General features: G+C 41.3%; 2 protein-coding genes across 8 annotated transcripts; both read right to left on the bottom strand.

The window, feature by feature from the left end:
• Positions 1 to 4,474: 4,474 nt before the first annotated feature.
• FAM13A (family with sequence similarity 13 member A) lies at positions 4,475 to 158,215 on the bottom strand (the record flags this gene model as incomplete). Of its 2 annotated transcripts, XM_083367016.1 has the most annotated exons (24): positions 4,475 to 6,816; positions 8,591 to 8,692; positions 9,658 to 9,854; positions 11,331 to 11,414; positions 14,166 to 14,261; positions 15,279 to 15,362; positions 17,795 to 18,012; positions 18,127 to 18,208; positions 18,822 to 18,960; positions 20,419 to 20,632; positions 32,553 to 32,697; positions 43,798 to 43,840; positions 48,519 to 48,595; positions 51,314 to 51,500; positions 54,857 to 55,036; positions 57,771 to 57,812; positions 66,032 to 66,073; positions 100,750 to 100,919; positions 125,798 to 125,878; positions 131,802 to 131,952; positions 142,995 to 143,175; positions 147,661 to 147,870; positions 153,133 to 153,322; positions 157,924 to 158,215. In XM_083367016.1, 24 exons carry the CDS (start codon positions 157,948 to 157,950, stop codon positions 6,690 to 6,692), a joined length of 3,069 nt encoding a protein of 1,022 aa, XP_083223142.1. In that variant the 3' UTR covers positions 4,475 to 6,689. The 2 variants fall into 2 exon arrangements, with proteins under 2 accessions (XP_083223142.1, XP_083223141.1); XM_083367015.1 differs by lacking the exon at positions 157,924 to 158,215 and having other exon boundaries at positions 153,133 to 153,379.
• Positions 158,216 to 190,925: 32,710 nt separating this feature from the next.
• Positions 190,926 to 222,969, bottom strand: GPRIN3 (GPRIN family member 3). 6 transcript variants are annotated; one of them, XM_083367431.1, is made up of 3 exons: positions 222,337 to 222,969; positions 220,138 to 220,238; positions 190,926 to 195,927 (listed from the first exon to the last, which is right to left on the bottom strand). In XM_083367431.1, the coding sequence occupies exon 3, from the start codon at positions 195,810 to 195,812 to the stop codon at positions 193,548 to 193,550; it is 2,265 nt and encodes a 754-aa protein (XP_083223557.1). In that variant the 5' UTR covers positions 195,813 to 195,927; positions 220,138 to 220,238; positions 222,337 to 222,969; the 3' UTR covers positions 190,926 to 193,547. The 6 variants fall into 6 exon arrangements, with proteins under 6 accessions (XP_083223557.1, XP_083223558.1, XP_083223559.1 ...); XM_083367432.1 differs by having other exon boundaries at positions 190,926 to 195,922; positions 220,178 to 220,238; XM_083367433.1 differs by lacking the exon at positions 222,337 to 222,969 and adding an exon at positions 221,743 to 221,902.
• Between the last annotated feature and the right edge of the window lie 10,863 nt (positions 222,970 to 233,832).

Here is a 233,832-nt window from a genome sequence, read left to right as displayed (position 1 = left end):
TTTACGACTCTCATCTTAGAAAGGTTGACAGGCCAAGGGTGTCAAACTCGCAATGTCACGTGACATGTCACGACATATTGTGACTTTTTTTCCATTGCCGGCAATGGGGTGGGTACAGTTTCGGCATGACGCATCCGGCCTGCGGGCCAGCATAGGCAGTCTTGAAGATACCTTGGTGTCAAGCCATATGGGTCTTTGTAAGTTAAAATTGACAAATTGCATCCAAAAGCTACTAAAGATCCAATTTACTGCAAAAATGGCCTGGACCTATTCAAAGTGATGGGTGCTGACCAATAAGCGGAGTGCTACGGTTTGAACTAACTATAATTTTAAGGGTAGCTTTCAAAGGCACTTGCAGGAATCCAGTCAGGTGATGACAAATGATTCAACGCAGCTGAATGCTCCAGTTAAGACTATATCTGGCAGCATAGTCTTGTTGACCAGGGTCTCCCCTGCACATCCAATACAAGAGGAACCTGTTATGGACCTACTTTCTAAAGGCAGCACAGCTATCTTGGGAGACATCTCAAGAGATAATAAGAGTACCAAACAAAGCAAATTTGTTTTATTTGAGTTACTGTACAGAGAGTCTTTTGACTTATAACTGCCTGCTTAGCGGCCAAAATTGTGACTTAGAATGGGCCCCTGAAAAGCTACTTGGTTTCAAAGTTCTGATGTTGGCCTACCCCCCAGTCACATGATTACATTTTGGGAGCTTGACAGCTGGCCCACGTTTATGGCCATTTGTAGCCCCCGCTGTCATATGACTGTGACTTATGACGATTTTGCAGAAACCAGTGTTTATGTCCAGTTTATAGCAAAAAACAGCCTACAATGGTTTGGTTAATGGCTGCTGCAGTAGCAGCAGCAAAAAAAGCAGTAAAATCAGTTTGGTTATGTGATGATCTGCTTTATGACTGTCATGACTATCGGCTATAATTGTCAGGTTCATTACAGTTGTAAGTCAAGGACTACTTTTAGCCTGTTTTGTCCAACAGTCTCCCAAGTATCTGGCAAAGATTTCAACAGCATCTCCCACTGAGCTCAGAAAGGCAGTATTCAGCTAAGTATCATCAGCATATCAATGGACATAACACTCCTGACGGGTTCTCCCTGGAGCATAGTGTAAATGTTAAAAAGCAAATTGGAGAAGACCATGGACCGTTGCCTATAGCAACCCAAACTGGGCCAGCTTTCCAGGACAGCCTTTCCTCCAGATAATGTGCTTGCATTGCATATTTATCAAAGCAGCTTGAGCTCAAAGATCTAGAATTGGGACTGCTGGAGCCAGAACTGGATATTGGCAGCAGATTGTTGATTAACCTTCCTTTGTAATGGCAACCATGGTGTCTCCCCAACGGGGATTTGATGGAGAAGCGAAAGTTTTGTACTGACTCTAAACTATGAGCAGACAGATAAAGGAAGAGGATTATAAATTCCCTGAGAAGTACAGTACTGGCAGCACCGGTACATTGTTCGCAAGGATTTATAGAGACATGCAGTCAAAAATAGTTTATTTATTTCTTCCATACAAAATACCATCATGTACGAAAATGCACACATATAGTTTTGTCAATCAGTTTGCATTTTTAAAAACTTGCAGTGAATTAAATGCTTTTCCCCCCCTGTGATGTAAACATAGAACTGTGTCCATAAGTCTCATCGGGGCATAAAATGAATGATCATTCAGCAAAAAAAAAATTATTGTTACATCTAAAACCGGAGATGACTTTTGACAAAGGAATTTCCCATAACTGTTTATGATTAAGAATGATTGGCTTTAGCTTTTCTACGGTAATCAAGGCGGTTTGTATATCTAAAATAAAAAGGCACACACACTCTTTGGTACATGGTTCATCAAAAATTATTGGGAACTGCAGAATAATGCTGTTCTCCTCAGCAGCTTTAGGAGTCTGCTCAAAATACAATTAGATCTTTCAATATACATAGATGTAGACTAGTGATGAAGTATCAAAGCATGCATGCATACTTATAGATCTCTGAACAGACCAAAAAAAGAAGATAACTTTGAAAATGTTTTTCAGTCACTGTTGGAACACCTTAAGCAATACTACAGTTGTTCCAGAGATGGAAAAGAAGTCTAACTTCTTGGAAGGATAACATTGAATGAACTCCCCCTTTATACTGAAATTTTCAGGTTTATGAAACCTCTTCTGTATTAATTTCTTTGCCATAGCAAAATTTCTTACAATCTGTAGGGTAACTACTAATAAGAACATTTGCGAGGGATTTGCTCAGAGTACCTTCTATTGTCTTTCTTTTAAAAATGGTATGCTTTAAAAGCTATTTCGTGGCCCTTCAGAAGAGAAGCACGAACATAATTTGATCAGGGTACAGTGGCTTCCTTTAAAAAAAAAAGAAAGGCAGCATTATATTTACAGAATTAACACAAAAAGGGGCGATAAAGAGTTCAAAGAAAGCCCCAGGACCCCTTATTCTGGAGGAAAGTGCCAGGAAGGGAAAGTAGGAATGCAAAAAGGCAGTTTAGCTGCCAGGATACATTTTGGAAACGGTAATTTGGACAGGGTACGTCTACCTACATACATGCTTCTGTTCATTTGAAAGCTTAAAAATAAACAGGCGGTCTGATGATAACAATCTGTGCTTTCATAAAACACATTTTTTTTTAAAAAATATAGCTGGTCCTCGACTTACAACCACAACTGAACCCCAAATTTCTGTGACTGAGACACTTAAGGGAGTTTTGCCCCATTTTATGACCTTTCTTGCCACACTTGTTCAGTGAATCTGGCTTCCCCATTGACTTTGCTCGTCAGAAGGTCGCAAAAGGGAATCGCAGGACTCCGTGAGCCTGCAACCGTCATAAGTACGAGTCAATGGCCAAGCGGTTGAATTTTGATCACGTGACCGAGGGAATATTGGAAGGGTCGCAAGTGTGAAAAACGGTCACTTTTTTTTAAGTGCCGTTGTCACTTCGAATGGTCACTAAATGAACTGCTGTAAGTTAAGGACCACCTGTACAGTCATTTCTTAGCATCTGTTGCTTGGCTAAACGTGCAGTCACCAACACATTTCTTTAGCCGCACAAATGAATCAGAAATCTCAACACAGCAAGCCGCAAAGGAATTGGATAAAAAGTCAGCCTTGAGAGCTTTTTACATGTCTGCACTACAGATATAAACATGAAATTGCTGAGAAAGTACCCGTAGGCTTCTAAAGAATACTGTACACACCTTCCTACATAGGATAGGATCGGCTTATTCCAGGGGTCTCCAAACTTGGCGACTTTAAGACTTGTGGATTTCAACTCCCAGAATTCCTCAGCCAGCCCTGGCTGGCTGAGGAATTCTGGCAGTTGAAGTCCACAAGTCTTAAAATTGCCAAGTTTGAAGACCCCTGGCTTATTCATTCCTGTTGTCATACTGGTAATAGTTTTACTTGCTTTATAACGGGTGGAGAGAAATTGGGTTCAGATCCCAACGCCAGCCTTCATCACCAGAGAGTTAACTAATGGAATCATGAGGTCCTTTTCCCACCCAAAGGCTCTTTACAAGATCCCCATTCTCAGCTAAGTAGTCCTCGACTTACGGCAATTGAGCCCGACATTTCTATTGCGAAGGGAGACTGTTGTTTAGTGAATTTTGCCCCATTTTACGACCTTTCTTGCCACTCGTCAGTTGTAAAGTGAATCTGGCTTCCCCATTGACTTTTGCTTGTCAGAAGGTTGCAAAAGATGGTCACGCAACTCTGGGACGCTGCAACCGTCATGCATACGAGCCAGTTGCCAAACATCCAAATTTTGATCACGTGACCGTGGGGATGCTGCAAGGGTTGCAAGGGCGAAGAATGGTGGGTCTTAAGTGTGAAGAATGGTCATAAGTCACTTTTTTCAGCGATGTTGTAACTCTGAATGGCTGTAGGTCGAGAACTACTTGTAGAATGCCTGCATTTTGCCCACTCCTTTCACCCAGTGGCAAGGGGACTGAGGAAAGTAGTACGAGAAGCTCAAGACATGCCTGAAATTCTTGCTATGGATTTACTCATTGCATGCATATAAATGGCAAATGGATTTATAAGTCTGGTGGTAAAATGATAGATTGCCTCTTGCCAACTTATCAAAAAGTCCAGCGGCGACCTTATTCAGATAGACTTTGCCACGTGGGCTTTTAATTACAGGCCAATCAAATCTGGCTATGGACACAGGCACGTCATAAACAAATTAAACCTCAAAGCTTAACAATGATTAGAAGACATGCTGGTTGCTCCATGTTTATTTTTATGTGAAAAAAATGTGACTTAATTGTTCACTCAAGAGTAAGCACATCAGCAAAATTACAAGTTATTTCCTTTGAATTCTGGGAATAATTTCTATCTGCAAGAGTTTCATTCATTATTAATCTTTGTTTTAAAAAGGGAGAGTTGCATATCGCTTAGCATCTTGAGATGCGTAGTTATTCAAAAGAGAAGGAACAGACACCTCAACTCTGTTAAAAATAATGAAATATGAAAATAACTACTATTAATTTTCTAATAGCTGATAGCACATCTCAGTGAATTCATAAAATATTTGGGGTTAATATATAGTGTTATGCTTAGCAGTGAGGCGGGGGGGGGGCCCTCCCACTTGGAAAGTTGAGAGTTCAATCCCAGATAGTGGCAGATGTTTTTTCCCTAGGGCTCAAAGCAAAAATCTGCTGTGAACTCTGCATGGTGTCAGGAAGGGCATCCAGCTGGTAAATGCTCAGCTCCATCCAGTTGCCCTTCATCCAGTTACCCTCAATTAAGTGATTACAGGGTTATAAAAAGGGAGTTTTTTATATAGAGTTATGCTAAAGGACTTATTATTAGACTACAAAGAGTTTCCTTTTATTCTTCATTTGACAGTGTATTTGCTTTCACAAGTAGCTTATTATGTGCTACAACGGGCTAATTGTTGAGAAAAAAAAAGGCTAAAGCTACTTTAAGCCTACAGAATTAGATTTTTGAATCTTTAGGTGTACTGCATTCATTTGGGTCCAAACATTTCAATTGTTTTGGTTGAGCATTAAATTAATAGTTTTGGATTTGACAATTATATTTTTTAACTCAGTTGATTTTCAGGGTGGAAATCATTTATGCTAAATGCTGCTATTATTCATGGTATCAAACAGATATTAAAAATTTCCTAATGCTGGTGCTTCATAAAGTATGCATCTATTACAATAAATAGTTTCCAATTAGCTCCCTACTTGTCTAGGCAAATCTTAAGGTTTTTAAGACATATTTTTCCTTTAAAAATGGCGTAACAGAAAAGTCAGGTAGATGAAATGTTTTTTTTCCTTTATTTAGGTACATATTTGGTTATTTTTTAAAAATTCTGTTTTTTTCCATTTTCTAAAAAAATATATGTTTCTTTCTAAAGTGCATTGTTCTACTCCCTACCATTTTGCTCAAGGGATTTGAAAATATACAGCAACGTCAAAGCCATACAGAGCTTCAACTAAATATGAATAGAAATTCAGCTATCTGGGGTACAAAAATTATAAGGGTATGAGACAAAACTGTCACTGTCATTAATTTTAAAGTCCACAGTCCAGACATTTTGATGCTTTCTAATCATAGGGAAACCTTTTGCATTAAATTGATTTGCTGAAAAGTCTCAGCACATTTGCCACAGTAATATGAAGGAGAAAATTCTCAGAAATATTGCAGGGCACCAATAAATTGGATTCCGTTACAGTCTGACACAAGTCAAGAGCGGATCGTAGAAACACCATTACCGCAGAAGAAAACTCAAGTGATAATCTTCTGCCTTTCAAAGATGCTTGTCCAATTATTCCCGATCTTCACATCAAGGACAAGTATGATAAACCCTTTCCAGACATTGTCTGAAACCCACACTTATATCGGAATACCTTGGCTACCAAGATCATTGTACTCCTTATCTTCCTACTTTTGAGGACGGTCCCATTAACTAATCCCAATTTCTACAAGGTCCACTTCCACAATTTTTTTCTTTCTTCCAGCTCAAACAGATGTAGGAGTTGTGTAAATAGCATTTCAGAAAAGTTCATTAGTAAGAAAGTGTGTTTTCTTTTCTTTTCTTTTCTAAAAGGAGCCACGTTGAAAGCCAAGGCAGTCATCACACTTAACAGTTCTCCACCAATTGGCAATTCAACTTTCAGCTGGAGCATGTTAGAAGAAGTACGTACCGACAGTTAACAACGAAAAACCTGCACTCAAATATGAGATAACAAGAGGGACCTAGCTCCCCTCTCAGAATTGTCTCAGAACATAGATCCTATTAGAACAGACCGGATTGTTTTATTGGTCTGAAAATTACAGGCAATTATTTGGAGATCCGTGAGAACTCAAACTAGATCACCTTTTTTACACTGATGCTCCAAAGAAGGTAAAAATGGAGGTCTTTTTTTTTTTTAGTCCAAGCAAACGCAGGTCACCAGCTGATGGAAGCAAAAGGAACCATGTGGAGCAGAGTCTTTTTAGTCGGTCAACACCCTCCCGGTCTTGCCAGCCCAGATGGCAGGACAGGTCACAAGTCTGAAGAAAGATGCAGGATCCTCCCTCCTTCATACCCCATCATCTTCTGCCAGCCACAGTCAGGGAGAGCCACAAAAGCCCTTTGTGGTATGAGGCTGTTGCTGAGTTCTTTGTGTTTTTGGCTGCATCATCACCTTAACATTACTGGCAAATCCAGCGTAGCTTTATTACATGATCTTGGAGCTTAAATCTCTTTTGCTGATGAGGACCTCCAGCAGCCTCAGTTTGGCCTTAACCTGCTTGTATTCATTATATTCTTCAACCATGGGAACACGGTCTTCTTTCTGGACATTTCTAAAAAGCACAACCAGGTGAAATATATCAGCTTCCTGTATAGGATTATATTCTTGAAGGCATATTGTACAACTTTTGGAATGAGAGAAAAATTGAAGAGTAAACTTAGCATGTCCTGGTTGGGCAGGTGGGAAAATGCTTTAGGGAATTTTAAAAAAAGGAAAATTCAAGTATGGGTCCAGTCTTTTAGTGAAAGGAAGTACAGGTAGTCCTTGACTTACAACCATTCGTTTAGTGACCGTTCAAATTTGCAATGACACTGAAAACAGTGACAACCGTGTTTCACACTTATGACCACTGCAACTTCCCCGCGGTCACATGATCCAAGTGCGGATGCTTGGTGACTGGTTCAAATGTATGATGGTTGCAGTGTCACGGGGTCACATGATCATCTTTTGTGACCTTCTGACAAGCAAAATCAATGGAGAGGCCAGATTTGCTTAACAATCATGTTACTAATTTAACCTCTGCAGGGATTCATTTAACAAGTGTGGCAAGAAAGACTGTAAAATGGGGCAAAACTCATTTAATTAAATTGCTAAATGAGTAATAGAAATGGGCTCAAGTGTGGTCGTAGGCCAAGGACTATCTGTAGATCTTTTGGATATTAATATCCCCTATTGAATTCATAGAAAGACAGTTATGACAATCCCTATAAAAACTAGCAACAAGCAGAGCAGGAAAACAAGGTGGACAAGACACATTTTCTCCAAACATCTGTTGGTTTGCCAGCTAGTGCAAAGAGCATTGCTGGCTCTTTAACAAACAAAATCTCTACTTCCCCATATTGCAAATTTTGAGATGCACATATTCTAAGTGAAGTGCTTTATATTTTAAGCCTGTTCCATACATTATTATAATCTTCTGATATTAAGACCGGTGGAATTCATAGTTGTCTTCCGGGTGAGATTCAAGGTGTTGGTAATGACCTACAAAGCCCTACATGGCAAGGGTCCGGAATACCTTGGGGAGCACCTGCGGCCGGCGTCAACTTCCCTCCGCCCTGTACGCTCCCACAGAGAGGGCCTGGGCCTCCTCAGGATGCCACCGGTCAAAGAATGTCGACTGGTGGCGCCCAGGGGGAGGGCGTTCTCTGTGGGCGCGCCGGATTTATGGAACCATCTTCCGGTCGAGCTCCGGATGGCGCCTGACATCCGCTCCTTCCGGCGCGATCTCAAAACTTACCTTTTCGAACAAGCTGGCCTGGCCTGATGGGATGGGGTTGGGTTTTATTAATGTGTTTTAACCTACTTTTTAATGTGTTTTAACTTATTCGTGGGCATTTTGTTTAATCTTTTTTAATTTTTGTATCTTGTTTTTTAATATGTATTGCCCTGTTCACCGCCCTGAGTCTTTCGGGAGAAGGGCGGTATACAAATAAAATTAATAAATAAATAATAATTAGCCCAAGATAGAGCTTGGTTGGATAGCTTTAAAAAGGGATTGAACAATTTATGGAGGACAGCTCTACCAAAGGCAATTAATACTCAATGCCATCTCTTGTTTGGGGGCAGTACAGCTTTAAGTGCCTCCTTCAGGGTAAAACGTGGCAAGGGAATAATGTCCTTTTCTCTCTCTTGTTTTTGACCATTCCAGAGGCCTTTGGTTAGCCAACGAGAATCCAAAGGTTCTTTACTTTAGAAGTTTAGAAATATGGCAGAGAGGAAAAACCAAAGATTAGTAAGCAGAGCCTTTGCAAGAAGTTAAAAAATAACATAACGTGCAACATGAATTAGTCCAGGGTTGGGGTAAAAAAAAGAGGGTGGCAAGTTACCTTCCATTTTGTCGGAAAAAATTGTCTTCAAAATCTCTCAGTTTTTTCCTGATCCTCTTTTTATCTTCCCTGACTTCTTGAAGCTGCTCCACAAGTTCACGCCTACAAAATGAAAAGAGAAACAGGCAGCCCGAAATTAAAAAGAGACAAAAGCCCAACCAGTATGAAAACAAGGTGGAACATTTCTCCCAAGTATTGTATTCGTCAGAAAAAAGGAAAAATGTGTGGCTTACTCTTTAAGAAATAAAATTTCTAATCCTCCAGGGCAGGAGTCGGCAACCTCGGCTCTTTTATGACTCGTGGACTTCAACTCCCAGAATTCCTGAGCCAGCTATGCTGGCTCAGGAATTCTGGGAGTTGAAGTCCACGAGTCATAAAAGAGCCGAGGTTGCCGACCCCTGCTCCAGGGTGAGAATGTAGCAAAGTGCTTTATACTTTAAGTCTGTTAAATTGTATCATATTATTAAACTGTCATATTGAAGCCTATGAAATTTGAGACTTCATCAGCACAAATCTCAACGTCATAATTCAGTTAACTCCACAATTCCATTCATAATTAGCCAACTTAACAAGTGCCTGTTGAGTTACACACAGTTAATCATAGTTGACTAAAAGCAAAAAAATTAAGACTAAAATTCAGCTGATTTGCAATTCCATTCCATTCCATTGTTGCAACTTTTCCTCTGTTTTGCTAAGTTTTCAGGGAAAAATGTCAGGCATTCCATTTTTTTTTTTGCTGCGACACACTAATAAAGAGTCAACTTTGAACAGAAACAGGCTGACTAGTGCAGTTATAAAGCCATGGCCACTTGTCCAATGCATGCAAATTGTATTTCAGAGCTTGTATTTCTGGCCCCTGCATGAGATGTGAGAGTGGGGACTTCCACAAGGCCATTGTCTACTCCCTCTCAAGGTAAAACTGAAATGGAAGATTTGGCTGAGTGATCCATAAATGGCAAGAATTTCACCGCATGTCACTGTGAAAGTTTACTAACATCTTAGCCAAACTAAAAAAATAAAATCTATACCCAGAACATGAAGTCGATTAGTAAAAAAAACTGACATACGTAGAAGCAGCATGAAGATTTGACAATCTCATGTCCTGACTGCTTCTTGAAGGGATCCTATCATCCACTGGAGAAATGAAGCCGTCAGCATCATCATCTAGTTGCTCCAAAAAACTTCGTATGCCAAAGTCAGATTTTATCGTGACTGTGACATCTGGTTTCACACCGCTGTCATCCTCACAGCCATCCTCTTCCTCCTGTGGAGAGATTTTGATTTCAATGGTTATTATTCTGATAGGCGTACATTATCAAAATTGAAAATATTTTTAAAAACGGAGAGACCAAATACTTTCAAACACAGCACGGGAAAGGACAATCTCTGGGTTGCTACCTTGGGAATGCTTCCTTAGCATGCTTTCTAAATAGCTGGGATTGTCTGAAGCAAGAAGAAAACTGTCATATGTAAATATACAACTAACATTGCTAAGATCTGCAAAAAAAACCTTGTAGGCCAAAACAGAGGGCAGTGGGCTTGGGTGAACTCCAGGAGATAGTGGAGGACAGGGGGGCCTGGTGTGCTGTGGGGGATAGGGTCACGGAGAGTCGGGCACGACTTTGTGACAACAACAATAACAACGCACTAACATTGCCCAGGCTTTTTTCCAATTCTAAAAGGATGTAGAAATGTTTTATTTTCTTTTGCCAGCTGGAATCCAGCAAGTGAAAAGGCCACAGTACTTAGGACAGCACCAAGAATATACCTTCAGTTTGGGTTATCTGAACCTAGTATTTATATTGTGGCCACATTTAATTGTCAAATAATCCATTTCCAGGAACTGAACAATGCTTAAAAGAAGGCAGATGTTTCCATCCCTAAACAGAGACCTGGAACACAGGAAGTGTTTTAGTGAACTGGGATTTATTCATCTAGACTGGCATTGCCTATTCCAGTCTTCCCAATTTAGACAATGTTGGATAGATTTTAATTCTTCTACACCCAGCATGTCCACTGTGGAAAATTCTGAAGGATCCAGATTTGGAGGACATCTGTGTTGGGCAAGGGAGAGGACAACACAACCATTTATGCCATCTTATTGCCAGATATGTCCTTTTGTGGTGGGCAAATGTGGTTAGACAGAACTGAAAAGAGGTTATTTCTTACACTGGTAGTGAATCAACAAACAAAAAGCATGAAGATTTTTTTTTAAAAAAAAAAGATTCCCAGAATACTCTTTTAGACAAACTTGGGTCTTGCACTAATTACACAGCTTAAAAGTCTAGACTCTAGGGCAACTGTGAAATTGCAGTATATCACTAAATTAAACAATTTTCTAAAGCAGACTGTATTAATTGATCTCTAGCTTCCACGGGTGGGATGATTTTAGAAATCCAGGAATTAAGATAGAAAACTGTTACAACTGAAGTACACTGTAAAAGCAGTCAGTAGAAGGCGGGCAAACTGTGAAAAACAGCTATAGATTTTGTTACGATGTCCTTGGTTACCTAGTCTGGTAATGATATGTCTACATGAAAACAACCAAGCTCAGAGAGCACCAAGGACCCCACAGTTCAACCGTGAGTTGCAAATATTCTCTTCTACTGATTTTGCTTCCTGGAAACATGGAGATGAAGGAACAGCATCAACATCACCCACAGTAGAGTAGGAGAATTGATGTAAGTTGAGCAAATGAATTAATGTGGGAGGGGAGCAAGAAATCCCACTTTTGACTCACCTTTATCTCTTTGAAGAAGGAAGCAGTTTCTCCTTCAATTATTGGCTGTAGCAAAGGACTTCTCCGCTTGCTAGAAGGAGAACCCTGCAAATAGATATTCAAACAGATTTTGTTACAACCCCTTTCTTGTCCACCTTATTTTCTCCCCACAACCTACAGCACATTCATTCCCACATCAACATGGTAGTTACGGTATTGCTATTCCAATCTAAGCCAATAAGGGAGAATATTTATATTCTAGGCCATTCAATGCAGAACAGAAAATGTTTCTCCATCATGCTTTTCAGATATTATACTATAGAAAGCAGTATACAACAGGGGTCCCCAACATCCCTGGTCTGTGGCCCGATGGAGGGCCACAGTTTGCTTAGAACCAGGCTGTGGAAGTGGTGGGCAAGTGTGCGTGCATGTGAAGCTGCACTTGTGAAAGAGATATGTGTGCACAAACCCATCCCCTTTCCCTCCCTTGCCGCCTCTGCCAGTCTGCCAAGCCAGAAATTTTGGAGACCATTAATATACAACAACCTCATGGCAAAAATGACATAGAGAAGTAAACAAGCTTAGGTTTGGAGATTTGGATGGTGGTAGGCCTTTGAACTATGGTGCTGGAGAAGATTCCTGCGAGTCCCTTGGACTGCAAGGTGATCAAACCGGTCAGTCCTAGAGGAGACCAACCCTGACTGCTCTTTAGAAGGCCAGATCCTGAAATTGAAACTCAAATACTTTGGCCACCTAATGAGAAGGAAGGACTCACTGGAGAAGAGCCTAATGCTGGGAAAGATAGAGGGCAATAGAAGAAGGGGACGACGGAGAATGAGGTGGCTGGATGGAGTCACTGAAGCAGTAGGCGTGAGCTTAAATGGACTCCAGAAGATGGTAGAGGACAGGAAGGCCTGGAGGAACGTTGTCCATGGGGTTGCGATGGGTTGGACTTTGCAGCTAACAACAACAAATAAGGAGTTTCAAAGATTCTCAGGGACCTCTTTGATAAGATAGGACTTCTTTCCAATGGACCAAGGTGGGGATTTTAAGCAAAAGGAAAGTCCAAATGGTTAAAGTGGGATTGTAAACTGCATAGGAGTTAGTTGGGTGATGTGGCAGCAAAAAAAAAAAAAAGGAAAAATGCAATTCTGAGGTACATCCAAAGATATATAATTTCTGAACGACTGGAAGCAATCGTTCTTTTCTATTTTGCTTTGCTAAAACCCGAGTTCTGCTACTAATTCTGAGAAGCTGACTTTCAAGGCTCCAAGAAATTGAAACTGGTTCAGAGAAAGTTTACAGAAATGTTAGGAATACTACAAACAAAGACATATGAAAAGAAATTGAAGCAGCTGCCTTCTTTAGCCTTGAGAACAGGACTGAAGGAGGATATCACGTCTTCCGATACCTGAAAGGATATCATACAGGCAGGTGTTCTCATTCCAGAGGGAAGGATCCCAAACAATGGGATTTTAATGACAGGAAAGGAGATTCTGGTTGAAGGTTTAAAAAGACTTCTGAAGTACAAGTAGTCTGACAGTAGAACTGATTACCCAGATAAATAGTGAGCTCCATTTTATTGTGGAAGCGCAACAGTCAATTCTCTGGAATCCTTCCGTTTGGCTCCTTGCACTGGACAGAGCCTGTACTTAGGGGACCTTAATGTCTAATTCTAATTCTATGATTCTGTTCCGAGAAATTCATCCTAGATTTGATTGGTGCTTATCAGACTTCCTGGCTCTAATGAAAACAAAAATAAATTGAAAGCGATTGTGTGGCAAAACCAAGGCCCTTCTTTCAGCATATGCTGTAGTTCTTGGAGATATTCTAAGGCAGGGGTGTCAAACTCAATTTCATTGAGGGCCGCATCAGCATTGCGGTTGCCCTCAGGGGGCCGGGTGGGTATGGCGAGGGTGGGCGTGGCCTACTGGGTAGGTGTGGCTAGAGTGCGTATGGCCTACTGGGTGGGCGTGGCCAGCTCTACATCGTTCGCATCAAGGGTGCCTATGGGGGCCTGGGCAGGAGTGGGACAGATCTGAGGGTCTCTGGCGGAAGGAGGGTCTCTGGGCCAGGGCCAAGGCAGTGGGGGCCGTTCCCTCACTGTTTCCAGGATGGCTTCATGGGCCGCATGAAACCACTTCGCAGGCCGGATCCGGCCCCCGGGCCTTGTGTTTGACATGTCTGTTCTAAGGAAAAACAGATTGATTTGGAAGTATATCCTCCTGCCCAGGTGAAAAAAAACAAAACCAAAAAAAACAACAACAACAAACAAAACAGACAAGTATTAATGGTGCGGAAAAAAAACCTTACTAGTTTGCTCTACGTCTAATGGCTTATTGATATCCTTCCTTGTCAATATTTTATGTTCTTACAATTCCAAACACGTCCCCAGCTCGAAGTGCTGTGGATTTCTGTCCTAGATCATGCAACATAGTGAAACAGAGCTTTAAATTTTTCCCCAATTAGGAGCTTTTGTTCCTTAAGACCTTGGAAAAATGAAGGGCTCTGCCAGAATGCATGGCCAATGCAGAACAGACGTCTTGTTGACGGTTCATGGTTCACACGTAGAAGAAACCTGGTTTGCCACGGTACAAAAGTGACAACCCAGAAGAAACCACATCTTGTCCAATCAGTTCATTAGAACAGACTCCTTACTGGGAAATGCTGCCGACAGCGCTGACCTAAGTAGCTGCTAGGGCACCTGTTACTTCTTTCAATATTGTGCAAGTATACATGTAATTATCTGGATGTGACTACAGAGGAGATGTGGACTGTGAGCAACAAGGTGGTCTCTTTTCCTTGCTTGCTAAGAACATTCAAGTGCAATAATCAAAACGTTTGCTTTACACTCACGATAATGGGAATACAGTTTGCCCTGGAGAGGATCTGCTTGATCAAGCGGTATCTGTCATAGAGGGGCTTCATAGTTTGCCGTTCATGTTTTGTTACCTGAAAAGGAAGAAAATTGCCTGGATGTTGGCGCTGGTGGTAGGTAGGTTTGGCTAAAGCAATAGCAATAGCACTTGTATGCCACTTCACAGTGCTTCACAGCCCTCTCTAAGTGGTTTACAGAGTCAGCATCTTGCCCCCAACAATCTGGCTCCTCATTTTACTGACCTCGGAAGGATGAAAGGCCGAACTGCAAGCAGTCGGCAGTCAGCAGAATTAGCCTGCAGTACTGCATTCTAAACACTGTGCCACCACGGCTCATACCCATATGTGGGTTGCAAAAGTCTTGGAAGTTGCCCTATTTCAGCAAAGAGAACTATTTACCGCTAGTAATCATTCACATTTTTACAGCACAGACTCTGTTTTCTATGGAATCTCTTGTGAAAAAAAAGGGATAATCTACTTTCTATTATTTCCTTATGAAGGGTAGGCCTGGGCACAAGAGCTACTGATAAGGAATGAAATGGTTATAACACAAACTTAATGGCATTATATTAGCTCTTAGCACCCTTTCTTTCCCATTATCTCACCAGACTCAATTTCTACTCTTTGGGTATGTAACTGTTTGCCCCTATTATAATTTGCTAAGTAAGATGTATATATGCATGGTACCGGATGTGGAATTTAAGTAACACAACTGCAACAATACATAATCGTACTTTAAATTCTTGCATTTATCATCATCATAGTTATCAGTTTAAATGGGAATTTTTATCATTCAGGTCTGCAGTTCTAAACCGTTTCATTTGTGTTAATTCCTTGAAAAAGGAAAATAACCTTGTTATCTTTCACATCCAAGCTCAAGGTCCGGTCCTGAATCTCTTTTTTATGTAAACAATTTGCACTGATTATATTTACTGGACAGATTCATACCTAGCCAGTCATCATCATTTCTGTCTCGCTACTTTCCTGTGGATAGTTCAAAGACCAGGGGACACATTCTCACATTTAACAACTGGACATTTGCATTTACCCAAATGCTGAGCCCATTTGATATACAAAAATTACTATACTTACCGGTCTTCCATGGATGCTTTCATAATAGAGGAGGGATTTCTGAAGGGCCACTTTCTCTGATGCTATCTCATCCCGGGTCATATCCTGGGTACAGGAAGGACAGACAAAAAAGTAGAGGAACAGCGTTATACAGTATGTTGCTTGTACTGCTGTTTCCCATCCCCGAGTTTTTTATTTGCTAATCAAGCGACTACGCGGTGGCTCAGTGGGTTAGGACGCTGAGCTTGTCGATCAGAAGGTCGGCAGTTTGGCGGGTCGAATCCCGAGTGCCGCGTGAGCGCCTGTTACTTGTCCCAGCTTCTGCCAACCTAGCAGTTTGAAAGCACGTAAAAATGCAAGTAGAAAAATAGGGACCACTGCAGTGGGAAGGTAACAGCGTTCCGTGCGCCTTTGGCGTCTAGTCATGCTGGCCACATGACCACGGAGACATCCTTGGACAAGCGCTGGCTCTTCAGCTTTGAAACGGAGATGAGCACCAGCCCCTAGAGTCGGAAACGACTAGCATGCATGTGCGGGGGAACCTTTACCTTATCTCTGTACATCACCTAGAATTGCTCCTCCACTGAGGCAGCTAATAATAAATTAAATGCAGTTAATTAATCAATATGCACAGAATTCTGCATGGACTGGTGTTATTGGTAGCTTTTCTTTTCTTTTCTTTTTGGTTAGGTCTAAGGATGTGAACAAAACTCTTCGAAAAATGTGGCTTCCTGACCAGGACTTTCAAAAAGAAGGTCAAGAAAAGGGTTCATTGGGTGGGTCAGTGAAAATAAGTGATAAATCTCTTGCAAGAATATTTTAGCTCTTCTGAAAGAAACAATGTACGAGGAAGGTCTTGAGACCTGGGCCTACAGGATGCTGCCTTATTGATTCTCCTTGATATATTGACAATTTCCTATCCCATTATATTTCGACTGCTTTCTTGAAAGATGGGTTAGAGCAGGAGAGACTTAATATTAATGTTGGGTGGCTGATTCTAGAAGGTGAGGTTGAGTAACTACAGTACTTGTCAAACTGAAAGGCAAACATCAGAACATTGCAATGTCAGGTACTGAATTTGGCAAGCAACGTGGTTCAAAGTCAATAAAAAAGGCTTAATAGATGAAAAGTTGATGATGTTACTTGGCTGTTCTTTTGCCTAGAGACTGCAATGTTCACATTGTCCAGAAGGACAGCACTCCCTTGGAAAGACTAATCCTGCATCTTCAGTTATTTAGCACAGTGGTCTCTGTGGCATGAAACATCTTCCATTAGCTTAGACTGGTGGGCATCTCCTGAGCCGAAAAATCAGTCATAGATTTATTTACTGGATTTATATAACTGTCCATCTCACATATGTGACTCGGGATAGCTTACGATAAAAATGGATAAAAGACATACACCACAAAAAAATAAAAAATAAAAACGGGCAGTAGTCTGGAACTGTAAACAATCAAACTTCCACTTAAAATTACTACATGTCAAGCTACTTTAGAAGACCGCTGGAAAACTAAGCTAGTGATTTAATAGTTCTGTTTTGAAGTAATCAGGCATATGTGACAGTCCTTCACAAGACTGAGACACATTTCTGGGAACAACTGAGAATGCTGATGCTGTTTTTAATTCCCTTTCATCGAGAATGGTAAGAATAGCTGATGGTAGCCTTGAGGACATAGAGTGGTGACAGGACCTTATATACCAGCCCTATTCTTTCCTTCCTGTGGGGTCTGCAAAAGGTAAGAGATTGTATTAAAGTTTGGAAAGAAATTTGTAACTGCAGCAGTGACGCTGCTTTCAACCCATCAGTATCTGCAGCACAGCCAAGGTCGTTTTCATTGTCTGGAAACAAAACCCTAGGAGACCTGGCAAAGGTCATCTTCCTACCCTTAACAAAATAATTGAGAGCAGTGCAATCATGGACACCGTAGTTCTCAAGTATGTATTGTAGACCTTCCAAATAACCATTTACTCCACAACGCCTGCAGAAATCTATTTAGGTTACATCCAGCATTTCTATGAAACCTTTTAAAGATGACAGTGTTTAGGCTGAAAGGCTGAATCACAAATTAAGTGCAGAACAGCGTAGTCCATTCCTGAAAGGGAATCTGAATGTTCTCCAATGAATCTTCTGGGACAGAAAGAGGTTCACAGGGTTCCAAATCAATGGGTTTCAAGAACAGATATTGTCTAAAACTCTACAGGAACTTTCCGTTTTGGGCACACTTCTGCTACTTTGGGATACTTTGGGATTAAAAAAATGGAACACACCATTGCATCATTTAGCTGGGACCTTTTGCAAACAATTGTACGATTTAGAAGAAATATCCTTTGATATCCTTTATTCGCCCTCTCCCACTAGAACTTTATGCTATTCCATACGGATACCGCAAACAACCTTAATAAAATTTTAAATTGGCATTTTTTAAATCAGCACCTCAATCATTTCTGTATACACACCACTTCAGGATCTCGATAATTGTGCGGGATTTTTTTTAAAAAAATTATTATTATTTTCTTTCTATTTTTCTTAAGTGTACCTTAATGTCCTCAGGTCGATTTGCTTCTGCCCTTTTCTCTTGGAGCTTCTTCTGCATGGATTCCAAAGTTGCCTCCACTGAAGGCTTAGACGATTTATCAGAAACCTCTTGCTTCTCTTCCTCCTTCTCCAGCTGAGAGCCAAAACTTTTGGAGAGTGTATTGCTACGTTGGCGAGTCCTAGGAGCCAAATCTTCTTCTGACATTTTCAGTTTTGATTCTAGTTTTGTTGGGCAAGGAAGGGAAAAAAAGTATTTTTTAATGACAGGCAACAGAAAGAAAATGCAGGCAAGTCCAACTCTAAACAAGGAAGTGTTGCCAGATTAATTCTCACCTTTTAGTTGCTTTCTAAACTTTGCAAGGTCATTTGTCCATTTCAGCACCTCGAGATTGGCTGCTTTGTCACTGTGAGAGGGCTGTCCCAGAAGGGGAAGCAAATAGGAACAAAGGATTTTTGTCAATGAAGGAACTGAAATCAAGGCTTGTAAATAAGCACATTTATTCCAGCACTTTCCAAAATTTCCCCAAAGATGGGCAGATTTCCCAAAAGATGGCCATCCAGAGGGTTTCTTTAATACAACTAAATTTATAATAATTAATATAAAGACGTTCTTGAGTTCTCTGAGTGAGGTATATATTAAAGGTATATATTACTTTTTTTAAAAAAACAACAAAGTACATTGCTTTATGCACTGTCTAAAACATACTGTAAATAAAATGAACAGGTGTCTATTGCACATACACTTTCTAAGTCATCTGAAGAGATGAACAGCTTGATCAAATACATCTTTTACTTAGATATGAATTATTTATTGAGCTTAGTGGGCTTTCCCCCAATGGGTTAAAAGAGGATGGCTACTTAATAATAAGTCAGTTTGTTTCCTCTGCTAGATAATCAGCTTAATGATTATGCTGTTTAGCAATCCAAACTGCTAGTGATGTTCAGATAAATCGCCTATGGGGAACTGGGAAAGAAATTAAAATCTGAAAAGTGCTGTTTGATCGAAGGAAAAGTTTTCGTCAGCTTACTCTATACTTTCTCTCTTCCTCAAATTTGTCTTCATACCGCCTGATCTTTTTCTTCAGTCCTTGAATCCTGCGAGTCAACTGTGCCGGTGTCAAATCTTCACTGTCATCTTCATAAGATCCCAAAGAAGAACTTCTTCGCCTAGAACAGGGGTGTCAAACTCAATTTCATTGAGGACCGCATCAGCATTGCGGTTGCCCTCAGGGGGCCAGGTGGGTATGTCCAGGGTGGGCGTGGCCTACTGGGTGGGCATGGCCAGCTCTACATTGTTCTCATCAAGGGTGCCTATGGGGGCCTGAGCAGGAGTGGGACAGATCTGAGGGTCTCTGGCAGAAGGAGGGTCTCTGGGCCAGGGCCAAGGCAGTGGGGGCCGTTCCCTCACTGTTTCCAGGATGGCTTCGCGGGCCACATGAAACCACTTCGCGGGCCGGATGTGGCCCCCGGGCCTTGTGTTTGACATGTCTGGCCTAGAATGAAAGTCATGCCATTATGTTCAATTAATTTGTATACATCCAATGACATGAAAAGGGGATCCTGTAAAAAAAAAGAAATCCCAGAAAATGTTAACTGCTGCGTAGAAGTAGGATGTTTGATTCCAGATGTTTGCCCCCTTTGGTATCACTATATTATTACATTTTGTTCCATGACTTAAAACTGAGATGGCAGTTGAGATCATAGATTTAATGTATTTTTTTAAAGATTATCAATGATATTCTTTGCTTTTAAAACCTAGTTTATATGGCTAGCAAAATAAAATGGTACAATCATGAAATGGGATACAATATTCCATCTTGGTGGAGAAATAGTTTCAACCCATCACCTGCAAAACATTTTCTTAACAAAATCCCAGCTTTGAATTTTTGTAGTTCCTCTTTTCTCCCCTGCAGGATGTTAGGTAAAGGTAAAGGTTCCCCCGCACATGTGTGCTAGTCGTTTCCGACTCTAGGGGCCGGTGCTCATCTCCGTTTCAAAGCCGAAGAGCCAGCGCTTGTCCGAGGACGTCTCCGTGGTCATGTGGCAGGCATGACTAGACGCCAAAGGCGCACGGAATGCTGTTACCTTCCCACCGCAGCGGTCCCTATTTTTCTACTTGCATTTTTACGTGCTTTCGAACTGCTAGGTTGGCAGAAGCTGGGACGAGTAACAGGCACTCACTCTGCTACGCGGCACTCAGGATTCGACCCACCAAACTGCCGACCTTCTGATCGACAAGCTCAGTGTCCTAACCCAATGAGCCACCGTGTCCCTGCAGGATGTTATATTTACATAATTAAACATTCCCAAATGTGGACCCACCCTTCTTTTTTCCTTCCACAATCTGAGCTAGAGCAAAATATGAAGGGATACGGGAAACCTTTAAAAATAAAACCGAAAAGAACAGACTCTCTTCTAAATCACAGAGAATTCTGAATTGCAGACTGAGTACGTTCAAAAACCCATCATACTGAGTATCTGCTAAAAATGGAAAGCAGCATGAAGGGAAGGAGTTTGGGCTCATCTGGAAGAAATGGGATGACTGGAATTCTGGAGCAGTTCGGTAAGGAAGGCAAAGAAGTCCTACCCGAGTAATGACTGTGCTGAATGCTGCAGCCAACCTACCTCATGAATGAATGAGAATTGGGTGGGGAAGGAGGCACTTCGGTGTCATTCAAGTACTGCTGACTTTGCCCATAGTTATAAAAGCGAGGGGACAGCATTGGGTCACTGTCTTCATCCAGAAGCTGCTGAATGAGGCGTCCAGCCTGAGGGGAAAGGTGAGCTTCATCAGAATCTACGTCATTACGTTGCCAGGAGGAAAAGGCAGGGACAGGTTCTGGAAAATAGCGGAAAGGAACAACAATTGGGAGCTTAGTCTGCAATTGTTTTTCATTTGATTATAAATACTCAGTGACTCTCAGTCTTTAGCTCAGGGGCCTCCAAATTTGGCAACTTGTGGACTTCAACTCCTGGAATTCCTCAGCCATAGCTGGCTGAGGAATTCTGGGAATTGGAAATCCACAATTACCAAGTGTGAAGACCCCTGCTCTAGCTACTGCACATAATTAAACTTTTAATACTGTAGAAATCATAATCATTAAAGTCCAGCAAACAAACTAAGGTACCAATTAAAAAATAAAACAAAAACAGCACAACAAACAAGTCATTAAGAATTCAAACTATCTTGCAGGTTATGCCCCAGTGACCCCACCCAAGGAAAGCCCACTTACCATCCAATGATAGATGGAAAAATATCCATTGACTTCTTTGATACTAGCAAGGCTTAGATAACTTTTCTATTTGAGCCATAGATTACTTGGAGAAAAGTTAAAAGTCTTTTTTCCAGAGAAATAAAGTCATACTTCTAAAATGCTTGAGAGAACAATTGTTCTCACAAAAAAAGATGTGATGATTACTTTTCTAAATGAGTATTTCAACGCTGGAGGACAGCTGTTTCAGGGCAAATCTCTGGATTTAGATTGAAGAAAGAGATTCTGCTGATGAGCTTAAGGTAAGCACATGGCAGGTGTTGAATTAGTTATGAAGGTCGCACTCTGCAGAGGTTAACTAATACAGTAATTTGAATTGGCCCACAAACGCACTGGAAGAAAATAAATGCAAGAAAGCTATCATAAGAGTCTATTAAGCTCTTAATTTTGCATTTGTTGAAAGTTTCCAAGTCAAAAATATTGTATAACTCCAACAGTCTTCTTAAATACTATCTATTAATGTAAATTGGGTGCCAGTTGTTAGTTCTGGCTCCTTGGTAGAATTAGAAATCAAGGAACAGCTTAAGTCAAAGAAGTCGGTTATTTTCAAGGGCAGCAAACAGACTGCAGATAGTTCGGTGGTTATGATATTTATGTTCACTTTGCAACCTATGTGCCCTTTCGCTACTTTTCCAAAATTCTAGAATATATCCACTTCTAAACAGCAAAGACTTGCGAGAACTATATTTGGCCAAAGGGAAGGCATTTTACATGAGCCATTTTTGTAACTGCTGAAATTTCTGCACTTCAGAAGTCAAAAGAATGTTTATGAACTTGCAGAGCGTTCCCGTGGGATATACTAGGACTTAAGAGGGTCTGGAAGGAAATACTATTTTGGATTCTCCCACAGCATGTTCTCACCACTTTGCAATATAGCACTGCCAAATCTACTCCTTCATAAAGCAACTTCCAAAAACAGAAACCACTTCCAAAAGCTCCAGGACTTGGACTTTCTTTGCTTTGGCTTCCTTGCTCAACACTTTTTAGATTTTAGATATTAACATCAACATGCCACGAGGCTTGATAATCTAGTGGAATGTTGGTTATTTTTTTAAAAAAACTAAAATTATTATATTTGGGGATTTTGCAGATGCCATCAGGGGACTTGTGTGTCATAGTGCCTGCAGATGTTGCAATGTGGACTCTTGGCTTATAGGTGCTCCTCAAAAAATCCTCTGTGATGATGTAATGAGCCATATAAATGAAAGGGCAGGGAACTTCTTTTTAAAAGAAGATCAGAAACGATCACGCTATAGTTTCTGAATGGACACAAGTGCAAAATTTGTAATTATAATTATAAGCATGATTTGTGGCAGCAAAAGACCTCTGTATGAATTAAGTCCTTCGTTTAGTCTGCAGAAATGCTAGATAAATGCAATATATCATGGTTTAGAAAAAGGCAGACAAAAAATCCAGAAAGACCAGTAGCTTGCATTTGTCAATATGCAGCATTAAGTGTTTTTATATTATAACTTTTAAGAATCTATAAGAATACTAAGACTCCTCAAATTGTTGGGACCACTAAAAGTTTGGCCTTGTATTAGTCTTTCTACACCCTCAGAGATGGCTTCCTTTTGGAGAGGCCAGTCATACCTTCTCTGTGTGATCTAACTCTTCTGCTTTCTATTGTGACATCATCAAATCTTATTCTACCAATGCATCTGTAACCAAGCTCTGGTTATTTTCAAATGAACAGGTAAGAGAATATATCCAACATCAATTTATCCAATATGTTTCCCTTTTCAATTGCTCATTTGCTTTTGTAAATTACAAGCTATGACTATTCAGATTCAACTCGTCCCATTTTTACTTAACAGAACTTAATTTCAAAGTACTATCAGAAAGTAATTATTTCAATTCTGCCCTTTTGCTTAATTGACCAAATGTAAAGTACAGGCTACAGGGGAGATGAAAGAGTAGGAAAACTAGAATGGAAAGTTAGGGAGAACAGTGTTTTGGAAGAAACTGACAGAAATGGTCATACCTTGTGATAATTCCCACTGTATCCTACAATAACTCTTATCTACAAGTTGACAGTTTACTAAGCTGGTTTGCATGCTCCTACTTAGGATTAATTGGTTTACAATTTGTGGCTCTCTGATTCCAAATAAGAATTATGGAGGCAATGATGAAAAATTCCCAATAAATAGGTTAGAAATAAAGAACTGCTGTAAAAGCTCTTTCTAGAGCTTTAGAAGCAGGAAAAGCATATAGAAGGTTCTTAGTTTTGATCATGCACAAGCCAGCAACCAATCCTTACATACCTAAAACTCACTCCAAAATCACTGTCTGCCAATTTTTTCTTGTAAAGATTACTGAGGTTTTGGCCGACATATTCAGAAAAATATAGGAATAAGTAGAAATTTTCCAGATCCGTACCAATATAAACACGATAATATTACCCCACGAATAAAACTTCCTGAACGAAAAAAAATCAGCATGTCAAGAATGATCGGCCAGGTCTGCTTTAACGCAGGGAGTTATGCTGTCGATGTCAAGACCAAAAAATACCCAAGTGTCCAAATCTCTTCTTACAACCTCAGGTTGCCTGGTTTGAAGAATAGAATAGAATATCAGAGTTGGAAGTGACCTGGGAAGTCTTCTAGTCCAACCGCCTGCTCAAGCAGGAGAACCTATACCATTTCGTTAAAAAATATAATTGTTCAATTTTTATGGATGGGTTAAGCCACCCTAAATCACTTACTGCCAATAACCTTGTGTAGCATTTTATTACCCCATCAGGAAGAGAACTGAATCAGATGGCTATCAATATTAAGATATTAGTTAAAATTTGGGAGGAGCTCAATAGTTTGCCATAATAGTTATCATCTGCTCTTCACTCTATGCTCAACTGCAAGCTCTTTTTCCCCTAGATTTTGAAGTTGGCATTCCGCAAACAAAGAACCATTATGTCTCAAAGATTCCATAGGTCCAGTATTTCCTCATTTGTCTCTCTTCTACATGAGGGAGAGACAAGGCTTCTGGGCAAAAGCATGAAATGGACAATACTGAGGAAGAAGGAAAGATAGCGGACATCTTCCATGAAAATGAGTCACAGCACAAGCGGGGAAGAATTTGATCTGGATGAATTTATTCTTAAAAAGTACAGAATAGAGGATTTGGGCAATAGTTTATAACTCTGAAAAAGTATGCCCCCCCCCAAAAAAAAGAATGATATAAACTTCCTGTTCAAGGAACAGATCTTCAAGTGCCAGATGGTTGGTGGAAATCATTAATGATGGTTGATTCCACAAAGCTCTGCTTTAGAGTTTGCGGGAGATATCTCTTTGTTACATACAGATTGGACTTTTTAAAATTTGATTCAACAGGGTAACATTTAGTTGCTTATTCTTATAAAATATGCCAGCAGAGGCAAACCAAATCAATCATTCTTATCTTTTCTTCTGTTCAAATATGACCAGCAATTTTGCTTTACCTTATTTATTGTTGAGGAAGGATTTTCTTTAGGGGGGGGAGAAACATAGTAAGTCTTTAAATGGGAACATGAGACATATAATTTACTAAATAACATATTTAAAATGAAAACAACAGTAAAAAATCATTCCCGCTTACAGAATAAAGATGGGGATCTATTGATTTAAAAGTAAAGTAGGACATCATGTTCTTTAAGTCCCATTTAACTTCAGTCAAGGAAAAATAAAATTTGAAGGAAGGGTATTTTGCTAGAATTGAGATATCACAGAGAAGGAAGGCCCTATTTCTTAACATCACTAACCTAATATATCTTTCTGGCAAGCACATCAGAAATGTGCAAGCACCACCACTCCTTCTTATAAACAAAAACAAACCCCCAACCCTTATATAGTAATTCTTTTTTGCTTTGTCACCTGTTATTTATAAGAACAATGGAGAAAAATGGAAGGGATTTCACACCTCACGATTGGAAAAACAAAAAAAAAAAAAAACCCAAAAAAAACACTCTGCTGAAAAGTTAAATTGCATGTGTTGATGCCATCTGTTATTCATTCTTATATAGGGCCGTGTAGGTGGTTATTACAGCGTTAAGTTTTGCAATCAAAATGTTCCAGAAAGTGTCAATATTAACAGTGTGGAAGGCATGAAGAGCATGTGAGGCAACACAGCACAAATTCAGAGGACCGAAAGAGTTCCTGTCAATTAAGAGAACCATGCCACTGATCAGAAGTCCTCCTCTTGGGTATACTTAATTTGTGAATATCTATAATATTACACACGGAGATGACATCTGTGTCATAAAATGCCTCAAGAATATAACAAATCATACTGCTGCCATAAATTAAAGCTGACAAAGCATACCTAGCATAAATTAAAACTAGCACAGAAAAGAGAGCAAAAGGGTAAAAATAGTTTGACTTTAAAATAGTATTGATGTTATCTTTTTCAAGAACATTTATGTCTACTTCCAAACTTCCCTAATGTTATAATTCCTCAAAATGAAGTACTTTGGAAGATAGTTACTCATTTGCAGGAAGATTAAAAGATGATATTATGATAGCATTCTTCAAGAATATGAACAATTGTCATAAGAAAAAGGCCTTAATCTTAATCATCCCAAAATGTAGGGCACAGAATAATGGCCTGAAGTTAAAGGAGAGTTTCAATGGGCACAAAACAGAACAGAAAATTGCCTCTAGGGCAGGGGTCTTCAAACTTGGCCCTTTTATGACTTGTGGACTTCAACTCCCAGAATTCCTCAGCCAGGCTTGCCTGGCTGAGGAATTCTGGGAGTTGAAGTCCACAAGTCATAAAAGGGCCAAGTTTGAAGACCCCTGCTCTAGGGGCATTCGGGATTTATTACTGGGACCTGCCAAATGTTCTCATTTGCTTATATGAGGATAGTGCTGGAATCTGATCTCCTTAACTTTCATCTAAAAAAGTAAAAAGCGCTACACAATTCTATTTTCTACGTTAAGCAAAGGTTTCAGCAAATGGACTATCAGTATCAATATAATTACTTACTAATTTTCCATTTTCACTTCTTTGAATTCAGAGAGTGCCCAAGACAGTATTAATTCAGTAGAAAACGAACAAACCTGTTAGGCATATGGTGATAGCCTGTCTAGTTGGGTTGGAAATATATAAACCATGATGTTGTAACTTTAAGGTACTAATTGGCCAATGGGCGTGTAAACTTTTGGATGGCCATAAGAGGGAGCTAGGAACGTAGCTTCTCTCTCTCTGCTCTCGCTGTTTTTCACTGTTAGTTACTCTGTTACTGCTATTGTTGGTTTACTACTGTGCTAAACCTGAACAACTGTGTTTTTGATCTCTGGACCGGATTACTACTTGGACTGTTACTATTGTGTATGACCTGGACTGTTTATTTTTGACCGTGTTTTGTTTTTCAACCACTAAGTAAAATATTTTTTCTGTTTATCACAACTCAGTGTCTCTTGTGGTTACTGTGTGACTCTTACTGCTGTCAGTACCCTTCATTGTCTGTGCAACTTCTTGAAGTTCAAGGAGACCTCTGCACACTTACTGACAAAACCTACAATGTAGAATATTCACATTGCTGGCCTAAGCCAGTGTATCTCAACCTCAGCAACTTTCAAATGTCTGGACTTCAATTCCCAGAATTTAAGTGTACACATCTTAAAGTTGCTGAGGTTGAGAACCAGGGGTCTAGGTAATCCTATCCCAACCCTCTAATTATCCATGGTTCAGATTAGGGACAATCCATACTACTGTATAGACTGTGAGACAAGACAATGAGTGCGTGTAGCTAAATCAAATACTTCAAAAACTCTTCACCTACCTAACAATTGAACATGAGTATCATGATTTGTCAATCCTTGGTTTGTGATTACAAAATAGTCAGATGAGATTATAACAGATGCCTCCAATGTCCATTGACCCCTCTTTCCACATGATTTTGTTCTATTTTAATTTATATATCATATTCAGAAACTGGCCATCTTCCTCAAAGAGAGACTCTGGGTAGTGTATAAATTCTAACCATAAATATCCCAAACAAGTAGCAGCACAGTAAAACTGTATTCCTTGCTCTCACTTCCAAAATGTCCTAAAGTGGAATTTGCATCAAGCAATGCAATGATTTCAAGAGATTCAGAGAAAAAGCATCCATTCTGTAGTCTTTCCAAATTCTTGAAAAAAAGAAAGAAAAAAAAGCTCTCATTTCATCCCTGACTGCTAAAATCACAGGGATAGTATGCAACTTTTTTCAGATTACCTTTGAAAATATAACAACAAAGTGATCTGTTATGGAGCAGAGTAATTAGAACATATAAGGAAATAAATGTGGCTGGAGGCATTCTTCAGATCCAAAGGAAGAGCATCTAATACATTATCAAACTATAAAAAGAAAGTTATATCATCTGGTATATTCCATCACAAATACCCATAGCAGCCAATAGTGCAGGTTTGCTTATCAGCTAGTATAGTTGAGCCTGGACTAATACAAAAATAGCATGTGGACACAACTTGGCATCAATTCCAAAGGCTTTGGTCCAGATAGACAGATACACTGAACATTTCCATTCAGTCACAGAATGTAAGAGTTGGAAGGGATCACATACATCATCACATACGGCATCTCGGGCTAACCAAACTATTCCACCTTTGGGGGTGAGGTGTTACCCCCCGTTTATAGGGCTCGCAACTTGGGCGTCCTCTTGGACTCACGGCTCAATTTTGAAGATCATACAGGAGCCGTGACCAGGGGGGCTTTTGCCCAGGTTCGCCTGGTGCGCCAGTTACGACCCTACCTGGACCGAGATGCCCTATGCACAGTCACTCATGCGCTCATGACCTCCCGTTTAGACTACTGCAACGCTCTCTACATGGGGCTGCCCTTGAGGACCACTCGGAGGCTTCAACTGGTGCAGAATGTGGCCGCGCGAGTTGTGATGGGGGTTTCCCGATACTCCCATGTAACACCTCTACTCCGTGAGCTGCATTGGCTTCCGGTTGCCCTCCGGGTGAGATTCAAGGTGCTGGTGATGACCTATAAAGCCCCAAATGGCTTGGGTCCGGGATATTTGAGGGAACACCTGCTGCCAGCATCAAGCTCCCTTCGTCCAATGCGCTTGCACAGGGAGGGTCTTCTCAGGGTGCCGCCAGTAAAAGATTGCCGGCGGATAACACCCAGGGGGAGGGCCTTCTCTGTGGGTGCGCCTGCCCTCTGGAACCAGCTGCCCGTGGAGCTCAGGACTGCCCCTGACCTGCGTTCATTCCGCCGGGACCTGAAGACCTGGCTCTTTGAGCTCTCTGGCCCAGGCTGAGAATTTTAACTGTTCTATTTGTAGGGATAATTTAATCTTTTTAATTGTCTTTCAACTTTTGTATTTTGTATTGGTGTGATTTTAAAATGCCCTGTAAACCGCCCTGAGTCCTTCGGGAAAGGGCGGTATATAAATCTAATAAAATAAAAATAAATAAATAAATCCAACTCTCTATCCTTGCTAGCTGTGGAATTCTGGGAGATGAAGTCCACTCATCTTCAAGTTGCCAAAGTTGAGATATACAGCTCTTCCTATGAAAGGAACTGCTATTAAAGAACAAACTTTTCAGTTCCACCCTAAATACTCAAATCCAAAAATGCAGTAATACAATGTCCTTAAGGACTTGGGGGGGGGGAAGGGCACTAGGCTCTCTAAAGCAGGGCTTTTCAACCTTTTCAGAGATTGTACTACTTTTAGGATATGGCAATATTCGAGCACCAGCAGTCGCCTAGCAGGTGGGCGTGGCCTGCTCGACGCCACTCACTGGACACAGCTGACTCGAGACAGCCGAGTCAGAACAGAACAAGTTGCACTGGCTATCTTGATGTGGGGACAACTCCGTGCCCCACAAATTCGCCTCCCCAAACTGCTAGCAACCAAGCGCGTGCCCACACACACGCACACACACCATATTCCAGGTTTGGGGACTTTTATCCACAGAGGAAGGAGAGGGCCTTCTCCCCAAGCCCAGGCAGGATTGGCAATTTGCTAGCTCAGATGTGGATACAAGTCCTCAAGCTTGGGATGTTTGTGTCTGTGTACGAGTACGGATAGCACACTAAGAGATGTTCTTTTCCAAATCCAAGACATTGTTGGTGTTTCCCTGTCTGGTGCCTGCTCCTGGCAAAGCAGGAGGTGGAGGACATTTGCAGGAAGCAGTTTCCTGCGAGTCTAATTTCTGTCCTGACAGATCTCTGGAGAGCAAGAGGAGGTGGCAGGGGAGCAGCGCTCCTGCATCCTACACAAGGGAGGCTGGCCCTTCTCGAAAGGGAATTCCCATTTCCAATTGTGCGTGGTAAGGATGCTGGCTTGTTGGGGCAGCCTTCCCTCACACAGCTGCCCTGCCCCCCCTCCTCCTCTCCAGAGATCTGCAGGGGAGACAGAGATCTGGAGGGCAAGGTGCAGCCTCCATATTGGCCACTTCTACTTCTCCAAGCCCTCCTTAATTAAACATACATTATAGCCAAAAAGAAAACATAGTTAAATCACTAATTACGGCTCTTCCCATATTTTCTGGAAAAACCACCTTTACTGATGTTCCTTATTAAGGAACTCTTAACAGGGAGGGAATTGAAGACCCTAAAAAGGTCTCGTTCTTTCTAATCTGCCTTCCCTTTGAGCCTTTAGTTCTCATTATTTTATTATTATGAATTTAAGAAGAAGATCAAAGGGCTCCGGAGCTCAGGATACTCACCTTGAAATCAGAAGCCAGAAAAATCTAGTTAATCCACAATACCGCCCTATAAAGATTGAAGATAATCTTTGGGCCCTGAGAGCTTGCAGGTGTCCAGTCAGAATATTGGTGGCACACCTGTCAGCAACTGGAAGTGCATAAGTCCACGTACTTCCCTTCCCTGTTGCACAACTCAATCCATACATCCTTTAATTTCCAGACACATCTTTTTCTCATAAGCTCCTTTAAAAACCCACAAAGTATACTGTAATTAGCAAGAAAAATAAATCTAGCACTCCTGAATTCTTTCCCCAAGGGGGAAAGGAAAGTTCACAGCCTGCAGGTTGCTAGCAAAGTTGTCAAAGAACGTAATTGTTGCTGCTAAAGGCAAGAACAAATAACGAATCAATTTTGCAGCTCTCTCCTGTCACTACATCCTCTTACCTCCAGAATCTGGCCTGGGATTGCACAAGGGGCTAGGCTAAAATCCAGTTGACTAGTTTGCAGCCAGGTGTTCAGTGCAGACCTTGCCAATGTGATTTTAATAGCCCAGGAAGGGATAGGAAAACCAGAGGAAAACTTTGCAATCAATAAACCATGGTGGACGACGCTTGTTTTGCCCTATTTTGATTCTGCTCCCCAGCAGCAGCCCATTGATTTCAGAACTGCATGGCCACAAAGATAGAGGCCTTCAGCCTCCCAATCCCTGCTTAGAGAGGGATTTGCATTTCGGCCAGGGTCAGGCCATACGCCCCCAATCAAAAGAAAAATCTGAATCTGGTGGGCCAGAAGGCAGCCCAGCCACTGCGCCCCTCCGGTTCCTTTTTCTCACCCGCTGGGCACAGACGCAATCGCTGCTCCTCGCCATAGCTAGGGCAGGACTTGCAAGTACCTCCGTCCTGCAAAGTGGTGCTCCCCCGGTGCTCCCGCCTGCCGCCATGCCGGCGGCCCCGACTAAAGGCCGCACGATCCAGGTTCGCCCTGTCAAGGAAGGGGGCGGCAGCACAGGCTACATCAGATCCACAGCTTGTCAACGGCACTCAAAGGCTCCCCAACTTTTCTCCAGGATTTTGGGGTTGGCAAGCAGAGGGGCAGTGCCGCGTTTCCACGCCTGGCGGCATAGATCCGCCAGCTTCGTCCTGCAAAGTGTGGCTCACCCAGTGCTTCTGCTTGCCAGCAGGCCTGTCAGAATCAGGACAGCTCCGAAGGAGGTAGCTGGGGGGGTGGGGGGGGTGGGGGGAAAGAAAGCAGGAGGATTTTCAGCAGGCCTCAAAAGGTGGCGCTGCCCCTCCACTTTCCAATCCCCAAATCCCAGATTAAATTTGGGCAGCCTTTGAGCACCCCTGACAAGCTGCCGTCCCCTTCCTTGGCTGGGCGAGGCTGGAGTGTGTGGCCTTTAGTTAGGGCTGTCGGCATGGCGGCGGGGGGGGGGGGGAGCGCCAGGCGAGCACCGCTTTGCAGGACGGAGCAGACGGAGGTACTTGCAAGTCCATCCCCAGCTATGGCGAAGAGCAGCGACTGCGTACGTGCCCAGGGGGTGAGGAGAAGGAAACTGAGGGGCGCGTTGGCTGGTCTGCCTTCTGGCCCGCTGGATTCGGGGTTTTCCTTCGATTGCGGGCTGGGGTGGACTGGCCCCTCGCTGTCTCTGGGGCAGCCCCGGGCCAAATATACACGCCCCGTGGGCATGTCTATCCCCTCCTCCTCCTTTTGTCTTCGGTGTAGCTGCAACTGACTCTTTTCCCCAGGCTGCGTGTAGCTTCTGGAAGCAATACCGCGGCTCCAGCTGGCTCTCCCACAGGCCTGTGCTGCATTGCTGCCACTTCAGCTCATCCCCATGCTACTCTTTTACGCTTTTTTTTTTAACAGGTGCTTTTCAACCCATCATAAGCGTACCACCTGCCAGGTGCCGACGTACCACCAGTGGCATGCTTATCATCAGTTGAAACGCCCTGCTCTAAAGAACCAAAATGTGTGGAAGAAATGTTCTTCCAGTGTTTCCAATCACTGTTAGAGCATTCTATGCCATTTAAATTAGTGGACAGACAAAACAGATCTTTTGCTAGAAAAAAAAACCACACTAGTACTATGTTCCTTTTCTTGTAAAAATAATGTAAACAAAGGAAAGTAATTCTACTTCCCTTTAGCCCACCGCAGACAATAAAAGTATGCATTCATATACCGAAACATGCAATCAGTGTTAGAACTGCTAATGCTAAATATCTCTGCCTTGCTACCCAGAAAAAGAAATCAGACCATTGGTTACATCCATTTACATTGGGTAAATCAATGATTTTAAGATCCTTAAAAAGATGGTGGGGAGAATTCTCTTAACGGAATCACACTTTAGGTGGGAACAGATTTTTAAAAATTAGATAGTTAAGCAGGGATATAAAAACAACAACTTAAGCTTTCATTCCCTCAGACAATACATATATATTATCTGAACTCAGGGACAAATATGCTCCCCATAGAAGGATTTGTTAAGGTATCTTTTAGCTGATTTGCCTTTAAACCGCAAAATGTTAGCAACCAACTGAATAGGACCGATAAAAGACAAAAACTTTTTATTTCTTTTTCTCTGGGTTATGTTCCTGAAAAAAAAAAAGAGCCCAATGGCGTCTTTTCCAGCAAAAGCTCAGCTCTTGTACTGAAACAGTTTATTACTTTCTACAGATTAGCTTTCCCCAGTTCAGTGTGGATTGAGAAACTACTATTGAAGACATCTGAATGATAACAGGCTGGGGGAAAACTGTCCCACATCATCACAGAAATAAGAGGGAAAATCAGAGAGAGAAGTAAAAAAAAAAAAATGCAGTCCGGCTGAACTTCATGCTCAACAAGCAATCCTACCTTCCCAGTTGTCACTGCACAAGCTTGACAAGTCCAGACGAGGCACTTCCGATATGAAAGCGTCTTCCTGGCCATCAATTTCTTGGTTCCTCTGTAATCTGACTTCGGGAACGCCTGGATGCTCCTGGATCTTCATATTTGAGCTCTGCAGCAAATCCCCCCGAAGAAAAACAAAACAAAAACCTTTTGCAAACTTCAGTATAAACGGAAAGTACAAATGTAAATAATCACACAAGCACAAAAATCAAAACAGCCTTTCCCCCCTTTCTACAGACCAACTGAAAAATGGGAGCCTTTTATAGTATCCCGTCTTTTTCCCAATTACTCCCTTCAATACTCATGGATCACTTTACACTAGCTTAAAAAACAAAACAAAAAAAAAAAACAACAACCAAAAAACCTAAAATCAAAACTTTTGCTCCGGAAACAAGAGTAAGCAGCTCAGACGTTGCTTCTCTCCAACGGAGGAGTAAGCCATCGGTAGAGTTAATACTTGGAACGGCTCGAAAAGACGAAGCAAACGAGAAGGAAGACTTTTTTCCTTAAAGTTCTGACTTCTCAGTTTCCCAAAAAAGGCATCACCTATGAGGCTGCTGTTGCTAAGGCTAAAGGTAAAGGTAAAGGTTCCCCCGCACATGCGTGCTAGTCGTTTCCGACTCTAGGGGCCGGTGCTCATCTCCGTTTCATAGCCGAAGAGCCAGCGCTTGTCCGAGGACGTCTCTGCGGTCATGTGGCTGGCATGACTAGACGCCAAAGGCGCACGGAACGCTGTTACCTTCCCACCGGAGCGGTCCCTATTTTTCTACTTGCATTTTTACGTGCTTTCGAACTGCTAGGTTGGCAGAAGCTGGGACGAGTAACAGGCGCTCACTCTGTTACGCGGCACTCGGGATTCGACCCGCCAAACTGCCGACCTTCTGATCGACAAGCTCAGCAACAAAAATCTCTCTCTTGGAAATTGACGATACTCCGATCTTTCCTTCTTCCTGCAAAGGCTCTCCAGCAAGCTGTGCTGCGGTACAACTCTCCGAAAGCTAGCAGAGTTGGGCTTGGCCGGCTGCACGTCCTTGGCTGCTTCCTGTGGATGTTTTCTAGCTGGGCGTGGGGAAAGCAGGCCTATTTATGGAGGAGCTCTGGGATATTACAAGCTGCTGTTGCGCAAACTGAAATCGTAACGGGCTTTGGCATTTAATAACTGGAAGGGGTTAGGGGGGCCTGCAGAATAAGGCCACACACCAGAAAAGGCTTTACATTCTAACAACTCCTCATTCTCTCTCCTTCCCCCAATCCCCAACCTTAAGCGAGAAACTGCCCAGGAGAGGACCTATCATGTACGCTGGAAGAAAAGAAACAAAAGCAATTTTGCGCGGTGCCCTCACACCAGATACCCGATATGTCCTGTGTGTCTGGGTAGATCAAAGTCATTGCCTTCTTGTTACTGGCTTTGCACGCTTAACCTGTCTGATTTTACGTTCTGGGCATAACGGCGCACCCGTTTCTTTTGAGAAATGCAGAGAAATTTAATCCAAAGGGGCTCTCAGAGGAACGCACCTGATGTAAGCAAACATACAAAGTCTTTACTTGTAACTTGGGAAGAAAGAGACAGGGAAGGAAAAATGGCGAGAGAGACTTGGAGACTTCTCTCCCGCGCACCCCCCCCAAATACGATTAGAAAGGGCAGAAATACTGGGGGAAAAGTTAAAGCAGGTTAACAGGCACTATTGTAAAAACATGAATGGCTGACAAAAGGTCCCAGCCGATTTTTAACTGTGATTTATTTATTTAGAACGGTCAGAATCTATTTGTGCATCTGAAACTCTGTGTAACTTCCCCACAGTTCTTTTTTCAGTATCTGCAGTGGGAGCTGTTAAAAATAATCTGCTCTGGAATTTGCCAACATGCTGAATTAAAAGGACGGTGGGAAATAAGCTGGGAAATAAGCTGCACGTTGCTCTGTTGATTGTAATGCAAATAATCAGCACTGCTTTCAGATGGTTGTCAGGAAGTTCAAAAGCAAACAAAAACCAACAAACCTGAGTAGCACAATTCTATATAAATTTACTCAGCCCCTTGATGCTCCCTCGTCTATATATTTATACATGCAACCCAAGCATAAAATCTTGTCCAGCCATAGGGTGCAAAGGAAGCTGCAATAAATCTAGATTTCACTTTAGACCCACAAAACTACACAAGTTTAAGAAGGCTGCCTCAGCAGTCCAGTCGCCAGGAAAGTGGCATACAAAATGCAAACAATCAAACCACAGATGTTCTAGAAATCTAAGGAATAATATATTTGTGCTGCAGGCTTCATTCGGCCAAACCAGCTCCAAGAAAAGAGATGAGAGAACAGATTCCCCTCGGCATCCATAGTAGTCCCATTTTCTTTATGGAAAAGATGCTCCCAATCTCAGAAAACGCAAATCAAGTTCAAAGTCAACATCCTCACAAACAACGTAGCGCATTTCTTCTGTCTACAGTTGTTCTGACATGCACACATTGCACCATTAACCACGATTTATTCCATAACCACAGTTGGCTGAATTCTTACAATACAATAAACAAAACATTAAGAACAAAGACGCCTACTCTGCTAGATGAAGCCTATCACCCATCTTGTCCAACAGAAGCCCAGAAACACAAACAGGATGATTTTACTTTCCTTACTGCTCACTAGGAGCTTGTGTTTAAAGGATGCTACTTATAAACCTGGATGGAATATTCAGTTATCAAGCCTAATCAGTCCATTCAAATTGATAGCCACACTATCTTGTATGATTCTCACCATGATTGCTATAAGACCACCGTAGAAAAGATATCAGCTACAGAAAGAAAATAAAAGAACAGAACAGGGAAGGCAATGTTTTTATTGTACAACTACCTTTCACCACTAACAGAATGTTATAGGGATCTAAAAGTGGATGTTATGTTCCAAAAAAAAAACCCAACAAAAAACCCCCAAAACCCTAATTCAGCAGGAGAAGCACAGAAATCAACTTCTAGATAGGGACTAACAATCAGGTTTGCTAGCAGTAAAAGGAAGCAATATAAAATTGGTTTATTTGACCAAGGTTAAAATACATATGCTAATCTTTAATGGACTTTTGTAATCACATCAGGACTGAAATGACAATGCTTTATGGTCCAATTGTCCTTCTCATCCTCTTAGTGATTCTCCCAACTATCATTGGGGCTCCTGGATTGCTCCATTTTCTTCTGCCTGCATGATTGGAGTCTTGCTTGATGACCAGTTGACTTTGGCCCGTTTACTGACTTTACTTGCATTTGATGAATATGTGTAGCATCCAAGAGGATTTGGCAGAGAAGACTGCACCGAAATTGGTGTCTACTTTTGTTTCATGCCTAAATATGGGAATAATCTCCTGGCAGGTGTTCCTGATTCTTCTCTTCATCCCCTGATCTTAGTGAGGAATAGTGCTGTCTAGGCTCTGCCAGACCTTCCACATTATTCTCATCTTTCAATAACATGGCAAGCTCTTCACTAGCTCTCTATTTGAGCCAGAACCCAGTTTAAATTATTCTTGCTTGTGCTAAGTGACAAACTCCCCAATATCTATTTGTCCTCATTTCTACCTACAATTTTGCTAATTCTTTATGTTCCTTTCTGCAGGACATTCTTGGTTCCTTATTCCAGAGTCGCTGTCTCCCAATACCAGGCTTTTAGAGATTTGGCCTTGTGACTCTCTTTTTGCCTTTGACTCTGTACAAGCCACGCTATATAAAGAAGGTTTAAAGACCTTTATATTTAGCGGCTAATGTAGTCGAGGGTGCTCCATTCTAGCTAACAGTTCCAGGATAACACTTCCTTTAAATTATCATGGATGTTTATATAGTCAGTGCTATCCCACGATGCTATTTTAAGTGTATTGCTTTCAGACTGGATGTTTTAATGATAATTTTTGTTTATTGGATTCCGAGTTGATTTTATTAGACTGATCTACAATTCATTATTCTGTTATTGTTGTTCTATACTGTGCCTTGATAAAGGGCTAAATAAATAAATAAACAGTAACATTACTGCTAGTTTGCCTAACAGGAGAAGCACGTTTTCTCAAGCTGAAACACTTTTGGCTGTTATAAACCCATCAATTGCATAACTTTTTATTTTCCTTTTTTTCCTCAACATATATGCACAGCATTTGCTGCTCTACAAAATGAAGCATAAGAGATAAACATAACGCAACTTTTTTTAAAAAAAATCAGTCAATCTTCTTGACTATCATACCTTTATCTAAATGATGTAAACAAGCAAACACAGCAATTCAAGAGTCCACTACAACATGTCCTGTTCCCTCTAGCCCTACTCTGCTGTGAAGGAAGAACATGATGGCTAAAGGAACATCTGAAGAACAGGTTTTGTCATAGGGTATAAATGACTCCCCTATCCTTTTCTCCATAAGACACACTGTACCAGGTCATTAATCTCCACTATGCTGTCACCACTGTAATTTAAAACTACCAAGGATCTTTCAAAGCCAGGCAGTAAAATCATTTCAAGAGTGGTCTAGCTAGCACCTATGCACTAGGATTTGCCATTAATAAAAAATTGGGTAGATCAATTGTACATTCAGAACATTTTATTCAATAAAGAGAATCAAACATTCCTACGACAACATCCAAAAGCTATAATGCACATTCATCAACCTTAAGAGAGCTAGTCAGTATTAAGTCCAACTGGGACCTACTTCAGTAGGTACACACACACACACACACACACACACACACACACACACACGGAATTTATTCCCTAGTAAATGTTGGTGCATTTTATCTCTGACAATACTTAGCAAGGATTTTTTATTTATTTAATAAATGGGGATGCCAGTGTTCTTATCTACAGGGTTGGCTATGGAGGGCTATTGCTCATTCTCGCATCTTGCAGAGCGATGAATAATCTACAAAACTTTCTCAAGAATGGTAGAGTCAAAGACAGTTGCATTCCAAACATATATGGGTGGTTCACTGAACAAATGTATTTTTATTTTTTGCTTCTGATGCCGCTATTCAAGCAGGGTAACATGCCTATCTGTGGTATCATCCTCCTCTATGCTTGTGAGAACAGAGAACAGAGTGGGAAGCCTATAGGAAAGCCAAGAATCTTCAATGCTGAGAAATGATCTGGTCCTGCCAGAAAATAAGGGGGCACAGCAGAGTCACCCTAAACTGCATCTTCAGGTTGTCTATGGAGATTCGCAATCATAGTTGTCCCAAGGATACTTTTCTCAAAAGCCAACTGAACTTCCTTTTCCCCATGGAAAACATTTCACTTCTCATCCAAGATTAACTGAAGAAGCTTCTTGGATGAGAAGTGAAATGTTTTCAAAGGAAAAAAAAGCAAACAAACAAGAAAGTCAAGTTGCCTTTTGGAAACAGCATATTCAGGGCTTTCTCAGCAACATACGTTAGCCTGTCTGCTATCCTATTTGGAGTCTGACTTGAAATCACATCTCTAACATCTGGCCTGCATCTGGTTGGGATGGTGAGAACTCCAAGGATATTCTCTCAGTCATATAAGTGTAATAAAATACGGAAAAGACGTAGACGTTCAGGTGGTGATAGGAGGCTATGCAGCCAATATGTTATTTACCACTCAGTTATTTGAAGTTGACCAAAGTCCCTGCAGGAAAAAGCTCCAAAAAAGGTCCTATCCAATGACTGCTGGGTCACTGAACACCCAGGACAACAGTGAAGCTTTGGACAGGTAAACCCACTGAAGTAGTGGTACAGGAAAAAGAAGAAATGTTATTTTCTTTTCACTTAGACATAATTGATATGGCATTTATCCAGGTGGGATTCTAAGTATCACCTCCTTTGCCAATCTCAGTAGGTGAGACAGCAAATGCCTAAGTTGTGTAAAAATTTTACCACCCAGCACTTCTTCAGGATTCAGCTTGTTTATTGACATCCATTTTGGTCACAATGCTCTCAAGCACAACATCTTATTTACACAGAACGAACTGGAAGAACTGAACGTAGTTAAGATATGGCTGATATCTTATCCATCTTACCTAGATGACAGGTTCTAGTATTATCTTTTTTTTTTTTAAAAAAAAAGGGAAGACAATTTGGGATGCCATCTTTCAATGTCAAGGAGCCAGATGGTACTTCTTTGGTAACAGTTTTATAAGCAGGAACCAAATAAAAAAAAAATTGCAAAAAGTGTTTACAATTCCCAGCTCAAAACGCATGAAGGTGAACATCATCTGGCAAAGAGAAATCTAAAAGTATTAGTTGGGCAAAAATATTCCAGTTCTTCCTTGGTAGAAGTGATAAACTGTTTCAGTACTGTACTGAAGTAGGTGTACATAAATAAACATGTGTATTTATTTTCTTTTGAGTGTGGGCATCAGACTTTCATTTTTTAATGTGTGCCAGTAAATAAGGTTATTACAGAAAATAAAGGTTATCTTATCATTAATTTTCTCCAGGTACACCTATAACTAGTCAGCCCCTAACCTTTCCATTCACTTGCCCAAGAAGTAATATTTAAAACTGCATGTAACTATCTACTTCTTTAAGGTTATATGAGTGTTTTCTAAGAAATCACCTCACTATCTCTTTCAAGTCATAATTCCTTTTACAAGAAGACATCAATGACACCCCAAACTTACTGTCACTGTTTTCCTACAAGATCTTACTAGTCATAATTACACCCCAATTCTCTACTCACTGGCATCCGTCTTTTCAGCACTATATTATTCTTTTTAAGACTTTCATATACATTTGAAAGTCAAGTGTACAGTACATTTATGCAACTATATCACAATATATGTATCTGTCATCAATCTAAGTTTAACAGAAAGAGCATGAACATTTGGATTCCAGTCAAGAGCACAAGAGCATGGATTTATTAGAGTAGGCAAAGTATGGGCGACTTACAAAAAATAAGATATTCCAATGTCACTGAAATTATAAAAAACATTTTGAAACTTAACACAAAAATGAAACTATAGATATTTAGAAGTTTGTCCTTTTCCTACACTTCCATCCTAAGGTATAATAAACAGAAAGAAGCAAGAAAGTTTATACTCATTTGTCAAGGCTAAATAAAGTTATCTATTGCATGAAGTATGTTCCAGTATGTTCCTAAGCAAGCATAACCATTCTTTGAAGAATGGAATCAGAAATTAGTAGTTAAATTATCAACAGTATCAGTAATGGTGTCTGATTACGTGGATAGATTACATCCAAAAGATGTCAATCAAGGAATGACATATATGGATCAAATTTTGTTTGAGAAATACCAAAAATGGAACTAAACATGATAGGCCAAGAGAATTATTTGAATAGACATTTTATTGGATATATGAAAGAATCTGGCTGAAATTTTAAAAATTAAGCATGAAATGCAAGACAAATCAAGAAAATGACTTGGTGTTGTTTTTTTTACAGGAACTACAAAAGAGGCATGTTAAACCCTCAAAGAATTTTATCCAATGAGATTAAAAAGAATGGAAGAAAAATTAAATTCTATGACACTATTTGAATGAACTAAAGATTAAGACTGTTAAAAGTTAAAGGAATGAGTATAAAGTAGCTTATTGGTCAATATTAAAATAAGCCATTTATCTACGTTCTGAAAACTCTTTATGGACTTTATGCTGACACCAAGATTGAAAAGTTTATGTTTTATGGATTTGCTTATAACTAAGGAGATACGGGATGACATTTTTTTTGTAACCTTAAGGGATGAACAGTTATTAAATTTCTCCATACTTGTAATGACGGTTAGAATTCATTTCTTTATATAGTTCTTTTCTTTTCCTTTAACATATTCTTTCTTTTTTCTTACACTTTTTATTACTTCATACTATTCTTTTTATTTTATGTTTCATTTGTATTAGTTGTTATTTTGAAATCAAAACACTTATCAAAATAAGTAAAACTATCTGGAAAGTATCTTCTAACATTTCTTGATGACGTATTATCCAAATCCCAAAATTCTAGGGTAAATGTTATTGGGTAAAACAATCAAAAGAGTTGTCTTACAACATGTGGGGAGACAAATAAAATATCTAACTTTGAATCATTAAAGCACCCACATCTTTTGCAAAGCTCATGCGGCTGTTTGAAAGCTATCTCCATTTATATGCATGAGAGACTCTGCATTTTTTTTAAAAAAATGCTTTGGCCATTCCAGATTGTTTATCTTTCCTGGCAATGAAAACTTGCAAGAAAACAGAAAGATTAGACATAGGAATCAATGATCCAAGAAACCTTTCCAATAAAAGCATTATATAATGTCTCTAGCATTCTGCAAACATGAGACAAGAGATCCCCTAGAAACCATATTTATTTATGCCTATGTAAACACTCAGTCAACCTTGGCTGATTTCAAAAAGCAGGATTATGGTGCTTATAGTTATTCAGTGAGAAATTGCCAAGTAATCCAAGGACTGCAGCATTCCAGAAGAAACAATTTACTGTTGCCCAGAAATTTACACGATGTGCTCATGAAGTTATCAGAGATAAACTCAACTCAAAGGGGGCAAGACTTTATTTAACAATAGACTTGGCAATGGAATTAAAAACATTAGGTAGAGCTGTATTCTTGCTAAAATATACAATATCTTGACTTAAGCCTCCAAATACAGCTATTCAACAGAGACTCATTTTCATGGCTGCCCTGCGGAGAGGACATTTTTGGAAGGGGAAGAATACAAACCATCAGATCACAAGTATCTTTCTCTTACTGTACAACTTGCTATATAGACCCATCCTGGCATCCTGCAGCCCCACTGGATCAAAACATTGGTTCCAATTTAACACTGCCTAGTTATGTATTTTTGAAATTAAAAGATGCCTGCTCCTGGGGAGGAAAGCCATGGCAAATCTAGACAGCACACTAAAAAGCAGAGACATCACCCTGTCAACAAAAGTGCGTATAGTCAAGGCTACAGTTGCAATGTATGGCTGTGAAAGTTGGACCATAAGAAAGGCTGAGCGCCAAAGAATTGAGGCCTTTGAACTATGGTGCTGGAGAAGACTCCTGCAAGTCCCTTGGACTGCAAGGTGATCCAACCGGTCAGCCCTAGAGGAGATCAACCCTGACTGCTCTTCAGAAGGCCAGATCCTGAAGCTAAAACTCAAATACTTTGGCCACCTAATGAGAAGGAAGGACTCACTGGAGAAGAGCCTAATGCTGGGAAAGATTGATTGAGGGCAAGAGAAGAAGGGGATGACAGAGAATGAGGTGGCTGGATGGAGTCACTGAAGCAGGAGGCGTGAGCTTAAATGGACTCCAGAAGATAGTAGAGGACAGGAAGGCCTGGAGGAACATTGTCCATAGGGTCGCGATGGGTCGGAAACGACTTCGCAGCTAACAACAACAGTTATGTATTTTACTGGGTATTATAGGCACCCATAATTCCACATAACCACCACCAAAAGAATGTGAGTTTAGCCACAGACTTCACCTTTCCAAGATTTTTGTTTTTTAAAAAAACTTTGCTGAAATATATGTTTTCATCAAATACTTTAAGAGGCAAAGACAAAATCTCCAAAACTGGTAAGTTCAGAGAAGATGTTTAAAAAGATTTTCAGCCGCCACAGGGAAAAATAACCAGTAAGATTCCTGTCCCACTCTCAAGGCTTGTGGATGTAAAATGAATTATGCAAAATAAAATCATCCATGCAAATTGGCAAGATAAATACTGAGAATCTTTATGTTGGCACAGCCAAACCGATTTGTTATTTCCAGCACTATTTCTTGTTTCATCTGTCTTAGATTAAACGAACAGCTTCCTTGAAAAAAGATAATAAGATGTTGAAGCATCTCTGTCTCTAGTCATCCAGATTCTCTTTGCTTCTGAGAAAATAATACGCTAAAGGTAATTTCTATACGGAAATGAATGTTCATGAAAGAAAAGGAAAACCGAATTGACAGGAAACTGTCATTCTACATATGGATCTGCCCTCTCTTAACCTCGCAGTCTCAAAGGGAAGGAGTAAATTTCAATTCACAAGCTAAATTACTGAGGCAAGAGAAAAATATCCAACAAGATTAGAGAAAAATTATATTGAAAAGGTCAAAAATAAGTGAACAGTATTAATGCTAATACTTCCATGTTGGAAGCACCATAGTGAAAGGATTTGCGGGTAACACCGTGGTTGCCTGGGGGATGCCCAGGTGGGGGCTCCTTCCACACCTCTGTGAAGTTACCCACCAAAGTAGTACCCATTAATCCAGTGGTCCCAACCTTTCCGGTTTGGCAACCTGGCGGAGAGGGGTAGGGGATGGTTCCACGCGAGTGGTAGGTGTGCAGGTGCAGCTTCATTTGCCCAAGTGCTTGCCGCTAATGCAAATGGAGCTGTGCGCTCACCCAGTGCTTGCATGGCCTGGTTCTGAATGGGCTGCAGCCCTCTCGTAGGCCATAGCCCAGGGGTTGAGGACCCCCTGCATTAATCTACATATGGTTGCCTGCTTTCGAACTGGTGGACTGGTGGAAACTGGAGCGTGGGAGGAGACCTCACTCCACCCCATAGCAGCAATGGGTCCCAAATGCCAGGCTGCTGATTGTCAGTCCAGCTGTCTAACCTCATAAGCCACCGCACTTGTTAGGGAACAGTTATTTCAACAGATCAAAGCAACAAAAACAGGCTGTTTTCACAATGCTGGGAGCAAACATGGCCTTCCTGAGTAGGTATAAAACTTACTAATAAACCAGGGTGCTAGTTTCCTAGCGTAACAATTGCAGAACAATTTAATCTCTTTATGAATGATGAAGTTCTCTGACTTCAATCTCTTTCTGCCAAGAACCAAGTAAGAGACTCTGAGCAATCTTTTCTTAAACTTTAGCCTTCCGTTTCCAGCAGGATTTTAACTGTATACTTTTTACTTCTACAGCTGGAGTAGAAATATGACTAGAACTTCAGGGGACTCCAAGGGGATTTGGCCAAGGTCTTAAGATTCCCTTCAAAAATCTTTTCTCTGATTTCCAAGTACAACCAGCTAAACTGATTCAGTTGCACTGATTCATGACCACGTCTAGATCAATGGTCTTCTTAAATGCTACTTAGAATATTTTTCAAGGAAGCTTCTTATAAATACCGTACTAAAATAATCAAAGCCTACGAGATCCAAATGTTTCTAACAAAGGTAGCTCTAATTAGATTCCACATTCTTTCATTATTAATGTTATAAAATAGTAACAAAAGCAGGTTAACAACATTAGTAATGAAGTGAAAGTAATACGTTATTTTGCAAATGGTACAAATGGACACAAACCTGATTGTGCATTAACAAACCATCCTCATTTTTGCCGTCTTTGCTACAAAAAACAAGAAAGAAATATTAAGGAGCATGTCATAAAGGAAGCAACAAGCAACATACCATTTTATTATAATCATAAAAAACATTTTTTTAAAAGTGGATGAAAATAAAACTTAAAATTTCAAATCATGTTTCATAATTCCTTCTTTGAGAATTGCATGGAAAAGCCAGGAGATCAATCTACTATTAAAAGACATGAAATACAATATGAATACATAAAAGAAAGCATTCGTTATAATATTAAAAAATCTTTTTCTGCAAAATAGCAGCATTTTCAAAGGAGGTCATAAACAGGCATGCAGAATCAAAAATTAAGCTTTTTGTCTCTATGTAACGAAACTGGTTTCAAAGTATACCGTATTTTCCGGCGTATAAGACGACCCGGCGTATAAGACGACCGCCTACTTTTCCTGTTAAATTATAGGGTTTGGGCTATACTCACCGTATAAGACTACCCCTCTTCCAAATAAAAATTAAAAAACATCAGATTTGATTTTAATATGGTAATTTTAATTCAAATGCTTATGACATGCAGGTGCTTAGTAGGAAAACTGTCACTTATAAACATAAGGCTGTTTGTCATCAAACATGTAAACATAAAACAGTGCAAGTGGATTAAACTTTTCCTAATTCACTCTAAAGCTGAAAGGAAGGATAAAGACAATAAACCCATGGGAGCTGCCATGCTGTTTGTTTTCTAAGCTGTCAACCAAACTGGAACTGATGATGATAGGAGGAAGATAACAAACAATATAGAGAGAGCAAGTGCCGGGCAAGTCCCTGGCGAGTCAGCAACGCCCATCGTAACTCCAAGCTATTTTTACAGGATTTGCTGGCGTGACAGTTTCCCTTTAAAAGCCTTCAAAATCCTCCTCTTCATCATCTGATTTCATTAGTACATCAATGACATCTTGTGATACACTTGTAAGGCAGTCATCGTATGGATCTAATTCCGTATCAGATGGTGTGGTCTCAGCTTTGGCTTCCTCTTCATCTTGCCACAAGCAGTCGTCCTCCATACCATCTAATGAATTTGATATGCCACACTTCTTGAAAGACTTGATTATTGTTTCTGCATTAATATCATTCCACGCTTTTATGACAAACTTGCACAAAAATCCAACTGTGGAGCACGCATGTTTCCTCCTTTTGTGAATGACTTTTTGCCGCTAACCATCCACTCATTCCACTGTTCTCGAATGCGATCTTTAAATGGCTTATTTAGGCACACATCCAGTGGCTGTACCAACGATGTCAATCCTGCAGGAATAACTGCCGCATCTGTGTTCATTCTTGCCAGCCTTTGCTTGGTGCTGGGAGTTAAATGAGCCCTGAACATATCCCACACCAGTAGACTACGTTTTTGAATAAGTCCACCTGGTCGCCTGCTCCATACATTATCAAGCCATAGCTTCACCCCTTCTTCATCCATCCAGCCTTTTTCATTCACATGTACAAAACAACCAACAGGGAACTTGAGTTTTGGCATTGTTTTTCTTTTAAAAATAATCATTGGTTTCAGTCTGGCACCATCAGCTGTGCATGCTAGTACCACTGTAAAATTGGACTTCTCATGTCCTGTTGTTTTAATTAAAATTGTTTTTTCACCTTTTGGATGGACAGTTTTATTTCCAACCATATCAAAACTCATTGGGGTTTCATCCATATTTCCGATACTACTTAATGCATAGCCATGTTTTTTGCGCTATTGTATTACGTATCGATGGAAACTAATTACTTTGGCATCAAGATCTGTAGGTATTTTTTGTGAAATTTTTGTCTTTTGCCTCAGTACCAGATTATGCCTTTCCAAGAATCTAGTACACCAGGATACATTGGCCTTAAATCCTTTGCTGTGATCTGGGTTAGATTTGGCCCACTGAAGTGCAAACAAACATATTTTATTTCTTGTCACTATATAACCGCTTTGGCGATGCTCATTCACCATGTTTATTACATGTTTTTCAAGTTCTGGCCAATGTGGAGTGCCTCTTCTTAATGCACACTTACCCCTTGGCATACTCTTTAAGGTTTTTTCATTTGCTTTCCAGTCCCGAACCATCTTTTCTGTTACTCCATATTGTCTTGCAGCAGCACAGTTATTATGTTCTGTGGCAAACTTTACAACTTTAAGTTTGAAACTGGCTTCATATTTCTTTCTTCTTACTGGTGGAGCCATGATGGGGCCTTGACTGTTAGCCAGTTGTATGAACAAGTACAGATACTGGTGCTGTGCTGTACTGTATTCACCACCAAATGTATCTGCTCACCAGACAAGACTACCTTCCCTCAGAATCACCATTCCCAGTATAAAACAACCAGCCAATCACAACAAGCAATGTATTTCCTGCATACAAAATCTGCTTGGATTGGGTGGGTCAGCTCTCCCTCCCTGCCTGCCCAGCCCTCCCTGTCTCCAAGAGATCTGAGCTATGCAATGTGTCACAGGAGTGTTTGGGAGTCAATAAGCTGAAGACTTTGAGGAACCCTGCCTTATAGCAAAGGTAAAGAATCCCAGTTTTATAAAGTACCAGTAGCTCTAATGTGCTCTAATTCACCCCAGTAGGAGGAGATGCAGATTCTATGCATATTTACGGTACACAGAAGCGAAAGAAATAACTCAATATTTCACTTCCTGGCACACAATCTGCATATTAACAACTCTTTTAGTACCCTTTTTTTATAAGTGCCACGATATTGCTAAAATAAAAGAGGTAAACTTCGTGACCCACCCAGCCCATGCATAAAACAGAAATGAAAAGTCTTAAAAAAGTTTTGCGCGGTTAAATAAACGGCATTTGCATATTGTTTCTCCACGGAGCACCGACAAAATTCGCTCGAATTAAGGAACGTGAGGAGATAAAGAATCGGGCTATAGGGAATGTCTGGCATGACGGGCAACCCTGGGAAACACGAGGACTGTAGTGCAGTGGCGTAGCGTGGGGGGTGCAGGGGGGCCGGCCGCACCAGGCGCAACATCTGGGGGGGCGCGACTGGCAGGCTAGGGCAAGGCTGCTCGCGAGCGAGGGGTATCTGTGCCTGCGCCGACACAGAAACGCTTCTCTCTCCGGGTGGGGGAAGGCTCGGCGGCTCCCTGGGTCTATATACGCCTCTGTATGCGCACGCCGCCTTGTGCTCCCGCAAACGAGAAAGAAAGAACGGCAGCAGCGGCGTCTGCGAGCCTTGCCAGCGGCGGCGGTCCTCGGTGTGGGCGTGCCTGCGTCTTTGGGTGTGAGGCTTTCAGAGAGGCTGCCTTTGGCTCCTGGTACTTGCAGCCGGTGTAAAAGAAATGAATTCTCGCCTGCTTTCACAGACTTGTTCTTTTACACCGGCTGCAAGTACCAGGAGCCAAAGGCAGCCTCTCCGAAAGCCTCACACCCAAAGACGCAGGCACGCCCACACCGAGGAACGCCGCCGCTGGCGAGGCTCACAGACGCCGCCGCTGCCGTTCTTTCTTTCTCGTTCGTGGGAGCGCGAGGCGGCGTGCGCATACAGAGGCGTATATAGACCCAGGGAGCCTCTGAGCCTTCCCCCACCCGGAGAGAGAAGCGTTTCTGTGTCGGCGCAGGCACAGATACCCCTCGCTCGTGAGCAGCCTTGCCCTAGCCCGCCGGTCGCGCCCCCCCCAGATGTTGCGCCCGGTGCGAAATGAATTCTCGCCCGCTTTCACAGACTTGTTCTTTTACATCGGCTGCAAGTACCAGGAGCCAAAGGCAGCCTCTCCGAAAGCCTCACACCCAAAGACGCAGGCACGCCCACACCAAGGAATGCCGCCGCTGGCGAGGCTCGCAGACGCCGCCGCTGCCGTTCTTTCTTTCTCGTTCGTGGGAGCGTGAGGCGGCGTGCGCATACAGAGGCGTATATAGACCCAGGGAGCCTCCGAGCCTTCCCCCACCCGGAGAGAGAAGCGTTTCTGTGTCGGCGCAGGCACAGATACCCCTCGCTCGCGTGCAGCCTTGCCCTAGCCTGCCGGTCGCGCCCCCCCAGATGTTGCGCCCGGTGCGGCCGGCCCCCCCTGCACCCCCCACGCTACACCACTGCCTTTTAAATCAAGCTCCCTTTCCTCCCTGCTCCCTGTTTCCCTGCTCCGCCTGCTCTGTGATTGGCCCAGCTTTGCTCCTTTCCCGCCAAAGGGGCGCCTCGCCTTATTGTCTCTGAGCTCTCTCGCCTGCTGCGCTGCTGCTCTCAGTTCCGCACTCCGAGCAAGCAATTCTTGTGGTCAGCGCGAGTCAGGCGGTGCCTCGGCGGGAGCAAAGGTTCTCCCTTCCTACGGTCGAGCGGGGCGCCTCTGGGGACCGCCTGCCCGTCCTCTTGTCGGGGACCTGACAGCCAAGCATTGGAGGCGCTAGCACGGCCAGTCCTTGAGAGAGCAACGGCAGCAGCTGCAGTAGCCGCCCCAGAAGCAGACGAGAGTTTGCCCGTTCGCCGTTGGCCGCTTAACCACGGGTCGCCATCGCCTGCCTCCATTCACCCAGCGATCCCAGCAGAAAAAAGATCCGAAGGTGTTTTTTTTTCCGGCGTATAAGACGACCCCCCAACTTTTGAGGTGATTTTTAGGGGTTCAAAAGTCGTCTTATACGCCGGAAAATACGGTAACTGGATTCTCTAGTGTAGACCTTAACTGACGTTTAAAAAAAACTTTAATTTTAAGGTAGAATAAATTCTAAGCAAGTCACCTTTCTTCAGAAAACACCTCCATTTCATCTGGTCCTCTTCCATCTACATGTCTCAAGGAACCAAAGGTTTCCATCGCCTGTCAAACATGAAGACAATTGTTAAGAATTATCATTTTAAGTATTACCTCTCAAAACCTCTAAATGTAATTGGGATTTCAACTGTCAGTGCACCAACACACCACAGTTCTGTTCCATCCATACTGAGAAATGCTATTTATGATATATATAGGCAGTGAAATAGAAAGGAACTAGAAAGGACACAGTAGCAAGAGGTCTACTGACTCAGAGATGGTGGATTATCACATTGCTGTGCAATGGGTGATCATGAATGATAGTTCCACGGAAGGGATTTCTACAACCTAGGAAAATCTGGGGAATTAGAATTAGTGGAAATCCATAGAAAAATTCCAAACGTGCAATATTATCAGCCCTCTCTAATGTACCTCCGTTATCTGAAGAGTTTTTTTTTCCCAAGGGCTCACCCCAACACAGGTGGTCCTTGACTTACAACTGAGCCCCACAAAATCTGTTGCTAAGTGAGACAGTTGCTAAGTGAATCACTGCAGTTGTAAAGTTACTAACACAGTTAAGTGAATCTGGCTTCCCCATTGACTGCCTGTCAGAAAGTCACAAAAGGTGATCATATGATCCCCGGGGCATGCAACTGTCATAAATACGAGTCAGTTGCCAAGTGTCTGAATTTTGATCACATGACCATGGAGATGCTGCACGGTCATGTGAAAAACGATCATAAGTCATTTTCTTTTATGTGCCATTGTAACTTCGGTCACTAAACAAACTGTTGTAAGTCGAGGACTACCTGTGTGCATTGGTAGGCTTGAGTTTCCTATGAAAATGGTTGGTTTCATCCTTGACATGTTGAGCAAGCCACAAGTCTAGTTCAGGTACAGTGCACAGCCATAATATCTTCTTTGGAACATTATTCCTTCTGGGAGAAGTAAGACCTCGTTCCCACCCCCCGCCTTCAAAACGATTTGTTCCAAAGGCCATTTGAGTGCTTTGACACAAAAAAATATCTTGGAATAGATTCATTATTACTTTATTGCCTGGCTGTTTTAAGATTGGAAACCACCTTTGTGGGAAAATGGACAGCCTATCTATAATTGTAGGCATGCATGCACACACATATCTGCAAATAAATAAAACTATGATGTGAAACTAAAATAGCTGGTTTCACGCTGCATGAAGCTGAAAACAAACAATGATGTGTATGTGCTGCCACTGTTTTCACTGGTTCATTCCAGTATACATAGTCCTCCACTTATGACTGATCACCCGACTGTTCAAACTTACAACAGACTTGTTCTGTTCCAGCCTACAACCGGCCCTGTTTGAATGTCAGGGACAACCCCTTTTTATAATCAACAGGCTGGAAAAACCCAACCAAATTTATTTACAAAGAAATCAAAAGTTCAAACAAGAGTTAAACCAAAAGTTCAAACAAAGAGTTAAACAGGAATAACGGACCAGGACTCTAGCAGAAGATCTTCAAACGGTTGCCTTCAGCAACCAGCAGCTCCCACACCTTCCCCTTTTATCAGCAGTCCCAAGGCGTGGCTTCTCATTGCCTTCTCCTCCTCTCACCAACTTGCCTCATTGCCTTTCTCTGTTCTGCTCTGCTGGATTGCCTCCTACTCCTAACGTCCCTGAATAGATCCAGCTGTGTATCATCTATGTCCAATACCTCGTGCTCACACGGCTGAGTCTGATGAGGAACATGACGGGAGGGGCCAGGCTGAGAGTCCTGCAGTGCATCAGAGCCTCCCTCTGACACCAAAGGCTCTCCAAACCACTCCTCCTCCTCAGAAACATCAGACTCAGCTGCCGGTACCACAGGCTGACGCTGAATCACAACAGGACTTTTAAAAAGCTACTAATGACCTCCCCTCAAAGTGATGTCAGCCCCCCTCCATGGTGGTGTTTCAGGTGCTTAGCAACCAGATCACATTTTTGACAGGTTGCAGTGTGCCGTGGTGAAATGACAGTGATTTTTGCCATGGTTAGCATCTGACCCACTCTAAAATGCTACTTGTCATCTTATAATGTATGGCACCAAGGTATATCAAGGACCACTTTGCCAAGGAGTATCCTGGCCATCTATTGCAAATATCTAGAGAGGGCCTGTTGAGAATCCTACTCCAATATGAGCTTCAGAGACTACGAGCTAGGTGGTGCACCCTGTAATTGTCCCACATTTGGAAAATTTCTGTGCATAGAAGTATATATTTACCCCTACCCACTCTTTTGTTTTGGACCTGAAGATCTTATTTCAGTGGATCTTTGCCCATAGTAAGATCGCAGGTGACCCACCTGTTTTTCTATTATGATTATAGTTATTAAACCAAGGTCTAGGAGTTTTATAATTTTCATGGTTTTCCTTTTTTCTCTCCTGTTATATGCCTGTAGAGTCTTGCATATGAAACAAAGTACAAATATCTCAAAAATAAATGCATAAATGTATATCACTGTAGAGACTCATCTTTTGCTGTGAACAAAATGTTGATGACTGTCCTAATTTTTGACAGAAAATTCTGGGTTACTGAATAACACAGTGGGCAAATTCTTTATTATTTAAGCTTACTTGCCCACTGAATGCAGTTGTTACTTGCAAACTTCAGGCTCTGGGGCCATTTCCTCAAATAGTTGAGGAAATGTTACAGAGCTATTCGGCAAGAATAATCATCAAGACCACTTGAAATTTAGACTGGCTGTCCATGGGTCATACTAAGTCACAATATGACATTTGAAAGCTTGACTTTCATAATTTTGCTTACCAAAGAACTCTCTTGGTTGTCGTTAAGCTCAGATAATTTGGTGCTGGATTTCTGACGTTTTGGTTTACTTCTTTCACCAATGTAACCAGAACTGTTCTCGTGGCATTTTTCCACTTCTTGAGCATTTAACATACACTCTTCAATGCTACTGAAGCCAGAAGGAATATTTTCTTTATTGATGACCTCCCTATATAGGAAGAGGGAGAAAAGATGGAAGAGTTCCAGATCATTTCTAGTTACTCATAAAGGCAACCCAAGCAATTATTTTAATTTTGCAAGTTCTAGAAAGATATTTACACTTCCTCAGATATTTATAGCCTAATATCGCCTGGCATTTTCTTCAAAGAATCTGCTGAGTCTATCTCTAGTGCGGAACAAGGGGTCCAATGGACAGATCTGGAATTCTGAACCTTCACAAAATTCCTATCATGGCTGAAATGTGCCTGTTCACAAATATCAAACTGTCAAGACTATTCTCCGCCAGATCATCTAGTCACCTAGTGATGGGCATAAGGCAATGTTTTCCAACTTGGCAGCTTTAGGATTAAGCCTTGGTGATTGGGGAATTCTGGGAGTTGAAGTTCACCCATCTTAAAGTGGCCAAGGTTCAGAAACACTGGCATATACCAAAAGTTGATATGTGGTTAGAGCCTAGCATTTTGTTCTATGATGTATAAGGTTTTTATTTATTGGTTAAAAAAAAGTTTAAACATTAAAGTTCACTGGGGAGGAGTATCACAGAAGCTTAATTACCTATCCCCTATCTAGCCTAGCATAAAGCCAAATGATGCAGCAATGGAATTGAACTGAAGCAGACTGAACAATGCTGGATGGAATACTACCTGGAATTCCATAGGAAAAGGTTGACATACAAATGAGAGTGAAAAATATGACTTCCAAGAGGAAATATAGTAATGAGAAGACATGGCTGGATGTAAGATTTTCCATACAGTCCTACTGTCAAGTACTTAAAAGAAAATGAGTTCAGTCTAATAAAAGGCATTCTAATCAACATTAATTTCTGGTTAGGTAGGTGTAGACAAATCTGACAGGGAAGTCAGAATATTTGGTAAAATTTTCATCAAACACACACACACACACACACATGCGTGTGTATGTTATGTTTATGTATACATATGTGTGTGTGTGTATATATATATATATATATATATATATATATATATGTATATATGTATGTATGTATGTATGTATATGTATATATGTATATAAGGGACACAGTGGCTCAGCGGGTTAGGACACTGAGCTTGTCGCTCAGAAGGTTGGCAGTTTGGCGGGTCGAATCCCGAGTGCCGCGTAGCAGAGTGAGCGCCTGTTACTCCTCCCAGCTTCTGCCAACCCAGCAGTTCGAAAGCACATAAAAAATGCAAGTAGAAAAATAGGGACCACTCCAATGGGAAGGTAACAGCATTCCGTGCACCTCTGGCGTCTAGTCATGCCGGCCACATGACCACGGAAACGTCCTCGGACAAGCGCTGGCTCTTCGGCTTTGAAACGGAGATGAGCCCCTAGAGTCGGAAACGACTAGCACGCATGTGTGGGGGAACCTTTACCTTTATATGTGTGTGTGTGTGTGTGTGTACACACACACACACACACACACACACACACACACCTCTAAGATTTATATTTCTCTTTTCCTGTCAGCAGAAATAGAAGAACAGCTTCTAAGAATAGAAATTCTTTCACGAGTTTTTTCTAATTTGTACGGATTATCATTCAATCACGTAAATCATTTATGGAATCAGACATCATGTATGCTTGGGTCTAATTCAGCTACAGTATTTATTAAAAACTTAGCCGCAAATCTCCTTGGTTGTAATTGTTTATTTTTATTTTTTTAAAAAAGCACCTGCTACATAGACATTCTGCAAAATGTTCACTTTCTGCCAAATCTTTAAAAAAATAATAATCAAAAACTGAGAACTGTGATGATTCCAACCCCTCTTTCCACAATTATCTAGGAATAGAAGGCAACAGAGAAGAAAACAATGTAATTCCACCATTGACCAGATATACTAACCTCTGGGTCACAGATTTCACTTATAGTCTAGTTATACATTGGCTTACAATGATATGGAAAACCAAACACTGAAGTCTGCAATCCACTGCTCATGGCTTACAGTTACAACTGTGTGGATCCACTCTAAATTAGAGAGTCCCATATTTTAAACTAAAATACTGCAATATTTTCATTACGCAATTTTTCTTCTTCTTCCCTATGTGCACATTTTGGCAGCCTCAGTAAAAATAATAATAATAATAATAATAATAATAATAATAATAATAATAATAATAATAGTTGGAAGGGACCTTGGAGGTCATCTAGTGTGTACTAGCCAGAAATCAAAGGTGTTCAGAAAAATGATGCTGAAATCATGGTTTAATGCAATCTTACAATGCTGTTGATGGAAGTAAAGAAGGTTTATCAAGGATCCATTTATGAAAATCTCACAGCCTTTTTTTATTATGTGTTTCATAAATCTAAGCCATGTAATGATACTGTTAGGTAGGATCAAAGAATCTTCTGCAGACCTCTGGCATTTAAAACTAGGTATCTCTTTCCAATCTTAGCATATCACTGTGATGCGAGGTTCAGCTTGTTGTGGGCTCAGATTTGCAAAAGATTTTGAAGGATAAAAGAATAAGGCTGTCAAAAGTCTTATTCTGCTGCTAGAATGCTACTGTTTCAAGATGAATTGTTCAATCCTCGTAGAAATGAGTTGGTTTGCAAATTGTACTTGGCGAAGGTAAAACATACAGAAATGTAGTTAATTGGCGTTATTTTAGCTCTGCCCTTTTCTTTTTTTAACTCACACATTTAATTTTTGGGGGCTTTCTAGTTTTTTTTACTCCTTTTCTGTGCTTTGCATGATTGTGCTTTCCTTGTAAGGGAAGTGCATGGGCTTTGTATCTCCAAACATGAATGTATGTATAACTTTTAAACACTCTTGGAGGATTTTAAGAAAGCACATAACAAGATGAATATGGGCTCTGCTTGGCAAACATATATTCTTCCTTTATGCATCCTCATTTATTTCTCTAGTGATGTGACTTGAATCACTAAGCTAGGATAGATTTTTGTTGGACCAACATGTTCTGAAATAATTAGGCAATTTTATCTTAACAATAAAACTAGGAAGTCACATCCGACAAATGTTTGCCAACAGTATCCTGCACTGGAGAGCTTCAGAAAAACTCAGCTAATTATGATAATAATTTGAATACATAGAACAGGGGTAGGCAACCTTGGCTCTTTTACAACTCATGGACTTCAACTCCCAGAATTCCTGAGCCAGCTGGCTCAGGAATTCTGGGAGCTGAAGTCCATGAGTCGTAAAAGAGCCAAGGTTGCCTACCCCTGACATAGAATATTAGCTCTGGAATGCATCAGGCTTCTGGACAACCTGGGGGTGGGTGGTGGAAACCAGCTTTTTGCAATTATCTGACAATTGCTATGAGAGAGCTCTAAAACTGTCTCACAGAAGAAGAAGACGAAGAAGAACAGAGAAGAAAAAAGCATACCTCTCTCTGGTCTTTCGGCCTTCATCTTGTTCTTTATGGTGTCGTCTGCGCTGCCCGGTAGATACACCAGAAGATGTTAATGAGGTTCCAGATTCAGAGTCTTCAGAACTTTGACCACTAGAGCCATGAACATCAAAAAGATGTTGTTCAACAGCTGTCCGGATAGTCTTTTCTAAGAATCTGTCAAACCAACATAAATTACACACACATACACAAGTTTTGATATTTTTTTTTTAAAAATGATAATGAATTCCCAATGTGAACCATTCAGTATTTTTACACATTTATAAGTGTTTGCCTCAAAAATGATTTTCAAGAAGTGTTTCAAATATGACTCGTTCTATATTAAGTTCTACTATTCATTTAAAAGAGACCGACGTTTTTCAGGCTTCTGCATTAAAACGGAAAGAAAGAGACTTCTGCTTTAAGGGTTGTCCTAGCTTGAATGAAAGGATTCTATAAAGCAGCAGCATTTATTTTCCTGGGGAATTTATTATTTTGCTAGGTTAGATTTGTTAAGTCATTTGTCCCATTAAAAAATATTTTTGTATTTTTATATCTCTTAACTTAATGTTAAGAGATTAAAAGGGTCATTTATCCAAATAAGTTTGCTAGCATTTTCTACTTAGATTAATTAACACAGGTAGGATAACTATGTTTAATTAAAAAAATTAGATGAAAAAAGAGGAGGGGAAAAAAACAACCCCACAATTAATCAAAACATAAAGGAGAAAAAAAATATCTAGAGATATGAAAATCTGTTCCATAGGGATATGTCCCCAATTCAAAACTGGATGCTGTTTATAATGTCTTTTGTTTTGCTGTGTCCTTGACAAAAGAATTTACGCAATAAAGTAAGTTTTTCAGACACCAGAGATACTAACGTTCCACTGACCAGTTTTTTTTATTAGACCTGTCCTCTTTCTTTGAGTGAACAGTTGGGTGAGATCCATGATATGGATCACTTCTGAAGAGTGTGCAGACCTGATCAATAAACGTATTTGTAGCCATTTTTTCTGTGAGGGACAGAACAGGGCTCCCTTTCAGAGTCCCATGTTTATTTGTGTAGGATTAGTTGGAAAAAGAGACACTGTCTCAAGTTCATCCAGAGAAATGCATGGCTAAGTGGAGTTCAAAGTCTGGCTCTTTTGAATCCAATCTTCAGTTCAAGGAATCATGCGGCGTTTCGGTGCTTTATATAGGAAATTTCTGTGGCTCACTTATTTTCTTTAATAATGCTATTTTGATAGTCGCTACTGTAATCCTCTGCCTTCATCAAAATAATCTACCTTTTCCTTCTTTACCTACCATGTCTTTTTTAAAAATATGTAGCTCCCTCTACTGATAAAAAAAAATCTTGTAGCATTTGCTTTTTTAAAAAAATACTGTATCAGACCAACAAGTATAAAAGAGAGAAGTCTTTTGTTGAGGGTTTTTGGAAGGTGGGGACAGTGTCTCTGTTTTTGTTTCTAAGGATAAAAGGGGTTCCTTGAGTTTTTGAGTACTTAAGGGGGGGGGAAGTCCAGGGGGAAAAAAAGAATATTGTTTTTGGTCTTTTGGGAGGAGAGTTGGTTCTTTTAAGTGATGCAGTTGAAAGCAGTTTGAACACTGACATGCAATCTTTCTGAACCTAAGCAACCTGGGACTGGGCCTTACTTGAGTGGAAGAAATCTTGACTGTACAATAAATATGGAACAAAATCTGTTAATTGGCTTGAAACAAGATCAGGTCAAATTGGCTCGAAGTAATCTTAAAATACACTCTTCCTTAAGAAGTCAAGTCCCTGCCAAACTGGGCACAGGTAGTCCTCAAGTTATGACCACAATTGAGCCCAAAATTTCCTAAGCAAGACAGCTGTTACATGAGTTCTGCCTCACTTTATGACCTTTCTCAACACAATTATTAAGTGAACCACTGCAGTTGTTAAGTTAATAACATGGTTGTGAAGTGAATCTGGCTTCCCCATTGACTCTGTTGTCAGATGGACGCAAGTGGTGATCACACGACCCTGGGATACTGCCACCGTCATAAATACATACCAGTTGCCAACCATCCAAATTCTGATCACATGACCATGGGGGTGTCACAACAATCGTAAGTGTGAAAAATGATCCTAAATCACTTTTTTGAGTGCTGTTGTAATTCTGAGCGGTCACTAAATGAATGGTATAAGTTGAGGTCTATATTATCCTACAGGCAGGATACCTGTCAAGTTTCCGAGGTATGGGCTTTTCAAGTGACTCTGAGGCATTGTTTACCTTAAAAGTCCTTTATTAGCCTAATACACCAGCAAATGCTTGCTCGAAGGAAGCTGGAATCTGAAATCTCCGCCCCTTGCACAATATATTAAAACACAATTCTCCACCTTTCTAATTTTGTCATTAATCATATTCTCCAATTAATTTAAAGAATCAGCTTCCATTCCGTTCCGCCAAAGTTTTATCTTCTTTAGAGAGACAAATGGCCTTCAAAGTGCATTCCTACTCTTCCCTCCCACCAATTTTAAACTAAAACAATACACAAGTCTTAAAGCAATATACAACATAAGAAATAGCTACTTCTTCATCTCTTGTCAAGCAATAACATTCGATGTTAGCAGCGTTGACAATACCACATTTAATTACAACATCCACCTGATCTAGCATTTTTTAGGAAAATTGTTGTAGCACCCTGTTCAAGAATCTGTTTGGCAGTCATTAACAGATACCTTTCCTTCATTAGGTGGCTGTACACAAAAAGGTTTAAATTGAAACCACTCAAGCTACACAATCATAGTCTTATCTTCTGTTATGTCTACCACTACTGCTATCAAGGATGTGGTATATTTGCCACATGCACACACAAATCTCCAGATATTTAATTAGGAAAAACAAGAACTAAAGAACAGAATGAAAAAGGAGAAAGAATTACTTACTCTCCAGTAGCAGGGATGTTGTTAACTTGTGACACATGAGCACTGTATGTATAAAAAAGAGGTTAAACGTTAGGTGTAATTTCTGAAAAGCATTAAGAAAAAGTGGTTCAAAAGTTCACTTAAATGCTAAATGATATATTTAAGATACAGTTTTACTGAGAATCAAGCAACTAGGTTCCAAATGATAGTGCATATGCACTGGAATGATTTTAGATGTTCAAGATATCATTTAATTCTTTACCTTTGGTAAAATGAGTAGCAGAACCATTTTTTAAAAATTACAGATTTGTATTGAAACAACCATGATTACAGAACATATATGAGAATTATGACTTTCTGGGAGTAATGATTTCCCCATTGTTTCCAGCAAAGAAATTGGCATCTATCCTAAAACTCTGAGACAGACCTAAGTTTATATAGAAGAAATGCTGGCCAGTCTCACATATTTTGCACAAAATGTAAACACACACCTTTAAAACCCATCAATAATATATGAAGTAATGGCTTTAAAAGAAAGGAACATAAATCAAAATCAACGTAGCTAAGCCCATCGTATTTGATCAGCAAGTTATTTTCTCCCCCCCCCCACAGCTAATCAAAGCCACATAGGAAAAATCATGAGGTAAAAAATTTATTTGGAACCATTTTCAATTCTTCTGCCTCATACAGACTCATTAGCTATTGTCAAGCCCATGAAATGTTACTACAAATAGTCAAGGTAACATGTCATAATTTCTCCCTGATCTAATGATGGAAGCAGATGTTCTAGGAAGTCTTTAAGTTCTTATATAAAGATCATATCTTTAAACTGTAGGGCAAGATTATATTTGAGACTTGGACAGTCTCCTTTCCTTGCCATCCTTTGCTGACTCAGCTTTGCAGATAAGAGAGTCATATGCCATCCTTCCGAATGCACTATTCAATAAACAACCTTTCTGTGAAGCATAAAAAAGGGTTTGTTATCTTTATTATTTACGATAGCGGGCTAACCTACCTGCCTACAAATCAAGGCAACATCACTAAAGGAAAGCCTAAGTGAATACTATATTGTGAAACATGTAACCATACCATGCCAAGAGAACAAGAAATTACCAGTGACAATTTTTATTATTTTAAACATACTGAATTTTAACATGTTCTGAATTCTTGCTAATATTTTCTAGTGAAATTCATATCCAGCTTTGTCCAGCAGACATAGGTTTGTTTTAAGTAAGCAGGATGATAAACACAAGATATTCTAAAGATGGGTAAATAAAAACCAGTGGCTGAACAGGGACACAATGATCTTTAGTATGGACAATTAATTTATGTTACTTATGAAACAAATTACTAAAACTGAGCTAAGATGCTAATTTTCACCATTCAATTATATCTCAGTTGATAAGCATAGCATCAGGATGGGCCAAGAAACTTACACAAGTACAGCCAATATATACAAACCAATGTTACATCTAAACTTAATACTAGAGCTAATTCTGAAGACTCTTTGAAATTTTCCCTTTTCACCCCAAGTGCAATAACGCTTCTGTCAGTAGCTGAACTGGTTACCCACCAGTTATTAAAAAGTAAAGGATGTCTTGAATGCTGCCTCTTTTTGTATCAATATACTCAATCCCTAAAATTAAAAAAGAGGTAAATCTCAACTGTGATGGAGACCTGGCTTATAGAGACCAAGAAATGCCCATCAAGAAGCTAGAAAAATTGCTCAAAGAGGCACGACTTCTGTTATCTTCACACCAGGTTCTCAGAATTGCTTTCATAGAAGACATACTTCTTTCATTGATGAAGAAAGAGACATCCATATACACATGAGAAGAGAGGAAGCTGCCTCAGATAGTTCCTGATCTTGTCAACTGATAGTGGCTTGCCAGCTTCAGTGCAACAAAAGGTCTTTCTCTTCACCTGTCACTTACAGCTTTTAAACACAAATGCCAAAGAGTTAATCTGACACCTTTGGCCATGAAAACCATGTACTCTCACACTGCAATGTGCTACAATGTCTATCATCTAATGCAGGGGTTTCCAACCTTGGCAAGTCTAAGATTGGTAGACTTCAACTCCCAGAATACCTCAGCCAGACATGCTGGATGAAGTCCACAAATCTTACAGTTGCCAGGGTTGGAGAGCCCTGATCTAAAGTGATACTGAACTGTGGCTTAGGAACAGAAATTGTTGCTCTCACACAGCCGCATGTACAATGTAATTTCATGTTTTATGCAAAAGGAAAGCCCTTCAGTAGGTCAGATTGTAAAAATCTGCTACATACATACATAATTATGTATAAACACCAAAGTTACTATAGGCTGTTTTAGAACATGTGACACTAGAAGGAACATCTATGTTATACAGAAATTATGATATGTATACAATATCATATAATCTTTATATAATATCCAGAACTAATTTGAGGAGACAACTTCTTTAAAATTACGTTTTTAAATTCCAGCTGATAAATCTCTACCTTCTAAAATCTGTGAGACTTTTTGATAGCACACAGATAAGGTTGTCAAGTAAGCCCAAGATAACGATGTCTTCCTACATTACTGACACATTATGATCACTGTGGGAGCTTGTTTGCAAAAGCGGCTACCTTTGTTGTCAGGAAAACTAATCCAAATAGTAAGTATAAAGATTTACTTTTGAACATTCCTTCCAATCATTTAGAATTGAATGCAACTCCTACAAATAAAAGTGCAAAGTATTATTTTTTTTATTGAAACTAGGCAACTGCCCAATAAATTTTTATTGCCATATTATTTTGAGCATGACACAATAATTCCCAACCAGGCAAAAGAAATTAAGTTTAAATTTATTGAATTTATATACTGCCCTTTTCCCGTAGGACTCAGGGCGGTTTACAAAGTATTTAAAAACATCGATACAATACAAGAGTTAAAAACAGTTAAAATAATTAAATTTGATCCCTGGGGGGGGGGGAACCCTCTCAGTCTAGAAAAGAAATAGTGTGATAGGGCTATTTTCCTATAACTGAGCTATAAAAATAAATAAAAAGATTTCTGAAAACTGTTTTCATTAGATTACCTGTGGGGAATATCAACTGCATACCTCAATTACATAAGAACTGAATGAGGATGACAGAGAAAGTCTGGAATTCCACATTTGACAACTACTGATCCCACACTCACTTATTTGAGATGGGTTGACATACAAATTAAATAAATAAAATAAGCAGGAGATGTGTCAGGGAGTCACATTCTACTTGTGAAAACTTTGTGAAAGAGAAACAGTAGGAGAAAAAAAATATCAAGCAAATGAACACTGTTTTCTAAAGAGAAAGGAAGAACTATAAGAGAAAGTTATAATGCAAAAAGAAAAGAATGTAGATGAAAAAGTAGAAAAGGGGAAAAAATAAAGAAAGTGGCTTCTGATCTTCTTTAAAGCCGTTATAAGTACAACTGTAGATTTTGCTCCTCCTTTGAAGTTACATCATTACTTTCTTTTTTCTATACTCTATCATACCTAATTGTCAAAACCATTGCTGATGAATTTTTCCCCATTTTATGCAAAAATGTTCATAAGGAGACAACATCTGTCTCCAAGATGGAACTTACAGGTGAAAAAACTGATTTGAGCGCAGATTTCAAGTAAATGACAAGGAGGGAAAACTTATGTATGAGATTTGCCCTATCTTTAGGCCCAGGAAGAGTGAGGCGGCCAACTTAGGCTACCAATGTTGAGAGGCCTTAGGTGGCCTCTTTTCCTTGGAATCAGTACAACCTGTTGGGTCATTGCCAAGTTCTCAGAAGATTCAATGGTTAGTCCAGCTGTCTTTTATTATGTAATGTTTTATAAATGGGCACCGGAGCTGCTTCATGCAACAAGATGTCTCAAGTCAGTACTGTTTTTCTCTTATACTATTTCTCTCGGTCTAAAATGCATCCTTCTGAAAGAAGTTTTGTCAGGGAATTGCACAACTGGTCTCCAAATGAAGTCAGAGACACAAACTTGTAGTTTTTATATAAATATATTTTACATTTAAATATACACCAAACAAGACAGTCAGGCAAACAGCAGCAGCATCAGGTAAATCACAGATAATACAGGACACATGGAAGAAAAAAGGCAGGGGGGGCGGAAACTCCCCCTCCTCCACACCCACAGCAACCAATCACAGGCAGGAGCCAGCAGTCAATCAATCAACCACAACTATGTTTTCTGGCTCACTGCACAACCCACTGCTCCAGCTACTAAATTTAAATATCTTAGCAAGTTTAATTTCAAAATAACCTGTTTGTTCCCAGCAAGAAAGAAACCTAGGCCGCATATTAGTAATGTCTTATGTAATTGACACACTACCTTTTGGATGGAGTCCCAAGGTGGGCTACTTTTAAAACAGTAAATATACAAAATGCAAAACAAGAAACAAGATTCAAGCTTCTTCATAACAACAGAAACAATGACTGCTATGTATTGAGGGACCAGCAACAGATCATCATTTTCCACTGCTGTTTTTTCTCTTTTGCATCCTTCTACTACCTCATAGTAAAGATATTGGAAGGAGACATTTCCATTGAGTCCTTGCCAGAGTTGAAGGGTGCGGTTTAAATTGCGTAACAAGTAAATAAGCTTTTCAGTGTGGCCTCAGAGAAACATACCTGATATATGCTATCATATGTATCGCCATAGTGATAAGCCTTCTACCTGGTGGGCTTTCTGACAGGATTCAACAAATCCATGGAGAATAAGAGCACCAGTGGCTACTATTCAATATTATTGTACTGTCTATTACCCCTGGATAGGAGACAGCATGAGTCTGGATAACACCACTTGCAAAAGAACATGTGGTGAAGAACGTTACTGAAATCATGTCCAGCTTGTGAATTTTTAGTTGGATACTTACTTGGCTGTGATCTAGCCAGCATTTTTCTTCATAAACAAGAAACGATTGTATCAAAGGATTCTCCTCTGTGTTATTTAAAAATTCCTTTGGCATTGGATGGTTTAATAAAAAATTAACCTATTGAGTCGTGCTTGCCAAATTCTACTTGGCCCATGTCCACAAAACATTTGTGTGAAGAGCAACACTGATTACGACTTTTCTTCAGTCCAACATTGTATCTGGGCAAGCAAAACATTTTACCTGGCCCCCACCTGGGTTAAATTCTTAATCTATTGACACTTGACATTCATACTCCGTTTTGAAATATGCCCTGTTTACCTAATCAGTGTGGTGCCAGCAGTGTTCTCCTTATCACGTGAAAGGCAAGGCAGAGAACATTTTTCATAGACAAATATTGAAGGTGATTCTGGTAGACAGCTCCAAACACAAATTAATCACCCTTCTTCCACTGTCAGCCATAAGTAGAATTATAACTCGTGCCGGCAGAGAGGGCCTACTTTGGATCCTTGCTGGTCAAAGAATTTTGACTACTGGGATCCAGAAGAAGAGCCATCTCTGCTGCAGCACCTGCCCTTTGGAACATCTTACCTGCCAAGATTTAGCCCCACCCTCTTATCCTGCCACAAGAGAGACCCAATGGTGGAATACCATACTGGAGGTGACTGTTGGATTGATGGCAGACTCCACCTGTCCATCTTTCTGTTATCACACTGATGTACTGTTGTGTTCTTTTTCACGGCTTGTTTTATTGCTCTGTTCTTTTATTTTTTGTTCAGATTACACTCTTTTCATTTCTTTGCTTTTACTGTTGTAAGTTGCCTAAAGTAGCCCTATGGCGAGGTAGGGAGCAAATAAATTTCACAAATAAACTTTCCACATTACATTGCACTTTGCTGTGTCCATATCCCACTGTCTTCTGTCTGCACCAGAATCCTTAACAGTACTACTCTACAGTCTCTAAGATGTATACTTTTAATGTCAATAACAACTAAGTGGACATTCATAAGATCCTTTGCAGTGGTGTCATTTCTTCTGGTCATGTATTTTATTTTTTAATCACTCTTATTCGGTAAAAGTAGTACACATCCCCAAATGCTGTATCTAGCAGGATTAATAATTGAAACATAATCACAGTTTTGTATTTTTGCAATGTTTCTGATCAGGGGTTTTCTATCACTGTTTTTCCATGGTGATTAGTGATACTCAATTTTTTTTCCTTCAAAATTATCATGAGAGGTATACAGAACTATATAAACTAGGCTATCAATACATCTAAACTGAAAAAGCATGTATTTTGGTACTTTACATAAGTGTCCAGAAAAATATCTAGAATATTTTAAAGTGATGCTTAACTATAGCAATCCTGTGCTATAATACTGCCCACTGAAAATATTATTTTATGTGCTCATCTGTAACGGGCTCATTATAAAATGTCTCTGAGAAGATTGCATTTTGCAGTTTTGAGATGGACTGCTATGTCTTTCTCAAAAACCATTTCCAAACAAAGCAGGGGATACCTGCAGGTAGCAGGATTAATCTCTAGGACTCTAGGACTCTAACCCAGATACCATCTTGTCACAGAAGATTTTACTGAGGATCTTCTTGATCTTTGACTTAGTGACTTTCTTATTAACTGTTTCTGTCTGTTGTTGGACAGACTTTTCTCATAAAGGAACAAACTAACCTAGGAGCTGGAAAAGAAGTACGACAGAATTCCCCGTGTTGGACTACCATTATCTCATTTGAACATAGCCAAAGAGTTGATGGAATTATAGTCGGAGCATCTGGAATGGTTTTGCTGGGGAAGGCTGCAAGAGGCCAACCAAACAGTTGGCTAAGAAGATGGCTTCAATCAGGATGAATTCCATTAAGCAGCCAGGTATGGTGAAGCTGTGCAGTTGGCAGGAAGAAACTGGGAGAGAAAAATCTGCAGGTTTGTGAAAAGTATGTTTTAAACCACAGCTCAAATCTTTTCAAGCTCTTAAATTTGGCTCAATAATTTAATTAGCAGAAAGGTTCTTGTCTGGGGAGATCCATACCACCTCAACCAGGACAGAGAAAACGGCAAGCAAATTTAAATCTAAAAGGAATTTCAATTGAGGCAAACTTGCAGCAGCACTGTACTTAATATTATGCAGGTTGTTTACTCAGCCTGGTTTGGGTGGGGAACAAGGGGGTTCAACAGGAACCCTTTCAAGCTCCTGTGCTCCTCAAAAACTCCGCAACATTTGCAGCACAGATTTTACAAGGAAAGGGGGAAAATATATACACAATGTTCCTGCTAATTGGCAAGCCTGAGGCATTGTGAGGTCCTTGGAATCTGGACAAGTCTCTTCTGCATCCACCCAGTATGTTACATAACTGTCTGCTCTCAATCACTGTACTTTGTGTACTGCATAAGTTGCAGCCCACATCCTTCATGTGTTTACATTCATCGCTCTGTTGTTATATCGCACAAATAAGTCTACAGTGAGTTGAATTTGGGCGTGAGGAAGTTCACAAAACAATAAGGGGAACGAAGGAAAATAAACAGCTGCCTGGCACTGTGGTTGTCTGGGCGGCAAAGATCTACAAGACCACCAGGTGACAGGAAAAGCTACTTGCTTTTTGCTGCCATTTATCCGTCACCTGGATCTTTGTAAGCCAGAACAGCAGCTCTAAACAAAACAGATGCTGGCACAGCAAAACCCCAAGCCATTCCTCTTTAATTTTTGCAATGAGATTACAAAGGCAAAGGGTGGAAATCACTTAAATATGAACGTTGGCTTCTCATCACAAGAGCATAAAAGGAGTGAAGTATCAACCACTGGTCGGCCTTCATTCTCTCTTCCTGCCAAACGTATTCCTCAATCTAGCCCAGGGGTAGGCAACCTTGGCTCTTTTATGACTCGTGGACTTCAACTCCCAGAATTCCTGAGCCAGCCATGCTGAGGGAAAAGGGAGTTTCCAAGCCGAGCCATGTTGGCTCAGGAATTCTGGGAGTTGAAGTCCACGAGTCATAAAAGAGTCAAGGTTGCCGACCCCTGGGCTAGCCCAAAGCCACAGGTTTCTATTCTTAAACTCTAAGAAGGGAATGAAGCCAATTTAAACTGAGATATCATTACACAGTCCTACGAGTTTAGCAATAACAACCATCAGCCTCAACCTTGCCCACTGTGGTCCAATCAATAAACCACTACGAAGAAACCACAGCTTATTGCAGGGTACATGCAGTTTGCACGTTGTATATGCATATCTATCTGTTGTAGATTTATAAATTCTCTTAAGTCATTGTCTAGGAAGGAAATGTTTCTGGGCAAAACCTTAGCAAACGGCTAGTAATTGTCCTCTGTAGCTTTTTCTTATGAATCACCCCCCCCCCCGCCAAAACAGAATATAAATTTTAAAAAGATATAAATACCTCAGATAGAATGGTGATAAAGGCCTTTCATCCTCTTGGGAACTAAAAAAACAAAATAAAATATCTTTGTCATAGCATGTTCATTTCTATTTCTTTTTTTTGCAAGCTAATTGGCACACCACCAACCAGATCAGAAGAAAGGATGAGAGCCCAAAGAAGTCCATATGCTGATCTGTGATATTAAAGGCAACAGCTTGTTAAGAGAGAGGAGCAAATTAAACACTGAATTGTGTTAAGGTGGAAACACAAATACCTGCAATGGAAGAATGGATGCTGAAATTAATGGAGCTGGCACAGTGACTGCTTTGATTAAAGAAATGATTTTTGTCCAACTTTGTTTCTACTTAGAAACCAGTTTTGAAATTTTAGGTTGAAACTGAAAGAAAACTTTAACTTTGGGTTTTATGATTATATTTGTTTATGATTACAGAAATACCGCGTGTTATGGTTTATTCCAATTCTGGGTCGTTGTATTTTATACTAGGTGGGTAACTTTCTTTCATCAATCTATCTCTTAAAAATTGCAATTCCATTGCAAGGAAAATTACAAATGCTACCACATAAAGAAACCCACTGAGCTTAAAAATGCTATTATTTAGCTGCTGACTGCATTCAGGTACGATTTCTCTTTTATTTCTGCCTGAGTAACTAAAATCACTAAAGAATGCTGCTCTGTTTCATGTTTCCATCTCTACCTCCTAAATCAATCTGCTAGTGGTAAAAAAGAAATACAGACATTTTATGATGGGCTGTTTCAATGGTTGGGGACTTCTCTGGCATCTGATGGATATGAGGTTTGCTGGTTTGTTCAACACTCAATGATTAGCCACAAGGACACCTTAATCAATGCCCACACCATCAATTCTCAAAAACCTATTGAAATCAACAAGATTCCGGCTATATAAATGGCTTGTTAACAAGCTGACTGACTTTTCTGACAGAACTGCGAAAATGATCCTTAACACCTGCTACAAAAAAGTGAGTTTTAAGGAACAACTTAAAGCAGCTGTCCACAGACTTATGAGTTCTCAGCATATGGGCAGCAGCAGAAAAGAGATAGGAGGTGTTTCAAGAATATTTTTTGATAGCTGCAGGTTCTGAATCTGGGGGAAAAAAGCTCACAGACCCAAGTGTACTATCCACTATGTGGTGAAAAATCTTTTCAAGCCACATGGCACTGTTCATGAGTCAGCTTTGTCATTACTGCTAAACATAAAGATTTCCCCTATCCAGTCGTATCCAATTCTAGAGGCAATGCTCATCGCTGTTTCTTAGCCGAGAGAGAGCCAGCATTGCCCAAAGACATTTCCATGATCATGTGGCCAGCATGACTATACGCCGAGGTGCACAGAACATTGTTACCTTCCTACCGAAATGGTACCTATTTATCTACTTGCGTTTGTATGCTTTCAAACTGTGCGCGGGTATTGAACCCAGGCTGTCAGCTTTCCATCTGGCAAGCTCAGTGTGTTTAACCCCTGAACCATCACATCCCCTGTCATTACTGCTACAAGGATCCAAATCCTACTTATACCGGACTTCAAGTTAAGGGGATGCTTCCAGCACTTGTTAAGGTTTAGAATATTTCACCTCTCAGGTTGACATTCTGTTACCCTAATGCAAAGTAATTTCTAATGATTTCTTCTAAGAAATTCTCAGGTTGTGAGCTTCTGGAACAGTTAAATATTGACTTAACTATAAGGGCGAATAATCTGTACAGTCTACATAAGTCTTCTGAGGGCAGAAAGTTCAAAGCCTCCTCACCGAGGCCAAGGTTTAAAAAGGGATCTGCTACCAGATACACATATTTGTACAGTTTCCAGAAGTTTAAAAAGAGTTTATGGACCATGACATCCTGATCAAATATTTGAGTACTGAAAAGCAACTGTTTTTGGTTGCTGTGCTATATTTAATTATTTCTACTTTGACCTTAGATTAAAATACCCTAGATAAAACAGATTTCCAGGAACACAGAGGAAAAAAATAAAATAAAAACACGAATGCCAAACAGCCATGAATTGTCCAAATTTCTACAGGAAGAGCGGGCACATCAGATAGCAGATGGAAGAACTACAGGTAATCCTTGACTTACAACAGTTCATTTAGTGACCATTCAGTTACAATGACACTGGGAAAAGTGAATTATGACGGTTTTTCACACGACTTTTGCAGCATCCCCATGATCACATGATCAAAATTTAGATGCTTCTCAACTGACTCATATTTATGACCGTTGCTGTGTCTGAAGGTCATGTGATCCCCTTTTGCAACCTTCTGACAACCAAAGTCAATGGCGGAGCCAGCTTCACTTAACAATCAGGTTATTAATCAACTGCAGTGATTCATTTAACAACTGAGGCAAGAAAGGGGCAAAATTCACTTAACAAATGTCTCACTTAATAACAGAAATTTGGGGCTCAGTTGTGGTACGTTGAGGACTACCTGTACCATTTTTGCTTTTCCCCAGATGAGCAGAAGTTTTGTGCAATTAGTTGCCTACCAGATGTCCCGCTTCCTTATTTGCATCAATTCTTAAGACAAAACATTTAAAACAGACATGTCAAACACAAGGCCCGGGGGCCAGATACGGCCCGCGAAGTGGTTTCATGTGGCCCGCAAAGCCATCCTGGAAACAGTGAGGGAACGGCTCCCACTGCCTTGGCCTTGGCCCAGAGACCCTCCTTTTGCCAGAGACCCTCAGATCTGTCCCACTCCTGCCCAGGCCCCCATAGGCACCCTTGAGGCGAACGATGCAGACCTGGCCACGCCCACCCAGTAGGCCATACGCACTCTAGCCACGCCCACCCAGTAGGCCACGCCCACCCAGGCTATACCCACCTGGCCCCCTGAGGGCAACCGCAATGCTGATGCGGCCCTCAATGAAATTGAGTTTGACACCCCTGATTTAAAACTTAGATCACCTCCTAGCAAGCTGAAGTAGCACAGATCATCCATATTATTGCACATGTAAGCCATTTCTAAACATTTGTGCACCAAAACGCATACAAACTAGTTCCTTAGGTCTTTTAAGATGTCATGTTCTAATCTATGCTGTTTTTCTCTGTAGGCTTGAACTGCATGTTGATTTTAGCTTAACCTGAAGGCAAACTTTGTTTTGTTGATCTTATTTCCTCCTTATCACTTGGATACCTTGGCAAGCGTTTTTGTAAAACCCCTTTTGCAAACAGGTAATTATATAAGTTCTTCCCACACCCATTTTTCAATCTAGAAAAAAAAAGACTTGCACTGTATTATTGTAACTTTTATTACTGTAACTCAAGGATGCACCAAATGTTTTAGATCAGTGTTTCTCAAGCTTTAAGCTTTAAGATGTGTGGACTTCAACTCCCACAATTTCTCAGTCAACATGCTTTTAACAGCATTCTAAAAATTGTTTCTGATGCTTCATTCTCCAGAGCAACTCAGAAAATCACGGTGCACCCTAGGATCAACACATAGGACCCTCGTGGGCAATTTGCCCTGGTTATTGATTTTAATTTTGTTTTCTGTTCAGTTTATTGTGAGTTATATCCTTTTTGCTGATTGTTGTTAGCTGCCCATTGTGTGCATATCAGATGGACGATCATATACATTTTGAAAGCAAAAAAATGTCATCATGAGTTGAGCTTGCCTCCATCATCCAAGTCTGTTCAGGGAATTGGTGGACAATTGGTAAGCAACAACAGCGGAAACCTGGACTTTAGTTCTTAATATCAGAAATACAATCCAAAGTTTGCAGACAAACATATGCCTACAAGCCTTACTTTGGGTACAAAAATGCCACAAGACCATGTTTACAACTTTCTCCCCAAAACTTACACTTGTATATTTACTTGTATCTGCTAATCCTGTTCCAAAGATAATACTGAAACTAGAAGGTCATGCGGTTTAACCATTAGTTACTGGATAACTAGACTTCAAGTTATCTAAAAGGTCATAAAAAAGCATTCTAATTAAGATAAATGCTTTATTTACAGGAGACCTGAAATCAACTCCTTTTTATCACAAGATCATGCTCCTAAGATATTTAGGTGGAGAGTGTTGTTCAGCTTCTGTTGCTTTCCTGGAGACCTGGGTCCTGCTATTCGGCTTCTATTGCTTCATTTCTTAAAGAATTACAATCAAAAGGAGAACGTAGTAGACAATTGGGAAAAGACACATCGGTTTGTTATTTGCAGTTTGGCAAGTCTCCCTGGATGGGTAAGGCAAAAAAATAAAAATGGGTCAGAGGAAGGAATGACTGATGCTGTCTTTTAGCCAAGCTGCACCCTTCTTTTGAATTCAACAGTGGCACGTCAATACAGAACAAGCCTTAGGTTGCATAAGAGAGTATGAGTGAGGTTGCTAAGCAAGCCACAAATAGCTACCACAAAACTATTTCTAAAAACGTGGCTGAGTATCAACGGCCTATGGTTATAGTACTTCAGCAAGAAAGCCAGCATTGACAAAAAATGAAAGAAAACAAGCCCACTCTAGCTTCCTGACAATATGCATTCAAACTATTTTCAACAAGAAGTAGGTCTGAAAAATGACCTGATAACAATTCCTATTGGGATAGTAGTAATGGTTAGTTCTTAAGGTAAAGGTTTCCCTTCACCAATCATGTCTGACTCTTAGGGGCCGGTGCTCATCTCTGTTTTCTTAGCCAAGGGAGCTGGGAATCTGAAGACGCTACTGTGGTCATGTAGCCAGCATGACTATAGGCCAAGGTACACAGAATGCTGTTACCTTCCCACCAAAGTGGTACCTATTTATCTACTTGCATTTGCAAGCTTTTGAACTGCTAGGTTGGCAGGAGCTGGGGCGAGTAAGGGGAACTCATCCTGTCATGCGGGGTCGAATCCAGGATGTCAGCTTTCCAGCTGACAAGCTCAGCATCTTTAACAGCTGAGCCATCATTTCCCTCTCCTTGGGTTACTTCTTGGTCAGCTGCAAATAATTTTTTATTCACTCTAAATTGACCCAGTGAGCTGTTTCTAAAACTATGTAAAAAAAACAGCTCTAAAGATTTTCTCGTCTTTCTGGAAAGGACAATTTTGCTCAATGGACTAGGCCAGGGGTAGGCAACCTCGGCTCTTTTATGACTCATGGACCTGAGGAATTCTGGGAGTTGAAGTCCATGAGTCATAAAAGAGCCGAGGTTGCCTACCCCTGGACTAGGCTGTGCAATTAATGTACATAACTTTACATGCCTTAAGAGTGTATTTCACTCAATTCTATGTAACTTACCTCGAGAGTGATAGTCACAGAATTGTAACATGTGCCACAAAGCTATTGTCCCATCTCTAGCTGGTCACTGCATGACAAATGCCTTACCTTAACTATTTGTTACAGATTTTGGATTAGATTTAGTATATGAAGTAGTAATTTTATGCAAGATGTTCAGTTTTCACTAAAGATAGTAAAATTTTATTCTGAATGGCAGTCTCAGATTTTTCAGAATCTGAGAATCAGGAAAAAAATAATTGCATTGTAGATAGGTGAGCAAACGCTTTTCACACTGATTAGCATTGTCCTATGGGGAAAAAATGCTTTGCAAATGGTAAGTTTACTTTATTACTTAACACTGTTTTTTTTTGTTAAAAAGCACTTGGGTTTTGAACCTGGGTTGTCAGCTTTCCAGTTGACAAGTTTGGTGTCTTTAACCGCCAAACCATTGCACTCTGGTTATATTCTCAATGTGGCGCATCTAATAAAATGATATTTGAAATTCACACCATTTTATCTTTATCGTGCCATAAATTTCCATGCCATCCAAACCTCAGGTTAGCTCTAAAAGTCTCTTATTTCTCAGTGACATCTATGGTATCATCCAAAACCAACAGCAAGCAGTGAAATACAATTTCAAATCCAGTTAGCCCAACCCTCCTCCTTCCAAGGTTATAGAAAGAAGAGTATTAGGAATGAATAGATTAGAATTGTAAGGTGGTCAGAGTTACTTGGCTGAGATGGGTGGCTATAAAAATTGAATAAATAAATAATGATGTAACTTTAGAGAGAGAGATAGGCTAAAATGTAATTGTATTTATAACTCTCATGAAAAATATCAGAAGCCACTACTTTCTATTCCCCCCCCCTATTTTTTAACTTACTTTTCTTGCATTTTTGCTCTCTTTCATTTCTTTTTCTCTTTTCTTTTTTATATTAATGTGCAGGAGTTTTATCTTCTTTTAAAATATTTTAGGAACTATTATATAATAATAATAAAAAAGTGAAGTTCAAAGTACTTGTTACTGCGCATATCAGGAAGAAACAAATATAAATAACCAAACTGCAATCCAGGTTAAAAACAAGCAACTATAATGACACCAAAAGACCAATTTCCTGTGCGATCTGTATATAAAGCACTTTTCTAAGTGAAGGGCCATTAAAGAGCTGATGGGAGATTACATATCAGTTTAACTGGTCACAAGTCAAAAAATCAACTCTGTGACCAATACAGTCAGTGTAAAATGGGCCTGAAGCTATTTAGATTATCTTGTGTTCCAACTTAATTATTTGCAGGTGGCCATAAAAAAAACTACTTGGTTTTTTCATCATGTTTCATCATGTTTGTGGGTTTGATAATAGTTGCTAGAAGAATGCTGTTAGATGCTCCAGACGACTCAGCTCCAAATGATTCCAAGGAAACAAAAATTTAAAAAGTAACAAATATTGATGATTAGGGGCCACAGATAAACATTTTGGTTTGGCCTAGTGACAAACAATGACTTCAAATAGTTTGAGCCATATCATGCATGGGGAAAGAGAGTCTGCCCCCCCTCTCTCTTTCTCTTGTGTGTGTGTGTGTGTGTGTGTGAGAGAGAGAGAGAGAGAGAGAGAGAGAGAGAGAGAGAGAGAGAGAATGAGTGAGAATATGAGAGAGAAAGAGAGAGACAGCGCACGCTAGTGTTTTTAAAATGTGCTAAGCCAGGACATATGCTACTATTTTTATGCATTTTGTGCCTCGAAAAGATCTGGGAATTGTAAGGCAAATTTCAGAAATGTACTCACTCTGGGCTCCCACAGAGGCCACCTCCAGCACATGTGAAAGCTTTGATCTGCTGTGGATAGGGAATATCAAATGATGGGATCCAGACGGCAGCAGCTTATAAAGCTTGCATTGATGTTTTCCATTAACAACTTATACCAGATCACGTCTTCAATCATATCTCTATCGAATCTTACTTCTTTCCTCAATTCAGCTGATAAAGTGAGTCATCTGCCCATAGACGGATGGCAACTTCCACCAACCCTAACAGCGTGGCGATTTGCATGTTGGCTAAGGATGATGGGATGCCAGAAAATCTCTGAAATGTTGAACAATCCACGGAAAAGGGCATATGTAATTGGCTGGAACCCTCCCCCACTTTGAAATCGGGGTTACCTAGATATGTCTTAAAACAGACATGTCAAACACAAGGCCCGGGGCCCAGATCTGGCCTGCGAAGTGGTTTTATGTGGCCCCCGAAGCCATCCTGGAAACAGTGAGGGAACGGTCCCCACTGCCTTGGCCCTGGCCCAGAGACCCTCCTTCTGCCAGAGACCCCCAGATCTGTCCCACTCCTGCCCAGGCCCCCATAGGCACCCTTGATGCGAACTATGTAGAGCTGGCCACGCCCACCCAGTAGGCCATATGCATCTAGCCATGCCCACCCAGTAGGCCACGCCCACCCTGGCCACACCCACCCGGCCCCCGAGGGCAACCGCAATGTTGATGTGGCCCTCAATGAAGTTGAGTTTGACACCCCTGTCTTAAAAAGTATAGGTGTGGAGGGGAAGACTGTACAGTAGTATGACATAAGAGGTTAAGACCAAAACATTGGATGGAACTTCCTTCAGGAAATTCATTTTTCCCCTACACAAGGCAATAATAAACCGGAGAGCAAGTTTGATGTGATACCAGTGAGTTCTAGTCTCGCTTTATTTATTTTAATTTTATTTATTTATTTTTTTAATTACATTTATATCCCGCCCTTCTCCAAAGACTCAGGGCGGCTTACAAGCTTAGCAGTAGCCTTCATTCTATGTATATGCCTGCTTGTTAGGGCTTTCACACACACCCCAAGCGGCATTATTACAAAGTCAGCTTAATTGCCCCCAACAATCTGGGTCCTCATTTTACCTACCTCGGAAGGATGGAAGGCTGAGTCAACCTTGAGCCTGGTGGGACGCGAACCTGCACTAATTGCAGGCAGCTGGCGTTACTTAAGGAGGCATCAGCCCACTGCTCCACCAAGGCTCTTGGGTTTAGCCATCAAAGCCAGCTGGGTGACTTTGGGCCAGTTACTTTCTCAGTTCAACCCGTCTCATAGGGTTGTTGTTGTTGTGGGGTAAACAGAAGGATGAGGAAGGAGTGTTATGTATGTTCTCTGTCTTGAGTTACTTATAAAGTAATAAAGGCAGGATAAAAATCTAATAAATACATGATATTTCAATTCTATTGTATTAATGAATGATTAACCATTGGAACTAACTAATAATGATAACAAACATTCCCTTTCATACCCAGTAATCTCTTACCATTATAAAAGCAATTATGCTATGTTTACCACCATGAGTTTCAAAGGATCACCGATGATACGGCCAAGCCAAGTTTGATAAGAGTGAGAATATTTTCTGCAGAAGAAGAAAAAAACCAGAACCCATATGCTGAACTCTTTCTGGGCTGTCTTGTCATAATAACTTACCCCTTTCCTCATCAGCTCCCTTAAAATAAGCTATAAAGGATTTCAGGGAGGCAATATTTCAATCTGCAAACAGGATGATTAAATTTTCTGCTGTATACAAAAGAATTCCCTTATCTATTTAAATTCATTAGCCGCTCAACTCCAATGGAATCTGCCAAGGGAAAAATTAAATCAGAAAAATGAACCCTGAAAATTAGTTTTCTGTGGGACAGATTTTTCATTAGGTGAATTTTCACCTATGTTTTGAAACACTTCTATCCTGGCACTCGATCAGAAATCTCCAAACTTGGCAACTTTAAGAGTATGGACTTCAACTCCCAGAATTCCTCAGCCAGCCATGCTGAGGGAGTTGTGGTCCATGCTTCAATTGAGGAATTCTGGGAGTTGATGTCCTTAGGTTTTAAAGCTGCTAAGTTTGGAGACCCCTGCCACTAGATCAGAAGTCCCCAACCCTTTGGCCACCAGGGACTGGTTCCATGGAGAGAGGTTTTTCCAGGGACCAGAGGGGGCGTGTTTTTGTGTGCTGCCTGCATCCTCTGGATGGGGCTTTGCTTGTTTGTACAGACCGGTTGCTGGGGCCCAGTACTGGTCCACGGACCAGGAAATTGGGGACAATTCCACCAGTGCAGAGATCAAAAAGCTTCAGCTATGGATGGTCTGTAACATCCAGAACCACCAATGGGGAGGGGGTGGCAAGACCCACAAGATCAACCTTATCTGAAAATGGGCAGATCTATTGTTTTTGAGAATTCAGATAAAATTGGGAGAGCAATCGATTTCTAACAGAAATCTGAATAATTCTGCACCATACTGTCCCCTCAGCTCAAATATAGTAAATGCCGAAGTTAAGTAGTAGTTAATATTAAATTAAACATTAATTTAAGATTGTTTTAAGAGAACCATACTGCTTCTTGAACACATGGAATTCCCACACTGACCTCTAAGCTAAACATTTCACTACCAAAAAGAAAAAAAAGAGGTAAATGAAGATTTATCAGCACAGAAAAGCTACTAACTTATTTCATATATTTTGAAATAAGTTTTCAAATGAAGGCTGATAAACAGGTACTGTGTCTGCATTCGTCAGGATTGTCAATTAAAGAAATGTTTTGCACAAACAAAGGATTCATTTAAAAACAACAACCAATCAACCAGCGCCTGTAATTAATAGAGTTAAAATGAAGCTTTTTGGACAATATGATTATTGCAAAGCAGAATCTGGTTTGTTGGTCAATCCCCGAATTTTTCTTATTGCTCTAAAGGAAAGGTACACAGGCAATTTTTAATATTTTTTTTCTTACTATAATATTCAAAAGCTCAAAAAATTATGTTAGAAGCAATATTAATATTACATTACTTTCTTTTTTCAGATTACAATCTTTATGTGTCATATTTAAATAAGGCAAAGGAACATATTCTAATAAGTATGCTTGGAAATTCAGCCAAGCCAACACTTTAAACAATTATTGTGTTTACAAACTTTGTAAGCTATCTTTTTAAACTATCCTTTTATATAGTTTATTATGCTGTATTCTATTTGGTAAAACTTTTACTCTCAATTTCAATTACACATAAGAGAAGAAACTATTGTCCTGAGTTAAATAACCACAAACAACCTCAAGGCAACTTAGAGAAGAAACAGTTGGCAAGAAAGATCAACAGAGTAATATTTCATAGAGCAAACACTTGTTCCTAGCCGCCTGCTCTGCTTGCAGTATAATGTTACATCACAATAAATTGCACCTCACCCTTGGACATGTGTACCGGACACTGCTTAATTAAAAGAGACTTTATTTCTATCTAACTGTATCTAACCCCAAAGGAGAAAATGTGCATTCTTTGCTCCTTGTAAAAACTGTTTTTCTTCCCCAAACATGAAACTCTGTACTTAGGTTCGTACAAACACACATTAGTTCTACCTATAGCGGCCTTGAACTAAGGAGAATTCTCTTGACTGTGAGAACAATTAACCAGTGGAACGATTTGCCTCCAGAATTTGTAGGTGCTCCATCACTGGAGGCTTTTAAGAAGAGACTGGACAGCCACTTGTTTGGAATGGTATAGGGTCACCTGCCTGAGCAGGGGGTTGGACTAGAAGACCTCTAAGGTCCCTTCCAACTGTTAATTCTTTATTCTGTAAACACCACTTATATTTATTAATAGGAAAAGCCAACTGCCTGTATTTCTACAAGTCCAGTAAAGAGACATAAAAAATATAAACAATCCATACCAACAGGAGAAGCAAAACATCAGTAACAACAACCTCAATCCAACATGATCATGTCTAGGAGCCAAGTCCATTTAGCGTAAAGTGGTATAGGATATTGTACACAATTAAACCATCACATATCTTTTTTTTATTAAAGAGTTTTACAAAAACAAAATTTTACAATATATCCCCAAATCCCTCCCACCCCAAACCCCCCCACTCCCCCGAGCTAAATACAGGATTATAGTTACAATAATCATATTCTAAATAAAAATTATGCATAATATACAATTAACCAAATTCATGTGCTTTAACTCCCCTTTAACATAACTACAAACAAAGTACCAATAACAATATCCCACTAAAATCTATTCATAAGCTAAATGGAACTTTTTAGTCCCATATTTGTTCTGAATATAATTTATCCATCTCCTCCAAACTGAAATATATCTTTCAACCATCACATATCAATGACCAAAGATCAACGTGGCATCAAGACAATGAATATTTTTTATACAAGCGGGATGTTCCTTTTTTTTTTTTTTACTCCCAACAAAACTTACTTTTTGGTCCAAAACCAGATCGATATTTTGCAGGCAGCCAGGCGCGAGGTGCTTGGCACCCACACTTGTTCAAACAGACAGAAACCCAAGTAAGGCCCCCCCCTTTTTTTTTTTACCTTTGCAGAGAGACGATCTCCAAAGCCATGCCGGGAAGGTGAACCCGGAGCGCGGGTGCTTGGAGCTTTTGATCCCTTCCGACTCTGCAGAGGACCGGGCTGGTCCACCACACCCCCTCGCACGACCGCCTTTGCCCGCAGGCGCCAAACGCCTGTCAAGCTTCTCACTTCCCTGCAAGCTGGCTTCGCCTTCCTGCTCGGGCAGCGCGATCAGCTGCCAGTTTCCGGCGCGCAACGCCTGGCCGAGCCTGGACGGGGCGGCTGTCTGCACAAGAGCGCGGAGTGCGCGCCAAGTACCGAGCCGGCGGACGGCTTCCCCTTTCCTGGCCGCGGACACGGCGCTTCCCTCCTCCGCTCCTCATTGACCTTTTGTTCCCGAGAAACCACCACCACCACCACCACCCCAACCAACCAGCAGCAGCAGCCCCAGCCGCCCGCAGCCAATCAGCAGCCGCAAGCGGGGAACGGCCGGTTCAGCCGCTCGCGCTCCCCGAGTAACTTGAAACTTTTCCTTCAAGCAGCCCGCCCGCCCGCCAGCCAAAGCGGCCAATGGCTTGGGGCGCTGGAGCTGGAAGGGGCAGGCGGAGCGAGCGTTCCTCCCTCCCTCCGCCCTTCAAAGGCGCTTTGGGAGGCGTGGGACTGCAGAAAGCGCCCTCGCCGGGTACAGGCGGGGGGGGGGTAGCTTCGCGACCGGGCGCCCGCTGCTCTGCCGTCGCGCCTTTCGCTGAAGCCGCCGCCGCAGCAGCAGCGCTCTCCTTGGAGAGTTCAAGCAGGCGCCGGGGAGGGGAAAGGGGGGCTTCCCAGATCCGTCCCTGGGCGGTTGAGCAGACTGGCCCAACAGCAGCAAGGGAAGCCGAGAGCGAGTGAGTGAGAGAGAGAGAGGTGTGTGTGTGTGTGTGTGTGTGTGTGTGAGAGAGAGAGTGTGTCCCTGGGCTATTTAATAGACTGGCCCAACAGCAGCAAGGGAAGCTCCGTGTGTGTGCGTGTGTCCCCAACATCAGCAAGGGAAGCCGTGTGTGTGTGTGTGTGTGTGTGTCCCCATCAGCAAGGGAAGCCGTGTGTGTGTGTGTTTGTGTCCCCAACATCAGCAAGGGAAGCCGTGTGTGTGTGTGTGTGTGTCCCCATCAGCAAGGGAAGCCGTGTGTGTGTGTGTGTGTGTGTGTCCCCATCAGCAAGGGAAGCCGTGTGTGTGTGTGTGTGTGTCCCCAACATCAGCAAGGGAAGCCGTGTGTGTGTCCCCATCAGCAAGGGAAGCCGTGTGTGTGTGTCCCCATCAGCAAGGGAAGCCGTGTGTGTGTGTGTGTGTGTCCCCAACATCAGCAAGGGAAGCCGTGTGTGTGTGTGTGTGTCCCCATCAGCAAGGGACGCCGTGTGTGTGTGTGTGTGTGTGTCCCCATCAGCAAGGGAAGCCGTGTGTGTGTGTGCGCCCGCGCGCGCCGCCGGGGGTCTAAATCATTAAGCACTCTAGATCCCACTCCCGAAATCACGGCAGCTCGTGTCCTGCTGGGCAGCGGATTATGGTAACTGTAATCCAAACCCACCCCCCCCCGCCTGCCCCGCGCCCACCCACCCCCCGCACCTCCAGGAGGACGCAGCCATGCCAGGGGATGTCCACTGCTTTGAGAACCTGAGGCGCGTGGAGATGGTGGAGCGAAGCGAGACGGGAAAGAGGACAGAAAGTGGAAATGTCTCCCCTCCCCGCCCGCCCACACCTCGGCCTGCTCGGTTCCAGTTTTAGGTTAGCCCAGGGGTCGGCAACGTCGGCTCTTTTATGACTCGTGGACTTCAACTCCCAGAATTCCTGAGCCAGCATAGCTGGCTCAGGAATTCTGGGAGTTGAAGTCCACGAGTCATAAAAGAGCCGAGGTTGCCGACCCCTGGGTTAGCCGTTTGGGGCCGAAGGAGGAGAGCATCCGACGCGTCTCCCATCCACAGAGGAGCTTTCCCGTGCCGCGGGACTTTGCCACAAGCCAACTGACATCACGTCAAGCACGTTGCTCTCATTCCCCGGCGGGCAGGAGCGGGAGGCCGGAGGAAGCGGACGTGATCAGGACACGCACCACACATACAGCCGCGTCCTCTCGCCGCCTTCCGAGCGGCGCCTGTGCGCTGAGGTATCGAGCGGCGCTCACCGAGAGGCGAGGTGCGACGTTCCTGCTCCAAAAGCCACATTTTGAACTTTGCTCCCCTAGCAACCAAAAACTAGCAGAGGGCCTATCGAACTGAACGAAGGCATTTTAAAAAAAATAAAAATAAAAAAAATGAACAATGCAATTCATGAGGATACAATCCGGCTACACGGCTGCATTACAGTAAACCACTCAATATAGGGTTTCCTGCCTGAGCAGGGGGTTGGACTAGATGACCTCCAAGGTCCCTTCCAACTTATTATTATTATTATTATTATTATTATTATTATTATTATTATTATTATTATTATTATTTATTTATTTATTTATTTTATTATTTTTATTATTATTAATTACCGGTTGATTTTATGCGTTTTGATTACTGACGATTTCCCTCCTCTCGTTTCCTTTGCCACGTTAACTTTCTGTGGAAATACTGTGATTTGTTTCTGGGTTTTTCAGAGGATGGCAAACGGAGGAAATAAAACACAAGCTCAAAATCTAATAATAAATATTTTAAAAATCACATTCAAAGTTGTACATTTCTTGAACACACACATATACTCAAAACCAGACACAGTGGGCCAAATAACTCTTACATATTTATTAATTTTTATGCCACTTTTAATACTTCATAAGGAACTTCAAGGCTAACGCTGTACTCTTTCCTCCTATTTTCCCCACAACAACAATCTTATGAGGTGGGTTGGGCTGAGAGAGTGACTGGCCCAAAGTCACCCAATTTGCTTTCATGCCTATGGGGAACTAGAATTCAGTCTCCTGGTTTCTAGCCAGCACCTTAACTACTAAAGTCACTCTATTGTCCTTTGTGAAATCATTTCAACATTTGAGCAAGAGATTTATAGTGTATGTTTAGATTCTTTGTTTGCCAAAAACATGGGAGGAAATTTAATTTAATTTAATAATATTTCTATACCGCCCTTCTCCCGAAGGAAAAACCACCAACCTTGTACAGGTAATCCTGGACTAACAATAGTTCATTTAGTGACTGTTCAAACTTACAACAGCATTGAAAAAAACTGACTTATGACTGTATTTCACATTAACAACCGTTGCAGCATCACCATGGCTAGGTGATCAAAATTCAGATGGTTGGCAACTGACTCATATTTATAACGGTTGCAGTGTCCTGTGGTTACGTGATCAGCTTTTGTGACCTCCTGACACGCAAAGTCAATGGGGAAGCCAGATTCATTTAACAGCCATGTTACTAACTTAACAACTGCAATGATTCGCTTAACTGTGGCAAAAAAGGTTGTAAAATGGGGCAAAATTCACTTAACAAATGTCTCGCTGGGCAACAGAAATTTTGGGCTCAATTTTGGGTCATAAGTCAAGGTTTACTTATATTTGCAATTAGATAAACATGGGAAATGTGTAAAAGCTTGCTTTCAGCTATCCCTTTCAGCAAATCATTTCCTTCTTAAGTCTAAGTTAGGGAGTTTTGGTTAGCTATGGTTTGTCCAACAATTGCTTAATAAATAATTCCTGACAATAGAGTCACATATACCACTAAACAAAATATTCCTGCCACAAGACACACATCCTGGTACAGATAAATCATTCAACTGATCTCCAACCATATTATGCCTCAGAAGACTTGGAAAATCCAGTGAGTCAACTATTATTTCTGCACGAGCACAGAATCTTAGCAATTGCTACGCTTGCTTGAGAGAGCTGCTGCGCTTGCTTGAGAGAGCTGCTGCAGGCATCCTCAATTTAAAATCTGCTGGTGAGGGCTTGTAGGTCTACATCGGGGGTCTTCAAACTTGGCCCTTTTATGACTTGTGGACTTTCTACTCCCAGAATTCCTCAGACAGGCATGCTGGCTGAGGAATTCTGGGAGTTGAAGTCCACAAGTCATAAATGGGCAAAGTTTTAAGAGCCCTGGTCTACATGCATTCCTAGAAAAATTAAGATCCCCATGTTTTAAAGGAGGAAAAGAAAGTGGGTTTTCTCCACTAGAACCAACAGCCTAGATGCCTCTCTCTTGAATTTGAAAAAGCTCTATGAAGCTTAGAAAGTGTTCACATTTTCATTTTGTTTAAGCTCCTAATGTTCAGGTAGTCCTCGATTTACGACCATAATTGATACTGGAATTATGGCTGTAAGTCATGGTGGCCATTAAGCAGGTTAATAATGATCATTTAGAGAGAATGTGAGAACATGTCACTTAAGATTCTGAAGTAGCATTGCTGGAAACCACACTTATAGCCATAGATTCCCATACTTTAACCTGAAAAATGTGCTCAATGATCAGCTATCATTAATTAAAATAATATATAGCTATCATTTCTTGAATATATCTGTATTCATATGGCTGTATGTGTATCTGTGAATATATGTCCTATATTTTTCTTTCTTGCTAGTTTTTTTTTACAACAGTATGTACTTTGAATGTAATTAACAACTGCCAAAAAAGCACATTTTAATTTATACTGATTTGTACTGCTGATGACAAGGAAGGCCCTGCTAATGATTTATATTTTCGCCAAATATCAATAAAGTCTGGTTTATAAAATAATTCTCTGGCCCTGAAAGACAGACCTTCCTACCCATCTGCAACCACTGAAGTTATCACTCAAAATTATATCAACATAGATTAACACCGGAGATGAAAGGTCACTTTATTAAACTAACAAGTATCATCTTCTACGATAATAAGAAATCAAGATGGGCACGTTTGCTTTCTTGTCTTTTTCCCAGATATCCATTAAAGCATGTACGTTCTTAAAATGTAAGCGCCTTTATTGCCAAATTTGTTATACTAAGCAAACCTTTATCTCTCCAATCTTGGAATTTGCTCTACATGGCAATATTTTAAGATAGAACTTGAACATTTACTTTTCTTTATTGCACAAGCTTCGGTGTATCCAGAATGAGCCAGTCATCAGGTTTTATCAAAAAAAGAATGAAAGGAAGGAATTTTCCATCTAATCAAAAACAGATCAAGCACTGAAAGCTTATCTGCAGCTTCTTCCCAAGTCATCTATCCATTATAAAACCGTGAGATCTAGAAATGATAGGGTATTAAATATCACAGAAATCTTTAAAGGGAACTCATTTTTTCTAGTTTATTCTTTCACATGAATGCTAAGATTTGGACATTAAACAATTATTCTCTCTACTCCTTTTAATACTCTTTTTATGGAATCCCAGAGGCCAGATTCCAATATTGTGCAAAATCATAACTCTGGGTCAAAAGACCAAGGGAAAATATGATTTGTTTGCTTTTGGTTTAATGTAATGCTTGGTGTTATGTGTGAATTGGGCTATTGTTAATTTGTCATTCTAATCCAGGGGTGTCAAAGTGCTGGCCCGCAGGCTGGATGCGTCACAACGAAACTGCGCCCACCCCATTGCTAGCAATGGGGAAAAGGTTCCGATACATTGTGTGAGGTCACATTGCAAGTTTGACATGTCTGTTCTAATCTATGGTCTGGCATTCACCTATTTCTTTTTTCTTTCTATAATATCTGACCAGAAGGGAAGTATGATTTATTGAAATCAGTTATAGATTAACTAGGAGTTTCTGGTCAACAAGTCAAGAGGGTGATCATCATTTTATAATTGAAGTTCCTCACCCCCAACTAGCCTGGCACCCCAATGGGAGTGTGTCATTCTGGAGATGGTTGGTTAACAGATTAAGACAAGATTCAACTTCCTCCAACTGTCTATCTGGCTACCTTCTCCATCTTTGTCAATTTTAATATTTCTATTTATTTTTAAAATTTTGAATGTTTCATATTGTTGTTTAAATGTTTGTAAATTGCCTACAGTCACCTACAGGCAATGAATGAATGAACCTTTATTATCAAAGTACAACATGTGTGCGGTGAGATTGGCTGAGCCTTATATGATTGGCATATAAGATAGATCTTTTTTTTTAACCCCGTCCCTCACCCCACCAGATGCTCCTGTTAAAACTGAAGATTGGAAATAATAATCTGATCCTGACTGTATTTGCCTATTTAGCTGCAAATTACAATTTATTTTTTTACCATACAATAAAGTTTCACATTTCCTATGTCTACAGAAGAATGAAGAGAGAAATTGCATAATTTTCCATTTTGTCAGAACTAACTGGAAGCTCAGGTTTCATTTAGGTTTCCAATGCTTCAAAGTAATAACTGTAATAAGAGGAATAGCCTCTTATTAGAAACTTTGCAGTATGCTTACATTTCTGTACTTATCCAAACACCTTTGCCAATTCCATGAGATTTGATTAAGAAGTGAACGAATTAATTGGCCATAACTGTGCGTTCCCACAGAGAGGGCCTCCTCAGGGTGCCACCGATCAGAGAATGTCGATTGGTGGCCCCCAGGGGAAGATCCTTCTCTGTGGGCGCCCCGGAACTATGGAATCAGTTACCGGTGGAGCTCCGGATGGCACCCGATCTTCGCTCCTTTTGCTGCGATCTAAAAACATTTTTATTCGAATAAGCCGGCCTGGCCTGATGGGGGATTGCTGGGGTTTTTATTGCTGTATTTTCGGGGTTTTTATAAACGTATTGTATTAATTGTTTTTAATGGGTAATTATTTAATCTTCTTTTAATCTTTGTATCTTTGCATTTTATTCTTGCCCTGTTCACCGCCCTGAGTCCTTCGGGAGAAGGGCGGTATAGAAATATTAATAATAAAAAATAAAATAAATAAAATAAAAAAAACCTGTAACTTGGTATATATACCACTATGTGAAATTACAAATGAAAGTCAGTATTTGTTAATTTATAACTAGTAACAATTGTAATTTCATATCTAGACCTCTGAGAGGGATTATGGCAAATGTCATCTTTGTTTACCAAGTAAGAATCTTACAATATAAATGAGAGAAACCCAATCTCAATTTTTTATTTAAAATAGCTTTAAAAATGGGGGGGGAGGAAATGCATTATCTCAGTTAAGTAATTATTTTGGCATGGAAATGCTTGAGAAAACATTTGTAAAGATATATGGACAGGGCCACTATATAGTTTAATGTATAGAGAACACTAGATTTAATTGAATCAGAAAGTCAACAATGCCCTAATGAAGCCCATACCGTAGCTTCTCAGCTATTGCCTCTTCTAAACTTCCCGTGATTAAAATGAAACTAAACGAAGCTGCAAAGTAAAGAAAAACATACTCTTTTAACTGGTTGCCAAGTTGAGGTTTACTAATGTCAAATTTTGAATGGAGAAATCTGTAAGATCTAATCTGGGTCAGTCACCATGAGCTTCCAGACTCATGCTGGAGCACGAATGGTCCAATGCAACACACATAAAGAGAGGTTCCTTGAGGGTGAGCATCAGCACGAGTTCGAAAGCTTGAAAAACTAAACCTCTGATCCTGGTGACGAATCCAGATTGGATCCTGCAACGTTATTCTGGGAGGCGTATATTGGCCTTCACACGCGGCAGAAATTTATGCTTCTAAACTAGCTTTGATTCAAAAACATACAGCCTTGCAAGGCCTTTCAGATCAACCATCCCCACCCACTGCCTATATTTTATGACTAGAGAATCACAGAGTTGCAACCTTCCAAATCAATGAAAAGAGGATTGCAAAAATTGACAGGTGCCTCCCTCCCTTATGAACCTATCCAAAGAAAATTATTAGTCATCTGCATATAAGTAGGTCAGGAGTTCATTGCACACTTGAACTAAACCACGGAAAAAGTAGGGTGGCAATTAAATCAGAACGCCTGGAACAGATTTTCCTTTAAATAATGTTCTTTAAGTTAAGAAAGTATAATTGCTAACGTTTTAGAGTCTGGAGTATTACCCTTATTTCAGGAGGAATGTCTGAATCCCCCTGATTTCAACAAGCAATTCCAATAGGTAAGCTACTGCTTTTATTTACACGGAGATTTATGACTGCTGCGTTGCACCTTAAACTACATTCGATGACTTTTATTTAGTCATCTTTTTTAGTCATTCCTTGCCTTCTCTGTTTTTCTGCACTGATTTAAAACAGCATGGTACTTAAAATAGAATAGAGCACAAAGGGACCTTGAAGGTCTTCTAGTCCAGGCCCCTGTTCAAGGAACAATTCTGCCTTTATTTAAAATAGGGCAGGGGTCTTCAAACTTGGCCCTTTTATGACAGCATGCCTGGCTGAGGAATTCTGGGAGTTGAAGTCCACAAGTCATAAAAGGGCCAAGTTTGAAGACTCCTGGAATAGGGATAACAATGACCCCCGTTTTGACATCTTTCACAGGACCCTGAAGGCTTGGCTTTGCCAACGGGTCTGGGACCCCAAAGTGGGATGGAGCCCATCAATTGCCTCATCTGATTGTTGATCAGGGAAATGGGAGGTTATTGCTTTTTATTGTTTTTATATTGCGTTTTTCTCTTTCTAAGTTGCCCTAAGTCAGGGGTAGGCAACCTCGGCTCTTTTATGACTCATGGACTTCAACTCCCAGAATTCCTGAGCCAGCCGAGGTGGCTCAGGAATTCTGGGAGTTGAAGTCCATGAGTCATAAAAGAGCCGAGGTTGCCTACCCCTGCCCTAAGTCATTGAGAGAGACTTGGCAGCCATATAATTTTTCTTAAATAAATAAAAAATAAAACATAAACAACAAAAGCACATTTGCCCGAGTCTGATTTCCCCCAAATATTTCTGTGTGTCAGATTTTTTTTTAAAAAAAAGTCAAAACTGATCTTGAAAAAAAGGCAGCTGGGTTTTAAAAAAGATCTACCCCCAGCCCTCAGGAATGCACGAGTATTGATTCAGGATTCAGCTATTTGTTGTTTTCCTAGCAGGTGGATTAGCAAACTCGATTTCTCTAGGCTTTTCTGGAAACACATTTAAATATTCAAAACTGTGCCAATTGGGAAAAGAACACAAGAACAGTCTATTTGGCTCTTTCTTCTCCTGTGATATCTCAACACAGATATTTACATTAGAAATAAAACCCACACATTTTCATTTTCAGAGTCTGTAACCTGAGGTTGAAGTGACCTCAATAATTTACTCATAGGCACTGCAACATCCAAGAATCCCAGAACGCTGTCAGAGCTGAAGAGATTCCCATAACACCTCACCTTTTTAAATAAAAAAGCCACACAATCACAAAATCTTGGCTGAGAACGTTTGACTCTCAAGAGGACCAACAAGCACAAATCTGCTGAAATGTCACGAATCTTTACCAGCCTCATATAAGAGTAGATTTGAGCTAGCTTTTCGAGGGGGACAAAGGTTCAAAACTTCGGTTCAAATCGGACAACTTTTTTGTGCTCTTGGTTCAGTCCTAGGTATCTCACCATATATTACAAGTGGTGCCAAAACCTGGTCTAGAGAAGCACTGTTAGTAAATAAACCAATGATTTGACTCAGATTTTCCAGCGAGATGCACAACCAGGATTTAAACCAAAAACATTTCAGAAACAAAGGGCATGCTGTATGGTTGAGTTACAGCCCTATCCATGTTATTCAGAAATTAAGCTGCACCTTTATGCAGAAGTACAGAGAACAGAGAGAACTTCTGTCAGCTAAGCATTAACCTTCTCAACTTTTCCTTACATTGTAAAATTATGAAAAATCTCATGCATATGTCTTTCCCTACTTTGACCTGGTGACTAGGGGTGAAGAACAGAAACACAGGATATGACAATATGACACATCATGTCCTGTTGACAAGAAAAGGAGAAAGAGCAGAGTTGCTGGATCTGATGGCAGCTGATAATATAGGGCTAGGCTGTTAAGTGTAGGACTTGTCCTTTGTACAGGTATAAACAAGTAAACAAAACATGTCCAGATATTATACTGGATCAGAGCCATCTTTAATGCGATGGGAGGGAAAGGAATCAAGATTCACTTGGACCTTGAAAGAAAAGATATATTTTGGCGCAAGCAAATATGGCAGTGGAGAAAATAGCAAATTTGATTAAATTTAAACTTAATTTGTGCCACATTTATTCAAATACATTTAACTTTTTTTAAAAAAATCCCATTTATATCCCGCCCTTCTCCGAAGACTCAGGGCGGCTTACAATCTAAGTACAAACCAATGTGCTTAGCAATAGCCTTCATTCTATGTATATGCCTGCTTATTAGGGCTTTTGGCCCCCGCCAAGCGGCATTATTACAAAGTCAGCTTATTGCCCCCAACAATCTGGGTCCTCATTTTACCTACCTCGGAAGGATGGAAGGCTGAGTCAACCTTGAGCCTGGTGGGACTCGAACCTGCACTAATTGCAGGCAGCTGGTGTTACTTAAGGAGGCATTAGCTCACTGCTCCACCAAGGCTCTTTTTTCTGCTTATTGGAGATGCTTCATGGGTTCATTGGACATCAGGGAGGAAAGCTGGAGATGCAAGCTTCTTGTGTCAGCAAACTGGGCCAGATGACTCTCAAATATCATGTTTTGAGGATTACATGAAGCTAAAAACCCAGGACAGCCAATTTGGCCTAGTGGTTAAGGCAGCAGGCTAGAAAATAGGAGGCTATGAGCTTCAGCAATTAAAGTTGATTGAGTGACTCTGGGCCAGTCACTCTCTCAGCCCAACCCACTTCACAGGGTTGTTGTTTAGATAGATAGGTAGGTAGATTAGAGATAGATAGATAGATAGATAGATAGATAGATAGATAGATAGATAGATAGATATTACTGTGTGTAGATATATAATAAACACTTCCTTCTGTACATCATATTCAAATTAGCCTTAAACTTTGGAGAGATTTGGTAGGCACACCCAGCGCTTTGGACTTATGCAATCTTGCTTTACATAGAAGTATGTTAACTGCAGCAACTTTTCACATAATTCACAACTCCACCAGATTCCAAGTACAGTCTTGGAAAACTCAAAACTGGACATGGAGATGTGTTGGATTTCTCTTTTAACTCAGGAAAAAGGAGTTTACTCAGGCACAAGGTCCTTTACTGTTTGATAAGCAGAACTTTAAAATTAGGGAACATCGTCAGTGGTAGCAAGGAATGGGGTTTGTTCCCAGTTTATACTGGCTTGCCCTGTCAGCGTTGATGGGAGTAATCTTGGAGGTTCTTTGGTTGGGCTATTTACCTTTCAAAGAATCAATCTCTTGGAAATATATATACCAGAAAAATCCAATTTGGCTTGGACCAATTTTGAGAGAGTCCATATTCCACTTTTCCATTCAGAGTTGCCTCCTAGTATCCATGCTAGCCATCATGGTTCTCCTTTAGAACAGATGCTGTCTAGGCTAGCATCTATGATGTAACAGACTGGGACAGTTTATTCATGTCCTATCTGAGTTGTCTTTGTGTTCAGGAGGAATGAATTGGATTCTACTCTTGGCCCCACAGAACAAATGCTCTAGCAAATGTGGACGTGCTGAGGAAAGCCCTTATGGCTAGGGAATCGGTTGTGGTGTTCTGCACTGCGGAATCCCTGCCTGTCTTCTGGATGCTTTGAGATATTTTCCATGACTTTACTCGTTATGGGCCCCAGAACTAGTGTCTTCCCACAGAAGTGTCCACTAAGAGTTCTTGAGAAACTCTTAAGAAAGTCTGAGGGAAGGTATAGTTCTTAGCAACAAAAGAAATACCTCTAGTTATTGTCCTCGGTAATCCACATTTGGATTTGAGGATGTTGTTAAAAACCTCAGTGGGAAGTATATGTGGTGTCACTAGTTGCTGGGAACACCTTATAGCTAGTGGGTCCATCAGAGGCTTCAAAGGGTTAGATAGTTCTAGATCACAGGTCTGCAACCCGCAGCTCTGGAGCCGCATGCGGCTCTTTCAGCCGTGTCCTGCGGCTCCCAGTCCTCTGCCATGTGCAGTCCAAAAAAAAAAACTGGGACTAAAAAAGTTCAACCAATCAATTCAAATATGCAGGGTAGGTGCATATCTCGCCTTGGCTCCACTCTTCAGTCATGTGCACACATTTTTTGCGGCTCCCAGTTTTTCCTTTTGTGAGGGAACCGGTTCCGAGTGGCTCTTTCACTGTTTCAGGTTCCTGACCCCTGTTCTAGATCTTTCTGCCTAGGGCCCTGTGCAAGCTTTCCTGAATAGTTCTGGGAAGTATGACTTCTGGGAAAAACATGGATACTTCAGTGACTGTTGGTCATCTTTCTCACTGAGGAATAACACCTTTCCTCTTTTGGGATTTGGATTGGTTCTCAGGTTAATTGTCTGAAATGTTTGCCAACCAAGGAGGAGCTTCTAAATCCATCTTTCATTTAGAACACGGGTGTCAAACTCGCCGCGTCACATGACATGTCGTGACTTTTTTTTGCATTGCTGGAGCTGGAGTGGGCGTGGCCTCCGCATGATGCAACTGTCTCGGGGCCCGGCAGTTTGACACCCCTGCTTTAGAACTTATCTTTCTCTACAATGGTGTCAGCTGGTACCTATCTTCTACAATTATTAGGGGCTAGGGTTACAATTGGTAATTGTAGACAGTTTGCTAGGGTTTGGTGCTGCTCCTCTTTGGCCCCTTACTCACTCCTCTCTCCATGACAGTACCAGCTGGAGACTCCTGAGATCATCATCCTTTTCCTCTCTGGGGTAGAGGTGGTGGTGGTGGGGGCTAGTGTTTCATATGAAGTTGTTCTCGGGAGGTGAGGCCTAACTGGGCAGCACAGGCTGCAGCCGAACATCTCTTGGGAATTCAGGCCATCTCAAGAATGCTGATCAGGCTGCAAACAAGCTGCCATAGTCGATAGCTTAGCAGCTACAACATTATCAGTATTTCCTTGAGCGGATGTGACACAGAGATGACACGGTACAGTGATGTGCCGATATTGGATTCCATCCTCTGATGGGTCTATAGCCAGGAAATAGCAGTCTGTGAGCTGATTCACTGTAAAGTCATTTGTGGTCTAGTAATCCAGCTTGCTAAACACACACATATGCATGCATGGATGCATGGACAAGGGAGTCAGTTGGTGTACTGGTTAAGGTGCTTGCCTAGAAACCAGGAGATGGTGAGTTCTAGTTCATCTTAGGCATAAAAACTGGCCGGGTCACTTTGGGCCAGTCTCTCTCTCTCTCAGCCCAACTCACCTCACAGAGTTGTTGGGAGGCATACATATATATAGGAGGAGGAAGGAGTATTATACGGCCTTGAGTTGCTTCTAAGTAAAGGTGAAACAAAATTCTAATAAATAAATGAATAAAAGTAAGGAAGATTAGCTGTTCTTAAGTTGGTGTTCTGGCCACATGGAGGTACACATGTGTTCTAGAGTAAGGTAGGGCCACAACTGGGGAGGGACTCTTCCTTCAGTCAGGAAATTGACTGGAAAAATGTGTAAGCACTGCCTCCAGAATGAACAGATGGAAGATACCCCTTTAGAGTGGCCTGTCTGTGCTGTAGACCAGGAGTCTTCAAACCTGGCCCTTTTATGACTTGTGGACTTCAACTCCCAGAATTCCTCAGCCAGGCACGCTGGCTGAGGAATTCTGGGAGTTGAAGTCCACAAGTCATAAAAGGGCCAAGTTTGAAGACCCCTGCTGTAGACAGTGACAGTCTCTTCTTTTAAAGAGTTACTACTCAAGATAAAGTGGCGGCAGGGTGGGGGAAGGGGGAGAAGACACATGGAACTTTCTCCAAGGTTTGCTGCTTTACAGTATCATTGGTGACCCAACAGATGTTATTCCTTTAAAAGTTATGCAAGTTTCAAAAAGCAAGAACTGTATTTTGCTGGATATCAATTCAACTAACGTTGGTACAGTGTAGAAAGATGCTTCACACACACACATAATATTAATATATAGCTAACCGCTTTTTTGCCCCCTCTTTGTTAGCATCTCTTTCATCTTCTCAATTTGGAAAATAACCCTTCATAACTGTTTCATTGTTTGGAGCATTCAATTACAGGTTGTTGACTGAACATGTCAAACTGCTTGAAGGACATCAACCCAGTGTAATTGTTGTAGTCCAACCGCACCAGAGATGCTACACAAATTCTGCATCCAATTTACCTAAGGCAGGGGTAGGCAACCTCTGCTCTTTTATGACTCATGGACTTCAACTCCCAGAATTCCTGAGCCAGCCATGCTGGCTCAGGAATTCTGGGAGTTGAAGTCCATGAATCATAAAAGAGCAGAGGTTGCCTACCCCTGACCTAAGGAATAGGGGTGGGGTGGGGTGGGGGCAAGTTGGCAGTGAGGAGTGATAATGAATTCAAACTAGGGAAAAGTTGTGCTTGTAAGATTAAACTCTAATGATACAGAAGCTAAGGATCAGAGGAACATGTGCCTTTGTTTACCAATGTATAGATTGTCTTGCCCACTTGAGAAGCTGCCCTCCTTGCCAGTTAATAAGTAATCATCTCATGACACAAAAGAATTTAACAGAAGAAAAGGGTTCTTTCTCGCCATGCTTTAGGCTGTCATTGCGTTAGTTTTTCCAAGCTGACTCACTTCAATTTTTGAGTACATTTGTCTCCACCCTCCTATGCAATCAATCCGATTCTTTATTCCATGGTGGGATGCTGGCACCATGAACAATGTTACATAACTGAGTTTTTGAAAAAAAAAGACACATATTTTTCAAAAGCTCAGGCAACAAAGGCTCCTGTGATACATATTTGGGGGATTGGCTCCACTCCACAATTTTTTTTAATGATTTTTCTTCCTCTTTGATGCAGAGTTTTCTACAGCACAAAATTTAAGCATCACCAACTTTTAAAAAGTTCAGCTTTCATGTACCAACTTGCAATGTCAGGATTATGGGAGAAAAAAAATATTAGAATCATGTACTAATATTGTTTAGGGCTCCATAAATGATGCATTTGGAATAAACTTTAATTGGTGGTTTATATCTACTTTTGTGCACTGCCTTGAGTCACCCTTTGGCGAGCTGGGCAGCTGTATAAATTTGATTAATAAATAAGAATATAATAAACATCTGCAACTATTCCTGTACAGGTAGTCCTTGACTGACAACGGTTTATTTCGTGACCGTTCGAAGTTACAAGGGTACTGGAAAAAGTGACTAGGCACGACTTTTAAAAATCAACCAAAGACCGCCTTTTCCAACAAAGCCGGAGCCACTGTGATTATACACAAGCGAGCTTGTCACGAGTAGGCCACAGCCACATTCCACAATTTGACCATTATTATTACCATATAAGTGTATGTACTGACTCCCTTATCATTCAGCCCTTGCTCTGATGATGTCAATAGCTTGTTGATGAAAGCTCAGCAATAAAGAAGAATTTTTTCTTATATCCCGAGTTCGTTTTTATTTTTACTGATTTCAAATACACACACACACACACACACACACACACACACACACATATATACATATACATATGTATATGTAGAGCCTTGGTGGAGCAGTGGGCTAATGCCTCCTTAAGTAACACCAGCTGCCTGCAATTAGTGCAGGTTCGCATCCCACCAGGCTCAAGGTTGACTCAGCCTTCCATCCTTCCGAGGTAGGTAAAATTGAGGACCCAAATTGTTGGGGGCAATAAGCTGACTTTGTAAAAATGCCGCTTGGGGGGTGGCGAAAGCCCTAATAAGCAGGCATATACATAGAATGAAGGCTACTGCTAAGCTTGTAAGCCGCCCTGAGTCTTCAGAGAAGGGTGGGATATAAATGGAATTAAAATAAAATAATATATATATATATACATATATACATATATACATATATACATACATACATACATACATACATACATACATACATACATACATACATATATATATATATATATATATATATATATATATATATATATATATATATATTTGTTTTCTGAGGTTTTCGCGGGTGCCTGTATGTGGATCCTTGGTTTTTCGGGTCTTTCCCCGCATAGAACTAAAGGTGTGGGCGCAACGTTTCAACGGAATCCCATCCGTCATCATCAGGCTTTAGCTTCCTTCTTCTGGGAGAAGCATGTGGCTGTTTGTTCCTCTTTTTTAAACTGCCAGAGGGGGTGTGTTCTGTGGAGGTGTGCTCTGATTGGGTAGGGGACCAAGTGTGTTCTGATTGGGTGGGAGTGTGTTTTGAATGGTGGGTGTGTTCTGATTGGGTGGGGGGGTGTTCTGAGTGGATGGGCTGGTCTCAGCTGCCAGCTCCAGACCTGAGCTGGTGAGTTGTGCTGCTTTTGTTCGGCTTCGTGTTTGTGGTGGTGCCATGTTTTTATAGTGGGTGTCAGTTTGCTTATTGTGTGGTTTGGAGGGGTTTACACAGACAGAAAAATATCCACCATCCTAAGAAACCCCAAGGACATAATTGGGTTAGAAAACCAAGGAGTATACGAAATCCCATGCACCACCTGCCCCACCACATACATCGGACAGACCAACAGAAGAATAAGTGCACGCATTGAAGAGCACAAAAACTCACTCAGAAAGGGAGAACAAACTTCATCCCTGGTCCAACACTTTGAAGCCACGGGACATGAAATTGATTTTAAAAAAACCAAAACTATCGCCAAAATTGAACATTTTAACAACAGAATAATCAGAGAAGCCATTGAGATAGAAAAACGCCCCCACAGCATGAATAAACGAGATGATACCTCTCGTCTACCAGCCATTTGGAAACCCGCCTTGATTGACAGACGAGGCCCAACCACCAAGAATGATACCAGACCCAAACTCATGATAACATCACATGACATCACCACCACACAACCATTCAAAAAGCAAATCCGAACCCACAACGATAAAGACACACAACCACAAAACAGAAACCTAACTACAGCTGCAACATCAGCCACTTTAAACCCCTCCAAACCACACAATAAGCAAACTGACACCCACTATAAAAACATGGCACCACCACAAACACGAAGCCGAACAAAAGCAGCACAACTCACCAGCTCAGGTCTGGAGCTGGCAGCTGAGACCAGCCCATCCACTCAGAACACCCCCCCACCCAATCAGAACACACCCACCATTCAAAACACACTCCCACCCAATCAGAACACACTTGGTCCCCTACCCAATCAGAGCACACCTCCACAGAACACACCCCCTCTGGCAGTTTAAAAAAGAGGAACAAACAGCCACATGCTTCTCCCAGAAGAAGGAAGCTAAAGCCTGATGATGACGGATGGGATTCCGTTGAAACGTTGCGCCCACACCTTTAGTTCTACGCGGGGAAAGACCCGAAAAACCAAGGATCCATATATATATATATATATATATATATATATATATATATATATATATATATATATATATATATATATATATATATATCAAACCTTATTGCCTGTATCAGCCTAACCTAAGGCCATCCACAAGCTGTAGTCACAACTGTGACAACTCATTATTTGTGTAAATTTTTTGGATGAGAACAAATGAGTTTGAAATGGACATATCAGTCTCCCTTTAATTCTTTGTTAGCAATCCAAAAAATTTACACAAATAATGAGTTGTCACAGTTGCGACTACAGCTTGTGGATGGCCTTAGGTTAGGCTGATACAGGCAATAAGGTTTGGCCCGTATTTGGGCCTGGCAAGGTATTCTAAAATACTTAACAAATACTCAACACATATCTCCCTTGCCTCTCAGCTAACAAAGCGAGAAAGAGCCTGTGGCTTAGAGGTTAAAACAACTGCCTAATGTGAAATCGGCCCAGGTCTGAATCTCAGAAGGGTATGGTTGACTGATGAGAACAAATGAGTTTGAAATGGCCATATCAGTCTCCCTTTAATTCTTTGTTAGCAATCCAAAAATTTACATATACATACACACACACACACACACACATCTCCACTCTGTTTATGACAGTCCTATAGAAACAGGTGACTAAATTTTTGCCTCTTAGAATATGAAGCAATTTTCCTCATACTAGGAAATAGAATGAGGGCTCAAAGTCTTACTTTAGAAATATTCAAGCATACCCTAAAGGTGACACAATATGCTTTCCCTGGCAGATGCCATAGGTGTGGGTACAACCAAGTAATCACCAAACAGCATATTAAGATCTCTGGCAGAATACTCAGAGAGTACATAGGAACCTGCTTATTTTATCAGCTTTAAACAATGAACTCTGCTCTAGCCAACTCTAGACAGAGTGGCAGTAGATAACAATTTTGAGGTCACAGCAGATTATGCATTGAAGGCTAATTTGTGTATCATGCAGACATTCAACAGAAAACACTGGAGCCTGATTTAATTCCATTTGATATTAATGGGGATAGTCATTACTGATCAGCACTAAACATTCAAAAGGACAATTATTTTTATCAGGTCTTAACGTAGTAAGATACTATCAGTATACACTGAACACTGTATACACTGATTTGGCAATTATTTGGATATAATTGATTAAATGTAATTTTTTATTTTAGAAGTACTGTAAAGAAAGCAGGTACTACGGTTTTTGTTTTAACAATGGGATGGTTAATGCTAAATGTATGAACAATGTTCAGGATATCCTGAAAAACAGAGCACTGAAAATAATGACATTTGATCAAAAGTATATTTAAACACTCAAACATAGGGATGGAATAAAATTGAACACAACTCGTCAGAACTGAAACGATACACTGTGCAGAATTTAAAAATTAAAACACCCAATACCACAAATGCTGAACTACTAATTTGATAAGAAAGCCAGACTGGCAGTCCTTGACTTACCACAGTTCATCTAGTGACCATTTGAAGTTACAACGGCACTGAAAAAAATGAGTTATGACCCCCTTTCACATGACCGTTGCAGCATCCCTGTGGTCAAAATTCAGACTCTTGGCAACTGACTCCTATTTATGATGGCTACAGTGTCCTGGGGTCATGTGATCTCTTTTTGCAACCTTCTAACAAGCAAAGTTGTCAAGGCAATGATTTAGAACAGGGATGTCAAACTCGCAATGTCACATGATGGGTTGCGACATATCGCAACTTTTTTTCCATTGCTGGCAATGGGGTAGGCGTGGTTTCGGCATAATGTATCCAGCCTTTGGGCCGCAGTTTGACACCCCTGATTTAGAAGCTAATCAGCTGATGTAATGTATGATGTAATGTTGGAATGACTCAGCAGGGTCTATGTCTCTTTAAGAGCCAGCTGGGTCTGTGTCCCTTTAAGATCTTTGTATAAAAGGGAAGGCTCCACAGATGAGGTGCTCTCTCTTCTGTTTCCTGCTGTAATTGCTGTGTGTTGGAGACTGCTGTATTAACATGTGTATGTTAAGATCAATGGGGAAGCCAGATCCACTTAACAACTGTGTTACTAACTTATCAACTGCAGTGATTCACTTAACAACTGTAGCAAAAAAGATTTTATGGTGGGGCAAAACTCCCTTAACAAATGTCTCACTTAACAACAGAAATTTTGGCTTAATTGTGATAGTAAGACAAGGACTATCTGTATAGTATAATAATGCAAACTTCTAGTACAGACATGTCAAACACAAGGCCCGGGGGCTGGATCCGGCCCACGAAGTGGTTTCATGTGGCCCGCGAAACCATCCTGGAAACAGTGAGGGAACGGCCCCCACTGCCTTGGCCCTGGCCCAGAGACCCTCCTTCTGCCAGAGACCCTCAGATCTGTCCCACTCCTGCCCAGGCCCCCATAGGCACCCTTGATGCGAACGATGTAGAGCTGGCCACGCCCACCCAGTAGGCTATACGCACTTTAGCCATGCCCACCCAGTAGGCCACGCCCACCCTGGCCATACCCACCCGGCCCCCTGAGGGCAACCGCAATGCTGATGCGGCCCTCAATGAAATTGAGTTTGACACCCCTGTTCTAGTATATACAGAGAAAAAGGGAGAAGTCACTTGTGAATGGGTCACTCATTAGTCTGGAAATGATTCCTGCAGTGCCAGTAGATAATATAGTGTTTTCCAGATATTTTTAGAGTACAGTGTTTAAAATTTCCTGCCAGTGGCCAGGCTGGTTAGGGCTCCTGGGAGCTCTGCACCACTCACATCCAGAAAAGGGAGAAAACTAGCTTGGAAAACCACCAATTAATATGGGTTTGAGTCAAAACAGGGGTAGGCAACCTTGGCTCTTTTATGACTCGTGGACTTCAACTCCCAGAATTCCTGAGCCAACCATGCTGGCTCAGGAATTCTGGGAGTTGAAGTCCACAAGTCATAGAAGAGCCAAGGTTGCCTACCCCTGCAATAGTCCTTCAGTGTATGACCTTATAATTGAACAACTTATATACAGTATATATAAAACTGGCATTGTGTTGTATTGGCATTTACCAGCACTACTTGTACAATTGTAAGACAGAGCATAATAGCACATACCCTACTCATCTATGATTTGCAGTGTCAGCAGCAACTACAGCAAGATGCTCTGAAATACACATGCACACGCTTTAGGAGAAGAAACTTTACTATCGTAAGACTTAGTGTTCCAAGGTTATTCACTACAAGGGAATAAATGCTAAGTAAGGTACATGTCACATTAAATCTGATATTACCGGTAGCTGTGCTGGCTGGGAAGATAGGCATGGTAAGTCATAACAAAACTGAAGGGCATAGAGTTGGGAATGGTCACAAAAAGTAGTCACCATGTAGACTCTCCAACTTATGGTGCTTAGCCTTGTAGGCAATTATGGTGTCTGTAGATTATAAAAATAGAATGGCAAAGACAACCAGGGTCACCCCTAATAACTTGCTTCTACGTAGGATTTAACTTCTGGTTTCCAAACTACAGGTTTTCCTTTTAGATTTACAGATACTAAAAAAGCTGAGAAAGCAGTTTCTTCTTTCATCAGTTCTATTCCTAGCAAATTTTAACAAAATAGCAATAGGAAAATTTGTCTTGATTGCTATGGAGACAAAAATAACATGTTCCTGGAAACAAAGAACATTACTTTAAGGAGGAAGCCATGACATTTTGTGTTTTATTTAAAATTTATTCCTTAAACCAGTGATAGCGAACCTTTTACAGACTGAGTGCGCAAACTACAACCAAAACCCACTTATTTATTGCCATGGGCATGGCTGCGGTGCTCATGGCAGACTGGGTGGGCATGGCCACCTCAGTGTTACTCGTGGTGAGGGCCGGGCAGGGTTGGGGAGTTCCAGGGGGTCTCTGGCAGGTGGGGCGGCCAGGAGAAACAGTTGTTAAATTATTTGAAACCCACCACTGGTCGCTTCCAAAGGCCACGTGCTTACTCGCTCGCTGCCCACCGTTGCTTCCAAAGGCCGCTCACTCACTCTCCTGCCAACAACACCTGTTCCCTTCTCCCCGCCCAGATCTCACAGCTGTTCCCGGACTCTGCACGCGTGAAGAGGGGGAGGGGAGTAGCCCGGGCCCGTGTTCCTCTATCTGGGGTGACAGCACATGTGCCCACAGAGAGGGCTCTGAGTGCCACCTCTGGCACGTGTGCCATAGGTTCGCTACCTAAACAAAGGCAGTGCAGTATCTTCTCCAAAATGTACATTTCAAATAAGTAAAGAAGCAAAAAAAATACTGGGAAACACAAAATTTGGTTCTGATTTGTATCTGTGCTAATGTGCTTTTAATCCAATGGATTTGATTTCTGACTATACTACTATGCTATTCTTAGGCTCCAAGCGGAGTTCAACTAGCCAACTTCTAATCCATAATTTGTCGGTCCTTGTGATGAGTAACTCAAGGCTACAGAAATAGTAGTCCTCAACTTACAACAGTTTGTTTAGCAACTATTTAAAGTTACAACGGCCCTGAGAAAAAGTGACTTATGGCCGTTTTTCACACTTACAACCACTGCAGCATCCCCATAGTCATGTGATTAAAATTCAGATCTTGGCAACTGATTGTTGCAGTATTCTGGGGTCAGGCTGATCACCTTTTGTGGCCTTCTGACAAGCAAAATCAATGGGTAAGCCAGATTCACTTAACAACTGTGTTAACAGTGATGGGCTTGACAACTGTGTCAAGAAAGGTGGTAAAACGGGGCAAAACTTACTTAACAATTGTTTCGCTTAGCAACAGAAATTTTGGGCTCACTTATGGTCGTTAGTCAAGGACCACCTGTATACCTTCTTCTGGTTTCACAGAGGAAGTTTTGGTACGCCATGGCTGATATACCACGACTTCTTGAGAAAGTCGTCTTGCTTTGATCAAGTTTCTCCAGGTAATCCTTCAAGGTAGCTGAACGAGGCCGTGCCCTAAGTCAGGGCTGCGTGGAATTAACACGCAACGCCAAACTAGCCACTTCAGTTAAACACAGAGAAGACATTTCCCCTGCAGCCAGATACCGACTTCAGCACTTTTCATCAGCTGCTTCAGCACTTCTGTTCAGACAGGGTGTCTTCTATGACAGGGCACTACCTCAAAACATCTGCAGCACCTGGAGTCAGGGCTACTCTGCAAAGCGGCCCCTTTACATTTTGCCAGCTATAAATACAAAGGTTTTCAGGTTCATGCAGGATCTTTGGTTTCAGTGACATTCTAATTTGGTCTAGTTTGCCTTTGTGCTAATATTTTCATTTACCTCTTTTCGGCATAGACCAGGAAGTTTTTTTTTTAAAAAAAAATAATAATGTACGGGCTTCAAGTGGAAAAAGCCGTACATTTTTGCCTCACTGGCAGACTCTTAAGATTTATCTGCTTATTTTCCTGCAGTTGAAACAGGTCAAGGGAAGGAATGGTTAAGGTTATGTTTTTCCCCCCCAATCTCACATTACAAGTACTGAAATAGAGCCAAGATAAGACCACATTCCAGTATCACCTTGTTTCGTTAAGAACACATCTAACAAATAGAAGCATTCCTTTAGTTTACCCTTCTTATTAACGCTAACGCCTATTTCACAAAATCTAATTTGTCATGTGCACGGTTGCATTATGTTATCAACTGTTCCTATTTCCCTGGAGATCTTTAACTGGGAGCACACCAAAAACCACACACATCTGCTGGCATATTTCTAATAGTGCTGTTAGCATTGCAGACTTTTTGGCATGCACCTAAGCAAAAGATCATTTTGCTATTAATACTAAAACAAAATGAGTACTATCTAATTGAAGGTAGCCATGGCTGGCTGTTCAGCATCTAAGATTTCTTAAAGCACTTGCCCCCTGCTGCAGTGTTCTTAAGCTGCGGGCTTTGTGTACCCACAAACACACAGTTAACACTCTCAGAAGGTGATCTGGAAGCTAACCTTGCCTCTGACCTTGCAGAAAGAAGAGACACTAACCTGGTGAAGAAGGCAGAGCTGTTTAGGAAGGAGATTTCATCAGCTAACTCCATCTCCTTGGGACACAAACTATCCGTTAAATGGATGCTAAGGCGAGGAATTCCATCTGACAGTCTCGGCTGCAGCATTAAAGGCGTCAGAGATGCTCTTTCTGGTTTGGACTTTACGATCTAGAAAAAAGCCAATCAAAGAAAATGCATCACTGTGAGGGACAGAGGAATTTTCCCAGCTGATTTTCAGCAGGTAGAGTGGATTAGTATTTTTTAAAATCTCAGCAAAGAATGACTCAGCAATTCCACCCCCACCCCACCCTTCTGTTATAAGGTAAGCATAAAAGCATACAACAGCTGCAGCAGGGAACATCTAGCAAAAGTCTTGCAATGTGTTGAAATGTTTGAAAAAAAGAAAAGAAAAGAAAAACTGGAAATGTTATTAAATAATTAGCTTCAAAAGAAAGGCGTGCTACACTTTTTGAGTGTTCGCTTCTCCATTCTGTTCTACCTTGTGGTAAACCCCCCAAATAAAAGGCGATGATTTCCTTGACAGAACGAGTGCTAGACTGCTATTACCAAAATAGCAGCACAAGATTTGAGGTGTTATTATGTACATTATGCAAACAGAGTTAATAGCTGCCTAACGGTGACACAACTACATTTATGGTACTCTTCCTGGTGATACTGTAAATCTGGTTGACATCACGACATCATACAGAAATATGAAATAGCCGAATTTTAAATGTATGGTTACTTATTGTTCTAATGTTTTATACGGTATTTTAACTGTGTGACTGTAAGCTGCCTCAGCGAAATGGGCGGCATAGAAGTTTAATAATAAACAAACATCTTATTTGTGCGTATTTACTTTACTTACTTTAAAAGCAGTACCTATTATTATTTATTTATTTATTTATTTATTTTATTACATTTATATACTGCCCTTTCCCAAAGGACTCAGGGCAGTTTACAGGGTGATTAAAAAACCAAAATACAAAAGTTAAAAACAAATTTTAAAAAATTATGCATGAAGAAATACCAGAATACCCTTTCCTGCAATTCCTCCCCCTCCCCCTCCTTATCACCCTTTCCTGCAATTCATAAATATACAGAAAGTGGATAGCCTTGCTGAAAACATTTGTTTCCTTTTTGAAGCACAAGAATACAACCAAAAGCACGCGTAGGTTATAGGACTGTTAGAGAGCAATAGGCAAGCAAGCCACCTCTGAGCATCTTATTAAAGCAGTTCAACTTTGTTCCACGTGAGCCTGAAATGATGTTTCTGTTTAAGGAGATGCTTCTTGGTCCCATTACACCCCAGGCCCGTGGTGGTGAACCTATGGCACGGGTGCCAAAGGTGGCACGCAGAGCCCTCTCTGTGGGCACGCGCACCGTCGCCCCAGTCCTAGGCCTTCAGCTGGGTTTTATAAAACCTTTTCGCTTTAGGCCTCCGCCGCCGTGTGCAAGAAGAAAAAAAGGTTCAATCAATCAATTTCAACTTCTCGCGGGAAAAAAAGATCTTGCAAAGTTGGAATTGATTGATTGAACATTTTAGTCCCACCCAGTCTGCTGTTACCACTGCAACCAAGCCCACCCAATGGGCCATGCCCACCCAAAGGGCCACGCCCACCCAAAGGGCCATGCCCACCCGGCACCCAATGAAACATAAGTGGTTTTTGGGTTGCAGTTTGGGCACTCGGTCTCTAAAAGGTTCGCCATACACTGCCCCAGGCTGTATAGGTATGGTTTATATGACTGGTTGCTTTATTACCATTCAGTTCCGATAGACCCCCCCAAAGGCACTAATGACCCAGTTCCATCGTTCCAATTGCCCCCCCCCCCTCATGTACCACATTTCAGGTGCTCAGCAAGCTGTACCCATTTATGGGCGTTAGTGGCGTCCTGCGATCACATGACTATGATTTACATTTTGCCGAAAACTGGTGTTTGTTTTTGGCAAAAAAGTGCCCCGTAGCGAGCAATTGGTTTGCTTAATGACTGTGGATTCACTCAATGACCATGAAGATTTGCTTAGCAACTGCTGCAAAAAGTCATAAAAATTGGGTAAGTTAAATGGTGATCCACTTGACGATGGTCGGAATGTGCCACTATAGTGGGCAGGCTCCATTATGATTGTTAAGTCCAGAACTACCTGTAGGTCATCAGTAAGGCAATTTTAAATGAGAAGGTTGATCTCGATACTGGTACGCCTGTTATGATTCTGGAGACCTTTATAAGAAACGTAAGTTTTCAAGCTTCTGCTCAACCACAGAGCTTACGTTCAGGATTGCTCTTCCATGAATAAATCTTATGCAATGACTTTGATGTTCCAGGAAAAAAAAGGCAGGATATAAATGGAATAAATAAAATCTTAGGAAGTCTGTAGAGTATCACTACTGTAGAAAAATAAAAGTACGGGCAGAGGTTTTGAGTGGTTGTTCCCCAGATGGAGTGTGGGGCTTGGCAGAAGCCCACTATGCCAAGTCTCCAAAATGCCAAGACCCCTCATTGAAAATACACGACACGTTCGTGTTATTTAACCAAGGCAACTTTAAGATGTGTGGACTTCAGGTCCGAGAATACCCCAGACAGCATGGGCATTATATAAAAACATTTCCAAGCTTTTAGGCACTGCTCCAAGGTTGAGAAACACTGCTTTAGACATAGCTTTACCCAGGGCTTTTTTTTCCTCATAGAACGCTCAGAACGGAGTTCCGGCACCTTTTTTGGATGGCACCTTGTAGGGTAGGCAAGGCGGGTTATATGACATGTGTGAGTTCCGGCACCTTTTTGTTTTACAAAAAAAAGCACTGCATTTACCTCCACAGTTACATATGTAAAATAATTTGTTCATTGGGCAGATCTTAGTGAAATTGAGAGATTTGCCCCGATCTCAGGTTCTTATTGATGTAGCAAGATCTGCTCAAGTTACATCAGCTTCCAAAAATTTATTTCCGTGAAATAGCTATCCCAAGCTAAACTCTCCTTGAAATGATCCTTTCAGGTAGACATTTTTAAAGATAATCTAATCACTAGAAAAGGCACAGATGTGCTTTTATATCACCAACTTTTGGCTGATCTGGAAAAAAAAAGTGAACCGTGCATTTTTGGGAACACACTAGTGAAAAAGAAAAAAAATATATATGTCAAGAATACATTGTTGGGAGCATCAATCAAAAATGGGGTGCCCCTTCCAGTCTGACATCCTTTTCTTTCTCTCTTCCTTTATTGTTTTGTTCCCCAAAAGCAGACTGCAAGTAAAAGATAGATCTTATTAAATAATTTAAATGAACTCTTGCAGAGGGGTTTCGAAAGGAGTCCGATGGGCTGCCTGAAATAAGCTGGAGAACCATATTTGACCCTAGGAGAGCAGGTTTCTGTATGGTAATAGAGGTAGCCCTTGACTTACAACCGTTTGTTTAGTGACAGTTTGACGTTACAAGAGCACTGGAAAAAGTGACTTACGACCATTATGGCATTCCCATGGACATGTGATCAAAATTCAGATGCTTGGCAACTGGCTCATACTTATGACGGTTGCAGTGTCTTGTGGTCATGTGATCACCTTTTGTGACCTTCCACCAAGCAAAGTCAGTGAGGAAGCCAAATTCAATTAGCAACTGTATTGCCAACTTAACAGCTGTAGCAAGGAAGGTTGTAAAATGGGGCAAAACTCACTTAACAAGTGTGTCACTTAGCGACACATAAATTTTGGGCTCGGCTGTGGTCGTTAAGTCGAGGACTAGCTGTAGACTGATTCACCAGTTTTCCCATTTGTTTTGAGCCAGTTGACCTCTTAAAGGATCCATGACTTATGATTAAAAACTGCATTATAAAAACATTTCCAAGCTTTTAGGCACTGCTCCAACCACCGTGTTAATTTGTAGTCTATTTTGGAAAGAAGAGGGAACCCAGAGTATTGAATTTATGTAATCTCAGGCCCATTAACAAGCCTCCTGAGGAAATATTTTGGCAACTGCACTGCTAAAACACATGAAGACAAAATACAGAGACCGAGCAGTTGGAGAACCTCAAGAAATCCTCACTGCCTTGTTTGCTTTCACAAGGGGGAGGGCTCAGGGTGTCAGTGGGAAACAAGAAACAAAAAACAACAGCATACACTGCAGAAGTTCACCCACAGAGTATGTAAACGGAGCCAAGTTATGTTAGCAACTGAGGCCTGCCTAAATAAATGAATGAATCCATCCACATACAAGAATCTCTTCACAACAGACATTATTATAGGCAGTCCTCCTCGATTTGCATCAAGTCAATGGGAAATCTGGCAGGGAACGTCGCAAACTGCTGCTGCCTGTCTTTCATCTCTGGGGGCTGCCTGAAAGAAATGCTTGCCAAGGGGAGCTGAATTCCTGTGGCAGGGTGCAGAAATGGAGCTGAAATCCTGAAGACTTCAGGTCCATTCCTGCGCCCTGTTGAAGGAGTTCCTTTATGTGCATGGAAGAGACCCAAATTCCTTCAACAGGCAGCTCTTTCAGCTAGCCCCAGAGACAAGTGGAAGCCGAAATTCAAGCAGAGAGTGGAGAGATGGTATATTAAGAAGTGTGCAGTGCCTTCGATGGGTGGAAGAGGTCTGGTGCTGGCCACTCACGAGTGTCTCTCCAGTCAATGGCTGAAAATCCTGTTTGTATTTCCATATTTTCAACTCCTGAATGAATGATGTTTCCTAGGCTTTCCCCTACCCTCCTGAGACACCCTGCACTCCTTACCTGGAACTCTATCCGCTTAATGACTCACAAGATTGCTAAATGGCTACATTTCAGAGTATCAGGATTGGGGGTGGTGGTGGTGTCATTGGAGAAGCAGTCACATGGGCATCTCACTTAATCATTACTTTGGTCAAAGAACAATATTTCAGCCCCAGTTGTGATTGTAAGTTGAGAACTACTAATACAACAACAGTTAATAAGATCTGGGAACAACTCATGAGATCCCAAAAAATGTAAAGGTAAAGGTTCCCCCGCACATGTGTGCTAGTCGTTTCCAACTCTAGGGGCCGGTGCACATCTCCGTTTCAAAGCCGAAGAGCCAGCGCTTGTCCGAGGACGTCTCCGTGGTCATGTGGCCAGCATGACTAGATGCCAAAGGCGCACGGAACACTGTTACCTTCCCACCGTAGTGGTCCCTATTTTTCTACTTGCATTTTTATGTGCTTTCGAACTGCTAGGTTGGCAGAAGCTGGGACGAGTAACAGGTGCTCACTCTGTTACGCGGCACTCGGGATTCGACCCGCCAAACTGCCGACCTTCTGATCGACAAGCTCAGCGTCCTAACAAATTACTTCATGAATGAATGCAGCAACATCTCAAAGAAAAGGAGCAACAAGCATAGAGAAAGAGAGAGAGAAGGGCATTGTAGTCCACTAGTAAGAGGCAAAGGTGGCGTCTTCCCTCAACCTTCAACACAAGACAATGAAAAGTTTAAGTAAAGTCACTGAAGTGCTCTCTTCAGAATCAACTACAGTAGTTCCAGAGATTAACAAGAGTCCAGAGAACCACATTTTCAGAGCCTCTGTAGGGGGAAAAAAAGCTATTTTGATTTACGAATATCTCCTGTAGAGCCATTGGGTAGCATATCCAAGTTGCTTCCTGAAACCTCCTGTTCCTTTCCTGACTTTTCTTGTTTTGTGCAACAGGAAACAAAAAAAAATCCACACACAACATTTTCTCAGGTGTCAATAAGCCAAATATATTTCCATAGCAAGCGTGGCTGATGCAGGAAAAGTCTAACCCTGTCCACTCTTACAATGACTCTTATGTTACCAGGCCAAATTAATTTTCTACAGAAATTACAAACCAAAACATTTGTCACTAAGGTCATTTTTTATTACTGTTCCTGCTATGATAACTACTACAATTATTACTACTAGTATTACAACAATTACTACTATCACCAAAAGCACATAAATCTTGAGTGTGATATGCATTATGACTCAATGGCAAAAATTACAGAGCTTATAGTAATGCCTGCACTTCACAATTCCATACAACTTTTAAAATATGCTGATCATATCCACTATTCTTCCCGAAAGCATCAGTTTTGATTTCAATATGGGGAAAAGTCCTTGAGAAGTTTAGTTTGCTCACAAAACTAATGCCAATGCCGTAATGAAAGATTATGCTACTCAAGTCCATGTATATACACCCAAATGGGCCACAGTGCTTTACTGGGAAACCGTTTCCATTTATGGTAGTCTTATACTTAATATCCATGATACTGAATTACTGCTTAATGAAAGAATGTAGGTGTCTCACTTACATCGTTGGCATTGATATACATGGCATGCTAAATCAAGCAAAAATATGCAGGTTTTTCAAGAGCCACTGACAGTTTTCATAAACACTGTAGACTTCTGCTTCCCATCATCCTTAAGTGACTGGAAATTAAGGGTATTGGAGAAAACAGCCTTCTCTCTTAATTACTCCTAGTGAGATCTGCATGTCTATTTGCAAATATTGGGTTGGTGTGGGATGAATCAGAAAGTTTACTTTATTGTCTAATACCCAACAATCCTATTTTTGCTCTGATACTGGATATTTCTTTTAGCCTTAGTTTTTATAAATTATCATTGGTAATTCCTCATGATACATTGTGTGCATGGAGAGAGAGTGTCTTTGTTTTAAATGGAGGAATACTCTTTCATAGAGGACAGGAAGGCCTGGAGGAACGTTGTCCATGGGATCGGGATGGGTTGGACACGACTTCGCAACTAACAACAACAACAGCACTCTTTCATATGGACTTCTTATCAGGCACAAAGAATCACAATGACATATTAAGTTACAGTTATGCTGATTTATTGCTCATGCCTATGCACAGTAATCTTGTCATCTCATGGTCAGCACTAAATTGGCGCTAGATAAGAATTAATGGAATTCAAGAGTAATTGAACTTAGACCATTTATAATAACATAACTCCAGGCTGATACCTCTTTTGACTCCGCCCCCAGACTCTGTCTGTCCTTTTCCTATGCTTCTTCCTCAAACCCTCTAAAACAGGGGTGTCAAACTGCCGTCCCCCGGGCCGGATGCATCATGCCAAAATCTCGCCCACCCCATTGCCAGCAATTGAAAAAAAGTCATGATATGTTGCAACATGTCACATGACATTGCGAGTTTGACACCAAAAGTCACGATACATTGTGACACGTCACATGACATTGCGAGTTTGACACCCGTGCTCTAAAATAAGAGCAGCATGGATGCAAGTTTAACTTTCCAGTAAGAAGCTGAGTCTTGTAGTATTAAAACTTGTAACTCTCCTGAGAAGTTATCTGCTGTAGATTCAGACTGATAGAAAAATGTACTTATTCGCATACCATATAGTTAATGTATAGAATTCACAATATAGTTGTATGTTCTAACCTTGGCTTTTCAAAGAAGGATGAGATCTGCATCACAAGCATACAGTAGTGTGAATTAGAATTATATCCAATCAAGGTCACTGAACGTTCTCAATTTTTCCCCAGCTATTCTATTTTTGTGCCATCATCATCCAAAAAAGTCATTATGATAAGTCTATTTCAAAAACAGAGGCCATAACAAATGTACCTTAAAGAGGTTCCTTTACACTTATATTTTTAACCAACTTTTCAAGCTTACTGTTATCTATGTGGGTTATGTGGTTTGGTTGTGTAAAACTAAGGGTAGGAAAAGCCATCCCCATCCCCGATTATGTGTGTCCGTGTGAGAGAAACTGTGTGCATGTGAGTGTGTAAAGACTTGTAAAGACGTCTTCATTCTAAATTCAGCCACATAATTTAGGGAAAAGTTTATGACGTTTTCTGGTTTTTCCAATAGCCATATGTCCATTTCTTGTCACCGCACTCTAGGTTTCTAAACTAAAACCAGAATGGTGCAAAGAATGGCACAAAGCATAATCAAAGGGCAGACACTAAGTCTCTCACGGAGACAAAATAGCGATTATGTTAAGCTTTACACGAAGACACCTCGGCGAAGTTATGACCGCATTTTTTAGCTGCTGAAGTGGTGTTTCCACAGAACAGCAAAAGTTGTTCTCTGCTGTACTAGCAAGCAAGACACAGATTAATAGGTTTACATTACAAGGACTCGGGTATTTTGGCTGAACTCCTAAGGATAAGATTGATTTGAAAGTGGAACCAAATGCCCAGGGAAGGGACAAGCTTTCATTGGATACATTCAAGCCGAGGCTAGACAGCCATCTATTTTGAATCCTTTAATAAGAATTTCTGTTTGAGCAGAGGTTGCTTTCAACCAACCTAAAAGAACTCTTTTCCAACGCTATGATCCTAATTTAATCTGACAAGACAATTTCACCATCACCACATTTGCCCCCCCCCCCATTTTCAAAGATAGCAAGCTAGAGGTGGTTCCTTGCCTCTGGTTTTCAAGGCAAATAAAGACAAACCACATACTGTTAAGAGGTTCAATGCATCCTTTCATTTAATATCCATTAAATATTAATACCAAAGTAAGGTTCTACATTTAGGCAGGAAAAATCAAATGCACAGGTATAGTATAGGTGGTACATTGCTCAATAGTAGTAACTGTGAGAGAGATCTCGGAGTCCTAGTGGATAATCACTTAAATATGAGCCAGCAGTGTGCTGCAGCTGCCAAAAAAGCCAACACAGTGCTAGGCTGCATTAACAGAGGGATAGAATCAAGATCCCGTGAAGGGTTAATGCCACTTTACAATGCCTTGGTAAGGCCACACCTGGAATACTGCATCCAGTTTTGGTCACCACGATGTAAAAAAGATGTCGAGACTCTAGAAAGAGTACAGAGAAGAGCAACAAAGATGATTGGGGGACTGGAGGCTAAAACATATAGGGAATGGTTGCTGGAATTGGGTATGTGTAGTTTACTGAAGAGAAGGGTGAGGGGTGACATGATAGCAGTGTTCCAATATCTCAGGGGCTGCCACAAAGAAGAGGGAGTCAAGCTATTCTCCAAAGCACCTGAAAGCAGGACAAGAAGCAACGGATGGAAACTAATCAAGGAGAGCAGCAACCTAGAACTAAGGAGATTTCCTAACAGTTAGAACAACTAACCAGTGGAACAACCTGCCTCCAGAAGTGGTGAATGCTCCAACACTGGAAGTTTTTAAGAAGAGACTGGACAGCCATTTGCCTGAAATGGTATAGGGTTTCCTGCCTGAGCAGGGGGTTGGACTAGATGACCTCCAAGGTCCCTTCCAACTTATTATTATTATTATAAGGCAGCAGGCTGATGATTCTTGAGACTACAGCAAGTGGTAAAGGGAACTTTTTTCTTCCCACACATCCCCATTCAGTTATAACTACTACCTGAATGTCCCAAATATACTTTTTTTCAACTGGCCTTTGTTTTTCCTTAAAGACATTTCTCATCCAAGATGCTTGTTCAGAACTGAAGAAGCTTTTTGAATGAGAAGTGAAAGAAACGTCTTCAAGGAAAAACAAAGTCCAGTTGCCTTTTGAAAAAAGCACATTTGGGACAACCATGACCTGGATAACTGAGAATCTCCACAGACATTTAGCTACTACATGAATGGTTTTAGGGACGCGGTGGCTCAGTGGGTTAAGACGCTGAGCTTGTCGATCAGAAGGTCGGCAGTTTGGCAGGTCGAATCCCGAGTGCCACGTAACAGAGTGAGTGCCTGTTACTCGTCCCAGCTTCTGCCAACCTAGCAGTTCGAAAGCATGTAAAAATGCAAGTAGAAAAATAGGGACCACTCCGGTGGGAAGGTAACAGCGTTCCGTGCGCCTTTGGCGTCTAGTCATGCCGGCCACATGACCACGGAGACATCCTCGGACAAGCGCTGGCTCTTCGGCTTTGAAACGGAGATGAGCACCGGCCCCTAGAGTCGGAAACGACTAGCATGCATGTGCGGGGGAACCTTTACCTTTGAATGGTTTTACAGTAGCAAAGGAGCTGGGACAAAGAATGTATGTCAGAAGAGGCACATTTAGGAAGCCCACTGATGAGAACAGGGAAAGCCAATGATCAGCAGAGCAGAGGCCCAATAAGCCAATATCTGACCTGACAGGAAATGATTTCCCAGGTCTGGAGCTTCAGATGAAGCCTTCAATTCTTGCAGTACTTTAGAAATAGGAATTAAAGACTTTACACAAGCAAAAGAGGCGATGCTCACCCATCCGGCTGTTTTCTGCTCCCCCTGTTTAATGAGCAATCTCACAAAAATGAATGAAAATGGGATTTACACAAAGCGCCACCAGAACTGTTGCAAAAAAAAAAAAAAGACAAGGAAGCCTGTAAAATCTGCAGTTCAAAAACAGATCAATAATTCTTTTTCCCTTTGGAGAGCCAAGATAAAATGTTTTGACAGTAAACTACTAAATTATTTGAACACCAGTTGTTATGTAACTGTATCCAGCAGATTGAACATCTTGGTTGTATATATATATTGTAATAATGTTTGCAAGCATTCAGGATTCATCTAAAAGCATAGCATTACCCAGATACTTTTCAAAAGTAATTTTTATGTATTTGGCTGCAATAGTTGGCCAGTAAACACGCAGCTCCATCTAGCTGCCCTCACTGTACCACGAATTAAGGGATTACAGGGTCATATAAAGGCAGTATTGACAATAGTTGATTCATGATTAAACAGATTTTTAGCAACAGGGTCTTGGGCAGTCATAGACTGCTGCATAGGCTGACAGCCTGTTCTACTTCCAAAATCCATTGCTCTCACCCCATCTCTCCTTACTTCCTGCCACTTTTCAGAAAGACACAATTAGTCAGGTTTTTGTTACTGGCAAAAAGCCATCTCGCTTCTAAGTAAGTTTTTCCTTTCACAGTATACAGTTTGTCAAAACCGTCCTGGGAAAGCAAAAGAGACTTCATGCTGCTAAAATGCCAGTTTTTATAATGGGAAAATAAGAAAGTACAAAGTAACTCTTAGGGCATTTAAGAAGCTTGGAGCACTGTGATTTTCAAAATGCGTTGTGTGCATTCACTGGGGCTCTACCAGGACTTTGATTTGATGTGCCACAAAGCTTTACCCCTGATGAACCTCAGCAAGTCAAGGTTTGGTGAGCAGACCTCTAGAACAGCCACGTACAGTGTGAGACCCCAATCACATATTGTTATTCGGAGCCTTCAATGTAGCTTGAGTGCTCCACAAAAGGCTGCCTTGATATTTTAGCCAGACAAATGGGGAAAATTATTGTACAGTGGGATGCAGTAGTTCAATTAATTTTATTTCGTTGGCCTCATGTAGTGTAATTTTAGGTTAAATTAAAAGAATTTATGGATTTGTTTTGGCTATTTTCACTTCTTTCACCAGGTTCTACTTACTTAGGAGAGAGGTTCTCAAGAGGGTCTAAGACAACTTGGCATGACCAACTTGGCATGGCCAACTCACCACGGCCAACTCACTGTGGAACAAGAGTTACACTAATATCAAAGAAATGGTGGAATAAAATTATTTTTAAAAAGGTGCAAAAGAAGGGACAAAATGAAATGTGAATGACAAAAACTAAAAATATTATTTTAATTATTTAAATTGAATTGTTGAATTCAATTCAACAGCGAGTTGTCCCAGGACGAATTGGCTGTGCTGAGTTGGCCATGGTGAGTTGGCCACGCCCAGATGTCCCTTTGCATTTTCAAGATGCCAAACAAGAGGAAAGTGCAGTCTTAAATTTGGAAGAAGAATATATACCAAAATTTTAAAGAAACTTATGAAACTCTTTTGAATTTCCATCAAAGTCATAAAGTTATAAAGATCACAAGTTCCCTATTGTGTATCAAAAGATTTGGTAGAGGACCATGCCATAGATGTGCTAAATTACCACATTTGATGTATCTAAATCTCATCAGCTGCCATAGGTTGGTTGTATCATTGTTCTTTTTAATTGCTTCATATTATATTTGCAACTGGTTGCAATCTCTCATATTTGTCACAGGTAGCATATTTGGAAAACTCTGAACTTTTAAAAATCATTTTGAAGCAAGGTCCAAGCTTTGTTTGACCCCCATAGTGCAGCATCGTTAGTGTTAACGATCGATAGATGCATACTTTGGTACCAATGTTTTTGTTGCTTTTTTTGCCAGAAGCACATCAGTGCTTCAGAGACAGAGCAGCCTGGTTAAGTCAACTATTGATATTGGCAGTTGCACCCATTTTTTATTCCTGGATAATTGAGCCAAGATTTTTAAATTGATTAACCTGCTCATTGTGAGCTCCATCAAAGTAGATGGTAGCACTTATCAACTTCCTTGTTGACTAATATGAAAAATCACACTCTGCGGGTTGGAAAGCACAGAGATCAGTTCCAAAGAAAACTTGGCTGAAGCATGGGTAGGGAGGTCTAGCAAAATGTAGGCTCAATCTGATGGAAGCAAACAACTGGTCCATAATAAATAAAAATGGAGAAATACTCAGTGAGACATCAGCTGACTCATAGCACCTACAGCCACGTACTTGTTACTCTATGGCAGGGTGTCAAACTCGCAACATCATGTGACGTGTTGTGACGTATCACCACTTTTTTCCCCATTGCCGGCAATGGGGTGGGCGTGGTTTCGCCATGATGCATCCAGCCTGCGGGCCGGCAGTTTGACACCCCTGCTCTATGGATTATTACCAGATATAAGAGCTTCAGGTTCAAGTGTCAATAGAAGTTTTGATCTGTTTCTCCCACTGGTTGGAATGAAGTCTTAAATCAAAACTGTGCATCTCTTCAGCCAAGTTCCCTTATTTTATTTTATTTTTTGTTCTGAGCTCACACTCCAATTCAATAAAAGGTGAGAACTAAAGCAAGCATTTTATCCAAATTTATGTTTACTATGAACAGGATAGATGTAGGTTTATGATATTCTTGTGAAAAACTGATGCTAGCAAATGTCCTATGCCAGTGGTGGCGAAGCTTTTAGAGACCGAGTGCCCAAACTGCAATCCAAAACCCACTTATTTATCGCTGGGTGCCAGGTGGGCGTGGCCCAATGGGTGGGTGTGGCTGTGGTGGTCATGGAAGATTGGGTGGGTGTGGCCAAGGTGAGTGTGGTCACCTCGATGTTGCTCGTGGGGAGGGAGACCTGTGGGGCGTGGGCAGGGTTGGGGGAGCTCCAGGAGGTGTCTGGCAGGTGGGGCGGTAGGCAGGAGACTCATCCTGTGGGGTGAGGCGAGGCAGGCTGGGGGTGCCATTGCCATGGGGCAAGGCAGGGGCCAGGGCGGCTGCTGCCTGACACCATCGGCCCTCGCACAGAGAGGCCAGCGAGCGCATGGGGGCCAACGGTGTCCGTCAGTAGTCACAGCCTGCCGGCCCCTCAACAGGCGCACTCTGGGGCTCTGCAGCCCGTCGCCAGCAGTTCAGAGAAGCCGCCTCCGAGATGGATGGTCGGCCAACAGCTGAGGAGGTGATGCTGTGGGTCCTGCCTGGGAAAAGGAGAGGATGCGAGGCCAGGAGGGACGGGATGGCGGGGAGGGAAACCAGCTGTGCCGGGATGCATTCAGCCACGTGGGACCTCGGCAAATTAGCAGGCAGCTGGTTGAAGAGGGACAGTTGCCACCCCCGGGGCATGGCATGGGTGCCCAAAGAGAGAACTCTGAGTGCCGCCTCTGGCACCCGTGCCATAGGTTCGCCACTATCCTATGCCCTGCCAGATTTAGGCTGAGAAATGACTAAACCCTAACCCCAAACATTTTACCTTCTATAGTTTATAATTTTATCACTTTTTTTAAAAAAAAACCCAGCAGATCCTTAATGCAAGCTACTTCCTTTGCTCACACAAAAGAGCACGTTCTTCAGAGATAGGCATGTGAACATGATTCCAGAAAAGTGCTCTTCTTTCAGAATAATTTAGCTAGAATCACCATAGATGACAGAAGTTGTGATCCTACGCAACCAGAAGGAAAGGAGAAATAAATCAACTTAAGGAATGATCTCTAATCACTTTGACAGCACTGTCAAAATTATCCAGCACAGGTCCCCCTTGTCCAAACCAAGCCTTACTTACAAAAAGCACATGGCTACATAGGGTCCATTCGAGGATACCTAGACAATATTCCAAAACTTACAGTATTTTGCTATTTGGCTAAACTACGGTGATTTAAAGGTTTCTGAGGAATGCTAGCTGGCACTAATATTCTCTGTTGCTCTGTTAACTATCACTGAAATTCACTTAGTTTTAAACATTGCTGTTTCTCAACTTTTCAAAACGGTAGGTCATTTTTAATTTCTTGAACAAAAGCAAGGTAATTAAAGTAAACACACACACACACACACCCACACACCCAACCACACACACACACACACACACAATCACTGAAGATCAATAATAGAAAATGCAGAATAAAATCCAAGCCTATGCAAATTCTCAATTCTCTCTTAACTTCCATTTAGTTGAAAGCAGCACAACCATGTTAAGTGATGGTTAGGTAGAACAAGACTTTCTATAAGTAGTTCTCCTGTCCTGATCAATCATTCCTTTCCATTTCAGGTTCCCCTTTACAGGAATATTTATTTTTATTATTAGATTTATATACCGCCCTTTCCCGAAGGACTCAGGGCGGTTTACAGGGTATTTAAAACCAAACCAATACAAAAGTTAAAAACAATTAAAAAAGATTAAATTATCCCTAAAAAATAAAAACCCCAGTTAAAAATTCTCAGCCTGGGCCGGAGAGCTCAAAGAGCCAGGTCTTCAGGTCCCGGCGGAATGAACGAAGGTCGGGGACGGTCCTAAGCTCCACGGGCAGCTGGTTCCAGAGGGCAGGCGCACCCACAGAGAAGGCCCTCCCCCTGGGTATTGTCCGCCGGCAATCTTTTACCAGTGGCACCCTGAGCAGGAATATACACTTTAGAGTTGTGCAGTACTTCAGATTTGAAGTAAAATATGCTTTGAACAGCAGGGGATGTCCCAAACAGCACCCATCTACAACTCACTAAAATAGCTGCATCATTTCCAGAGATCATACAACTGCACTAGGCATCTTGATGTTAAATAAAAGTTTTCATGGCATGCAGACAAAACAGGTAGCAATAATTAGGAATAGTGTTCTTTAGCTAAGCTACTTATAAAAGAGGAGCATGCATATGGCTGGAAACAAAAATACAAACAAAACACCTAACCTGGATTTGTTTAATTCAGAGAAGAGAAGATTAAAGACAGGGATGATATTGCTCATGAAATAACTATGGGGACTATGGGGTTGCAATGCAGGAGAGGGAGAAGATTTGTTCTCTATTGCTCCAAAAGGCAGCAGCAATAGAGGGGGTTTTCCCCCTAAAATTGAGAGTCTTGATGGTGTCCATTAATTTAATACTGTAAATTTCCATTTCAGATTTTACTTGATATCCACCACATTCTCAATTTTTCTACCACATTCTCTCTCTCTCTCTCTCCCTCCCTATCCCTATCCCTCCTTAGAATTAAACAAGGGAAACTAAAGTATTTCAAAGCAGAGTGAACTCTGGCATCATTTTCATTTCCAAGAATATCTCTGAGTGCCTACTATGTTCTCAGAAAACAAAAATGGCTGCTCATTTCTTTTTTTCAATGTGCCAATCACTTTGAGCAAAAGGCAATAATAAGTAGAGATAGGACAGGCTCTCCTGCAAAAGCATGGTGAGAAGAGTAGACAGTGGGTAGCATTTTGATCAATTAGTGCTTTGTAGCCAGCATACCTGTGATGATTACTCAAACTCCCAGCAGGTATTTTACCACAGAATGCAGATGTTCTCAATATTCCAAAAATGTCCACCAGGCCCAAAAGTTGTGGGAACTTTTTCCCCCCCAAGAGTTGTTTGACAATGGTGGTAAGTGTTATCAAATCTATAAAATTGGTCATGAGACTTAATAATGCTAAACTGGTAACATTTGCTTGGTTTTCTAAAACAAATTGCTGTCTTCAGAAACACAGCAAGCCGATCTTAAAACTGCTAATCGGTGAAGATTTAACTATCAGATAAGATTAGGAAGGAGTTGTACGTGTTCTTTTATAAGCCTTGCTACCTGAACTAAAGACCTCATGATTGTGAACTTCCACAATATAGTTTAATATCTAACTTCATTTTGTTTAATCTCACAACAAAGATTGATTGAGGAAACAAACACATCATTTTCTGTATTCATGTTCTTTCCCAGGAAAGAGAACACATAAAAATCCAGAGCTACTGTCAATATTATGCTACTGTGTGAGAAGCTGAAGAGTTTAATAAGGAGAAATTCTGCTCCAAGTACAGAATTTTTTATACTGGTATACTGTACATTACATCATTGCACTTGGTTGATTCTGAAAAAGCTAAGTAGGGTCACCTCCAGCTAGTTTTTGGATGGGAACATCTAGGAAAACCAGGGCTTATTTATTTATTTAATTAAATTTCTATACCGCCCTATTCCCGAAGGACTCAGGGTGGTTTACAGGGCTAGTCTGGGATCTTGAAAAATATCCCAGAAGATTTTAGTTACTAAATAAACACTTAGGAGTCAAAACTCATCCTTTATTCTTTATAAATTATGAAATGGCTTTATTTGCTACATGCATTTCCTGTATTTCTATACCACTTGGATCTTTCCCAAGTATTCATAGCCATTTACAATTTTCACTACTTGTAAATTGTATATTATATCTGCTATTCATAGGGACAAACATGTGCTTTTCAGTGATTATTGGAAAGGTTGATATTGTTCTGTATATAGAACACAAAGATCTCATTAACCTCAAAAGAAATCAAGGTTTTTGGTGTATCCTAAACACCAAAAAGATTCATTTCCCTATCAAACTTAATGCCTAATATCTGTGGCTGCCTCTTCCTTATCCTTTCCTCAAAGATGCCCTGGGCAAAGTCCTGGTTGATCTCGGTGTCTTTTGCCACCGAGAACAGGAACAAGGGCTTCAAGTGTTAGGCCTCTCAACAGGAATTGAATACGCCAGGTTATGCTTTCATGAGGTACAAAACAGTGCCATTTCTTAAAAACCAGGATCCTTTTTAATGTTATGCTCTCAGTTAATACTGTCCATGGGGTTTTCATGGCAAAGATACTGGAGTGGGTTGCCATTTCCTTCTCCAGTGGATCACGTTTTGTCAGAACTCTCTGCTATGACCTGTCTGTCTTGGGTGGCCCTGCACGGCATAGCCCATAGCTTCACTGAATTACACAAGCCCCTTCGCCACGACAAGGCAGTAATCCATGAAGGGATTTCCTCCTGGGGTGGAAAGCCATGGCAAATCTAGACAGCACACTAAAAAGCAGAGACATCACCCTGTCAACAAAAGTGCGTATAGTCAAGGCTATGGTTTTCCCAGTTGCAATGTATGGCTGTTAAAGTTGGACCATAAGAAAGGCTGCGCGCCAAAGAATTTGAACTATGGTGCTGGAGAAGACTCCTGCAAGTCCCTTGGACTGCAAGGCGATCAAACCGGTCAGTCCTAGAGGAGATCAACCCTGACTGCTCTTTAGAAGGCCAGCTCCTGAAGTTGAAACTCAAATACTTTGGCCACCTAATGAGAAGGAAGGACTCACTGGAGAAGAGCCTAATGCTGGGAAAGGTTGAGGGCAAGAGAAGAAGGGGACGACGGAGAATGAGGTGGCTGGATGGAGTCACTGAAGCAGTAGGCGTGAGCCTAAATGGACTCCAGAAGATGGTAGAGGACAGGAAGGCCTGGAGGAACGTTGTCCATGGGGTCGCGATGGGTCAGACATGACTTCGCAACTAACAACAGCAACTCAGTTAATAAGTTCAGAAGGAAGAAATACCTGATGAAAAGTTAATTATATACACTTGGTATTTCATGAGTTATCAGGGGTAGGCAACCTTGGCTCTTTTATGACTCGCGGACTTCAACTCCCAAAATTCCTGAGCCAGCAGGTTGCCTACCCCTGAGTTAGCTAATGAAAATATTCCAAATCGATGGCTCTACTTTGGCAGTTTGTGACACAGACAGAGAGGTCACTATAAGCCTCTGAGTTTTCCATCTGTGGCCATTTCAATGGATTGGAAGGAGTTTTTTTTTCTGGAGCACATAGAGGTGGTTGGCTAAATTAACTGCTTCTGATGCCTGGAAACATTGGCTGTCCAAGTGCTGAGGTGGCTGACTTATGCTACGATATTAACCCCTTGATTTCCATGGGGGATTGAAGATTCAGGGATGGTTGGAGGTTGTTCAGCTTGGCTGCAATTTCATTTAATCATTGCAATATAAAAATCAACATTTTTGCAGTCAGAAAGCAAGCCTCCTGGAAAGGTTTAGTGATGTTGTGTGTGAGTGTGTGCGTGGGAAAGCTTGCTCCAGGGCGTTATCTCCTTGCTGTGGGGAATGATTTGGGCTGTCTTTGAAGAGTTGAGAAGATAGCTTGTGTTCTGGCTGGATCCTGCATTATTTTAGTCTTTGGAAGCAAAATGGGTCCTGATGCAGCTCTCAGTTATTTTCACCTTGATCTATCTGTACTTGTGTATCTGGAAGTGTGTTTCTGCCTAAAAGATCACCTCTGAGTTAATGACTGAAGGATTCATGCCATTTTTCTATTCCCTTTCTCCCACTGACCTCAGTTCTACATCAGGCCCTTAATCTTAATGGCGCACATGGCCTCCTACATTCATTCCCAAGGCCTTTTTCCTAATTAGCAACAAAACCCCACATCGCTACAAACTTTCTTCTGCCTCATCTTGCCATCTCCTCTGCACAAATGTTTGTGTACACACACATGGTTGTGTGGAGACAGGGAGTATACTCAAGACACAATTGCTGGGGAGAATCATGTTATAAGCCCGAGAATCAGCTGAGCTATCAGAGAATGGTGACCACTATATGTGTATGTAGGGACGCGGTGGCTCAGTGGGTTAAGACGCTGAGCTTGTCGATCAGAAGGTCGGCAGTTTGGCGGGTCGAATCCCGAGTGCCGCATAACAGAGTGAGCACCTGTTACTTGTCCCAGCTTCTGCCCACCTAGCAGTTCTAAAGCACGTAAAAATGCAAGTAGAAAAATAGGGACCACTACGGTGGGATGGTAACAGCGCTCCGTGCGCCTTTGGCATCTAGTCATGCCGGCCATATGACCACGGAGACGTCCTCGGACAAGAGCTGGCTCTTCGGCTTTGAAACGGAGATGAGCACCGGCCCTTAGAGTCGGAAATGACTAGCACGCATGTGCGCAGGAATCTTTACCTTTACATGTGTATGTACACGTGTACATCCGTACAAATGTATGTCAGCATGCATATTTAAAGATAACTGTTATGCAGTTTATAACTGTACTTGAGGGACTGTCTCATTCTACAGGGATCTGCCCATGCCAGCAGGGGAGGCATCTGCAGGCCCCATTGACCTGATTATTCCAGCTGGTGGGGTCCAGGAAAAGGCCTTCTCTGCCATTGTACCTGCTCTCTGGAATGTCTTGCACCCCACTGTGAGGTCAGCCCCAACCCTCCTGATCTTCTGTCAGGGCCTAAAGCCCTGGCTCTCTCAGTTAGCTTGGGGCTCCAATGGGGAGCATCATAGTGGAGGTGGTTGAACAATTAACAACAGATCGTACCTCCCCTACCCATCCTGCCCCCGCCTTTTCCATCTTTAATTGGATCATAGCGTCTGGCTTATAATAACCTAGTTATGTTTTTCAGTGGGTGGGTGTTTGTGTTTGTGTGTGTATGTGTACTTACAGTCTTCTGTGACTGTAAGCCGCCCAGTGTTACCTTGTGGTATGATGGGCGGCTAATAAATTTTATAAACAAACGGTGTAAAATAATACCAACGTTCATAAATTGTTCATTGTTTTAATTTTCCTCCATTTTTAAAATTTTCCAACACAGCTTCATTCCTCCATTTGCTATGAAATGCCCAACTCAAAGTCAAAGTCCTTGGACCAAAAAAAAAATAAAATGTTGTGTGTCCGACCTAAAACAAAGCAGGAGAACTGGAACAGATCAAGGGACAGAACAATGCTGGCCAATTCCAACATCTGGAGAAAAGATTAACTTGCATCAGATTTGAGATATATACAGTTGGTGGGTCTGCCCTCACTATGAGAACAGAACTTGGGGGCTAAATAGGCAACTTTTCCTGCTATTGCTGAAAAGATGTTGTTTTCTTCCTCTAGCACACCAATCAAAAGAACAACTGTCTTCCGTCAAGTACTCAGAAGAAGGGAGAGACACCCTTGCTAACTGAGGAAATGAACTTTTGCTTTAATAAACAAAAGAAAGGTTAATAATGAAAGTTGTTGGAGAAAAGCTGCTTTTCTCCTAGCTGGCAAAGAACTGAAAGAAAGATCTATTCACACAACGTACAACAGGCCACAAAACAGGTGAAGGACTTACTCCTCTCTCCCTGCAGTACAAATTCAATTTCATCTTTCCAAACAAAACAATAACAAAACAAGACCAGCAAACCAATTTCAACCCTTCTACGTCTGACCGAACTATCTCTTTCTCTAAGTCATAAAGCACGTGTGAAAAAAACGGATGTGGCTGAAGAAACAACTCTTATTTTCTGCCCCAAACAAACCTTTTGCATTATATTATGTATCCAAAGCCAAAGAAAACATTTTTAAAGATTGGGCAGAAAATATTTCTACTCCTAGCTATGTAGTTAACATTACTTTCAGCTTTTACTCCATATGTATCTGTTTTGCCAACGATCATCTCTGTTAGATAAAGACAAGTGGAACAAACTTACAATTTTAAACTTGGAAAAAAAGCTGTAGGCTGATAAAACATGAAATAAAGTCCACTTCCTTTCTCACTATAATTTTATTTCTGTGTTCCAAGAAAGGCTGGTGGGAGGAGGGGAGGGGGAAAGAAAGGGGGAGGGCTAGGCTGGGAAATTATCCAAAATTTGGCTTTTGAGCATGCATGCTAAAAGATGTAGCAATAAAGCTCTGATTTATGAGCATGTTTTCATGTAAAACAATAACCACAAATTTGCACAAGTTCAAATTGCCTCAGACCACAAGAAAGTGCAAACTTCTGGCTATATGTATTAGACTCCAATGGCTATTTTCCCTTGCAACGTATCTAAAGGTTGGAAGGTCCTGAGAGAGGTAATCTGAAGAGTGTTGGCTGCTTTTACAATATATGATGGTAAGCCAGCTCGCTTAAACTGATAGAAAAAGTAAAGAAGGTCACTGGATTCATACTGCATTATAATCTCTGAACTATATATACCGTTGGAGAGAAAATATTTATTTATTTGTTTGTTTGTTTGTTTGTTTGTTTGTTTTATATACCGCCCTTCTCCCGGGGGACTCAGGGCGGTGTACAGAGCAAGGTAAGTATACAATAAAGCAATAGTAAAACAAATAAAACCCCAAATCGATCAGGCCAGGCTGGCTTGCTGGAATAGATAGGTTTTTAAGTCACGCCGGAAGGTGCGAAGGTCGGGGGCCATCCGGATTTCGGCTGGCAAGAAGTTCCAAAGGGTTGGCGCACCCACCGAGAATGCTCTCCCCCTGGGGGTCACCAGCCGGCATTCTCTGACCGGTGGTACCCTGAGGAGGCCCTCTGTGGGAGCGCACAGGACGGAGGGGTGTCGACGCTGGCAGTAGGTGCTCCCGTAGGTAATCCGGACCCATGCCATGTAGAGCTTTGTATGTCATCACTAGCACCTTGAATTTCACTCGAAAGGCAACTGGAAGCCAGTGCAGCTCACGGAGGAGAGGTGTAATATGGGAGTATCGGGAAGCCCCCAAAAGTGTTCGTGCAGCTGCACTCTGTACCAGCTGAAGCTTCCGAGTGGTTCTCAAGGGCAGCCCCATGTAAAGAGCGTTGCAGTAGTCAAGACGAGAGGTCACAAGTGCATGGGTGACTGTACGCAAGGCATCCAGGTCCAGATAGGGTCGTAGCTGGCGCACCAGGCGAACCTGAGCGAAAGCCCCCCTAGTCACAGCTCCTATGTGATCTTCTAAGGAGAGCTGTGAATCTAGGAGGACACCCAGGTTGCGAGCCCTATCTATGGGGGGCAATAAATTTATGTTATTGCTTTCTCCCCAAAGCATCCAAAACAGCTCATGAAATGTAAGAAAATTAAACTGGATTCACAAATTGCACTTTGATGATTTGTTAATCTGGTGTTTACTAATTAAGCCACAATTGATTGGATTCACATTAGTAATAATAAATAAATAAATAAATAAATATTGATGTAAAAGATCGCTTGGAAGTGGGAGATGCTTCCAATGTAATCTACCAGATCCCCTGCATGGATTGCCCCTGTCATTATGTAGCACAGAGGGGAGCAAGCTAATCACCAGATTGTAAGAACATAAGCCAGCGGTCAGACAAGGAAACCCAAACTCATTGGTAGCCTCACACTGCAAGGAACAAAGACATACATTCAATTTTGCAGCTATTAAGATTGTTGGACGAGCAGGCACAAAAACAGCCAGGGAAGTGATTGAAGTCTGGGAAACAGGCCCCTCGTCAGTCAATAGAAGTGCTGATTTACCACCAGCCTATCAAGTACTTAGAATGCAAGGGCTGGGCAGCACAAGCAAAGGACAGCTAATGACTTAAAAAACAGCTACCGACACACCCCAATCAACATCTAAAAAGCCACTTACAACAGGCACCATAAATACCACACACAGAATACTACACACTCTGCTAGAGAGAAATTCGAGTCCCAAAGCTCAGAAGACTAAATCTCTGGTCCTGGTGACCAACCCAGATTGGATCCTGCAACATTATCCTGGGACACGTATATTCACCTTCATTCATGAAATAAATAAACAAACAAATAAATAACTCTGAATTATGGCTACTTTAGACTAACAAGGCTTTCTTTCTACAATATACCCAATGAGAAGCACCAAGTTTTTATACATTGCCTTTTACTCCAACTCACCGCCATGATAAAACAAACGAAGATCCTTTGAAGAGCTGCCTTAAGTTTCTGGAAGAAAAGCCAGGTTATACACCTAACAAATCCAACTCAAATCCAAATGTTCCTAAAAAGTAGATAATTGAATCATTTGTCCCTGATGCTATGTCAAATCATACTTAATGGTAGCATTTAAGACCAATGTGGAAAAAAGTCAACAAGTCTGTTCAAGTTTAGATACAACAAATCCTGCAACCGAAATGAGAGCAAATCAGATTTCTGACAAATTAGATGTATGAACGAAGTGCCACCGAGGATTTAAACCATCTGCTCCACCCAAAAGCTGAACTTTCCCATTCTCAGTTTGAAAAGAAGAAATTGCTAAAATTTCAAGGCAAGTTTATTAATGTCCTTCAAATTGATCCTGAGCTGAAAGGACAAATATTATAGGGCATTCCTTCTCTCTTGTAAGGCAAATATTTAATCTGTAGTAATTCTAAATTCACTGGAATTCCAGAAGAGGACATCTGTATCTAAGCAAATCTACCTCTACCTTTTTATCATGCCTGTTCTTATACCTTCAAAAGCTATCAATTCAAGTGATCTTAGCAACAGACATTGAGTGCAGCATAATTGTAAAGTGCAGAACGTTGAGTTATATATTTTTGATAGGTGGGTCAATAAAGCATGGATGCCAAAATTAAATTCAGTTCCCAAACACTGATGCAAGTGTGGCATGGCTAAAATTCCTTGGCGTTTTGTCAAAGTATTGTGTATATGCACACACACTTGGCAAGTAGGTGTTTACAGAACAAAACCTACTGTAGATGGGATCATTTCTAAGAAATCTTCATTTTTTTATCTGGTGATTTAAGAAACAAGTGTCCAAGAATGTACAGTGTCCAAGAATGTATTTACTCTGAAGCAATCCACAAAGGACAAGTGGGAACTAGTGGAATCACAAAACAGGACATGTGATCCTAGAGTTGGAAGAAGGCAGTTAGACCATTTAATCCAAATTACTACTCAGTGCAGGAAGCCAAATTAAAGCATCCATGACAGGTGGCTGTTTGGCTTCCCCCTGAGGACAAACAATGAAGGGAAGAGCATAATTTCCTCCAAATGTCTGTTTCTACTGTTGAACTGCTCTGACCTTTAGGGTTGTTGTTTTTTTGTCTAAACATGCAACTGATATTTGCTTTTAAGCAAATTCAATGATTCTGTGTCCTGCATCTGGGAACGATGGAGTACATGTCTTGACTTTTAAGTCATATTCTGTTAGCCTTGTCAGTCCAGACAAGAATGACCTTCGGCTCCAAGAAGCACTAGCTCTATCTTTATTGTAAATTCATATTAACAAAATCCTCCAAGAATGAAAGTACCTATTTCACCTCTTAACTTTACAACCCAAAAAACTAGGGCCTCTTCTGAGATGTTTGTGAGGTCCCCATTCCTTCTGCAGGAATCCTATCTGTAGCTCTTTGATCTGACTCCCAAGGCCATTCTCACATAGTACCTTTTCTTTCAGGTATTTGAAGAGTGCTATTATATCCTCTTGCAATGTATGGCAGTGAAAGTTGGACCATAAAAAAGGCTGAGTGCCACAGAATTGAGGCCTTTGAACTGTGGTGCTGGAGAAGACTCCTGCAAGTCCCTTGGACTGCAAGGCGATCAAACCGGTCAGTCCTAGAGGAGATCAACCGTGACTGCTCTTTAGAAGGCCAGATCCTGAAATTAAAACTCAAATACTTTGGCCACCTAATGAGAAGGAAGGACTCACTGGAGAAGAGCCAAATGCTGGGAAAGATTGAGGGCAAGAGAAGAAGGGGACGACAGAGAATGAGGTGGCTGGATGGAGTCACTGAAGCAGTAGGCGTGAGCTTAAATGGACTCCAGAAGATGGTAGAGGACAGGAAGGCCTGGAGGAACGTTGTCCATAGGGTCGCGATGGGTCGGACACGACTTTGCAGCTAACAACAACATTATATCCTCTCCCAGGACTCCCTTTAAAAGGCTAAAGTTGCTCAGCTCCTTCCATTTTTCTTCCCAAGAGTTAGCTTCTAGTCTCCTGTTTATTCTCATTGCTCTTCTCTGACTCTGTTCCAGTATGCCCAAATGCTTCTAAACATATTTACAATTGTTTTTATATTTCTATTTTATTACACTGTAAGCCAGCCAGAGTCACTTTGGACCGTGAGATGGGTGGCATTTAAATTTAATAAATAATGCAGATAAAAGGAAAATGAAAAGCAGGCACTGAAAAAAAAATATATTTATTTTTCTGTACCTTTGTTCTTGGTTTTGGCTTGGGCTTTTCTGTCTCAAGGCTCTTCAGCAAGATCGGCGGGGATGTCTTGCAACTAGCCTCCTATCAAGAAACATCAAAAGGAATTAATAAAAATATGTCTGGAGATGCATCCTGAAACAAGAACAGACTGCCGCTTCACTTGACAGGCATTTGAGTTTCAAATAGAGATATTTAATTTATTTATTTTATTTTAATTCCATTTATATCCCGCCCTTCTCCGAAGACTCAGGGCGGCTTACAAGCTTAGCAGTAGCCTTCATTCTATGTATCTGCCTGCTTATTAGGGCTTTCACACACACCCCAAGCGGCATTATTACAAAGTCAGCTTAATTGCCCCCAACAATCTGGGTCCTCATTTTACCTACCTCGGAAGGATGGAAGGCTGAGTCAACCTTGAGATATGCATTGAAATGTTCTCTCCCACTTGTGTGAAATGATTTTTTTTTAAATCACAACTATATTGACTAAAAAGAAACACCTCAAAACAAAACTCCTGCATCCCGCATTCCTGATCTATTTCAGCAGCAAAGCAGCAATTGGAAATCCAAGCTTAGCAGTAGGCTAGTATTTATATTAACTGAATTCAAGCAGATAGGACTGCCGTATTGCCAACATATCAAGCAGATCCTAATGTTGTGATTTGTTTTTAAGATTTGATAGGGTATACTTGGGTTTGTGAGAAAGAGGCTGGGATTACATTTGTAAAACATTATGTTGTGATATTCTGATGGGTCAAGAAAGAAAAACTACAGCACCATTATGAGAGAAATAATTTATAATGCTGAGTACCAGAAGGGCTTAAAGACCAAAACAAAGAAACTGTGTGGAACCATTGCTGCTTCTTTAGTACATAAAAGCTCAGATCATTATCCATCTGTGTGATATCACAACTTAGCTGCAGTTTGACAGTGCTCTCCTCAAAGTTATTGATAAGGCAAAAAATATTTATATGCGTTGTTAAGATATTCAGATAGTATAACATATAACAATAGCACATAGACTTATATGCTGCGCTATATGCTTTATAGCACTTTCTGGGTGGTTTACAATGTCAGCATATTGCCCCCAACAATCTAGGTCCTCATTGTACCAAAGTTGGAAGGATAGAAGGCTGATTCAATCTTGAGCCCCAACAGGATCGAACTCCATGCTGTGGGCAGAGTTTGCTTGCAATACTGCAGTCTAACAACTGTACCACCAGGACTCCTCTGATGCAGTGGTTAGAACATATAGCCTTACCCATAAAACTTTAAAGCTACCTATAAAGATAAGAATCATGCAAGAAATGGCGTTCCTGTAATAACTCTAGGAAAGTAAAAATTGAATTCTGAATTCTGAAGCGGGAGAAAAAAAAATCAGTGGTTTTAACCTTCAGTTTTGAAGAACACCCGGAAATATTATCAATAAGTCAAGAAAACAAAGGAAAATTAACCCATAGTTCTCACCCAAGGCACAAATGGCCATGCTCATATGGTCGTATTTTGGACCTATTATGTGAAGACTCAACTCCCTTGAGAAATCAGTAATGTTGAGAAAAGTAGAAGGCAAGGGAGGAAGACCAATAGCAAGTTGGATGGATTATGGCAGCAATGTCTCTACCATTAGAAAACATGAAGGGCCAGGTTGGGGAAAAGATCATCTTGGAGAAGGATTTACTTTATGAAGTCACCAGGACCTTTTCGTCTGTTCGTTTGTTTGCATTCAGGCTGCTTATGATTTTTTTTTTATGGTTTTCACTTATTTTTAATTGTAAGACACCCACAATCGTTGGGAGTTGGGCAGCCTATACATTGCATAAACAAACAAATCTGATGGCACATAATTCGGGAAGTTATTTAGAGCGGCAATATCGTTAGAAAGACATGTCAAAATGATGAAAGTGAAATACAATACAACAACGTCACTCTCCTTGGCAGCTGTACAGGATGCTAAAGGAAAGACCACGAAGCTCATAAACTTTCACCTAGAAGGGAGTGTATTTTAATCTCACTAGGAAAAAATATCCCAATGAATTTTTTTTTCTTGTTCTTCTATTTTTTTTTAAGAAAAAATATCCATCTGCTCAACAAAATACTAAAAATGATCTGCAAGAATTAAATGTTCTCTTGAAAAGAAATAATCAAAATTTTGCTCATAATGCTAAACATACCCAGCTCTACTATGTAGCTGTCCGGTTCAGTCTGTTCCACTAATGGCAGAGGAGAACCAATGTATGGCAATAGTGCAGTAGCAATGATAGTCAATTCATATCAAAGCCAGGTTTGTTTATAACCCTAAGCCATGTTAAAACCTGGTTTACGTTTGATCTTAACACTGCCCTGAAACTCAATTATTGTGGCTTATGAACCAGGCTGTTTCAGTAATTTGAGCTGAAAAATTTAATTTAGCCTTATGGGTGAATGCACTCAAGTGATTAGATGGTATTTCTGGCATCAACTCAAAATATGACCTGGAAGTTTTCTTAGTTAAATTTACATCTGGTATACATTACATTTGACAGGAAAGGAATTATTACCAGACAATGACCAATTGCCTTATGGTAAACGCTTTTACCAGCAACAGGAAGGGGGGGGAACATATTACAGAGGAAAAAATTTGGCACAATGCTGTGGAAAATGTAACATGCACTAAGCCAGGTTTGTTTGCTCTTTTCTCTAATCCAACCAATTCAAACAAAATGTGAGCAACTGTTCCTCATTACCCAATCTGTTTGTATGCCTCTGTTATAGTTAAATCATCACCATAACCCTTACCACAAAGTGCTTTGCCAAACTTCTCTGGAGACTTAACTAAAGTCTTTCTCACACTTCTTAATTAAAATACAAGCTCATTACAGGTTAACACACACAAAAAGAGCATTAGAACAGGGGTTCCCAACCCCCCAGTCCGTGGACCAGTACCGGGCCACAGCATGCCAACAACTGGTCCGCACAAACAAGCAAAGCCCCATCCGCGGGATGTAGGCAGCACACAAAACCATGCACCCTCCGGTCCGTGGAAAAACCTCTCTCCACGGAACCAGTCCCTGGTGCCCAAAAGGTTGGGGGCCTCTGCATTAGAAGATACTATTTCAAATTATTAACGTGCTTCTATTTCAAGACTGTGATTGCCTGACAAGACTTTCTCAACTATGCATAAATAAGACTCTGTGCTGTCCATTTGAAAAGGTGTTTCAGCGTAAGTTCTCCTTTTATAGTTTCCTAGTCTAATATTTACTTATTAGTTAATATGTTACGTTGGACATACATCCATGAGCAGGGAATCTGAAATAACACCACCTTGTCTCCCAAACTGATTGTATTTCTGTATGTCAAACCTTTGTATCAATGTGTATATTCCACATATATTCTACAGTTGGATTGCAATAAATAAAGTATAATACTTCAAAAAAAAAAACCTGGAATATCTGTGCAGTGTTTTATTTCATGGCTTTCCTGTCACCTGCCAAAGTTGTGCTAATTTAAGCGGTGGCTCAGTGGGTTAGGACGCTGAGCTTGTCGATCAGAAGGTCGGCAGTTTGGCGGGTCGAATCCCGAGTGCCGCGTAACAGAGCGAGCGCCTGTTACTGGTCCCAGCTTCTGCCAACCTAGCAGTTCGAAAGCACGTAAAAATGCAAATAGAAAAATAGGGACCACTCCAGTGGGAAGGTAACAGCGTTCCGTGCGCCTTTGGCGTCTAGTCATGCCGGCCACATGACCACGGAGACGTCCTCGGACAAGCGCTGGTTCTTCGGCTTTGAAATGGAGATGAGCACCGTCCCCTAGAGTCGGAAACGACTAGCACACATGTGCGGGGGAACCTTTACCTTTAAGAATGTACAACTTTAACACGGTTCTTTTTGTAGTCTTTCCTGAGTTTTGTGGCTATAGTGTCACCAATCAAAGATTAGACAATCCTACCAAGAAAGTAAGCAAATAAAAGATTCATTCTCCCCCCAAATATTTTCCTCTTCCTCCCACCAGCCTTTTGTTTCTCCATCAATTTATAATCAGCAACAAGAACAATAAAAGCTTAAAGAGAGGGAAACTTTCAAGTGATGCCTTTCTCCCATGAATTTATGTGCATTTGTCTCTTGGTTTACAAAATAGTCTCCAAGATACTTTGCTGTATGACTGATAGCAAAAAGCAAATTATTTTACATCATTATCACAAATGCTAAAAAGCCAAAAACAATTCTAGTTGCAAGGCTGCTGGCTTTTGTTTGGACATAACACCAGTCAAGGACATATTTTATTTTCCAAGGCTGCTTCCTATTCAACCTAAACAATGGCCAGAAACTCAGATTAATTAGCACTCATAAAGATAAAAGACACTGCTTTGTACACAACTAAACAGCACAAATGTTAACCGGTAAATAATGATCACAACAACTTTACTTGGAACAGTTTACACATCTTGCAATGATATGTTTAACTTCATCAAACAATAACGGCTTATCCCAAGTCCTTAGGAAGGACTCCATAGGAGGATAAAAATACCAAATCCAGTCTAAATATCTGGCTGGCTGTGCGACAAACCATAATAAATTGCATCAATGTTTACACATATTTTATTTTTTTGATAATCTGGCGTCACTAGTCTGTTTTAAACCTGCAGTTAGGGTGTAGACCTAATAATGAATGGGATGGAAGTGGAGAAGAGAAAGGAGAAAAGCAAAATGATTTTGGAGTATAAGAGCAAACCCAGGGATGAATTGCATAGATTTGTTTGGGGAAAATATAATTGTTGGCTGTTGATGGATGACTGTGAGTCATCTGTTCCTATTAGTCTTTTAAGTAGACTGGAGAATTTAATATTATTGGGAAATCTGCCCAAATGGAAAGGTTTCAGGAAATCAAGCTCTGCTGTAAATGATTGGGATAGCAAAGGCCTAAGTAATTATAGTCTTTGGTGTTCTCTGAGCTTGCTTGTTTTCCTGTAGATGTTTCATTACCCAAACTAGGTAGCGTCATCAGGGCTAAGGCTAGTTTGAGAAATGAAATGTCTGCAAGAAAACAAGCAACTTCAGAGAGCACCAAGGACCCCTCAAGTCAACCCTGAGCTATAAATATTCTCCTTTATCAGTTATAGTCTTCTGGTATTGGGTTCCATTCTTAAAAGGTCTGGGGCTGGAGTGCCAAAGGGATCATTAGGTGCAGAATTTAATGATGAGCTAAAGAAAATGGGCTGAAGAACTCAGAGAGAGCAGAGGGGAAATTAACAAGAACCCCACTGGCAGAGAAGAAAGCAATCTGGCTGCAGCTCTGGTGTTTTCCTCTTGGCTTCCAGGCTCTCGCTAGAATCAAAACCAAACAACTGGCATTCAACTACTTGATTTCAGCTGTAATATGGCCTTCTATTACTTCTTTGAGGATACTCTCATTAAGCTTTTATCCTTTTTCTTTTGCAATACAGTGGTTCCTTGGTATTCAGCTGCTTTGAAACTCAATGAATTTGGTACTCAACGCATTTTAACACAAAAACTTTGTCCTAGCACTCATTGTTTGTTTGGCACTCAACGCACAAGCTAGAACTTGTCGGTGTCGGCTGCCTTGTGACTCACTACATTATTCCTTATGGGGAAAAAATATGTTTGGTACTCATTGTTTTTGGTACTCATTGCGCTTCCCGAAATCAATTAACAATGAGTACTGAGGTACCACTGTATTTCCTCTCAGAATTTTAGCCCAGATCAATGAAACAAGTCCTTTGCACTGTTTTTCTCCCATTCGTTTGTTTTTTGCTTCCCGGAGTTGTATTCTGTATTCTGATTTACCAAACAAGCTCCTGGATGCAGGTATTACATACTCCTACATGGGTGAGCACACACAATAAAAACAACAACAGAGGAGTAACATACAGTTTTGATCAATGAAAAAGTATAAAAAATTAAAAGTCCCCAAGCCTGAGTCTCTTCATCCTGACCATGTTACTCTGACACTTACTATACTGACCTTGTTTACAGAAAGTCATGGTTTATAGAAAGAATGGTTCAAACACTCACTTTCACCAATATAATTTTTGGTGACTCCTTGCATCCTCCTTCCTTCTTCTTATGCTCCCATTCAAACAAGGAACTGCAGTTTTCTAGCATGTGCACCAGGATTTTGTTACAGATTTCCTGCTGCTTCATTCCTTCAAAGCCAGGTGGGACACTGCAAGACAAGTGAAGCAGTCAATACATAAAGCAGGTTGAAAGCATCAAGCACTGTGTGTTTTCTTTTCTAATGGCCTGAAATGAGGCACATCTATGCCAAAGTGTGTGTGTGTGTGTGTGTGTGTGTGTGTGTGTGTGTGTGAATTCATAATAAGACGCATGGGTCTGAACCTGATTTGTTCTTGGACTGATTTAAGCGGTTTACAGAGTCAGCATATTGCCCCCAACAATCTGGGTCCTCATTTTACCGACCTCGGAAGGACGGAAGGCTGATTCAATCTTGAGACCCAACAGGATCGAACTCCAGGCTATGGGCAGAATTCCCCTGCAATGCTGCATAGTAACCACTGCGCCACCAGGGCAGTATAACTATGTAACTATATAACTAGGATGCCTACTAGGATGGTTCCCTAAAAAGTTATGGAAGATGAGTTCTAGAGGACTTTGCAGCAGAATCAAATGCATGCAGGTGGAGGTGCGTTTTGATAGCTGGAGAACATGTGTACTATTTGGAGAAGGTTGAAGGTATAGTGGCAAAATAACAATGCAAAGTAGGATGGCCTTGCTAAATCAAAACAGCAGATCATGACAACAATTTTCAGCCACTGTTGCCAGGGTAGAAAAAAGATATGTGGGAGTCACTTCGTGAAGGCTACTTCAAGTGAAGACAAGAGAGTCTCTTGATTGCTCATGATGATAGGGATCAGAGACCAAAAGCTAGTAGAATCTATTGTTGCAACAAAATTTCTCCTCCTCTGTCACTGAACAGCATGCCACCTGGCCACATTGCAAGCTGATTCTAAAACATCTGTCACTTGCAAAAGTAATTACTAAAAACGCCCTTTTAGAGTCAGGCAAACCAGTTCCAAGGTTCTTTAGGTACCAGCCCACCTGTTCAAATATATTTTAGCATGAAATAGAGTCTTTTGAATAATCCTCTTCAGGAAACTTAAGAGGCTTCAAGCTCTTTCCCATATATATATATTCTCTTCAGCTTATTATGAACAAAACTAGCTTGAAATCTTTCTCAGTTGGACTTGACCTACACCCTGATAAAAACCTTGCTCATAATATCAATCTCCTTAATTAGTTCTGGGTCAGTTTCATAATTTACACTGAATTTCAGTAGTAGAACTGAGTAGCAATTCAAGTGGCAAATATTACCTGCCTTATAAAACTTATTTAATGTTAGAAGAGGGGAAAGAATTGAAACAGGAAAGGATGGTTATGTATGCATAGTTGCTCATAAGGAAGACATGATTTGTCCACTCCAAAAAGAGCTCAGAAACAGATGACAGTCTCCCTTCATTGACTTACTGCCAGCAAACCTAAGACAACCTTGGTGGAGCAGTGGGCTAATGCCTCCTTAAGTAACACCAGCTGCCTGCAATTAGTGCAGGTTCTCATCCCACCAGGCTCAAGGTTGAGTCAGCCTTCCATCCTTCCAAGGTAGGTAAAATGAGGACCCAGATTGTTGGGGGCAATAAGCTGACTTTGTAATAATGCCGCTTGGGGGTGTGTGAAAGCCCTAATAAGCAGGCATATACATAGAATGAAGGCTACTGCTAAGCTTGTAAGCCGCCCTGAGTCTTCGGAGAAGGGCGGGATATAAATGGAATTAAAATAAATAAATAAATAAATAAATAAATAAATAAATAAACCCTCCATTAAAATAAAATAATAAAATAGTATGGAGAAGAAAACATACTTTTTCACTTTTGCATACCTGCAGTAGTCCTACACAATTTATTTTCGAAACCAACAATCTACACTTATTTTGGCTGAAGGCCAACCAAGGCAACTAATACTATGTCATTTTTTTTAAAGAGGCACCATAACAAATCAAAGCAATTCAGTGAAACAAAGAACAGCAAAATTAATAAAATAATAAAAGGCAGTTTGATGCTGGTGTTTTGCTAACCGTATCAAATACAGAAAACGATAGAGCCAAAACTAGATTCATCATCTGTTCGGCATTAGGGCTGGTAGTATCCCTGCCACCGAAAGCCCTGTTTGCTGGGGCTGCAATTAAATTGTCCCTCCTGCTGGTGGAAATTTGGCTGAAAAACCTGAGGTTGCCTGTTTGTTCTTTGTACCTTTCTCTTGGACATTTTATAGCCTATTAAGAGAATTCTTTTAAATTCCGCTTCCTGCTATTAATAAGTGCATAAAGACTGCTATTCTAAATACACAAATCTAATTTAAATCAAGTGGTTATACTATTGAGTAAATGGACTTTGGCTGTTTAAAGCTGCTTTAAACAAAAACTGTACTGCAAGCTCCCCCCCCCCTTTTAATCTCCCATATTATTAACCCTGTGAGTGATCCATTTTCTTTTTTGCCTGAAAACTCTTGCACAACAGGTGGTGTTCTCTTTGGTTCAAGGAAACATTTTCTTCATCACACGCAAGAATTTTGATTGGGAAAGACACCCTTCGCAACACTGCATCCAAGGGAGAAAGAAGATTTTTGATAAGAAAATGGTGTCACCCTCTGCCAGCCAGGCTTCAGTTAAACCGTTTCCAATTACTCAGGAGCAACTTGCTAAAAAAAAAAAAAAGCTAGTATGACTATTACTGATGCTATACTTTACTGGCACTGCCCTTATCTGTTTATTTTTAGCTCAATGCCTCACATAACTTTCCAAGAAATGACAGGCAGGAACTTCTGAAGGCCCTGATTCTTGGCTATATTTTGAAGTGGGAGAGGATATGTTCTTCCGTGCTATCAAATAACACTCGAAGTAAATTGCTCCGATGCTCTTTTACACTGTGCCTTTAGACAGGAAGCCCTGATTTGGCAATTAGTATATTAGTACATCAAAGTGCAACCTGTTGACCAAGATATATAGTAATCCTCACCTTATGCCCACATATCATTAAGTGGTGCAATCATTAAATGAGATATCACATGACCGGAACATGATTTTACAACCTTTTTTTTGCCACAGTCGTTAAGCAAACCATACATAGTGGTAAAGCAAAACTTCATGTGACCCACAACTTGTGACCTCCTTCCGGCTTCCCCATTGGTTTTGTTTATTGGAAGCTGGCTAGGAATCTTGTAAATGGTGATCACGTGACTTTGGGTCACAGCAACAGTTGAAAATCCAGGCTGGTTGCTAAGTATTCAGATCATGATCGTGTGGCCATGGAGATGCTGCAATGTTTATAAGTGGGAGGACTTTTGAATAACTTTTTTCAGCGTCATTCTAATTTTTAACAGTCACTAAATGAATGGTCATTAAGCAAGGAGACCTATATGTTATTACAGAGAATAGACCAAAAAACTGGGAACTTTTCATCCCTATATTCAAAGGGATGAAAGATAAGATTGGTAAAACAAATAAAACTCTCCCATTTTTTCTTTGCAATTCCATTAAATCAAAATCTCAAGGTTTGCCGTGTCTAAGGCATGACAGAACCTTCGTGGAAATCTGGATGCATTTAAATCAGTGCTCATTTTTCTTCCTGCCCCACAAATCTGGGATAATACTAAACTGACTATGTCAGGTTTCCCCAAAATTCCCCACTAATTATGCTTTTTTAGAGAACTCATTTTTCAGTAAAGCAAAGCTGATGAAATCAAGGAATAGGACTCAGAAGGTTGAGAACTTGAGAAATACTGGAAAAAAGGGGGAAAAGAAACTTGGGATTATGAACATTTAGCCGTAGACACTGATGGATCACCTTCTCTCTCCATTTTATTAATATTAGGATGAGCTGGATGCTCTATCTAAGCCAGGAGTGTCAAACTCAATTTCATTGAGGGCCGCATCAGCATTGCGGTTGCCCTCAGGGGGCTGGGTGGGTGTGGCCAGGGTGGGCGTGGCCTACTGGGTGGGCGTGGCTAGAGTGCGTTTGGCCTACTGGGTGAGCATGGCCATCTCTACATCATTGGCATCAAGGGTGCCTATGGGGGCCTGGGCAGGAGTGGGACAGATCCGAGGGTCTCTGTCAGAAGGAGGGTCTCTGGGCCAGGGCCAAGGCAGCGGGGGCCGTTCCCTCACTGTTTCCAGGGTGGCTTCGTGGGCCGCATGAAACCACTTCGCGGGCCGCATCCGGCCCCCGGGCCTTGTGTTTGACATGTCTGGTCTAAGCTGTAGAAAAAGTACTTCCATGGTTAGATCCAATGTATTAGTTTCCTACAGCAGAGTCAGAATATTTGACTGTGGGGCAGGTCCCTGGAGATGTCACCTTACAATCAGTCCCTGCTGGAAATGATTTTTCTACAGTCCTTCTGAAAGAGGCTTTTGTCAAGGAGGACGTGGAAGATCTTGTGGAAATCCTACAGATATCTGCCATAAGTACATTAATATTGAGGGTAGCTAATGTGGCTTCTAATGAAATGGACCATAATTCCTTGTGGTGCGAACTTCTTCTGAATCTCCTAGTCTAGTTTGATGTCTGTCTTGTCCACTTGGAGGCCATGGTCAGTGAAGCTTTGTAGTCTAGGTACAGCTGTTGAAAGAAAGTCGTTTGAAGCTTCCGACTCCTACTCCGCTTAGGTAGATTTTGTTTGCTTGCCAGTTGTTCACTATGTGCCAATTCTCCTTTCATCGGAATTGGGGCAGAAAGAAGAGAGGATTGCTTTCAAGCTCTAGTAACAAATCTAATCCACTTCTCATGAAGCTTGGGTCCAAGCAGAGAGTGCTAACTGGATAATGCATAACTCTTTTTTGTCCAAGAGCATCTATTTCTGCACGGCTTAGGGCACAGTCTTCAGATCCTCTTAAATTTAAGACTGCCAGAAACTGCAAATAGCTCTCCTGCAGAAACGAAGAATAGACATTTGCATCACTCCAGTTGTTTCAAAGTAGACTGGGAAGCTGTTATGACACGTCTGTTCCCCACCCTTGGATTTAGATATGAAAATAGAAAAGAAAAAAAAATGTAGAGGCCTTGACTGGCTCTTCAATCAATAAATACTGGAGAATGTACTTGTAACCATCCTGTTCTGATCCTTTTCCATCACCACCGTGGGTGACCTCTGGTGCTGAATAATAAAGAGGAGACAGGACACCTAGAAAGGCTATCTTTCGGGCTTAATCTCTATTCTGGAAGTGGAGAAAATAATTAAGCACTCTGCTAAACCTCTCAATTCTCTCTGGACACCACAGTCCACAGGTGATGGGAGAGTTAGCTTTATCTCAAAGAGCTCTGTTTCATTTTACACGTCTTCCAGGCAAGTTGCCAGAGTTAACTGACTGGATTAGAGTAGTGTATTCGTTAGGTCAGTTCAGTGTGTCAAGAAATAGGTCTTGCACTAGTTTTAGGAGCTTGGGAATTAGAAGAAAGAAGGAAAGACATGTAGTAGATCTCTGTACCAGATGGCAGTAGAGACATTTATACTAAATCTAATCAAATTTGGTGCAAACATGTAAAAGACACCTGCTAATTGCTGAGTCACCCAATCTGACAAAATCAAATTACAGCACATTGGCAATTCAGTAGAAGACCTTGAAGAATTTGACTACCTGGAAGTGAAACCTGGATGACTGAGAATCTCCAGACATTTAGCTATGAACTTTGAGATGAAGATCCTTTGAATAGTGCAGGAGTATGATTTCCAGAGAACATTGCACACTACAGCAGGGCTTTTCAACCAGTGGTACGTGTACCATCTGTGGTACATTGGCACCTGGCAGGTGGTACACGACCATCCTAGAAAAGTGGTAGCGGGGGAGGGGAATGAGCTGAACCGGTGGCAGTACTGCACAAGCCTGAGCGAGCAGGGCTCAGTGGAAGCGCCAGGATCAGCGCTTCTTCGGGGCTGTCAGGGCTCAGTGGAGCTCAGCGCTGATCCTGCCGCTTCTGAGCCCAGAAGAAGCGCCGATCAGCTGGAATGTTGCAGCATCTCCAGGGTCTTTTGATTTACATTCAGATGCTTGGCAACTGATTCATATTTATGACGGTCACAGTGTCCCAGGGTCATGTGAAGTGACCAAAACCTGTTGCAACCACCCAACAGAAGGGGTGGGGAATAAAAACCAAAAACCCCCCCAACCCACCCCCGCTGCCAATCCTCAGCAGAAATGCTCACAACAATGAAAACCTCGGACAGGAGGAAGAGTGCCACCAGGCAGGCAGGCAGGCAGGTGTCTTGCTCGGCTGTGGATTAGGGGGCACTTTTTTCAGTGCCATTGTAAATTCGAACAGTCACTAAGGCGACTGGTGGTACTTGGATGTTGCCATATCCTAAAAGTGGTACAATGGGTGAAAAGGTTGAGAAGCCCTGGACTACAGGAACCATTTGCGCTTCTGTTTAAGATGCAGACAACACAGACTCATCCCCAACAGCCTGTGTGCCTGTCCTCAACAGTGAAGGGACACAGGGCAGAAAACATCCTGCAGCCAAGGAGGCTTTACATCCATTTGCACTACTCAGGGAACTCTGAGGATACAGGTAAACCTCCAACGACTCTCTAAAGGAAGGCAAATGACCAGCTGTCTGCAAGGAATATAAATCCTGCCATTCCCCACCATCCAGTCAGAGCTGAAGAAGCTTCTTGGATGAGAAGCGAAACGCCTTCAAAGAAAAACAAGGAAGTCCAGTTGCCTCCTGAAAAAGCCCCTTTGGGACAACCATGACCTGGATGACTGAGAATCTCCATAGACATGGAAATGAAACATTATAATCTCTGGTGAATCATGTCCAATCACACACCAGAGTGGCAGCATTTTGTAATTAAATATTGTCCAGAACTATCTCTAAAAAAATGGGAGTATGACTAAAATCATTAAGCAGGATTAAGGGATATGGCGCAGCTCAAACGTGGGTGCAATTAAGCTCTTGAATTTACCTCAGGGCTCTTTTTTTGCAATTAGATGCCTGACAATTTTGCAACAGATAAGAATAAGGAATGAAAAAAAAAGCGAGGCAAAGTGCAACAGACATAGAGGGAGGGCAACATAATTTTGCTAAGACATTTGCCTAGATTGGAGCCACAAAATGAGAAGAAGGATGATTAACTGAGGAAATGTAATGCTGCCTTGTTTAAGACTTCATGCCAACATCCTGACTTTGAGGACTATATTAATGTTTTAGTATTATTCTTCTCCCTTTAACTATTTTGTCACAAACATAATATATAGAAGACAGATCAATAACTTGCAAATAAATTTATTAGTTTAAAAATTGGGGGGGGACAGTTTCACAAGGGGTCGGAAACAATGTCGTAATAATGTATTAATCACTATTCAACAAGGGCAGGGCTGGGGAACCTTGGCCCTTTTATGACTTGTGGACTTCAACTCCCAGAAGCCAGCTTAGGAATTCTGGGAGTGGAAGTCCACGTCATAAAAGGGCCAAGATTCCCCACCCCTGAACCAGGGGGATAATATGTGAATATTTGTTGGGGAGTTTTTGATGCATTTTTTCTTTTTTAATGTCTTCATTGTTTGTATTCCCTTTCTTTTTTGTCCTTTTTTTGGATTTTTGGTAGTTTTCTATTTTAACCTTGTCTTGAATAAAATAAAAATAGACACACAGAGAGACAAAAGAGAACTATATTAATTCTTATTTGTTTCTCAGGAAACCCCGTGAGTTAACACTGGCAATTCTGAGCCAAGCTACCTGTGAGGTTGTGTCACTTAACCAACAGGGTGAATCATAAGCAGATACATACCTTCCATTTTACATTTACGAAAGTCTGTGTGTGCACGCCTTTGAGCCAGTTTTTGATCCTACCAACTGCCTGGACTAGTCCTTGCAGTTTTCTTAACAAGGTTTTCCTGAAATGGAAATTGCTATGCTTTCTTTTCCAGAGCTGAGAGAATGACTGACTGAAGGCCACCCAGTTGGCTTCATACCTAAAGCAGGACTAGATCTCCCAGTCTCCCAGTTGCTAACCTGGTGCCTTAACCACTATACCAAACTGTCTCTCTTTAAGTATATAAAAATGCTTTATTATTATTTCTTGTACTGCCTGCCAACTCTAACCGGTCCTTTTAAACCAAAAAAAAGCCCCTTGATTTGTCTTAGTCAGTCAAGCAGCTTCATTAGAACAAGTTCTTATTACTTGCCTTGCCCCATCCTTGTCACAGCCATTAAATTATTTGTATCTCTAGTAAAAACTGAGGAAAAAAAATGACTCCTAAGTCATATCAAGCTCAACTGCTGATAACTTCAAGGACATATCAATGTAGTCTTATTAGTTCTTATTAGTGCTTACTACATAAGTCTTATGTAATTTTATATTCTTAGCAGCAATATGGGAAGTTTTCCATTGCTGCTTCTGGGATTCTTTGATTTCCTGATCTTGCCTACAGTGCTAGCATTCATTCAAATTCTCCCATCCAAATGCTCATCAGATCCAACCCTGCTTAGCTTCTGAGCCTAAACAATGTAAGCAATGGACCAACATTAGTATGGTATCACAAAACTGTCCTTCAGTACAAAAGCCACTTATTTCTTCTCATCTAGGTATGCAGTTCATGTGGCTTTCAGTTCGGCATGAAATTCAACATGCAGTTCAACCCGCGATTTATCTTTTAACTGCTCCATCTCAGTAAATGTAAGTCATTACATATCCGGTAACACGTTAAATCAGCTCTGATAATTATCTCTAATTACTGACACCAAACTAAATCATTTCTAAAACTAAATATTTACATTCTATTCCATTAAAATACCACTTCTTTTCCTGAATAGCTTCATTATTTTATTTGCCCAGAGATTATTTTGCCATATAAACTCAAAGCAAACATTTGCCTCTTGCAAAGGAAGGGTTAAAGGCTCCAGTTATAATTTTGCAAGAAGTGAGCATGATTAATACATAGGTCTATATAAAAAACAAACAAATAAATAACAGAATTTTCAGTTCTAGGTTGAGTGTGAAGGTGAGAAAATACCCTGAGGTTGGGAAAGATTGAAGGCAAAAGGAGAAGAGGACAGTGGAGGGTGAGATGGTTAGATAAGTTCATCAATGCAATGAGCATAAATTTGGGCAAACTCCAGAAGATAGTGTAGGACAGGTGAGCTTGGTATGGTATGGTCCATGGGGTTGCAAAGATTTGGACATCTTAGCAACTAAACAACAACAGCAAATTCAACAGATGTCTACATAAATAGTTAATGGCATGAGGCTACATCAAAACGAATGACACCATGATTACCTATCATTCAGCATTGATTATTCCTAACTGAGAACGGCTCTCCCAGTTCTCCTCCAATCTTTCTGTGCAGGATCCAAAAATCCAAGTTATTCAAAACAAGTCTTCCATCACTGAGTTACTTCTTCACTGTTTGAATGAACCAAGTGCCAAAACATGAAATCTTACAAAAGTCTACCTGAAAGCATTCCATTTAGAAGAACTGGGGAGATGGGGGTGGGGGAGGCATCAAGTTAAATTCTTTCAACATTTCTCTTTGCTTTTTATTCAAGAAAGAGTAAAGACTGGGTCAGAAAATATCAAAACACAAGCAACAATTTTATTTGTATATGGCACAAATAAAATCCCTGAGAGATTTTTCATCGCTCTCCACTGCTCAACCTTCTTCATATTCCGCAGGATCATAAACAAGGAATGTCAAGGAAAAACACCATTACAGAGTAGCAAAGAAAAGGAACAAATACTTCATAAGAACAGCATTAAGATGGCTCAGAGAAAAAGATTCTTGTTTTATTACGAAAGAGCAAACGAATTCTAACCTCACTGAATTTTTTTGAACAAGGACAGAGAAGAACCAATGGAAATCAAGAGGTTTGGTTTAGTGGCTAAGGTAATGGCTTAGAAACCAGGAGACTGGAGTTCTAGTTTACCTTAACAATGAAAGGTGGTTGGGTGTCTTTGGACTTTAGCCACTTTCTCTCATCCCAACCCACCTCACAGGATTGTTGTTGTGGAGAAAATAGAACGAGAAAGGAGTATTAAATGTGTTTGCTGCCATGAGTTACTTATAAAAGTAATAAAGGTGGGATAAAAATCAAATAAATAACTAGCCATTATTTTTTCTAACAGCATCCTGATAATATAATATTGCTGTTCTTTGCATCAGAATAAAGGATTTATTGTTTCTATGTCCTACAACTGCATTCATACAAAGTCAAGATTTTGCCTGACTTATAAAATAAATATAGTGCCAAAACAAGAATATGTGTTAATGCATAATCACAGGAGAAGAAACCAATGTATAAATCACAGCAGTTCATTCCTAAAAACAGATTCAAACAAACACAGCGCCTAAATTACCCTAGTATGTAATGTATCCTTACAGCACAGGTTTAGCCATTTTAAGCCTGATCCAAACGATAAGGAAAGGGATATGTTGAATATGAATCTTATAAAATATAAGCCATTCGTAGTTCTTTTGGGTTCCGATACCCTTGATATGAAATAATATAATATTTTATAAAACAATATGTTTTATATTTTTTAAAATCCTATTTTCTTCTCTGAAGTGCCTGCTTTTTGAACATTCAAACATTTCTGACGTGCAACATGGCTGCTAGACAAAAAAAAGAGATCAACCAGGCTAGTATCTAAGTAGCCGTCACCCCTTTCAGGTAGATCAGGCTAAGAAACCAATGCTATATAAGTGGCAGGCCTGTTTTTATTGTAACAGTTATAATAACAGACTCTCGCAAGCCTGAATGTGCTTTTCTACTCCTCCCGTTATCTTGGTTTGAACTAGGGAAGGGCTTGTCTGAGGCTTTTTTCATTTCTTAGAATGTGCAGTTGTCTGATCATTGCCTTAGTGGTGATTTTCAAGGCCATTCCCTATGCCAGGGGTAGGCAACCTTGGCTCTTTTATGACTCGTGGACTTCAACTCCCAGAATTCCTGAGCCAGCCATGCTGAGGGGAAAGGGAGAGGTTTCCAAGCTGAGCCACACTGGCTCAGGAATTCTGGGAGTTGAAGTCCACGAGTCATCAAAGAGCCAAGGTTGCGTATCCCTGCCCTATGCCCTCTAGGCTAATGTACCATTGTGTACATTATCTAGCAATGCTTCTCTGGGGTCCCTACCCCAGGTCTGCCCTATAACTGGAGAGTCTCTTAGCTAGGGAGACAAAAAAAATCAGAACCTGGAAAGAGCTTACCAAAAACAGTTTGGTCCAAAAACAGTAGCAAGGTTGGAAACAGTCATCTTGTTCTCAGTGTGATGATCAGCAACCTTTTTCAGGAAGTGGCAAAGATACCTAAGGAGACAATAGTGAGTCTCGGGCATCTGCCTTAGAAGGTCTCTTAAATCGCTAGTCTCCAGGCCGCACTTCTGGCTGGCTGTAAAGAGAGGGGAAAAAACATGATAAACCTATTCCATGGTACATATCAAAAAAAGTAGCAGAAACGAACTGTACTGTTTTTTTTTAAGAGAATGGATAGTAATGTGAAGGTTATCATCAAAGCAAGTTCCTTAACTAAAGTATGAATTTATCTTTCTGTTTTGCTCCAACTGCAATTGTCAACTTTGAAAAAGAGTGTGGCTGCAGCCATTTTCCCTACTCATTTTTGGTTGACACATAGCATGGAGGGAGGGGGGTTTACCTGACGCTTCATTAGACTAAACAGATTTTCTCCCATGGGAACCAAGGTCATGGGCTGCTCCCGGGTTCGTGAAAAGCCCGCCAAGAAGATGTATTGGGTAATGTTGTAGCTTGCATAGCTTTAGGGGTGGGATTTCTTAACTTTGTATTGGGGATTGTTACGTCTATTCAGACTTGGTTTCACTTTTGACGTGCTAATATTTTGTATCATTAAACATGTTCTTTGAGGGACTTGCAAGCCTTGGAGTTCTGCTTTATTTGTCTCTGTCTGTCGGAACCATGACAGCAATTTGATATGACACTTGTTCCTGCTTAGCATTTTGTCCCTAAACCAAGGCCTGCAAATGTTCTTCAAACCATGACTGTGCAGTATGGGCTAACTGTAACTGGTCAAACAGGTCAAACGTCCTGCTAAACGAGAGCTATAAAAACACATATCCAAAACAGAGGAAGGAGGAAAATTTCAAGTTTATAGAAAGTTCCTCAGCTGGGGAAGTTGAGAATGAAAGTGGGAATTGATTGATTGTGGCATTTATTTCTCTTTTATTGCTCTGCAGCAAGGGTGTCCAACCTTGGCAAACATTAAGACCTGTGGACTTCAACTCCCAGAATTCCCCTGCCAGCATGGCAGTTGAAGTCCAGAGGTCTTAATCTTACTAAGGTTGGAGACCCAGGTCTACAGAAACTAAAACTTTTTTAAGGAGAAGACCTAACAGTACTGCAAACTTATTGAGGTTTTTGTGGCAGGCTGTTGTAAAACAGGATAATGCATAATTAAATGAAAAGTGAAGCTAGGCCTACTGAATTCAGCTTCTTCAATATCAACCAAGTAAACAGTACAGTTATAGCTACCTTGGCTACTAGTACTTTTATCTTGAAAGAGATTAGCATCTTGCTGGTTTTCCACAAAATTATAAAAGGTCTTTGTTAAAACAGAAAAGTACCAAATCACCTGCAAAGTCAGCAGGAGCTTGTAGGAGGCAATTAGTTTCCAAAGTATTTTGTAATCAGGCAGATAGCCAGAAAACCTGCTTCCTTATGAAAGAGATTGGATCCCGGGGCTCATAATTGAGTCTTTGTACTATTATTTAGATAAAGTGCATCACTAGTCAATTTATTGTCATGGTGAAGAGCCCTGGTCTGATGCATGCATTACACAAAGCTGGGATCGAAAACCCTTAATGCTTGAACAAGTTATAGTGGTCTGGGTCACATTCAATGCTATGTCATGAAACACGAAAGCTTCCCAGAGTCTTTGGTAGCTGCGTGGCATAGAAATTTTATTTAATTATTTATTTTATTTTTATTTTTATTCCATTTATATCCCGCCCTTCTCCGAAGACTCAGGGCGGCTTACAAGCTTAGCAGTAGCCTTCATTCTATGTATATGCCTGCTTATTAGGGCTTTCACACACACCCCAAGCGGCATTATTACAAAGTCAGCTTATTGCCCCCAACAATCTGGGTCCTCATTTTACCTACCTCGGAAGGATGGAAGGCTGAGTCAACCTTGAGCCTGGTGGGATGCGAACCTGCACTAATTGCAGGCAGCTGGTGTTACTTAAGGAGGCATTAGCCCACTGCTCCACCAAGGCAAACACTCATTTGGTTCATACAATATGCTGAGAAACACCAATCAGCATTGTGTGCCAACCTGACCTTGGTATCCTTAAAGTAACCGGCTTGTTTGTAACTTGTATTTGGCTCTTGCTCAAGAAAGTAAAATCAGTCCAGCAATAGAAAAAGATTCATTTCTTTCTAAAGTTTGTGAAGAAGAAAGAAAGGAGGCAATCTAACCTTACGAAAATATGGAAGTCAATTATTCTGGTCCACTTCACTCTTAAAGCTAAGATTTCTTAACCCTGATTTGCTGAAAAAGTGATTCTAGCTTGGCTTCCTATATACAAGCAGCCCTTGACTTACAACCATTGGTTTAGTGACCGTTCAAAGTTACAATGGCACTGGAAAAAGTGACATGAACTTTTTTTCACTCTTATGACCACTGCAGCCTCCCCATGGTCAAGTAATCAAAATTTGGATGCTTGGCAACTGGCATGCATTTATGACAGTTGCAGTGTCCCAGGGTCATTTGACCACCATCTGCAAACTTCTGACAAGTAAATTCAATGGGGAAGCCAGATTCATTTAACAACCATGTTACTAACTTAACAACGGCAGTGATTCAGTTAACAACTTTGGTAAGAAAGGTTGTAAAATGGGACAAAACTCGCTTAACAACTGTCTTGCTTAGCTACAGAAACTTTGGGTTTAATTGTGGTTGTAAGTCGAGGGCTACCTGTAATACTAAACTAGTAAGACTGGGGTTTGCACATCACACTGTGTTTATCACAAACAAACAAAGCAGTGGTGTCTGCACTGGATGTGGTGAGAATTTAGTTTTTAAAGAGCTATAAAGACATATACACAATAAAATATGCTTGCTATATTTGAAAAGGAATTTCCCTAGAGGGTGTGCATAGTTCATTTTATTTTTCAGAACTTGTACATTTGTGCATTTCTTCAGTATCCTTTAGGTCCATGTTGTAAAAGTCCTCTAACCAGTGGTGGGATTCAAATGTGTGAACAACTGGTTCTCCGTGTGGAGGCCACTTCCGGAAGTCCATTCCGGGCCTTGGCAACAAAAAGTTAGCTACCGGTTCTGCCGAAGTGGTGAGAAACGGCTGAATCCCACCGCTGCCTCTAACCCACTTCCTAAATTACTGCTTGTTTTTTCTGTAAACAGTACATAAGCAAATGTTCTTTTAGTGTTATTACTTGGGTAGTGCAATACAAAACCAGGCTTTGTCGAGAAGAAAGTGTTTATGGAAACAAACCCCGTATCTGTAACATTGATTTTATCAAAAAACATACCTGGGAACAAGGGTCAAATAGGACTCAAAACTGAGCCACGAGACAGCCCAGAAAAGCACACTTAAGAAGGCCTTTTTTTTAAAATGCAAGTTTGTTCTGGTTTCTGAGAGAGGAGACATTTGCAATCTCAATATAAAGAATTCAAGATTTTGCAAATGGAACTCGACAGCCATTTGTCTGAAATGGTACAGGGTTGAGCAGGGACTAGAAGACCTCCAAGGTCTCTTCCATTCTGTTAAATACAGGAAGGAAGGAAGGAAGGAAGGAAGGAAGGAAGGAAGGAAGGAAGGAAGGAAGGAAGGAAGGAAGGAAGGGGATGCACTGAACAATGACATATTTTGCTCTATTAAAGTGAGGATGAAGAATCTGTGTTCAAATGTACTAGTTTTAATTGAACTGCACGTTCTTTATAATTCTCCATGGGTAAAAATAAAGATTAGTTTAATGCTTTCTACATGGAAACATCTAACTGTGCCTTTATATCACTGGTCTGGTTTGGGCTTAGCAGCCATTCCAGGTGATGAATAATAGATTATGCATCAGAATCATGTCACTATGGTCAGCCAATGATTAAAATCAAGCATGATTTAGAACAGGGGTCCTCAAACCTGGCCACTTTAAGACTTGTAGACTTCATGCTGGCTGGGGAATTCTGGGAGTTGAAGTCCACAAGTCTTAAGGTGGTCAAGTTTGAGGACGCCTGGTTTAGAACCTCAAAAAAGTATACATGCTGTAGAAAGCTGTAATACAACTGGACTTTTGCAGTTTAGCATGTTATGTGGCTCACTAACTCAATTTTCTAAGTTATGCTTTATTGCTGACAAAGCTGTGTAAACCAGCCAACTGTGGAATATTAAAAAAAAACTTTAATAAGAAATCACAGCTTAATCTGAAGTGTGAGTAAAGGGAACCAATTAGTTCACCTAGCATATAGAACAGTTCACACAAAACAGATTTCATTCTCCAAAGCAGATATTTCAAGCCTACATTAAAATACAAGGGAACTCACTTAGAGCCTTCTAAATACAATTTATCTGCTTCTGCCATGGAGCTACTAGGCTTCTTAATCTGCAATAATCAAAGTAAGCTGTTCCAAAGCAATCACTCTATTTAATTAAAGTTCCACATACTGTATGGGGTAGACTTAGTCACCCGTGTAATGTTTGTTTTCATTTGAATATGAAGTATTATAGGTGATGAATATGTCACAGCATTTCTGTAAAAGGGTTTCTAAAAAATAATGGCATTTCTCCTGTCAGAAGCAATGATAAATTTTATTTAAAAAAAAAAAAAACACCTGTAAAAGTAGCAGACCACACAATAAGGATGTATTTTGATGAGAAATAATCACCTTGATAAAGCTGGATGAATTTGGGGTAAAGGGCAGAAGGGATCACCCGATCTGGCAGCTCCCGTAGAAATAACTTTAGCAAACTGGCTGCTGAGCTTACGTCAGCCTCTGCGGCAAGATCTACTTGATCTCCACCCTCGTACTTCAGACGCAGCTTTTCCACTGTTTTCAGGTTACCATTCACCCTGAAAAGGCCTTCCTGCTCCAGACCTGTAATTACACACATGAAACGAGACAAGAGCATTGGCAGATTTCCTGGCCTGCGTTAAAAAAAATATATATGTGGATAAAACAAATGATGGCAAAACTCACAAAACCAGCTGCTCTCCACCTTTATGGACCAGGAAACTGAGGTCCAGGCTATACATACAGGAGAAGGTTGGAAGGAGCAATAAAGCAGGGGGTGGGGGACGATGGCTCCTTTATGACTTGTGGACTTCAACTCCCAGAATTCCTGAGCCAGCATGGAAGCATGGCTGGCTCAGGAATTCTGGGAGTTGAAGTCTACAAGTCATAAAGGGGCCATAGTTTCCCACTGCTGCATTAAAAGGTTGGCCAGTGAGGATGCATAGTTGCATTTTTTAAAGTCCCATTGGTGAAAGACTGCACACAGGAAGTCAACATAGTGAGAACGGACAATACTACAAGTCTTCTCACGAATGGTCAGGGTTAGGAAATGAGCTTTCTAAGAAAGCAGCTTCTTTCCCTTTGGCCTGGATCTCCAATAGAACTACAGGTAGTCCTCGATTTACAGCCATTCACTTAGTGACCATTCCACTGGAAAGAGTGATTTACGACTGGCCATTGCACTTACAACCAATGCAGCATCCTCACTGTCATGTGATCCAAAATTTGAACCCTTGGCAACCCGCATATATTTTTAACGGTTGAAGCTTCCTAAGGTCACTGCTAAGCTTGTAAGCCGCCCTGAGTTCCATATAAATGGAATAAAAATAAAAATAAAATAAAAAATGTGATGGCCATTTGTGATCTTCCCAGCTGGCTTCTGGCAAAAGAGAAGCCAAATTTGCTTAACAACTGCAGTTTCCTTCCTCCGCTTAACAACATGGCAAAAATGTCGTGAAATTGGGTGCAACTCACTTAAACTGACTTGCTTAACAACAGAAATCTTGGTCGTAAGGTGAGGACTACCTGTACAGCTAAGGAAAGAGGAATATCCCCAAATACATTGCAATCTAGAGCTCTGAGAAAAGTGCTCGAAACTTCTGTAACCAGAAGTTATATATTTATTGTATAACATCCTGGAGCAGAGGCCAGAGTTAAGAACAGCCTCTAAGATGCAAAATCCAGTGTTGAAATCCTACCTGACCTACACCTTCATTAAGTGAGCTACAATCTCTCAATGCCATTCCGTCAGCCATTTGAGTATGATTATAATTCTATTATAATTCTATAATTTCCCTTCTAACAATGTTGGTGTAAGAAGCTGTTAAATATGCTAACTGTTGCAGAGGCAAATAATAATAATAATACACAGAATTCACAGAAATCCCAGACTGCCATCTGCTGGACAACATGAAAATAGTGTAGAGAAACAAGACTGATTTCCGTCTTTTTTAACATGACACCATTCAGACCTGTCAGCATTGCAAATGTAGAATTCTGTCTGAAAAGCTGTGTAGGAAATGTTGGAACTGCAGTATGGAATGCATCTGGATAGGACATCAGTCGTTTCCACACCCCTGGTTTCAATACTCCCCCTCGTCCAGTTCTTAAACTCAGTTAAGGCTGTTCTATACGAGTATTGATACCTTGGGAATCCTTATCCTTATCTCTGGTTTCCTAAGTTTGTATATTTGACTTGTCCTGGCCATGCAACTCCCAATATTTACAGGCAACAGGGGAACCTTACAATTGGGTTTTTTTAAAAAAATATTTTATTGTTCTTTACAATAACAATCTCCAAGTGCCTGGTGTACAGCGTGTTGTCTTGGTTTATATATTTGAAAAAAACAAGAATAATTAACAGTCAATAATGATTGATTTTGATAATTCCATAATTAGTATATTGATTAATAATATATTTCTTTGAACTTCCCTTCTCCCAATTGTATTCAACCTTAAACAGATATTTCTTAATATTTTCAATGTATAAAAGATTAAATATAAACATTTTTTTCATGTTTGTACAGACAGTGATAACTTATCATCAGCTTATATTATTCTTATAGAAATCATCTCATTAGTTCACCATGCATCCTATTTTCGTAGTTTTTGTTTAAGCATAATTTCCCCTTTATATTCAATCCATTCTTATCAATCATGATTTTCTCAATGTTAGTCATCTACAGTTGCAAGAAAAAGTATGTGAACCCTTTGGGATTATGTGGTTTTTTGCATGAATTGGCCATAAAATGCGCTCTAAACGTCATGTAAGTCACAATAATAGAAAACAGTCTGCTTAAAATAATACTACACAAACATTAGCTGTTGTCATGTTTTAATTGAAGATAAGATGGAAACATTCACAGTGCAGGGTGGAAAAAGTATGTGAACCTTTGGACTTAATAACTGGTTGACCCTCCTTTGGCCGCAGTAACCTCAACCAAACGTTTCCTGTAGTTGCAGATCAGACCTGCACAACGATCTGGAGTAATTTTGGACCACTCCTCTGCACAAAACTGTTTCAGTGTAGGATGTCTGGTGTGAATCGCTCTCTTAAGATCATGCCACAGCATTTCAATCGGGTTGAGGTCAGGACTCTGACTGGGCCACTCCAGAAGGCGTATTCTGTTCTGTTGAAGCCAACGTTTGAAGTTTGCAAAAGAGCACCAGGATGTTCCACAGCACTACTGGCAAAATATACTGTAGACAGATGAAACCAAAATTGAGTTGTTTGGGAAAAACACACAACACTATGTGTGGAGAAAAAAAGGCACAGCACACCAACATCAAAACCTCATCCCCACTGTAAAACATGGCAGAGGGAGCATCATGGTTTGGGGCTGCTTTGCTGCCTCAGGGCCTGGACGGATTGTTGTCATTGATGGGAAAATGAATTCCAGAGTTTATCAGGACATTTTGCAGGAAAATGTACGACCATCTGTCCGCCAACTGAAGCTCTGCAGAGGATGGGTGATGCAACAGGACAATGACCCAAAGCATACAAGTAATTCAACAAAACAATGGCTTCAACAGAACAGAATACGCCTTCTGGAGTGGCCCAGTCAGAGTCCTGACTTCAACCTGATTGAAATGCTGTGGCATGACCTTAAGAGAGCGATTCACACCAGACATCCCAAGAATATTGCTACACTGAAACAGTTTTGTGCAGAAGAGTGGTCCAAAATTACTCCAGATCGTTGTGCAGGTCTGATCTGCAACTACAGGAAACGTTTGGTTGAGGTTACTGCTGCCAAAGGAGGGTCAACCAGTTATTAAGTCCAAAGGTTCACATACTTTTTCCACCCTGCGCTGTGAATGTTTCCATCTTATCTTCAATTAAAACACGACAACAGCTAATGTTTGTGTAGTATTATTTTAAGCAGACTGTTTTCTATTGTTGTGACTTACATGACGTTTAGAGCACATTTTATGGCCAATTCATGCAAAAAACCACATAATCCCAAAGGGTTCACATACTTTTTCTTGCAACTGTAAGTATCCAAGCTGTAAGAGGAACCTTACAATTGTTGTTCTACATATAGGTAACCTTTGACTAATGACTGTAATGGAGTCTACCAATTACAGTCATAAGTTGTGATGGTCATAAATTGGGTCACCCACATGACCAACTCAATTTTATGACCTTTTTTTATGGGGGCCATTAAGGGAACCAATGTTTTGCTATGGGCAAGTTTTGCTGAAAACTGGAAGTAAATGCCAGGGTTTTACAAAGATATTGTAAAACAGAGCCTGCCCATTATACCTGGTTAAGTTGTGACAGTTGTCAGCAGGTCATCATCTGACCAGCACAACATTACAATGTTTTTACAGTGGTTGTTAAGCAAATCATAGTTGCTAAGTGAATCCACAATCATTAAGTGAACTCATTGTTTGCTACGGGGAAGGGTTGCCAAAAACCAGATGTAAACACTGATTTTTGGCAGAAAAACATTGTAAATTGCAGCCATAGAACTGTGGGACCCAAAAAACAGCGATAAATGCAAGCAGGTTGCCAACTGCCTGAAATGCAGTCACATGACTACAGAGGAGGAGTGGCCATCAGAACTGGGTTATAAGGGGGTCCATCATAACTTCGAAGAGTCACTAAGAGAGCAGTCATAAGTTGAGGGCTATCCGTATTTCTGAACTTCAGCAATATTAAGAAGTACAGGTAGTCCTCGACTTACAACAGTTTGTTTAGTGACTGTTCTAAGTAACAACAGCATTGAAAAAAGAGACTTATGACCATTTTTCACACTTAAGGCCTTTGCAGTATCCCCATGGTCAGGGGTAGGCAACCTTGGCTCTTTTATGACTCGTGGACTTCAACTCCCAGAATTCCTGAGCCAGCTGGCTCAGGAATTCTGGGAGTTGAAGTCCACGAGCCATAAAAGAGCCAAGGTTGCCTACCCCTGACCATGGTCATATGATCAAAATTCAAAAGCTTGACCACCGACTCATATTTATGACGGTTGCAGTGTCCCGAGGTCATGTGATCCACCTCTTGTTTTCCTCCGACAAGCAAAATCAACGCGGAAGCCAGATTCACTTAACAACTGTTTTTACTAGCTTTACAGCTGCAGTGATTCACTTAACAACTGCGGCAAGAAAGATCATAAAATGGGGTGAAGCTCACTTAACTGTCTGACTTAGCCACAGAAATGTTGGGCTCCATCGTGGTTGTAAGTCAAGGACTATCTGTATAGAGTTCAATTCCCAGAATTCTCCAGCTAGTATTTGGGAAGTTGAAAGCCACACCTCTTAAAGTTGCTGAGGTTGAGAGAACACTGATTTAAGCTAAAGAGTCCCACGGATTCTAGACTCTTTTGAAAGCAAAGGGTTCAAAGACCACCACCCCCATTCCCCCCTGCATCATTTTGATTGTCTTCTTCATTTGGGGGGAAACCTTCTCTCAATCATCTGAGCTTTTGTTCCTTGCTATGATTTATAAGTCATAAAACCTTTGGCACCATTAAAATGCTCTTCCTGGGAAACACTGGAGGGGATGGGACACCACACAGGCTGAAATGGGTGACAGCTGCCTGGCTGACTTGGGACCAATCCCTCTCTTTCAAGGCCACCTACTTCACAGGGTTGTTGTTGGGTGAAAAATATGAGGTGTGAGCATTCCTGAGTTGACCAAAAATAAAAGTGGAAGGGTTTTCCCAACCTTGGTCACTTGTAAGACCTGTAGACTTCAACTCCCAGAATTCCATGCTGGCTGGGGAATTCTGGGAGTTGAAGTCCACACGTTTTAAAGTTCGCCAAGGTTGGGAAATCTTTCGTTAAGAGGTACACAAGTTTTTCTTTCTTTTTTTTAAAGAGGAGAACTTGCTAGTAGCTTACCGTGATAAGAGAGATAATCTACAATATCCCACACCACTGTTGGGATTCCACACTTGCTCAGCCCTTCTTGCTGCATTTCCTGAAGACTGGTGCCAAACAGCTTCCGGTGACAAGACCCCTTCTGCCGGCTCAGGGGCGGAACGCCAATCTTTTTCATATCTTCTTTAAGCTTGACCGCTGAATTACTTTGCTTGAAAGGACACAAAAAGGGAGAACAGCCAGTCAGAGTGACGACTGGAGGTGGCATGACTTCTCAGAGCTCTCCCTTCTGAAGGAACTGGAGGGATTTTATGGAACAGAAGCCTTTCTGAGGTCGAGATTCCTTGGCAGGACTTCTAAAAAGATGTGGGACAGATCACGCACAGGTGTGCACAGATGCAAACACAGGCACCCTGCGTGTACAGGAAAAAGAAAGTCAACAGGAGTGGCTTGAATCCGTAGCCAAGCAACTGAGCGGATAACTTAGAAACACGCAGGCTGCATCACCAGAGAAACTATGGGCGGAGCAGAAATTGAACGTACTCCATGAATGGGCGCCCTCCCTCTGAAAAATGAGTGTAAATATAAGATGTACTATTATGCAATGGCAAGGGACAGATCAAGTCTCATGTGGTAGCACAACACTGAAATGTGGATTTGTAATGCAGCCATGCACAGACAGGCGTGGCATTTTTCTACCTTCTTGGCAGTCTGCCTCGTAGCAGAACGGCATGCTTGTAAATTAAAAAATTATCTCAGTATGTCATTAAGGAACTGTTGCTTAGACCAGTGGCCAACTTCTGGCAGCTCTAGACAAAGCTTGAGGGAGAAAGAAAAAGAAAGAAAGAAAGAAAGAAAGAAAGAAAGAAAGAAAGAAAGAAAGAAAGAAAGAAAGAGAAAGAAAGAAAGAAAGAAAGAAAAAGAAAGAAAGAAAGAAAGAAAGAAAGAAAGAGAAAGAAAGAAAGAAAGAAAGAAAGAAAGAAAGAGAAAGAAAGAAAGAAAGAAAGAAAGAAAGAAAGAAAGAAAGAAAGAAAGAAAGAAAGAAAGAAAGAAAAAGAAAGAAAGAAAGAAAGAAAGAAAGAAAGAGAAAGAAAGAAAGAAAGAAAGAAAGAAAGAGGGAGGGAGGGAGGGAGGGAGGGAGGGAGGGAGGGAAGAATGGAAAAAAAGAAGAGAGGAAAAAAGCAAGGAAGGGCCACTCAGAGAATTATTTCAATTCATCCTACTCTTTGCTTGCAACTTTACAATTGCTTCTATGAGCATCAATGTTGCAGCCTCCATACTGGACCCCAGATGTCCGGTGGGGGGGGAGGGGACAGAAGACAAAACCCACCCCAGGTACAGCCAAACAGATCATTGTACACAGGGCCCACTATATCTAATGAGGGGACAGAGCAATGCGGGGAAAGGTCCGTGCAACCATTCCTTACCCCACCGCTGATTACAATTATTTGAAGTCACCGTTTTAAAGTTACCATGTTTGAAAAACGCTGCTTTTAAGCTGTATATAATTAAAGCAACCATATACATATATCAGCAAATATAAATAAAAAGCAATCCGTAAAATATAATTTTACCTGAAAATTAACTTCTGGGACTATTACTATTTATTTATTTATTTTAGTCTACAGACGTGGGATTTTCTATTGGGTTACTCAGGTCTGACTATTCATATTATAACTTAGCTGGGAGCCAATACACTTCGCTTATAAAAAAATACTACGTAATATAATTTCCCTAGAAAGCAGATGTAATTATATTATTCAGCTGTTTTTAGGAAACTGGGGACAATCCTTGGCTTTGCACACCTATTTGCTCCGACACTATCCCCATAGAGTTCCCCCCTCTTCTTGTTCAATCCAAGCATGCTGTGATTAAGTGACCCTAATCCTTGGCCATTATAGCACCAAAGCATAGATAGCAATAAATCTGATACCTATGTAAATCACCCATATTAAAATGCTGATAAGACTATGCGAAAGAATACAGAATATATACAATTTTTACACCAGTACTCCTCAACTTACCAGCATTTGTTTAGTGACCATTTGAAGTTACAACAGTGAAAAAGTGACACGACCGTTTTCCACGTTTACAACCCTTATTACAGCATCCCTGTGGTCACATGATCAGATCGGGATGCTTGGTAAATTGGCATGTATTTATGATGCTTGCAGTGTCCTGGGGTCATATGATCCCCTTTTGTGACCTTCTGACATGCAAAATCAACGAGGAAGTCAGATTCCACATAACAATTGTGTTACTAATTTAACAACTGCAGTGATTCACTTAACAGTTGTGGCAAGAGAGGTCATAAACGGAGCAAAAGTCACGTAACAACTTTTTTTGCTTAGCAATGGAAACTTTGTGGTTTCAACTGTGGTTATAAGTTGAGGATTACCTGTACATCTTTTATGCAGTATGATCTTTCCCCCATCTAACTGAATCCATTTCTCACTAGTGAGAACTAACAGGCTACATAGGGGAACAGCAAATCTTCATATGCCTGTCTGAACCATCAACCTTGAACGAACAGTTTCAAACCATGTTAAATCTTGTCTGCTTCTGATTGTTTAAAAGGTGCTTCTGCAAACAGGCAACAAGTGGCACATTTACAACCACTACTTCAACCATCGTCACCCTGAAGGCAGGCTTGCATGCACTTTGCTTTTGAGATCAAGAGCCTGACAATTTCTATCACTTTTACTGACAAAGTACATCACGAAAAAATCAGCAAAATCCCAAAATCAGATGTCCTCACATAAGGGGCAATCCTATTTAGAGAGGCCAACCACATTTCCCTCATGCCTCTTCTGCAGGCTGGCACTTGTGCAACTGTCTTTATTGTGAAACCAAATGCTGCAAATTCCTGAACCACAAGCTAGCACTGAAACAACTTTACAAAACAGCAATAAAACAGGAGCAAAACAACAACAAACACAAGCTGGACGAGATCTAACTCTACTGTAGTTTTCCAGGCATGGGCACAAATGCCACTGAACACATATTGTACCAAAAATGATTTCCCAGAGCTAAAAATAATACCGCCCAACAAAGCTAACCCTCTTCCAACATCTGCCACAGAAGGCTATAGTGGTCTTTGATGCTCTCTGAATTTAGTGGTTTCCTTGCAGACATTTCATTATCCAAACTAGATAAGGTCATCATTGCATAATGTCTATAGAGACTCACAATCATCCAGATTATGGTTGTCCCAAAGTTAGTGCATAGTTTGAGTAATGAAATGTCTGCAATGAAACCAAGTTCAGAGAGCATCAAAGACCACTTACAGCCTTCTGTGGCACATTTTTGCCTCCCATAACATTAGGAAAGTTTGCTTTCAGCATCTAGTAACCCTCATTTCAACCCTGGGCTACAAATATTTGTTATAGTAATCTATACAATTATTCTTGACTTACAACAGTTCATTTAATGACCATTCAAAGTTGCAACGGCACTGAAAAAGGATTTATGACACGTTTTTCACACTTGGCCACTGACTCATATTTATGACAGTGGCAGGGTCCCAGGGTCATGTGATCACCTTTTGCGACCATCTGACAAACAAAAAGTCAATGAAGAAACCAGATTCACTTAACAACTGTGGGGAGATCACTTAACGGGGGCAAGAAAGAGTATAAAATGGGGCAAAAACACCCTTAACAAATGTCTCGCTTAACAACAGAACTTTTGGGGCTCAGCTGTGGCCGTAATACATCGAGGACTACCTGTATTGCAATGGTTCCTGAAATCTTTATTAGTATAATTGGATGCCAGGAGAAAAAGATGGCAAATATCTCCAACAATAAAATAATATGGACCGCCTAAGCCTGGCAAGGTAGCTAAAGTGAATAACAAGCTAGCAGGGGTCTTCAAACGTGGCCCTTTTGTGACTTGTGGACTTCAAGTCCCAGAATTCCTCAGCCAGTATGCCTGGCTGAGGAATTCTGGGAATCGAAGTCCACAAGTCATAAAAGGGCCACGTTTGAAGACTCGTGCGCTAGAGGGTTGATGACTATGGAAATTCTCAGTCATCCAGGTCACGGTTGTCCAAAAGCAGTTTGATTTATGAACGGATTTCCAGAAAACATTTGCTTACTACAGGGACCGTTTGTGCTTCAGTTTGAGAGGCAGACAACACAGACTCATCCCCAACAACCTGTGTGCCTGTCTTCCACAGTGAAGGGACACAGGGCAGAAAACATCCTGCCGCCATTTGCACTACTCAGGGGACTCCGAGGTACACAGGTAAGCCTCCAACGACTCTCTAAAACAGGGGTCTTCAAACTTGGCCCTTTTATGACTTGTGGACTTCAACTCCCAGAATTCCTCAGACAGGCATGCTGGCTGAGGAATTCTGGGAGTTGAAGTCCACAAGTCATAAAAGGGCCAAGTTTGAAGACCCCTGTTTTAGAGAGTCGTTGGAGGCTTACCTGTGTACCTCGGAAGTTTGAAGACCCCCTACTCTAAAAGGAGGCAAATGACCAGCAGCTAGCTGTCTGCAAGGAATATAAATCCTGCCATTCCCCACCAACCAGTCAGAGCTGAAGAAGCTTCTTGGATGAGAAGCGAAACGTCTTCAAAGAAAAAAACAAACACAAGGAAGTCCAGCTGCCTCGTGGGGAACAAAAAAAGCACCTTTGGGACAATCCGGAGGGCCGCGCATCCACCGAGTAGCGCAGCGTTCAAACAGGCGCGCGCTTTTGTCCTCCCCCCTGCTGCACGCCCGCGGAGCCAACACGCACCCCCGGCCTTCTCCCTCCCGCTCTGCACGCCTCCCAGCCGCCGGTCCGAGGAGGCCCAGCCCGTACTCACACAGATGGCTAAGGCGCCCGCCCCCATCCTTTCAGCGGGGTCCGGAAGAAAGAAAGCAGCCAGGCGCCCGGGAGGCTTTGGAGACTCTCCCTCCCGCGCCCGATCTTCTTTTCCCAGGCTCAGGAAGGCGGGAATCTCTTGGCCCGTAGCTTTGGCCCCGAAGTCCGCGGAGAGCACGCGCCCCTAAAACGTCGCCCCGCGGAGTGGAAAAGTTGCCCTCGGTGCGCGCGACGGCCCCGCCTGGCATCCAAGCGCTGCGAAGGGAACTCGAAGTCGGCCACCCTGGAAGTCACGTGACCCCCGGGGCTTACAAAGTCGAGCGGCATCTTTCCCGGAAATTCCAGGGATTTCACGGGGAGGCTGGCGTGGCAAAGACGGGGAATATACATACATACATACATACGTACATGTGTGTGTGTGTGTGTGTGTGTGTGTGTATATGTGTGTGTGTACGTACGTATGTATATGTGTGTGTGTATACATATATATATACATAGATACTGTACATATATATATATATATATATATATATATATATATATATATATATATATGTATGTATGTATAAGTGTATATATATGTCTGTGTGTGTGTGTATATATATATATATATATATATATATATAATATATGTACAGTATATACATATGTATATGTGTGTATATCTATATAATATATATATGTGTGTGTACAGTATCTATGTATATATATATATATATATATATATATATATATATATATATGTGTGTGTGTGTGTGTGTGTGTGTGTGTGTGTGTGTGTGTGTACAGTATCTATGTATATATATGTATAATGTGTATATATATATATATATATATATAGTGCTTTTTTTGTAAAAGAAAAAGGTGCCGGAACTCACATATGTTATACAACCTGCCTTGCCTACCCTACAAGGTTCCACTCCATTTTGAGCGTTCTATGAGAAAAAAAGCCCTCTGTGTGTGTGTGTGTGTGTGTGTGTGTGTGTATGTGTGTGTGTGTGTACGTACGTATGTATATGTGTGTGTGTGTATACATATATATATATATATACATAGATACTGTACATATATATATATATATATATATATATGTGTGTGTATAAGTGTATATATATATATGTGTGTGTGTGTATATATATATATATATATATATATATATATATGGATCCTTGGTTTTTCGGGTTTCTCCCCGCGTAGAACTAAAGGTGTAGGCGCAACGTTTCGACGAAATCCCATCCGTCATCATCAGGCTTGTGGTTTCTGCTTCCTTCTTCTGGGAGAAGTATGTGGCTGTTTGTTTTTCTTTTTTAAACTGCCAGAGGGGGTGTGTTCTGTGAGTGGAAGTGTGCTGATTGGGTGGGGATTATGTGTGTTCTGATTGGGTGGGAGTGTGTTTTGAATGGTGGGGGTGTTCTGATTGGGTGGTGGTGTGTTTTGAGTGGATGGGCTGGTCTCAGCTGCCAGCCTTAGACCTGAGCTGGTGAGTTGTGCTGTTTTTGTTTGCCTTCGTGTTTGTGGTGGTGCCATGTTTTTATAGTGGGTGTCAGTTTGCTTATTATGTGGTTTGGAGGGGTTTAAAGTGGCTGATGTTGCAGCTGTAGTTAGGTTTCTGTTTTGTGGTTGTGCCTCTTTATCATTGTGGGTTCGGATTTGCTTTTTGAATAGTTGTGTGGTGGTGATGTCATGTGATGTTATCATGAGTTTGGGTCTGGTATCATTCTTGGTGGTTGGGACTCGTCTGTCAATCAAGGCAGGTTTCCAAATAGATGGTAGGCGAAACCCAAACTCTGGCTCAGATACGTAGATGACACCTTCGTAATCTGGCCACATGGCAAAGAAAAACTGGATGACTTCCTCACACACCTCAATAGCCTACACCCCAAAATACAATTCACCATGGAAACAGAAGCTAACAACCAACTTCCCTTCCTTGATGTTTTAGTCTACAAGAAATCCGACGGCTCCCTAGGACACACTATCTACCATAAAAAAACGCACACAAACCGCTATCTGAATGCACTCTCACACCACCACCCAGCACAGATCAACTCCGTAGCCAAGACACTCATCTCCAGAACAAAACAACTAGCTGACAAACAACACCTAAAAACCGAACTACACAACCTCACTAATGTACTAACAGCCAATGGATTCCAAAGAAACATGATTACCAACTTAATCCGAAGAGAGACACCCACAAAAACCCAAGACAGAGAACAAGAAAAAGGCAAAGCCCTCCTCCCATACTTAAAAGGGACCACAGACAGAATCAGCAAAGTCCTCCAAAAACACAACATCAAAACAGCATTCTACACAGACAGAAAAGTATCCACCATCCTAAGAAACCCCAAGGACATAATTGGGTTAGAAAACCAAGGAGTATATGAAATCCCATGCACCACCTGCCCCACCACATACATCGGACAGACCAACAGAAGAATAAGTGCACGCATTGAAGAGCACAAAAACTCACTCAGAAAGGGAGAACAAACTTCATCCCTGGTCCAACACTTTGAAGCCACGGGACATGAAATTGATTTTAAAAAAACCAAAACTATCGCCAAAATTGAACATTTTAACAACAGAATAATCAGAGAAGCCATTGAGATAGAAAAACGCCCCCACAGCATGAACAAACGAGATGATACCTCTCGCCTACCATCTATTTGGAAACCTGCCTTGATTGACAGACGAGTCCCAACCACCAAGAATGATACCAGACCCAAACTCATGATAACATCACATGACATCACCACCACACAACTATTCAAAAAGCAAATCCGAACCCACAATGATAAAGAGGCACAACCACAAAACAGAAACCTAACTACAGCTGCAACATCAGCCACTTTAAACCCCTCCAAACCACATAATAAGCAAACTGACACCCACTATAAAAACATGGCACCACCACAAACACGAAGGCAAACAAAAACAGCACAACTCACCAGCTCAGGTCTAAGGCTGGCAGCTGAGACCAGCCCATCCACTCAAAACACACCACCACCCAATCAGAACACCCCCACCATTCAAAACACACTCCCACCCAATCAGAACACACATAATCCCCACCCAATCAGCACACTTCCACTCACAGAACACACCCCCTCTGGCAGTTTAAAAAAGAAAAACAAACAGCCACATACTTCTCCCAGAAGAAGGAAGCAGAAACCACAAGCCTGATGATGACGGATGGGATTTCGTCGAAACGTTGCGCCTACACCTTTAGTTCTACGCGGGGAGAAACCCGAAAAACCAAGGATCCACATACAGGCACCCGCGAAAACCTCAGAGAACAAATATCTTACCTCTACGGGGAGGAAATCTACCAGCTAACCAAGACCTACGAAAAACTCGAAGTACGAAGAGCTTCCATTCTGTGTGACCTCACATTCCTACGCAACTGCCGAGATCAAAATTTAATCCCCACATCCTTCCTATTGAAATTCCACTCCAACTCTGCAGCCATCAAACGCATCCTGATGAGAACTGAACTGGCCCTAATCAGAAACGAACTCCACACAAAAAGATTCCTCCTGGACCGAATCAACAGAGACCTCCTCACACTTCACCTCAAACTCAGCAACAAGATCCACCCCACACTTTGGGACAAATTCAAACAAATTGCTGTCTGGAGAGCTGAAACAGAGACTGCCTACAAAACAGACACACACACCAATAAACTCCAAAGACTAAAGGAACGCCAGAAACAAACCCCTCCTCTCCCACAGCAACACATGAAACAAACTGTGCACAACATCTCAGATAGGATTCTCACCAAAGCCGAAACCAACGTCCTGTCTAAAGGATTTAATTTTGCAGTCGCTCCCAAACACATTCCCACGGAAACCATTATATGCGGAGTCGAATCCAGCCTGACCAAAATCAACCCTGATGACGCCAACAAAATCAGACTCGAAGTTACCAACATCCTCTGCACCAGCAAACCACCCAAAAGCAACTTACCCAAAGAGGAACAGACAGCACTACTTAACCTAAAAAAAGACACCAGCATAATCATTCTGCCAGCAGACAAAGGCAACGCCACGGTGGTAATGAACTCATCTGACTACCATACCAAATTATCCAACCTACTCCGAGACTCCACATACAAACTCCTCAAGACAGATCCCACCACCTACCTGGAAAAAACCACAAAATCCAAAATAAAAGCCACCCCCATCAGTGAAGAGATCCAGAAAACAATCATTCCCAGAGAAAAATCATCCAGATGTCCCAAGCTCTATGGTCTGCCCAAGATACACAAAGAAGGAACCCCTCTCAGACCCATAGTCAGCTCCATAGGCTCACCTCTACAAAATCTAGCCAAATTTCTTGCCAAACAACTACAGCCTTACGCAAATTCCATCACCTCACACGTACAAGATTCATTCCAATTCATAGAGATCATAAGTAAACTAAAGTTACAGCCCTGTGACCTACTTGTTAGCTTCGATGTCGTATCCCTCTTCACCCAAGTGCCAATCAAAGAAGCCTTGACAGCTATCCTAAATAAATACAACCCCCCAAAACACATCCTAGATCTGACCAACCACTGCCTATCTAACACATACTTCATCTACAATGGACAAAGATACAAACAAATGGAAGGAGCACCCATGGGATCACCCCTTTCACCTGTCATCGCAAACCTCTACATGGAACACTTTGAAACCCTCGCTCTAGAAAAATCCAACCACAAACCCAAACTCTGGCTCAGATACGTAGATGACACCTTCGTAATCTGGCCACATGGCAAAGAAAAACTGGATGACTTCCTCACACACCTCAATAGCCTACACCCCAAAATACAATTCACCATGGAAACAGAAGCTAACAACCAACTTCCCTTCCTTGATGTTTTAGTCTACAAGAAATCCGACGGCTCCCTAGGACACACTATCTACCATAAAAAAACGCACACAAACCGCTATCTGAATGCACTCTCACACCACCACCCAGCACAGATCAACTCCGTAGCCAAGACACTCATCTCCAGAACAAAACAACTAGCTGACAAACAACACCTAAAAACCGAACTACACAACCTCACTAATGTACTAACAGCCAATGGATTCCAAAGAAACATGATTACCAACTTAATCCGAAGAGAGACACCCACAAAAACCCAAGACAGAGAACAAGAAAAAGGCAAAGCCCTCCTCCCATACTTAAAAGGGACCACAGACAGAATCAGCAAAGTCCTCCAAAAACACAACATCAAAACAGCATTCTACACAGACAGAAAAGTATCCACCATCCTAAGAAACCCCAAGGACATAATTGGGTTAGAAAACCAAGGAGTATATGAAATCCCATGCACCACCTGCCCCACCACATACATCGGACAGACCAACAGAAGAATAAGTGCACGCATTGAAGAGCACAAAAACTCACTCAGAAAGGGAGAACAAACTTCATCCCTGGTCCAACACTTTGAAGCCACGGGACATGAAATTGATTTTAAAAAAACCAAAACTATCGCCAAAATTGAACATTTTAACAACAGAATAATCAGAGAAGCCATTGAGATAGAAAAACGCCCCCACAGCATGAACAAACGAGATGATACCTCTCGCCTACCATCTATTTGGAAACCTGCCTTGATTGACAGACGAGTCCCAACCACCAAGAATGATACCAGACCCAAACTCATGATAACATCACATGACATCACCACCACACAACTATTCAAAAAGCAAATCCGAACCCACAATGATAAAGAGGCACAACCACAAAACAGAAACCTAACTACAGCTGCAACATCAGCCACTTTAAACCCCTCCAAACCACATAATAAGCAAACTGACACCCACTATAAAAACATGGCACCACCACAAACACGAAGGCAAACAAAAACAGCACAACTCACCAGCTCAGGTCTAAGGCTGGCAGCTGAGACCAGCCCATCCACTCAAAACACACCACCACCCAATCAGAACACCCCCACCATTCAAAACACACTCCCACCCAATCAGAACACACATAATCCCCACCCAATCAGCACACTTCCACTCACAGAACACACCCCCTCTGGCAGTTTAAAAAAGAAAAACAAACAGCCACATACTTCTCCCAGAAGAAGGAAGCAGAAACCACAAGCCTGATGATGACGGATGGGATTTCGTCGAAACGTTGCGCCTACACCTTTAGTTCTACGCGGGGAGAAACCCGAAAAACCAAGGATCCACATACAGGCACCCGCGAAAACCTCAGAGAACAAATATCTTACCTCTACGGGGAGGAAATCTACCAGCTAACCAAGACCTACGAAAAACTCGAAGTACGAAGAGCTTCCATTCTGTGTGACCTCACATTCCTACGCAACTGCCGAGATCAAAATTTAATCCCCACATCCTTCCTATTGAAATTCCACTCCAACTCTGCAGCCATCAAACGCATCCTGATGAGAACTGAACTGGCCCTAATCAGAAACGAACTCCACACAAAAAGATTCCTCCTGGACCGAATCAACAGAGACCTCCTCACACTTCACCTCAAACTCAGCAACAAGATCCACCCCACACTTTGGGACAAATTCAAACAAATTGCTGTCTGGAGAGCTGAAACAGAGACTGCCTACAAAACAGACACACACACCAATAAACTCCAAAGACTAAAGGAACGCCAGAAACAAACCCCTCCTCTCCCACAGCAACACATGAAACAAACTGTGCACAACATCTCAGATAGGATTCTCACCAAAGCCGAAACCAACGTCCTGTCTAAAGGATTTAATTTTGCAGTCGCTCCCAAACACATTCCCACGGAAACCATTATATGCGGAGTCGAATCCAGCCTGACCAAAATCAACCCTGATGACGCCAACAAAATCAGACTCGAAGTTACCAACATCCTCTGCACCAGCAAACCACCCAAAAGCAACTTACCCAAAGAGGAACAGACAGCACTACTTAACCTAAAAAAAGACACCAGCATAATCATTCTGCCAGCAGACAAAGGCAACGCCACGGTGGTAATGAACTCATCTGACTACCATACCAAATTATCCAACCTACTCCGAGACTCCACATACAAACTCCTCAAGACAGATCCCACCACCTACCTGGAAAAAACCACAAAATCCAAAATAAAAGCCACCCCCATCAGTGAAGAGATCCAGAAAACAATCATTCCCAGAGAAAAATCATCCAGATGTCCCAAGCTCTATGGTCTGCCCAAGATACACAAAGAAGGAACCCCTCTCAGACCCATAGTCAGCTCCATAGGCTCACCTCTACAAAATCTAGCCAAATTTCTTGCCAAACAACTACAGCCTTACGCAAATTCCATCACCTCACACGTACAAGATTCATTCCAATTCATAGAGATCATAAGTAAACTAAAGTTACAGCCCTGTGACCTACTTGTTAGCTTCGATGTCGTATCCCTCTTCACCCAAGTGCCAATCAAAGAAGCCTTGACAGCTATCCTAAATAAATACAACCCCCCAAAACACATCCTAGATCTGACCAACCACTGCCTATCTAACACATACTTCATCTACAATGGACAAAGATACAAACAAATGGAAGGAGCACCCATGGGATCACCCCTTTCACCTGTCATCGCAAACCTCTACATGGAACACTTTGAAACCCTCGCTCTAGAAAAATCCAACCACAAACCCAAACTCTGGCTCAGATACGTAGATGACACCTTCGTAATCTGGCCACATGGCAAAGAAAAACTGGATGACTTCCTCACACACCTCAATAGCCTACACCCCAAAATACAATTCACCATGGAAACAGAAGCTAACAACCAACTTCCCTTCCTTGATGTTTTAGTCTACAAGAAATCCGACGGCTCCCTAGGACACACTATCTACCATAAAAAAACGCACACAAACCGCTATCTGAATGCACTCTCACACCACCACCCAGCACAGATCAACTCCGTAGCCAAGACACTCATCTCCAGAACAAAACAACTAGCTGACAAACAACACCTAAAAACCGAACTACACAACCTCACTAATGTACTAACAGCCAATGGATTCCAAAGAAACATGATTACCAACTTAATCCGAAGAGAGACACCCACAAAAACCCAAGACAGAGAACAAGAAAAAGGCAAAGCCCTCCTCCCATACTTAAAAGGGACCACAGACAGAATCAGCAAAGTCCTCCAAAAACACAACATCAAAACAGCATTCTACACAGACAGAAAAGTATCCACCATCCTAAGAAACCCCAAGGACATAATTGGGTTAGAAAACCAAGGAGTATATGAAATCCCATGCACCACCTGCCCCACCACATACATCGGACAGACCAACAGAAGAATAAGTGCACGCATTGAAGAGCACAAAAACTCACTCAGAAAGGGAGAACAAACTTCATCCCTGGTCCAACACTTTGAAGCCACGGGACATGAAATTGATTTTAAAAAAACCAAAACTATCGCCAAAATTGAACATTTTAACAACAGAATAATCAGAGAAGCCATTGAGATAGAAAAACGCCCCCACAGCATGAACAAACGAGATGATACCTCTCGCCTACCATCTATTTGGAAACCTGCCTTGATTGACAGACGAGTCCCAACCACCAAGAATGATACCAGACCCAAACTCATGATAACATCACATGACATCACCACCACACAACTATTCAAAAAGCAAATCCGAACCCACAATGATAAAGAGGCACAACCACAAAACAGAAACCTAACTACAGCTGCAACATCAGCCACTTTAAACCCCTCCAAACCACATAATAAGCAAACTGACACCCACTATAAAAACATGGCACCACCACAAACACGAAGGCAAACAAAAACAGCACAACTCACCAGCTCAGGTCTAAGGCTGGCAGCTGAGACCAGCCCATCCACTCAAAACACACCACCACCCAATCAGAACACCCCCACCATTCAAAACACACTCCCACCCAATCAGAACACACATAATCCCCACCCAATCAGCACACTTCCACTCACAGAACACACCCCCTCTGGCAGTTTAAAAAAGAAAAACAAACAGCCACATACTTCTCCCAGAAGAAGGAAGCAGAAACCACAAGCCTGATGATGACGGATGGGATTTCGTCGAAACGTTGCGCCTACACCTTTAGTTCTACGCGGGGAGAAACCCGAAAAACCAAGGATCCACATACAGGCACCCGCGAAAACCTCAGAGAACAAATATCTTACCTCTACGGGGAGGAAATCTACCAGCTAACCAAGACCTACGAAAAACTCGAAGTACGAAGAGCTTCCATTCTGTGTGACCTCACATTCCTACGCAACTGCCGAGATCAAAATTTAATCCCCACATCCTTCCTATTGAAATTCCACTCCAACTCTGCAGCCATCAAACGCATCCTGATGAGAACTGAACTGGCCCTAATCAGAAACGAACTCCACACAAAAAGATTCCTCCTGGACCGAATCAACAGAGACCTCCTCACACTTCACCTCAAACTCAGCAACAAGATCCACCCCACACTTTGGGACAAATTCAAACAAATTGCTGTCTGGAGAGCTGAAACAGAGACTGCCTACAAAACAGACACACACACCAATAAACTCCAAAGACTAAAGGAACGCCAGAAACAAACCCCTCCTCTCCCACAGCAACACATGAAACAAACTGTGCACAACATCTCAGATAGGATTCTCACCAAAGCCGAAACCAACGTCCTGTCTAAAGGATTTAATTTTGCAGTCGCTCCCAAACACATTCCCACGGAAACCATTATATGCGGAGTCGAATCCAGCCTGACCAAAATCAACCCTGATGACGCCAACAAAATCAGACTCGAAGTTACCAACATCCTCTGCACCAGCAAACCACCCAAAAGCAACTTACCCAAAGAGGAACAGACAGCACTACTTAACCTAAAAAAAGACACCAGCATAATCATTCTGCCAGCAGACAAAGGCAACGCCACGGTGGTAATGAACTCATCTGACTACCATACCAAATTATCCAACCTACTCCGAGACTCCACATACAAACTCCTCAAGACAGATCCCACCACCTACCTGGAAAAAACCACAAAATCCAAAATAAAAGCCACCCCCATCAGTGAAGAGATCCAGAAAACAATCATTCCCAGAGAAAAATCATCCAGATGTCCCAAGCTCTATGGTCTGCCCAAGATACACAAAGAAGGAACCCCTCTCAGACCCATAGTCAGCTCCATAGGCTCACCTCTACAAAATCTAGCCAAATTTCTTGCCAAACAACTACAGCCTTACGCAAATTCCATCACCTCACACGTACAAGATTCATTCCAATTCATAGAGATCATAAGTAAACTAAAGTTACAGCCCTGTGACCTACTTGTTAGCTTCGATGTCGTATCCCTCTTCACCCAAGTGCCAATCAAAGAAGCCTTGACAGCTATCCTAAATAAATACAACCCCCCAAAACACATCCTAGATCTGACCAACCACTGCCTATCTAACACATACTTCATCTACAATGGACAAAGATACAAACAAATGGAAGGAGCACCCATGGGATCACCCCTTTCACCTGTCATCGCAAACCTCTACATGGAACACTTTGAAACCCTCGCTCTAGAAAAATCCAACCACAAACCCAAACTCTGGCTCAGATACGTAGATGACACCTTCGTAATCTGGCCACATGGCAAAGAAAAACTGGATGACTTCCTCACACACCTCAATAGCCTACACCCCAAAATACAATTCACCATGGAAACAGAAGCTAACAACCAACTTCCCTTCCTTGATGTTTTAGTCTACAAGAAATCCGACGGCTCCCTAGGACACACTATCTACCATAAAAAAACGCACACAAACCGCTATCTGAATGCACTCTCACACCACCACCCAGCACAGATCAACTCCGTAGCCAAGACACTCATCTCCAGAACAAAACAACTAGCTGACAAACAACACCTAAAAACCGAACTACACAACCTCACTAATGTACTAACAGCCAATGGATTCCAAAGAAACATGATTACCAACTTAATCCGAAGAGAGACACCCACAAAAACCCAAGACAGAGAACAAGAAAAAGGCAAAGCCCTCCTCCCATACTTAAAAGGGACCACAGACAGAATCAGCAAAGTCCTCCAAAAACACAACATCAAAACAGCATTCTACACAGACAGAAAAGTATCCACCATCCTAAGAAACCCCAAGGACATAATTGGGTTAGAAAACCAAGGAGTATATGAAATCCCATGCACCACCTGCCCCACCACATACATCGGACAGACCAACAGAAGAATAAGTGCACGCATTGAAGAGCACAAAAACTCACTCAGAAAGGGAGAACAAACTTCATCCCTGGTCCAACACTTTGAAGCCACGGGACATGAAATTGATTTTAAAAAAACCAAAACTATCGCCAAAATTGAACATTTTAACAACAGAATAATCAGAGAAGCCATTGAGATAGAAAAACGCCCCCACAGCATGAACAAACGAGATGATACCTCTCGCCTACCATCTATTTGGAAACCTGCCTTGATTGACAGACGAGTCCCAACCACCAAGAATGATACCAGACCCAAACTCATGATAACATCACATGACATCACCACCACACAACTATTCAAAAAGCAAATCCGAACCCACAATGATAAAGAGGCACAACCACAAAACAGAAACCTAACTACAGCTGCAACATCAGCCACTTTAAACCCCTCCAAACCACATAATAAGCAAACTGACACCCACTATAAAAACATGGCACCACCACAAACACGAAGGCAAACAAAAACAGCACAACTCACCAGCTCAGGTCTAAGGCTGGCAGCTGAGACCAGCCCATCCACTCAAAACACACCACCACCCAATCAGAACACCCCCACCATTCAAAACACACTCCCACCCAATCAGAACACACATAATCCCCACCCAATCAGCACACTTCCACTCACAGAACACACCCCCTCTGGCAGTTTAAAAAAGAAAAACAAACAGCCACATACTTCTCCCAGAAGAAGGAAGCAGAAACCACAAGCCTGATGATGACGGATGGGATTTCGTCGAAACGTTGCGCCTACACCTTTAGTTCTACGCGGGGAGAAACCCGAAAAACCAAGGATCCACATACAGGCACCCGCGAAAACCTCAGAGAACAAATATATATATATATATATATATATATAATATATGTACAGTATCTATATACATATGTATATGTGTGTATATCTATATAATATATATATATGTGTGTGTACAGTACAGTGTGTACAGTGTGTGTGTGTGTGTGTGTGTGTGTGTGTAAATTTTTTTTAGATTGCTAACAAAGAATTAAAGGGAGACTGATATGCATTTCAAACTTATTTGTTTTCATCAGTCAGCCATACCCTTCTGAGATTCGAACCTGGGCTGATTTACACAAATATGAGCTGTCACTGTTGTGACTACTGCTTGTCGATGGCCTTTGGTTAGGCTCAGCTAGGTTCGAATCTCAGAAGGGTATGGCTGACTGATGAAAACAAATACCGGTAAGTTCGAAATACATATCAGTCTCCCTTTAATTCTTTGTTAGCAATCTAAAAAAATTTTTACACAAATATGAGCTGTCACTGTTGTGACTACTGCCTGTCGATGGCCTTCGGTTAGGCTGAAACAGGAAATAAAGATTTGTCCCATGTTTGGGGCCTAGCAAGGTAATCTAAATAGTTAACATAGGACTTGGACAAAATAAAATAAAATAAAATAAAATAGGACTTGGACAAAGCAGGCGTGTTTCTGTTCAAGATCTTGAGCTGGTTGTGCTGAGCAGGCTGCCGGATTTCCATTTTTAAATGCGATTGAGACCCTTTCCTATTTAGGTGAGGTCTCCAATTCTTGTACAAGAATTTGTCTTCAGTACTGGGGACGGTGCTAATCTGTTTCTTAGAGAAGGGAGCCAGCATTGTCCGAAGACGTTTCTGTGGTCATGTGGCCAGCATGATTATACACCAAGGTACATGGAATGCTGTTACCTTCCCACTGAAGGCAACCTATTGATCTACTTGCATTTGCATGCTCTCCAACTGTTAGATTGGCAGGAGCTGGGGGCAAGTAACGGGAGCTCCCCCCATCGCACAGCTCTCTGGTCTTGAAATGTCAGTCTTCAGGTCAACAAGCCCAGCTTCTTGAAACCACAGGTAGTCCTTGACTTAAGGCCACAATTAAACCCCAAATTTATGTCGCTTAACGTTTGTTAAGTGAGTTTTGTCCCATTTTACAACCTTTCTTGCCACAGTTGTTAAGTGAATCGTTGCAGTTGTTGAATTGGCAGCACGGTTGTTTAAGTGAATCTGGCTTCCCTATTAACTTTGCTGGTCAGAAAGTCACAAAAGCTGATCACACGACTCCGGGACACAGCAACAGTCATAAATATGAACCAGTTGCCAAGCGTTCATATGTTAACCACGTGACTAATGGGAGGTTGCAATGGTCATAAGTGTGAAAAATGGTCATTAGTCACTTTTTTTCAGTACCTTTGTAACCTTGAACGGTCACTAAACAAACTGTTGTAAGCAACTGTTGTTGCTATAATATTTAATCTCTTTTCTAATGCCTAAGCCCATGGATATTCACAGGCGGCATATACCAGAACATGCAAAAATGGCGGGCATGGCATCCTGTGGAAGTTATGCCCCTTCTGTACATGCGCAGAAGCTAGGGTGGGGATGGGGCTCTTTGATTGCAACATGGCCCTCAGCCATTTGCAGATTTGGACCTTCTCCCCCATTACAGGGATATCTGTCTGTGAATTTTATATGATTTAGAAATTGAACAGGAACATTTAGTATTTTATTTTTTAGCTCAGTCTAAGTGAGGCAACAGAAGGTGGCAGTATTTAAGTATCTCATCCCTTAGCATGTGCCTTTCTGGCAAAAACAGAAATGCCCTGATTCCAAATCATTTTTTTCTTTTGTCAGAGCAGAAATCAAAGCCTTTGTTCCCTAGACAAATTCCAAGTGATCAAAGTGACATTGTAGAAGACTTTTCCTTGGTAATGTATGAATTTCATTCAAACCTCACCATTGTTCCTTTTGTGCCTTCGAGACAATGAAATTTGGCTCTAAAATACAAAAATCTAAAATACACAGGGTGCCTCCTCCTTTTGCTAGAATGCTAGAATTATAATAACACAACTTCTGACTTAAAAGTAGGTTAGGAAGCTAGGGAAAAAAAGTATTCTGTAATTCCTTCCCTATGGTTTGCACACCTATAAGTCTCACTTGCCTAAAAGAAAGCAAAACCTCACTGTTGCTTGCTCCCCCACAGTGTGACCATTGGCTGCTGTATAAAATATTCCAACCCTCCTCAAAAAAAAAGAATTTTTTTAATGCAGGGCTTTTCAACCAGTGGTACGGGTACCACCTGTGGTACATTGGCACCTGGCAGGTGTTACATGAGCATCCTAGAAAAGTGGTAGCGGTGGAGGGAAATGAGCTGAACCGGTGGCAGCACCACACAAGCCTGAGAGAGAGATGGCTGGAGCTGCAGGGCTGTCAAGGGTCAGCGAAAGCGCCAGGATCAGTGCTTCGGGGCTGTCAGGGCTCAGTGGAAGCACCAGGCTCCAGCTGGAAAGCAGCATTGATCTTGGCGCTTCTGCTGAGCCCTGAAGAAGGGCCAGTCAGCTGGAATGTTGCAGCATCTCCAGGGTCTTGTGATTTACATTCAGATGCTTGGCAACTGATTCATATTTATGACGGTCACAGTGTCCCAAAGTCATGTGAAGTGACCAACACCTGCTGTAACCACCTAGCAGAAGCGGGGGGGGGGATAAAAACCAAACACCCCCCACCCCCACCCCACTGCCAATCCTCAACAGAAATGCTCTCAACAATGAAAACCTCGGACAGGAGGAAGAGCACCGCCGGGCGGGCAGGCAGGTGTCTTGCTCGGCTGTGGCTTGGGGGGCACTTTTTTCAGTGCCATAGTAACTTCAAACAGTCACTAAGTGAACTGTTGTAAGTCGAGGACTACCTGTACTTCATCACTTTTTTCCTTTTTTGGTCATCAAGTTTTTGACACCTTGCTAGGCAACTGGTGGTACTCGGATGTTGCCATATCCTAAAACTGGTACAATGGGTGAAAAGGTTAAAAAGCCCTGTTTTAATGTATTTATTTAGCATATGGCAAGGAGGGAGGAAGGGGGGGAGGGAGATTTTAGTTGCTGAAATAAACTACAATGCTTCTCTGTTGTTGTTGGGAAGATAGATGTGGCAAACAGTATAATAATGCTCTTTGCAAATTAAAAACTTCATACCATAGTTTTGATTCACAGTTCTAGAACTGGAAAGAGCTTACAATTTGTTCTTAGTTATTCGGTTTATAAAAATCCTGATGTAACCAGTTTCGATTATCATGACATCATCTTGATATATAAGACAGAGCTAAAATATTCTATCCTTTTAGAAAAGTGACTTGGTTTTTGTGAGATAGAGGTATTGAAAATGTTAACATCTTAGGCATTGATGTTGAATTAGGCAAAAATGTTGACATATTACAAAAAACCCAAATCCCTTATTCTTCTCCATATTATTGTTCTGTCATCATTAAAGTGGCTAGACAACTTTTATTGCCTGGCTCAGAGAATAAAATATCACTTTTAATGCCTTTTTCTCTCACTGAGATCTGGAATTCAAGACTACAAAAGGAAATGTGTGCTTGTGATGGGTTGTGTCAAGCCACAGGGCAAATGTGTACCTAGATAATCCTGCATTGCCACATTGCAAAGTCAAACAGGATATCCACCTGGTAGTGATAACTGAGGCACAGTTATTAAGTCATTAACTGTAGCACTTCTTAATTGGTATTCTGAAAGATTTTCTACCTTGCCTTTCAAGCAGTTAGCAGGGTGACTAATAAAGGTGAAAGAAAGAATGCAAAAATAAAACAAAATCTCACTAGCTTTAAGAAATGAAAGGTGGTTCTTTGAAATGCAAATATTGAGCAGAGATGAAATTTAAGTTAAGAGGCCTTAAAAAGCAAACAACTCTGCCTGAAGTACAAGCAGTGACATTATCATTTATTTATTTATGTTCATACAGGTAACCTGCTTTTCTCTCAGGAATTTAAGATGGTGGAGATGGGAAAGCAGAGTCTTTCTTCATTTTTCCCTCAGGACAGCTGTGCCTTGTCAGAAAGTATGGCTGCAAAAGATCCAAAGGTCCCACCAAAATTCCCAGGCCAGTTCTTAATACTGCACACAATGGTAAGAAAAGCATCCCTTGGAAAAAAAATAATATGAAAGGGGATAGACAGAGTTTTTTTAAAAAAAACTTTTCAAAGATTGACTTCTACAATCAAAGATTGACTTCTACAAGAGTCTTTGGTGGAGCAGTGGGCTAATGCCTCCTTAAGTAACACCAGCTGCCTGCAATTAGTGCAGGTTTGCATCCCACCAGGCTCAAGGTTGACTCAGCCTTCCATCCTTCCGAGGTAGGTAAAATGAGGACCCAGATTGTTGGGGGCAGTAAGCTGACTTTGTAATAATGCCGCTTGGGGTGTGTGTGAAAGCCCTAATAAGCAGGCATATAGTACATAGAATGAAGGCTACTGCTAAGCTTGTAAGCCGCCCTGAGTCTTTGGAGAAGGGCGGGATATAAATGGAATTAAAATAAATAAATAAATAAAATAAATGTCTACATATGCTAAGCCTGCACTACTTTGAACCTTAGCAGTACAGTATTGAGAGATTGGAGAGCTTATAGAAAGAGTGTATGGGCTTCTCAAGGGTGCCTTTTCAAAAGGCAACTGGACTTTCTTTGCTTTTTCCTTGAAGACCATGTCGCTTCTCATCCAAGAAGCTTCTTTTGAAGAGAACTGAAGAGAACCAAAGAAGCTTCTTGGATGAGAAGCGAAACATCTTCAAGGAAAAAACAAAGAAAGTCCAGTTACCTTTTGGAAAGCACCTTTGGAACAACCATAACCTGGATGACAGAAAATCTCCACAGACATTTAGCTGAGTGTATGGGCTGCATTTACGTTCCCAAGACCTGATCTCTCTCTACCTGAGGACTAGAGGTAGTCCTTGAATTATGACTGTCATGGAACTTGCTCATCGTGGTTGTAAATCATGACGTTCATAAATTGGGTCAACCACATGACCGACCCAGTTTTATAACCTTTTTTGCAATGGTGGTTTAAATGGTGGTATTTATTTCTTTATAAAATCTATAGGCTGCCCATCTTACTTCAAGGGAAGTAATAAAGGACAGTTATAAAGTGATGTTGCAGTCGTAAACCAATTTCTGCAGCCATTAAGTGAACACAGTGGTTTTAAGTGAACCGATGGGCTGGTTTTGCCAAAAAAACAAACAAACCAGTAATTGCCGGTTATTGTCAAAACTGTCATAAACAGGGTCACATGATTGTGGCACGCTGCAAATGGACTGTACATGCAGGCTGGTTGCTAAGCGCCCGAAGTGCAGTCATGTGATCACGGGGGTGGCCTAACCGTCAGAACTTTGAATCCAGGGAAATCCATTGTAAAACTAAGTGACCTGCCATAGGTTGAGGACTACCTCATATTCTATGGAATTTGGGTAACTGAGGCTGGTCATTGCTTTATAAGCTTGGAAGCATTGAGTTACTACTGCTGTTTTTGCCACATTGGCCGAACAGGTAAGTCCATCAATCCCAAGAGAGGACAACTGATTGAAGACCTTCTCCTCCACCTCAGAGTTGTCACTGTATAGAATTTGTTCTTCAAAGCTGCTTTTGGATACATAGACATGCTTTTTGTGCTAGTGGTTGTTAGATGGAGGGATTGCCTATTTACAAAATGGCTCCCAAGAAAGGTGTGGCCAACTACAAAATATTTATCGGAAAGCAAATTGGAGAGGCAGCTCCCTGTTCTTCATAGCATACCATTCTTTGATTTAAATGGGTCTCTCTTGTTTGCACAAGTAAGCATGTAAACAAAGCACTAACGGCAACCACCTCCTTTTTGTTTTCTTTAAGTAAAGGTGATGCTAGACATTGGCACTGCCTTATTTATTCATGACCTAAAGAGAGACAGGAGCAGACTGCATTGCTATATAAATAAAAACACACAGTTAAATTAAGCTTAGAAGAACAACTTATTTTTTCATAAGATGTGCAGTTTGCGGGGTTATTATATATTGCTTTTAGGTTTGGGATGGAATTCCTTCTCACCCTATTCAATCTCATAAAGCTATGAGATGATTCAGCTAAGACTGGATGGTTCTGTCCCTTTATGCAATTATCATATAAGAGTTTATTATAACTTTTCTTACTTTGTTCTTTTTAACAATCAGGTTGAATGAAGTGAGATATTCTTGGAGGTTTTAAAAAAAATCCTGAGACCATATGCCAAATGCCTCAGGAAGACAATTAGCAGAGCTGGTCTAAGTATAAATCCGTTTAGATAAAATATGCAGAAGAAAAAGATGAGCAGCTAATGAAATGAGAACACTCTTGTCAAGTGAAGTGTGCATTGACACAACCCAGTTCCTCCTTTTATAAGCTGTTGCATCAGTTTGATGGTGCAGGGCAATGCATTGAAATTCTGATGCAACAACTTTGTTAGGTCCTCTTGTCCATGAATCCCAGAGATAAATAGGTTATTAATAAATCTCAGATATAGTAGTGGCTTGTTCATATGTAAGCCAAAGAAGCATAATTTTAAATCAACTGTAAAAATATTCTGTTTATTTAAGAAAATTTGTATGGCTGTTCCAACTCCCTCTCAGGGACTCTGGGCAGCTTACACAGATAAAAATCCAATATAAAAACAATAAAAAGTAATAATCCCGAATAGAATAGAATAGAATAGAATAGAATAGAATAGAATAGAATAGAATAGAATAGAATAGAATAGAGCTGGAAGGGACCATGCAGGTCTTCTAGTCCAGCCCCCCGCTCAAGCAGGAGAACCTATACCATTTCAGACAAGTGACTGTCTATTCTCTTCTTAAAAATCTCCAGTGATGGAGTGCCCACGATTTCTGGAGGCAAGCTGTTCCACTGGTTAATTGTCCTCACTGTTAGGAAGTGTCTCCTTAATTCCAGGTTGCTTCTCTCTTTGGTCAGTTTCCAACCATTGTTTCTTGTCTTGCCCTCTGGTGCTTTGGAGAATAGCTTGACGCTCTCTTTTTGGTGGTAGCCCCTCAAATACTGGAATATTGCTATCATGTCATCCTATTCTTTTCTTTAGACTAGCCAAAAACAAGTCCTGCAGCTGTTCTTCATATGTTTTAGTCTCCGGACCTTTGATCATCTTAGTTGCTCTTCTCTGAATTTTTTCCAAACTTTCAACATCTTTTTTGTGATATGGTGATCAAAATTGGCTGCAATATTCCAGGTGTGGTCTCATTAGTGTTTTATAAAGCAGTACTAATACATTTAGTGACTGTTCAGAACAGCAGTGAAAAAAGTGACTTACATCCGATCCTCACATTTACAACGGTCATAGTATCTCCACGGTCACGTGGTCAAAATTTGGGAGCTTGGCAACTGGTATCTATCTATGCGGATAGCAGCATCCCAACATCTATTGTTATTCCCAGCCAGCTTCCGACAAGCCAAGTCGATGGGGGAAGCCATTTTCATTTAATGACTGCATGATTCACTTAACAACTTTACCATAAAAGGCCATAAAATTGGGTGTGATGGAATTTCTGGCTTAGCAATTTCAAGGACTACCTGTTGGGAGGAGGAGAAGGAGGAAGAATCCGGTCTGTAGACAATCTCCACTGCCAACCTAGGTGAAGCGATGCTGTTTTGCAAAATTGGCTGCAGTATTCCAGGCGTGGTCTTACTAGGGTTTTATAAAGCGGTACTAATACTTCGCATCTTGATCTTGATTCTATGCCTCAGTTTATACAACCCAGGATTGTATTAGCTTTTTTGGCTGCTGCTGCACACTGCTGGCTCATAGTCAAGTGATTGTCCACTAGGACTCCAAGGTCCCTCTTATCTCCATGGGGATGATGTTCCACAGGGATGGAACCCTTAACAACCTTAAAACCATATGTATAACTTTCTTAGGACTTCATCCATACATCCGATGAAGCGAGATGACAGTGAAAATTATAAACCAGTGGAATGGCTTGCCTTCAGAAGTTGTGGCTGCTCCATCACTGGAGGCTTTTAAAAAGAGACAACCATTTGTCTGAAATGATATAGGATCCTCTGCTTGAGCAAAGGGTTGGTCCAAGGCCCCTTCCAACTTTGTTATCCTGTTAACGGAGCACCAGAAAAGCACATGTAAAAACTGTGTTTATCAGCATTCAAGGTGCTACAAGACTCTTGATTTCTTTAAGAACAAATGTTTCAATAGTTCCCACAAGTAAAGTTTGAAAGTAAAGTTTTTCAACTAAAAGAATATAAAATGTAGACTGCTTTGATACACTTATTATCCCGAGAAGCCAATTTATCTGTTCTAAGAGGTGTGGTGGTGCAGTGGTTAGAATGCAGTACTGTAGGCTAACTCTCTGTGCTTACTCCACAAGTTCAATTTTGAAAGGCTCAACGTTGACTCAGTCTTCCATCCTTCCGCAGTCAGTAAAATGAGGACCCAGATTATTGGGGATAGTAGACTGACCCTGTAAACTGCTTAGAGAGGGCTGTAAAGCACTGTGAAGCGGCATATAAGTCTAAGTGCTATTTTAGGATATGATAGCTGAATCCAGGTGACCATTATCTTTATATTAAACCCGTTCATGTGATTATTTTTTAAAAAATGGCACATCAGTCAAGTTCTAGCTGAACTGCTCTAAACACTCTCAGAAATTGTTTGCCTGTTCTCCAACCTGCAACCTTTCAGATGTATTAGACTGCAAGTTCTAGAATTAACAGCCAACGTGGCAGGGAATTCGGGGAGTAATAGTCTCAATTCATCTGGAAAGGAGCAGTTGAAAAACATGTTTTATGTGATACAATATCTAGATTTAACATCTTATTCTCATTGGAAGATTTCTCTAGATTCTACAAAACAAAAGGCCCATTTTCTAGTTAGAAATCCCAATTAGGCCAAGAAAAAGAAAAATCACTTGTCAAGCATGCTGCGTTCCATTGTAAAGACAAGGCTGAGTCTTTTTCTGTGGCTCTTAACGCGATTAAACAAATGAGGCCTACTGGAATGGAACAGAGTTGGATTTTTGAAGGAGATTCAACAAGCTTGGCTAGGTTCAGGAGATCCATCAATAAGCCAAAAATTGACATGGAAGAAAACCATAGAAGGCAAGAAATTCAGTGATTCACTATGATGTCAAGAACAATTTAAAAACAAAACAAAACAGAGAATGCTGCAATAAATGTCGTATAGTCTTTAATGGGCTTATTATTTTTCTTGCTTACATTTTGAAATTTACTGGTTTTGGAAAAGTAGCATCGCTGATACTTTTAGCCTTCTCCAGACTGATGGCCTTAAGATATTTTGAGAGTCCCAGAATTTCTAGCACACATATCCCAAGGGCATCTGGTAGGAGAAAGCTGAATTTCATTGACATGGACAGATTTCAAAATACTGCTGGGAATAGATGGGAAGGACAGAAGAATATGCACCCTGCTATGGAAAGAGGCAGAAGTCATACCCTTCGAATGACCAGGGCACAAAGCTAAGCTGTAGTTTTAAAACTTAAGCTTAGATAAAAAAAAATACCTATTGAATACAGGTAGTCCTCGACGTACGACCACCATTGAGTCCAAAATTTATGTTGTGAAGTGAGACAGTTAAATGATTTTTCCCCATTTTATGACCTTTCTTGCCAGAGTTGTTAAGTGAATCCCTGTAGCTGTTTAAGTTAGCAACACAGCTGGTGAATCCCTGTAGCTGTTTTAAGTTAGCAATACAGTTGTTAAGTGAATCTGGCTTCCCCATCGAATTTGCTTGTCAGAAAGTCACAAAATGCTACTTCCTCTCCTCGCTTTTTTTTTGATGGTGCTACTTTCTTGACGTTTAAGAAATCATCCTGCAAATGTCTGCTTTCTTTTTAATAAGCCTTGTATTCAATCAAGCTAACTCCTTAGTGAAGACTTAGGTCTGTGGTGGCGAACCTATGGCACGGGTGCCACAGGTGGCACGCAGAGCCCTCTCTGTGGGCACACGTGCCATCGCCCCCGTCCTAGGCCTTCAGCTGGGTTTTATAAAACCTTTTCGCTTTAGGCCTCCACCACCGTGTGCAAAAAAAAAAGGTTCAATTAATCAATTTCAACTTCTCGCGGAAAAAAAAAAGATCTTGCAAAGTTGGAATTGATTGATTGAACTTTTTAGTCCCACCCAGTCTGCCGTTACCACCACAGACACGCCCACCCAATGGGCCACTCCCACCCAATGGGCCACACCCACCCGACGATACATAAGTGGGTTTTGGATTGCAGTTTGGGCATTCGGTCTCTAAAAGGTTCGCCATCACTGACTTAGGTGATCTTTTGGGGTCAGTGGCTTTGATCAGAATGCTAAGAGTCTGTCCTGCACAGTCAGAGAAATCAGCTGCAGAAATAAACCTATCTAGTTAGCAAGGGTTACTATGATGGGTCTGGCATCCTAAAACAGCCATTTTGTCCAAAGGGAAATCCTTTACCATCCTTGGCCCTCACCTGGCCCAATTCCAGCATGTTTGCAGCATGTTTCCATCTTGGTTTGTTTTTTTTATCCTCTCTGGGCAGGTGGATATATCTATAGATACATAGATACACATAAATGGAGATGCCAGCAACCTGTCTTTCATTTCCTATTTGATGATTGTGATTATCTACAGTATGTAGGGCAGGGGTGTCAAACTCAATTTCATTGAGGGCTGCATCAGTGTTGAGATTGCCCTCAAGGGGCCGGGTGGGAATGGCCAGGGTGGGCATGGTCTACTGGGTGGGCGTGGCTAGAGTGCGTAAGGCCTACTGGGTGGGCATGGTCAGCTCTACATCGTTCGCATCAAGGGTGCCTATGGGGGCCTGGACAGGAGTGGGACAGATCTTAGGGTCTTTGGCAGAAGGAGGGTCTCTGGGCCAGGGCCAAGGCAGTGGGGGCCGTTTCCTCACTTTTTCCAGGATGGCTTCGTGGGCCGCAGGAAACCACTTCGTGGGCCAGATCCGGCCCCTGGGCCTTGTGTTTGACATGTCTGATGTAGGGAGTCGTTATATGCATAGTTCTGGTCTACGCTGTTACACCGGAGGCTGGTGTTGTGTTGTCGAATAGGCCATCAACCTGTTTAAGTTTGGGTTCAATTACTAAAACCTTTAGACATTTTTTTTAAAAAAAATCTGTTGTGTGGAATCTTGAAATTACCAAAGGAGGAAGCCCCTTGGATCCATATTTTGACATAACGTTTTCCATACTAGTTTGGTAATGAAATGTCTGCAAGTAAACCACCAAGCTCAGAGAGCATCAAAGACCCCATAATCCCCTTCCCCGTATCATATCCAGAAACTGCTGGGAGGGGGAGGGGTTGCCCCAAAGGAAGTATTTAAGGAAAATTGATCCCCAGGCCAATTCTCTTTGGTGTCCAGAGTAAGAGATAAATTCTATCCTCAGATTCTTAAATGTTCCCTTTTCTCTGTCCTTGCCATCTAGGACAGAGTTTCTGTTTCACCCTCAGCAGGCCAGGGGCAGTGATGTCCTTGGGTTTCAAACAGCTCGCTGGAGAAATCCTTGGAGAGAGCAGATGGCATTTTCCTGGCCTGAAACGCTGGGTCAAGCAGAAATGCCATAAATCTCGGTGACAAACAGCCGTCACCTCTGCTGGTTCTTTGGCAAACATCTCCCTATCTGGCACCTCCATTATTAGAATGCCATAAAGAGAAATATTAGTTCGAGGAGGAGGCACTCCAGGAGCAGATGGAGTGCATCAAACCAATGGGTCATACTGGTGCATAGCAGCCTCTGTTAGGTCCCATTATTGCCATGGGATTGGAGCCAACAGTGGCTGCGGCAGAGAGAAAAGCCTCCATAAAAAAAAAACTCCTTGCTTCCCTTTTGTTTTAAAAATGGATATGGGCTCCATTCAAGCCAGCTTACAATATTAATACACAACTAAAACAATACCGGGGAATATTGTGTTTTCCATTGTGCATCCACCAAAGAACATCCCACTTGGTTTAGGGCTGGTACTGAAGCTTTCAATGCTTCAAGTTCTCGAGCACTTTTTAAAGGTTTTTATCCTACCTTTTTCATGCGCAACCCAAGGCAGCCAATACTCCTATTTGTGGTGTTAAGATCCTTGTCTATTCTTAAACCTGACATCCATGGCCCATGAAAGGTTAATGGGCAGAATGACAGTGGCTAGAAATCAATCATTGTAGCTAGAGGATCCTACAGTAGATTGTTCTTGGATTGTGGGCTGAGAATCAGCGTCTCCACTAGATAATTGACACTTAAGCTAAAAATAAGTTAATCAAATAAGAATCTTCGCCATGTTGGCTATCTGGCCATTTTTGGCTGTACCTGGTGCACACAAAGGAAATGCAGAAGCTTTAACTAGTGGCTTTAGGGAGCTTTTTCTTCAAGGGAAGCTTTGAATGTAAATAAGAAAGCCAAATTCCACAGGGATGGAAATCATACTACTCAAAGAGCATCCTCTTTGTAGAGCAATTTCCTTTGCCAGAATATAACAGCTAGCTGCAAAATTCATGTATTTCTATGTATGGTATGTTGGAAATGTCATTTATAGTGAAAAGTGTTTTTGTGCATTATTCTTTTATTCCCTATTCTCTCTCTCTCTCTCTCTCTCTCTCTCTCTCTCTCTCTCCAGGTGAAACTCGAAAAATTAGAATATCGTACAAAAGTTCATTTATTTCAGTAATGCAACTTAAAAGGGGAAACTAATATATGAGATAGACTCATTACATGCAAAGCAAGATAGTTCAAGCCGTGATTTGTCATAATTGTGATGATTATGGCGTACAGCTCATGAAAACCCCAAATCCACAATCTCAGAAAATTAGAATATTGTGAAAAGGTGCAATATTCTAGGCTCAAAGTGTCCCACTCTAATCAGCTAATTAAGCCATAACACCTGCAAAGGGTTCCTGAGCCTTTAAATGGTCTCTCAGTCTGGTTCAGTAGGAATCACAATCATGGGGAAGACTGCTGACCTGACAGTTGTGCAGAAAACCATCATTGACACCCTCCATAAGGAGGGAAAGCCTCAAAAGGTAATCTGCAAAAGAAGTTGGATGTTCCCAAAGTGCTGTATCAAAGCACATTAATAGAAAGTTATGTGGAAGGGAAAAGTGTGGAAGAAAAAGGTGCACAAGCAGCAGGGATGACCGCAGCCTGGAGAGGATTCACTGTCTTGTCATATTTTCACCAGCAGGACATAGATTCAAAATCCATTTCCTTGTTTCCATAATCTAGAACAGGGGTGTCAAACTGCCGGCCCACAGGCTGGATGCATCACACCAAAACTGCGCCTACCCCAGTTCTGGCAATGGGGAAAAAGTTGTGACACGTCATGTGACGTGGTGAGTTTGACACTCATGATCTAGAAATTTTGTCCAAATTTGGGCTCCCCCCACTACTGTATTTGATCTACAAACAAACAAACAAACATAAATGAACAAACCAGAGTTAATAAAGACATAGTTTTATTATATTTATTACTGTGGAAATCCATGATGTAAAACAGCAAAATGTGGAACTTCCTGATGGGAGTTGCCCAAACCAATAATGTAACTCTGGCATATTATTATAGATAGAACCAACTGGTTCTCACATGCATGTTTTAAAGTTAATATCCAAAATAAATGCTACGGTACAGCTTCAAGCTAAAATTAGCTATTTGGTATAGCACATCAGTCAATAATTTCCCCTGTTAATATATATGAAAAAAGAACACAGCTACATGAACATAAGGCAGCTTTAGCAGCCTAAAGACCTTCTCATTTCAACAGCTGGATTTGATCCTTGGCGAGTCAGGTCAAATCCCAGCATAAACCAGATGCTGGAATTGAGCACTATTCCATACTTTAATGTACCGTTAGGCTATGAGTTTGTATTTCCATGTGTGTGCCCACACTTGTGCTGCCCATTAGGCCCGCTCCAAATGTTTTCACTCGAGAGACTTCAAATTGGGATTGGTCATTGAAAACCTCAAACAAAACTTCAATCCATTCTGGTTCATTTGTAAAGGGAAGGTACATGTTTTGCATTGCTGATGATTTCATCAGTTTAAATACAATTTGATGGATAGTCTTTAATAAGGCAAAAGTTGAATGATTCAAATACTATTCTAAGACTGCCTGAATGTTCTTGTTGTGGTAGAAATGGATTGTGGATATGAAACTGGTATTTCTTTTACCGTACCAGCCCTTTAGTCATGGGGAGGAGCAGGAGTGCCGGTTTTGGGGCGGGTGGGATTTAGGTGGATTAAAGGCCCAAATATCAAAGTGGCAGCAGCTGCCACACAATGTGTTGTCCCTTTTTTACACGTGTTATTTGACATACACACCCCACAGATATCCCAGAGGCGTTGACCATTAACATTAATAATGATTAATAAAGGCTACTAAAGCTGCTTATGTTCTGAATCCACACAGCAAGGTCCTCAATAATCAAGAATATCTCATAACATGAAATGTGCTGGTGTTATAGACTTATGAGGGGAACATAAAGGGCACATTGCTCGACAGCAAATGCATTTCAGCAGCCTTATGTGCCCATTGTATTGTCATTGTGAGCCCCAGGTTTTTCCCCCCTAAACCCCCCCCCCACAAATATATACTCTTAGATGTACTTGGTCAATTCGCTGCCTGTTTATGTGCAGTCTCTGGAAGCTTTACCTTTTATTTTTTCCCCATTATTGTCAGTTCTTAAAATACTTAAGTTATTTCTCTATGTATTGGAAACACTATAATTAGAGGTGTTTGGGTTGAACTGAGAACCTTGAAGACGAATGTTCCTGTTTCGTCAAAGTCAAAGAAGTTCATTGTTTTTGCCTTTTTCCCCGTTTCAATCCATAGTTGGTTTCATCCATTACTGAAAAGCCAAACATTTGTTGTAGATGAAGAGGGGGAGGTGAAAATATGGGTCCAGATTTTGTCATGCGCTTCAAGGCCTTCTAAATTTGGAGAGATGTCTTTAGCTGTTCATTTCTTCTATTGTTTTGGCACGTTATAAGTGATTCACAATCATTGGTTTGTAATGAATTCTCACTAGAAAGTCTCTTCAAAGTACTCCAGATTCAGAGCCTTACCCTGAAGAGAAGATGTGGAAGAAAATGTCAAGAGATTCTTTTACAGCTGCCATGTCACAATCTGGATGAAGACAATGCATCTGAAGACACAAGAAGAAGCGAGAAGAAACAGTAGATCTTCTGAGGGTGAAAGAGCTGCAGAGACAGTTTGGTGCCAACAACGTGACAAGGGGCAGTAAGAGAAGCCAAGGGTCAACAACTCTTACCTAATAATATCACCAACATTTACTATTATTCAAACGATCCACATAAAAGTTCACATTTTGCACAATAGAAGAGTGTCAATATTATAAACTTCATCAACAGGACAAATCCCATACATGGAAATTCGATAATCAAACATTTATCCAGGGTGGAACTGGATAAAAATGGGCAATTTGAGAAAAGAGCAAAATATAAATCTAAGAAGATGTCAAATTAAGTGTTCAGTGACTACATTTTCCAATCTAAACCCCACAAATATTTGCAGATTATGTATGGCTGACAGTGGCTAAACCATCACAGAGCTGTATTGCTTTGTTGTGGAAAGAAAACAGGAGAATCTAAGAAACATAGTTGGTGAAAATTGTACATTTCTGCAACTTTCTTCAGATCGGTAAGGCTAACTAGGAAGAGATTGCTTGTAGCAACTGTATATAAAGTACATTAAGGACCCCCAAATGCAAAGATATCAATGCATTTTCTTTCACAGATATTTCCTGGAAAAATGAAGAATCTGGTTATGAGTATAGTTCTGCAGAAAAATATGTTTACAAGTTAAAAAGGTATAACTTGGAGAAGAAAACTAGGGAGAGAATGGAGTAGAAACTGGCAGTGCAATAGTTAGAACATGAGAAACCCTGTGGGCATTTTGCCCAAGTACCCACTAACCTGGCATGCTGAGAATCTAATAGAGCATAATTATCCTTCATAATTAGGAATGGTTGCTTTTCCAGTCAGAAAACTCACCATTAATATCAATGACATACCTAAAAGAGGGGCACAATGACTTAGGTTAAAGTCACTGAGCTTCTTAGCTGGAGAGCTGACAGCCTGGGTTCAAGACCTGAGCTTCCTGCAATGGGGTGAGCTCCTGTTACTTGCTCCAGCTCCTGTCCACCTGTCAGTTCGAAAGCATGCAAATGTTGAGTAGGTAAATAGATACCACTTCGGTGGGAAGGTAACAGCATTCCGTGTGCCTTTGTTGTACAGCCTATCCCTATCTTGTTTCTCAGTTTAGGAGCCAACTCCATTGATTTCAATAAGTTTGTTAGTGCATAATTTTCAAATTACAAAACAATACTTCTTGGTGTACAGTTCCTCTCTGCTGCTTTCAAGAAGAACCCTTCCAGATAACTGCATCTTTACAAACGAATCCTAAAAAATCTGATTCACCTGAAGAATTACATGGTTATTAAAATGGCTCAATTTTTTTTAAAAAAACACCAAACTCTTTAGTCATTAAGCACATAAAAGCAGTCAAATTTAAGTAGAAAAAAATGAACAGAAGTGACAGGATTATAGCTTTAAGAATCTCAGCTCTGCTGGTAACATGAGTAACTTATCTAACCTTTGTGTTTCTACCCTGGCCTTCTATGAAGATAGAATCCCCTTGGCCTGCCTTCTCCAAAAACTGGGGAGTTGTTTTCAATGCTGGAGGTAATATACAGCTGTTATGAATAGCGGCCCGTGATCGTGTTCTTTTCCATAATCTATTAGCAACCACAATTTCCATGTTATTAGAATAATTTCATTACATATAGAACTATCGTGTTAATGATTCACTGCAGCTCAATATGACGATGCTATTTTATACTACTTTTCAAGATGATATTTATCTAGATCAATGTTTTTCAACTGTGGCTGGTTGAAGATGTGTGGACTTCAGCTCCCAGAATTCCCCAGACAGCCATGCTGGCTAAGGAATTGTGGAAGTTGAAGTCCACACATCTTCAAGTTCCCAAAGTTGAGAAATACTGATCTAGATAGACATTGTCTGCTCTAACTCAAATTGGATTATCAAGCTATCTTGCCTGGACTTTCCCCTAATTTGCTATCTAGTATTTCAGCTGACAGTAGACCACACACAGATTTCTAGAGGTAAAGCATGCAAACAATTACTGAATCTTCTCATATTTGCAGAAGGGCCAGATTAAATATAATACACGGACCTCCATTTCCTACTTGTGGTTTGTAATCCATTTAAGGGAATAGGACCTTACTAGCTTGACACTGATCTTTTTAATGAATAAACAACTGGGCTTTGTGTATATTATAATAAATTGTTCCGTAACATGAAGCGTTCCAAATATACAATTCTAAGTCAATATCTTGTACACTTCTATTCAAAAATGTCCTATCAAGTTCAATAGGACTGAATCTCAGGAAGGGGGGAAGAAGCTCATCTTTTTCCCACAGGAATTTACATATCCATTTCTTTTAACCTTCTCTTTTTTTTAGCTCTGTCCATATAATTAAATATAGATAGGTAGCCAAGAGCCACAGCGAAAAAGTCAAAAGTTAAGACTCCACAAATCTTCTCAAAAGGCAGTCAATTTTTAAAAATAACCCTGTATTCCCTTGCATCGGGGTGGAGTCAGGGTGAGTGAATGGAGCTGAGCGTTTACTGACTGGATGCCCTCCCTGACACCTATGTGGAGTTCGCAGCAGATATTTTCTCTTTGTGCCCAGAGAGAGAAATATCTGCCACTACCTAAAATAGAACTCACAGCCTCCTGATTACGAGGCAAGCCACCTCTAGGCCACCAAGCAGCTCTCAAGAGGCAGTCAATGCCATTACAAAATACAATAGGTTAAAACCTCAGTTCTTTGATTAAATAATGCAATAGAGCTCTTTTTGTTTGGGTTTGCAGTATAGTACATTGTTCAAGGAAAGGTTGAAAAATTGGAATGCCTTTCAAGAAATTGCCTGCCGTAGTAATTGTGTGTATTGAATTGCCAGAAGAGCTGATTTTTGCTGCAAGGCAAACAATAAAGCTTGAGAATATCTATGTTCCAAAAACTCTAATGATAATGGTTGGAAGCCTATAAACATGGTAATCACAAATGATAACATTTAAAGATATTTTTTTCTATAACAGGGAGGAAGGTAAAGGAAAACATGTTTTTTTTATCATTCATGTGATGGTTCAGTCCAAAGAAATCATTTTTAGTATTTGATTAAACAGAAATGGGTAATATACCTGCTCACTTTCCACTGAAAGCGGTGCAATATGAAATTGGTTAAAGTTAGCAGAATGAATGATTACTATCTGTATTGCATTTTCCCCCCCAAAGATGGTCTGATTAGAAGCAGGGCTTGTAATCTTTTCTTTAGAGGGCTTTTCAATCTTTTCACCCACTGTACCACTTTTAGGATATGGGAACATCAGAGTACCACCAGTCACCTAGCAAGGTGTCAAAAACTTGATGACCAAAAAAAAGGGAAAAAAGTGATGAAGTACAGGTAGTCCTCCACTTACAACAGTTCGCTTAGTGACTGTTCAAAGTTACAATGGCACTGAAAAAGTGCCCCCCAAGCCACAGCTGAGCAAGACACCTGCCTGCCCGCCCGGCGGCGCTCTTCCTCCTGTCCGAGGTTTTCATTGTTGTGAGCATTTCTGTTGAGGATTGCCAGTAGGGGTGAGGTGGGGGTGGGGGTGTTTGGTTTTTATTCCCCCCTCCCCATCTGCTGGGTGGTTGCAGCAGGTTTTGTTCACTTCACATGACCCTGGGACACTCTGACTGTCATAAATATGAATCAGTTGCCAAGCATCTGAATGTAAATCACAAGACCCTGGTGATGCTGCAACATTCCAGCTGATCGGCGCTTCTTCTGGGCTCAGCAGAAGCTGATCCTGGTGCTTCCGCTAAGCCTGACATCCCTGCAGTTCCAGCCATCTCTCGCTTAGGCTTGTGCAGCGCTGCTACCAGTTCAGCTCATTCCCCTCCCCCGCTACCACTTTTCTAGGATGGTCGCGTACCACCTGCCAGGTGCCAATGTACCACAGGTGGTACCCGTACCACTGGTTTCAACAGCCCTGAACTATTAGGCAGAACCACAAAAAATCATAAAAATCCCTGAGATTTAGGTTGCTGTAATGTCATTACCTTTTCTGGGATTCAACTCATTTAAATTTACTGGCCTAGATTATGGATCGTATGAAGCTACTGTATAATGTTGCCTGTATTTGTCCCAATGTACAGTTAATTATGACTTAATTATGGTTAACAAAGGAACTTTGTTAGGTTTAATCAATTTGCACAGAAAATTCCGCAATTTTGTTCAATGTTTTGTAAATATATTCCAAGCAGATCTGCATGATCATATCATTATATTTATATTTTTAGAGATAATTTTCTGAACACATGAATTTGGCATTTTTAAGATGTGTGGACTTCAACTCCCAGAATTCCCCAACCAGCCATGTTCCCCAAACATGCTGGCCTGGAATTCTGGGAGTTGAGATCCACATATCTTAAAAGATGGCAAGGTTGAGAAACACTGCTTACTTGATAGGCTCTCAAGTTAATCCAATTTAAAGATTAAAAAAAAAAGAAGAAAGAAGATACTTTGGTTGATGTTACTTATCAGCAGTTAAAATTCAGACAATGTGAAATATGCTCCAAGGTCACACATAATCACAACCTTTCTCCCTTCTGCTGAACTGCATGGCACTTTCAGTTATAGCAACTGTTTCTACATCAGCATCTGCATATATAAATTGTTGACACACATATAAATGGTCATCTTAGAACCGAAGTTAGAAACAGCTGTTTATGCACTGACGTCTCTAGAAACATCTGCAGAGGAATGCTATGCTGAAAAAATATATACAAGCAATATCAAAAGGGCCTTTAATCCAAAGCACCTGAAGGCAGGACAAGAACCAATGGATGGAAACCGATCAAGGAATCAGCCTAGAACCAAGGATAAATTTTGTGACAGTTAGAACAATTAATCATTAAACAACTTGCTTCCAGAAATTGTGGATGCTCCAACACTGGAGGTTTTAAAAAAGAGATTGGACAACCATTTGTCTGAAATGGTATAGGGCAGGGGTAGGCAACCTTGGCTCTTTTATGACTCGTGGACTTCAACTCCCAGAATTCCTGAGCCAGCCATGCTGAGGGGAAAGGGAGAGGTTTCCAAGCTGAGCCACGCTGGCTCAGGAATTCTGGGAGTTGAAGTCCACTAGTCATAAAAGAGCCAAGGTTGCCTACCCCTGGTATAGGGTTTCCTGCTTGAGCAGGGGGCTGGACTAGAAGACCACCAAGCTCCCTTCCAACTTTGTTGTTATGTTAACTGGAGTACTGGAGCTTAGTAATAACAATCAATGCAAGGGTCAAAGCTTAGCTTCAAGCATGAAAAATAGTCTGGTGCTTTGGTACCAAAGAAAATACAAACAAAATAGAAAAAGTGATACTAATCTTCTTTTTCAACCATGGATAAAAGCTCTTGTTCTAGAACAGGGGTGTCAAACTCGCAATGTCACACTACGTGTCGCAACGTATTATGACTTTTTTTGCCATTGCTGGCAGTGGGGTGGGTGCAGTTTTGCTATGATGCATCCGGCCTGCGAGCCAGCAGTTTGACACCCTTGTTCTAGAACAGGGGTGTCAAACTCAATTTCACTGAGGGCCGCATCAGCATTGTGGTTGCCCTCAGGGGGCCGGGTGGGCGTGGCCTACTGGGTGGGCATGGCCTACTGGGTGGGCATGGCTAAAGTGCGTATGGCCTACTGGGTGGGCGTGGCCAGCTCTACATCATTGGCATCAAGGGTGCCTATGGGCAGGACTGGGACAGATCTGAGGGTCTCTGGCAGGAGGGGGGTCTCTGGGCCAGGGCCAAGGCAGTGGGGGCTGTTCCCTCACTGTTTCCAGGATGGGTTCGTGGGCCGCATGAAATCACTTTGCGGGCCGAATCTGGCCCCCGGGCCTTGTGTTTGACATGTCTGTTCTAGAACAACCTTTCCCAAACTTAGAACTCTCAAAATGTTGGAATCACAGCTTCCAGTATTTCTAATCCAATATACCTGGAAGGCACAAAATATTTGGAAAGGCTGGAATATAGAACACTGTCATAAGAAATGTACACGAAAAATTAAACCAGTGATCAGTAGGTGACTGGTTCACTATACAATGATTTGAATATTTTTCTGTAAATGCAGTTGTTTTTCCCTTTGATGACTGTTCTCAACCTTGGCAATTTTATTCTGCATGGACTTCAACTCCCACAATTCCCTAGCCATCAGGCAATATCAAGAAACAAGCAGACAATATCTATGCAGCAGGCATCAATAGGCTGGAACTATCTATTTGAAAAGACTGCAAAAGGTTCTACCAATTCTTAACTTCTCCAATCCACTCTAGATTTCCATCCATGCTGTTTGTGTCGCCCAGAAAGTGATGTAAAATAGTATTATTAAGTGAAGAAGGCTACAGTTACGTATAAAGAAATTAGAAGAAAAATGGTGGAAACTTAACCAAAGGTGGCATTTCTAAGTTTTTGAAGAGGTATAAGGAGACTCAGTCACTACAAAACCACACTGGTAAAGGCAGAAAAAGGTGCACAACAGCAAGTGATGATAGAAGAATTAAGAGACTGTGCCTACGTGACAGAAGAAAATCATCTGGGTGTATACAAGATGAAATGGTGCAATGCAATGTGAAGTTGAGTGCAAGGACTGTTTGGAACAGACTGCAGGAATTTGGCCTGAAATCTAGAATTCCACGAAAAAAGCCACTTTTCTCTCTCAAAGAAAGGTTGAAAAGACTAAACTGGGCTAAAACCCATGTTACCTGGACAGAAGAACAATGGGAGAAGGTTTGCATCCTGATTGCATTACATGTACCATGAAACATCCAATCAGTGTTATGATCTGGGGTTGTATGACATCAAAAGGTGTGGGCAGAATTTGTGTGATTAATGGGAATATAAATGGCCAAAAATACATTAATGAAATACTTGAGCCCAAACTGAAGCCTTCCACACATGATCTTTTCCAAGACAATGAAGCATTTATATTTCAACAGGATTCAGCTCCATGTCATGTTGCTGCTGTGTGCAAAAATCATATTCCACTGCTGGAATTGCTTGGGAATAGCCCAGACCTTAACCCAATTGAAAATCTATGGAGCCAACTAAAGAAACTTGTTAGTCAGAAGTGACCCAGCAATAAAACCCAGTTAATAGAAGCAATCATTCAATCTTGGTTTCACTTTATAACAGCTGCAGAACTAAAGGATTTGGTTTACTTCTTGGGAAGACGTTGTAAGGCCGTAATTCATGCTAAAGGTTACCCAACTAAGTATTAACTGACATGGTGATCATTTTTGTATATTTCATTTTTTCTATGGTGATAATTTTTGTATATCTCATTTTTTCTACGTGTTCACTTTTCTTCTTTATAACTGCTATTCTAATAGCAAATCCTTCATAAAAGTTATTGCATTACATTCTTGATTAAATTATCTTTCCATTGATATATATATGTATATATGTGTGTGTAGATATATATATATACACACATATATATACACATATATATATGTGTGTGTGTATGTGTGTGTGCGTGTACACACACACACATAAACATACACACACATTCTCTGAAAATTATTAGATAAAACAAGGCACAAAACAAAAGAAAAATCAGCATATAAATGAATACACAGAAGTCTCAAATCTGGCTTTGAAGGATAATTGGACACTTATGCACTTTTCATTTGAGATTAATCACTTTCAGTGGGGCAAGGTTGACAGTGGCTGCCAATGGGCTTACAGCAGGGGTGCCCAACCTGTGGGCCGCGGGTTTGCAACCAGGCTGTGGAATGTGTGCCCACACACAGGCACCCTCATTTGCATGAGCAGTGGGTAAGCGGGAGCACTCCATTTAAGTGAGCGGCAGGCACGTGTGCACACCACTCGCACGAATGGAGCTGTGTGAGCCCGCTTGCCGGCCACTCGCACAGAACCATTCCCTCACCCCTGCCAGTCCACAAAGCCAGAAATGTTGGGGTATTCTGGCCTACAGTGAAACTCAGCTGAAAGGGTATGGGCACCAGGTCCTGGATCTAATCTGTAGAGGAGTCTCAACTTTGAAGGGTTTATACAGTTAAGAAAGCACCATTCCTTCTAATCTTTCTACTTGAACCCAACCCAGCTTTCCTCAGTTTGGGAATCTTTTTCTACATTATCTCATGAAAAAAACCCCACCAATCTATTTAAGATTTTGTCGCCCTTCTCTTTTTATCTAAAGCTACTGTAACCTGACAGTTCTGAATTGTGCTTCACGAGGTACTCATATTTTATTTGGCAACTGACTGGGAGGTTTCAGCCTGAACATGAATGTTTCATGTGTCATTTGTAGAAATTAGACAGATGAAGGCATGTTAACTAGTGGGAATAAAGTACACTGTCATAATTTCCTCTCCCCTCAACCCTGTATCAGTGTATTAGAAACTCAAACATCCATAGAGTTCCTTGTACAAATACACAAATGCGCACAAATGAAGTGTTACTTTCCCATCTTCATTTCTGATTTTTTTTTCAGTCTAACACAGAAGAAGCAGCTGGACGAACGCAGCAATTTGGGCGTCGAAAATTCTGTAGCATGGAATGAAAAACATTGTGATGCCTCCCCTTCAGTTTTTTGTTTGAGGACGTATCTGAAGAAATGGATTTACGGGCTTGGGAGCTTTGAGACTTAATGAGTTTTTCGTGCTCTCTGATCTGCCTCTGCAAGTGGTTCTGGATAGCAATTCCCAAAGATTCTGGATCTAGAGTTGCTCCATAAACCTCCCAGGTCATGCCCTGTTCATCCCACATGACATCCCTGACACGCTTGGATTGCTTCAGATGCACTTTCGCCTCAGCAGCGATAGCCTTGAGTCCTTTCTTCTTTTCACCAAGACGTGGTGTAGGACCTGAAGACGTAGGAGCAGCCAATATATCAAGCACTGGACCCTTCTGGATTTCATCATTCTGGATTCCTATCGCAGTGGCAAAACGTCTACTCAGCTCAGAAGCTGGACTGGGATTGACTACAGTTTCTGCCTTGGTATCCCCAGGAACCGTATCCTGCTTGTTTTTTGCTGCAACTGGAGCACTCATTGTTTGAGAACCAGTAACAGATCCTGTCGTATTCATCTTTTGTTCTTCAGATATGAGATGACCCTTTCCTTCTCTCTTTGAATTTACAGCAATGGGCAAACTAGGCAAAGTTGTCTCAAGGTTATCAACAGTCTTGATCTGCAGCTGCTTCTCCTGATGGGTCCTCTCAGTATCCATACTGGTAACTATAGCCTTGGCTTGTTCAGTTGTTCTGTGAAGTGTGTTGATACCAGAGTGTTGATATTTACCGTCAATGGCTGGGATTGAAGAACACGGAGGTAGTTTAGTATCAAAGTTTGCAGGGTGCTGGATAGACACAGGCTCATTACTAGGACTGACACTAATTTGGGAAATAGGTCTTGTTTTCTGCAAAACTGAACTGTCTGACAGTTGCTGTGGAACATTGCCACAATCTTTAGCCATGTCTGTCATTTGCACTTCTGTCCTCTTGGCCAAAGTTTCTTGAGAATTCTCTTCTGCCTTATCCAACGAAGCTGAGCAGATTGGGTCACGCATGTTTGTGAGATTCTCCTGAAGTCTGACAGTAGGACTTTCCAGGGGCCTTTCTGTTGTAGCTGGTATTTGAACATGTGCCTTGTGCATGATGCCCATAGACGAAGGTGTTTGGACAGTTGCTGCAAAGTCACCAATTACTTCAGACTGCTCTTTCCCTCTAGCTCCCATATAAATAATGTGCAACTGATCTGGGACCTGTTTTGCTTCGGGAGACATGTTCTCTCTTAAGAATGCAGTCAAGATACTTGGGCTAGTAGAAGATGACTTGCTTTCCACACTAGCTACAGCTTGAACCTCAGCATCTTGATGAGTCCTGCTTATTGTCTCTGCATCTACAGATCTGTTTTCAGGCTTTGCTGTCATTGTCCCTGTGTCTTTGAATTTGGACAAGTTTGGAACCACCTTTGGTGCAGGCTCATCACTACACGATGTCTCTGGAGGGCTCTTAAGGTTGCATTCAGATGTAGTCTGTTGCTCAGTCTTGGGACAAAAAAGTGCACACTCTGTACTCCCCAATTCTGTTTCCGCACAAGCAGGGGCTTTCAGATTGAGATCCAACTCATCTTTTGAAACCAAGACTCGACTGTTTTCAGAGACAATAATTTCACACACATGTCCCTTCCCTGCAGGAGCTGCTTGCTGGATATCAGAATATTTTGGAGGGGAAGGAAGAGTAACACAATCATTGGATTTGCTCTCCACACAATCAAGGTCTCCTCCAGGCAGTGTGGTTGCTTTATCAGTTGTATTATATGATTGTCCACCACCACTTGGAATATTTCTGTTAGCTTCCTGAATAAGACACACTTTAACTTCACTAAGCCCTGAAGTGTGGTCTTCAGGTGCTGGGGCATGGATCTTGGCTCTGGAGCCTTCCTGCTTAGCATAACTTACTGGTTCTGGAGCTGCCATGTTGCCTTCTTTGCAAGAAGTGAAGGACCCAGGAGAAAGCATGTTTGGATGCTTGGTGTCATATTCACAATGCCACTCACTCTTTGGAACACTGCTGTCTCGGTCAGAGTTCACCTCAAACAAGCATCCTTCAGAAGGCTGGTCCTGGGTAGTAAAAGGATATCCATTACTGTTGCTTTCTATGCTTGCTTGCTTGCACTGGTGTTTAGGAGATTCATGAGCTGTAACTAATGAAAGCTTAGTAGACCTCAGTGGATCTTGTACAGTCCCCATGGAAATGTGACACAGTACAAATGCTAGGAAACTTCATGCAGCGTCAATTACAAATTCTTTCTGAGATCTGCTCAGGCTGAAAGGATACAGACAGCTCTCGTTGCATCAATCTGTTAAAAGAAAAAAAAGTAAAGCACATTAATAATATGTTCACATAAAAATAACCTTGTCTTAAATTTTGAATAAAGATTATGGACATTATCAGAATTGGAGACCTGCTGTATTTTGATAATAACCTAGCTGTGAAGTACCTGTTCTCTCTCAAGAAAACAGGAGTTATTGAAGAAATGCTGGTAGTTGCTGTCGAAAAACTGTCATTATAATGTTAGATACTAAAAAATAATAATCATCAGGGAGAACAGAAAGACTATGTTGGTAAAACAGCCAACGTTTTACCATAGAAAAATATTAAAAAGTGTAAGTTTCTGGGCAGATCACAAAATTACAGATACAACTCTGAGGCAAAGAGGTGTGAATGTACATCAAGTATCAAAGGCCAGAAGTTGTGTGCAGACAATAATAATCACAGACAAGAAATTAATCTTATAGACAGAAAATAAAGAATAATTTTGACATAATGCTAATTAATCATTTAGCTACATATTGTCTACCTAGATAACAGTTCTGCAAATCAGGACTTTCCCCTTTCTGATTCCCTTTTACTAGTTATTGGCTTGAGATTTTCCAGGATTTTCCATCTTAAAATATAGACTGAAGAAAAGTCTCAGCTTTTCCTGTCTGGTCTGCCACACATACCTAGCTCCGTAAACAAAAGGCTTTGCTTTGTTGTCTGGGTACTCAACCCAGGTATGACCTTGTGAATGACGTGGATTCCAACCCACAGGAGTGAAGCTGGATTCAGAATATTTGTAATTTGCCTGTTGCTGAGATTCTGGAATGTGGTAAGAGCACAACAGGGGCGTACAAGCTTCACAAAAGGAAATGGAAAGTAGGCTATGTTTATATGTAGATTCATAGTTGTATCACAGTGACTTGAGCATATGAAACTGGCATTATTATTCAGAACCTATTGCTGACTCCTGAGGAATGGAAGTCATACTGGAAAACAATGGATCCTTTCCTAATCACTGTTACTAAACATATTTTTTTCTCTCCAGGTCAGAAGCACTGAAGTGCTTCCATGGCAAAAGAATTTGGCAGTGGTAGCACCGTTGCCTAGAGGACACCCAGTTGGGGGCTCCTTTTGTGTCCCCATGAAGTTGCCCACCAAAATTGTACCCATTAATCTACTTCGGGTTGCCCGTTTTCGAACTGCTGGGTTGGCAGGAGCTGGAGTGAAGGACGGGAGCTTACCCTGTTGTGGCAGCAATGGGTCTCGAACACGTTCATCAGCCCATCGTCCTAACTGTACAAGCCACTGCACTCCCATAGCCACCACATTCCCATTAAACATATCAGGGTAGACAAAATTAGACCCACCTATCTTGTTTCCTCCATGTGTATGTGTGTGTATATATGTGTCTGCATGTCTTCAAGTCATTGTCAACTGCTGGTGACTGCTTGGACAAGTCAGTGCAGCTTTTCTGGCAAGATTTTGAGGTACTTGGCACATGCCCCTTTCACCCAATTGGCTCCATGCGTAAGGTGGGACTAGAATTCACAGACTCCTATTTTTTTATCTCAGTGGCTTACTCACTACACCAAAACTGGCTCCCATCCTGTTTCCTTATCTGGTAACTTCATTGTGTATGTCAAACTTTTTCAGATGTTGATAAATGAAAGCACTGTGAACAAATGCTACATGGCTAATTCCTTGCAGTTAATTAATACATTGTAAAACATAGGCTTAAACTGACAGCCAAACTTGTATACCTTCTTTCTCCCTTTTCCTTTCATTTTCCTTTTACCGTGTTTCAATTCAATTGTGCAACAGGCACCGGTCCGCAACATGTCAGCAATGGGGCTGTGTTCTGTACCAGCCTGCTACCAGCCCTGCAGAAAAGGCAGGGACAACCCCTTTACAAACGGCAAGAGGCTGGAATTAAGCCTGCCAAATTTATTAACATAAAACAGAGCAAAACAAGACACCAACCATGAAACAGGAGCTATGAAACAGGAACTAATCAAGCGGTTGCCTTCAGCAAACCAGCCCTCCCATGCATTCCCCTTTTATACAGTTCAGGGCATGGCTTCTCTCTGCCTCCTTCCGAGGTGCCCCATTGCCTTCCTCTGTTTACTCCTGATTGACTGCCTCCTGCGTCGGGCGTCCTTGAACAGGGCCAGCTGTGGGTCATCTTCATCCACGCTGTCAGGCTCACACAGCTGGGTCTCCGTCGTGACCAGGTGGGAGGGGCCTGGCTGAGGGCTCTCATCAGCAAGATCTTCAACCCCCTCAGCAAGCTCTTCAACACCCCCCTCCTCCTCTGAGTCGTCCGACCCAACTGCCGAACCCACAGGCTGACCCTGAATCACAACAGGCTGCGCATTTAAGCAAAGCCCAATTTGTAGGATGCAGGCAGCACATATAACCACGTCCCCTCTAGTCCGTGGAAAAACCTTTCTCTACGGAACCGGTCCCTGGTGCCCAAAAGGTTGGGGGTCACTAGCCTAATTGGCAAAACTGCAAAACTAATCTATATAAAAAGGTGTCAAAAGTAAAACTCAAATCAGAATTAAGCATAAACCCAGAATTGCAAGATGAAGGAAGATTTATCAGCTAGGGTTTATATTATCTTTTTGAGAGGATGAGATGGGATGGAGTGCCTCCAGAATAGCTGAATTAAGACATCATTTTATGATTATCAGGTGTGTCTATAAAGTATACTAAAAAAAAGTCACGATGGCGCCCACAGTGATGTGATTAAAGTTCTGTTTTTAATGAATGTTTGTTTCAATCACACCAATGTGGCTGCCATCTTGACCCTTTTGATCCTGTGGGCATGCTTGATAACTAAGATTTTCTAGCTTCATAAAAAGCAAACCATTTTCATGGAACTTCTATAGCTTGTCCACCTTTTCAAAGCAGCAATTAGAGCAAAAAAAGGGACAATTTTTCATAGACATTTGACATGTTTCAGAAACATTACCTGCAATCTTGGGCAATGTTTGTTTCCTCCAATGACTAATCCCTCAGAGCTGAAGAAAGAAATTACTGTAATTATTTACTTCCTAAGACTCAGCTGGTCTTAAATATATAAACAGCTGGAGCTTGGAGACCACACACAGTGTTATTAAAACTGGTATGTAGATCTAGTTCAGTATGAAACAAAAAAATTAAATTCCCTCAACGTCTTCATTTATCAATTTGGCAACTCTCAAGGTAATAAAGCAGAATATTCTAGGGGTTTGGCAGACAGATCCAAAGCAGGTCAATCAATAGTATAATAAATCTGCAATCCTTAATTTTCTCATTACATATATGCAGCTATCAGTTAAAAACATTGTCAATGAAAATTATATATCAGCATTCTAAGAGCAGACGATATGAGAGGAATGTTTAAAATACCGTAGTTTAGCTGAAATAAAGACAGAGATTCCTTTTAAGTGACTAAACTTAAAAGCTAAAACAAGTACAATAAAGGCGTCTACATTGAATGCTAGCATCTCATGAAGGTTATTGCCTTAGTAATGGAAATGTTTGCATTATATATTTAAATATTAGAGGCCCCCCCACTTTCAGTCTTAAGCAAGTGTCTTTACAGAAGAAATATACAAGGTGACAGTTGATACACACACACACACACACACACACACACACACACACACACACACATATACATACACACACACACACACACAAAGCAAAAAAGTTGAAACTATAAAAAAGGACCTACTATAAGAATGGTATAACTAAAATGGTAAGCAGACAAGATATATAAATAAGATTTTTTATTGCTGCTCATGAAATAGACCTCAATGTGAGAAGATCCTAAGCATATTCACTCTAAAATAGCAAATGTAACGCAGCTGGATTTTTAAAATCTTGTTTTGTTCCAGTTCTGGCAACTGACCAGAAAGTAATAATCAAGTTAAACAGCATTACCGAAGTCCATTAACTCCTATTTTATCAAGCCTCAATAGATAATTCTTACACAGCCAGGACTCCAATCAAAAAATGATTGTTCATTATATTTGTTCATCTTCAGGCTGAGTTCAAAGTACAAGTCTTTCTTTTGTGAGACACATCGTATTTCTTGCCAAAATTCAACCCTGTTATCCAATACCACCAACAGGTTTGTTTTTCTTTTTGTGGTAAAAGAAAAGGAATACAGCTTGCAAGTAAACACAGAAATTAAATCAAACAACACCTGTACAAAGCAACTAAGAGAATTATAAGCAAAGACTGTTCTCATATCTACTATAGTTCAAGCCATCTCAGGACAGCCTCTATTTGTTGGTCAAACCATGAAATTTCTTGTTTGCATAAAACTCAGCTACGGTTGCTTATCAGTTAATCTGCACAATGTTTTTTTATTATACAAACTATATATATTCTGAACAATTATAACAGATTACGTATAAAAACCTTCCTTAATTTCAGTCTGATTCCTGGATTCCTTTTTATTAACATTTCCACATGGGTTTTCTTAAGAGCCTTGGTGGAGCAGTGGGCTAATGCCTCCTTAAGTAACACCAGCTGCCTGCAATTAGTGCAGGTTCGCATCCCACCAGGCTCAAGGTTGACTCAGCCTTCCATCCTTCTGAGGTAGGTAAAATGAGGACCCAGATTGTTGGGGGCAATAAGCTGACTTTGTAATAATGCTGCTTGGGGGGTGTATGAAAGCCCTAATAAGCAGGCATATACATAGAGTGAAGGCTACTGCTAAGCTTGTAAGCCGCCCTGAGTCTTCAGAGAAGGGCGGGATATAAATGGAATTAAAATAAATAAATAAATAAATAAAGGAGATTGTATTTCAAGGAGCTTTGAAATTCCTGTTATGAAACTGAAGGACATGGAAAAAAATCCCTATTAGTTTCACCATCCATAACATTTAACAGCAGAAAAAATTCTATATTCCACTTTAAGTCTCAAACCCTAATTATTTGTTGTCACTTAGCTGTGTATCATATTCATAGCTGTATCGTGTGGACTTGAGCAAATATCTTTATAATAAATCTTACGGTTACAATTAACAAAAGGAATACATGATTAATTCACTTTTTGTCATTGATTTAAGAGGCTTGGTTGCTTATACAAGTTTTGAACGTATAAGCCTTATTCATACTTTGTACTACTATAAAGTGTAGTTTGTTTGTTTTGGACCTATTATTCAGTATCACAGGGATGGCACGATTTCTCAGCAGTTAAGACGCCGGGTTTGTTGGCTGGAAAGCCAGCCATCCAGGTTCGAGACCTAAGCACCACGCAACAGGGTGAGCTTCTGTCCTTGCTCCACCTCCTGCCAACCTAGCAGTTTGAAAGCATGCAAATGCAAGTAGATAAATAGGTAGCACTTTGCTGGGAAGGTAACAGTTCTCCGTGTTATCATGAAGGCCACATGATGATGGAAATGTGTGGCTCAATGGCCTTGACGCTGAGATGACCACCGCTCCCTATAGTCGGCAACGACTAGCAGAGTAAAATCCACAGAGACTCCTTTAACTTTTTTTTTAAAAAATTCATTATCATACATTGGGCAAAAGAGTTTATAGAATAAATAAACTGTCCAAGTTTTAATGTTAAAAGTAAGTTGTTTAATTTTGGTGAGATTATCTGGCATTAAAAAAGTTTTGTTGAAGTAGTTTATTCAGAATGCAGTCAACACTGTCTTAAAATAGTGGCTGCGTATATTTATGCACAGTTGTTCGTTGGTTTTCAGAGAATCTTGCATGACCCTAAGTTCCATCTTTAGAAGACAACAATGGACAATTTCAGGCAATGAAATCAGGAAGTTGGAAAGAACTGCAACGTTCACCTAGTTCAGGGGTAGGCAACCTCGGCTCTTTTATGACTCGTGGACTTCAACTCCCAGAATTCCTGAGCCAGCTATGCTGGCTCAGGAATTCTGGGAGTTGAAGTCCACGAGTCATAAAAGAGCCGAGGTTGCCGACCCCTGACCTAGTTGAATGTCCTGCCTGCTGCACAAAATCCAATACAGCATACAATCCAGCCTATTTGGTCTTATGGTTAAGGCACTGGGCTAGAAAGCCAAAGACTGTGAGTTCAAGTCCCACCTTAGCCATGAAAGCCCAATTCACCACACAGGGTAGTTGCTGGGGAAAATAGAAGAAGGAAGGCGTATGTTCGCTGCCTTGAGTTAGTTGTAAAAATAATATAAATAAAACAAACAAACACATCACAGCAGTTCTGAGATTCAGCCATCAATCCTTCCAAACACAACTGGATTATAGTGAGTTGCCACCATAATGACTATTGTGCTAAGATTAAGCTCTTCTTTTCACTAGGGATTAGATGGTTACATTTTATTTTTATTTTTCTGTCCGCTATTAGAAAAAATCTTTTAAAATGATAGTTCCACACAAAGAAAATGATTCTTTGAAGATGCCTTTTTTCCAACTCACTCAAAAGCCACAATATGTCGATATTGTGCCCAGAGGAAAACAAAAGGCGAACAGCGCAACAAAAGTAGTCCACAGCAACCTATTTTAGATCTCAACACTGCAAGACATGGTGACATGTCTAAGATCAAAACCGAAGTGTGAATGTGGGGGGCTTTACTGGGGACCAAGCCCTTGGGAATGCAAAATGGGACTGCTTAACCAATTCAACTATTGCTCCAAGCTCAAAAAAAAGCTCCTTTTCAACACTCAAATGCTCTATTTCAAGCTTACCATTTAAATACATTGAACTGATTGCATTGCAAGTAGTTCATACTGCAGGCTGCAGAAATAATGTTTAGTGTGTTGTCAACAGTATGAACTACCTTTGCCTTACCCATTTCTTCCTGAGAAACATACCTTGGTTTTTCACCTACAAAGAGGGACTAGATAATGGGACTAAATCTGCCCAACTCACTTTGAAGATAAAAATCAACAACGTAGCAAAATGCGCAAGTGTTCATCGCTTTTATGATGATGGGAGACCTTGAGGAAGTTAATAAAAGTCCTATTGAATGAAGAGACTGATTCTCTTTTTGTTTGGGAATCTAAATATAATATAATATATAATAATAATAAAGTTGGAAGGAACCAGGATTTAAAAACAGGTTTGACCTTTGCAATCTATTGCATAAAGGGATGGGTGATGGAGTTAGTTCCCTATTTTGTTGCATTTCAGTGACTGTGAATGTTGGTTACAGTATAATGGAGAAAGTATAGAAACCCAGGTTCATACCCATGGGTATTCTGTGGCATGAAAACTAAGGCAACATTTCTTTATGTTTTGCAAAGTACATGGTAAAAGCAAACCTAAAAAAACAATTGAATTATACCTTCAGAACCAGAGGATTAAAAAAAGTTATAAAATTCTAACTAATTCTTTCCCCCCATGACAGCACAAACAAAAGAACCAAAACATTATGTAGAAAGCAGTGCTGATGTTTCTAAAAGAATGTCATGAGCAAAATATGCATTATGAATAAAAGTGCCACCTTGCTGCTATATGTACAGTATCCAAAGAAATAGTGGCTCGTCTGCTTTTCAGCTTCTGCCCAGACTGTTGGAATACATGTTAGAATGTATTTCGTATTACAACCATTACAGAATAATTCAGCCAGTAGATGGCAGTGTTTAGTTTGCATCTATGATTTTTATCTATGGTTCTTTATGTTCTGAGGAGAGTTTCCTGTTACAGCTTAACAGCTGAGCAGTAAAGCACATGGTGACTGTATTCTTTGTTTGCTCTGTGGTACTACTGTATATATAAACAGAATTTCTAACACAGACAAAGCAGCCAGTGAGAAATGGAGTTCCTACTAGATCAATGTTTCTCAATCTTGCCAACTTTAAGGGGTGTAGACTTCAGTTCCTAGAATTCCCTATCCAGCATGCAGCATGCCGCTAAAAGTTATAAGGTTGAGAAACACTGTACTAGACTATATAGCAATAGCAGTAGAACGTAGACTTATATACTGTTTTCATAGTGCTTTACAATACTCTCTAAGTGGTTTACAGATTGCCTCCAACAATCTGGTTCCTCATTTTACCAAACTCTTAAGGATGGAAGGCTGAGTCAACTTTAAACCAGTCAGGATTGAACTCCTGGCATTGAGGAGAGTCAGCCTGCAATACTGCATTCTAACCACTGTGCCATCACATCTCAATATCTTTGTCATTTATTCCACCTGGCTTTTCAACCATCTATACATATTTGAAGAAAGTTAAATGTTTTCCCTGTCCAGTTGTCACTGACTCAAGGGAGTGGTGCTCGTCTGCAATTCTCAGCCAAGGGAGTTTTGCATTGTCTGAGAGACATTTTTTTCATTATGTGATCAGCTTGAGAATATGGAATGCAGTAACCTTTCCCACCAATGTGGTATTTATTTTATCTACTCGCATTTGCATGCTTTTGAACTGCTAGTTAGACAGGAGCTGGGGCAAGTAACGAGACCTCACCCCGCCATTCAGTGCTCAGGTCTGTAAGCCAGCTATCAGCTTTTCAGCTGACAAACTTAGCATCTTAACTGCTGAGCCATTGTGCCCCCTGCATTTGAAGAAGGGATTATCTTAAAAAATGATGTTTTATCTATAGAGAATTCTATTTCCATTTCCAACAACCTTTTGTTTAAAATGGTTCAGGAACCAGAACCTTGCTCAAGACCTTTACTACTGCTAGTAAGAGAAGACTAAGTTGAGCTATATTGGCAAGTGGTCTGCCCATTATATTACAGTTTCCATAGTTCCTATAGCAAAGGGCAGCTCCAGTGTAGACTATTTGTACCATAAATGAAGATCTATCAACAACTTAAATGAATGAACCTTTATTGTCAAAGTACAACCATGTATACATTGAGATTGGCTGAGTCTCCCTTCATGCCCCGCCCCACAACTCAGTGACAACAAACCCACCATCTTGTTACACCATGTGAGCTAATTGCACAACATACCGGCCTCGCAAGTCAATCATACATAAAATTATAAAATTATATCCCGTTCAAGAAACTGACAGCCCATGGATAGAAGCTGTTCTTCAGCCTGTTGCTACGGCTGGCTATACTCCTGTATCTCCTACCCGATGGTAGGAGAGTAAAGAGATACCGACCAGGGTGTGAGTTTTCTGAGAATTTTCCCCACTCTTCCAAGGCAGCGGGCCCTGGTGATGTCATCCAGTGGTGTCAGGGGACAGCCCACGATGTTTTGTGCTGTGCTCACCACCCTCTGTAATACTTTCCTATCCGCGGCTGTCAGGCCAGCATACCAAACCACAATACAGTGCGACAGGACGCTCTCTACAGTAGACCGGTAAAAGAAGGTCATTAGCTGTTGTTCTACCCTGTTCTTCTGCAAAACCCTGAGGAAGTGGAGTCTCTGTTGGGCCTTTCTGGCCACCTGGGTTGTATTGACTTTCCAGGTAAGATCTTCACAGAGGTAGACTCCCAGGAATTTAAAGGAGGAAATTCTCTCCACACAGCCCCCCCCCCCGATGTAAAGTGGGGCAGGTTCCTCTCTTTTCCTTTGGAAGTCTAGCACAGGGCTTTTCAACCAGTGGTACAGGTACCACCTGTGGTACATTGGCACCTGGCAGGTGGTACGCGACCATCCTAGAAAAGTGGTAGCAGGGGAGGGCAATGAGCTGAACCGGTGGCAGCACCGCACAAGCCTGAGCGAGAGATGGCTGGAGCTGCAGGGCTGTCAGGGCTCAGCGGAAGCACCAGGATCAGCGCTAGGCTCCAGCTGGAGCTCGGCACTGATCCTGGTGCTTCTGCTGAGCCCAGAAGCGCCAATCAGTTGGAATGTTGCAGCATCTCCAGGGTCTTGTGATTTACATTCTGATGCTTGGCAACTGATTCATATTTATGACAGTCACAGTGTCCCAGGGTCATGTGAAGTGACCGAAACCTGCTGCAACCACTCAGAAGACGGGGGGAATAAAAACCAAACACCCCCCACCCCACCCCCGCTGCCAATCCTCAGCAGAAATGCTCACAACAATGAAAACCTCGGATAGGAGGAAGAGCGTCGCTGGGCGGGCAGGCAGGCGTCTTGCTTGGCTGTGGCTTGGGGGGCACTTTTTTCAGTGCCATTGTAAATTCGAACAGTCACTAAGCGAACTGTTGTAAGTCGAGGACTACCTGTACTTCATCACTTTTTCCCCCTTTTTTTTGGTCATCATGTTTTTGACACCTTGCTAGGCGACTGGTGGTACTTGAATGTTGCCATATCCTAAAAGAGGTACAATGGGTGAAAAGGTTGAAAAGCCCTGGTCTAGCACCATCTCTTTTGTCTTACCGATGTTCAGGTGCAAGTTGTTCTCTGAACGCCTTATGGATAGTTTTCGTACCTCCCCCCTGTATGCTGTTTCATCTCCACCTGTAATAAGACCCACTACGATGTTCTATATACATTTGGGTGACAGCAACCAATCCAGGGTGATACTCTTTTGGTAAACCAATGTGTGAAGCCTCAACTGATACATCAGTATATTGTGTGCATTTTCTAAAGCTTTTACAGCAAGCTTGCCTAAGTCATGGTAGCCTCTGCAAACTGGAGTCCAGTGAACTTGCACAGATTCACCTTCCCCATTTCAAATCCAGTTTTTCCAGTCTGTAAAGCTGCAGCTCTTAATAAGCAACCAGCCAAAGCTGATGGGTGGACATGGTGAAGGGGCTGGGCAGATAGTATGAACTGCTATGTGTGTGCTTGAATGTTTTAAACCAAGGAAGCAAATGAGCATGGAGCAAAATGGAGGAAGAAAGCAGCTTTTGGGTTTTTCCCTGTTTTTTCCACAAAAGAAAATGTAACAATAATAAAAAAACTGCTTTGTAACTGCTGTATAAACATGAAAACAAATTTTAATTGTTATTTGCTTGTATTATTATCACTGTATTATTTCCATATTGTTGCAGGAACACCATCTAGTTTGGTGAGACTGACTGGCTGAGAAATTCATACTAGAAATAAGTTAAGAGCTGTTTACTTTGTCCCCCTGAATTTCAGTTTGAAGGTTCTAGGCTTGGCTGGACATCATTAAATTGGGGAAGACCAACCTAAAATGGCCTTGCCTTCTCTTAATCTCCTGAATGCTTTCATATTTATCAACGGAGCTAATGTTTTTATAATACTTTTACACTATTGCACTTGATAAATCAGAAAGTGAGACCAAATAGTGGTTAATAGCTGAGAAATGGACATCAGCACAAGGAGTCAAATTTTTAAATCATGCCTCTAAGGTCATTTTTTTATAGGTAGTCCTCAACTTATGACTGGTTTGAAGTTACAGTGGATCCCTCAAAAGTTACTTATGACCAAATTCTGAAGCTATGACAGCAGCAAACTTCCAGTTTCTGGGGAAAACAATGGACATTGGGTAAAATCCAGTGGTGGGATTCAGCTGGTTCGCACCACTTCGGCAGAACTGGTAGCTAATTTTTTGTTGCCCAGGCCCAGAGCGGACTTCCGGAAGCAGCATTCCACACAGAGAACCGGTTGTTCACATATTTCAGTCCCACCGCTGGTAAAATCTATTCACTGAACAACTGCATGACCACCACAACAACTGTAAAATTGGGCCAGGTTACATGATGTCCTACTTAGCAACCACAATGACTTACAACTGAAATTCCAGGATCAATTACAGTCATAAGTTGAGGCTGACCTGTATTCAAAGCAGAGTTGTTTAAAAGTTGTTTAAGCTCTCCTTAAGCTTTCCCATATCACATTTTGTGCTGCCCTATTTAAAATAAGTCCTGCACTTATAGAGGCCAGCAATCTTGTGTTTGGCTCTGGAGATCTCCCACTGTTGTCATTAAATAGTAATTTTCAACGAGACAGAAGGAGAGAATATTTTAGAGAATAAGTACCTTAATTATAGATTCAAGTACAAGTGAAATTAAATCAGATATTGTTTTTGTCCTGGCCTCACCCAATACTCGGGTTTATACAGCTGTTCACATTTGAATTTAAAGAAAAATGCTTCAGAGAAAATTTTGGTGGACTTAGTACACCTGTTGGTGTCCCCTTAAAGAAGGTGTGGCAGGGGTGGGTGGGTTGCACAGCAAATGTGAAGTCCCAAATAAATATATCTTTAAGGACACAGTTAGGTGATGCACAACCTTGTTTTACCCTGTTGGTGCCTCTGAAATTAAAAATATTAGGGATTTTGTAGCTATAAGTAAATAAGCCTATGTAAATGTATGGAGTTTTACAGATAAGCTCTAAAACAAGGTATGTATAATTGATAGTTAGTCAGCATTTAATACAGGGGTCTTCAAACCTGGCCCTTTTCTGACTTGTGGACTTCAACTCCCAGAATTCCTCAGCCAGCGTGCTTGGACAGGCACAACTCCCAGAATTCCTCAGCCAGCGTGCCTGGACAGGCACAACTCCCAGAATTCCTCAGCCAGCATGCCTGGCCAGGCACGCTAGCTGAGGAATTCTGGGAGTTGAAGTCCACAAGTCATAAAAGAGTCAAGACCCCTGATTTAATACAAGGGAAAACCCCCAATTATTTCAGGTGTGAATAGCACCCTATAATCTCAGGCCCTCCTCCTGGGGCCAATCCAAAGATTCCTCCCAACTTATCATTTTTAAGATGAGAGATGTGCATAGTAATTAAGTAAATGAGAACTAATTTCATTTAATTAAATGACATTTAAGTAAGGTGAGCTGAACTGTAAATTCAACCCATTTAGGCTTTTGTCTTGGCCCTGTCCATTTCTTCGTTCTGGTCACCTACTTTCTGAAGTTTGTTTCTTAGTTTGCCACTGAAACCAGCCCTATATGCTCAGCCTGAAAAGGAAGCCATTCAGTCGTGACTGAATGGGATAACTTCTGTCATCTGAACCTCAACAAGTTTATTACCCAGTTGCAATGGATGGCAGTGAAAGTTGGACCATAAGAAAGGTTGAGCGCCAAAGAATTGAGGCCTTTGAACTATGGTGCTGGAGAAGACTCCTGCGAATCCCTTGGACTGCAAGGTGATCAAACCGGTCAGTCCTAGAGGAGATCAACCCTGACTGCTCTTTAGAAGGCCAGATCCTGAAGCTAAAACTCAAATACTTTGGCCACCTAATGAGAAGGAAGGACTCACTGGAGAAGAGCCTCATGCTGGGAAAGATTGAGGGCAATAGAAGAAGGGGACGACAGAGAATGAGGTGGCTGGATGGAGTCACTGAAGCAGGAGGTGTGAGCTTAAATGGACTCCAGAAGATGGTAGAGGACAGGAAGGCCTGGAGGAACGTTGTCCATGGGGTCACAATGGATCGGACACGACTTTGCAACTAACAACAACAAATAAAAAGAAATGAAGGAAAACAGAATGGGAAAGGAGAAAGAAAAAGAAGAATAAATCTGTGTCAAACAGAGATGTGCAGCTATTCAGATCCAGAGAGGAAAGGGCACTTAACAGAATAACAGAGATGGGAAGGAGACTGGAGATCTTCTAGTCCAGACATGTCAAACACAAGGCCCGGGGGCCAGATCCGGCCCGCGAAGTGGTTTCATGCGGCCCACGAAGCCATCCTGGAAACAGTGAGGGAACGGCCCCCGCTGCCTTGGCCCTGGCCCAGAGACCCTCCTTCTGCCAGAGACCCTCAGATCTGTCCCACTCCTGCCCATGCCCCCATAGGCACCCTTGATGCCAATGATGTAGAGCTGGCCATGCCCACCCAGTAGGCCATACGCACTCTAGCCACGCCCACCCAGTAGGCCACACCCACCCAGGCCACACCCACCTGGCCCCCTGAGGGCAACCGCAATGCTGATGCGGCCCTCAATGAAATTGAGTTTGACACCCCTGTTCTAGTCCAACCCCCTGCTCAGGCAGGAAACCCTATACCATTTCAGACAAGCGGGTGTCCAATCTCCTTAAACCTTCCAGTGTTGGAGCACTTTAAGGTGCATCCTTAAAGGAGACCCTTTTCTTGGGCTTGCATTAGCTGCAGACACCCAGAAAATAAGCATTTGATTTAAGCAGGCTCTAAGGCCAGGGTCTTCAAACTTGGCCCTTTTGTGACTTGTGGACTTCAACTCCCAGAATTCCTCAGCCAGCGTGCCTGGCTGAGGAATTCTGGAAGTTGAAGTCCATAAGTCATAAAAGGGCCAGGTTTGAAGACCCCCCCTGCTCTAAGGGGATCACCACTGTTGGCCCAGCCCAAAGCTGGATGGCTCATTTCACTCAGTGTAAGTTAGCCCAAATAATCATACAAAGGTGGGTGGTAACATTTTGAAAAACTTTATGTCTGCACAGTTTAAGAATTTACACTTGGGACTAACATTTCAAACCAAGTGCACCGCATGTCCACACAGCAGATATTTATACAGTTCCTACATTACATCTGCAATTCTTATTGGATGACTAAATTCACCTGGCCACACACCTTATCTTTTGGCGGGCTTTTATTAAAATCTGGTAGATTTTACTAGTTCTCTCCTAGGGGCCCTCAGTAACTCATTACTGGGGTGCCCTTTTCTTTTAGGAATTTCTAGCACCCTCTTGTGGTGCCATCATCATGATCTTATTGTATTTTGTTGGTGTTTCCTTAACTACCTATTTTCCTGGGCTACACAAATGATTACCTTTAACTGCAGTGGAAGATCTCTATGTGAGACTCATGCAGATAAAAGTGAACCAAACTGGTCATATTCACATGTGGAAGTAAAAGCAAAAAAAGGTCCCAGAACTGACCACCATGCCACATATAGCAATTTACGTAGTTCAATAGCTTCCAGATTGTCCTGCTTTGGGCTGAAAAACAGGACAAACACCTGGCATTTAACAGACTATTTTGAGCTTAACTGATTATAAAGGGTGTAGGCTTATGTTACAGGAAAACTCTCAATTCTTAGAAAAAAACTTATTCCATCCTTAATTAAGAAGGTGCTACTTCTGTGCCAATAAGCATCAAACTAGGTTATACAGCTGTCATTTTTCACAGCTTCCATGGAAATCCCCCAATCATTGTGTCTAATTAATATCTTGTTTTTTATAAAATAATACAATATGATAATGTGTTAATAACACATTCTTTCAAAATCTATTGAAGTAATCCAGGTGAACAATACATTTGGAGAGATCAACAACATATTTAGCCTCAGGTGTACCACACATTTTCACAGCACTGCAAAACTGAGTATTAACCACTTGTTGCCAATGGCAGAGTGAGGGAAGATCTGGTCCAGTCAGTTCTGCTTTATAATTCATTTAAAAGCTTGGTTTGTTCAAACTGCATAGAAGTATTGCCGAGGGGGGAAAAAAACACGACTGCCTCCAAAGAACCAAACTACAACTTTCCCACTCCATCTTAATATTATACTTCCTAATTCTTCCTAATCTTAGATTAAGGCAGTATTCCACTAATTAACTTCCTACTCCCAAATCACCCAACCTTGTACTAATTTAAACACGGGATTCTGCAATTTATATATGCCCTTTAGAAGTGGAGCAACTTGCATAAAACTGGCCAAAGTATGCTAGAATAGACCACAGTTACTATTGTACCTAGATGGAAAAATAAAGTGGAGCTATATCAAAGTGTATATCTGAGCGGAAACTTACTTTTTAAAGGAAAGGCTTCAACGAACAACAGCACCTGACTGACCTTGCTTCAGTTGAGAGATTAAGTAGAGCCTTGGTGGTGCAGTGGCTGGAATGCAATATTGCAGGCTGACTCTGCCGATTGCCAGGAGTTCGATCCTGATCGGCTCAAGGTTGACTCAGTCTTCCCTCCTTCTGAAGCTGGTAAAGTGCATGCAATAAAACACAGTAAAAGGTTTAAATATTTCAGAACCTGCCTCACCAATTAATTGTATTCATATAACAAGTGCTATATAAAGCCAACCTTTTTAGCAGTCAAGAAAGGGCTCTCCAAATACCACGAGTGATTTTCTCCATGACTCTCTCAAATTAATGCCTAAAGATCATTTTGTGCAATGGCCTTGTAAACACAGTACCGTCAGACTGTAAAGATGCACTTTCCTTCATTTAGCTAATTATCCTATCCTTCACTGTTTGGAAGACAAAGAAATGTTTCCAAACAAAGCATTGATCTTTCTGTAGCAGAAATCTGTTTTCTTCACAAGCGACCTGTTCTAAATTTGCCTATTTGCTCATTTCTCCTTTCTAATGTCTTTCCCACTTAGTTTTATGTTGAGGAAAGTGATTAATGCTCACCATTGTTCTGAGGGCAGCACCATTTTAAACAAAAAAAACAAACAGATTATAGCAACCTATATCAGTGTTTGTCAAACCTGACCACTTTAAATCAAGTGGACTTCAACTCCCAGAATTCCACAGCCAGCAAGCTAGAGAATTCTGGGAATTGAGATCCATGGCTGGAAAATTCTAGGAATTGAAGTCCACAAATTTTTAAAGTGGCCAAGTTTGACAAACACTGATAATATATAAATAAATACCAATTTAAAAAGGCTTTTTTTCCTCACTTCCCCAAAGCTACTAACTTTGGTCTAAAGATTTTTACAGATATAATAAGTAACTAAATTTCCACAGTTACAATACCAGTCTTCACAAGTCTTTATTTCAGCAAAATACCAGTAGAGTTCAAAGTGCACAAAAGTAGATTGGAAATATATCAATCTATTCAAACTTGCTACGATTTCACCTGGCTGTCCATTGTTTAATCAGTTGATAAACTACTCAAAACAGAGTTTTCCCAACCTTAGTGCCCTTCATAAGGACAGCAACTCCACAATTTCCAGGCAATGTGGGAGGCTAAGGCAATTTGGTTAAAAGGCACATTTTCATTCATTGCACAGTGTAACTGGAGGGCCAGCTTGGTGCTTAAGGTGCTGATCAGAAACTGGGAGGACATGGGTTCTAATCCTTCCCTAGGAATGAAAACCAGTTGGAGACCTTGTGTTGGTCACTCTCTCCCAGTCCAAACCCCTCAGAAGGTTGTTACTGTGGGAAAAATAGGAGGGAACATTTGATATGCTGTCTTGAGGTGCAAAAAATAAATTTAAATATAATGCTGCTCCAATGTTTGAAGTCTTTTTACCTATATGCAAAATACGTATTATCATTTTTTTTGTTTATGCATATGGGCTGGAGAGAGAGTGAGAGAGAATAGGCAAATCCATATTTTTCAACGTTAGCAGGAGTAGCCATGATGTCTTTCATAACTATTGCTCGAATCATCACCAGCATGCTCCTGATACCCATTTATGTCTTTTGACCCCAGACTGGTCAACTGATGCTATCAAGGTCCTGTCCCTGTGCCTGGAGATCTAGATAGAGAAGAACTGCCTATGACTTAGTCCTACCAAAACTGAATGGCTATGGGAGTTTGGGTTGCCTAGATCTGGGGATATTCCATTTTTGACCTTGGACAGATTGTGTTTCCCCATTTAACAATGGCACATAGTCAGTTATAGTTCCTGCTCAATGAGCTGGGAAGGCCTTTGCACAGCTTCATGTGATGTGTCAGTTGTGCTCCATTCCTAGATTGAGAGGCTCTGTAGACACTCATGCATTCCATAATCACCTCCTGGCTTGACTATTATACAGTAATGTGCTCTACATGAGGTTGCTTTTGAAGATCACTTGTGAGCTTCAACTACTGTTCTCCAGAATTCAGCAGTAGAGAAAGCAATGGACATGCCTCAGTGTACCTACGTCACCTCTCTGCTCCGTGAGCTGCACTGGTTATTTGTACTTCCAATCCAGTGCAATTTAAGGTGCTGGTTATGATTTATAAAGACATAAAAATCAAGAGCCTAGTTGCTTGAGATCTATCTTCTGAGGTGCCTACCCAACTGATTTTAACGGACAGTGTTGGCATGCTTTGGATTCTTTTGATTAAAGAATGGCATCCATAAGGACCCAGGAAGTGTGCCTTTTTGGCTGCAGTGCCTCAAGAATGAGGTCCTCCATTTGGCTTTCACTCTATTGGCATCCAAAACACCTCAAACCCTTGGCTGTTCTCCCTTGGGTGATTGGGGACCCTTTCGTTGGATGTCCGTTGTTGGTGGGGTTGCCCAACTCAATATAATTTTGCTCTTCTTCCTTTGTTTTTCTGAGTCTGATTTGTTCTTCTTTTGTCTCTCTCTATATTGCTTTGGTGGATTGTGAGCTGCTCAGAGTCATTTGGCATTGGGCAGTATGAAGAGACTGGGCAATCACCGGTCTGAGATGGTATAGGTTCTCCTGCTTGAGCAAGGAGCTGGAGTAGAAGACCTCCAAGGTCCCTTCCAGCTCTATTCTATTCTATACTGAATAATAAAGAAACAAATCCATTAAGGCTGTGTTTTAAAAAAAAGACTTTGGGATATTTTCACCATTATGGCTATGACTGTGGTCTATTTTTATACTGGTCCTTTGCATTGTGTCTTTCAGGTACGAAATGAAGCATTGATTAGCATGCTGTCACTAAGGCACAAAGGACTGCAAAATATGGCATCTGCATGTAGTCCCCTAGAGAATTTCAGTTGAGTTGCCGTTCAGGATTTCAGATTGGGAATGACAGGAATCTTATCTAATGGAATGGATAAACATCCAGACTTACTATTATCAGGTAGTTTCACACATAACCTATGTACATAAGTTGCAGTTATAAAATGTTGCTTATTAACTTATCCCTGGCCATCTTCCAATACCTTAATCTACAAACATATAAGAGCCTTGGTGGAGCAGTGGGCTAATGCCTCCTTAAGTAACACCAGCTGCCTGCAATTAGTGCAGGTTCGCATCCCACCAGGCTCAAGGTTGACTCAGCCTTCCATCCTTCTGAGGTAGGTAAAATGAGGACCCAGATTGTTGGGGGCAATTAATAATAATAATAATTAATAATTAAGCTGACTTTGTAATAATGCCGCTTGGGGTGTGTGTGAAAGCCCTAATAAGCAGGCATATACATAGAATGAAGGCTACTGCTAAGCTTGTAAGCTGCCCTGAGTCTTCGGAGAAGGGCGGGATATAAATGGAATTTTAAAAAAAACATGCATTCTGGGACCACAAACCAATCTGTCTATAGCTATGACCATCTATTGCTCTGGTTATAAAATGAGCTCACTAGAGATTTTAAGCATTAAATATATCCAATTTCTGTTATTGTTTTCAACTAAGAATGTTCAATGGATGCTGAATTTTATCCATTGTCCAGTGGCTTTATACCTTGATAAACTAAGGTAGGAAGACCAAAAAAAAATATAGAAGATCAAAATTTTCATTTCCTGCATCTTTCTGATACTGCTCGAAACAGGATGCAGAATTGATGAATTTTTCAAATCACATTTAGAAAAGCAAAGGTATTGTTTGTTTTTCCAAGACACTGAAATTAAATCCTATTAAAGGCTACAGGAAAACCACAATACCTCAATGTCATACCTTTCAAGTGAGAAACATGAATGGGCAAACCAGCCTTTACATCAGAATCTTATGCCTTATGCAAATTCTTTTGCTTCTGGGTTTTGTTCTCAAGTATTGCCTATAGATTCCCAGCCTTTCTTAATGCTGTCTGCAAAAAACAAGTGAAAAACAAATGGAGTTTAAATGACATTCAACAGACCACCGATGAAAAGCGTGGGTTGAAATGGAAGGATAGCCTCTACCATTTCTTCAATCTGGGAGATCCTTCCTGATTTGTATTCATAGGGAATCTTGGCAAATTTGGCATCAAAAAGTGCTTTCCCAGGGTGGGTGTTAATCTTAACCACCAAGTTTCAAATGTATATTTAAAGTGAGATCAAATGACTGACTGGGCCTTTCATCATGAAATAAGAAAGCATCTTGTCCCATTCCACCATTTATTTTCCTTTTGTTCTGAGGTGAGCTTTCAAAAATAACTTTAAAAAAAAGTGTCAACATTATAAAAGTTTATCCCAAAATATTTTATTGGTTGTTGCTTTGATGGATGCAAAGATCAGGAACAAAAGCAAATTAAATACTTAGGTGTTTGAGCAATGAGCTCAGATCTGACAGCCAAACACCTAACAAAATTAAGTGGGCCATCAAAAAGCTTGATAATTTTCTAAGGTAAAGGTTCCCCCGCACATGCGTGCTAGTCGTTTCCAACTCTAGGGGCCGGTGCTCATCTCCATTTCAAAGCCGAAGAGCCAGCGCTTGTCCAAGGACATCTCCGTGGTCATGTGGCCGGCATGACTAGACGCCAAAGGCGCACAGAACGCTGTTACCTTCCCACTGTAGTGGTCCCTATTTTTCTATTTGCATTTTTACGTGTGTTTGAACTGCTAGGTTGGCAGATGCTGGGACGAGTAACAGGTGCTCACTCTGCTACAGGGCACTCAGGATTCGACCAACTGCCGACCTTCTGATGGACAACTGACTCACTGTGGAGGATGAAGATGATAGTATCTTACTGCTTGGTCTCTTTTTCAGTCTGGAGACAATGCCAGGGAGTAGATTCATTAGACTAGAGCATGAGCCCAAAATTTGTTAAGCAAGACAATTGTTAAGTGCATTTTGCCCACTTTTGCCACAGTTGTTAAGTGAATCACTTAACAGCTATTAACTGTCCCATGCGGCCATTACGCAAATCTGGCTTCCTCCATTGAGTTTGCTTATCGGAAACTGGCTGGGGAGGTTACAAATGGTGATCAAATGAACCCGGGATAGTGCAACTGTCATAAATACATGCCAGTTGCCAAGCATCTGAATTTTGGTCATGTGACCATGGGGATGCTGCAAAGGTCATAAGTGTGAAAACTGGTTATACGTCACATTTTTCAGTGCCATTGTAACTTCGAACGGTTACTAAATGAATGATCGTTAGTTAGAAGATCCTAGATCACAGGTCTGCAACCTGTGGCTCTCAGTCCACTGCCATGTGCAGTCCCGAAAAAAAAAGTGGGATTAAAAAAGTTCAACCAATCAATTCAAATATGCATATCTCGCCTTGGCTCCACTCTTCAGTCAAACCCTGTTCTGCACGTGCGTGCATGTACATGCATGCGCACACATTTTTTGTGACTCCCAGTTTTTCCTTTTGTGAGGGAACCGGTTCCGAGTGGCTCTTTCACTGTTTCAGGTTGCTGACCCCTGTCCTAGATCTATCCTGGGTCCATAGTCAGTGGACAATCTTCCATGCAGCTGTGTTTCTAGGAAATATGTGAGCACTCACGGAAAAAAGAAAGTAAGAAAAAAGAAAAGGAAAAGGCAGTTTGCAAACATGCAAATCACCAACATTCTGGCTGCATTTATATAGCAACATGTCAATCTGGTGTTTTTTTTCTCAAGGTTTGCATCTGCAAAAATCTTGTAACATGTGAAGGCACTTAAACAACTATAAATGTGAACAATGAAATCAGCCTCTTCCTAGCAGCAAATGGAAACCACTAAGGATGCTATAATGTCTCAAGAGAAGGTCCAGATTATAGCTAGCAACTGTGTTTTGAACCAAATAAATGTCTAAAGAGACTTCAAAGGTAGCCCCATAGTTAATACACTGCAGCAATCATGTCACTAGGGCGTGTGTGTGTGTGTGATCACAGCAAAGCTCTCTTAGTGCAGCTGGTGCTATTGCTACACTCAGATATAGTTCTGTGAAAAAGGGTTCCCTTCTTTCAGACACAATGCATTGTTTGGTCCATTTCCTTCTTCCCTTTCCTGCATCCCCGCGTCTATTTGTACCAGAAAAAGAACTTACCGCTAAAACCGGCAGGCTTTTACATACCAGCAGTTCAATCAATCTCCAACTTTGGGTAGAACTCAACAGAAAATGGAACAGCTCTATTTCTTTCAGGCAGCTAGGTGGCAAATGCCACTGTTGAGATCTACAGCACATAGCAACATTTACCAAAACATCCCCTGCCTGCCAACGCCTGCATGGGTTGTTTGGTTCACATGTCACACGGCTGACAGAATTTGAAAGGGGGGGGGGAATATGTTAGGACTCCAGGTTTTCTAGAATTAGATCTTCCTGATGCTCTGGGCACCACTAGTCTCCGAACAAGATAGAAACAGCAACTAAATCTATCTAATCGCCGTGTCATTCTGAAATCTCCTACCCAGTTCAGTAAATATAATGCCAAACTGTGCTCATTTGCATTGCAGGAGTAGAAACATGAGTTTACTTTCTGAAATGGGGGAGGAAGGAAAGGAAGGTAATTTGCATATGCAAAACTAGCTCTAGACCTTCCCCCCCCTCCCCCGGACAGACCGCAATCTATTTTGATGGGTTAAAAGCACATAAGCAATTCAATAGGCTACTTGCTTCTCTCTCAGGTAGCACACAAACAGAGTATATGCACACGTGTGCATGTGCGCATGCGCGTGCACACACACGCTTTTATCCCTACCATGTATTTCCTTGCAGATATCTTTTCAAAATAACTGTGTGAATGGAGTTACTGACTGGTGCAAGGTCACTCTGGGATCTTTGTGGCCTGAACCTCTTTCTCTCCTCCCAAGAGTAACCAATTACCTTAGCAAAAATCACTTCCAAGATTCTCAACAAGTTCATCACTGGGATCTCCCTTTTATCATCTGTAGGGCAAAGGCAGCAATGCCAGAAGCTGAAGGACAATTTGCATTTCCAGACTGCAGCAAGCCAAACTGCCATAAGTTAAAAGCACTGATGATGTTACCTAGTTTGGGTAATGAAACACCTGCAAGAAAACAATCAAGTTCAAAGAGCACCAAGGACCCTTCATTTCAACCCTGAGCTACCAATATTCTCCTTTATCGGTTAACAGGTAACAAAGAATACCCATACTTTTGCTGCCATTTTTCCAGATGCAGCTCCCCTCTTTTTTACTTGTGGTAAAATGATAGCATCAGTCACAAACATAGCCATACTTTACTGCAGTGGCTCTCAACCTGTGGCCCTGGAGGGGGAGGGTCGCAATGTTGTCACAGGGGAGTCCGAGAAGGCTTGAAGAAATGTTATGGTTCAAATCTTGAGTTTGTTTATTTATTTATTTATTTATTTATTTATTTATTTATTTATTTGGTTTATATACCGAAGAGTTAAGAGTTAAGACTTGAGGGTCTGTGGCCATGGTCTGTGGCCACAAAAGGTATATAAAAGGAGCAGAGGGTGAAGAAAAGGTTAAGAGCCACTGTTTTACTGAATTTATTTTGAACAGGAAATGGGAGAATAGAGAACACCCTATGTTACTTTCCTGGTTGGTGCTGATTGCTCCCTGGAGTATATGAAGAACAAGATTCAGGGGAACGATAGTCATCAAGTCCTACCTGTTCCATTTAGCTGTTCTGTGAGGGGGCAGCGAGGCTGCTCGAAAGTATGGGACAGGGGTCTTCAAACGTGGCCCTTTTATGACTTGTGGACTTCAACTCCAAGAATTCCTCAGCCAGCATGCCTGGCTGAGGAATTCTGGGAGTTGAAGTCCACTAGTCACATAAAGGGCCAAGTTTGAAGACCCCTGGTATAGGGGCATCACTACCATATATCTTCGAGGCCTAAGACAAATGGTCCTTGATTTACAACTGTAATGAAGCCTGAAATTCCTGTCATAAATCATGATACGACTTTTGTCATAAGTTGAGGCATCCATGGGACCAGACCTTATTTTACAACTTTTTATGGTGGTCTTTAAGCAATTGCCATGTTAAGCGAATCCAAATATTCCTATGGGACTTTTTTTTTTTTTTTGCTAGAAGCTGCCCCTAAAGTCTGGAAACTGGCAAAGATGTCATAAATCATGGCTATGTGATGTGGTCTGTTACAACTGACTAGTAAGCCAATTGCCGAGTGCCCAAAATGCGGTCATCTGACACTGGGTTGAAAAGCTATAGCAGTCAATGGGGAAAAACTCTTATTTGATATGTTAGTGCCCTTGCAAAGTAGACAGGATTAGGCCAGACGGTGAAGCAATCCGATTTGGGTTCGTTATCTCACACTCCTAAAGCTTTCATTTTGTCACAAACAAGCAAAGAAAACATAGAGCTGAATACATATCTAAGTTACCATCTTAGCACTCTTTACAAGGCGGTGAGCAATACAGCAACTGGATCAACGTAACCTCACCATCTAGCTTCAATACTGAGCAGAGACTCAAATCTTTCTCTGCATTGCCTTTTCTCTTTCATCCTGTTTCTACCTCTGTAGGGCGAAAGTATTTTGCTATGGGCCGGTTTGTAAGTGAACAGACCTAAGGAGAAAACAGCACAATTTTTAATGCACTTCTCCCAACTTAAAAAGATGGCCTAAGCGATATATGGGTCAACACAGACAATTCATAGGATAGCATTTTTTGTAAAAATGCAAATATTTCTTCCTCAGGCTTTTCCTGTCTGTCCCCGCAACTAGTCAACCAAGGACCCGAAAATAACAACGCGAGAGTTAACCAAGAAAGCCACTAGCCTGGTTTTTTTTTGTTTTTCTGAGGCTATTGCGTTGTTTTCTGATCACCTGTTCCCGGGGCAGCATTTGGAGGCTGTGACAGTTGTGTTGCTATGGTGATGACTCTTCCCTACCGGATGGCAAAAAAATAAAATGAAGAAGAAAAAAAAAATCCACCAAAAGCTAATCACACTGCAGCAAAACATACGATGACAAAGGGTCCAATATTTACACCCAGTTCCATTCATGTCAAAATGGTGTTTTTACAGGAAAAATTCCTAGTGGACTATGAGCAGACATTTTCAGTTGGTAGAAATTTTGGTCAAAAGCTCCAACAGGATATGCTATTATTCTTTCAAAAAGAATTGGTGCTTTTGTCTTTGGGGTTTTTTTTTGGATCTTTAACTTCCCTCCCCCTGATTTAAAAAAACCCTCAAGGTTTCATTGTTTTCTCATAGCACCTTCACACAGCTATCTTGTGTAGCTTGCTGTTGTTATCTGTAGACAAACCACTCCTTAGAAACAGGAAGAGGGAAGTCAATATGTTTAAAGCTATTTTAAAGAACAGGGAGGTAGATGTATGTGGTAAACAGAAAAGCACACTTCTCCCAAACAGAGTTACTGGGGAGCGTTTGTCTGCCATATCTTGCTGGAGTTTGCACGCCTGTGGAAGCTGGGCATCGTTCAGCAAACCCAAGACGTACGTAGAAAGGCTGCGTTCTCACAACGAAGCCTGAGTCATCCCTCTCACAAAGCCATCACTGAGTGTGTAACAACATCTGTTCTTGTGTGAATTGCATTTATGAATGGGCAAAATCAAGGCTGGCCGGAAACTTTGATTTCCTGCACACCGGAATACTCCTCTATGTCTGTAGGTGCCTCCTTTCTCTACCGTTTTGGGCCACATCTCCCATCATCCCCAGCCCCAATGACCTAATGAACGGAGGGTCTCTTCAAGGCAGAATTTGCACGAGGGATAAATGCCAGCGGGTTTTATTTTCAGAATAATTCATCCAGCCATCCCAATAAATACAAACAATTTGCACACATGACATGTCTCCGGGCCTCAGTTCTATTCCTTCTTTTTCCCTTCCCCCCCCCCCTGCAAAATCTTGTGAACCCAGATTGTTGGGGGCAATAAGCTGACTTTGTAATAATGCCGCTTGGGGGTGTGTGTGAAAGCCCTAATAAGCAGGCATATACATAGAATGAAGGCTACTGCTAAGCTTGTAAGCCGCCCTGAGTCTTCGGAGAAGGGCGGGATATAAATGGAATTAAAATAAAAATAAAAAATAAAAAAAATTGTTGGTGTCCTTCAATTCCTTCTCTAGAGAAGTTTGGGGGGGGGAGGGAGGAAGCCAATTTTTAAACAAGGACAACAGGAGACTGTTATTTGGGATTAGATCAGGTATAAATCAGAGGAAAGACGAAGGCAATCCTTTTTATAATTTTTTTTAAAAAACTTTCTCCACCATCCCACGTGCAATAGAAACCCCAGGGGTGTTTTTTTTTTCCTGGGGGGGGGGAAGGAGGAGGAGAAGGGGGAGAAGGCGTCGTTTTACACCCCGAGCAGAAGAAAATGCCGAAAGGCTTCTTAAACAGTTGTGAAAACATTTTCTTGCCTCTTTTAAGACCTGTAGCTCAGAGGAATCGCCCGCTTATCCTCCCAAGTTAAGAGTACTTAGCCCTGCCAACCAAAGTACTGCCAGGCTGCAAAGCAGACCGGCCCCGGCCGATCTCATAGGATCCCAACGCTCGAAAGGGATCGCCCGTAGAGGTCATCTAGCCCACCCCCCACCTCCCCCCAGCCGCTCAGGATAGGCCAGGGGTCGGCAACCTCGGCTCTTTTATGACTCGTGGACTTCAACTCCCAGAATTCCTGAGCCAGCTATGCTGGCTCAGGAATTCTGGGAGTTGAAGTCCACGAGTCATAAAAGAGCCGAGGTTGCCGACCCCTGGGCTAGGCTCTACTCAAGCATCTCTGGGAAACGCCGATTTTTCTCCGAAGTAAAACAGGAATTCCCGAGAAGGGAGCGAGGGAAGAAAACAAACCAAAAAAAACAACCACCACCCCCGACCCCCCTCAATCCACAGCACGTCCCGCCTGCCTATCCCAGGGAAAGGGTTCTCCGTTAAGCGGCGAGGCGTTGCGCCTCTTTCCTTCGCCCGTCGTTCCCAGAGCTCGAGCAGCAGCGCCTCGGCCGCTCTGCAAGTCGCGGCTTCCTCACCTCTCTCAAGCAGGGCAGGAGGAACCGGCTGCAGCCTCCTCCTCCTCCTCCTCGGCTGCCGTGGCCGCCGCCGCTGCAGCAGCAGCAGCAGCGCAGACGTCAGGCGGGCTGACCTTGCGGAGAGATTCCTCAAGCGAGCGCGCCTTCCCCGCAGCCCTCCGCGCGTCAGGAGGACCCGCCAGCCGAGCGCCAAGCCTGCGAAGACACCACACACAAACACACACACACACACCCCTGAAGGAGTCGAAAGCGGCGGGGTTGGGTTGCTTTGAGCGGCCGGGCAGGTGCCTCCTCCCTCGCTCGCCCGGCGTCGGGGCAGGGAGGCGGCTGTTTCCGCTGCCAGCGCTCGGAGCGGCTTGCTGCTTCGCGCCCGCCTGGCCGCCCTTTGAACGGCGAAGAGGAGCTGAGGGAGCGCACGAGGCGAAAGGGACCGGCGCGTCAGAGGCAGGCAGGCAGGCAGGCAGGGCGGGGAGGAACCGAAGAGGCCCCGGCGCCGCGCCAGGAGGTGGAGCCGGCGCGGAGCCCCGCCAGCCTTCCTCTCGTCGGTGGGGAAAACAACTCCGGCTCGGTTCGTCCTTGGGCGCCCTAAAAGTAGCGCTAGTCCTCGACTTGCGACCTCGGTGGAGCCCGACGTTTCTGGGGCTAAGGCGAAGCGGTTGTTAAGTGAATCTGGCTTCCCCGTTTTACGACCTTCCGGGCCACAGTTGTTAAGCGAATCCTGGCGGTTGTTAAGTTGGCGATGCGGTTGTTAAGTGAATCTGGCTCGCTTCCCTCCCTTGACTTTGCTTGTCGGAAGGTGGAGAGAGAGGATCGCGTCACCCTCCTAGGACACTGCGACGGTCATAAAATAGGAATCAGTTGCCCAGAGTCTGAATTTTCATCATGCGAGCATGGGGATGCTTCAGTGGTTTTAATTCTGAAAAATTTATTTATTTATTTATTTGTTTGTTTGTTTGTTTGTTTTATATACCGCCCTTCTCCCGGAGGACTCAGGGCGGTGTACAGAGCAATAAAGTAAGAATACAATAAAGCAATAAAGTGAGAAAATTTTAAAACCCAAATCCATCAGGCCAGGCCGGCTTGTTGGAATAGATAAGTTTTTAGATCACGCCGGAAGGAGCGAAGGTCGGGGGCCATCTGGATCTCAGCTGGTAAGCGGTTCCAAAGGATTGGCGCACCCACCAATTGGTCCTAAGCAGGGCTTTTTTTGTCATAGAACGCCCAGAATGGAGTTCCGGCACCTTTTTTGGATGGAACCTTGTAGGGTAAGCAAGGCGGGTTGTATGACATGTGTGAGTTTCGGCACCTTTTTCTTTTACAAACAAAGCACTGGTCCTAAGTCACTTTTTTCGGTACTGTTGTAACTTTGAATGGTCACTAAATGATCGGTTGTAAGTTGAGGGCAACCTTTAGTTTGTTCTGTGGTATCTGCAAATGGAGGCCAAAGAAAGGGTGCCTCTGCCCACATGCAGAATTCTCTGATGTTGTCTCCCCCCTTCCATGCTCACCTTTGCGCAACTCAGATCTTCCAGGCTTTGACTTGCCTGGAATTAATGGAAAGACGTTTGTTGTAGGTAGTTCTGGGTGCTGTTTCCAGAGATTGGATAGGAAACTCGCCTGTTATTTATTTTTATTTTTTATTTTATTTTATTTTAATTCCATTTATATCCCGCCCTTCTCCGAAGACTCAGGGCGGCTTACAAGCTTAGCAGTAGCCTTCATTCTATGTATATGCCTGCTTATTAGGGCTTTCACACACACCCCCAAGCGGCATTATTACAAAGTCAGCTTATTGCCCCCAACAATCTGGGTCCTCATTTTACCTACCTCGGAAGGATGGAAGGCTGAGTCAACCTTGAGCCTGGTGGGACTCGAACCTGCACTAATTGCAGGCAGCTGGTGTTACTTAAGGAGGCATTAGCCCACTGCTCCAACAAGGCTCTGTATTCAGTATAAAATGTGGAAAACATTGGAGAAAAATAATAATTTTGAGATGAGTTGACAGGGAAAGGCGCCTCTTTCTCCCAAGAGGAACAAACACTACAAAATGATTATTATACACATATCTATGCCATCTTTGTTGTGCCAATAAAAACAGGGAATCCCCAAACCAGAGGGGATATGTGGTATTCTGAGCACATGGAGGCGCTTTCTTAGAATGGCTAGTGGCCATTCATGAAATGGCTGCTGTGGGCAGGGAAGGGAAAGTAGCCAGTGACAAAAATACTGATTTTCCAAAATACCTCTTATCACCGCTTCTGTTCCTTACTATACCTTAGTTTGTGACTTCTCTGCTTCCAAACTTTGTTACTACACATTTCCTGATCAAAAAAGAAAAAAACCCCCACAAAAAACCTAGGTCTCCCCAAAAAAAGGAATTTTATGTGTTGTTTTGCAGCCTGCTGACTTCACTTTTTTTTTCCAGGTAAACTATAGGGTTTAGACTATACAATAACAGAGTTGGAAGGGACCTTGGAGGTCTTCTAGTCCAACCCCCTTGTCAGGCAGGAAACCCTGTACTACTTCAGACAAATGGTTGTCCAATCTCTTTTTAAAAACTTTGAATGTTGGACCGTTCACAACTTCTGGAGGCAAGTTATTCCACTGATTAACTGTTCTGTCAGGAAATTTCTTCTTAGTTCTAGGTTGCGTTTCTCCTTAATTTGTGTGTGTGTGTGTGTGTGTGTGAGAGAGAGAGAGAGAGAGAGAGAGAGAGAGAAAGGGGGGGAGAATCTGGGGAAATGACACTGCTAAGTGGCATTATTATGCTAGCTTCACCCCTTTTGCACACGTATAAATAAAAAGTGAGGCAGACTGCAATGCTAGGGTGGCTGTTTTGATAAAAGTTCCTGGATTCAATGGAGGCTTCTTCTGGTAGAAGTGTATGTGAGCATAGGTGTATGGATGCCACACGTATGACCCGAGTGGTACATTTAGAACAAAGAGGGAGAGTCAAAACCATTATTGATGAAGTACAGAGAGCGCCAATACAAGGAAGCACTATATAATGCAATGTTGCAATTAAAGAGGAATTTGGCACCTTTAGATGTGTGGATGGGCCTCTAAAATAGGATTGGACTCATTTACATTTACATTTAATACAGATTATTAATTGCTGCTAGTCTTAATGGCTGTTCACCAGCTTCTGACTTAAGCTGAGGAGAACACTAGAAGAGGGCCATTATTCCATGAGGACTTTATAATGTTCCTCTGTCGGGTGAGGTATAAGGAAGTCCTCAACTTAACAACCATTCATTTAGCAACCCATTGAAGTTACACCAGCGCTGAAAAAAGTTACTTATAGTCCTCACATCTGTGACTGTCAGCAGCCCCACGGTTATCTGGTCAAAATTTTGGGGATTGGCAATTGGCATGTATTTATGGCGGTTGCAGCATCCTGGGATCATATGATTGCCCTTTTGTGACCTTCCCAGCCAGTTTCCGACATTCAGAGTCAATGGGGAAAGCCAAATTTGTTTAAAGATCACAAGATACACTGAACAGCTGCAGTGATTTGCATAACAATTGTGTCAAAAAGGTTGTAAAATGGGTGCTATTCATTTCATCTAGGAGAGGAGATGCTTTTTTAGCACTGTTGTGTTTCTTTTTTCACTGTTCTCCTAACACCCATTTTCCCCCCCTCTTAGTTCTTATCAGATAGACACAAGTAACCTGATTTTCATTTTTTTTGAGGTTTGGCAATAGAAGTCCACAAATTAATATAAGGACTTTAGAATATTGAAAGTTTATTTTTTATTTATTTATTTATTTTAATTCCATTTATATCCCGCCCTTCTCCGAAGACTCAGGGCGGCTTACAAGCTTAACAGTAGCCTTCATTCTATGTATATGCCTGCTTATTAGGGCTTTCACACACCCCCCAAGCGGCATTATTACAAAGTCAGCTTATTGCCCCCAACAATCTGGGTCCTCAAAAAAGTGATTGAAAGAAACATTTTTGTCATGACCATCAAGTACAAAATTATTATTTTCATTGAGGTCTCTATTATAACAATTTGCACTCAGTTTCACTAACTTCACAGAGCCCAAATCTGACTATTGATCACAGGGGTTGGCTGCACACTCTATGTGTATCCAAAGTCACATGTGCTACAGTGCTACAACTCACAATTGTGTCTATCTGACAAACTTTTCTCAAGGCAGACATAATCTTGAACTGAATTCCAGGAGGATTCATATAACATTTTAGGCTAAAATATGGTTGACCTAGCCAGGAATAAACCAAAGATGGTGAAGTCTGTTCTCAGACATTTTAAAATCCATTCACATCAGATTTTTCTTTTTTTAAATAAATGCCATCTGAGTTTGACATCAGGCAAAGAAAACTGTTTCTGAAATGATCAGAATCACCCAAAATTCAAAACTTAGTTGTTCAGTTTTTATGAGCAGATTGCTGAATTACATTAGATATGTGATATTCCCTGTCTTGTTCCATATTTGGCAATTGAAAAACAGAAATATGAAAACCCCTCCCTTTGAGATCATTATTCCATAAAGTCCAGTTCCTTCTACACAAATTAGTACTGAATTTGTGGATGTCAACAAGCTGGTGACTGACCTGGGATTCTTTGCATGCAAAGCATGTTCTATGTCATTAAGCTGAGTCCTTCTGGCATCAATTTTCATTATTATGCCTTTGATTTTTCTAGGAGGAACAGCAATATTAAAACACTTTAAAAGCTGTGCATTTCCGATAGCGTTATTTATACAAAGTACCCAAGTTGCTTCTGAGTTTCTTTTCCAGCTTTTAAGGACATTGTCTCAAAATTATGACAATGGAAAGCCTATTGTTCAGTTTGCCATTGGAAGTCTATTTATATCTCAGCAACATCCATAAACATCAGCTTCTTTTGTTCAGTACAGCCTATTTAAGGAGTTAGCTAACAGAGATGAATCTAATGAAGTAATATTGAAGACAAGAATTATCCTGGTTTTTGTCAGAGATACACCTGTAAATTTACTTTTTCTTTATGAGAATATATGTCCCAGCCTGCAGAACAATTTTAAATTTGGTAATCCAATTAAAGCCCCAACCAAATGAGACACATAATCATATATATCGTCTACTTAATATTTTTAAATACCCAAAGTAGCCTCAAGAGAGAATCTGTCATACTGTGTTGTGTTCCTCTTGAAAATTAATTAGCCTCCATGTTGTTTTTCATTTACAAGAGAAAATATCTATGTACTTATAATTTCTTCCAGGGCTGGTAGAGCTATAGAAAAGGCAAGGATTTGGGGTATGAAGTAGAAATAGCCTGTTAAAAAAATACTGCTACCGTTTTTCCCCCCCAGAAGTTCCTTTATTTAATTATTTACTTATTGGCTTGGCTTACAGGCTGTCCCTATCGGCCAATTCCAAACAGCAGAACACTCCTTCAGATCTGTACTTTGAATTTAAATGAATACATAATAATAAAAACCAAAACCAAAATCAGGAATCAAATATTCCCAAAACCTAATTAAAAATAATTATTCATCCAATGGGATAGTCACAGTAGCTGTAAACCGTGGTAACCTACCCTGGTCTTTACAAACTTTCTGAAGAATACGAGACAAAGAGAGGGGAGCACCCAAATTCCTGAAGAGGGAAACAACAATTCAAAATGATCTTAGCAAACAAACAGATGTTATTGAGAGAAGATAGCCCCACAGATATCCAGGCCCTACACCAGGTCTTAAAAGATGGCAACTACCGTAGCACTTTGAATTGCACCCAGAAGCCATCTCTGGCAGCTAATTGAAGTAGAGGCGATATATCGGTGCCTTTAGATGTTCCCATAATTACTCAAGCCACTGTATTCTGGACCAGACGTAGCTTCCAGATTTTTTTTCACAGGCAGGCAGTTCAGAGCACATTCCGTGAGTACGTTCAAAAGATGACTAAGGTATGAGTGACATGAGTGAAGCCTCCCATATCAAGAAAGGACTTAGTTGGCGCACAAGATGGAGATCAGCAAAGACAAACTGTTATCTGTGGAGCAGAGCTGTGAGTCCAGGAGGAGATTCCCAAATTGCAAACCAGTTCTATTTGGAGAAACGCAGTCTCGTTCAGAACTAAAGATGGACGATCTCACCCAGTGGCTTCATACAGAGGCAGAACAGCAGTGGAGAAAGCACTGTGGTTTAAGTTTGAGCCTTAAAATCTGGGTTTAATTAATAAAGTCCAGCAGGAAGGGTGGGATTATGCAACACTTTCAGGGTAATGCAATAGATTTGATGCATTCTGCCACTTCTGCTGTTCTGCCCTTTTTCTAAGGACTCGTCCACTACTTATTTTTTTATATCGTGCTTTTTCAGTTCTTGCATTTGAAATGATCCTAGCTGCAATATAATGGCTTGAAAGAATCCATCATTCATCCAAAGTCAGTAGGCTTTTCTGACATTTTATCCTACCTGGCTGTGCTTTCTAAACAGGAGAGTTTTAAAAGTTTGAGGTCTGCCAATACCAGCTTGTTCAGCAGCAAATGTGGTTGAATGCACTCTGTGTGAATCATGGTAATCAGAGAGTAGAGAGAAAAATCACCTTTCTACCACATCAGCCTAAAGCTTTCTTCCTCCTTTGGGCATTTCTTCTTTTGAGCTGAGAACTTTTCATTTACTGACAATTATCATAGGATGTACCAAGCGAGCATGCAGTTTTTCAGCAGATTTAATTCAAAACATCTCACTAGATTTGGAAGAACTCATTTCTTGCTCAGCATGTTTAAGGATCGCAACAGTATAGTTTGATCTCTCAGTGACTTCCTTGGTCATTAAATCCAATGAATTTGGAGGGACTTTGTTCCTAACAAACATACCGGTATGTTGAGATTGCAGTCTGACAGATAGTGGTGTTATAAATCCAAATGGGTTCTTCCTGGAGCCAGACCTAAAGCCCTTTGAATAAATACCATGAAAAATACCCAGTTAGCAAGCTAAACTTTAGCTGCAATTTGAGGTAGAGGTGAGTCACGTTCCCAGATCTAACTCCCCATTCATTACAAAGCAGTTGTAAACTATTTGTTCTCAGGCACACCCTTTCCACATGGGATAATAGATGTCACCGGGAAAGCAAGTTTATCAATGTTTAGAAAGCAAATACACACAAACAATAAGGCCTAAACATAAAAAGATTGTGAAGACCTCAATAGGCCGCTAACCTTTGTTGCTGAATGAGCAAACCATTGTCAAGTCACAAACAGGCTCTCTGTATTGTTTTATTTTTCACTTCAGAAGTTGGCAACTTTGATTCTCATCACTTGCCAACTGATTCTCAGCTTTGATTTTCATCACTTCCTAACTTTAAGATTAAAACATTCACATCAGTCATAGAAAGACAGTGTTGGGAGGGAACATTGGACCATCGAGCCCAATTCCCTGGTCAGTGTAGGAATCCCTATTAAAGCATTCTAGACAGAAAGCTATCTAACCTCTGCTTGAATACATCTGGTCAAGGGGAATTCACCATCTAGCTCAGTTTTGGCTTCCATTGTCCAATTTCCTTTTACTGACGACATTATTCCTAATACAGATAGTCCTCACCATTACCACTTACATGATTGCTAAGAGAAATATCACATGAACACACTGGACATAGGGCATTAGTTCTTCTGAGGTTGTTAATTGCCACAGGTCATTAGGCGTGATGTCATGTGACTGACCATAACTGTGAGTGGCAATTTCCTGCTGGCTTCCCCATTGACTTTGCTTGCCAGAACCTGGCTGTGAAGGTCATAAATAATGATCGTGTGACTGCGGACACACTGTAACACTAGACGTTTGAGAATCGGTTATAAACCTACTTTTTCAGGGCTGTAGTAACTTTGAACCTTTGCCAAAAGTGGTAATTGGTAAGTGAGGACTACCTGTAATCATTTGAAATCTTCTTTCCTTTATAGACTTGTTTTTTGTATCCAGTTCTCCAAGACTATAGAGAACGTGTCTTGATCTTTTTCTTTGTGATGTCCTTTTAGATATTTGAAGAATGCAATAATCTACTTTCACTCATTTTTCTTCAAGATGAGACATACCCAACTTTGGCTGGAATGCACTTGCTTTTCCAATCTCTAATAGTGTGTTTGTGCCTTTGTGTGCATTCATGTGCGCACGTGTGTGGAGAATAACTCATTGTGGCACTTGAGCGCTCAAGGAAAAATGATCAGGAGTTATGTCAAACATAGTCTAACAAAGATCTTTAGTTAAGTACAGCTGTACATTCAACCTCTTTTCAACTCTGATTTCTCTTTTATTCCAAGGATGCAATTCAACACTCTGTTTCTAAGAGGAAGAAAATGATCAGCCTGCGAATCCCACAATAGAGGCAGGAAGTTGGAAGAGACTGTTCTTTATTCCACTCTCATTGATGTTCACACATACCACTTTGTCCTGTGCTCAAATATTATTTCACAATCTGTCTTGCATTTCCAGTCTGCCTGGGTGTGTGTTCCCTGCTTGAAGTCAAACTTTATTTCCCTTCATTTTTAATTCATTTCCATGCTGCGTTCAGACTCACATACGCTTCATGAATGCAGCTCTGAATTTTTACCTCAGAGCATTTGGGCGGTATTTTCATGTCTAAATATGACTGAAATTGTAATGTATTGGGTTTTATATATGTTGTAAGTATTTGCTGGAGTTGCAGTTTGCTAATTCAATTGCTAATACTAGTTGCACTGCTTGCTAATTGCTTGCATTCAATTGCTAAGTGCTAGTTCACGTGTATGTTGTAACGGGCCCAGACTGGTTGTCTCCAGCCAGCTAAGTAGGTCTTTGGGTGGGAAACCTATGCTTTAAACCTATTGGTCGCCGCCTATCGACCAACTATATAAATAACTGTGCAGCAGGTCCCTTGTTACTTCAGTTCTGTTCAGACCTTTAATAAAGCATGTTGCTGTTTTGAAACTTCTGTCTCGCTCAATGCCTGCAAGAACCGGCTACACAACAGAAATGTAGAGGGAAATATGGCGTGATTTCAGCTCAGGGGTAGAAGTTATGCTTTACACGTTGAATGCCCAGGATTAGGTTTACTCTCTGGCACTGTCAGTTAAAAAAAAACCTGAAAAGGCACTGCTGTTCAAAGTAAACCAAAGTAAACTGGTTGACCTCCGTGTGTATTTCAGGTAATCCTTGACTTAAACCATTCATTTAGTGCAAGGGTGTCAAACTGCCAGCCCACGGGCCGGACACGTCATCTGGAAGCCATGTCCACCCCATTTCTAGCAATGGCAAAATAGTCCTGATACGTCTTGCAATGTCACGTGATGTCGCAAATTTGACATGTCTGGTTTAGTGAGTGTTCAAAGTTGCAGAGGCCCTGAAAACTGTAACTTATAACTGTTTTTCACACTACTGTCGCATCCTCACGTCACATGATAAAAAATCAGGTGCTCGGCAACTGGCATATTTTTATGAATGCTGCACTGTCCTGGATTATGCGATCACCATTTGTAAAGCTTCCCAGCAGGCTTCCGACAAACAAAGTCAACGCGGGAAGCCAGATTTGCTTAATGACTGCATGATTCACTTAACAACGGTGGCAAAAAGGCCATAAAATGGGACAGAATTCACTTAACAACTACTTTGCTTAACAACTGAAATTTTGGGCTCAATTGTGGCCATAGGGTGAGGTCTACCTGTGGCTGGTTTGTTTACTTATTCAATTTATAGGCCAGTCTGTACAATTCTGGGTGACTTGCAGCATATACCATAACCATGAACAATAATAAAACCACAGAATATATACAGGTAATCCTTGAGTTAACAACCTTTTGTTTAATGATGGTTTGAAGTTATAACAGCACTGGAAAAAGTGACTTCTGACTAGTTTTCACACTTTGCAGCATCCCCATGGTCCTGTGTGAAAATTCAGATATTTGGCAACTGGCTCGTAATTACAACAGTTGCTGTGTCCTGTGGGGGGGGGGTTGTCATGTGATCATCATTTTATGAAGCGAAGTCAATGAAGCCAGGTTCACTTTACAACCATGTTACTAATTTAAGAACTGCAGTGATTCATTTAACAACTGTGGCCAGAAAGGTTGTAAAAACAGGATAAAACTCATCTTACAGCTGTCTCACTTAACAACAGAAATTTTGGGCTCAGTTGTGTTCATACATCATATGGTTGGTTTGTTTACTACCTGTAATTCCAAAAATAAAAAAACCTCCAGAGAACACAACAAAACACAACAATTAATTAAATAACTGAAAAACCTCATGGGAGGGGGGATTAACCATGCATTTTAAACCAGACAGAGTTTTCTTAAACAGAGTAGGGATGATAGACCTTCTTTCTGCATTGACTGGGATGATGAGAGTCAGCATTTAATACAAGTCTGTGGTTGGAAAAGGCAGAAGGATAAACTTTGGGCTGGGAGTTACGATTAAACATTTGTGAGCGCTTTTCTGCTGTTAAGAGCTGACGCCGTGAATGAGAAATATCTAGGCATATGGAAAGATGAATGTTATAACCTCATGCTGTGAAAAGAAATGCAGCTAATGCTTGAAAATAATGTTGTAAGCTGGTAGCATCTGGCAAAAGATGAGTGACGCTTTTATATTTGAGCATTATGAGCACTGTCTTGCAATTATATTAATTACTTTATATATTATCAAATGTATACATATATACGAGCAATTATATATTAATCTGCAAGAAGAAGGCTGTGAAGTGGATGGTTTGGGAGCATCTAAAAATGTGCTAGGATATGGTTGCTAACAGGCAAAATAAGCAAGGAATTGAGATTCAAGGTCTGAGAATCTAGGTCAGCTATAATGAGCACAGTGGAATAGTGACTCTAAGCCATTAAAATTGGATGGATTATAAAAGTAAGGCATTACAAGACTGAACCGTGTGTGTACAGCCTAATCTGTGCCCTCTAAATTAGCTTTTCTTTCTGAAATTTTGTAGATGTAGCCACTTGAATTCAACTGCCAGATTGATTATTTTCATGGAATGCTGATGTCGATCTTTTTCCCTTTCCCCCCTAATTTATATCACAACCTTCTTCTAGGATCCTAAGGCATTTTTTTTCCACAAGGAGGTGGTCCTTGCTTTATTCTCATAAGAACAATTCTGTTGGATCAAGCCCAGTCCCACGTCAATTTCATGTTGTCCTTCTCACAGTGGCCACGCAGATGCCTCTTGAGGTGTTGACAAACAAGAGGATGAAAAAGCATACCCCTCTCCTGTAATTGTTTTCCTGAAATTAGTATTTAGGCGGCATACTAACTTCAACCGAGAGATACTACTGACTTCAAGATGAATCGGTTTGGATAGACTTGCCTTTGTGCCTTTATCCAGTCCCCACAAGGGCATCAGTGCTCTGAAAGAGGTAGTCTGGCCTAAGAGAGCATGGCCAAAGTCACCCAGGGAGCTTCCATTGCAGTAGGTGGACTTGAACCTCAGACTCCTTGGCTCTTGTCCAACATTTCCTGCCAGTTGTTCTTCCTCAGGCAAGAAAATGTCACAGGCCATGCCTTAGATCTGAGCTT

The sequence above is a fragment of the Vipera ursinii genome (assembly GCF_947247035.1).
Source record: "Vipera ursinii genome assembly, chromosome: 7".
Lineage (NCBI taxonomy): Eukaryota > Metazoa > Chordata > Lepidosauria > Squamata > Viperidae > Vipera > Vipera ursinii.
The sequence above is the reverse complement of the archived record's forward strand: the minus strand, read 5'-3'. Positions and strand labels throughout refer to the sequence as shown.

What these genes read in the sequence shown, in the direction of transcription:
- GPRIN3 (XM_083367431.1), bottom strand. Translation starts at nt 195,812, where the DNA reads ATGGGGACTGTACAAGATCCACTGAGGTCTACTAAGCTTTCATTAGTT.